General features: G+C 40.1%; 1 protein-coding gene across 1 annotated transcript; it reads right to left on the reverse strand.

Annotated features, from left to right (window-relative positions):
- Positions 1–48,809: 48,809 nt before the first annotated feature.
- On the reverse strand, positions 48,810–229,407 carry Znf704 (zinc finger protein 704). The gene is made up of 9 exons (XM_042680698.1): positions 228,761–229,407; positions 171,653–171,891; positions 76,281–76,384; positions 71,686–71,918; positions 64,795–64,895; positions 59,309–59,576; positions 58,600–58,704; positions 51,460–51,557; positions 48,810–50,820 (listed from the first exon to the last, which is right to left on the reverse strand). Exons 1-9 carry the CDS (start codon positions 229,271–229,273, stop codon positions 50,709–50,711), a joined length of 1,773 nt encoding a protein of 590 aa, XP_042536632.1. The 5' UTR covers positions 229,274–229,407; the 3' UTR covers positions 48,810–50,708.
- Positions 229,408–288,358: the final 58,951 nt, after the last annotated feature.

Consider the following 288,358-nt stretch of genomic DNA (forward strand, 5'->3'; position numbering starts at 1 on the left):
GAGGAGGTGCCCAAGAACAGTGGGAGAGGCAATGGAAGCAAACAGGTATTGGTATTGGTGCAGTGCCTTCCCATTTGCACAAGCCCTTTTGTAGTTACCCTCTCCCCTTATCCTGCCAGGGAGAAATATCTTTCCTATGACGGGGGTTACTACTGTGACAGGCTGAAGGTCCACAGTCTCAAGGGGCAGCCCTGGGTAAGGGATTTCTTGCCTGGGCCTGCTACCAGAGGGAGCTGTGGATCCTGGGAGAACAGGTAGGGGAGAGGGGGAGGGAGGAACAGCCTGCAGTGAAGGTGGGCCTGGCCATCCTGGAAAGCTGGAGGCCTGAACCAGCCAGTCAGGAGGGAAATTTGGGATTGAATGGAAAATTGATTCCGTGGATAACAAATAAGCAGTAACAACAACAAAACAAGGAGACCACAGGAAAAAGAAAAGAAAAAGCTAATAAGGCTTGTTGAAGGACAAACATCCTACCTGAAGGACTTTAAGAAATGGTGAACGTCAGCAAATGAGCATCTTGGATTCTCAACCCCAAATGGGGATGTGTAACAGAGCAGTTAGTAGGCCCTAGAATTAAAGACCATGCCATTATGCCATGACCAATGTTGAGTAGTGATGATCGTTATCATGTAGCCATGGCTGCTTCAGTATGCATAATAAAATAACTAAAACTACATTATCTTCAGGTCATCCCAGGCATAAAGCAAGACTCTGTGTCAAAACTGATCCACATTAAATAAAAAAAATACAGGGCTGGAGGCGTGGTTAAAATGGTAGGTTGTCTACCTAGCAAGCGGAGGTCCTGAGTTGGGTCCCAGAGTCCACCACTAGCACTAACAGGAACAAAAACACCCATTTTCTCTTTCTGGGTCAAATTCTAAGACATCTCTACTCTTTAGGCATTGCAAACAGGTTCTTGAATATGCCAATGTTTATCTTCCCACTTCCACGGAGGTCTCCTGGTTTCTACAGGATTAGGACCACAGCTTGAAAGAGGAAAGTGAGTAATTTTAACCCCTCCTAATAGCAGAAGTTCTCGCTCAACTTACACTGGGTTAAGAGCCTAGCACTTAATGTGTGACCAGCTATTAGAATGCAGTTTTTTGGTGGTATCTAGGCACCATACATGGTATGATTTAGATTGCACTTTCTTGTTCTCTCTCTTTTTTTTTTTTTTTTTTTTCTGGTTGTGGAGCCTGAACTCTGGGCCTGGGCCCTGTCCCTCAGCTCTTCACCTCAAGGCTAGTGCTCTACCACTTGAGCCACAGCGCCACTTCCGGCTTTTTCTGCTTATGTGGTGCTGAGGACTTCAACCCAGGGGCTCATGCATGCAAGGCAAGCACTCTACCACTGAGCCAACTTCCCAGCCCTTTCTTGTTCTCTTAAGGCTGGGCCTGCCTAAGGTCTTTCTTTGGCTGTTGAAATGTGTTTAAAAATGATTTGCTGCCTTCGGTACCTGAGCACAGAAGCCAGGAGACACATCAAGATGGAAACTCCACCACTTAGCCCAAGAAAGCAGAGAGCCACCACACAACTTTGCTATCCTTCCCATGTGGGCTTGCAGGTCATCAATCACCACATAAGCTAGCCTATCCTGACTGATATAGTTGGTTTTTCTGGAGCGTTTTTATTATTGTTGTTATTATCATCATTATTTTATTTTATTTTGTCAGTTGTAGGACTTGAACTCAGGGCCTAGACCTGTCCCTGAGCTCTTTTGCTCAAGGCTAGTACTCTATCACTTTGAGCCACAGTGCCACTTCTAGTTTTTCTAGTGATTAATTGGAGATAAGAGTTTCATAGACTTTCCTGCCCCAGCTAGCTTTGAACTGGCTGTGATCCTCAGATCTCAGCCTCCTGAGTAGATAGAATTATAGGCATGAGCCACCGGCACCCAGCTAACTTGAGAGTTTTTGTTGCATTTTTTGTTGTGTTGTTGAGGGAAGAGGAGGATAAAAGGAATAAGGACAGTGGAAGGAGATGACATTTACCTGTTTGACATCTGGGCCTTAGTGGAGTTGAAACCCCAGTGAAGAACTGAAGGTAGAGGCTGAAGGAGTTATTTTATTTTCCTTATTCATTATGATTATTATTATTGTTGTTGTTATTAATGCTAGAATGGGGGCTTGAATTATTAGTGATGGTACTGGGTCTTTTGCTCTGTGTCCCATTCCCCAAGACTGACACTGTATTACTTGAACCACACTTCAGCTTTTTGCTGGTTAATTGGGCCACTGGATTTGTACGCTATTATTTTCCACATAGATTACTAAGATCTCAGTATGAGCAATGTATGTTTCCAGCAGTCAAAATTAATAAAGTATTCATTTCTTGAGGAATTTAAATGTTATATACTACCCCTACTAATTTTCTTTTGTTTTTCTTTTCTTTTCAAATTAGGAAATTAAACTCAGGCCCTTACCTCTTTTTTTTTTTTTTTTTAATGAGCTTTTGCGAAGTAAGTTTAGGAACTGTTTTGCCAAACTAGTCACCTTTCCTATGAAATGACTTTAGGAAGTCAAAAACATTCTGAAAGTAAATTTTATAATCAGTAATGAGTGTTGCAATAAGAAATAACAAACAAAAACATCTAATGGTAGAGAGGCCATGATAGTCATGTGATTTTTTTTCCTTTTTAATTGTTATTATAAAGGTGACATACAGAGGTGTTATAATTACGTAAGTCAGGTAATGGATACATTTCTTTTTGGACAATACGATCCCTCCCCTTGCGTTCTCCCACTTTTTCCCTCCCATTCCCACCCATAAGTTGTTAGTTCATTTTTAACATAGAATCTAGTGAGTATCACTGCTGTAAGTCATGTGATATTAAATGATGAAAAAGTCTTAAAAAATATTGTAATCAAGCTGGGCACTCATGGCTCACATCTATAATTATAGCTAGTCAGGATATCTGAGACATGAGGATCGTGGTTCAAAGCCAGCCCTGCAGGAAAGTCCATAGAACTTTTATCTCTAATGAACTACCAAAAGCTAGAAGTGGAACTGTGGCTCAAGTGGTAAGGCACTAGCTTTGAGCAAAAAAGCTCAAGGATAGTGCCCAAATCCTGAGTTCAAGCTCCAGGACAGCGTGTCGCGCGCGCGCGCACACACACACACACACACACACACACACACACACTGAAATCAATCTTCAGTTAGATTAGAAGGCTCCCATTTATTACCATCTTACAAATCCACAAATTCATTTGTGCTATGGAGGCTTGTTATTTGCAGAATCCATCCATGTAGGTCTTTGAAGGAGACCTTAGAGAGTTATCTGTTCATTTGCTCTTCCTTGTTAGGCAGCAGCATAGAATTTCCTGGTGACTCCCACAGTTGTAACCCTAGCTTGGAGATTCCATTACTGTGGCATGATAGTTTTGTGTACATGTCCATCCATTTTCCTTGTAGAATTATAGGACAGTGTCCACATGCAAAATAGAATTTATTGGTTTATTTTGCTCACTGTATTTTTTTAATACTTTTTTATTGTGAAAATACTGTACAGAGGGGTTACAATTACATGGGCAAGATAATGAGTACATTTCTTATCAAGCATTGTAACCTCCTCCTTTGTTTCCCCTGCCCATCCCATCCTTCCCCAGTCCCCTCCCACCCAACCCTCCTCCCCCCCACCAAAGTGTAAAGTTCATTTTCAGCATACGACTTGTACGTATCATTGTTTGCTCACTGTATTCTTTGTATGCTCTTTTTATGCTCAAAAGCAAATTGCTGTTGTTGATCATACTTCTCTCAAATACTGCAACTTAAAACTTCTAAAGACCTTTTAAAAATGAATTGTATTTCTTATTCCAAAATGACAAGTTCCAAACTGCGTTATTATTACCAATGTAATGAAATAGCAAAAAATCAAATCTTGTTCAACATAGCTAATTGGTAACAGAAATAGAACTCAAACTCAGGACTTCATGCTCTTTTGGCCACACCTTATTCTTTTCCTCAAGGATTATTTATTATTTTTGGAGACAGGATCTTTGAATCCCAGACTGGCCTTGAACACAAAATATTTCTGCTGTCTCCCTAGTAGCTGACATCACAGGAGAGAACCACCATACTTGGCATACTTGACATTTCCTACAATATTTTAAAGCTTCAACACTATTATTTTGCTTCTACATAAAGGATCAAAGAAGAAGCCTTCCACTTTGATGTGAAATACAATGGAGTGCTGCTAATGCTTGCCTTGCTGCGTTTCCTTGGATAATAGCTCTCTTTCTTACATTGGCAAGACAAGCTGTGTCTGGTGACCCACCCTGCAAACTCAGCTACGGAAAAGAGTGACTAACAAACAGATAGCTGGGATATGACAATTTAGGTTAAAATAGTTAATCAAAACAAAAGTAACTAGTTGCCTGTATATTACTTAATCCAGATGTTTCCTAATACATTTCAAGGAGAACAATAGTTAAACTGTAGTAACTGTTCGCTGGAAGTGGCATTTGGGGCCAAGTATGACAGTTGTCCTGACGTCTACCCACTTTGCCCGGGTGTTCAGGCTAATCCTGTGATGCAGGAAGGTTTTGGTCCCATCCTACTGAGAGAGCTCAGGCAGCATGTGCAGCTCTGACAGTAGGCAAACAACTGGGTAATTTTCACAATCAGACCACTGGCTTTATTTTTCTACCTGCAGAAATCTCATTTCATGGAAAAAAAAAAACCCCAAATCTCACAAATTAAAAAAAATTCACCAAGCCCAGAAATGAGCTGCAAAAGCCAAGACACATCTAACAAGATTTAAGCTTTGCTTGGTGGAGCCTGGCTTCTGTGCAGATTGGTTCATCTTGCCAATTTTTCTAGAAAATTAATTTGCTTTGTAGTAAAGCCTTGGGACTGAGTATATTAAATATTCCAACAAAGCCAAACCTTTAGCCAGGCTAAAGTACAGTGTAGGAGGAAAAAAAATTGTAAATTAAGATAAAGCAATCTGAAAGCTTTTATTTTTTAAGAAAAGCTAGGCATATAATATATGAATTTTTTTTTCTAGTTACAGGTCTTGACCCGTCTGGGATGTTGAAAGTAATAGCAAGATTGATTGAGGAAAGGGAAAACCAACAATGTTAAAAAGCTTGTCTCAGATTAGATGGCAGTATAATGCCTGGTCATGAGTTCTTCCTGCCAAAATGAGATTCATTAAAGAAAACTCTTAACTTAATTAAAACTGCTCACCAATATCCTCCCCTCCAGATGTTAATAGCACTGTGGCCAGTTGACAACATAACTGTTGGGCAATCAGTGGAAACATTTTTATTAAGCAGGATGATGAGAAGAACTGGGGGAAATATGTGATGTACTTTGAACCCAAATTGACAGAAATAGCTGACTTCTGCTGTCAGGATCTCTGTGCTCTCACAATGTGAAGCGGTTGTTTGTGAGGAGGTTGGTTTCTCCTGTACCAGGGAGATTTCCCTGCTTACGGATGAGATAGAAGTTGGTTTAGAGGGAAGCTGGGAGGAGCCTTTGGTAGTGACAGATCCATTGGAGATTGTGCTCCTTTGCGTGCTATTCACAAGAGGAGCCAGTGTTCTGGGATACAGCAACCATTTCTCCCGTTTTGGAAAATGGCAGAAAATAAAACTGTCCATGTCAAATGGAAATAAGCTTCCACTTGTGTTTGAGTATACATGGATCCATGGAGACACAGCACTCGGAGGACACAGCTGGTTATCTGGGCTACTAAGTGATATCTCCAGCATGGGGGTAGGGGCTTGCCCTTAGAAGATGACAGTGTAGGTCATGCACCTTTTTATTTTTTTGTCTTTCTAATATGGAGATGTGTGTGTGTGTGTGTGTGTGTGTGTGTGTGTGTGTGTGTGTGTGTGTGTGTGTGTGTGTGTGTGTGTGTGTGTGTGTACTAGAGCTTGAACTAAGGGCCTTTTTTGCTTAAGGCTTATGCTCTACCACTTAAGCCACCCCTCCACTTCTGGCTTTTTGTGAGTTAATTGGAGATAAGAGTCTCGTGGATTTTTTTTTCTGCACCAGCTGGTTTTGAAAGGCAGTCTTCAGCTCTCAGCCTCCTGAGTTCCTAGGATTCCAGGTGTAAGCCACCAGCGTCCAGCTAGGAAGGGAGCTTTGCAATGTTCTCCTCCATCATCTGCATCTCAGGAAAAAGGAATATTGATGTGAGACGAAAGTTGTGTTCATTTGCTTGGATTTACCAGGTCATATGCTCCTTAAAACAGGACTTGTTCATTTTCACAACTTATGACAGGAACACTATCAACCTTTTAAAAGAACCCATAGGTGAAGGAATTTAGCCCTGACTGGACATTGGCAGCCATTTTCTACAGTGGACAGGATGCAGGCCTCCTTCTTGGAGAATGGTCCTCTCTTAGGATACCACGTGTGGCCCAGGTGTGCCTGGGGAATGGAGAAAGGGGTGCGGGCTGTGTTCTTTACCACTGTGTACTGTGTATTGGCAATAAAGGGGCATTCTGGTATTCCCCCCCCCCCAACCAACCCCCAGTGGTAGGGCTTGAACTCAAGGCCTGGGCACTGTCCCTGAGCTTTTTTGCTCAAGGCTAGCAGTCTATCAGTGGAGCTACAGCTCCACTTCTGGTTTTTCTGGGGGTTAATTAGAGATAAGAGTCTCAAGGACTTTTCTGCCTGGGCTGGCTTTGAACTGCGATCCTTGTATCTCGGCCTCCTGAGCGGCTAGGATGACAGGTATGAGTCACCAACACCAGGCTTACTTCTTACAAGAGGCTGAAGTTCTGATTCAGTGTTTTTGTTTTTTGCTGTATTGGGGTTTGAACTTAAGGCCTTGTGGTTGCTCCATTTACTTGCTGGACTGGCACTCTACTACTATAGCCACACTTTCAGCCAATTCCGCGTTCTTAACTTCCACTGACCATTAGAAAATCTACTAGAGATATTTTCCAAAAATCCAGTCTGTGATGCTTTGGTTCTTAAATATCTCCCAAAGGCTCATATGTTAAAGGTTCGGTCCTCAGCCCTGGAAGCCACTGGAAGGTTGTGGATCCTTTAAATGGTGCGGCTTCCTGGAAGGAAGTTAGGTCCCTTGGTCCAGGTATACACTTGAAGGAGATACTGAGCCCTGGCTCTTTCCTCTTTCTATTTCCCAGCTGGCAGAGAGTTAAGTGGGGGGAACAGTCTTACAACACCATTCCATTTTTACTGTGACATTCTGCTTTACTCAAAACATTGGTTCCATCAAGTGAAACCTCTCAAGCCATGAGCATCTCTTTTTCTACTTTTCTGCTATTTATCTGAGGTATTTATCACCGCAATGGAAAGCTAGCACAGCACATAGACTAAATGAGAACCTGGTGGGGATTCTACTCACAAAAGCTCTAGTGAGCTCTTGGCTCTGTGATGCATTATAATCACTGTCAAAGTTAAAAATATGCAAGCTTGGTGCCAGTGGCTCATGCTTGTAATCCTAGCTACTCAGGAGGCTGAGATCTGAGAACTGAGGTTTTGAAGCCAGTCCTGGAAAGAGAAGTCCCGGTGAGACTCATCTCCAATTAACCACTCAAAAAACAGAAGTGGTGCTGTGGCCCAAGTGATAGAGCACTAGCCTTGAGTACAAAAAGGCTCAGGAACAGTGCTCAGGCTCTAAGTTCAAGCCCTGCAACCAACAAAAGAAAAAAAAGTTAAAATACGTAAATACAGTATATGTAAATAGAGTCAGTGCCCTGTTTTTAGAGGTGGAACTCAGGTTTAAGACTGGTTTTACATTTCTGTCTTCACACACCAATTTGAAGACAGGACTGAGACAATGCTTTACTCATCTGCAATGTAATTCCCATAGAATTGATAAACTTTATAGACCATGATAATGACAATTTGCCTTGTGAAGGTTAAAATGTGTTTGTGACTTTAACTATCACTATTCCACAATACTGTGAGATATGTAAATTTATGTAATCACCTAATCTCAATAAAAAAAAAGAATATAGTTCCTCAAGACACTTTTTTTTTTTCTTCAGTTGTACGGCTTAAACTCCGGGCCTGAATGTGGTCCCTGAGCCTCTTTGTGCTCAAGGCTGGTGCTCTACCACTTGGGCCACAGCACCACTTCCTGTTTTTGAGTAGTTAATTGAAGATAAAAATCTCACAGGGACTTTTCTGCCAGGGCAGGCTTTGAGCCGCAATCCTCAGATTTCAGCCTCTGAGTAGCTAGGATTACAGGTGTGAATCACCAGCTCCCAGCAAGACTTCATTTTTATATACCACAGAACTAAGAAAAACAAGAGAAGGGGTGGGCTGCAGGGGTATGTGTGCAGATGTTAGTGACACAGATCAAGATGCCTGTATCTAGCCACTGCTTTGTTAAGTGCAAAAAATTCGATACAAACCTTAAAATTAAGAAAAGAAAGGGAGGAGGCTGGGAAGGTGGCTTAGTGGTAGAGTGCTAGCCTTGAGCTGAAGAGCTGAGGGACAGGGCTCAGGCCCAGAGTTCAGGCTCCATGACCCACAAAAAAAAAAAAAGAGAGAGAGAAAGGGAAGGAGTTGGGTGGGAATGTTGAAAGGGGCAACATTGATCCAGATGCACTATATTCATGAACTGCTTTGGTGAAGGGCAGCTACTTTGTACAACTAAAGATAATAGTTTTTGTTTTTTTTAAAGAATGTACTTCCTGCACCTTCTCTAGAGCTTCTGAATCAGACTCTCCAAGAGTGGGCTTGGGAACCTTTTCTTTGAAAAGTGCTCCAGGCTGGGTGAGGTTCCAGCCACAAGGGCAGCTGAGGCCAGAAGACTGCGTGAGCCCAAGAATTAAGACACTAGCCCAGGCAGCACAGCAAGACTCAGTCCCCGCAAACCAAACAAACCCAGCTGCCCCAGGTGATTGCTAGATTTAGGAAAACACTACTGTCCCTTGATATTTCTCAAAGTAAGGCCCCCAGACCAGCAGCAGCTGACTAGCTGATAACTTATTAAAAGTCCAACTTCTTGACTCCACCCTGAACTACTGAGTCAGAAATTCTAGGGGTGGCACCCAGCAAATCAGCACTTAGTAAGCTTTACAGCTGAATGGATGCAGGCTCCATGATTTACCTGTGTGGCCTTTAGCCAAACAGTCATGTGGAACTCTTTTTTTTTGTAAATTTTATTTCATTGTAAGATGCTGTACAGAGGGGTTTCAGTTACATGAGTAAGGTAATGAGTACATTTCCTATTGAGCATTGTTACCCCCTCCTTTGTTTTTCTCCTACCGTCCCTTCCCTCCCCCACCTCCCCCACTCCTCCACTGCCCCCCAAGTTGTAAAGTTCATTTCCAACATCGTGTCTTGTGAGTATCATTGTTGCAATGGGTCATCCTATGTCCTTGTTTCAGCATTTTGTTTTTCCCCTTTCCTTCCCCAAATTAGATAAATGTATATACAAGATGCAGGGTACCAAAATCAAATACAGTGACAACAGGGGATATACCATAGGGGGAAGAACATACAAAAGAAACAAAAAAAAAATCTCATAGTACATTAAAAACAACATCAAAGAAAAAACTCTGTGTCCATATCGTGGGGTTCATGTTGCTTATCATCATCTTACATGGTCATACGTACATAGAGCTTTTGAACTTTTCTGCTCATGTGATGATTATCCTAGATGTTTACTTATTATTGCAAATAAGGGAAACCATGGGACCCATATTTCTTTGGGTCTGGCTTACTTCACTTAATATGATTTTTTTCCAAGTCTCTTTCAAAAGTATATTCACAAGTATGGTGGCCCACACTTACAATCTCAGCACTCAGCAGGTTGAGGTAGGAGAAGCCAAAGTTTCAGGCCAGTCAGGGCTACATAGCAAGACTCTGTCTAAAGAGACAGAAAAGAAAAGAAAAGAAAAGGTGGGAGCATGGTAGAGGGTTTGCCAAGCTGCCTGGCACAAGGCCCTAAGTTTAAATTTAAATCATGGTGTTGCACCACACACAGACACACACAGATGCGGAGTTCACATTCCAGCCCCATAGTTAGAATCCACATTTAAAAAGATCCCCAGGTGATTCACATTAAGGTTTGGGAATCCCAGTTTATAACCCAAATAAACACCACTTTACTCTGGAAATAAATGTAAGCTCCATTAATGAGAAGCAAAATCCAAAATCAGTAATATGTCTTCCTCTAAGAATAGACATGGCTTTAATTATAGAGAAACTATGAAGTAAATCACTTGGAACTATGCTACTAAAATAAATTCCAGCATTGTGTTATTAATTAAAGCTAAAGTGAAAGTTTCAAGTAAAATTAAATGTAAAGTTCTTCTAACCACAATCCTGATTCACTTTCTCTTTCCATAGTAATCCCTAATTCAATAAAAAGCCTCTCAAATTATTTTACTCCAGAGCCTTACTTTCAAAACTCCTTTGAAATATAAATTGGCACTAAAAATTTAAAATGTAAACGCATACACATACATATGCATGTATTAGATTAGTCAGGGTACTTCACAGAAATAGAAACAATAGAAGAGTTTAATCCTAGCTACTCAGGAGGCTGAGATGTGAGGATGGCATTTTGAAGACAGCAAGGGGAGGAAGGTCCTTGAGACTTATCTCCATTAACCACTCAAAAACCAGACATAGGACTGTGTCTCAAGTGGTAGAGTGCTATTCTTGAGCAAAAATGCTAAGAGACAGTGTCCACACCCTGAGTTCAAGCTACAGGACCAAAAGTAATAATAATAATAATAATAAACTTTGCCTGTGGTTCATGCCTGTAATCCTAGCTATTCAGGATCTGTAATCCTAGCTACACAAGTCCAAGGATTGGCACACACACACACACACACACACACACACACACACACATACACACCTCCCCAAACCATAATGTTACCCTACCATCCACAACATCACAGAGTGTATTTATATATTTTCTCAGTCTCCCTTTGGGTAACCAATTCCCCATCCTGTTTGTATGAGCCATCTCTCTATCCTCTTAGTCTGTCGGCCTTCCAAGTTGCCTTCCCCTCCCCATCCCAATTGAGCCCCAACATCCCTCTGAAAGCTTCCTTACCATCTCTCCATGGGTGTTCTTTTCCTCCTTTCCAGACTCTGACAGGCCTGGCTGGGAAGTCTGCTTGCATGGAGCGGCCAGTGCTGCTCCCATGAAGCATGATAATCATCTGCTGATGCCCACCTTAGGTTGGAGAGACTGGTAACCTATGCACAATCTGAAGAGAGTGTGAGACTGTCATATGCTTGACTGTGGGCAGTTGTTGGGCTCTGGTTCCAGGTACTTCCTATTGCCCTGCCTTGAGAAACAACTGTGTGCCACACACTTCTTCATGTTTTTCCTTCCTGACCTTCACCTGCTCTATTACACTGGAATCATGTCCCAGGGATGGGTGAAAATGGAATGAGTGTTTTGTGGAATGTAGCAAAAAAGAGCAGGGATAACTTGCCATGCTCTGTTTCATCCTCCATTTGTCCTTTGTGATTCTAGCCTTATTTAGCACTCAGTGGAGAACTACTGAGAAAGAGATTTTTTCCCCATCGAGAATCCTTTTTCCCATCCAGAAATAGTAAATCACTGTATTTATCTATTATTAATGCAACCATGGCATCACTTGTCACACGGGCTTCCAACCCATGGTTCCAAGGATCCTTCCTTCTGGTTCTTTAGCAATTGTAACCTAACTGAGCCAAGAATGTTCTCTGGCTTTCCATGACCCCCCTGGTGAACAGAGGGCCCAGGATAGTAAAGTATTAGAACATATTCTAAAACTTGGCTACAAATGTGTCTCTATACACGCATTGACTGAGAGACTACAAATAATACATGAAGCATGTGGTATTCTGTGACGACTTCGTCAATGTAGTTAGCATTGTTTGAAAGTTTAGAATCCCCAGACAACTTTTTCAGTTCCATCTTCATTTTCCTCAGTAGTCATGCTGGCCTCATGTTGTATTTTCTGATGCATAATGCTCCCCTTCCCTGTTCTCCTTGAACACTACTGAGTAGGCTTGTTTCTAGCATCATTAGCTCTTACCTGACCTGACACTGTCAGCCATGTGAGTGGTACCTTTCCTCCCCAATGATTTATGACCAAGTACAGTATACCTTTAGAGTTAGGAAAACCACCTAGATTTATCTCAAAGAGTGGCCATATCCCTTCCTTTTAGGGCATTACACTATTAATCTTCTCCCCCCACACCAGCCAACCCCAGGGAAAGCGCACCTTTCCTAAACCATAAGGAAAAAAAAGGTCAAGAACACACCACATGTTCCAAATCTGACTACTATATTGACTATTCAAAGAGAAAACTAGAAAGGAGAAAGAAAAGAAAAAAAAGATCCCTTTTTTTCTTTTTTACTACTTAGCTTTTTTCAAACCTGTACGGAGTCTTACACATTATTATATTAATTTCAATTATTATATTAACAGTCACATTATGATAATGAATTATTTTAAATGAAAAAGGGTATGATTTCTAAGAATTGCTCTGTTAGCCTATTAACACACAGAACTCCGTATTTTTCATATTATCTACTTCTTCAAATGGAATTATTGTGTACATACTATTTTTAAACTTAAACTAAAAATTTTAGTTGAGTGTACTTTGGAAAGCCTCTCAGGTTAATAATAAAATTTGACAGAATCTAAACATTGAGGTACAATCATGGAAGGAGGGAGGGATGATTAATGTCAAATATCTTTACTGTTGGCTCAATATAGAATCCAGAAATAAACATCACTGTAGCAGAGAAACCATTTGAATGGGTTTAATGAAGAGCACATAAAACAACCTGTGATTGGCTTCTTGCTCATTTATTTACTATCTTGTTTATTGTCTATCCATTCCGAAACAGTAATTCCCTTTTATATACCTTTTATTAATATAACTCCTGCTGTCACTAGCCACTGTGGCTTCTTGCCCACATTTCCTCTTGGTACTTGGAAATTGAGTGTTACTGTCTGAATTTTGAACATAACACACTAGTAGATAAACACAATAACCTGACTCATAGTAGGTCCTCAGCACATAATTTTGATGAATGAATGAATTAGCAAATTCAAATCATCCTATAACCTAGTGGATTATGGCAAAGCCACAGTTCATCAATTTTTTATGTTTTTCACTACATTTCTCAGAATCCCATGCAGAGCAGTTAGTCGCGTGACGGTTGGTGGGTCAGTTGGTCATGGCGCTTGAACTCAGGGCCTGGGCTCTGTCTCTGAACTTTTCTGCTCATGGCTAGGGCTTTACCACTTTGAGCCACAGTGCCACTTCTGATTTTCTGGTAGTTAATTGGAGATAGCCTTTCCTCGCTAGGCTGGCTTCGAACTGTGATCCTCGATCTCAGCTTCCAGAGTTGCTAGGATTACAAGTGTGAGCCCCCAGAACCTGGCTTGCTGCTGGTTTTTTTTTCTTTCTTTTTTTAAATAAAGGAGTACTTGACTGAAAACAAAAGATATAAAACCGAAAAAATGTTCTGAATATAAGCCAAATTTCTTCATGTGGGTCAAGAGTTTGAAATAAAATATAACACATTATCTATATTTCTATTGTAAATTCTAATTCTACCCAACCCTGACTGAATTTCTGAACAAGAATAACTGTTTTAGTGCTTTAGTGAGCAATAAATGTCTGTGTTCTTGGGGGTGTCATGTTTTTAGGCTGACAGCTCCAATGCTAGCAAGGAAGAGGAAAAGACAGAGAGAGCTACTGGTCTGCTAGGGTCAATCATTTACCTACTTCAGAGGTTGCAAATCTTCTGGATTCATGATATAGTCACTCAGTAATTCATTCATCCACTCTAGGTTAAAAATATTTTTTGTAACGCTTCTGGTTATTAAATAGCTAGGCTCAAATAACTTAATGGTAGAGTTTATACAGTACCTACTAGGTGGTACTTTTTTCCTCAAACAATGTAAAACCAGGGTTGGGGCTGTAGTTCGGTGATAAAGCACTTGCCTAGGATGTGAAAGGCTCTGGGTTCCATCCTCAGCACCACACACAAAAGAAGAAAAAAAAATTAAACCTCATGCAGGGCCCATCTGATATTCCATAGTGACTCCCAGGACACTTGGACATAACATTTGAAAACCAAAGACCTTTGCTTTAGTATTGGTGGGATTTTGAGTTCACCCATCTCTGGTCTTTTATGAGTTCCAATTTTTGGCAGAGCAATGTGACTACCTTACTTACAACAGTATCAACAGTAGTACTGTGAGATTCATGTAAACTCTGAAGCAATATGGTCATTGTTCTGTGTATGTCACAGTTCACTGAGAGAAGTCATCAGGGTAGACGCGGACAGGGAAAGCCACTAGATAAGGGGAAGTAGGCAAACTAGCTGTTCTCTGATCATTTCCAGCCTGTTTTCTTGTCCTTTGGAAACCCATGGACTTGTGGGTCTATGACCTCTGAGAAGAATCCTGCAGCTTCTTTCATTAGCCAGTTTTCATTACTGAGCTGCTAATTGTTGATATTCCTCAGGTCTTGAGCTTTGGTTTTCACTATAGTTTATGAGCAGATAGCTCTCTAAACTTTGATTCTTAAATTCTTAGTAGTGCTTCCTTTAAAAATAGTCTACAGGGGGCTGGGAAGGTGGCTCAGTGGTAGAGCACTTGCCTTGCATGCCTGAGGCCCTGGGTTCGATTCCTCAGCACCACGTAAGCACAAAGAAAAAAGCCGGAAGTGGCGCTGTGGCTCAAGTGGTAGAGCGCTAGCCTTGAGCTGAAGAGCTGAGGGACAGCGCCCAGGCCCAGAGTTCAGGCCCCATGACCGGACCCAAAAACAAACAAATAAAAATAGTCTACAGTGTTGGGTAAGAGAAAGTCACCTTTGAAAGCTCAGTGCAGGACTCTGGAGGAGACGGGAAAGCAGGGAAGTCCAAGGTGCCTCTGTGGTTCTTTCCTTCAGATCCAGAAAAAAATAAAAAAGAAAAGCTGGAGTCTATGAAGGAAGCTCAGTTTGGATTTCTTAAAAAGCCTGGTCCCAGTAGGATACAATAGAAGCAGTTTTCAAGAGAAGAGCCTAGTAGACACGAAGGATTTTGAAAAGTGGCTGAGAGCATTCCAGTGAGAAGCACATTGCTAACAGAAGCTAACCTAGGAAACCAGTGGAGAAGAGGCTGAGGAAGAGAGAGCTTGAATCTCTTCCAGGCACAAGAGATGCCATGGGTGGCAGACACCTTACAACATGGGATAAGTATGGGAATAGACTGAAATGTGGACGGCTGGAGCTGAGCCACTGAGGAGTCTGCTTTTGATGACTTAAAAAAATCTTTAAGTAGTTGTACAGAGGAGTTACCATTCAACAAGTCAGTTTATGAATATAGTATATATCTCTTGATAGATGTCATCCCTTTCATCATACATCCCCATCTCTCCCAACTCTACCCCTCCCCTCAGTTTTCATAATTTTTTAGGATATGCGTGACAGCTCGCTCCTTCCTTCCTTCCTTCCTTCCTTCCTTCCTTCCTTCCTTCCTTCCTTCCTTCCTTCCTTCCTTCCTTCCTACCTTCCTTCCTTCCTTCCTTCCTTTCTTCCTTCCTTCCTTCCTTCCTCTTTTTTGTCAGTCATGGGCCTGAACTCTGAGCCTGGGCGCTGTCCCTCAGCTCTTCAATTTAAGGCTAGCGCTCTACCACTTGAGCCATAGCACCATTTCTGACCTTTTCTGTTTTTATGGTGCTAAGGAATCGAACTCATGGCCTCATGCATGCAAGACAAGTACTCTACCACTGAACCACCTTCCCAGCCCTGCGTGACAGTTTTCACAGTTGCTTTTGGGATTTTTCTCCTGGAGCATGCACGATTTCTGGAAGTGTGGGTTTTGTAGTCCACACTTCTCTTCCATTGCACACCAGGCTTGGGCTTTCTGCCAGATTGCTGGGGAGTGTGCATGCATGGCTATTGCTTGCCACATCTGTGTATGCACACCCAAACCTTGAAGGGGCATTTGCATTTTAGGGCTTACATGAAAAACTTTATTATTACTTTGGTTAGCAGACAGCTTATTGTATCTCAATATTTGTCTTCTCTTTCATCCACGTAATAACATTTGTGACTGGGCTGTTAGAAAAATGAAGACTATAATTGTCGGTGTGCAGTGCAGCTGTGCCACAAGGCCAATAGGAAGCAAACAGAAGCATAATGAGGGTTGGGTGCCAGTGGCTCATGACTGTCATCCTAGCTATGTAGGAGGGTAAGATCTGGGGGTCATGGTTCTTAAACCATGTAGGGCAGGAAAGTCCATGAGACTCCTATTCAAATAACCACAACCCCCCCCCACACATACACACAAACAAAAAGAAAGGCATATTTTTGTAACATTTACAGTCCTTAAAAATGAGTTTTCTCTATCCCTTTCTTCAGTGTATTATCTGAAACGTAGCTATCTGCATCTTTGATTTGAGTATGAAGAAGGCCATATTGTAGGAATGACAAAGTGAAGATCTAGACAGAGGATTTGAGTCCTGGGAACTCCATGGAACAGAGCCACCACCTTATCTCTGGACTCATACTTTCAGAGTTCATTTATGTGAAAGAGAAATACATTTCTGTCTTAATAAGCCAGTGCTATTTTGAGTTTTCTGTCACTCAAAGATGAATCTAATATATCCCATTACATTTCATCTTGATAGATTGGGACCATCACTGTGTGCCTTTTGGGTCCTGATGTCATTATTCAACATCTCTCCTGCCCCATCCAGCTCTCTGTCATCTGGTAATGAGATCAGTGTGCCATCTGTGCCTCCATGCAAGTCATTAATAAATACAGGGCCTGAAAGGGCTGTGGACAGCAGACTCAAGCCTGCTCCGGAGAGCTCTCGTTAGGGTCATTGGGGTCCTGGAGATCTACTCACCTTGCCTTTCAAGGACACAGGAGAGGATGTGAAGGGACCTGACGAGAGTCACCAATAGATCTGTGGGACACAAGCAAGACTCTCCCGGGGGCTTATAAATACACACTGCTGGGACCCATCAGTGTTTCAGATTCAGTAATATGGGTGAGGTAGTGATACCCAGATATGTATGCCTCTGTCAAGACTCAGGTGATGCTGACACTGAGGGTCAAATAGCTAAGCTGGAACGTGGACTATAGAAGGGAAAGGATATTGAAGTGGAGGCTGGCTGTGGAGGCCAAACTAATTAATTAATTCATTAATTTTTTGTTCTTGTCCCGAGGCTTGAATGCCTTGTCCTGGGCATTGTCCTTCAGCTTTTTTGCTCAAGGCTGGCTCTCTACCACTTGAGCCACAGTTCCAATTTTGGCTTTATTTTTTCATTGTTAATTGAAGATAAGAACCTCACAACCTTTCCTGTCCTGGCTATCTCTGAACTGTGATCCTCGGATCTCAGCTTCCTGAGTAGCTCTGATTATAGTCTTGAACCATCTGAGCCAGGCTTGAAGGCCAAATCTTTGAAGAAGCAAGAGAAGATGACAGAGCACTGAGAAGAGGGCTGGACTTTGGTGGGATGTGGCCACTACCTCGGTGGCTACACAAAGAAACCAGCGTTTGATTCTGAAATGCTGCAGTGGCTTTTATTTTCTCAGTAGAGTATATGCAAGAACATTCACTGAATCATTAACTGCTATATGAGGAGAAGATATGAAATAGGGAACAAAAGACGAACTTCAAGCAGCTGAGAGGTGGTTTAAAGAGTATGTGGACTAGTCTTGCTGTGACTACATGACTAAGAGCTTCTAAATATTATCCTATAAGCAAGGCCTTGACACCAGCCACGTCAGCCTTCGAGTGTTTTGCTCCCTTGGCGAATACCTACTGCCAGTTGAAGAATGAATGAGTGTGGAATGGCCAAATCTTAAGCTTAAACTGTTCTCTTAGAACAAAACAGCACTTTGTTTTTAGTTGGGTATATTTTATTACTAATGAATGAAAAAAACAAGGTCTCATCATCAAAACCCAATCACATTGTGCATACCATCTGCCTGTAAAGCAACTTTTTTGATGGGGGAAGTAATGGGGCTTGAATTTAGAGCCTTGAAGAATTGGGGCTTGTACTCAGGGCCATAAGCTTACTAGGCAGGTGCTCTACCACTTGAGCCACTCTACTAGCCTAGCTCCACCTATATTTTTGATATAGCCATACTACCTTTTTCCAGTCTAGCCTCAAACCAAGATCCTCTTATTTCTGCCTTCCAAGTAGCTGGTATTATAGATGTGTACTGTCATACGTGGCTCTTTGATTATGATTGTGTGTATGTGTGTGTGTGTGTGTGTGTGCCTGCACACATGTGCACATGTGCATGTACTAATACTGGGGCTTGAAACCAAGGCCTCATATCTCACTTGGCTTCTGTGCTCAAGGCTGCCACCCTATTACTTGAGCTATACTTCTACTTTCAACCTTTTAGCTGGTTATTTGGAGATAATAGTCTCCCAGATTTGTCTGCTCAATCTAGCTTTGACCTGAGACCCTCAGATTTCAGCCTCCTAAGTACCTAGAATTACAGACATGAGCTGCTGTTGTTCCTGTTATGCCAAGGTCGCAGGACCGCCCCCAACAAGAAGACCACCGAGAGTCAGACTCTACAGCTGTTTTATTTAAAGGGCTGCAGCTCGGGCCTCATCCTACACTCCGACACAGCGGAGCCTAGGAGGAGAGCCCCGAGCTAAGGGTTTGCAGGTCTTATATAGGCACACAATCAACCAGGTGTTTTGATTACCACCACGTGTTGCTCTGCTAGACAGAAACAAGCAACACGTGGTCACTTTCTCAAACTTTAACCTTTTAGTTCCCACTCCCTCCCACCTGCCCCCCCACACCACTTTTTTGTGGACAGGGTGTAACTACATATATCAGGCTGGCCCAGATCTCACTATGTATCCCAGACTGGACTTGAACTTGAGATCCTCCTACCTCTGATTTTTCTTTTTAGCTGCTTGACTATTGGGCTACATGCCCAGCCCTGTGACTGTTTTAAGAGAGCCCATCTTTCCCATAACCATCAGAGAGCATTATCACACTTTAAAAATAAAACATGCGGGGGGGGGGGGGGGAGATGGGATGGAAAGGGGAAACAAAGGAGGCGGCTACAATGCTTGATAAGAAATGTACTCATTATCTTGCCCATGTAATTGTAACCCATCTGAACAGTATTTTCACAATAAAAATAAATAAATAAAAAGTGCATAGCTGGGAGCCAATGGCTCATGCCTGTAATCCTACTCAGGAGGCTGAGATCTGAGGATCACGGTTCGAAGCCAACCCAGGCAAGAAAGTCCATGAGACTCTTATCTCCAAAAAACTACCAGAAAACCAGAAGTGGTGCTGTGGCTCAAGTGGTAGAATGGTAGCCTTGATCAGATGAGCTCCGGGACAGGACCCAGACCCAGAGTTCAAGCCCCATGACCAACAACAACAACAACAAAAATACAAATAAAAAAATAAAAAGTACAACTTCCAAAAATGCAATGCATTTTTCTTTCTAAAGTTGAATGACAAGAAATTCCAGCAGGTACTGCCATGTTGAACATATTTTCAGCTTGTGTCTGATAGGCATCAGCAGACAAACTCGAGTTCTAGCACCTTCTCTCTGGGGACATGAAAAATATGGGAATAAATCTGTGGGAATTTGTAGTGGCTTCATATTCAGCTGGAGATGGGCAGGGCTAGCCTTCAACTACTTCTGGCTCTAAAGGGAAAAAATAAGTTCAGTAGCAATCAGAAGAGAACTTTGCCATTATACCCAGTCCACACAGTGAGGGTGAAGACCAGCTGTCCTGATTTGACCAGGATTAGGGGATGGTGCTCAATCAGCAGTACGCCCTAGCAAAGCCCAGCAAGTTGGTCACACAAGCCTACACACACACCATCCACCAAATTGTAGTGTGTACTGCTAGACTTCTGTATTTGAGACCAGATCTCACTATGTAACTCAGGCTGGCCTGAAACTCTTTCTCTGTTCCTGGCTGGCTCTGTACCACTTACTGAACCACTTAAGACATATCTGCAATCCAGCTTCTTGAATGGTTAATTGAAGAGTCTCGTGGACTTTCCTGCTCAGGCTGGCTTTGAACTGTGATCCTCAGATATCAGCCTTCTCAATAGCTAGGATTATAGGTATGAGCCACCAATGCCCAACAGCCTGGTACTCTTGATTCTCTAACTTTATATTCTCCTACCTCAGAGATGATAGTATTTGCTAACACATCTGGCCTATCACTGTTTTGTATTTGGTTTTAATACTGATGTTTGACCATACAGTCTCACACTTGCTAACAAGTACTTCAAGTACTGGATCACTTGAACCCTGGGTCCTTTTTTGCTTTATCTATCTATCTATCTATCTATTTATTTTTAAATAGGATTTCTCACTTTTGCCCTAGTGACTTCCAACTAAGATCATCCTACCTCTGCCTCTCTAGTAGCTGTGATTACAGGTATGTACCACTCTGCCTGGCCCTTCACTGCGGTTTTGAGTGATGTTAGAAAGCAGAGCTGGCTTCAGGTGTGGGTTGTATAAGGTAGTTAGTCACAGGGCCTGAACTCTGATGGCCCCCAGGTTTGGATTAATGGTCTGCTGTCAACACGTGAAACATGTTGTATACCAGGCCCTGCACTTTATGTAGTTAGTCCACATATGATGTAAGAGAGGAGCTGGAATTTCTGCTTTTCTTTCTGCATTACCACAACAGGTTTTTTGCTCTCTCCATCTGCTTGCTTTCTTCTCTCTCCCTCTCTTTCCTCTTTCTGTTTACAAGCAAGACCTATGCAAGACATTGTTTTATCTGTTAAAAATTTAAAAGGACACATGGTCTATGGCAATGCTTAATGTAAAAAAAAAAAATGTAAAAAAAAAAAAAAAAGTAAAACAGTACGAACACAGCCTTTTCTCCGATATGTCTCTCTGGGCACCAAACAGTGAGCTGCAGAAGGAAAAAAGTACGGGCAAAGTTTAAAAAATGTGGTAGAGAAATCAAGCAATGGAGGTGGGGGGAGGGGTCCTGGATGAAAGGGAAACCCCTCAGTCAGGATGAAAGGGGTGGTAATTGTCAGTGAAGAGAGAGAGTTTCATAATAGAGGTGATGTCAGGCACATTGGGTGCTGGGAGTGGGAAGGGCCCACTGGGGAGCCTCTGGAAGCTCTACTCTGCTTTCTCTCTGCACTATTGCTCTCTTGGAAGTTAAACATCATATTTTTGCAACAGTAGTGTCTTCTTGGGGTGAGGATTTATGCTCTGGCCATTTTAAATGTGGAAATACAGGAAGTCAGGGGCCCAAGAACAGAACTAAGAGTAATGTGCCTTGGAATGCGGGTGCTGAGCTGGGGATAGTTGGCAAGGTCACCTTGGAGAGCTGGCAGAGCGCAGCTATGTCCTCACTCTGACCACACCTCCCAACTGAGACAAATCCCTGGGGATCCAGGATCAAGCGCACAGACCTGTCCCAGGAGGAAAGCACTGTTCCCCTTAAAGACGACAGGCCAACAGCTTTCACCCATGACTTTTGTTGTTTAGTGACCTGAGTGACAGCAGGAAGTGGTCTCAGGTTGGGGGCAGTACTGGAACTTTTCCATAGAACTTTTTCCATGAACTAAGGTTGGGCAGTAGTGGCTCAGGCCTGTAATCCTAGCTACTCAGGAGGCAGAGATCTGAGGGTCTCAGTTCATAAGCCAGCCCGGGCACTGTCCCTGGGCCTGGGCGCTGTCCCTCAGCTCTTCAGCTCAAGGCTAGCACTCTACCACTTGAGCCACAGCACCACTTCCAGCTTTTTTCTTTTTGCTTATGTGGTGCTGAGGAATCGAACCCAGGGCCTCAGGCTTGCAAGGCAAGCGCTCTACCACTGAGCCACCTTCCCAGCCCCATCCGTGAGACTCTTATCTCCAATAAACCACTAGGAAACCGGAAGTGGTGCTGTGGCTCAAGCGGTAGAGCCCTCGCCTGAGCTGAAGAGCGCAGGGATGGTACCCAGGCCCAGAGCTCAGGCCCCACGACCAACCAAAAAAAAAAGTCTACAAGACTCTTGGCTCCAATGAACCACTACCAAAGCCCACAATAGCAAAAATAAGTGAAGGTGTGGCTCAAGTTGGTAGAGTACCAGCCTTGAGTGAAAAAAATCCGAGAGGGAGGCCAAGGCTCTGAGTTCAAGCCTCAGGACCAGCACACAAACCGAAGTCTGCACAGAGGCGGACTCAGAGGCAGAGATTGGGCCTGGCTCCTGAAGGATCCTCACCTCCCTAGCTCTCCTCTCTCATCACTGGTGTGAAGATCTGCACAAAAATATTCTGGCTGCGTTAGGCAGGAAAAGCCAAGTATATGGTAAATACAAAGTGAAGGCTGGCTAAAGAGAATGATGAATAATTTTTAGAGCTCAGAAGACTTGGCAGTGTGTGTGTGCGGGTGTGCACATTCGTGTGCGTGTGTGCCCCACACTGCATTAAACTAAGTGATGAATGGCTTCCCGGTAGTGAGGCACAAAGGCAGAAGGGAATCTGGGAGTGGCAGCCAATAATTCTAGAGGAAGGATATAGAACCAGGCCCCAGGCTGCTTCCGTGTGTAGTAAAAGGTGCCCCTTTTCCAGGCTCTGTATCAACAATATAAAAACGCAGAACAAGGTTGTTAATAACTGATTTCAAAATTATCATGCCTCTCCAGACTGCTCTAGAAGTGACTTTTATGACATAGTACTTACTTCAAAAAACGTTTGTGTGTCTGTGAAGTCCACTCAAAACAGATTTATATTTGCACATTAAGAGAAAGACTTCCTAGCCAAGTAAATATTTAAAATAGTCAAGGAAATGAAGACAGCACCAGAAGTTTATTAAAATTAGAGATAATTGAAATGGTTGCTATAGGACGAATATTAAATTTCTAAAAAATTATTTTGTTTTCTTCTAAAACACATCTTAAGACAATCTAACCTTGGTGTAACAAATACTACTTTTGTTTTAAGTACTGAGGTTGGAATTCAGGGCCTTGCATTTACTAGACATGTGCTCTACTGCTGAACCACACCACCACTCCTGTTTTTTGCTGGCTATTTTTTTTTGGGGGGGGGGGGGGGTCCGGTTGTGGAGCCTGAACTCTGGGCCTGAGCTCTGTCCTTCAGCTCTTCAGCTCAAGGCTAGCGCTCTACCACTTGCGCCACAGCGCCACTTCCGGCTTTTTTCTTTTTTCTTATGTGGTGCTGAGGAATTGAACCCAGGGTCTCAGGCATGCAAGGCAAGCGCTCTACCACTGAGCCACCTTCCCAGCCCCATTTGCTGGCTATTTTTGAGAAAGGACCTCACTTCTTGCCTTATGATATCTGGACCTTGGCAGTCTATTTTGGGTTTCCCATAGTTGCTGCTAGGACAGGAATATGCTACTATGTCCAGCTTCTCTTTGTTAACAAGAAGTCTCATGAAGTTTTCTGCTGGGTCTGCCCTGCAATCCTGACCCAACTGATTTCAACCTCCCACACTGCTGGGATGATGTGGGGGAGGTGGGACGGGAAGACGCCATTGCTCCCATCTCTCTGCTGAGGGGGAGGTCTTGTGAACTTTGCTACCCAGGCTGGCCTCAAATGACAATCCTCCCAATGTCAGTCTCCCAAGTACCTAGGCTTACAGGCCAAGGGTACTGGTACAACTCTTACATTAAAAAAATAATAAAATAAAAAATAATAAAAAATCTATTTTTAGCAGAAGGTTTTACTGAGTAGTCCACCAGAGGGCAGTATTTGACAAAGGTTTGATTAAAAAACACATTGATTATCATTCATAGAAATGGTAAAAGCTTGATTTGCTTCATCAACAGTGATATTAGGAGGAAGCGCTGCCATCCACCTTAGGGGAGGAAGGGGAGCTCGGCAGGCTTGCTTTTCATGGGGCTACAGAGTTCCTACTGCAGCATATTCTAAGTTGGAGAGGGTGTGTTTGTTTTATAGTTTTTAAGATGAAAGAAGCAATCAAAGGAACTCGGAATGATTTAGGTAGTACTTTACAAGCCCTGGATTGATCCCATTGGCTTGCTAAAAAAGAGTTTGGCTGTTTTAATTCAATCTCTAACGCACTATTTGCCCTCCCTGGGAAACCATCCAGAGTTGGCTGCCTTCCATATGCTAGAAAAAGCCCAGAGCTAAGGCCAACTGTGGTTTTGAGTGAGGCGGCAGAATGGCCACAGAAGAGGCTGCAGGCTGCTTTCCAGGGGCCAGAAACATCACAGCCACACCCACGGGGGAGGTTGTGATTGGGGGTGGCTGGGCGCGAGGCTTGGCTCAGAGAAGGTTGTTGATAAATATTTCTCTTCTTTTCCACTTGCTTCCTGCTTTGTGCTCCTGCCCAATTTTTCTTTGTTGTTTGTACAACAAGAAAGTCTAAGAAATGCATGCACTACCAGGCAAAGAGTATACACTGTTGTATTAGTAAAAATGCCACCCTGATCCCACACACTAGGTCCACTTTCTTAGATGCTAATACTGACAACGATTTTTATATATTATTCAGAAAAGTTTCTATTCAGAAACTAGGTGTTAAATAACCGTCCCAGGAATAGTTGGCTGGAATGGCAGGCTGCACAGTCTGCCCCCACAGATAGATAAGAAGGAAGGATCAGTTATTACCATATTAGGGACTTTTTTTTTTTTTTTTTTTTTTTTTTATCATGGGGCTTTGAACTCAGGGCCTGGGCGCTGTCCCTAAGCTCTTTTGCTCAAGGCTAGTGCTATACCACTTTGAGCCACAGGACCACTTTAGTTTTCTGGTCATTAATTGGAAATGAGAATCTCACAGAATTTTCTGCCTGGGCTGGATGATAGGTGTAAGTCAACAGAGTGTGGCTGGGGAATTTTTGTTGTTGTTGTTTGTCGGTCATGGGGCCTGAACTCTGAGCCTCGGCGCTGTCCCTCAGCAATTCAGCTCAAGGCTAGCACTCTACCAATTGAGCCACAGCGCCACTTCTAGCTTTTTCTGCTTATGTGGTCCTGAGGAATGGAACCCAGGGCCTCAGGCATGCAAGGCAAGCACTTTACCATTGACCTACTTTCCCAGCCCTGGCTGGGGAATTTTTAAGAATTTATTATTCTATGCAAAAGGAAGGAAATGTACCTGACGTATGTAATGGTAATGCTGCTGTATATCACCTCTAAAGCAATAATAATTAAAAAAGCAATAATAATTAAAAAAATAAAATTTATTATTATAATTGCTTTTTAAAATTTGTTACTATAAAGGGTTACAATTACATAAGTCAGATAAAGAGTACATTTCTTTTTGGATAATATCACACCTTCTTTCACTCTCTCCCAGTATATTGGAGAATTTTTCTTGCTCACTTAAAAGAGAGAGAGCAAGCCAGGCTCATGCCACTAATCCTAGCTACTAGGAGGCTGAGATCTGAGGATCATGGTTTGAAGCCAGCCTGGGCAGGAAAGTCAGTGAAACTCTTATCTCCAATTAAATTGCAGAAAAAGCCAGAAGTGGAGCTGTGGCTCAAGTGGTAAAGTGATAACTTTGAGCAAAAATGCTCAAGGATAGTTCTCAGGCCCTGAGTTCAAGCTGCAGGATCAGCACACACACACACACACACACACACCACTTGCAGAAAAACTTTGTTTCTTTTTTTTTTTTTTTTTTTAGGGCTTTGTCCCCACCTGGTTGTGGGGCCTGAACTCTGGGCCTGGGCACTGTCCCTCAGCAATTCAGCTCAAGGCGAGTGCTCTATCATTTGACCCACAGCACCACTTCTGGCTTTTTCTGCTTATGTGGTGCTGAGGAATCGAACCCAGGGCCTCAGGCATGCAAGGCAAGCGCTCTCCACTGAGCCACCTTCCCAGCCCTTGTGTTTCTATTTTTATAACTGGCTTTCTCCACCTTGCCCCCAGCCCTTCTTGCTCCTGCAGGGAAAGGCAGTTTGGGTTTGCACCAGTGGGCTCACCTTGTCTGCATGGCTTATGGTGCCCTTGGCACCTCTTTCTGAGGCTTCTGTGGAGAGGGGCAAGAAAGCTGTCCCCAACTCCTGCTCACCTTGAACACAAGGCACTTGCATGAGAGTGGAGAGCTATGTGATACACTGAGTGGGACGCTCTTGAGGGGCCGGGCGGGCACCGTTGGCAATGCACATCTGGAAAAGTGGCATTCCCAGCAAGCTGAGATGAATGCCACCACAGAATGGGGACATAACTACGGGAAAACAGCGGGAAAGGCGGAGCAGGCAACAAACACGTCAGTGAAACCCGAGTCACTCAGCATCTCCATCCAGGAGTCTCAGGGCTGCCTGCTGCCTCACTCTCCTGCAGTGGCCCAAATCAGGGGAGGGGAGAATTGATAGGAAAAGCCTTTTTCCTCCTCTGCCAGAGGCTAGCCTCTAGCCATGAGCAAGTCATTTTAACTTCAATTACATAAATTTAGACATTCACTTTCTCAGTGGCATCAGCCATATTTCAAGTGTGTGGTGGCCACATGTGGCTAGTGGCTACCGTCACAGTCAGAATAGATGTACAATGTCTCAGTCGCTGTGGAAAGTTCTGTGGAACAGCAGGGTACATTCCTTACGTTTTTCTGATTCCCTTCCTAATTCTGGGTCTTTTACACTCCCTGCCCTTTAAGTGTACACACGTGTGCATACACACACACTGCATGTACACATATGCATGTACACAACTGTATGCACACACATGCTGTACACACATTTATATGTATACCTGTGCACACACATTGACCAAATATTATATTCCACACATTTTTTTTTTTGGGGTCCGGTCGTGGGGCCTGAACTCTGGGCCTGGGCGCTGTCCCTCAGATCTTCAGCTCAAGGCTAGTGCTCTACCACTTGAGCCACAGCGCCGCTTCCGGCTTTTTTCTTTTTGCTTATGTGGTGCTGAGGAATCGAACCCAGGGCCTCTGGCATGCAAGGCAAGCGCTCTACCACTGAGCCAACTTCCCAGCCCCTCCATACATTTTTTTGTGTGTGAAGAAAAGTAGGCTTTTCCAGCTGGGCCCAGATAATGAGTCTGTGGCTCAAGTAGTGGAGTGCTAGCCTTAACTGAAAGCTAAACAAGAGCATGAGGCCCCGAGTTCAAGCCTCAGGACTGAAAAAACAGAAAAAAAACCTACAAATTGGGGAGAGAGAGAGAGAGAGAGAGACAGAGACAGAGAGACAGACAGAGAGAGACAGAGAGACAGACAGAGAGCAAACAAGAGAGAAAGAGCAATCACTTGGGGGAGGGAGGGCTTCCTACACTCGCAAGTGGATCGTGCGTAGTCACTTCTCATTTCTCTAGAATTGCAGCAGCCATTTCTGAGTGTGACATGTTGGAAGCACTTTCATTACTTTGTCATGATATGTTGGATAAAGAAGTACAAGAAGTTCTAAGTCAAGTCTTTGTTTATTTGGCTATAAAAAGCAGGGACGAAATGAAAAAGGAATTATGGCTCAGCCTTAGGCACAGCATCAACTTTTAAATAGAAAATATTTGACTTGTACTGAGGAATGGCTGGTTGCACCGCGCGAAGTGATCTGCCAGATGGCCCGTCCAAACAAATGAACTGAAGCAAAACAGACCAGATTGATGGCTGCTTTGCTGTGGAAAACAACTCTCCTGTTATTAAAAGTAAATACTTGCACGTTAAGGTGTGTGTGTGTGTCTTACATAAGCACTTTGTATTGTGAGCTATGCAAGAAAATAGAGTCACGTGGGCATTTGCCAGTGTGAGAGAGTATTCATCTCTTCAGGCAATGACGAAGGTGTGTATTTATAATCTACTTTGTCCAATTGGTCATCTGATTGCAAAAGTTAAAGGATTAAAATATCTGCTTAGAGCCATTTTTTCCTAGTGTTTTCCTTTTAATTGTTTTTAAAAAATGTTATTATAAAGGTGATGTATAGAGGGTTGCATTTACCTAAGTCAGGTAATGAGTGCATTTCATTTTGGACAGTGTCACCCCTTCCTTTGCTCTTTGCCAGTTTTTCCCTCTCGTCCCCAACCACAAGTTGTGTAGTTCATTTTCAACACATTGTCCAGTGAATATCACTGCTGCATTTGTTCACCTTTTTTTTTTTTGTTTTTGTTTTTGTTTTGCCAGTCCTGGGGCTTGAACTCAGGGCCTGTCCCTGAGCTTCATTTGCTCAAGGCTGGCACTCTACCACTTGAGCCACATTCCCAGCCCTTGTTCACCCTTTGTTCCTCCATTTCTGTGTCCTCTTTACCTCTCCAAAGACAGACAAATGAACAAACAAGACAAAAAGAAAACAAAAACAATAACAAAGAAAAAAATCTCATTTTCATTTCCTAGAGTTCTTTTTGATAAATATTATTTTGCATGATCAGAGACACAGAAGGCTTTGCGTCTTTATGTTCCTCCTCTAAGAGTATCATCCTTCAGTCTGTGTGTGTGTTTAGAGTCATGTATAATTGATCTTGTCCTGGGGTAGTTTAGATCTTCCTTCTGCATTAAAAAAATCCTTCCTTCCACTGTCATCATTAAAAAAAAAGAAGAAAGAAAAGAGAAAACTAACTGAGCACTAAGTGGCTCATACCTATAATCCTGGCTTTTCAGGAAGCTGAGGTCCAAGGGATCCCAGTTCAAAGCCAGTTCTGTCAGGAAAGTCCCTGAGACCTTTACTTCCATTAACCAGCAAAAAGATGCAAGTGGAATTGTTGGCTCAAGTGGAAGAGTGACAGCCTGGAGCAAACCAGCTAAGGGATAGTGCTTAGGTTATGAGTTCAATCTTCAAGAAAAATTATTTCTGGTTTTTCTTTCTTTCTTTCTTTCCTTTTTTTTTTTTTTGGTTGGTCGTGGGCTTGAACTCTGGGCTTGGGCACTGTCCCTGCATTCTTCAGCTCAAGGTGAGCACTCTACCACTTGAGCCATAGCACCACTTCCGGTTTCTAGTGGTTTATTGGAGATAAGAGTCTCATGGAGTTTCCTGCCTGGGCTGGCTTTGAACCGTGACCCTCAGATTTCAGCCTCCTGAGTAGCCAGGATTACAGGCGTGAGCCACCAGCATCTGGCTATTCTTTTTTGTTTGTTTGTTTCAAGCTTTTTATTTTATTTTCAATATGACTACAGCAGCCTTTTGGGTTTCTTTCTGTTCATTAATGTAAACAACTTCCTAGTACACTCTGATGTGTGTATAATTCTAGAGTGTTTTTGTCCTCTTTCCCCCACAAGTTTGGAAGTACTTACCCATTTGGTAGAACAGCTAGGGAGAAGTAAACTGACTTACATGGAAAGAAATTTGCTGAGGGTTTGCTGGGATTGAACTCAGTGTCTCAAGCAAGGTAAACACACATCTACCACAACCACATCTAGTCCTATGTTCAAGTGGACATTCTGATGATCCACAGGCTGGGTGCCACAAAATAAGCTAGGAGATTGGGGGAGTGATAGGTAAGAAATGAGGATTCTCATTGAAGAAGGACACACACGTTAGCACCTAAGACTGAGCTCCTGTAATCCTCCTGCACCTCTGGTGCTCATCATGCATTCTCTATTCATGTACTATTTATGAGGGGTGCTGAGTGTCACGAACTTGAGGGTGAACAATAACACCTGCTTTCATGGAATCCATACACAGTAACTCAGAGGCAACTGGTCTACCCAGGCAGGAAGAGGTGCTGGAAGACTGCTCCAAGGAAGTGATGAGGAGTTGGTCAGATGAGGGCTATGAGTGGAGATGAGAGAGGATTAAAGGATGGAGAAAAGGCAGGGGATCCTGGCCAGGTAGACAGAAGAGGAAGGGCACAGCAAGGGCTGAGTGCTGAGCACTGACAGGATGCTGTGAGGACAGGAGAGCCAGCTGATAGAAAGGGTACCACCAGCCTCCATGATGGAGCAGGGCCCCACACCGTGGCTTTGGCAGGATTTGGGGTTTTATGACAAAAGCAGATGGAATTTTCTGGAGTGCATCAAGTTGGAGAGTTGGGTGATGGAATTTGTTGTTGTTGTTGTTAAGGGTTCAGAGGCTTCTTTATGGAGAATGGATGGAAAGGATGTAAAAGTTAATTGTACTGTTTGTTTACATCTATGTGTATGTTTAGTAGCTTTTATTTGAGTCATAACTCCACTTCTGACTTTTTGGTAGTTAACTGGAGGTAAAGAGTCTCATGAACTTTTCTGCCTGGGCTGCCAGAATCCTCAGATCTCAGTCTCCTCAGTAGCTAGGCTTCTAGATGTGAACACCATTCCTGCCTACTTCTAAGGTCTCTAGGAAGTAATATCCACTGGATCTTGTAATGGATTGGTTATGAGGAATGAAGGAGGGAGGGTGGGCTCAAAGTTGTCACTGGGTTGAGCAGACCACTAGATTCTGTAGTCTAATTGTGACATGGGAGGGGAAGGTTCAGAGAGGCAGAAGGAGAGCCCCTCTCACCACATGGATATAAAGCTAAGAGAAGGGAATCTAATAAACTACGGGCTCCCCCAGCTACTGGTGGCCTTTGCTTTAATGGCCCTGGTGCTTTCACTGAACACATTCCTCTCAGGCTATTTAAATGATGACACTCTTGATGAGTCAGGTGATATTTTTATAATTCCCAATACCAGGTACCATACTGAACATTTTACATATATTAACCCATTTAGAACTCACATATAAATTATATTATCTACATTCTATGGAACAGGCTGTTGAAGTACAGACAGGTAAAGTAAGTACCTTCTAGCCACACAGCCAATAGAGCTGGGATTTGAATCCAGCTAATGCAGCTCTATTTCTCTTTCTTTCTATGCTCTGCATACTTTCTATGCCTATGATAATAGTCACTTGTCTCTCAGAATGTAACCAAACAATAAAATTATGTGAAAAGACGAGCACTCAACAATATTAATAAATATCAAATAACCTTTATGGATCATGAATAGCTATGTGAACTAGGTGATCTTTACATTCCATCATGATTGTTATAATTATATTATACATTACATTATATAGATATTATATAATATATACTATTATCCCACATGTAATATATTCATATATATACATACACTATATATATGACTGCATTTACTAACTAGCTAGACAAATGGACCAGGATGTTCATTGTTTCCTTCTCAACCTGTTTATTAGCCTGCTGAGTTTGGATTCAGTACTCCAAGATTCCAGCCTCCTCTTGACTGCATTGCTGGGGGTTGGGAGGAACGGGGGGGGGGGGTGTGGAAGGGAAGTGATGCTGGTCTGTGCTGGCTAGCTCTCAGCATGTGCTAGAAAAGCAGAGTGGGAAAGAAAAGAGACCCCCAGAGATGAATGAAATCCTGGCCTGCAGCCCCATGAGGTCTACTGGAAGGGTGGGAACGTGGCTTTCTTGTTTCCCAAAGTTCCTGGTACTGTCATCTGATCCTGAGTCACACAAAGATACTTTGTGCTTTGCAGTAAATTTGACTACTTGTATGTGTACTTATGTGCTTCCCTTGATTATCCTCTTACTGCCAGCCACAGCCATGTAGGTACACATGCATGCAGCTGGTGCCCAGTACCTCTAGCTATTGCTTCCAGGTGAACAGTGAGCAAAGAGTGTTTTAGCTGAGCTATTTCACAACATCTGTCTCAGGATGTTTCCTGGGTTAATCTGGGTTTTACAGTGCAATCAACTCAAATGAGGACGGTCCCTCCAACCAGAGAGCCCCATGTAGATGATATTAAGAGACAGTGTGGGCCTGCTAGCCTGGTGGTCTGGCTTTCATGTGGGGGTCTAAAGACTAGTTTACAGGTTGGACTGGGAGGTTTGCAATTACTCAGGATGCACCATACTTTGTGGAAATGAATCACAGCAAATTCAGGAGAGATACAGTCACAATCAGGCTGTTATCTGGCTGTCCAATTAGATGCCTGCATGGCGCAGAGTAGGTGATGTTGGTCTTTTGTGGAGGATGTCCCTCACATGTCCCTTGAATTCTGCCTGATCTGTGTACCCCCCCTGTAGCCTCCTGCAGTGTCCCATCCCTAGAGCTCATGACATTGTAGTGCCAGTGGTGCTGCTGGCTTTCCTGTTTGCTAGGAAATATTTGCATAGAATTAAAGAAAATGCAAAGTGAAGTCAAGTATTAGTACACACACAGTGTGAGAATGAAGGGTGGGTGGGACAGAACAGCAGGGCCGGCTTTCATGCTAAGCTTTTTACTACCTTTTCCCCCCTACATGCAAATGCTACTTAGATCTAAACAAACAAAAATTCACTATAACACTCAGGTCCCCTCATAAAAGAGGCCTATTATATCTTAATGTGCTACTGACACAAATCCTAGCAGTCTCATTCATTTACTCTGTGTGCTTTTAATAGCACAGACCTATATTGCAATTTATTTCAATTAGAAACACTCATTTTCCCACTTTTCTATTGAATTCTTGTGTGCAAGGCATTTCGACACAGAAATAGTGTATGTTACCATGCATTTTGTCCCGTATTGGCTATTAGGTCATCAGAACAGTTATTTGGAGTTGGCAATTTTGAGATTACACATCTTCTAAAGAAACTTTAAAAATCTGAAGAGACCAAACAAATGTCTCGGTCAATCATCAAAATGCTTTTTTCTCTCTTTGCTGCTTTGTTTGGGAAATGGTTGGTTAAAAGAGGTGACTGTATCTAAAGCATGAAGATACGGTTTGTCCAATTTGCTCATTCACTGAACAATGAATGTATGGCTATCCTGTCATCATTTTCTGTAAATTAGAGAGGGCCAGTAGGATAGTGGATATCCCCAAGAAACCTAAGTTCCTGCAGGCAGTTCTTGAAGGTAAGATGGTCTTAAGTTTTGTGTTCTTTGAGGACAGTTTCCTGACCTTTACCATGTGTTACAGTTTTCCTTGAAAAAGCAAACTTGCTTTACAAGTTGAAAGGGATTAGTGAGGGATTTGTTCTAGAACTCCTTTGGTTATCTAATTCCTAAGGTTCTTTTCCCATTTCTAAAATGCTATTAACCCATGCATATACATAGAACCTGTTATATATATTCTCTGCATACTTTAAATCTCTATAGATGACTGACAATCTCTAATACAATGTAAATCTCTAATACAATGTATATTGTTGCATACTGTATTGTTCAGAAAATAAAAGAGATGCATCCCATTTTCAGTGCTCTAACTCTGTGATTGATAGAGTCTTGGGGCATAGAACCCACAGACATGCAGGTCTGACTGTGAAGATGTCCACTCTATGAAGAGCAACACTTCCAGCCTCGATTCTCACTATTAGTTTTTGTGCTTGTACTGAGGTTTGAACTCAGGGCCTTGTGCTCTCTCTGGGCTTTATAACATCATGACTGGTGCTCTACCATTTGAGCTACATTTTTACTTCTAGCTTTTTGCTAGTTATTTGAAGATAAGAATCTCTTACATTTGCCTGCCAAAGCTGTCTTTGGACCCCAGTCCCACTACTCAGCCTCCTGAGTACCTAGGATAACATGCACGAGCTACTGCTGCTTGGTGACTCTTATTTTTTCTTCCTGTCCCACCTGCCAGAGCCCTGCAGTCTTTCACAGCTGCTTTCAGGGCAAGAGAGCTTCCTAGAACCCTGAGAGGGGGGAGAATGCACATGTGCAGACTGAGCACTACATCTGCGTGTTGCTGTGCTCACCTATTCTCTTTGGTAAAAAAACTGGGCACTAAGTCAATTGTCTAGGAACCAGTCTCGAGGAATTCTGAGGATAACATCATGATGGTGGAGAGCACAACAAGAAAAACTCCAATTGCTGGCTGTTGTAAATGCAGCCTTTTCTCGCCATGGTGCGCGCTCTCTCTCTCTCTTTGTATTTTGGAAATAGATGAGAATAAACGCCAAAAAAGAAGGAGCTGGGAGGACACAGAAGACGGATGCAGGAATGGGTGGAGGGCAGCTCACGCCTGCTTCAAAAGAGGAGAAAACCAGTGAATAGAAAAACAGTCTTCCCTTCCCTACCTGGATCCATATATGAATAGCCCTGAAAAGCACAGTACAACTGCTGGGCAGGCTTGGTGTGTGTGTGTGTGTGTGTGTGTGTGTGTGTGTGTGTGTGTGTGTGTGTGTGTGTGTGTGTGTGTGTGTGTGTGTGTGTGTGTGTGTGTGTGTGTGTGTGTGTGTGTGTGTGTGTGTGTCTCAATCCACACAGATTGTGGCTCTCCTTGTGCTAGCCACCTACCCTTTTTGAGGAAGTTTCTGGTATAAAGTGGGGCTCATACACTTGCTCCAATTAGATAGTAGTACCAAACCCTATGCATTGTGTACTGTGTTGTTTCCCATTTATTATAACTACGGTGAAGTGTAATTGATAAGTTAGACAGTGTAAGAAAATGATTATCAATAATAACCAAAGTTACACTCATCATTCAGAAATATGAATGTGGGCTTGGTCTCTCTGAAATCTTTGTTTTTGAAAGCAAATTAATTTATTAAAAAAAAGAAAGAAAAAAAAAGGAAGAAAAGAGAATTTACAGAAAACTTTTGAACAGAAGAAAGGTGCCAAAACTCAGCAAGAGAGAAACAAACACGGGGGCATGAGGAACAAAGGGCTGGTAGGAGGATCAAGAACTGGTGTAGAGCTAGTATGGCCTTTGCCTTCGTGTCAGGGTGAAGAGGGGAGAATTGGAAGGGGGAGGCACTAGAATCCAGGAGGCAGAGCCAAACCCGTGTCCTTGGTGGGGGGACGCCCAGCTCTCAGTGACATGCTGCCAGTCTTGGTGGGGGAGGGCTGGGGGTGGGGGAATGACCCACCAAGTCATTATGGAGGTGCGTAAATGCTCTTTTTTTTTTTCAATTTTCAAACTTACAGCTTCCTTTTCCATGCCTTTTAGGCATTCATGATAGAACCCAGGAAAAGGAGGAGGAATGGCCCCCTTGCCCTTTCTTCCTCTATTGGTCTCTCTGAAATCTTATTGGACAGACCTTACACTTCTGGGGATGATGGGCTGACGCAGTCTCTCTAAGTGCGGAGGATGGTATAGGCAGTGTTAGACGCACACTGGCCTTCTGATAATTTGTTAGGACAGTCACGAAGCCATGGTGATGCCAGCTGACCACAGGAACCAAAAACCACAGGGAAGCTGTGGGCAGGGGCCCCTGCTGTGGTTCTTTGTGGCTTCCACATAGGGCTGTAGTGAGAGTGCATCTTACATGCTGCCAGGCACGCAGGAAGACTGCAGCAAGTTCAGTCCTACCTACCTGGTATTCTCTGTTGGGAACAATCAGAGAGTTCCAGGTTCCCCCATGCTGAAGACCAGGAAACCACAGAGGTGCAACAACTGGAAGCTGGGCTGGAGGTGAAGGTGGAAGCAGTATGTGGTCCTATCCAATGATGGACCCTCTGAACAGTAAAACCTGTTCAGCTTGGTTCTCTGTATTAATCGATGTAAGCAATCATGGTCAGAAATCACAGACATATACACATTCAGATGTGCATATGCTATTTAGTAAGACAGGATACTATCAGTTTAGAATAAGCTGAAAGACAATTCTGGTATTTGAAGGCACTCTTCCTGGGTATCAGGGGGTTCTAGATTAGCTGGGTATTTTGGCATCTGTTTATGGGTGTGTGCTTTACCATGTGCTTTTGCCCATAATCCTCTCAATAGCCCAGGACATAGGGACTTCCCTGACCACGAAGCAGGGCAGGAGTCATATTCTTCCCTAGCCAAGGTCCACAGGTGGGAATAGGAGCTGTGGTCCAAGCCAGGCTGATCACATTTCCTCCTTCATTAACATCCCCATAACATGCTTAGGAAGGTTAAGTCCCTTGTCCATTTAGTAAGAGGGGACACAGCTTTGTGCCCAAGTCTGTGTTGACTCTAGAACCTGCAGGTGCTGTGTACATACATGTATATGGCTTTTGCAAGTAAACAGGCCAGAGTTGGCCAGTGGAAGGTCTGCTGGCAGCTCAGTGCCACAAATGGCATAGTCTGCTTGCATGGCTTGACAGGATCGGTGCATGGGGTGAGCAGCTAATGAGTCTGGGCAGCATTCAAGTCGTTGTAGCAGGGCTGAGTACAAGAGGAGAGAACCTTCCTGGTGGCCTTGATGGTGAATGGTTGCTGTATGGAAGACACACCCCCGCTGCCCCATCTTTTTGTGTGTGCTGGTCCTGGGGCTTGCATTCATGGTCTGGGTGCTGTCTCTGAGCTTTTTTGCTCAAGACTATTGCTCTACCACTTGAGCCACAGCTCTGCTCCTGGCTTTTTTGGTAGTTATTTGGAAGGTAAGAATCTCACAGATGTTCCTGCCCTGACTGGCTTCAATCCATGATCCTCAGATCTCAGCCTCTCGACTTGTTGGATTACAGATATGAGCCATCCCCTTGGTTTTAAATTACTTTTACGAGATAAAATCCCAACCATCTAACCCCATAGAGGCTTTCTTAGTACAAATCTGTTATTCTTTGCTTAAAAAAATGACCTCCAAATAGAAGCAGATACACAAAACTTTTATTAAGTGGAAGTTAGACTTACTTCCTGGTAACTAACCAGTTACAAGTGCATTTAAATTTCATGTGTGTGGACACTGTAGAAGTCAGGTGGGTCTTTATTGAAAGTCCCGTGTTCTAACTTGGCTCGTGCCAGTGTAACCCAAGGTAGAACCACACACAAACTCAGTACAGGTCAGCGATGACATCAGACTAGATTGGCAACACCATAGTCATTGTACAGCTAAGCATTACAGAACATGGAATTCCAAAGACCAGACAACTATTACTAAAGTGATTCTTATACTAAGCCTTTCCTCCTACCTGCTTCCAGGAGACCACGCTTAGAAAATCCTCCACACTGCTGGGGGAGGGAGGGGACAGAGCCTCTTAGATACTTTACACTTAAATGGGCCACAGACACAGTAAACATTCCGTGGTCCTCCTGAGGCCATGTCAAGTAGAAGGCCGCTATCCCCTTGGGAAAGAGTAATTTTACTGGTGTGAACATCTTCTTGTAAATCTTCAAGCAGAAAAATTTTCTTCAGTTCCAATTAGCACCAGTTTATTTTAGAATGTATATATGTATTTTTTTTCCTGGTGTTAGATATTTAGGAAAACATTTTGTAAAACTAACACACAAAGTCCCAAACAATGAAAAGCAAAAAAAGACATTTAAAAAATTGTCTTAGAAGAACAGCATGTAGAAAAAAAAAACAACCAACATCATTTTAAACACGTGACAAATCTATATACAGGGTGCCAAAAAACTGGCAAGGAGCATGGCTGAGAAACAGTCACAGAAAAGGGTTATCAACCTGAACCCCCACAGGCTGTATTTACAGTCAGAAAAGTAGTCAGAAATGTAGTATCAGAACACCCGAATTGGCCTAAAAAAATCATGTAAAAAGATACATTGCCTTTCCCCCACTAACTTCTAACTAGGTAGCAAACATACTCAGTATGATCCTTAAGTACTGGATTTAGAAGTGTGTTTTCCAGATTTGATAGTCAAGAAACGTTCTCAACAGACACAGAAGAGAATTGGAGTGGTAGAAAAATGGAGATATTTACTTTGCTAAGGAAGGTTGGAAAGCTCTGGTTAAGGACTGAAGATACGTGATTAGGGGAAAAGGTTTCAGCAAAAGGACTGAAGAAAAGAAATCTGGGTATATTCTCTGTAAAACTTTCAAACTAGAAGTAATCATTTCTGTAATTTTGAAAATAAAAATGATTTGCTTTATTGGACACTATCTTTGTACTTTGAAACTATACAACCCATATGAACTTTTTTTCTCTTGGCTTGAGCATTAAACCCAGCAGGCAAAACCTAGGCCATGTTTATGCCATGCTGTACTCATTAACCTCATGCAGTGTTGCGTGCTTAGTAATCCAGTGTTACCAGAATATCTACCTCTGGACACATTTTGTAACAGCCAATGTTTCCCACTGCTGCTCGAGAAGTCAAACGTAAAACACTTCCCATTTATTCAATTCATGGTTGAATTATTTCAAACTTTAAGTTTCAGAGGACTTTTGTCTTTACAAACATCAGCCAGAAGAACATAGGAGGCATCCCACAAACCCCTAAGGATTTGCTTTCAATTTTATTTTGAAGAATTTGCAGTTACGATAAGTCCTCTGAAAAAAAAAAGTTTTACTTGGATTTGATACAAAATACATGCTACTCTTTCAAAATGCATAGTTTATAATTTTATACATTCATTCACCAACACCACAGCCTTTGTAAGCAAATACCTACCCTAAAATGGTGGCAAGACTGTAGTGTATTTCAAAAGATCTCTAACACTGAATACATTGTCACATAGTTTCAAACTAGTGCCTGTATGTACTGACACTTGTCACTTTAACACCCCTGTCTGCAAGCAGAAAGAATCCTGGGCTTTGTCTTTTTTAGCGCCTGTTTATCGGATACTATAATGCTTTCTACTGATAGCATTTCTGCTAACTACCCCATTTTAAATGTTCAAGAATCTTGTTTTAATATTTAGGTTTGGTGCAGAAAACAATTCAAAAGATGGCTTAATTTTCTAGAAGGGAGAAGTAGAACTTTATTTGTAGAAAATGGGTACCATATGCTGTCATCAGTTGTAACACAGAACATTTAAGAAACGAAGGTTGTAAATGGTTTTGAGCCATATGGGCTTTCCTACAGGCAAGCATTTCATATGGCCTTGGTATACAAAATGCAAAGATGGCTTACTTCTGAAAAGCAGTTTTCTTAAATCTTACCATACACAGGGCAATAGAGACTTTGCAATTACTTTTTCTCTCTCCCCAGCCCCTCATTTCAAAGAAATGACCATAGGCCACTTGGCATTACATTTGATGATAGTCATAAACCCTTTGGGACCTAGCAATTTTTTTCTTATCCTGAGTTTTTCTTCTAAGTATATAGGATTTTAATATATGAAACACTTTGGAAACTATCCTAGGATATACTAGGGCACTGGTTAGCCCAGAGAATATTTGCTTAAATGGTTGACCATAGTCTAACTGTTAATTACAAAAATAGGAACTTTAGGGGTATATTGTAGGAAAATATTGATTAATGGTATTTATATATACTTTCAATATATAGGATCCACATTCCTGAGTTATTTTATACCCAGGATATTTTCAATTATTGAAGTCATGGAATATTATATTTTGGGAGTACTGAGTTGTATCTTAAGAATCTTAGTACAGTTTAGCTTTTAAACTTTCTACTAGTGTTTAAACTTCCAATGAATTTCCACACACAGGATACTGTGAGAGGAGGGTTTGCCATCATCACAGGGGTTGGTCTATCATAGCCACTGATCTCTCTAAGTAGAGTACAAAGTATAGAAAGCAGTTTAGAAAGTAAAACAAAGGATCATGAGTTTGAAGCCAGTTGGCCTCTATAGAATAGTGGGTTTGGTTTTTGTTTTGTTTGTTTGTAATGGAGTGTAAGGAGTCTGGGAGGTGTAGCTCATTGGTGCAGAGCTTACCTAGCATACATGAGGCCAGCACTGGAAAAAGGAAAGGAAAACAAAGAAAAAGCATTGCAAGAAAAAGAAAAGTACTCATGGGCATGTACTCCAGTGGGAGTACATTGGTAAGAGGAAACACCACTGGGCTGGGATATTACAACTGGCCTAATGAAGGGGGAAATCCAGTTTCCTTTCATGAGACTTGGGGAACTATTTCTTCTTCCTAAAGGAAAAATTATTATACTTTTATTTAAAAAAGGGAACTATATAACGAGATGCCGAAATGTTAGATGATACTGTATGTCCTTTTTGTTTAAGAGAAAGGATGTATATGGAAAGTTCTCTCAACCTCTCCATGCCTAATGTTGAAGGTAGATTAAACTACAGGGCCCATCCCATCTTCTTAACTGGAAAACCACATATGCCTTTCCTTCTGGCCTAAGTGACACGACAGGCAGTCTCTCATCTTAGGGAGTTAAGCAGAGACCCATTACTGTGCTCAGTGCTGCTCTTGGCAGCATAGTTGTGAAGTATTTTGAGTAGAGTATGACTTAGAAAATATTGACAGATGCAGATATGCAGAAAGAGGGAAAGCCATTGTTAAAGAAGGGCTTTGCAGGTAAGGGAATTTAGATCTGGTCCATTCAGAGACAGGATACTACTGAGCCTGAGAAGAGGGGTGTTGACAGACAAGATGCGAAGGGTGGCTAGCTCCACACTTGTGTTTTTGTGAGAGGCCTGCTAGTTTCTTTGTGGAAGGCAAGGATAGACTTCAGGGAAGATGTTGGCAGTATGAATGGAGTAGCAGCAGCACGAGAGTAAGTATCAGAAAACAGGACTTAATGGCTGACTGCATACGTGGAGAACAGTAAAGAGCACAGAGGAAAAGAATAATTTCATGGTCTTGGACAATTGGCAGCTCTTCTCTTTTTACAATTCTGAGTAAAGGTCACTTTTTAAAAAAAGAGATGTGAAGTCCTTTGACCTCCAGTTGACCTTTGCAATACTTGATAATTAATATAACAATGATTGCTTATGTTAAGAAACAATGGGGCTGGGAAGGTGGCTCAGTGGTAGAGCACTTGCCTTGCATGCTCGAGGCCCTGGGTTCGATTCCTCAGCACCACATAAGAAAAAAGCCGGAAGTGGCACTGTGGCTCAAGTGGTAGAGTGCTAGCCTTGAGCTGAAGAGCTGAGGGACAGCGCCCAAGCCCAGAGTTCAGGCCCCATGACTGGACCCAAAAAAAAAAAAAAAAAAAAAAGAAACAAGTTATCCAAATGGCCAAGTCTGCTTGTAGAAAGGAATCTTATTCATTCCTGTTAATTATATGAGGACATTAGTTTTTGTATATTTCTATTTATACCTGCTTGAGGTCTAGCTCTGTCCTTAAAAAAATGTAATCCAGGGTTTGTGTCTGCAAAGCTCTGTATCAGCTCCTCACTACTTTCTGGGGGCTGGGGATAGTTCAGCATTAAGCTTCACAGAAGATCCCCATTAGATCCCTGAGAGGTGATTCTTAGGCCCAAGATCTCTACCTTTTCCCTCTTTATCTCAGTTATCTGGGCCTAAAGCATGGGGAGGGGATCCCCTGGGGTAAAGTAAAAGTACTTAACAAGGTGAGCAGAATGGGACCATTTTCTCTTTCTATAAACACCAATTATGCTATACAGAACAATGTCCTTATTAGATGGTAAAGCCAACTGTTTTTATGTTCTGGCATTGTGGGTTGAGGTTAGGGGCTGGAGTGATTAAATCTGCTGCCATCTTACTTTGCTCTCCAGAGCTCCCTCCCTATGTGAATCCCAGCACATCCCAGCAGCTGGTGCTGCTCACTCTATGAACCTTGTGCATGGAAATGACTAGGGTCTATGACTGGCAGGTGGGGCGGGGGGGGGGGGGGTTGGAGGGGTGGAGGGTGGGGGAAGGGTGTTAGGCATAGGGAAAGGATTAGGTATATAGCATAATCCTCTATCAGAGAATTCACATAGATCTGTAGTGATGGGTGTGGCAGTTTCCTCATGATCAAAAAGACAACAATTTTTCAGACAGATGGAAATTTTTCCCCACGGGATGGGGACAACCATGCTGATGGAACCTAAGGCGGGAGTCCCCTCTGACCTTAATTTAAGAAAGCAATCTGTAGATGTGATGCAGGTGTCACATGTTGGCAGCCAAAACCCTAACAATGTGCGGAGAGGGGAGTGAAACAATTTGCTAGCAAACCTGTAGGCGCTTGTCAAAATGGCAGAAAACGGGACTAATAACCAGATCAAGGACTATTTTTTTTTCTCTTGGTCTCCTCAATTTCTCTGGTCTCCAGCATGCTGGTCTTCCCCTTTAGTCAAGGATATAGTTAGGATTCAGAGAAAATAGATGATCACCTTTTTTGTTCTTTTCTTTTCCCTCCCTCCTCCTTCCCCTCAATTTTCTTTAGTCTCAGGTCAAGAGACCTTGTTTCAGGGTTTGCTACTTTCCACTTCAGCTAATTGTCTGGGTTAACAATTTGGGGATCTTGGGAGACGGGGTGGGGGTGGGGGGGGGGAGGATGGGAAGGGATGGGAAGGGGAAACAAACGAGGAGGCTGCAATGCTCAATAAGAAATGTACTCATTATCTTGCCCATGTAATTGTAACTCCTCTGTACAGTATTTTCATAATAAAAAAATAAAAAAAAACAATTTGGGGATCTGGTCTTAATAAGAAAATGTAATCGTTAAGCAGCCTTCCACACTGAATTTTAAGTATTTTTCTTTTTGTAATATCAAGGGGATCATCCCTTTGGAAATTGGTAGTTAATAATTACAATGTGTCCAACATGGAAGAACATTTTTTTAAAAAAGTACTTCTGACTAACCACAATTTGTGCTCTTCCTCTCCCCAAATCTGTAGTTACTTGCTTTTGGGAATAGAATTTTCTACTTCTTCCTTAACATTGGGCTCTTTTTCACATCCTACTGCTGCCCTGGCCTGGTGCTAACCATTACACAATGGACTGCTTCTCTATTGGAACAGGAAAAGACCGAGTTATTTCCTCTTTCTACACTGCATTACTTCACAAACATAATAAACCTATCAGTCATCAAAAAGCCTGTTAATGAAGTAGGACACAGGCCAAAATGGCTTCTGAGGCCTTCTAACTCTTTGACCAAACTTCCTGTGAATGTGTTTACTCTAAGTTCCACATGTTAAGTTTGGTGAATTGATAAAGGGAGGAGGGAGAAGGCCAGAATGAAGCTCATCTACATTTTGGATAGTCATAGTCATTCACAAAAAGAAAAGGAAAAGAAAAAAAAAACACCTCAGGCTTTCCAATGCTGTTTAAATTGTATTCACATTTAAACATGACTTAATATTTCCAGACATTTCCAGCTTGAAGTTCATAGTACTTTTTGAGTTGATTGCTACAAGTTATAAATTTGGGCTTGAGCTAGTTTTATATGTTCTGGTTTCAGTTTAAGTTTATGCAGCTAGAAAATGTTGAATACTTGCAGTAAAATAATGTTTTACCCCCAATGAGTCAAACTTTTACTCAGGAACTGCTTTTAGCAATAAACTCCTATTCACTTAGCTGGCTGGAACTTAGGGACTAGGGGCATGGTAGCTATGAAGTGAGGATTACATTTAAATAACTGGGTTTGTACTTGGCTACACAAATGTGTGAAGTGTGCTCTTCCATGCTTTAAGGCCTGGATAGGAAGTGAGTTGAGACCATAGTGGGCCTTGAGTCTTCCCAGGTTTAGAGTCTTTCTGGAAGACTAAAAGCTGAGCTAGCTCTACTAACCCTTTCATGAGTCCTTTTCCTCCTCTTTACAGGTAACAATAAGGCTGACTCAGGATTAAGACTACCCTGGATTGGCCTTGGAGGTGGGAAGGGGGTAGTAATTCTCATATTCCTGTTAATACTGTATCTGACAGACACACTCGATCATTTGTAGTTACCCGAATACCACCAGTCACAGTATAAAATACCCTAGTCCTGTTCAATAAAGAAAGGGACTCAAGAGAGATTTATCCTCATTTTGATTTTGCCCTCCCACTAAAGTGCTATTGGTTTCTATATGGAAAATCCCCCTTCAAGATGAGTGGCCATTCCCAAAACACCTTGCCCACCAGTTCTGAAGCAAAATAGTGGCAATGTTACACCAGAATAAGACTCATAGTCATCCAGGATAGCTTGGGAAGGAATAGGGTAGGGGAGGTTTGGCAGAGGGCTTTGGCACAGCAGGCAACACATGTCACCTTAAAACTTTAGGGGCTCCTGGCTTTAGTCTCCCAAGGCACAAGGCTGCTCTTTGCCAGCCCCTCATCACAGTGGTCACGGCAGTGAAAAGAGTTAAGAGTCAGAATTACAGTTATTCAGTGCGTTGGGGCATGGTCTGGGTGTGCCAGGAGGCCGCTCTTACTAGAGCTGGGTAACAACTCACAGTTTAGTTTCATCAGGGGCAAGGCTAGTCTAAGGATATGAAATTTCGGTTGCAGGTCTTCCATGGGGATCATTTTTAGGGAGGAATAATCTCTTTTCTCTTTTTCATGGTAATTGCTCCTGCAGTGCCAACTTGTGAGCTGGTGGAGCTGGTGGAAGAACTGAGGCTGGCAGCCATGGGGGTGACGTCTACTTCCCCTAATAGCTGACACTGGTGGCTACAGGCGACATCTGCCCACAGACAGCTTCTCTTTGGTCTGCACAGTGTTAGACAAGAATTTGCAATGATTGTCAACCCTTAAATGTTGGGTGATACTCTATTTCCAAGTCAGAAGATGTGGCAGCCCCTGGCCTGATGTCTGTGTGTTCTGATTGTCTATTGCTATGGGTGGGTCTTCTTGCTAAGGGGGTGGTGCCATCCAATTCCCACCACCGCCACCATAAGTTAGTGTTTATTTTGCTTGATCTGCATTGCCTAATTACTTAATAGAACTTGCCCATTCTTTCTAAGGCATCTACAGCTGTAACCTCTGTTGTATATCATTAGGAGGGTTCTGTTTGAAGGAAGACTCATGTGGTTCAAACCATGCAGCAACAAACTCTTCTTGAAGACTCTGATAAAAAGCATTTGCCGGGCTGGGAAGATGGCTCAGTGGTAGAGCGCTTGCCTTGCATGCCTGAGGCCCTGGGTTCAATTCCTCAGCACCACATAAGCAAAAAGAAAAAAGCTGGAAGTGGCGCTGTGGTTCAAGCGGTAGAACGCTAGCCTTGAGCTGAAGAGCTGAGGGACAGGGCCCAGGCCCAGAGTTCAGGCCCCATAACTGGACCGCCCCCCCACCCCCCCCCAAAAAAAGCATTTGCTAAAAACTTGTAGACTGCCTCACCTCAAACAGTGGTCACCAAACCAGTATACTTCCCCCTGCCCCAGGCTGTGCATTTTTAGTGATCACGACAATAGATTCCAAAGCCTACTAGAAACCAAGGACTGAATGACCTCTGACCACTTCCTAGGAGTTGCCCAGTGAATGTAGGGCTATTCTAGCTCAGAGTTGCTTTCAATATTATCACATACTTGGCTAATTAGGCAAGCTTTTGGATTACTAAAATCTTAGGAAGAAAAGATGCTTTCTTGTGACAACAGTGAGTGGATTTGGGAAAAAACTTTATACCATTATGAAATGATTTTGGCAAAGCTCATAATTCTGTGTGCAGTGAATAAACCTTGGTGGCTCTCTTCCTCATGTCCCATTCATGGGAACACATCACTTTCTGTTCACACCCTTGTGTGCCTGTAGGCTCTTCACAATGAAAAATCGAGCACTTGTTCCAATAACGGATATTCAAGTTATTTAGTTAGTGCGGAGGACAACATCATTTTAAACTTTAGTGATCTCCTAAGTTTTTTTAATCTTTGGATGTATATACTATGATTTTAGGAATTTTAACCAAATGAAATGGGCTAAATGTTGTGCGTGGTTCCGGTAGGGTTGCGTGGAAAACTTGTGACACAGAATTCATGATTTTACACTAAAGAATTTACAAGAATATTTCCCCCATGGCTTGTAAGCGTATCTGTTCATTTTTTTTTAAAGGTTTAACATGTATGTGATGATTCTTCAAGTGACTTTTCCCCATAATGTTTGGAAAACATACTGTCACCAATAAAGGAGTAGTTGCTATTCATTCCATGGATACTCTTGTAAATAACCATTCCATCTGATCTACATTTCTACCCTTGCTACAGAGGGTTAATTGAAAAGAAATGCATCAAAACATTTCCTTAAAAGAGGCATAGCCCTTTGTTTGGTCAGCAGGAACTGTGTATAATATTAACACTTCCTGTCTGTTAAAATACTGTATTTTAAAAAATAAGCTACAATGTATAAAACAAAGGTCATTTCTCACAAAGTGTACGGTGTTCTTTGTGATTATAAAATGCTGCATCTTGTAAAATATTTCCAGTTCTGTTAACTTGAGAAGTCGAGTACTAATGCTTATTATAAAAGTGTCATGGTCTTTTAGAATTGTAGGAGCCTAAGCAGTATATTTCATGGTTCATTTGAAAAATTAAGTTATAATTATTATTGTATGTAAGATTACAGTTTTGCCATAACACATTTCTATTGTGATTCTCAGACCCACACAACAAAAGTTATAAAACAGGAGATTGTCTTCGAAAAAAAGGAACTATTTACAGAATGGGACTGGAGGTAAAATTCCCATTTTCATTCCTGGTCCTATGACAGATACATCTTCCATAGCATGCCTACCACTGGACATAGTATTTTTTTTTCAAAGTCAGTCATAATAAGCAAATCAGTTGGTCTTCAATACATTTTGTACTTTCTCTATGAGGTGCATCACTCAGTGATACAACAGATACCTAAAAGTGCTACTCTCATTTGATTTAATGACCATGGGTTTGGCTAGTTACAATGAAGATGGAAAGAAGCAGTTCTTGTGTGGAGGAATCGTCACAGGTAGGAGTGTCTGTGTGCTGCTGGTATGGTTCCTTTCTCAGAGAAATGAAATTTCCAGTTGACCCCTGTGCCCAGCACATTCTCCAAAAAAGATCCACATTCTCATTCATATTCATAAATCCTGCTGTTTCCACTCATTTGTATGCACATATTCTTCCCTGCATTCACACAGGTCAATGCTACAGCTTGATGTGGTTGATAGAAATCCTACAGGGTTGTGAGAGAAAGCAGCACCTTGTCCATAAAAGTCCATGGCAGTATGCTTCTTAACATGCTATTAAAGCAAAATGCACATCTTTAACGGCTCTCTGTCGCCTACAAATTTCTGCTGATAGCTAACAGTCACCCAAACTGAGTGATTATAAAAAGAAATGGCAAGGCTTCATATTCACAATTACATTCAGAAAAAGCCTTACTGAGTCTATGAATACCCAGCAGGCACTGCGCCTGTGGTTCAAATGTCAGTCTTAGACTGCAGGCCAGCTACAAAGAGCGTTTTTCATGGAGTATTTCCCCCACCTGTCATGAAAATCAGTACTGTCCAGTTTAGGTGAATTTGTCTTGAAATCTGTCATCATGTTCACATGAACAAAAAAACACTGTGACTAGAAAAGACTTGAGACAATAAAACTCTTGTCTTAGGATTCTCCAAATCTGTTTTCACATACCTTTTATGCTTCCCTGAGGAAATGAGTATTATTTACAGTATTTTGCTAGTCTTCTCATGGTATTCTCACTCACATGTACAATGCTTGCCACTTTTCTCTACACCTTCTTAAGTGATTGCCGTGCTTCACTGGCAGTGCAGTCTGAAATAGGGGAATGGATTCCAGCAATGCTGGCTAATGCAGACCCTGGGCTGCTTGCAAGAGTGTGGTGGGGTGTGACAGCAGAGACAGCAGACTTCAACACAAATGATCTTGACACTTAATGGGGGATAGTTCAGCCTCAGAAAATTTTGCAATGCATGTGTGGCTATCTTTGAAAAGTGTCTGGAAATCCCAAGATCTGTATCAGGGTCAGTCTCTAATGAAATTTTTCTCCTGTGGCATGGTTTTATGAGCAGACGAGGAATTGTCTAATGAAGGGCACCTTGTTTAGACAGCAAGCAGCCAACGATACTTTTCAGCTGAGCAAGCACATTCCTGGTTAGAAACCACTCCTTTCCAGGCTTTTGCCAACCCAGGGAGGAAATATCCCAGCAAATGAGCTGGAGAGAAGGGCATGCCTGCTAGAGGCTGCCTGCCAGAGCGATGTAGAGCTGTGCACTGCAGCCCTGAGGCCCTGACCACAGCAGCTCTCTCCTGGCTTCAGGCATCTGCTCCCAGAAGAGACAGCAAGGGAGACAGGATGTTCCAGGATGTCACCTGTCTGGTTGGCCCCAAGAAGATGAGCAGGAGTCAGGGCTCCACAGGCTTCTTGCATCTGTTCCCTGGCTCACTTGGTACCTGGGTGTTTTCTTCATGTTTTCTTACTGTCTCCACAAACTGGTGTCCAGACTCTGGGCAGAACTCAGGTTTGAAGATACTGCCCGATGCACACTCCGCTTTGGCGCTTGCTGTCAGGGAGGGGCAGGAGGGAGGATGAGAAATCCTTTTAAAAGGAAGAAGCAATAAAGGAGGAGAAAAAAAATCACACATTTTCATTGGACCAAAATTCATTGTATTGCCATTTCATTTCCACAGGCCTGTGGCCTCCCTGGGGTGCACAGAGCTCCAGTTTCGCAGGCAGCTTGTTCTGGAACTACTCTTCTCCCTTCCCCTCCTCCCTGCCAAGTGCAGACATTAAAAATAACTGGGTTCCACAGAGATGGTGTCATTTGAAAGTCTGGCTTCATTTGGCACTTCATTTGGTTAAAAAAAATGACGACTTAAAAAATGTGACTTGTACAATCAGAAGCTGTATATTGCAATTCAGAGCTTGCTGGATGACTTGTACGGAGTGCAATTCTTTTTCTTCAAGGTCAGCCAGATGTAGTTGATAGTCTCCCAGTCATTACATTCCCTTCATACAGGGAATGGGCATCTGCTTAGGCAGGGAAATACTGGAGGTTTATCTGCACCTGTGAGCCAGAAGAGAAAGTACACAGAGACTCCGCTGGCTGGCAGAATGGAGCCCCCATTCAGGTGGGAGATGCAGAAGTTAGTGTGCAGAAGACTTTGAAACATAGATATCCCAAGGAAGCTGCATGAAGGGAGCTCTCTGTTTTTCCTTTCCCTGTGCGCTGTCAGAAAATGAAGTAAGGACAAAGACTAACTCATCTGGGCCTCAGCTCAGAATTCCAGTTGGACCATGTCTTTGTGGCTGACAGCCATAAGGCCCTGTGGCAAAGATCTCTCCCTTGTTGTATTCCAAAATTCTTGGACAGGAGATAAGACTTAACCCGTGTCATGCTCATCTTTGTTGGATTGGTACCTTAATCCAAGGATCAAAGAAAATCCCCTGTACCAGGATTGTGCCATAGCATTTAAGTACACGGAGACCTTTTCAAACACACTGACCAGGGCTGACTTCCTCATGGCTACTGGACAAAGGATCTTTTGGACCAGGCCAAAGTACAGTGTCATCTCATAATAGCAGTGCTACAGGCAGTGACAGGACACCAGGAGAAGAAATAACATGTCAGCTAGAGGAAACAAACAAATTGTTTCCTGGCTAACCTTGTAAGTACTCAAACCTACAGCACAGCTGGTATGCCTAATGCTGATCAGGATTCTGATACAATTAGATAAAGCCCTTTTTTTTCCTTTTCTCTTGAAATAAGTGTTCTTTTAAAAAAATAATTAAGGGGAAAGATCAGATCTCTTTCGAGGAATATCTTTTAAAAAGTCATATGTAAGTTCAAAAAATAAAATCACCAAAATATATGAATGCACAAATGATGGATGCTGCACTGTAGCACTTTCTTATATCTCCCTTGCATTAACAAAGGACATTTGTTATGACGAGGTGGCCCTCTTCTAACTCTTAAAAAGAAACCATATGTACAATCTCACGTATATATTAAGCTTTTCTCTGTGCAATTTCACTTAAACTTCCTATGTCTCCCTCCCCGCACAGTGCCACCTTTAGGCTACTCACACTTCGTTGCATAGGTACAGGAGGAACACATCTTCAGCAGGGCGGTTAAGTGTTGGGCAGATGGAGAATGAGTTTAGTTACGGGGCTTAGCAACTTCTCCCCACTTCCATGCCACAACTACCCAAACATACAAACAAGCAAGGACAACAGGTTAGAAATACCAATAATTGGAGCCCAATGCAAGCCCTGATCCTATTCAATGAGAGATTCCTATACCGACATGCGTTTTTTCCTCTTGGTGTTTCATATGTTCCCTTCTGAGGGAATTCCTAACAAATAGCTCCAATATTCTTTATAAGAAAAATAAAGGCTTAGGTCTTCTATTTATCCACATAATGTTCACTTTGCACACGAACCCATCTCCCAGACACGCTAAAGCATAAAACCTATAAAAGTGCACTCAGAATGGAAGTTGGTTTGTTGACCTAGTGGGATTTTCTAAGCAGATGGGGACATGTCAGCTGTGCTCTGTTGCCTAAAGCAAACCTGTCAGGACAGTCTGGAGTTCTCTATCTTTTCTGGCATCAGTCACTGGTGGAATCTGGGGGGAAGGACAGATGACCCACGGACCTGGCTACTATCTTGATGGACGAGCAGTGCAAACAGATTTCGAGCTCCACTTGTAATGATCCCTGAAAGAAGCAGCGAGGCTTACCAGATGGCCAAAGGAGCCACTTCTTGTCTGAGTTGTGGCAGGTAGAGAACTGGATGGGCTGATCTTTGGGAAAGAGCTTCTAACAGATCCCAGGAAGACTTCTAGATGTTTCTCAGTCTTGACAATCAGCTGTCCAGAACTCAGTTGTGAGTGAAGCCTGTCGGTGATTCCTACTGCCAATCGCGTTTCCAGCTTATGCCATCCGGGGCCCTCCAAGCTAACAGCTCTAGCATGGTTCTATTGGGGGCCATGCTTAAAAACAAAACAAACAAAACAGACTTGGCAAAGATACCCAGAGCGCTGCCCTTTCTTGCAGCACATTGTGATGTGAACTGCTCTAATAAGTCAAATGGAAAACAGAGAAAAGACTATTCACAAAGTACTTATTTTTTCTTTGTACAAATGCTACCAACATGTAGCTTATGTATGTGTGTGTTTAAGGTGTAAAAAAAACCTTGGAAATACCATAATTCAGAAAGCTTATCAAAATATGTTTCCTTCCTAGGAAAAACGGACTTGGTTGGTTCAACTGCTACAGAAGTCCACAGTTGTAAGACTGAGACACACAGCAAACAGAGTTGACTTTTCTTTTGGAAGGAAAAAAGAAATCTTTCTAGCTGCTCTTGGCTGGGTTCTCAGCAAGAGTAGGAAAGTTGGTATTTTCTTTCTCTCTCTCTCTCTTTCTTTCTTTTTTTTTTTTTTTTGCTGTAATTCCACGACAGTTCCTGGAAGGGATTTCCCTGGGCCTCCTCCGTTCTGAAGGAGAAACTCTTTACAACACCTGCGGTGGAAGGCGAGCGAAGGAGCAGCTCAGGCACGGCTCCCATAGCTGGCTCAGTCGATGAACCGCTGGCAGGCCTTCTTCCAGCGGCAGGCCGTGCACCACATGTCCCGATTCTCCATCCCATACACCTTCCGGCACTTTTTGCCCTCTCCCCTGGGCTTCCTGTAAGACAGGAGGAGGAAGTCAGAGGATATTCCGTGGAGGGATTGAAAGAATGAGAGAAAAAAGTCAGGAAATATATAGTAGGGGCTTTGTCTAAGTTCAGATGTTTTCCTATACATATATACAATTGTTAGAAGCTCTAGGGTTACAGTAGCAAGTTCTATTTGTCCATCTGTGGACATGTTCATTTGACTATATTCACAAATTAGACTTAATGTGCAAATATAAGAAATACCAGTAGAGAGCAATATTGCTCTGTCAAGTTTTCAAGAATGTATTTCCCAGGGTTTCTTGGTTTCTCTTGTTTTCTGAAATTCTGGTTGGGAACTTCTTGAGTAAATCCTCCTTGATCTGGATTGAAGCCAAACCTTATAACTTGTTACTTTCTGAGGCTAAAGCAACATAGTTCTAAGTAGCCCAAGTATCACCTTTATCTATTTTTCAGGAAAGCTTACTGTGAACTACTAACATTCCCCAAACAAATTTTCATTAACAGATGAAGAATGGGAAAAGCCATGGGGACAAAAAGGAAGGGTGCTTCTTGGCCTGTGGAGAAAAGTTACAGAAAATCGAATCTCTGGCTTCTCTGAGGTAGCAAATTCCCTAGAAGTGAAGTGGGTGAGTTTCAAGCAGTCATACCTCAGGCTGACTATCCCTCTGGGTGGGGAGGACAGGACGGTGTGGGCATGTTGCCTCTGTTCTCCTGTGCCCATTGGATGATGATGTGTTGGTGACACCTGGCAAATACAGGGGAAACCACATTGATGGAGCAGGTCTGTATCTCAAATGTTCATTTAGCCATGCCACACGGGCAGTGATCCTTGACCACTAGATACTGCAGATAAAATACCTTTTTCACAGAGACCACAGGTTAAAACAGATTGTGTGCGTGGAAGCTCAGGGCAGAAATTAAACACGTCTCCAAACAAATGGTCCATCAAAAATTAGTATTTTTAAAAAAATGATGATGACTTTCAAAGTAGAATCTTCATGAATCCTGTCAAGCAGAATACGCTTTACAATATTTTGTTTAGAGGATCAAGAATACCTAGAAGAGCTATGAGATTTAGCCAAGATTACCACAGCTAGGCAATGAGCACATGGCATTGTGCATGTAGGCCCTCTGTTTATGAGATCATTCACAACTGTAGTTTTCATATAATGCATAAAGAAAGAAGCTAAGAGCCTGAAGAAATCACCCCCTCCACATGGGACTCGCTGAGCACTCACTATGTGCTAGGCATGCTTACAATAGCTTTGATTTTCACAACTACCCCATGCAGTAAGTGCTGTCATCGGCTTCATTTTAGAGATAAGGAAACAAGGAATAGGGAAGTTAAATGACTTGTACAAGTTCATAGAACTTTTGATGGAAAAGTGTGGGCTTGCCTGATGCCAGGGTGTGTAACCTTGCTATACTTCTCATCCTGGTAGTGTGCCTCTAACTGCCCCTAGTTCCTCTTGGATCACTCACAAGGTCCCTTTGTGTAATCTGCTCTTATTACACTATTCCCCAAAGCCCTATCCTTTATTTTCTAATAAAAGAATAGTGATGTTTTAAGTAATTAAACAGTCCTTGACCATAGCAGTCAAGGGAGCATTCCTGAGGCACATTCACAGGATTAGTTTTCTCTAGCACAGATACATTCTGTTTCTTTCAATGTAAAGGGATTGCACATCAGTATTAATTTACCAGATATTATTTAAAAAACCTATGTGCAAACAAAAACATTTTAATGATTGTTACAACAAATCTGAGTCATTCTATATAAAGTACAATCTTGTCTTTAAGCTAAAGCTAGGTGAAGACTAGCAAAGGTCACATTTATAATTTATTTTTAAATGAAAGCTTTGGAGCTCTGCATGCGCTTTTGTATGTAATCACGTGGGTCCTCTGAGGGCGGAATGCTCCTCATCCCTTCCCACAGTGCACTTGGCTTGTACAAAATGCAAACAGAACAAAATGCTTTCACTATCAAGGGCCACAGATCATCCCCTTTCACAGCAACCCTGCAAAGTAAGTGATATTACTTATATCTCTGAGATAAAGAAATTTAGAATTTGAGCAGAGAAGTGAATTGCATGGCATCTCAGAGGTAAACATAGTAGTGGTAGAAATTTATTACTACTACTAGAACTTGCTATATACATAAACTTGCTATGTAAGTGAACCAGAGGCTAAGTACCTCTCATATGTTATTTAAATTTTCTGTGTGTGTGGAGGAAGGTTTATATGTACTAAGCATATGCTCTGCCACTAAACTACACCCTCAGCCCCTTCTTATTTATTTGTTTATTTGTCAGCCACGGGGCTTGAACTCAGGGCCCGAGCTCTTTTGCTCTAGGCTAGTGCCCCACTACTTTGAGCACCACTTCTGGTTTTCTGGTGGTTAACTGGAGATAAGAGACTCACGGACTTTCTTGTGCAGCTGGCTTTGAACTATGATTCTCAGATCTCAGTCTCCTAAGTAACTAGGATTACAGGCATGAGCTACCAGTGCCCAGCTCTCTCTACTAATTTAATCTGAAAACCAAACCAAACCAAACCAAACCTTCTGATGTCTGTTTTATGAAAGTACATTGTCAAGTCTGCTCAGTTAATAAATGGTAGAACTAGGGTTGGGATCTGCTTGTCCAACACTAGCTGGCCATTATCCAGAACTCCCTTCTTGATAATGTCAGATTCCTGTTCATCTCACTCTTCCATGCTGCCACACAACTGATAGAAGGCACAGGAAAAAAAGTAAAAATAGACAAATGGAATTATATCAAGTTAAGAAGCTTCTATACAGCAAAAGAAGTAATTAACAGAATTAAGTGATAATGTAGCTAGCTGGGCATGGTGGTGCACAACCGTAATCTCAGAACTTGGGAAGCAGAAACAGGAGGAGCATAATTTTGAGGCCAACTAGGATTCATCACAGGACCCTGTCTCAAAGAACAAAAACTTGACATCCTCAGTACACAAAGAACTAAAAAAGTATAACCAATTCAATTCCTCCTAAATAATCAAAGTTTAAAAAGGAATGAAACAGACATTAGGAAGCTGTGCAAATAGCCAAAAAGTACATGAAAACTGCTTAATCTCAAAAGTCATCAGGGAAGTGCAAACTACAATCACAGTTAGATATCATCTTATTCCAGTTAGCTATAATCAAAAAAGACAAAATATAACAAATGCCAACAAGGATGTGGAGGAAGCATTATATTACTCCCCTCCAAGTAGTCTCTACATTTTAATCTTTGTTTCTTTTTTTATTCTCATTTCTAAATAACTAAAACTATTAGTCTAGGTATCCATAATTTTGCATCCTGATTAGAGTTTATAGAACTCTAAATTATGGTAAAATTATGATGCCTCTCTCTCAGATGTGAGTGTATTTGTGCTAGATGAATTGATGCTAAGTGAAAGAATTTCCTTCCTCTGACCCCTATTTTACAGTAATGATAGCAGAAATAGTAAACATTCTGTAATGTTAGTCTCATGGCAGGCACTGTGCCATATAACACAACTCTACAAGGCAGCATTGGAATGGAGGAGATGGCTTTAGAAGATTTAGGAGATTGGCTACAGGTCAAAGTTCATAGTTGGCAGAGTCTGGATCTACAACTGAGCCTGCTGGCATAGCAATCAATCATTGAAGTGTTGTGCCCTACTACAAATGTGTTGGAGAAATTTCTTTTCTTTGTGACTTTCTATCCCTCAAATGGAATAGAAAAGACCTTGACTGGTTTTAACTTCTTATAAAATGCACCCTTACTCATGGATTTATTAATTCAGTTTGACCAAGTATGACAAAAAATTTCAAAAATATTAACAGATTTCAAAACCTCAAATTTAAAATTCTCACAGGGACATGAAGCAGCATGATTGATAGAGAAAAGCTGTGAGTTGGTCCTGTGTTACTGTCAGTTGTGTTTAACTTACTTTGTGAGCTGCTGTTTTTCTAACCCTTGGTTTTATGAAAATATGCCAAAGTATCCAAGAGCAAATAGTATCCAAAAGGCAAAACAAAAGTTAATGAGCTTAATTTAAGGAAGTGGCTCTGTGGCTCAAGTGGTAGAGTGCTTGCCTTGAGCTCTAGCTCCAGAATTCAAGCTCCACGACTGACAAAACAAACAAACAAACAAACAAAAAATGTTGAAAAGTGGCATGTCTCTAATGGCAGTTGGGTGGCATTATGGCAAACCTGAATCAAACCTGTGGTGCACAGTACTGAACTTTTTGCAGATTTTCTTCAGTGATGATCTTCTTGGAACAATATTCCTGAAGATACTAAGGTTTACTCTACTATTTTGAACCTTTTCCAGGAATTAAACAAAAACAAAACAAAAGACAAACCAACGAACAAATTGGCTAATTAACAGTTAACAATCTAACAACTAAGCACTACTGTTTTCCCCATCCCCTCCAAATTCCTATGTTGAAACTCTAGCAGCCTTTCTCCCTGTGGCTATACTTGGCCTTATGAGGTCAAAAAGTGTGGGACCCTGATCCAATAGGATTAGTGTCCATACAAGAAGGGACACCAGAGGGCTGACACACATGTGTACCACCTCCTTTCTCTCTTGTCTTGCCCTGCGTTCTTTCTTGCTATTGGTTGCACACAGAGGAAAGCCCTGGTGAAAAGACAGCCAGAAATGACCATCTACAAACCAGGAAGAGAGCTGTCACCAGGAAGTAAATTGGCTGACACCTTGATTTTGGCCTTCCAGCCTTTAGAATGGTGAGAAAATAAGTACCTGTTGTTGAACTCATCCAATCTATGTTATTTTGTTATGGCAACTTGAGCTGATTAATGAAAGAGCCCAGAGCTCTTAGTTTTCTATAGTAAACTGACAGAGAAAGGAATGCAGATAATTAGAAGTAAAAGCAAGTCACTGGAGAAAAAGGTAAAAAAAAAAAGCTGTAATTAAGTAGGGGCTTTTTCTCTCCTTCCTCCTCACAGCCTTAGGCTAGAAAAGATGGAACTTACAGTGGTGTTTGTAAATATGTAGATCAGCTTTCTGGGTTACACATCTCTGGGAAGGGACTTACTCAGGGAACTCATTAAAACCCACTGTTCAGGAATCCAGGCACAAGCAAATGAATAAGTAAAATTTTACAAACCTTGAAATTGTTCAGAAGGGGATTTCCCCTATTTTCTACATCCTGTCCAAAACATCTCTTGGTACCATATTTCAAAGACAGAGAAAGAGAACTCTAATTGAGGTTACCATCTTGGCCCATATGTTTTGGCATAGAGAGAGAAAGTTGTTGTTGTCTGAAAATTTTAACGAAATAGAAACTACAGTTTGGACATAAGTGAAACAATCACTAATACTAATTCATTATAATTTAAACCTTTGAGAACTGCTGTCTGAAACTATTATCTCAACTTAGGAGATAAGAGTTCCCAAGTTCTTTGACTCTACCTGTCTCCTTGTGACTCCACCCCTGGGCACTGCAGGGGCAGCTGCTAGACCAGTTCATAAATATGTGGAAAGCTTCAAGAATGCTGGCCCACCAGGAAAGCTGGTCTACCTGTAGGAGCTGGACAGCAAGTCTCTTTTTTTTTTGTTGTTGTTTGTTTGTTTAAGGAACATTCTTAAATGTTTTTATCTTTCTGGAGTAAACAAATCTTTGAAAACATCCTCTCCAGCCCCATCTTAAAAAGGAATAGCAAGCTCAATTGCAAAGAAGTCTCTGCTGCTATAGAAAACACAACTAGGCAGACTCGAATGCTCTGGTGAAAAAATAAACCAGAAGCCGACACAGCAATTCAGTTGGATACCCTGTTGGTCCCGCCACTGTCAAAGCTCTCTGCTAGAGCCTCCCTAGTAACCAACACAAGGAGACAAGGGATTCTGAGAAATCATAGACACTGAGATGACATACCGTGTTTTACATTTTGTTGTTGGGAAACAATAAAAAGCTGTTTAGCTCACCCAGTCTATATTATTTTGTTATGGCAATGAGCTGTAGATGAACTGATGAGACAGGCAGCTAGTAAAAACCCAACAAGAGTGACTTCTCTATACTCCGGAAGCAAAGGGGGGAAATTCATTTTGGCCACTGAGGTTTTGCTATAACTTGACTTTATATCAGATAGACAATATGGCATATGCTTTTCAATGTTAGTCCTACTCAAAGGCAGGGAGCAAAGCATTCAATAACTCTGCTATTGGAGCTGCCATTCTAGGCTAACATGGAAGTGTTGTCTCAGGCCTTTTGATATCTATCAAAGGGAAAAATTCCCCAGAAGGACACTCATTAACCTCTGACACCCATATTACTGGAACAATGTTCTTGCCAGGATCTAGCTAATACCTGTATGTCTAAGCTGTTCTTTACCACTGTCTAATGACAAGGTCATTCTTTCAGTCTGGCCAGCAGCTACTAATAGTAGCTGCTGAAATAGGCAACTGTCAACATCATTCCAGATCCATGGTATTATTTGAAACTTAGATTCTAGGAATGTTTTCTGGAAGCCACCATTACCCAACTTGCTGCCAGCAGGATGCCTTTTATTGTTGGCTATTCCTCTAAGGAATTTAATAAATATTCATTGACAGCATAGCATGATTCATTCAACCACTTTCATTTTTTATCCATGCCCCAGGAGGCTTTTAGACTTGCTGGGAACTCTGGAAGTTGCCAATACTTGACAATAACGGAGCTTTTGTGGGGTCTTTGCAGGAAGGGATAGAGAAGAGAAAATAAGGTTCATGTCTGTTATTCTGAGCCACTTTCTGAATCTTATCAGGAATAATATACCAGTGTGATCACTGACATTGTTTACGTCTATGGGTATTCTCTGATAAACTATAAAAGACCCAATATACTTTTAAATACATGATTAGGACTCAAGTTAATTTCTGGTGATTCATCAGACAGAAGTAATTTAATATGTCAAGGTAATTCTTAAGTACTATTTAAATCTGGTCAGATACTTTGTATTCATTAATTTTCAAATTACCCATCAGTATGGATTCTATAGGCCTTGAAAGAAAAAACAATTCAATTTGTCTATTCTTGGAGCTATAAATGACATACCCACAATATAAATTGAAAGTAACAACTTTTATATTGGTAAACACTTTTTCTGTACAAGTGTGAGTTCAGCTATTAATTCTGTAGTCTTTTGGAAACATAAACATACCATCACTGCAAATAATTTCTAATAAGTTGCTTATCAACACTTGAAACTCTTCTGTTTTCTTTCTTTCTTTTTTTTTGGTTGGTTGTAGGGCTTGAACTCTGGGCTTGGGAGCTGTCCCTGCACTCTTCAACTCATGGCGAGTGCTCTACCGCTTGAGCCACAGTGCCACTTCCAATTTTCTGGTGGTTAATTGGAAATAACAGTCTCACAGACTTTCCTGCCTGGCTAGCTTTGAATTGTGATCCTCAGATCTCAGCCTCCTGAGTAGCTAGGATTATAGGCTTGAGACACTGGTGCCCAGCTTAACTCTTCTGCTTTCTAAAGTACCACTATGAGCATCTTTTTCACAGAGAAGTTCAGCCTTGTTGATGAATTGACCACATCACTTAAGAAATATCATACTTTTGGGCTGGGAATGGTAACAGTTGTTTGGAATCCCAGCTACTCCACAGGCAGGAAGACTGTGGTTCAGGGCTGGCCCAAGCAAAAGAGAGAGGTGTGGCTCAAGTGGTAGAGTGCTTGCCTCCTAGGTGTGATTTTTGGCATGCTGCTTTTTTTCTTTCTTCTACATTTCTGTAACTTATTCTCTATGTTTACATTTGACTTTGCCATATTTCTGGTTTGTCTGTCTACTTACTGGAAGGCCTGTGAAAGTGACTGGAGGAGACTGCCAAGAAATGCTGAAGCTGCTGCCATTAGGGGTGAACTTGGCTGATCCTGGAATGGTCACAGGGGGTGTGGCCTGTTAAACAGAAAACAGAGTTACTATGAGAGAACTTTTGTTTTCCCTTGGATTTAAGCTCTTATTACAAAGTAATTAATGGGAACATTGTCAATTGTATTAATAACTTAGGCCATCTCCTAGGCAGAGTCAAAGGTGGTAAGCAGGTACAGACTTTTTTTCCCTAATATATATTTTCCGGTCCTGGGGCTTGAACTCAGTGCTTTGGGTGCTGTCCCTGAGCCTCTTGGTACTTAAGGCTAGTGCTCTACCACCTATACCACAGCGCCATTTCCAGCTTTCTCTGAGTACTTTATTGGTGATAAGCGTTCCGTGGATTTTCCTGCCCAGGCTGGCTTCAAATGGTGATCTTAAGATCTCAGCCTCCTGAATAGCTAGGATTACAGGTATAAGCCACTGGTGCCCAGTTATGTAGAGTTTTTAAAAACGTCCAAATAAAACCTCTCTAAGATACAGAAGGAAATGTTTATTGACTGTCAAATTTCAAAATTTTATTACACATACATATTCCTATGTTTAGCAGTTAACTTTTGCTCCCAGGCAGATGGATACTACTTTTTGGTTCAGATCAAAGTGACTGTACAATCGGCCCCTTGCAAGTCACCTGGTAAGCATGGTCAGTATGCACGAGGTAGAGGGTGGTAGGAGCTGAGCGGCTCAATGGTGTCATCAGTTTAGTGTCAGATTTGGCACAAGAAGTTTCTGTCCGGCTTGAGTCAGGGATGGGGAAAGTAGGAGGTGAAGCCAGGGACTGGGAGGGAGACACTGGGGCCATGCTGCTCAGTCCATCTGCCATGGAGTCTGTGTTGAGCTTGATCTCAGTGTAGTAGAAATCTTCTTCTCCATCACTATAGTCAGAGTCTCCAACACGCCTAATGCAGAAGAGAGCAAAACAGATGGGCTCAGCCAATCGGTTGTCTTGCCTTGAAATCTTTTTTTTTTTTGCAGATGCTCTTCCCTCTGTCTGGAATGTCCCCTCTCTCTTGTCTGCCTAGCTATCTTTCTCATCCACTCAACTATCCACTTTGAAGGAAGACTTCCTACCCCCTCCTGTTTGAATGTTTTTTCTCAAAGCTCATGAATGTTACCCACCCCGCTCAAATTTAACATGTTCATGGTGTTTGGAAATGGTGTTTTTGAGGAGTAATTAGGACTATATGAGACCACAAGGGTGGGTCCCCTAGGAGCAAGACAGACTTCAGCTAGTAGGCTTTGCTCTATCTCACCATGTCACTTCCTCTGCCATGTCATGATGTAGCAAGAAGAGCCTCATTAGAAACTGAGCAAAGATGTCAGTGCCATGGACTTGGACTTCCAGCCTTTAGCAATGTGGGTCATATAAACTATTCTTTATTAATTACCTGGTCTCAGGTATTTTATTACAGCAATAGAAAAGAAGCTATGACAACCTCTTAGAGTAATACATCTCCCCATCCACTTATTTAATCATCTGACCACAATTTATTGAGAATCTATCGAATTGATTGTTCTCTCTCTTGCTACTATAGTGAACAAAACATAGAATCTTAATGAAACTTAGTCTAATGGAGGAGGCAGATGAAACATCGGCAACAGAATGTACATTTAATATATTAGGCATTGATGAGGCCAAAACAAAAAAATTAAGCAGCATAAGAATGTCTTTAAGCAAAATAAGTGATTGGATAGGAACACTGCATTTTATGTAGAGTAGTTGGAGGAAATCTCTGGAGATTACATGTAAGTAGACGCTTGCCGGAATTGAGTGAGGGAGAGACCACTCTTCTTGTGGGAAGAGCACAGGGAAGAGAAACACAAAGCCTTGGGTAAGAGGATCTGGAGCTTTCCACAGAGAGGAGAAGCCAGTGGCTGCTCATTTAGGAAACGAAGGCAGACAGAAGACCATGACGGGCTTCTGTACCTTTGTACAGTTTTCCTTTTTATTCTAATCCTTTTTAGAAGGATCACTGACTACTGTATGGAAACAGAAGACAGAAAGGCAAACATAGGCACAAAATGGCACTGAGGGGTTCCTTGCCACTAATAATCCTAAGAGCACTGGTTGAAGCTGGACAGATGGCAGTGGGAGGAATGATGAAAAGTCAGAGTGCCTTTGAAGTAGAGACTTCTAGTGTGTGTTGAAGGTGAAGAGTTAAGTCCTTACAGCTAACTCTTAGCCTATGCTCTCTTTAAAGAATATTTATCCCTGGAAGTAATTACTAGCCACATTTCTGCATTTTAATGTATTCATTTATTTACTTTTAATCTTACTATGACGTTGATTCTTCAGGGCTCTATCTTGTTGGTCTTTGCACCACACCATACCCACCAGAATATCTGACATGGAGTAGGGAACCTGTGAAAGGCTGAATGAATGATGCTGGAATTGTAGCACAGTGATTGAGACTACGGATTCTGGAGTTGGATTTCACAGGCTTAGACTATGACAAACATTTTCTAACCGTGGGTATGATTTTGGCAACCTGCACTTAGGCCTCGGTTTCTTTCTTCATTTATCAAATGAGGACCAAGTGGTTAAATAGGCCAGTGTTCAGAATTGTGTGTGACGCCTAATACATGGAAGACAAGGGCTTAGTAAATAAACATGAGGACTGTCAAAGGTCTCAGTGTTTATTCTCCCCAGGAAAAGTATCATCTTAGGTACCCACAAAGCTCTTCTCCTTGTGGAGATGAAAGTGCACTTTCCCAGCCAGGCACTGGTGGCTCATGCCTGTAATTCTAGCTACTTAGGAGGCTGAGATCTGAGGATCGCGGTTCAAACCCAGCGTGGGCAGGAAACTCCGTGAGGCTCTTATCTCCAATAAACCACCAGAAAAACCGGAAGTGGTGCTGTAGCTCAAGTGGTAGAGCACTAGCCTTGAGCTGAAGAGCTGAGGGACAGCACCCAGGCCCAGAGTTCAAGCCCCACGACCGACAAAAAAAAAAAAAAAAAAAAGAAAAAAGAAGAAAGTGCACTTTTCCACAGAAAGTTTTGAATAGAAAAATAATGCATGACCTTAGAAAACACTTATTAGTGGGCTGGGAAGGTGGCTCAGTGGTAGAGCGCTTGCTTTGCATGCCCGAGGCCCTGGGTTCGATTCCCCAGCACCACATAAGCAAAAAGAAAAAAGCTGGAAGTGGCGCTGTGGCTCAAGTGGTAGAGTGCTAGCCTTGAGCTGAAGAGCTGAGGGACAGTGCCCAGGCCCAGAGTTCAGGGCCCCACGACCGGACTCCCCCTCCAAAAAAGAAAAAAAAAACACTTATTAGATGTATTAGTTTCTCCAGAAGTGGTGTGGGTCTGGCACCTGGTTTTCTGGGATAGCTGAAGGAGTCCAGGGGCACCCCTCATCTCAAGGACACATCTGACAGCAGCCATAGATTGCTGACTTGGAACAAACTTGCTTCCTTTCTAATGATCCCTACATAGTACCTAAAATAAACTGCCCTCCCTGGCCCTCTGGCCTTTCTACTTAGCCAAAAGACTGGCTTCTCTGCCCTCCCTCCCTACCCCTGCCATTTCCTTTGAGCTCTGGGACTGAGGTACCTAGGGAAGTATCTTTGGCTTATATCAGGTCTTGCTGGGCTTAACTTTCTGACCAGCATACCATTGAAGACCTCAGAGAGAGGGATAAAGAACGAACCTATGTTTTATTCCTGTTCCTACTTCCTTTCCAGTCTGGGGCAAGCTGAGTTGCTGCTGGCTGCCAAATGCTACTAATAGACACAGAGATCTGGGGGGTATTGTGAACCCTCCAGGACAGTCCTCAGGGTCAAGTCCTGGTATACAAGAATGGAGTGAAAGAGAGAAACAGCATACTTTTCACATGGATGGAAGGCTATGACACCCTTTCTCATACCCACAATCAGTCAACATTTATTAAAAATAGTCCATTAGCCTACAGTTATGTAATCAAGTTCACAGATTAAGGTAAGTACTATGTACTCTCTCCCAGTCCATGACAAAGCTCAGGCCTCAGGCCCTACTCATTAGCCATGACGTCCTGCAAACCCAGGCCCTTTCCTGGGCAGTGGCTGGCAGGGCTATGGACCATAATTCATCAAGGCAATTCTCAGTCCAAATGGGAAGGAAGCTAGGGAAACAACTGAAGTGGCTGCCTTTTGAATGTGACCCACCGTGAGTACACTCTGGGAACTCAGTGGAAAGTCATGTGATGCCACTTGTGGACTATAAATACATATACACATAGCCTGTGCTGCTGAGTGGGGATGAAGAGGATTCCATTTTCTGGGAAGATAGGACTTTAAAACAAATACTGGGCCTGCTAGGTACAGGTTTGTGAAGTTCTTTCTAAACCTGTAGATTTTGCTGAGCTGGTTTTGTTATGAGTTGTCCTAACAGTAAGATTTGAAAAAGGGAGACTGCAGGATTTCCTTCCTTGAAGGTACGGGGGAGAGGCATGAGGGCATTCTGTACTGTGGTATTTCACTATGGTATTCAGGAAATTCAGGCAGATGCTATGGCTGGGGAAGCAAAAGCCCAGCCTGGGCCACACACCCAGTGCTTGGTTACTTGGGTGCCCTGCCCTATAGAAGGCTTTCATATGTTGTCTAGGACAAGCAAAAAAGGTCAAAGCCATGTACATATGACCATATACGATGATGTTGAGTAAAATAAACCCCAAGACAGGGACACAAGTGGTTTTTTCTTTCTTGCTATTGTTTTTTATGTACTTGGAATGCACTATGTGATTCTTTTGTTTCTTTTGTACATTCTTCCCTCACAGTATAACCCCTGTTTTCACTGTATCTGATTCCATTGCCCTACATCTTGTATATACATTTTTATAATTTGGGAAGGGGAAGGGATATAACAAAATGCTTAAATAAGGATACAAGTCGACCCATTGTAACAATGAGATGTATAAGACACTATGTTGAAAACAAACTTTATAATTTCGGGGGAGGGGGGAGAGGGAGGATTTGGGGAGGTTGGGAGGGAAGGGATGATAGGGGAAAAACAAAGGAGGAGCTAACAATGCTCAAATAGGAAATATATTCATACCCTACCCATGTAACCCCTCTGTATAGTATTTTTACAATAAAAAATATATATGGAAGAAAAAAAAAAGAGAAGGCTTTCATGTGGACTCAAACATTAGCTGAGAATTAGGAAGCCAGAACCCTATTCTCTCCATCTTCACCGATGGAGCTGACCTCATGCATTTAGCAAGATAACCTTCAAACGTTTTTCATCCTCTGCCTATATGGCTTTTCGTGGATAATTCATTTCTTAAATTTATCCCTTGCTAGGTAAAGTGACTATTGCGTTTATTTCTCTGAACTCATCTGGTCAAAAGGACTCCTTTACCACTAAACATGTAGAGATGGTTGATCATGAATTTATATTTGTCTGATGCCACTGGGTATGACTCAAGGCCCTATCTTAAGTCCCAGATGCCTGGACAAGGGAGACTCTCAAATACTGCAGAACTGCCACTGCTCCTCTGCTGTAAATTCTACGTGCTGTGGCGGCCCAAAGCTGCATGTAAACTTTCCTTGGAAATGTTGTGACATACAAGGAGGAAAAGTGTCCATTTTTACAAATCAAGTGCTTCTTTGAGCTAGATCATCAGGCACCATCAGAACAGCAACACCAGAACTATAGCAGTTCTTAAATCCGGGGGAGGTCATCTATGCCTCGGAGGCCCAAAGCCATGAATACTTTCTACTGCAAAAACAAATGTATGCTTCATTTTATGGACAATTTCAAGGGACTCAAAGACACTTTGGAGTGCAATCAGAGTTCCCAGCTTCAGAACTCACAGTCAAGTTCTTTTTATTCTGTGAGTATCTCCCACACACGTTTTATCTCTGACTCTCACACATGACCCAGCAGATACTACTAGGGATTTGAGAGGCAACAGAGGCTCTGAGCAGGGACTTGCCTAATGTGAGTTAGTAAGTAAATGTTCTTTGCCTGGGATGTACTAGGCTATAACTGGCAGTGGTTGTCTCTGTGGAGATATGAAGGGCAAACCAGCCCAATGTGCAAACTTCTATGGCATAGCAGTGGTATGTGATGTCAGAGTAGAGAGGGCAGAGCTAAACTGATGGCAGCTGTGCTAAGCTCCTGAGAGAGGGCTGCCTTACCCGAGATGAATGGTCCGGATGTGTTTTTGGATACCTGCGGCAGTGCTCAGCACCTTGCCACAGTTCTTCCAGAGGCATTTAAACATCACCTTCATGGAGTTCTATGAAGAGACAAGATAGTTACAGTAGCATGAAAACCAACCCCTCCACATTTACATTCTGCCATCCCAACATATGTTTTTTTCTCTTTATTAGAGAAGTAACAGCTCCCCACATTCTTGATTTCTTCCCCTCTCCAACCAACTTCTCAGCACCCTGGTAATCCTCTGGATTGCTTATCTCTTTAGGCTTAGGGGTACAATGACTTTCACAGATTGTTTGCCCTTGATACTATACTACATCATTCCCTACTGACTTGTCCTACCCGGTCTATAACTTTATTAAGCCCTTTATTAAGCCTATTAAGTCTATAACTTTATTAAGTCTATAACTTTATTAAGCTCTTCTGAGGATACAAGGGAGTACCCCTTGTATCTACCAGGGATTGGTTGATGCAGAGGAAAAGCAGGTCATAAAAAACATGTGTCATAGGGCTTGGAAGGTGGCTCAGTGGTAGAGTGCTTGCCTCTAGAGTGCATGCCTGAGGCCCTGGATCGATTCCTCAGCACCACAAAAGCAGAAAAAGCCAGAAGTGGTGCTGTGGCTCAAGTGGTAGAGTACTTGCCTTGAGCTGAAGAGCTGAGAGACAGCGCCCAGGCCCAGGGTTCAGGCCCCATGACCGACAAAAACAAACAAACATACAAAAAAGACCAAAACAAAACATGAGTCATGCCAGGCACTGGTGGCTCACATGTGTAATCCTAGATAGGCAGGAGTTTGAGATCTGAGCATTGCTGTTTGGAGCCAGCAGGAAAGTCCATGAGACTGTTAACTCTAGTTAATCACCAAAAAGCCAGAAGCGGAGCTTTGGCTCTACGGGTAGAGCACAAGCCATGAGCAAAATTAAATGAATAAAGCTCAAGGACATTACCCACCCAGGCCTTGAGTTCAAGTTATAGGACTGGGACAAAAAACAAAAACAAACAACAATGACAATGAAACAAAACATGAGTAACATTTGGGGAAGAATAACTCTTTTTTCATGTTTATTTCTTACTTTTAATCTTACAAACCTAGTTCTTAAGAAATACCAACCTAAAATTGCTTGACTAACTTTGAACCATCTCAACTTTAATGAAGTCGAATGGCTTCTATATAGGCCAAGGGTGTTCTTGCATCAAGCCCAAGGCCCCTTAAGTGGTAGCTTAATACTTTTCAAAGTCTACTCGCTTCATCCAGTTGAAACCAATCCTTTGTCTGCAGACAGACAAGTTGCTGTTACACTGAAGGAAAGCAAGCCATGGGAGGAGGAAAATATTAAAAAAAAAAAAGCTAAATAAACAACACCCAGATGGCTGCACAGGTCCAAGCTCGCCCAAGGAAGCCAAACTAAGCAAAGCTGCTGGCAGAGTGGCAGCAGTCAAGTATGAAGGGCCCATCTGTGCTTCAATGCCGGCCTCTCCTCACAACTCTCACAGATGTTCACAAAGCTGGAATGTCCACAAATGCATGGAACAACAGCTGAAAATTCACCCCCAATGGAAAACACACAAAGTCAATGTCAACTGACATCAGATCTCATGGAACAGACCTCTTCCTATAAAGCATCTGAGGAGAGAGGAAAGGCAGAAGGAGGCCAGTGTTGACTGGAATCCAATATGTGCCCAGTCCTGTGCTAAGAACTTCAATCCATTTTCTTCATTTAACATTCACAGCACCCCAATGGGAAGCTGAAACTTTGAGCAGCTACAAACAACCACAATGGGAGATGCACTCTTTAGAATAACCCAAGTCTAGTTCTGAAGGCTCCAACAGTTGCAAAGAGCTTTTTTTGTCTTTTTTGTTTGTTTGTTTGGTCCTGGGCTTGGGCACTGTCCCTGCGCTCTTCAGCTCAAGGCAAGTGTTCTACCACTTGAGCCACAGCGCCACTTCCACAAAGAACTTTCTAGAGCTTATTATTATTTTTTTTAATAAAGAGACAGAGAGAGGGACTTTTGTGTAGCCTGGCCTGGAATAAGTCAAGATTTGATTATGTTGTGTGCCACCACACCTAGTATTCAATTCTATTTTCAAATTGTTTTATGCTTGCAATACATGTAGTAGCTTCTGTTTTCCTGACTCCAGATTACCATGTAGGAACAAGAAACATGGCTTGGTTTCAAAGTATTAATATGGCATGCTTAGGAATAAATTCAATTAAAGCTATATTCCGGAATTTACAAGAAGTCCTATTCCTATACTAGCAGCCTTGGATTAGTGTCATTTGCCTTTTCTGAGGCAACTGAGACTATCAGGTTTATTTTTTAACAGGGTGGCTGAGGGATGTGTACGTGTGTGTGCATATAGCGGGTAGAGTTGGGCATTTACAGTTCACATTTTTTCAGAGTAGACTAGGTTTCTTGAGAGCTGGAGGAGGATCCAATTATTCCGTGCAGGCGAGTTTTTCACATTAAATATACTTGCTCAGCCTGTCTCCTGGGGACCCATTCCCCATGGCAGAGGCGCCAATGGCTGTCAGGATCAAGAGGTCCACTCAGACCTCAACTAATGCTGAAAGACTGAGATGTGAACTGCTTTTTTTTTTTTTTTTTTTGGCTTGAACTCAGGGCCTGGAGGCTGTTCCTGAGCCTCTCTGTACTCAAGGATAGAGCTCTACCCCTTGAGTCACAGCATCGCTTTTGGCTTTTCTGTGTAGTTTAATGGAGATTAGAGTCTCATGGAATTTCCTGCCCTTGTCTGGCTTTGAACCGTGATCCTCAGATCTCAGCCTCCTGATTAGCTAGGATTACAGATGTGAGCCACTGGCGCTTGGCTTGAGCTGCTGTTATTTTAAAGTTAGTTAAGAAGCTGGTGGGGTTTCAGTTATTTCCTTAATTAGGGAAGTAGCTTTATAAGTTTCTATGGGTTTTGCTTTCTTTATTTGTAAAATGAAAGAACCAAATGAAATGAGTACTTTTTGATCTTCAAGGTGTGCAAAGTAGTGAGTTCAAATATTCAAATATATACCAGCACTCACCTATCTTCACTCTTTATTGATGTTGTGGTGATGAGTAAATTACATGTAAAGATCAACAAAGAGATCTTTGTAAATGGAATAGCATAGAAAATATATTTTTCCTCTTCTGGCTTCTTTTCTGGCAGCATAATGCTTTTGAAATTCATTAGTTGTTTTGTATATCAGAAGTTTTACCCCATCTTAGAAAGGAGAAGAATTCCACAGCAGAACATGCTGCAGTTTGCTTCTCCATTTGCCTGTGGATGGACATTTGGGTTGGTTCCAGTTTGGGGTGATAATGAATAAAGCTGCTATGAACATTTGTCCACAAATTTGTGTGTGTGTGTGTGTGTGTGTGTGTGTGTGTGTGTGTGTGTGTGTGTGTGTGCATGTGTTTTCCTACGTCTGAGGTAAATACATATCCAAGAGTGAAATTGCTGGGTCATATGGTAAATGCATATTCTACCTTGTAAGGAATTGTCAAATTCTTTTACAAAGTATTTATGCCATGTTACATTTCTACCAGCAATGAATGAGCATTCCTGCTGCCAGTGTTTGGTCTTTTGTACTGGAAATACACACTGTGTGATTCCATTGAGTCAAAGTTCTACATGAGTCAATATGAATAGAGTGTGAGAAGTCAGAAGAGTGGTAGCTTATCTGAAGTGCGAGGTCACCTGACTGCAGAGGGTGAGAGGAACGCCGCTTTCTCACTGACTGGTATGCTAAAGCTGGGCTCACTGTATTTTGTGAAAACTGGAGCTGAGACTGGTTTAAAATGATTTCTGCAACAACAACAAATAGATTCCTGAGTGAGCTGAAATCCCTAGTGGTTGTGCAGTTTCTCAATCGGTGGATTCTAGAAGTGTGTCTCATCTTTGGGGACCTCTCTTCATTTCCAGATGAGACTGGAGTGATCTTCAAATGTGGAAAAATCAACACTGCACTGGATGATATCTGAAGCCCTTGGAACCCCAGTGCCCAAATCCTATAGCTAGTATGGCTGGCTGTTCAAAGAACCTGTTAACTAAATTGCCCAGATCTCTCTGATCTTTACCCCGGTCTGGTTGGCAGGCTGTCATCATAATGAAACCCAAGCAGATGACCCTAGCTGTGTTGCTTTGCCATGTCCTTTCTGGCCCCACAACAGTGGCTCTACCTCTGGGGCTACACTCCTTGTAGGATGTACTCTCTGTACAAAATTAGTGGGTTAAAAATTAATTTAGCAGAGCCTGGTAACATACTTATTTGTGAGGGTTTTCTGGGTTTGTTTTCTTTTTGAAGCAGTCATTCACAATTTAAAGTGATTTGTTGCTTTCTCATTCTGAAAGACTGAAAATGAGGAGTGCAGTAAATGATTAATCCATTGTTTACTACTGGCACAGCACAGCTCTTGTGGGAGCACCTAATGTTAACACTTTCAACTGTGACTTGAGATCCCCCAATACAAGGTAAAACTGTTCCTTGTTAAGACACCTGTGACTTATATAAAAATGATGAACGAAGGCTGGGATTTAGTAATTGCCTTTGAGGGGCTGCTGATGCTGAGTCAGTTTTCCTTTACCCTAATTTCTGCCAGTATCACTGCAAACTTTACTCTATGCACTGAAGAGGGAGGCCTCAAAGGAGAACAGCGTGTCTGAGGAGCAAGTTGTTCAGAACCACAATAGTATTGGTTTAAACAATGTGGGATCAGAATGGAAAAGGGAGGCGAGTGGTCTTCTTTTCCCTCCTAGGTGTCAGTTAGTTGTCAAATAGGTAAAAAGGCAAGCATAGTATTAGCAGTTACCACGGACTGCTCTTTAGATCCTCTTGTAACACTTCTCATAGCAGCCCCATCAATGTGGTTGCTTCCGTTACCCACATTTTACAGATGAAGAGACTGAGGCTGAGCTACTGGAACTGGCATGCCAATTTCAGAATGCAGACTCAGGTATGTGGCATGGGAAAGATGCACAAAATCCAATACATCTGGTTCTCTAGGGGTCTCCTGGGCTTGATGGTTAGTTCTTGGCCTTCCACAGACTTGTTTTCTGCTCAGATGGCCATATTTAGGGTCATTGCCTCACCTTGTGGGCAGGACTGGAACTGCACCTCCCTGTACCTCCCTTCTTGCATTCTTACCTACCTTCTCTGCAGAGCCTCTAAAGAGGGGCATATGCTCCATTTCAAGGAGTTTAGCAGGCAGCTCAAATTCCTCTCTGCCCTCAATTTATTCCTGAACCTTCCTCACCCTACTTCGTACCTGCCATGTAATATGTGCCTATTTTCCCTTTATGTTACTCTTCCTTGTGGGCAATGTGGATTCTCTGAATTAATTTGCCTCAAGGATTTCCCCTTTTTGATTTCAGTTAAGCTGACCTTGTTTCTGCCTCATTCTAAATTACACACTCCCGGGCAAGTCGTGCAATCTCAATGAGCCTCCTTTGCAAAATGAGAATAAAGACATATCTAAGATTTTGGGATGAGTAAATGAAATAGGTATTTAAAAGCGTTAGGTATACTTATAACTAAACACCCAAAGATGGCTATGATCAGATTATTTCTTCCTCACTATTTAAATAGGAGAAAGAGGTTGCATAGGCAATAATCCTCACACTTTCAACTTCATCTCATAAGGTGGCGCTTGGATTGCCAGAAGAGCGCGTGGTGTGTGTGAGACGAGATGAGACAGGCAGGAGTCACAGGAACACAGAATACTCTCTCAGTTTTTGTCCGTTGAGATGGGGTCTTGCACAGTTTGTGCCTGGACTAGGCTTCTGATCTTTCCCTCTTGAGCAGCTGGGATTAAAGCCATGAGCTATGCTGATTAGTAACATGATTTTAAAAAAACAAAGACAAAAATATTTTCTTGATGTAGAGGTGGTAGTGCTATATTCTGTGAAAGAGAAATGTTTTATAATAAACCGTGAGGATAATAAAATAAACATTTATGAAGAACCAAGAGGGCCTGAGTTGCTGTCGCCTCTTGTCAAAGGAGCCAGGTAAATGCATGTTGTCCTAATCCTTAATCCCATAGAATACAGGACTGTTAGGAGGACTATATAAAGCTGTCAGAAATTAGTTTACTAAATCCATTAATTAGATCCATTTTGTAAAGACATTTTTCCACCCATACCCATGTATACATGTTTATACATGTTTATTCAACTTGTTTTGAAACTTGAAAGACTATTTATTGAAGGGGAGTGTAGACTGCTTTTGTTCACCCAAAGAAATGGGAGAATCAGCACCTACACTGAGCGAAAATCAAGACTGCTCACACATTTTCCTGACATCACATTATCTGACCTTTTCCGCTTGACTCATACATATACTAGATATTGCAAATAAGGGAAACCATGGGACCTATGTTTCTTTGGGCCTACCCTTAGATATGTATTTTAATATTCTTTTCTTTCATGCATGTGTTTCTAACGCATTTATAAGATTATCTCTTTGTTGCTTTGTATGTCCCTCCCCCACAGTATAACCCCTGCTTTCACTATATTTGATGTCAGTATAACTTGTGGAGGAGATGGGGAAAAACCAGTTGTTTAAGGATACAGGTGGACCTGTTGCAACAATGAGGAGTACAAGTTGTCATGTCCAAAACGAGCTTTACAACGTCGGTGGGGAGGTAGGGGGGAAGGGAGGGAAAGGAGAAGGATTGGGATTGGGGGGGAGGAGGGAGGCTGGGAAGGGATGTGAAGGGTAAACCAAAGGAGGAGGCTGCAATGCTTGGTAAGAAATGTACGCATTATCCTGCCCATGTAATTGTAACCCCTCTGTACAGTATGTTCACAAATAAAATAAAATTAAATTAAAAAAAAAAAAGGACTGCTCACACAGACCCTACGTGTGTCAGCCACACCCACCTTCCTTTTCCTGGGAATTGGCTCATCAAAGAGCAGGTTGCTGGCCTCGGCCTCATCGATGCCGTCATCTGGCTGCACCGGGCTGCGGAAGGGTTTGAAGCTGTCGGCAGACAGTGGTGGCGACGGCGTGGATGGGTTGGACTGGTCACTGGGGGCACTCCAGCTCCAGTAGCCGCTGCTGCTGCTGCTGGAAGGCACGCAGCCCCCCTCCTTCCAGGATCCGCTGAGGCCCTCTGCACGTCACACACACAGGTCAGTGTGTGTGTGTGGGGGGCAGAGTACCCACACAGGTCAGTGTGGGGGTCCTGTGAGCCGGGAAGGGGGGATCTTGCCCCGCACCCCTCCCCCCATCACACTTAGCCTTGTGCATCAGCTGTCTGTAAACCATCACCTCTCAAGTCACACGTTAGCTAATAAACAGTAACTTTATAACCAGAAGGCAGGTTTTTCTAAGAGCTCTCTGGTGTGTGCTCTATTGTGTTGTGCCATTTCCTTGGGGTGGCAGTGGAGACTATATGTAAATAAGAAAAACAATAAAAAAGATTTTTTTGATGATGTGGTTTTTAATTAGGACAACCTATTTAAGAAACCTGAAAGGCTATTAAAGGGGGGTGTAGACTGCTATTGTTCACCCAAAGAAATGGGAGAATCAGCACTCACACTGAGTGCAAAGCAAGACTGTGCACACAGGCTTCATGAAGTATGGGTTTACTGACTGCAGTGCTGACAGAGATGGTATGTGTTGTATGCTCTCAGATTATTTGGTCACAGCATACCCCCTCCAATTCTAATTTCAACTTTACTTTCCAAAAGTGTTCCTCATAGGACTATCATTCTTAGAATACATTTATAGCAGGTTAAACACTCTTAAAAGAAACAATAATTTTAATAACTAAAGCCACTTCCTAAGCTGCTTATTATTCCAAATTGTAGTGCCTTGTGTTCTGTAAATGTTGCTACATCTCATAAAGCCAAGTTGTGCCATTTCAGGCATTGTTACATATGTCTGGCAGAGTCATGTTGAGCCATTTTCCAGAGAAGGACAGTCACAGGAAGTTCGTGACTACTAAATCACCCTGCTGGTCTGAGGGCCATTGGCCCTCCATCCTCCAGTGCACATGGGGGCTCTAGACAATAAAATCTTCTATTCTCTCTGGAAAGCTAGGATCAGATAAGCATTTGTTGACAATAAGAACTGAGAAGATTGGCGTTCAATTTAACCTTTCCACTTGTGGAAAACACTATGGGAAATGCTTATTAATGTAGCAACTTTCTTTGAATGGCTTGGGGAAGAAGGTCTTTTAATCACTGAAGATTTATTTTCCCTTTCAAGACATCCAATCTTAATTAGCATTTGTAGAAAGTCTACTTTCTGGATAATTTCTTCTCTATATTTATGTGCATTGTGAATATATTAAAACTAACTATAAGGAGGGTAAAAAAATCCCAAAATGCCTCATTAAAAAATACTCTTAATGTCTGTGTAATTAGTAATGAAGAAAAAAATGACTGGCAGAATAGCATTCACGGAGAAATTTCTTAACTACCCTGACCTAATTATACATTTCCAGTATACTCGTCAGCTATGTTAAGCAAAAAGTTTAAAAGCATAAAGTTTTCAGCTGCAATAGAAGTTGCCCATTTTATAAAGCAAGTTCTGTCAGAATCAAATGGCCATTCTCCCAGGCTCACACATTGCCAGCACCAACAAAGCCATTAGTTTCACCTTCCTTCTGGTCTAACAGGCATTCAGTATACTGGGCCCTTATGAGGAGTATCACAGAAGACCTTAAGTGATAGTACTTGGGGTGAAAACCTCATTTAGCAGGCTCAGGTGGCTTATAAACACATCCCAACACACATTAGTACAAAATAAAATCAAGTCCAAGGTGCTAGACATGCAATCATGTTGCACATGAGGAACTAAATACATTTTGGGAACTGTTACACTGTGTGGTTACATTACTCCTGACAAAGCCCAAAATTAAATTGCTTAATGGTTTATAAATGGTATTTCCTTTAGTAACACTAATCAGAAGGATAAAGGGATACAGAAATGAGGTTTTGAGAAACAAATCAGGACTGATTCATACAATTTCTTAGGGGGCAGTATCTTCCTGTCTCACAGAAGATATTGGACTGTTACTCTCTTTGCCACCCACCTCCTGATGTTATGATTCTTGTAGGTTACAGGAAAGGATCACAACAGTTTCCAAAAATATCACTGATATTCAGTAATTCTGGAGAGCAATATGGATTCCTAAAAAAATCCAATGTTTTCATTACTATAAATTGATTTTGCTATTTTAAATTTGCTTCTTCTTGCAGACTAAATGAGTGGTATCAGACAATTCTAGGGTTATTAGTTGAGTAGTTATTTTTTAATCCACAAATGAACATGAAATTACTATTGTGCTAACAAAAGTTAGCACTGAAGGATCAAAAGGGTTTATTTTAATTCTAACCTTTAAATACAAAAGAACAATAGAATTTTCTCTGTTTTAAAAAAAAGAATCCAGTGGCGAAAATAATGATTAATTTAAGATATACCTTTTTTTTCTCCCTCAAAAAGTTTCACCTTTTTCCTACAATATCTTCTGGAGGTGATTCCAGCTTTGCTTTGACTGTGATCTTTCTTTAGCAGTACTACAAAGCTGAGACTCAGGATGGGTATTTGCCAAGAGGTCCTCAGAGGGTCAGTTACTAAACAATAATGGTCAACCTTAAACCAAGGGCATCTGACCTCCCAGTGCTGTGTGAAGAGATAGAATCACTGCAGTGAAGGAAGTTTGGTAAGCTCCTTTGATTCATGACATTGATAGGAATTCCCAGAATCTTGACCATTCTTTCTACTAAAATGGGCTTGGAGAAGGATTTGATGAGGAGTCATTTCTGCAAATTTGCTTTAATAGCTCATGTTTACAAATAAAATATATGACCCATAGCTCAATCTCACTGACTTAGCTGGTTCTGCAGAAGTACCCATTGTTGGTAAGTCTCATTCAGTGAGCTCAGTACATTACATGTCAGTGAAGTGTAGTCAGCTTCCTCCCACAGGGAGTTCTCTGTGAACACTTTGCCAAAATTGTCACTGATCATCTAGATGCAGAATTCAGTCTTCTGAGCGTTCTGCCCTCCGAAGCACCAGGCATCTCTCCCTGAAACACACCTTTCTTTGTTTCCGTAAAACTACTCTCTTGGTTTTGTCTTTCTTTGGTTACCCCTTAGATTTTTCTCAGCTGCTTTTCCCCTATCAATCCCTTGCATAATGCAAGAAAAGTTTTCCTTTGTAATTTGCTTCTACACACCTCTTATCCATGTACCCAGCCTAAAATGGTGCCTTCTAAGTCTATACTATCAGTACAGATCGCTCTTCCAAACTTTGTTCATATCTCCACCAGAAAGTACCCCTTGAGTGACCCTAGCACTGTTTATGAAGCCAGTTTCACTGGACTGATTGTCTTTTAAAATAACCTTACTTCTTACCCTAACCATTTACCAAGAAATCTGTTTCTCTGCCTTTGTCCCTTGCTGAAGAATCTAACTCTCTGGAAGTCAACCTTGATACACTCTTCCTCCTTCTTCCTCTCCATTAACAAACCCTGTTGATTCTACCTTATTTATCTTTCTTAATTCTGTCCTATTCTTAATTATGACCACCAAAGTCCAGGCCATCTGTATGTATGTGTGTATAGTGTGGTAACTGTAATCCTAATTTTCCAGTGATGGGATCATTTCAATAACTCTCTTACTGTCTCAGAATAAAGCCCAAACTCCTAGGCAAGAATTCATGTAAAGCTCTTGATGCAGACATCTACTTCATCTCCCTCTGTCTGTCCTCTTGGCTTTTATGCAGAATTAAATTGATTAAGAGAGCAGATCTGGATATAGAAAGATATACACTAGAATTATAGTTCTGTCATTTTACCAGCCAATTACTGCATTATCGTGCTTTAGAGTAAAATTGTCATAATAAGAGTTGTTGGGAGAACTCTCCCAACATGAACTAAAGTAAGCATACTTGGCACAAAGTAAGTTCAATAAATGGTAGGCATTAATATTGTTATAATTGATTATCTTTTTTTCCCCCAAAGAGATAGGTACTATCTGGGATTATGGGTACTGTTTTCCAATGATATATTCAAAGCATCTAGATGGTACCTGATAAGTATACATTAAAGTAATGAACAGACTAAATAATTCTATTTGATTAAAAAGTCTGAGATAATGCTTTTATAAATATTTAATCTTCAGTGAATTCTTTGATCCAACTATCTTCTCCATCAACCAGAAATTACATTGGGGAAAACTAGCCAATCTCTATTGATCTGGGGGGGTGGGGAAGGAATGCAAGTACTATAAAGTTGTGTCCTGGGAAGGCAGAAAACAAGTGATGGAACTCAGTAGTGGAAGTTGAATAAATGGTAGACTCATTCACTGCATTGGGATTTCTGGGAAGTGTAGAAGAGGCTGATAGCCCTAACGTCTCAATTTTTCCACATTTCCCCTTACTTTTTCAGTTGACAGAAATGAGAGTCCTCAAAGAGAGGCCTCATTCTTGGGTGTCTTTCCCTACACCCACACCCTAGGCTTACCATTTGGCCGCATAGGAGGGCTTCGAACCAAAGGGCTAGTTGACAAGCTGGTTAGTACCATTGCTGCTGTCACTTTGTCCATGTCTAGTTCTTCTGAAGATTTTCTGTAAAACAGGAAGGGGGCACGGTCAGCTGTGCTCATTCTGTACAGAATGTGGCCATTCAGGTGCCACATGCTGCTACATATTTACTTCTTTAACTTATCCCCATGACAACCCAGATTTATGTTACAGATGAGGAAGCTGAAGTCCAAGAAGTAAAATGATTCAATAAGAGTTACATCTATCAGGAAGAAAAGGATTCCTTCATTCACTGTTCATCTAACAACTGTTTCCTGAGTATGTGAATGGATGAGATGCTGCTCTGGGCACAAGAGGTGCATGGTGGATAGCAGATATGGTCTGTGGTCATCAGGTTTCAGTTTTATTCTAAGTGGAATGGGATGTCACTGAAACACTTTCAGAGCAGGGCTAGTGACACAATATGATTAATATTTGCAAAATAACACATGAGCTGTAATGTGAAGCATGGAGTTTAGGGAAAAGTGAATAGAAATGTCAGATAGAAGATGGTTGCTAGTAGTACAAAGGAGAGAAAGGGGTAGCTTGGATTCAGGGCTGAAGCAATGACAGGTGACCTGGAGGGACTGGCTGGTAAGTGTGGAGAGATAAGAAAGGAAAGATTCAGGATGACTCCAGCTGTCAGATTGAGGATTGGCTGGCTAGAGCCCTTTACTGAGATGAGAGAGACAAATTAGGGGAGTTTAAACGGCAGTGTTACTTTTGTTTTCTCTCTTCCATATACTACTAGTGGAAGAACAGCTCATAGAAGTAGTTATGTTGTAAAGTGCAGAGCCACTGGTAATAGTTCACTGAGATGAAAAGGTTGGCCAAATTAGCCTGAATAAAGTCTGATAAGGTAAAGATCATGATGACTAGAGTCAGCTTGTTTAAACTTATTTCAAGAAAGAAATTAAAATGAAGAGGTAAACAATTATGTGTACATTTACATCAAATAAATTGTGCTAACTCGTGAGAGATGAATATTTTCCAATTAGGGGATATTTGAAGAAGCACAAACAGGATTAATAAGCCATATGCACAAATGAATTGTCACCTTGACAAATGTGGCTTTTGTTCACAGGTGTGCTGTAAAACCTGTAAAAGCAATGAACTCTAGAGTTGGAAACTCCATAGCATTCCTTCACAGCATATTAAGCAAAAGAAATTCTGACACTGGAGAAAAAATGAAATGATTTCCCTGTTTAGGAGGCTGTTCTATTAATTGCATCATATAAAATTATAAAAATTATTAGTTTGGCCTTTTGATGTCCACCATGATATTAAATTATTCATCAAAGTGAAGTCTTTCAATCTAGGTACCAAAAGAAAGATACCTTTGAAATTTTCCTTTATAATTCTTCTCAAAGTTACTTATGCTCTTTGTCAGCAAACTATTCCATCAGAATACAAATTAATTGTTTCAGTGCCTGACAATTAAAAACATTTCTAGAAAGCAAGCTTGAGTGTGTGCAATGAGATCCCTCCAGTAGAAGTTCTCAAGACAGTGTTAAAAAAAATCACTGATCACTTGTTTGGCATATTGGTTAAGATCTTAAAGTAGTCACAGTTTTGAAGTCCCTATACTTAGGACTAAAGGTAATTTTCTGTTTCCTACAGAAATAGGACATCTTGAAACAGCATCCAAGAAAGGGTGAGAAGTACTTTCATGGAATTGCAATTGTTTTGTTCACTCAGTTTTCCCATGTAATCATGGTCACAGATGGAAGGAAAAAATTGAAGGCCTCAAATTAAATTGAGACCCTCATACCTCCTTGGGAGAGGGTTATGCTGGTGTGGGGGCCGCTTAGGCAGGTACTTCCAAGACTGAATTATAGGAGCTGCTGACTTTCCTTTCCACCTGTTGGTTTTCTCTTGTTAACAGTTTGATAGCTAGGATAAAAGATTCATGTATCTGGTACAGAGAAATGACAGGATTATAGGGAGAAGGTCCCTTATTTTCTCCTTTATTTGTAAAAGGGCTTGCTATGCAGTCATCTTCTTTTCCTTTTTCCATATTTTGTTTGTTTTCTTTTTTCCTCCCTCTATAAAGTGAATTTTTTTTAGCAATCTAATAATTAATTCTAAGGCTGGACTATGGGAGTTTTCAAATAGGAAGATAAACAACAAATGCACACTATTTAACATACATTGATTTAAACTGCTAAAATATACCAGTAAATTTCAAAATAATGATTGAGCCTTATAAAGCAGATTTCTAAGGAGAAATGAAAAGAGGAATAACTATGAGTATAACCAGAGTGTGCTTGCTAAGCTTAAGTTTCCCTCCAGCATTGGAGGTCACTAAGAACAGTAACAACAACAACAAAAAAATCATAGGAAAACAGTTACTCTATCTCTCAAGGACTACTTTAAACATGCTATGTTACCAGATGATATGGCCTAGTGCTTGGTTGTGTTTTTGTTTGTATCTTTAATTTCTTTGGGTACAGTAGTATCTAATTACTGATTAGTTGATGCTGTAAATTCCAATCCTTATAATTAAACATGAAGACTTGGTATACAAAGTAGAATCTGTTACACTTTGAGAAAATGTCTGCTGCACAAGCTTTCTGGAGATTTAGAATTATTGGGAAAAAAGATGCTAGGGTTAATATTAAATATTTTCTCCTAATTTGAACTTGAACTGGAATCTGCTACTGAAAATCTAACTGATCATATGTTCACTAACGTCTCAGACTTTTTAAATTAATCTTTTCTCCAGACTCCCTTGACTATTATGGAACTTAATAACTAGAACTATTAAAAAAAGTAATACTTGTCACTATATGCCATTTGTCCCTTAAGTTGATTGGGTTCCACAGATAAGCAGGATTTCATGAAGAGAGAAGCAGGGAAGGGAAGCATATAAGTCCTTGGCTTACTCAGAGACTACACAGCAGGAGGAAGACAGTGGGTTGGGAGATGGAGATGGCGGCAGAGCCTGTGCCAGGTTGTCAGAGAACTGTGTGTGTCAGATCGGATGATCTCTTGTATTCTTGTAAGCGAAGAGAAGCTATTGAAGCTAGGTGTTGATGGCTCACACATAATCTTACCTACTTAGGAGGTCAAGATCTAGAGGTCCACAGTTTGAGTATATCCTGGCTAGAAAAGTTAGCTAGATACCATCTCTAAAAATAGCCAGCAAAAAAGGTGTGGCTCAAGTAGTAGAGAGCTAGCCTAGCCAATGAGGACCTGAGTTCAAATTCCAGTTCCTTTCACAAAAAAGCCACTGACTATACATGAATTTGAGAGAGACAATATCAATCTATATTTTAGAAATATTATGGAAAATGCAGTGTAAAAGGAAGAAATTAAAGGTAGGCTACTTAGTTGAATGAAGTCAACATTTAAACTCAAATTGTGAGACCAAAATGGACATGGTACTCTATTCAGCCCGAGACAGATCTTTCTTGATTTCTGCTCTGGGTCTGTGTAGAAGAGGCAGTAAAGGTAATGGAGAAGAAAACAGCTCAGATGCTTATGTGTGACTTTTAATCCACTCTGCATTACTACCTGTATGATCTTGGGCAAGTTCCTTAAGCTCTGTGAGCTTCTTTAAACCCTGCTTAATCACTTAGGTAAGGAGCAAAGCAAATTAGGCTTTTGAGAAGAGTAAATGAAGCATGTGAACACCAGCATAAGCCTTGCCCACAGTCCAAGTTCTAGCAGCTGTTATGACCTTCACATTCTGAATATACCCATTGCTCATATGCCCACAAGGGGGACTACATTCCATTCCATTACTACCCATTCTTCTTCTGTATATGTGTGTGTGTGTGTGTGTGTGTGTGTGTGTGTGTGTGAGACTTCTCATAAAGGACAAGACTGTTACAAATTTTTCTGTAAAAGGTAGTAATAGGCAAATGGAGCAGCTGCTGAGCCCCAATGAGGGCTTCAAGTCAGCGCTGTGGCAAAGATACAGCTCAGAATATCCGAGTTTTGGCCATACCATCCACAGTCCAGCATGCCCGTATGGATGTGATGCTTAAAAGCTTATGCTTTCCATACTCACTGATGGAGCACATGCCATGTGCTAAAGGCTGCAACAGATTAGAGAATTACCGTCTCCTTAAAAACAAAAACAAAACAAAACAAAACAAAAACCCCGAAAGAGTCCCTGCCTTCCCGAACTCTAGGCTAGAAGAGAATCAGACTTTAATAATATCACTTCTTCAGTACACACACACACACACACACACACACACACACACACACACACACACACACACACACACACACACAGCAGCATACATGAAATGAAGACATACCTAGGTAAACTGGGAGAATGGGGTGAAGGTTGGAAGAAAGCATGGGTACCACCTACCTCTGGGGTGGAACAAGCTTTTGGTAAGTGGAAGAGAGATGGCAAGGCTGCATTAGAAAGGGACAGAGGACAGAGTGGACCAGGTAGTGCCCCTGGGAAGGAAGAGCCCATGGGAACCTCCACGTTCTGTGAGGGTTTTCAGCTTTGTCTTCAAGGGTGGGGTGGGGAGAGGCTGGACAAGGTTCCGTGTACTATCAGATTTGCAGTTCCAAAATGCTCAGCTTGGCCGCCGTGTGGAAAATGAGTTTTTTGAGTTTGACAGTCTATTGTCTGAGGACTGGCTTGCCTGCCGACGGTGGCAGCATGCTGGTGAATGACATCATCTGAGCCATGAAGAGGCAATCAGCAAGTGCGGGCACACTGGTGGACAAGGCTCTGGGGCTCTGGGGCTCATGCATGGGTGGGCGGCTGGTGTGGCTGGGACTCCAGCGAGGCTATGCTTACAAGGTCAGTCATTGTTTGTGCTGTAAGAAGCTTTTTCTTCCTTCAAGCTACTTTCAGTGTGAATGTCCGGTGCTTGTACAGTGTACACAAACATGGTCTGCCCTCACTATCAGTCCTATCAGCTAAGGGGGTGTGTTTTACATCCTAAACAGCTATAAGACATTTATCTGCAATTAAAGTGCTGTGGTAACAAGTGGAAATAAAAAGGAATATACTTTCCTTAAACTAGCACTAATCCAGTTACCTTAGCAACCACTGAAATCTTTTGTGTCTAAACTTTTTTTGGGAGGGGGGTAGTGTTGGGAATCAAACCTAAGACCTTGTCCAGTCAAGATAAGCACTTTACCACTGAGCTACATCTCTAGTCAATTAGTCACTCTGAAAACTTGTGATCATCTTAAAACGAGGATAATCTCTGAAAGCAAAACCTCATTCTAGGGCTGGGAATATGGCTTAGTGGTAGAGTGCTTGCATAGCAGGCATGAAGCCCTGTGTTTGATTCTTCAGGACCACATAAAAAGAAAAAGCTGGAAATGGTGCTATGGCTCAAGCGGTAGAGTGCTAGCCTTGAGCACAGAGAGGCTCAGGGAAAGAGCCCAGGCCCTGAATTCAAGCTCCAGGACTGGCAAAAACAAATAAAAAAAACTCTTCCACTGGAAAGGCCAGAGTACCCATCCACAATCCTGGATTTCTAAGAAAGTTTTTTAACAAGAGTTTAGAAAATTAGATTCAGTAATTATTAAATATAATTAAGCACAGAAATTTCACTCTCTTTCTGAAAGAGTTTAATAACAAAGGTCATAAATGTTAAGTTCTCTGATCTGCTTTTGGTTCCTGTTTCTCTTAAGATTATAGAAAGATTACAGAAGCTGTCTATTGCAATAGTGTTCTGTGGCTTCACCCAAACATGATGGAAAAACTGAGTCCATACACCCCAATACACGAGACAATACTGGATAGGACTTCTGAAGCTGCCTGTGGTGAAGGATCATTTTATTTATTTATTTTTGTCGGTCATGGGGCCTGGGCCTGGGCGCTGTCCCTCAGCTCTTCAGCTCAAGGCTAGCCCTCTACCACTTGAGCCACAGTACCACTTCCAGCTTTTTCTGCTTATATGGTGCTGAGGAATCGAACCCAGGGCCTCATACATGCAAGGCAAGGACTCTTACCACTGAGCCACCTTCCCAGCCCTTGAAAGATCATTTTAAAGAAATTTCTAACCTATCATGGATCAATCCTTTTATGAAATAAAAGAAAGCAATAGTACTTGGAAATCATGGCAAATTTCTAATCCTGTGGGAGATGGCAAAGCCCATAATATAGCTGTAGGTGTGGCAGGTGGAGGAGGAGCACAGCACAAACGGTCAGTTGCGTATTTCATGGCCACTGATGTCATCCAAGCATTTGGCAGGGTTGGGGTGGACAGAAGTACTGTGATGGGGGAGGAGTGGTGGGGCTCATCAAGCCTTTAACAACGGGGGAATGATGAGGATATCAGCAGAGCTGAGGCAGGGGAGAGGTGGAAGGAGCCTCAAAGCAGTGGGGCTTACCCATGAGTGAGTGGCCTGGCCCCCTCTGATGGGTCTCCCCCCTCTCAGCATTGTTCCCCACAAGCACTCCTCATGGTGACTTTCTAATTTGTGGCAGTCCTTAAAGTACGAATTTGCACTTTCTCTTCCCCAGATCTTTACACAAGCTCTGCCCTCTGCTTGGATCCAGCTTCTCTCTCCTCCCCTGATGTGTTGTTACTTGTCCTCCGTACTCAGTCTGGCTGCTGGAAGTCTCCTTCCACCCCCTGCACTATGCTGTGCCAGGGTCCTTGCTCCTTGTATTGACATGTTTGATTCTTTGTGCTCTCTTCTGGCCTCATCCCTACAAACATCAGGGATCAATCTCACATCTTTCTAGTCTGAATCTACAGAGAACCTGTGTTTAGGAGAGGTTCTAAAAGTTGTGGGACAAGTAGTTTAACTAATGTTGGTGAGAGTCACTGAGGGGTGGTAAGAAGAGGCACTGAAACATAACTGAAGAACAGCAGTTGTCTTATTGGACTAGGTGATTCATCAGTTCCTCTTGTGGCAAACAATTCCTGAGATATTTAGTTATTAAATAAATCCTTCTATGAATATTCTTATGCCAGCTCTAACAAATGTTGGCCTACCTAAGCAAAATTGATTTTTCCCAGTGTCTGCAATAATTCTTTTATATTTTAAAAGGCTCATAGACCTACTAGTGAACTCCAGAATACCAGCAAGAACATTATTAAATAATAAGTCTCAAATCCCTTGAAAACAATTCTGTGTGATTATCTGGGCTTCTTGATATGAGTAGGTTGCAAAGCACAGCACAGGGAAGTGTCTGTGATCATCCCTTGGTAGCTTTTCACTTTGTAGGATTGGTGCCTTTGCCTGCAGCCAACACATTCTTCCAGGAGTCACAAGGTCAGTCTTAAACCCATGCAGTTATCTAGGAACACAGAGTCCTCTGTGCACATGTGACTGCTCATGTGGGGCTACCGCTTTGTACCATCTGATGCAAAGGGCAAGAGAGAACATGTCGAATTCTTAAATGTCTTCTATAGTGTAAGCTAGCATCTCTTTGTCTGTGTCTTTCTCTGTATTACTGGATTGTGTCTATGTGGGTTAATGTCCATATCTATGCGTATATCTGTATATCTGTGTATGAGTCTGTGTCCATGTATGCATGTGCATCTATGTGTCTGTGTGGGTTGGTGTCCTGTGCGGATCTGTGCTGAATGTCTGTCTGGATGCTATGTGTACCTGTGTATGAGTTTGTCTGTTTATGTACTTCAGTCTCTAGTAGGCCAGTGTGTGCTCCATACATGGAGGAGGCAGAAAGTGACTGTGACTCAGCTTCATCTCCTGTTAGGAACAGCCTGCCTTTTCCTCCTCAGCTCTCTGGGATGAAAAGTCATTGCTGGTCTCTCTCTATCCACCAAACACATGTGCACTACTCAGAAAAGGCCAATGCAAGGTGACTACTCTATTCTCTCCCCAGGAAGCTCTTGGCCAAGTTGCCCCTGTCTGCGCTGTTGTCCAGGCTGTCAGCCTGCTCATCTCACAGTCCTGTCTCAACAGGCAGGCCTTTCCATTCATGTAGGATCAATGAGGGCTATATTAATGGGGTTGAAATGCCTTGTGTCATGTTAACAGTCTGCCTGGAAAATGTCACAGTTATCTTAAAGAAGAAAGCTGTAATCAAAATTGTATCTCTCACTCTTAGGCTCATGTTCAAGCCAGGTCATTCCTGGTGTACTGTAGGGTTAATTATGTCACTGTGTGGAGACCTGAAATCCACGTAAGCCTCACTAATGTAAAGAGCCACCAACCACATATTACCTGATAACAGAGATTTTATGAATGTAGTTGGAGGAAACAAACCCAAATATTCTGCTTTGCCAATGCAAGACAAATAAGGAAACTTTCACTCCTGAGAATACCACCCGCCCCCCTCCCCACTTCAGAGCTGAGGACCAAACTCAGGGCCTTGTACTTACTTGCCAGGCAAGTGCTCTTCCACTGAACTAAATCCCCAACCCAAGAATTTTTTTTAAAACTCTTATTTCTGGACTATCTTCTATGGGTAATAATAACTATTATGTTGACAACAGGTTGACCTGTGGGCTTGGTGTGACTAGTGGTAGCCATCACCATTTTTCCAAAGAGAGAGAAGTCATATTCTTTCCACTGAGCCCCAACAGGTTTCTGAGGAACAATAATGAGGACTCCTGCTCCCTCCAATATAGCAGCTTAGCAGCATGCCTGCTTAGGTATAGCATGGGGAATGTGTTCTGAAGTTCAAGACTTGCCTTTCAGCAGTGGCCTCAAATTATGTAGTGACCTGTAGAACTGTCAACTCTTGCCAAAGGGGATAATTCATTCACACTGGCTAGGTTGACGGTTTTTAAATTATTATATTCTTAGCTTTTAATTTTGGTTTGTTTTACTTTCAACCTGTCTGCTTTTAATTTTGGTTTGTTTTACTTTCAACCTGTCTAGGGAGTGTGTGCAAACTTCAACTGCTCTTGGATATGGCCCATGGCAGGGCTGATGCTGCCCTGCCCAATGTAATCTATGAAGGGAAAAGCTGGTAAGTGAGGTAGATGGAAGCAATTCCCTGTAGCTGCTTGATTTTCATTTCTGGTTTCAAAAGTGGAAACAATGTACTCTTTTTTTAAAGTCTAAATTCCAAGCATCACTAATATTCACTGCACATCCTCAATGCTACTTCTCATATATTATTTTAAATTGCCATTTTGCACTGGGCATGGGTGGCTCACACCTGTAATCCTAGCTATTCAGGAGGCTGAGATCTGAGGATGGAGCTTTGAAGTCAGCTTGGATAGAAAAGTTCATGAGACTCTTATTTCTAATTAACCACCAAAAAGCTGGAAGTGCCACCTCACCCCAGTCAGAATGGCTATAATCACGAACTCTAATAACAACAGATGATGGAGGGGATATGGCCAGAAGGGAGCCCTACTGCATTGTTGGTGGGAGTGTAAACTTGTTCAACCACTTTGGAAACTAGTATGGAGGTTCCTCAAAAGACTCCACATAGAGCTCCCCTATAACCCAGCAATCCCACTTTTGGGCATTTACCCAAATGATCACAAACAAGACCATACTAAAGCTACCAGCACAGCTATGTTTATTGCAGCATTATTTACCATAGCTAAGATATGGAACCAACCCAGATGCTCCTCAGTAGATGAATGAATCAAGAAAATGTGGTATATATACACAATGGAATTTTATGCCTCCATCAGAAAGAATGGCATTGCCCCATTTGTTAGGAAATGGAAAGACTTGGAAAAAATTATATTAAGTGAAGTAAGCCAGGCCCCCCAAAACACAGGTTCCATGGTTTCCCTTATTTGCAATAACTAGTATATGTCTGAGACAAGCAGAAAAGCTCAGATAAGATGATGTTAAGCAAAATGAACCCCAAGATAGGGAAACAAGTGTTTTTTTCTTCCTTGCTATTGTTTCTAATGTATTTATAAGGTACCATGTGATTTTTTTTGTTGCTTTGTATATCCCTCCCCCATAGTATAACCCCTGTTTTCACTGTATTTGATGTTGGCATAATTTGGGGAGGGGAAGGAAAAAAACAAAATGTTTAAATAGGGATACAGACTGACCCATTGCAACAATGTGATGTACAAGACTTTATGTCGAAAAAAACTTTACAATTTAGGCTGGGTAGGGGGGTGGGGGAGTAGTTGGGGAGGTAGGAGGGACAGGATGGTAGGGGAAAAACAAAGGAAGAGGCAACAATTCTGGATAAGAAATGTACTCATTACCTTGCTCATGTAATTGTAATCCCTCTGTACAGTATTTTCACAATAAAATACTTATTTTTTTTTTAAGCTGGAAGTGGAGCTATAGCTCAAGTGAAAGAGCACCAGTCTGGAGCAAAAAAAATGCTCCTGAGTTCAAGTCCTAGGAGCAGCGCGCGCGTGTGCCGCGCGCTCGTGAGCACACACACACACACACACATACACACACACAGAGAAATCCATTTTATCACACATTTAATTTTTTTTATTCCATTTAAAGTTTTGTTATAGCACAGAATTCAGAAAGGAGAGGATGGTGGTGAAGATGTTGAAGTGATCACACAGATCAAGATGCATTATACATAAATTGCTTTGTTAAATGGTTAAAAAAAAACCCTAATAATGTAACCTAAACCACGAAAAGTGAGCAAAGTGGTAGGTTGGGAGGAGTGGTGAGAATGCTCAAAGAGATAGCATTGATCAAGATGCACTGTATTCATAAACCACTTTGGTGAATGGCAACTCTTTGTATAACTACTTAAAGATAATAAAAATATTTTTTAAAAGCAGCAAAAATAAAATTTTGTTATAATTAAGAGTTTCTTTGGTATATGTAGATGAGTTCATTTTAATGAGAACATAGTACATAAAATTCAAATTGACAAAAATTAGATTAAATTATAGGCCTATTACCCATTTACAGAGGAATATTTGCCTTCAAAAGGATTCTCTGTGGGGTTTCTTTAAATAGTATTCTTATAATATGCTTAACATGCTTTCAATGATTAAATTTCAACTCATTTCATAGACTCTAGTTCCCACACTGCTTTATGCTATTAGGTAGAACACCACATGAAATTACCAAAATTCTCTTATCTTTTAGTCTACAAAAACGGCAACTTCATAAGGTCCAACCTGATATATGTATTAATTCAAATGCTTATCTTTGTTTCACAAGCTAGAAAACATATAGGTTTATCCTCATTTTGAACCAGTTACTATAGATCAATGACCTAGACAGTGGGATTTTTTTTTCCCTCAGGTGACAATTGTGTATAATTTTATTTTGGGACCTGGCTTTTATTGATAATATCCTATTAACTGCCACCATAAAATCTGTTGGCACATAAAACATTACTTCATTCTTTGATGACCAATCGATGTAGACTTTCAATATTGGTACCTCATTCCTAGAAAGTATAATTGTATCATTCTTTAAATTTGTCATAACAGCATCATCTAAACACTATGAAGTCAAACCTATTCATTGAATACTCAAAGGCTGAACAACTGCACATTTAGCTCTGCATACTCTGTGCCCAAGGAACACAACTTCCCTAAACAAAAAGGCAGAAAGATCTGATACAGTCAGAAACACAATACTAGACATACTGTAGATGGTGGCCTCTGGCCAGGCCATATTTAGTTTCCTGTAGTAAGAGGTAGATGAACACAGGTTGGTAATGCCAAATAGGGTTTAGGCTGAAGCCAAGTGAAGGCCACAGACTGGGGAAAGCAAAGCACGACAGCTACTATTTCACATTTCTCCTGACAACAATATACCTGGCTTATAAGCTTAGGATGATGAAATTAATATTTAATGTAAAAAGCATCACTAAGAATGGCTGTGTAGCTGTCAGGTATAAACAATAATTTCCACCTCTGCTGACAATTTTTCACTCATTTAGGTTGCCACACTAACGTAGCAGCACTTTATGGGAACACTTACTGTAATCGCATGTTGGTTAAACTAAGTTGGCATTGCCCATGCTGTGTATCTTTCAATTCTGTGCTGTTAAAAAGTTCTAAGCATTTCAAATGTAAATGGGCCTCTACTAGTCCTTAGTTCAATGGTTACCTTTCTTTCTCTCCCCTTTTTTTCTTGTATCATTAGGAAGGCAGATAAAATTGCCTTTCTACAGAATCTGGATTTTTTTTTTTTGAAATCTGATGGGAAAGTGAGTCACTAAAAATGATAAACATATGAGGAAAAAGGCATTTTGTGTATGTGTGTGTGTGTGTGTGTGTGTGTGTGTAATGTCAGGGATTGAATTGAGGGCCTTGTGAGTGGTAGGCAAGCACTCTACCATTCCAGTGATTTATTTATTTTTGTGTCAGTCCTGGGGCTTGAACTCAAGACTTAGGTGCTGTCCCTCAACTTTTGTGCTCAAGGTTAGCACTATACCACTTGAGTCACAACTCCACTTCTTGGTTGTTAGAGATAAGAGTCTCATGGCTTTTCCTGTCCAGGCTGGCTCTGAACTGTGATTCTTAGATCTCAGCTTCCTGAGAAGCTAAGGTTTAAAGCCAGTCCAGGTAGAAAACTCAGACTCTTACTTCCAATTAACTAGCAAAACTTAGAAGTGGTAGAGTGCCAGCCTTGAGGGAAAAAGCCAAAGCAAGAGTGAGATGCCCTGAGTTCAAGCTTTACTACAAACAAACAACTTAATTTTTCTAACTTCTTTGGGCTATGGTCCTAACTGGTATAGACCCACAATATAGTCTACCTACTTAGGTAAATTATAATAGTTAACATTTACATAGCACTTACTATGTATCAGCTGCTGTTCTAGCCTTGTGTTCATTAAATTGGTTCATCCTCATAAATAAGCTCCCTTATTTTTAAAAATAAGGAAACTGAACTGCAGATTCTCATCCAGGAAGTTTGGTATGCATTTGTCATATACTGAGGACTGAAAGTTTGCACTACTCTAAAATTCATATTTTACAGCCTTGCCCTCCAATGCCATAGTATTTGGAGGTGATGTGTTTGAGAGGTTATTAGGTTTAGATGAGGACAGGTGTAGGAGTCCTCATAATGGATTCTGTACCCGTATTAGAAGAGGAAGAGAATGAGAGCTGCTTCTCCCTACTATGTGAAGACACACTCAAAGTGGGTGACCATCTGCATGCCAGGAAGAGGCCCCCACCAAGAACCAAGCTGCTAGCACTTGACCTTTCCAGGCTAGAACTGTGAGAAACAAATGTCTGTTATTTAAGCCATCCAGCATACAGTAAATTGTTGTAATGGCCCAAACAGACTAAGGCAGTATTTTTACAGTGTACTAGGAAATGGCATTGGCAAGAAGTAGGAAAGTGGACAGGGTTCCAGACATGTGAGGTTAGTAGTTCCCCTTGGATACTGGAAAACACAAGTTGGAGACCAGTGGTACCCCTGTGCAAGCTAGGCCAGCTGGGCACCAGGGATGGGAGAGCTCATCTCACCTGGGTGAACTCATGGTGCTCTGTGGCACTGCAAGGCAGGAGCCCAGAACCTCAAGTTGATGCTATCACAACTCTGACACCTCCCAGTGATGGTTCCTCCTGTATTTCCAACCTTAATTTGGATTGGCTCAAATGTTGTGCATGTTCTAGCTTATAAGTGGCAAATGTATGAGCTTATAGCTGAGCAGCAGTGGAAGAGTGGACACTGTCCACAGTTATGATGGCAGTGATGATTTGACAGTGGCAGGGACAGAAGTGTAACTAAAGGTATATAGCATCAATCTTAGGGATCTGAGAGCCAACAATGATTTTTTTGACACACAGGAAGAATAGAGGCCTGAATGATGGCAGGCAGGTATAAACTGTGTATTAGGAGATACGGAGATACACACACACACACACACACACACACACACACACACACACACACGCACAAATGTATTGTTTCAGTAGGTTGATAGAGTCCCTAAAATTAATGCCTAATCTCCAGCAAGTAAAAGACTGTTTTAAAGAAACTAAAAGAGGGGTACCAGAAGAGCTCACAAATATGACAGACCATCAATATGATTGTTTTGTCAGAAATGTTTCCAGGGGATAGTAGAAACAACCAACTACAGAGATATAGAGTTATTACTTTTTGCTGATGAATTGAAGAGGCCACAGAATGAAATACATGGCTTCTGCAGAAGCAAATATACCTTATTTGTCTATTGTAATTTTTTGTGTGTAGATAAATATTCATGTGGGCAAAGGAGATACAGTGGAGGTAATGGTTCACAGCATTCTATTTTTCCTGTTGAAGCTTAGCAATAGTAACTAGCAGGGGAGACCACAAACAGTGCTCAAATCAATTCGGTTTGTGGCAGGAAGTACACTGCAGGTGAACTTGGCAGTCTTCATCACTTCAATAAGGCTCTATCTTACAGACAATTTTTAAAAAGTGGAATTGGCATGGAACTGATCAAGCCTTATCATGAACACAGAGCCAGTGTAGAGATGGGGAAAATAAAAGATGGGATGAATAGGCGCTTCTCCAGTGAGAGACCTGTCAACAACTGGGTGTCTCTAACACTACCATTTAGAACTGTTTTATAAAGGATCTGGAGGAGGCCACAGGACATTTGGGGGATCTGCTGCTGACCCTGACTTATTAAGTATACGGATAACATGTCAGAAGTACATAAAATGTAAAAAGATACTAATGCATTTTCATGTGAAAAAGCATGAGGTAAACAGGAAAGGAGGAAAACAAGTATCACAGAGTTCTCAGCGTATGTGATGGGAGCGATTAGTTACAAGCTGGAAAGATTTCCTAGTAATTAAATAATAGAGTCCAGATAGAAAAACTAAGTTGGGGTCAGCAAGGCCAACCTGCCACCCGAAGCCCCAGGAACCTCCCATTGTTCCTCACCAGATAAACATTAAGCTTTGTTCTTACCGTACCAGAGAGCCCTTTTCTTGTTTCAGATAATTCAGTGTTTAGAAAGTTCTCTCACAAAGACACTATACTTTTCCTTATGCAGTATAGAATTATGGGTGACAGTAATTCTGATACCTTTCTCACAAAAATGTCATTCAAATCAGAGGGACTAGAATGCTCCTGGTAAGTCCTTTTCAGAAAAGGCTAAAAACACCTTACATGTCTCCAGTGTTTTGCCTAGGATAGCTTTAAATGTCTTATTAGCTGAGTTGCTTTCCATGGGTGAAATATGCTCTGGCTTGCTTCTATCAATGAATAGGAATATTCATTTCATGAATTAAGCATTTCAGGCATGATATAATCAAGTGCTCTATTGAGAAGGACCTTGTTCTGTGGGACTTTAAAAAAAAACAGTGATTGAAATATAATTTATATATCACAAAATCAATGTGTTTAAATCATCCAATTCAGTAGATTTTATTAAATGGCAGTACCTCATCCAGAAGATTTTCATTATTCACAAAAGTAGCTTTCTGCCCATTAGCAATCAATATCCAGCCACTGCTCACCCACAACCTACTTTCTGTCTCTCTGGATTGTCTATGCTGGACATTAACTCATATTAGTGTAATATTTTGTTGCCAGCTTTTATTCATACAGTGTTTTCAGAGTTCATTCATGTTGTGGTATGTACATTACTTCATCTCTCCCATTGCCAAATAGTATTTATGATTCCATTGTATGAATATGCCACCCATTGTTTATCCATTCTTCAGCTGATGTGACATTTGTGTTACTTCTGCTTATTAATATTGTGAATAATACTTTATGAATAAGTTTTTTTGTGTGGGCATGTTTTCAGTTCCTTTGAGTATATAGTTAGGAATCCAATTGCTGGGCCATATGGTAATTCTTTGTTGAATCTTTTGAGGAAATGCACAACTGTTTTCCATGGTAACTGAACTACTTAGCAATTCCATTAATGATGGCTGAAAGTTCCAGTTCTTCCACATCTTCTTCACTTGCTATTGTCAACCTTCTTGGATAGAGCCATCATAGTAGATAGACAATCAGTCTTATTTTCATTGCCCTGATGACTAATAATGCTGAATATCTTTACATTTGTTCATTTTCTACTTGCTAGTTATCTTTGGAGGAACATTTAAGTCATCTGCCCACTTTTTATTGGGTTGTTCTTTTTACTATTGAGTTGTTCTTTTATTATTGAGTTTGAGAATTTTTATGTAGTCTAGATATTAGGCCTTTACAAGACATATAATTTGCAAATATTTTCTTCCATTCTATGGAAATAAAAGCATCCTTTGCAGCATTAAAGTTTCACACTTTGATAAAATCTAACTTATCATTTTTTTTCTTGAGATCACTTGTGTTTTTGGTATTTAAGAAACCACTGCCAAACTCAAGATCATGGAGTATACTCCTACATTATCTCCTGAGAGTTTTATAGTTTTATCTTTTACATTTAGGTCTTTAGCTATTTTGAGATAATTTTTAAATATGGTTCAGTCAAGAGATTAACTTCCTTGCTTTGCATGTAGATATCCAATTGTCTCAGCATCATTTGTTAAGAAACATTCGTGTGTGTGTGTGTGTGTGTGTGTGTGTGTGTGTGTGTAGGCGTGCGCACACCCGCACACGTGTGTGCACACGCCAGTACTGGGACATGAACTCTGGGCCTGGGTACTGTCCCTTAGGTGTTTTGCTCAACATTGGTTCTCTACTATTTGAAACAGCTCCACTTCTGTCTTTTTGGTGGTTAATTGTAAATAAGAGTGTCACAGACTTCACTGTCCTGCCCAGGCTGGCTTCCAACTGTAATTCGATTTCAATCTGCGGAGTAACTACTATTATATGCCTGAGCCACTGACACCTGGTGCTAAAAAGACAAGTTTAAATTGTCTTTGCATCCTTGTTAAAAACCAATTGAATTCCTTCTAGTAATTATATGACATTTGCCTTCCATACTGATGATTCCTACTGAGATTACTATCACCTAAGTTCCCTAAGCATTTCACAACTTTATCTATAATGTTCTTGTGCAGTTGACAATTGCAGCCTAAATAATAGGCTTCATTTTTATAGCTCTTAAGTATCACCTTTTTGGGTCAGTTGGACATTTCACTAAGTTGTAGGCTAACTTGTGGATGTCAATATCCCTTCCAAGTTTTTATAATCATCATTCAGTTGTTCATATCAGCCTTGGACTATTTAATAAACTTTGTATCAGGTGACTGTGCTAGGTACTGGTGAATAAGACATGGCACCTGATCTCATGGGGGTAGGAATAGTGAAGAAAGATAATACAGAAATAAACTAATGAACAAGATGATTTCAAATAGTTGTTTAGGAAAATTACTTTAATCTGTAACTCCTTCCTCCTCTCACCCCTCCCCCTTTTTTATGCAAGTACTTGGGTCAGTCTTGTCCCTTAGCTTTTTTGCTCAAATCTGGTGCTCTACCACTTGAAGTACAGTTCCACTTCTAGCTTTTGGTGGTCAATTGGAGATAACTTCCCTTCCTCAGGCTGGCATTGAACTACAATCCTTGGTTACCTGCTTTCTGAGTAGCCACTGGGACCCTGCCTAATCTGTGATTTCTTTCTTCCCTCCCTCCCTCCGTCCGTCCGTCCCTCCCTCCTTCCCTCCCTCCCTCCCTCCCTCTCTCCTTTCCTTCCTTCCTATCTTCTCTCTCTCTCTCAAGATCCTTGTTTAAGATCCATTCCACACTCTGAGAAGGGCCATTCTACCTGATACTGACATCAAGGAGGACATACTCTTCAGCACCACTCAGAGATGCACTGCAGGTTGGCTGGGCCATAAGCCATACCCAACATTCTTCTTTGGGGTTGAGAAGAATACATGGAAATCCTAAAATGATTGTTTTAATCTGCTATATCAGAGAGGACCCTACCCACACTGAAGACACTTTTTCCTGGATAAATAATACCAGCTGTCCGGGTGTTTTACTAGCAACTGTAGCATCATATGCATGTTCTTCCTCTTTACAAAAACTGCCATCTTGCAGAAAGTTTGTACAGCCAAATGAGAATAATATTGACTTAAGAGAAAATCCTACTGAGGCTAATGGAAATGAAATGTGCCAGAGGAAAATCTTTTTCCTGAACAAGTGTCACCTCTGAGATAAAAGTTCATCAATATGGATGAAAGCAGCCACTTCCTAGAACTAAAAACAGCAGCTGACATGCAACACCCAACAAATATTTGTTGAATGAATAAATACAAATTCTGTACTATTTAACTTTTTTTTGCATTTCTTCCAGGTTCTTTTGTCCAGGAGTACCCTCTCCACTCCAAGAGTTAATTTGAGTACCAAGAATCAAATGTTTGGGGGGGAGGGAGTTGTTATGGTTTATGTTTTTAATTCCTTCTGGATCAGTGAACCACTGGTTGCTACCAAGGCAAGTTTTAGTACTTCTAGGCAAACCCAAATCATTCCATGAAATTATTTGCCACCATAACTCCTCTGGGCATCTCCATTGTGTACTTTAGTCTTTTCCTTCCTAGCTTCTAATATTTATATTAGTGGTTTTCTTTTTTTCAAAAAGGCTCCAAATTTAATTTATCTTACTGACCATTAGTTTACACTTGATTGGGAAATCATTCTATAAATGCAGTTATGGATAACATATGGTTACTATTTTAGGTCATATAAGGAGGTGTGGCAGCAGGAAATGGATGTGACTAGAAGGATTGTGATATTTCAGTACAAAATTTTATTAAACAGAAAATCTCTCTGTTACTACCAATCTTCCTTTTTTGCCATTTTGCCTCCATGAACACAAACAAAAGTCAGATTTAATATTCATCAAGTCAACTGATGCCATGGAAACAATAGTGATTTCTAAGAAGAAAAAGAATTATAGATGCACACCAATCACATTTCTTGGCTGTAAATCTAAAACTCTGAGTCATCAGATCAAATTACTCACGGACTGAGGCCAAATAAGCATATTCTGCATTCAGGTACTGATGTGTATCAGATAGAACAGCGGATGAGGTAATGTTGTAGAAATGCAGGCTATATTTCTAGGATCACTATTAATTTATTAAGCCCACATAGGATATGGATAAATTGTTCTGTGCTTTGTTTACAATCAGACTATCTGAATTAGGTATTTTTACTGTTCCTTGAAGTAAGCATTTTATTGTTGTTGTGTTTTATTGCTTTTTTTTTGTTGAGATAGTGTTGCCTTATGCAGCTTAAGTGGGTCTCAAGCTTACTATGTAATCTATGATGGCCTTGACTCATAATTTTCCTGCTTCAACTAATCAAGTGCTGGAATTACTGACATACACCACCATACCTGACTCAAAGACAGCATTTTACTTTTCTTGTAGAAAGGATATGGGCATCCAACAGGAGAGCTCTCCATTCCTGAGAACAGATTCTAGAGTGCTTTGGGACATATCCCCTGGCCACAACTCATGTGTGGAAGTGGTTTTGCTATCTGTATTAGAATTCTATGCTCTTAGGTTCTTTGTATTCTGCTTTCCTATTTCTGTTTTGCATATGTAGAGCTATGGAGGAGAATGAGACTCAAGGGAGGGAGGAGGGACAGAAATTCTCCAGCTCTACTACCTAGAATCTTACTTATTGAAGACTAATTTTACATCTTTTTAAGCATTCCTGCAAGTCAGACTTCCCTGAAAAACTTTAAAAATAATATACACCCAGCTCCACCTCAGACAAATTAAATCAGAGTCTCTAGGGTAGTTCTGGAGAACAGATACTTCAAAAACTTTCCCATATCCTCCAATAAGCAGTCAAAAAGTTATAGAATATGATTCACAGGTGAATCAATGAGGAACCTCTCATGACAAGCAACTGGGGACTTCTTCAGAGAGGTTCTCTTGACATTATCTAATTTGTTTCATCTTTGTTGGAAACACTAGGGAGTGTTAATCCAAGTCATGTGAGAACTTGGATTGTGGGAGTTTAACTTAAGGCTTTGATGCTTGTAGGTCAAGAGCCTTTCGGATTCTTTCCTACATTCCTGGTTTCCAAAGTGATTCTTTCCTTTGATAGGGTCCAAGGACATGAGACCACCTAAAAAGAAATCAACAACTCATAAAAGGAAAATGAATCCTTTTCATGGAATACCCAAAGACATCCTCTCTTAGCCTCTGAACTCCTGGAACCAAACATACAAGGAAACACCTCCATGCTGAAAATCTGATACTGATTGTGCATAGAAGCTGCTAGATTCATAGAAAGTGTTTTTAACTGCTGTTTTTAACTGTTTTTGCTCTTAGCTTAGTATTTTCAAGTAAAATTAGTTACATTGTTGGCATTAGTCTATACCCTTAGGATTGCATGCTTGTTCCCCAAACCTAAAAACAAAAATTCAAGAGTCTATTCAAACTAGGATTACAATATTCATCAGTCTCAATCTACTGAAGAAGCTTTATTTAAATTAAACTTGGAAGGCATGTTCCGTCAGGAACAATCCATTAAGTGCCGATCAGCAAGATTTGTTAGTTACAGCTATCCCTGTCAGCTTCCTCTGCTGGTTTGGTTTGTCTGCCTCAGGGAAAACTAAGCAAGGCCAATTAAAACACTGCTTAAACTTTATCACACATCCATTTTTGAATTGCAAAGGCACTCCATACTCTTTAAATAACTCCAATATTTAAAATCTTTCTGACACTTTTAGCTAGTGGAAAGCCTCGATGGCAGAAGGTTTTAAGTAGAAAGTCTCCATGTAAAATGTCTGAAGTTTAACTATGGTCCACTCATGACTCTATAGTTGTTACAGTAACAGCAAAGCTATTACTTACCAGCGTGAGAAGTCATTCAGCCCCTCCTAGTGCTGCTCTGCACCACACCATTCAAGGAGACAGAACTGCTTATTCATTTAATGATCTCTTCTGTAATTATTATTGATTCCTACTATGTGCAAGTCTGTACCAGGCACTGAGGACTCAGTGGAAAACTAGAGGTGCACCCTAAACTTTACGCAGGGAGAAACAGTGAAACAGATTGAATCCTGAAAAACTGGCTTAAAGTTTTGTTTTGCTCTTTACTCCATAATTCAGTTTTTTTGCAATAGTGATGCCTGACCTTCCTAGGGAAGGGGAACATATATAAAATCCATGGGCTTTCCCTCTTCTTCTTGGCTAATACATTCCATTCCTGGGCGCCTCCCTCTTGTTAGGATTGTTACTGTTTGGCTAGTTAGTCTATCTACTTCCAGATTTTCTTCCTCTTTTCTGGCTGCCATTTTAAGCTAATCTTCAAACTATCTCCTGTGCAATATTGCTAAAGTTTAGCTCTTACCATATGCCCATCTCTAAACTAGAAATCCTTGATGAGTCCACATTATCTGCAGAATAAAAGTTAACTTCTTGACATAGGATCCAATTCATTGACAGGGTTAATTCCAACCTAGACTTGTCTTTGCTCTCACAAATGTAGAGAGCTTCACTGGTACAGGAATCTTAAGTGGGAAAATGTGAGTTTTCCTAGAATAAAGCCTCCACATGTTCAACAAATTCCAAAATGAACCCAAAATGTTTTCAGCTCTGCTAACATGTACTTCCCAGGGTTTGTTTTGACCTTCCAATGAGTTTCATCTCTAGGACTCTGGCCATGCTGGGAGATTTCTTTTCACCTTATAAAAGTATACGTTAGAATGGTCTTTATAGTGCTTACTCTATCTGGAGTACTCAAACTCCCAGTCTGGTTCACTGAAATTCTTTGAGGTTATCTTAAATGCCATGCTTTCTAGAAACTAGCAACTGATTCCCCCATGGAATAAATTAATCTCAGTATTATGCCTCCCAACAATGAATTTTTATTATGTGACTGGGGAAGCTTTGTCAGTGTGCATGTCTTACTCACGTATCAATGGATATTAGAGTTTCTTCCTGTACAGGTAGAATATTCTTCCCCACCACATTGGTGCTGGGCTTGGCCATGGAACCTACTTCAGACAGTGAAACTGGACAGGCAACAGTATGCCCTTTCTGTGTGTAGGCTTCAAAGGAAAGAGCTGGTTTCCGTGTGTCCCTCTTGTACTTCTGCCATAATTATGAGAACATTATCCTACCTATCAGATCCAAGGCGGATGACTCATGTGAATCAAAACTGATCCTAATCTTCAGTTTGTAGCCCAATCAGGTGAAGTTCAATCTAGACCAACTGATCTCCTCATAGTGTGCCTAAGAATAGTGAATACCCAAAATGATTATTTCAATTCATTGTGTTTGGAGTGGTTTGCTGCTCAATTTATTTTATCAGAGAAGTGATACAATTTTTTATACATGTATACATCTGATTGTCCTCTCCCAACTGTAAACTTCTGCTAGGTGAAGCCACATTCTTCATCTTTGTGTTCAACAACTACTTACTCCATTTTTTGCACAGAGTAAGCACACCATTTATTTGTGCTGGTTTCAACTGCAGAGCAGACAGTTAGTGAGGCAGAAGATCACCAGAGGAAGTCAGTAGCTAGTGACATCTTGATTATACAAAACTCCTTCTGGTGTTCTTTGTGGTGGCACCAAAGTAATCTGAGAAGCTTCCCAAAATGCTTTCAGAAAGAATAAAGGATAAACAACTATCCAACAGTATAGAACTAACCATTACTAGGCCAATAATGGCAGAGCTTTTTTTTCAAAATGTGACATAGGTCAATCAGCACAAAGCTTTAAGAAGCTAGAATTCATGTGCTCAGAGAGTTTCTTGTTCCCACAAATCTTTGGGGACACTTCCCCACCTCCCCTCCTTGCCCTGTTTCTACCAAGGACTGCCACTAATTCATGATATTTAACAGGTATACTGTCACTATGTTTTTAGGGAATGTGTTAGGAGCTGAGGGCTGGGAGAAAGGAGGTCACCATTGCAGCTGGCAGAAGCAGGTTACTGAGCACATGAAAAATGAGTGCACTCTCCACACTTGCAACTGAATTTGCCTTCCAGCCCTGGATTGGTTTCACGTAACTGATTGTGTGACCCCAGGAAATCATTTAACTTATTTGGAATGGAAAGAACTGTGACTGATGGAATGCAGGCCTTGGTCAAATATTCTATACATCTTGTCAATTCATCCTCAGAGTAACAACCAGAAAAAAAAAAAGTCAGGAGCTTTAAAGATGTTAATTTGACCAAGGTCACACAGTTATTAAATGGCAAAGCTAAGATTTATATTCAATTTCAAATCTATACATTTCCGGGACACTTTTGCCTCTTGCTGGTGTTTCCTGCTGTGTTCCTCCATCACCCAGATGTGCCTACATTGCCACAGCCTAAGTTGAGTCAGGAGTTGACAAGCCTCGAGCTATCAAGATTTGTATCTCCGGGCCCCACCTACATTAGAATGTAGCCTTAAGGCAGTTAGGCCCAGTAACCAAGCCACTTCCACTTTCTTAAATCCTTTTCCCTACCAGTTTTAAGTTTCAGTCGAGGTCCTGTGGAGAGACTTTTTTTTTTGTCATTAGAGAAGGTGAGGGGACAATAAAAGAGTGAAGTGAGAATGGGTGGGAGAGGGGTGGATTAGGGAGGAGGTACTGGAGCTTACACTCCAGGCTTCACCTCCTAGACAGAGATGCTCTACCATGCCTCTCTAACCCTTTTATAATTTAGTTGTTCCCTTCCCCATCCCCCATAAGATCTATGGTTTTTGCCTAGAGCCAGCATCCAATGTTAGAAAAGGATGCAAGTAACATATGCACTGTGATTAAGAGGACAAAAAGGGTAATAGCCACACAAGGTGAGTAGACAGAAATTTTAATTAAGAACCCTTTTAGGGCTGGGAAGGTGGCTCAGTGGTAGAGTGCTTGCCTTGCAAGCATGAGGTCCTGGGTTTGATTCCTCAGCACCACAGAAGCAAAAAGAAAAAAGCCGGAAGTGGTGCTGTGGCTCAAGTGGTAGAGTGCTAGCCTTGAGCTGAAGAGCAGGGACAGCGCCCAGGCCCAGAGTTCAGGCCCCACAACCGGACCCAAAAAAAAAAAAAAGAACCCTTTTAGATTTGCTTAAAACTTTGCAGTATAAGTTTCACATGTATACAATGATTTATTATAGTTTTACAATCAAACTGATTAATCAGCTTTTTGGACCCACACCATTCTTGGCATATAATTTCTTTTTTTTGGTCCGGTTGTGGGGCCTGAACTCTGGGCCTGGGCGCTGTCCCTCAGCTCTTCAGCTCAAGGCTAGCACTCTACCACTTGAGCCACAGCACCACTTCTGGCTTTTTTCTTTTTGCTTATGTGGTGCTGAGGAATCGAACCCAGGGCCTCAGGCATGCAAGGCAAGTGCTCTACCACTGAGCCACCTTCCCAGTCCCTTGGCATATAATTTCTAAAATGATTAATATTTAATATCTATATTCAATTGGATGATTCAGTATATTTGCTTGATCAGTTTGATCAAGTGGTCAATATCCAAACACTTTCTTAAAAAGGAAAAACATTGGGATATGAAAAATATAAGGACCTTATGTAGTTTAAACACAAAATATAAGTATAATCAAGGTAAAATTCTTGGGCTTACTTATTAAGAACATAGGAAGAAAAAAAGAAATTTTCTCTCTAGAGCTAGACTGATAGACATCAGTGTATGTAATATTTTTTTTTGGGGGGGTGGTATTGTTTTGTTCCTGGAGACAAGGTCTTGCTATATAGCTTAGGCTGGCCTTGAATTTTCTAGGTAGCCCAGGCCTTGAACTTGCTGTGGAGTAGGAACTCAATCCTCTTGTTTCAACTGCATAAGTGCTGGAATTATGCTTTGTTTGGGCTAAGTGATCTTGAGCAAATACCTTCTCTGTGTCTCATCTGTAAAACGGATGAACAAGTATTTGCTACATGGGCTACTGTGAGGATTACTTGATAAATAAAATTCTGACACATGGTAACCTTTCAGTAAATGTGAGTTATAGTTGCAAAAACCATGAATTGTGCAAAATACTTAGATATGATTTAAAGTAAAGCAAGAACTTTTAGTCATTTACCAAGGAAAAGAAGTACATAATCTTTAACATTTTAATGAGTTTTCATTATATACAGTGTTTAGAGTGTCAACCTGTAAAGCATTACTTTTCAAAGCAATGCACTTTGTTTTTTTTTGTTGTTGTTTTTTTGTCGGTCGTGGGGCTTGAATTCTGGGCTTAGGCGTTGTCCTTGCGTTCTTCAGCTCATGGCCAGCTCTCTACCGCTTGGGCCACAGCACCACTTCCGGTTTTCTAGTGGTTTATTGGAGGTAAGAGTCTCACGGACTTTCCTGCCTGGGCTGGCTTTGAGGCACGATCCTCAGATCTCAGCCTCCTGAGTAGCTAGGATTACAGGTGTGAGCTACCAGCGCCCAGCTGCACTTTGTTTTTAAAGAAAGAATTGTACTGTGGACCTTGTAAGTGTACTTTCTACAATGTTCTCTTCCTATAGCTGATCTGAGAGTATATTTACTATTGGGAAGTATGTCACATTCTTAAATCAGCCTTTCTTATGATAGGAGAGAAGGCAACTATTCATCTATCTCTCTGGGAATTGTCCTACGACATCAACACCTACAGAATGGCAACCAAAGGCTCAATGAGAAAAATCAACATGAATGACAGTAAGCATGGGATAATGATTCTTTTGTAATTCATGTGTTATGGTTTGGATGTGAAGGGTCTCTCCAAAAGGCTCACGTGTTAAAGGCTTGGTCCTTGGCTGATTGCGTTGACAGGTACTTGGGTCATAGGGTGCTAACTTCATGGATGAATGAAATTGATCAGTTTGTGCTGAATGAGTTGTCAGAAGGTAGGGGTCTACTTGCAAGAAGTAAATCACTAGAGACATGCCTTTGAAGGAAACATCTTGTTCATCTTTTGTCCCTGGACTCTTTTCTCCCTTTTCTTCTTTGGCCCTTACTCCCAGGTGCTGTGAGGTGAGCTGTGTTACACACTCTTGTAGGTATCGAGTTTTGCCTCACCACAGGCCCAGAGCAACGGGATCAGCCAACCACAGACTGAAACCTTTGAAGCCATGAACCAAATGAATTCTTACTCTGAAATTGTTTCTCAGGCATTCAAACACACCAATGGAAACCAACACAAAATCATTTCCAATTCTTTGGTTTCAAGAAAACTGAACGAAAATATAATCAAGTTATATCAAGATAGTACTTGATTGATACAGTCCTATGTGATAGGCATACACTTCTCTTAGAAGAGAGTAAGTGATGAATAATTGAGTGAATAATTGAATGATGCTAATACATCATACATTCTAACTACTTGACTATGTATTCAATTTTTTCTTTAGTATTCTGAAAACAATTCAGAAAAAAGGAACAAGTAAAAAACCTATGCCAGTTACAAACGAACTTACTTTTGAATTGCTAAAAAGTAGATGATGATAAGGACTGACTATGATAGATTCCTTTGGATATTTTAAGTCATGATAAATTTTCAAATTAAAGTATCAGTATTACATTTACATCCTTTAGACCTCTAGACAACTATTTAGAAATTTATTGTACAATTTAAGATGTCTATTTAAGAACCAGGCACTGATGGCTCGTGTCTAATAATCTGATACTCAGGAGGCTAAGATCTGAAGATAAAGGTTTGAATTCAGCCTGGACAGGAAAGTGTTTGAGACTCTTATCTCCAGTTAATTGGCAACACACACACACACACACACACACACACACACACACACACACACACACACAAAACAGAAGTAGAGGTACGGTTCATGTAGTAAAGCAACAGCCTTGAGCAAATAGGTTCAGGGACAGCACCCAGGTCCTGAGTTAAAACTCCAGAAAAAGCACGCGCACGTACGCATGTGAGTGTGCACACATGCACACGCACGCACACACACATATTCATATACACACAATGTATGTGAGGATACAATTTTCTCAGGCTCTGGAGAGAGTAGCCTATCCTCTGTGAGGCTTAGAATGGCAAACACTTTGAAGCTGGCTAATAGATGCTTTACTATTTCCACATTTGAGAAGAACTTTCTCATTACTGGCTATTAATGAGGGAAATGTTATTGGTGGTGGTTCACACACTGGCTTTTATTAGCTTTTATACCTTCAATGCTATTCTAAGCTTACTAGGAGAACCTGTATTATCTTTACACATGTGCATAAAAATGGTTCTTCTTGAAAATTCTTAGAAGGAATTCCTTATTTGAAGATTAATTATTTGATGATATTCTTCCCTGCAACTCAAAAGCACTTCTATACTGTATCCAGTTTGTTGTTTAAAAAACATGATAATAATATGTTCACAAACAAGACCACACTAAAGCTACCAGCACGACTATGTTTATTGCAGCATTATTTACTATAGCTAAGATATGGAACCAACCCAGATGCCCCTCAGTAGATGAATGGATCAAAAAAAGTGGTATATATACACAATGGAATTCTATGCCTCCATCAGAAAGAATGACATTGCTCCATTTGTTAGGAAATGGAAAGGCTTGGAAAAAATTATATTAAGTGAAGTAAGCCAGGCCCCCCAAAACACAGGTTCCATGGTTTCCCTTATTTGCAATATCTAGTATATGTCTGAGTCAAGAAGAAAAGGTTAGATAAGTTGATGTTAGGGAAAGGAACCCTAAGATATATATTCAAATGTTTTTTTTCTTTCATGTGATTGTTTCTAACACATTTATAAGATTATTTCTTTGTTGCTTTGTATGTCCCTCCCCCACAATATAACCCCTGCTTTCACTGTTATTTGATGTGGGTATAATTTGTGGAGGGGAAGGGGAAAAACAAATCGTTTAAATAGGGATACAGGTAGACCCATTGCAACAATGAGATGTACAAGTTGTTATGTCGAAAACGAACTTTACAACTTTGGTGGGGGGGGAGGGCGGGGAGGATTGGGTAGGGGGGGGGACGGGGGTGGGGGAAGGATGGGAAGGGATGGGAAGGGGAAACAAAGGGGGAGGCTACAATGCTTGATAAGAAATGTACTCATTATCTTGCCCATGTAATTGGCCCATGTAATTGCCCATGTAACCTCTCTGTACAGTATTTTCACAATAAAAAATAGAAAAAAAAAACCCCAAAACAAAAAAAACTCACACTGGTGAACTTCATCCATCATCATAAGTATAATTTTCAATACTATTCTCAAACTCTTTGTCCTGTCCACCTTCTAAAACTGAATTCCTGTCTACCTTTTGTAAAACTTCAATTGCTTTGTACAGTTGTTTTGTAAAACATGTGCAGAAACCAGAAACCAAGAAGTGTCCTCATTTCTCATCAACACCTAATTGATCCAAAATCCTTGTCCTGCTTTTACTTTGAACCACATCTGCCAGGGACTTCTTCAAACACTGTCTTCAACAATGTCTTCCCTGCCCTGGTTTCTACACCATTTTTTTCTGTACTAGATACCTTTCAAGCAGTTGTTTCAGAGATCTAGTAAAACCATCCCTCCCAGCTCAGATCATTTTCCAATCTTCCTCCACAGTTTACCATTTAAGTACACATTTCTGAGCATGGTTTATAAAGCTCTTCACGATCTGCTTTCTGTCTGCTTTTAGACACCTCCCACCCAAGTGCAAATGCAGAGTCCTTGGACTCCAAGAATAAGCTCTGTGTTCAGTCAGAGACATACATATCACAACTCTGAAATGTTGGTGCTAATGTACTTTGATGAGAGGGTCCAGAAAAGTGCTTGGGAAGAGGGTGGAAGAAGGCCCTGTGAAGGCTCCTGAAAGAAAAGCCAATTCTTGAAGTGTTTCCTTAGGTTAGACTCAATGAAAGCTGAGACTCCCAGTCAAATTTGAATTTCAAATGAACAAGTGAAATTTTTTGTGTAAGTATATTCCATGCACTATTTGAGATATATACTAAAAATCCATAATCCTTATTTATCTGAAATTCAGATTTAAGAAGTTTCCTGCATTTTGATTTACTAAATTTAGCAACCCCATCTTAAATCTATGGAATAGCTTGAGAAAACAAGCAGAGACAAGGAAACAAGGAATGAGAAGTTGTCCAATGTGGCTGCAGCCTCAATTATATGGGAGTGAGGAAAAGAGAAATTTCCAATAGGTACTGTCATGAAGGTAGAGTCCTATCATGAAGTCCTCCTCCCCTGCACAGGGCCTTGCTATGTAATTTACACTGGCCTCAAACTCAATATTCTCCTGCAGCATCCACAGGCTTGTGCCACCATGCTTGACTCTTACGAAGAGGTTTTTGAATGACCTTGATCTGTCACAAGATAGTGTGATGTCATCCTGCAAACTGACATTTAGCAAGGAAGCAGGTGGTGGTACTTTTTATGAGAAACAGAGTATATATGTAAACTTCTATGGCCCTAACTCACGTTTCCCTGGGGGATAGTTACTTGATACTGATTATTTAAGTTGCAAATACATCTGGAACCATGCAGAGCTTGCCCTTAGATGGAAAGAGGTATATTTTCTAAAAGCTAAATTAAACAGTCACAGTTAAGAACAGCTATTAATATGAATATTAAATAATTGCTCTACACAAATTTCCAGTGCAAATAATGATTTTAAATCAAGATAAAACAAGCTAAGAAATATCTAGAGCAAGGCATGAATTGATAGATTGTGATTTTTGTTTATATGCTACATGTTGATTTGAATACAATTTTATTTTTTGTTTTTTGGGTCTGGTCATGGGGCCCGAAATTCAGCTCAAGGCTAGCACTCTACCACTTGAGCCACAGTGCCACTTCCGGCTTTTTTTCCTTTTGGTTATGTGGTGCTGAGGAATCGAACCCAGGGCCTCATGCATGCAAGGCAAGCACGCTACCACTGAGCCACCTTCCCGGCCCCTTGAATACAATTTTAAGTCATCTGTTCAAAAAATGCCCATCTGAATCACAGATAGAAAGTTAATGGCAGTATTTTCACAATTAAAAAAAAAAAACCCACAAAATTTAGGCCGAAGGATTGTTAGCACTCTAATTCTGAAGGGAAGAAAAAAAAAAAGAAAGTTAATGGTTAAAAATCATTTCTTAATTATTCTAATCAGTATAGAACTCCTTTAAATCAGATCATTCACATCAACAATGATAAAAACAAATTAGCAGCTTTGGATAAATACCTTTTGTGTGTGTGTGTGTGTGTGTGTTACCAGTAATTGAACTTGGTGCTTTGTACTTTTCTAGCAAGCACTCTACCACTTGAGCTATACTCTCAAGTCCTTTTGCTTTTTAGTTTCTTTTTTCAGATAGGGTCTCCTGCTTTTATCTAGGCTGATCTTGGAAGACTGCAGTCCTCCTACCTCTATCTCCAAAGTTCTAGGACTATAGCCATATGTCACCATGCTTTGTGTGTTTTTGAGTAAGGATCTGGATAACTTTGCCTAGGCCAGTCTCAAACTGCAATCCTCTGATTTCCACCTCCTAGTACTGTGTACTACTGGACCTGGGCCTCAGAGTTTATTTTTTAATCAATCTGAAATTCAGGTCTGATTAAGCAATAATGTACATTATATATATGTATATTATATATGCATGCTTAGAAATCCTTTACATGAAAGGTTTAAGCATTAAGGGATATTTTCTATTTGTGATTTTTAAAAACATGTTGTTAAGACATTTTTGAGCAACTATAGATATTTGAAGGTGTGGACATTAGATGATAATGAGGAACTATTTTAATTTTAGGTGTCATAACTGTGGTTAAGTTTAAAATAAAATCCCCCTTTTTTTGGAAGTACATACCAAGTATTATGGGTACAATGATATAATGTCTGGAATTTGCTCTTAAAATACTCTGTTTTTAAGAGAGGAGTAAAGTAGATAGCAAAGCTGCCTAAGTGTTAACTATTGAAGTGGGTGATAAGTATAGGGAACTTCAGGATATGATTCTATTGCAGTGTATACTTGAACATTTGCAAAATAAAAGGTAAAACAAAACAGGCCTCTTCCATGAGTAAATGATTTCCTTGGCAGTGCATCATATGCTACTCTTACATCTTCCTTCCAATACACTGTAAGTCTCTCTCCCCTCTCTTCCTCATTCCTCCCACCCCCACCCCCGCACTTTCTGTTTCTGTTATTAAAGCAGTTACACATGTGTATCTTATTAATGGTCATTCATTTATTGACAAGAGTGTATGGACCAAACACTGTGCTTAATGATTACCATGCAATATTCATTTAGTGTTTACAACAACTTTTGATCCAGGCTTGATTATTAGCTCCATTTTACATTTGGAAAACTAGACAGTCCACACAGACAGTCATATAGACAGTCCACAAATCTGTGATGGGGTCCAGACTTGGGTTGTCTGACTACAATCACTACCTATATTTCCAAGTAAGATGGCAAGGATAATGAATATTATGAATAAGATATTATTAAAAGAATGTGGGAAATTGCTCCTATATTTCTCCCTTGCCACAGTCATGTGGCTCAGGGCCAGACCTGTGATCAGCTGAGACCCAGCATCGATTCCATTATAGATCAAGCTGTAATTTTAAGTTGAAGGGGAGAGACACTGCTCTCAGACAAAGGAAGAGAAGCAAAGAAAAAGTGTCTTCTGGTTGACAGCAGCAGTTCTATAACTGTTTTTTTTTTTTTAATTCCTCTGATCTGATGCCTAGTTATATTTTGCAGGAGTTCACTTCTGATTTTAAATAATTCATCGTGCAGTGCCTCTTGTTTGGCTCAGGAAGGCAGGGGGTGGATGGCGGGTAGAGAGGAGAGGTGAGCCTGGAGGACGCACATCAGAAGAGTGAGGAACTGGCACAGCTGCAGCCCCGTGAGACCCCGCCCCGATGAGCTCATCCCTTGGCAGTGCAAATTAGGATGACATAATGCTTCTGGAGAGCTCCTTCCAGCCCACTGCAGCAGGAACGCTCTTGCTCTTCCTGAGTACAGGAAAAATTAGCATCGGTATTTCTAGCTGTTCTGAGGAAATGGCATTTTATTCAGGAGTGTCATGGGATACATAACATACTGCCAGCCTTACTATCAGTTCCCATACAAAATAGAAAACAGTTTTATTGGTAAGTAAAGTTGTTTACGACAGCGCTTAGCAAACTGTGAAGGTAACCAGCATTGTTCGAAACCAGAGTCTCTGTATTTCTGTAAGGATTTCAGCCCCAGAGTATAAAAGAATAAGTATAGCAACAAGAGCAAATAGTAGTGATAATCATCATTTATTTAGCCTCTAATTTATGCTAGAACTGTGCTAAATGTTTTTCACATATTATTTTAGTCTATTACAAAGTAGGCACTACCATCTCCATACATGTGTACACTCTCTAGAGAAGGAAACTGAGGCCCAGTGAGGTGGGTCATTTGCCCAAGGTCAGACCGCAATTATTGACAAACAAATCTGATACTGGTTCACAGCCCACCACACTGCTGACCATAGTGCAAAATATAAATGCAGCAAGCAAGTTCCAGCAACTGCAAGTAGCCATTAAATGTTGGTTCTTTTCCCTTGGTATAAGCAGAAACCACCTTTGTGAAAATATTTAAAGAAGCCCGAGGAACAAATGGCATGGACCTGCAGCTTCCATAATTCCCTCCCTCACTCCTTAAAGAACAACTGTTTAGCCAATTGAGCTACAGTTTTGGAGAAAAGGAAACTGAGTGGAAAGGATGGAAGAAAATTGAGACTAGATACTGGTGGGTCATACCTGTACAGTAGGTACTCAAGAGGCTGAGATCTAGATATCCCAGTGTGAAGTTAACCCCAACAGAAAGGTCCACAAGTCTTCTCCAGTAAAAAGCTGGGCTGGAGATCAAGTGGATAATTGCCAGCTAAGCAAGCAAGCTAAGCAAGAGTAAGGCCCTGAGTTCAAACTCTGGTCCTGGATTTAGGTTAGGGTACAAACTACTGATGTTGAATGGCTCCAGACAAATGGGTGATGCATATTTCTTACAGTGTGTTGAGGCTCAAATGACATATTGAACAATTTTGAACCCAGTGCGTGTAAGGAAGGAGAAGATCAGAAAACATAGGGTATAGTTGAGGACAGAGACCTAGAATTCCTTCTACCACATCTGAAGCCTACTATTCCCTTGAGTCTCATAAAGCAGTCCTTATTCATTGCCCAAAGTGGGAACCAATCACTTTTCTGTGAATTTATTTCAAGATTTTCCACCAGATCCTGTTTTGCTCCCAGCCTGCTCTCTTGAGCAGTTTGGTTCCAATACTGATTCCAGTCTGGGGAAGTGCTGTCTGGCTGGCAAGTGACTAAGCACTTCCCCGCAGCTGTCATGCTGAAGGTCAGAAATGTAGTAATGGCTTTGGGGGATTCAACTGAAGACTGAAGCTATCCTCCATGTGTGAGATTTCATTAAAGCTAGGCTGATTATGTATAATAAAATCTCTCCCAGGGAGAAGAGAGTTTGATTCCTATTGGAAACCTTCAGAGCCAGGATCAAATCATTAATCAGTCTTATCACAGAGAATCATATTTATATATGCCTCTTATGTGTGCATGTTATCTCTCCATAAGCACTACATGTCTAGCAGGGCAAGGTGGCTAATGTCCGTTATCCTAGCTACTTGGATAGCTGAGATTGGGAAGGTTTTTCTTTGAAGTCAGCCTGGGCAAAAAGTGCATAGACCTATTACAACAGAAAAAAACTGAAAAAATAGTACATGCCTGTTATCCCAATTACATAGAAAGTATAAATAGGAGGATCACAGTCCAGATTGGCCCTAAAAAAGGTAAGATCCTATCTCAAAAATAACCAGAGCAAAAAAGAGCTGGGGCATGGTTCAACTAAGAGCATGTGCCTACCAAGCACAAAGTTCTAATTTCAAACTCTAGTATCACACACAGACAAGTCACATGCCCAGTTTTTTTTTTCCCCTGTGGTGAAGATCAAATCCTGGGCCTTGTATATCCTAGGCAAGTGCTCTAACTTTGAGCTAAATCCTTAGCCCTTGGTTTTTGGAGGCCTCAAACCCTCTACGTAAACTAAGGTGAGGCAGAACTTGTAGATCTTTTTGCCTTTAGCCTCCCAAGTACTAGGATTACAAACATGAGACACCACGCCCAGTTTTTTCCAGTTGGTTCAGATTGATACCTTTCAGTTCACTTACATATTTGCTGATCTTTTTAAATATCTCACAGAATATATAGTAAACATTTTTGAAAACTCTGATAAATTTATTATATGTATCCATTATCATGTCTCCTCATGATCTCATCATTAGGTATGTACTGAATGTAAAAAAGTAATTTACTTCTCTGATCACATTCTTTTCCTTAAGCGGTACTGAGATTTGACAGATTTTTTAAACCAGCAATCTGAGATAATCTTGATGCAGTTCCAAGGATTAAAAATGATTTGAAATTAAGCTTCAGTTGTGGAGACAGCCAATCTATTTATGGTTAAATTCCTACTCTTAGTGGTAGCCATTCAGTGTCTCAGTCTGATGTGTGGGAGTATTTACTATCTGCACCCTTAACTTTGGTGCATTATGGGCTGCAAGTTTTATTCTCTGTTCTACAGAGCTGTCAAAATCCTTGCCAAATTTCCCAACTTCTCAGTTACCTCTTTGAGATTCACCACATGTCTGAGTGAAAAAAGGGCCCCACATGGCAAACTCACCCCTCAATTTCTTCTTCATTTTCTGTACTTTCCCCACAACTTATTAGACATCTGATGTCCCCAAGAAGCAGATTCTTTTCAGGATATATTTCACTCACTTTTGTTTTTTTAGTTGGAGGAAAGGTGGGTTGATAACATCACCTCTCCAAGCCAGTCCCCATACTAAGGCGATGTTGTACACAAAGCGAAAAAGAATTGTCAGCCCATTTATTCGTGACAAGTCAGCTGGTCATGGTAGAATTTTGAAAAACCCCAGTTGACAGAAAGAAGTAGTTTCTAGAAGAATATGTAACAAAATCTTTCAAGAGCACATCACTAGACAAAGTCCTCACATTTAGTCTTCAGAAATGAGCACAGATTGTAGTCTATGGAAAAGCAGTAGCCATATTGTGAGGACACTTAAGCTCCATGGAGAGCACTACAGATTCCCCCCAGTGTTTTCAGGACTGTTTGACACCACTATTAAATCAGGACTCCTATCTGAAAGACAATAACTGATGAAAAAGGAAGAAATATATCAAACATATTAGGATACCTTATCATTGAAGTGATCCAACTATCAGTAACAAGAACTAGATGTGTAGTATAATGCTAAATAAGATGAACTAAAACTTAAAACTTCCTGGTATTTTTTCATTTTTATTTTTTTGGTGCCAATCTTGGGCTTGAACTCAGGGTCTTGGAATTATCCTTAAACATTTTTTTTTCCTCAAGACTAGAGCTCTTCCAACTTGAGCCACACTTCCACTTCTGGCTTTCTGGTGGTTAACTGGAGATAAGAATCTCACAGTTTCTTGTGAAGGCTGGCTTCAACTGCAACTCTGAGATCTCAGCCTCTTGAGTTTCTAAGATTTATAGGAGTGAGCCACCAGCATCCAGCTCCAAGTGCTTTTAATTAAATATAGAGGAAACAAAGTGCTACATGTGACAATGTAATTTATTTTTTCTTCTGGAACTAAAGGCCAAGACTTTGTCCCTTAGCTTTTTTTTTTTGCTCAAGGCTGAAGCTCTACCACTTGAACCAAATATCTACTTCCAGCCGTTTTTTTTTTTTTTGGTGGGGAGGGGGAATGTAGTGAATTGGTGATGAGTCTTACAGACTTTACTGCTCAGGTGCCTTCAAACCATTATCCTGAGATGTTCTGTAAATACCAAGGAACCACCATATGTCAAGATTTGTTTGAAAAAGAATTAAAATATAGCGTTAGTATTTTTAAAAATATTGCTGTCATGATGAAATAATATTTTGGACATGGATCAAAGTCACTTACTTATTTTTTACCTTTTAAAATGTGTCTATTAGAATACTGAAATTACATATGTATTGCACAATATATTATTGGGAACAGCACTGTTGAAGAATATTCTAGTACAATTGAGAGAATTACTTTATTAACTAATGTCCCGGGGTCTGAAAGAGTTAATGCATCTCCCCAAGGTTCTATTGAGAGAAACTCAATCACACAGGAACACAAAATGAAATATGTCACAAACTGCTAATCACATCATTAAATACCCTTTCCCTTGTTGTACAGTGTAATCATTTATGAGAGCAAAGAGCTCCAGGGACTTTTGGAAAATCTCAAATATCCATTCAAGAAATCTTCTTGTCATTCCTGCTAAATCTGTCATGATCTAATCTGGCTGCAATTTAGTGCATGACATTTTTATCACAATTCACAAATGCACTCAACTGGTACAAATACAGTTATTTATGCACAGAGTCAGGGAAAGGGTGGTCTCTGCTCAATATAATGTGCTTAACTAATGGACCATCTCCTTTACTGTTGGAGAGTTTAGAGTAGTGAGAAGACACATATATAACCTAACTCATATTAAATACTCAAGTAGCTAGTTACATGGTTTACTTAGACTAGGAGATAAAGCAGATGTTTGGTTTTTCTTTGTTTGTCCCCCCATCCCCTTCCTGGGGCATGAACTCTGGGCCTGAGAGCTATCTCTGAGCTTTTGTTCTCAAGGCTAGCACCCTACCACTTGAGCTACAACTCCATTTCTGGCTTTTTTGGTAGTTTTAGTGGAGATAAGAGTCTCATAGACTTTCCCCATCTAGGCTGGCTTTGAACCGTGATCCTCACATCTCAGCCTCCTGAGTAGCTAGGCTTGCAGGCATGAGCTACCAGTGCCCTGCTTGCTTTCTTATTTTTTTTTAACTAACCCTAAAGCTCAGCAACTTCTAAAAATTTTACTTATTCTATGGTACACTGTTATGGGAAGTGAAAATTATACAAAACAAACAAAAAGAATATTTGCATGCACTGATAAACTCCTTTTTAAAAGTCTGAGGTAGAAATGTGACATGGTGGTAGAGTGCTTGCCTAGCATGCATGAAGCCCTGGGTTCAATTCCTCAGTACTACACAAACAGAAAAAGGCAGAAGTGGTGCTGTGGCTCAAGTGCTAGAGTGCTACTAGCCTTGAGAAAAAAGAAACTCAGGGACAGTGCCCATATTCTGAATCAAGCCCAGGACTGGCAAAAAAAAAAAAGACTATGGTTAGTCATTTAATAAAAATATTTATAGCTTAAATGACCACCTTTTTAAATATGTAAATTTATAATAAAAATGTTTTGTCTTGGAGGATACTCATCTCTTATACCTCATCCAGTAGCATTTTATTTGTTTTTCTAAATTTTGCTATATGCATAGCAATCTTAATATATTTAAAATAAAAACCTTGAAATTTAAAAATTCATATTCAAGAACTAAATGCTTTTTACTTCATTTTGAGCTCTGTGGAATTTTAAAGCAGTGTTATGTTTTTGATGTCAGGCATTATTTCTGCTATGTTGTTGTTATAATATTATGTTTTAATTATTGTATTTTTGTACAGATGATTAAGATAAAGGAGAAATTTTACTTCAAGGAATTCCTATGCAGAGGGGCAATTTCCTTAGTTTTAGTTGGCAGTTCTGGGTTAAATATGTAGCTAACGTCCAACATCAGAAAGAAATTCCCTAAAGGGAAATCTGACCATGTGCAGAAATGACACCTTCCTGGAGAAGTAACACAAGCACCTCACCAGACTGGCCTTCCATTGCAAACAACATTTTATTTATTTTTTTGTCTGTCATGGAGCTTGAACTCAGTGAACTTTTTTGCTCAAGGTTAGTGATCTACCATGTTGAGCCACAGTTCCACTTCTGGTTTTTGAGTGGTTAACTGGAGATAAAGAGTTTTACAGGGGATTCTCCTGCCCAAGCTGGCTTCAAATCATGATCCTCAGATCTCAGCCTGTAACTAGGATTACAGGTATGAGCCACTGGCGCCAGTACAAACAACCTTTTTTTTTTTTAACTGTGAAAATACTGTACAGAGGAGTTACAATTACATGGGCAAGATAATGAGTACATTTCTTATCAAGCATTGTTGCCTCCTCCTTTGTTTCCCCTTCCCATCCCTTCCCATCAACACCCCCACCCTGCCAAAGTTGTAAAGTTCATTTTTTGACATAACATCTTGTATATCTCATTGTTGCAATGGGTCCACCTGTATCCCTATTTAAACAATTTGTTTTTTTTTCCCCTTCCCCTTCACAAATTATACCAACATCAAATACAGTGAAAATAGGGATTATACCGTGGGGGAAGGACATACAAAGCAACAAAGAAATATCTTATAAATATGTTAGAAACAATAGCAAGAAACAAAAGAACATTTGAGTCCTTATCTTGGGGTTCATTTCATCTAACATCAACTTATCTGACCGTTTCTGCTTGTCTCAGACATATACTAGTTATTGCAAATAAGGTAAACCATGGGACCTATGTTTCTTTGGGCCTGGCTTACTTCACTAAAATATACCTGGAATTAAAAAAATTAAATCCCCCAAAGAAACAACTGCCCAATAAATAAGTGGGCTAAAGACTTAAAGAGAAACTTCTCTGAAGAGGAAAGAAGGATGGCCAATAGACACATGAAGAAATGCTCAACCTCCCTAGCCATAAAAGAAATGCAAATCGAAATAACACTGAGATACCACCTCACTCCAGTTAGAATGGCTATAATCAAGAACTCTAATAACAGCAAACATTTTAAGCGAGGAATATACCTTAAGCTTGCAAAAAATAGAATACTTTTTATATAATTCATAGTCAATTTTACTAGAAAGCATGCACATTATATCCTACATTTGTATGTTCATTAAAACGACTTTGCAATTCCTCTTTTGTGCTTTTTGGAAGTGTGTTCATATTTTACAGCACTATAAGTGCACACAAACATGACCACGTTCACACATCAGATTACAGCTACAAATGCCTTATACTTCAAAAGAAGTCAAACACCAGCTCAGAGCCAAGGAGATTCTAAACATAGTGTCAAAACATGAACAAGCAGGCCCTTTGAAAGATAAGGCAAACATCAAAATCGTCTGAAGTACTCTTAGCCAATTAAGTATTTTTCTGTCAAGGGGAAGCAGATTTAATTTCCTAGTGCAACTCAGTCCCCCAACTCAGACTCTCTCTGCACTAAACTGAGGATTGGAAAACAGTACAATAATTGTAGGACACAGTATGACAGCTTCTTTTAAAATTAAAGTATACATCCTCTACTTTTAGGTAGTTATTTACTCAAGAGCAATGTAACCTTATGTAGGCATGTTCCTAGGAAGACCATGAAGATGCAATGCGATCATGATCATGAATTCGAAAGCAGCTTATAAGGAATTGTGAATATGGGAGGCGCTCAATAAAAGATAGGGGTGCGGGGCACAGGTGGCTCACACCTGTAATCCTAACTAATCAGGAGGCTGAGATCTGAGGATCACAGTTCAAAGCCAGCCAGGGCAGGAAAATCCATGAGACTCTTATCTCCAAAAAACTGGAAGTGGCGCTATGGCTCAAGTGGTAGAGTGCTTGCTTGAGGTGAAGAACCGAGGGACAGCATCCAGGCTGAGTTCAAGCCCCATGACCAAAACCAAACCAAAACAAAACAAAAAGATAGGTTCAAAGTTTTGGACATGACAGAAAGTACAGGCTTCAATGACAAATCTGGTAGCTTATGTAGTAGTTATCGAGCTTACCTCTGTTAGTCATTCATCTGAGCCTAGCACTCTCCCAGATGTTGAAGAATCTGTACTGATGTGATGGTCCAAAACTCACATGGGTTTACACTCTAGTGCTTTAGCCAACTGCTTAAGTTTCTGGAACCTCTGCATTTTATTTAATTTAGTTCAGCACCTTTGACATACTGGGTTTTGTGTTAAAGTGTTTGTGCTTCCATGTATTTTCAACTCCAGTGAAAGCATCAGATACATAAGGATATCCAGGCATTGGCAAAGGGATAAGGACCCATAAGTTGTATAGTTGACACTGAACCCAGCCCTGGATGGCAAGGGAATTGTTTGGTTGTAAGAGTGACTTTGGGAAGGCCTTTTGGATGAAGGGTATGTAAAATGAAAGCTGCAGGGTAAACCAGGCAGAAGGTATCATAAACCATATTTTTAGTAAGATACAATAAGAATATAGTTGCGAAAGCACTCATCAGTCCATTAAGTACTTTATGATATAAAACAGCACTGTTTCCATTTGGGGGCTGATGGAAAAATCATTGTGTAATCCTGGATCCAGTTTAGACTGTCTTTGACAATATGTTGTCTTCTTAAAACATATGCTTAATATGGGTTTTCCACATCTGTTTCTTCGATGGCAGTGCTTCTAGCTTTCTGCTTGAAGAAACTGGGTAATTGAATAAATTGTTTTTAATCATATGGGGCCAATTCTGACTTCCAGTCAAAATTCTGGGATTTGCTAAATTCACAGTTTGTGGTGTAGCTCTGTGGTAGGCCACAGTAGCCTCAAAGCACGAAAAACGCCTTGCAAGGCAACCAAGACTCTTGCTATTTTGGAACACACTAAATACTTAATTTATTTCAATTTAATTGAAAAGTCCTGTGTATAAGACTGGAAAATAGTGTATATCATAAATAGCCAGAAGTATAAAGTGGTACAGGGAACACTTGATTTTCACTTGCTGTTTTGTTCTATATGCCATAGCAAAACTTTTGGAAAAATAAGGTGGAAAGTAGAACTATGGACAAAGTCTTAGACAGTTATCATTTGCAAATTCTTTGGCATTTTGGATAAAGGATGTCCTTACAGAAATACGAGCTGTACTCAGCACCTCCCCCTTTCATGACGCACATTTTTGGCTGAATGAAGGCCTTCATGGTTTTATCAATTATGATCAAAGTCACTCTACCACATGAACTTTGGAACATTTAGGGGTAGAGTTTTGAGAAAACTAAAGCACTTCATAAAAGCTTAAAGCACTTCATATCCTTATTGAGAGGTGCTGGTGTTAAATAGAGGGAAACTCATTAATGGCAAGGGACTTATTGTTCACTTTGGAAATATCTGCATTATAGTCATACATAAGAGATGTTTCTTGGACTTTCAGATAAGAGAGGTTGTGGCACAGACACATCTTCCAAAAACAACGGCAAGTACATACCCAGAACAAAATTGTTGCTAATTAAAAGTGGGCTTCTCTGCAAAGTCAGTCTAATGGAGTCCTCTCCTTAGCCTGGGTGTGCTCAGCAGCCCTATCAGGTGAATAAGGGAGGTGTGTATGGGGAAGTAAGAACTGCTTGAGAAGATAAGATGATCAACAATAGCAAGTAGCTTCCCAGGTTCCCAAAGATCTGTGTTTTTCAGCCATGGTACAATGCCTCATGCTTGCAGCTAACCAGCCTTTTTGACCCTAGAGTTCTAACTCTGTAAAGATCTTACAACGTTTCATGGGTCCAAACCAATGCTTAGCAATATTTTTAACCACTGTAAAATTCACATCTTAAGTTAGTAGAAATGGTAGGGGAATGAGCAAAGACTGCAGGGGAATAGCAAGAGAGAAAGCAACTTGTTCTCAGATAGGAAAAGAAGAGTAGCTCAAAGTTCTACAAAGAGGGCAGTTGGTAACAGGAATATGGCTTCTAGTCAGGGAAAACACCAAATTTTGGAAGAATGTTTGGAATAGAATGAAAGGAAGAAGGGAAGAAAGAAGGAAGTTGGCTAGTTCAAAGATGTGATCTCCAGCTACTAGGAATTCTCTGGAAGACAGTCAGGGAGAAGTGGGATTCACTTAACACATCCTTATTCAGTACCCAGCTATTCCAATCAATTTCCCCAGGGCTTCAGATTCAACAGAAGACTAACAGAAACTGAAGGTCTAAAGCAGTTTGATATGTAGGATGATAGAGGTGTGGGTTCAGCCCCTTTACCCATAACAGAGTATCCTCAACTTCCTCCTAAAACCACAGTCAGCCTTTAGAACCCGAGTTGTACTTGCATGAATTTAACTAATAATTCAAATATACTTGAAAACAAGCAACTGCATATGTACTGAGCAAGTCACAGACTTTACCCTTTGTTAACATTCCCTGAACAATACAGTGTACTAACTATTTACATAGCATTTACTATGTACTAGGTATGGTAAGTTACTATATAATAATACTATAAACATTATTATTCAATATTATTATATAATAATATATAATTTAGAGATAAAGCATGTTTGTATGTTCTTAGGTTTTGTGCAAATATTATGCCAGAGAGAAAACTTTTACAACTTTACTACCCTGTGGTAGTAGACAAATCCTCTGAAGTCAAAACTATACCTTATATTCTTTAAATGCATAAAAAGAAACCTAATAGCATTTCAAAAATGTGCAGTTAACATTCATTCAGTATGCCTTTTTTTTTTATTACTCTGAGAAAAGGGCCCTAAAAAGAGTAGCACAGGAACCTGTGAATCATTCCCCTGTTGCCAGCAATGAAGCAGGGATTGGAACCCCTCTTTTCAAGAGGTGTTTTCTTAGGCTGAACTCCACCGGCCTGCATAGTTCCAAGTGTGCTGATCTCCCTTCATTTGTACTGCAAAAATGTCTTTAGAGTGTTTCTTCTAACAGAATCCTTAACTTTGGCTTGAACTTAGCCATGTGTCTTGGAAGCTTCTACTCAACTGTCCTTTAGGCCAATCAAGAACTCCTCCTGGGTGGGCAGGTGGACTCAGGCCAAGAGTTTGGAGAATCCTTTCTACCCAGCCAAGGTACATCTCATATTCCTTCTCAGCACATTCTCCTAGGCAGCTGAAGCACCAATCTGGATTGGCATGGAAAATGATGCTGTAGGACTGCCCGGAAGAATCCAGTCTCCTCCTGGAAGATACGGCTGCCAACTGCTGGTACAAAACTAGAGGTTGGGCTGCTACTTCTCATACCACAGACCCAGAAGAGTGGTATCTCGTCAGATTTCAGGGCAGTAGTGTCCAACAGAAATTCAAGACAAGCTGTATTGCACTGTATTTGGAATTCTCTAGTGGGATCATTAAAAAAGTGAATGGCAAAAGCTAAGTGAATTTTGATATTTTAATATTAAAATCAACTGAGTTTTGCAGAGTTAACATCTGTAAAATATCATCCCAAGGTGAAATTAATACAACATTTAATAAACTATTTTAGTTCCTTTTCCATATACCTTTAAAAAAGCTAGTGTGTACCCCAAATTTACAGCAGTTCCAATTCTAACCAGCCATGTCCTAAGTGCCCAACAGCCACACGTAGGACTGTAGCCAGCAGCTCAAGGGAGTTAAGGTGTAATCTCTCAGGTCACCTTGGATGATTGTTCCAAATCAACATTTTTTTTGGCATAAGATTTAGGGAAAAAATGTAAAAATGTTTACAAAGTATTAACTAATAAATCCTGCCTACTTCATTTTAACAAACTAATGATACCAAAAAAGTTTTGTTTTTTTTTTTTTGGTCGGTTGTGGGGCCTGAACTCTGGGCTTGGGCGCTGTCCCTGCACTCTTCAGCTCAACGTGAGTGCTCTATCGCTTGAGCCACAGTGCCACTTCCCTTTTGCTTTTTTTTTTTTTTAAAGTACTATAATGGCAATATCTGACTACAGGAAAGAAATGGTAAGGTTGGGGAAGTGTTAAGATTTTTCAGCCTGCAATTAGATTAATGATCACACTAGAGTGGGTGATAAGACCCTTGATGCTGAGGTATTCTCACATGACCATAAAAGCCCTTCTTGGGCCAGCCTACTATTCCCTCCTTTGTCTTTGTTTATGAGGACAAAAGAAGAGCCCTCTAGAGATGCATGGATGGAGCATTTTGGTTTCCATCCTATGAACCTGCAGTTTCTGCCAGTCTGCTTGGATGGGACAACCATCCATCCATTGAGCAATGTTTAATTGTCATTGTTGATTACTATGTGTCAGACAAGCACTATTTCAGGGGTTGCAATCCATCCTCCACATATTTTGATTGTTTCCAAGACATATTTATAAGATATTGTAATGTGTAAAATGACACGCAAGTAGGAACATTAAGGAATTCCTGGAAGCTCCTTTGAATTTTCCCAGCCAGTGGACTCTAAAAAATATATGCAAAGATTTCTGAAATTGTTTGATGAGATAAAGTGTGTGTGTGTGTGTGTGTGTGTGTGTGTGTGTGTTTTCTTTCTGAGACGTACTAGGGTTTGAACTCAGGGCCTGGCACTCTCACTTTGCTTTCAGGCTCAAGGCTGAAGCTCTACCACTTGAGGCACAGTTCTACTTTCTGAAGAGTACTCTTTCACTGTCACAAATGACTATTTATGGAGCTGGTCACATTGTGATGACTGCTATGTCTCAATGCTATTGTTCCAGCTTACCAAGTGTGAGGCCCCAAGTTCACTCTCCTGTCCCCTGTCCCGCAATACCACTACCAAATCTTAAGACAACTGTTTCAGTCTCCTTTGGGTAGGCGGCATGCTAGGGTTTTGCTAACAGAGAGGATCTCCTATATGAGACCTTCTCATTGCTTGCTACTGAGTTAATGGTCTCTTGTTAAGAAGCAATGCATTTTGGAAGCAACTCCATGCAGAGTTTAATTGTCCCATGTCAATACATTCAGTACAGATGATTTCATTATATAACAAGTACTGGTTACTTTGCAATATTTCCTGAGGCATAATAAGCTTTTACCAGCTTTTTTTAAAACCAGAAAACCCTATCAATATTAATTTGAAAAGCTGTCACTTTGTATCCACTGCCAAAGAAAAACAGATGAAAAGCAGAGAGAGAGAGAGAGAGAGAGAAAGAGAGAGAGAGAAGAAATACACAGAGAAAAAACAGAAAGGAAGTAAACCTCTGTCAAGAAACTGGACCAAAGTCATGATCAAACCAGCTCTCTCTAATCCCTTTGGGGCAATCTGATTTGTAAGCTGAGGTTTCAAAGTATATTTCATTTAATTGCTGAAGGCAAGAGAACAGTAGGAGTTTTTGAACTAAGCTCTTTATGGTGCTGGCTTGCTCTGCTTTTGGAGAAAACTGAAAGAAACAAATCTTTGAAAGTTAGCATTTCCAAGCTGATCTCATAATCCCACTAGCTCTTTCCAATTACATCAAGAATAAACTGGTAAAAAAAAAAAAAAGAACAAAAAGCTGTCTACATGATCAGGTGAAAAAAAAAGAGTATTCAGGTTTCAAAGCTGGCTAGTAGACCAGGGCCAGAGAAATCCATCTGTATTTCCAAGCAAACACAAGGAAGAGCAATGAGGTATACATATATGTATATCTGTGTGTGTGTGTTTGTGTGAGTGTGTTTAAACAAGGCATGCACAATGCCTCTCGAAAGCTGGCCATTGTTGTGTATTTGATTATACTCCTACATCCTAAAGACTGAAAACAACCAGCTAGGTAGTGACTGTTTGATCTGCATATCTTGGCTGGTGAAGTGCTAGCAAAGCAAACCTGCCCAGGCTCATGTTTCTAAGTGCCTTCAGTGGAGTCTGCAGCTCTGGGTTGAGCAGAGCCAAACTCCTCTTCCCACTGGAGGATGGTGAGGAGTACACAGGCACACACCAGTTGCATTCATAAGGAAACAATCTTCCTACCCACCCAGTACTATATTTAGAGCCATCTCTTGGCAATGTAAACTTATATTTCTGGGCCTTTTGCCACTTAGGCAAAAAAAAAAAAATAAATAAAGACAAGGAAAACTGGTTTTGTTCCAGTGTGAAGTCCAAACAACAAAAGTTAAATGCGGCCTTCCTAACTGAAGTCTTTCTGTGCCAAACAGCACTCCTTCTTCAAAAGCAGTGAATGCTGGGTATGACTCTCAAGAATGCCTTTTCTCTCCCAGTTCGAATGAGTAAAACATGTCCCATTCACAAGGAGACATTTTGTAAATCAGGCAATGGAGATTTCTATGAAAGAGACAGGATATTTTGAAACTTTTACAATAATATCATCCATACTAGAATTGCGAACTTCCCCAAACATGTGGTAACTCTGCAGTAAAGTGAAATTCCAGAACTAGCTATAGAACTGATAGGAAAAGAAGACAGTGCAAAATAGCTCAGTTCCCTGAACCCTTAAATGTGAACTCTGTGTAGAAACATTCCATCCCTAGCATTGGGCTGATTTGCTAAAAGAACATCTGGCATTAACAATATCAGGGATGTTTGTCATCAGGAGAATTTGCAGGGGCAGAGGCACTGATACATATATCCTGAGCAAGTAGCTAAAGCAATCCTTATGCTGGCTCCCAAATGTGAACACCACACTGTATTAGAAATAAGCAAAACAAATAATGTTCCACCTGATCCCATACAAGCTCAAAAAGCCTTTTCCAATTTCTTTCTTCCAGTGGGTTTTTAAGAAATGATTCTTCTAGTTTAATGTCCTGTTGTGACACTGATTAGAAATAAAGTAAAAGAATGAGAGGGAAAGAGGGAGTAGCTTACACTAAACAAAAGGAAAGTAATATACATATCACCCGATTTGGAAGAAAGAGTTGTATTGTCAAAGTTCACAGAATTCACAAACCTTATAGACCATGATAATAACAACTTGCCTCTTGAAGGTTAACATGCCGTTTGTGTCTTTAACCAAGTATCACTATCCCACAATACTGAATTTTGTGAAATTTATGTAATCATTTAATCTCAATAAAAATTATTTAATTAAAAAAAGAAATATAGTAAAATACTAGCAAGACAGCGAACATCTTATACATGCGGAGTGAAGCAAGATGGCTGTTCATTTAATGTTTTGTTAGGTACTTCCTTTACACTAATCAGTTACCGCTACATAATTTAACAAAGATTGCAAAGAGAAAGAACAAAAGTGTCTGCAGCCATGCAGCTACTTTCCTACATGAAAACTATAACAAACAAGATTACCATGAATGTTGCATGTGAAAAAAAATCCTTCACAAAATTTCTTTAAAATACTGAATGGTATTTCTTCAAAATACAACATATTTCACCTATCCATGAAGTAACTTATTTTACATAAAACACACAGCTTTGAAAGTGGTAGAATAGTTCTATGTAATATCTATTCCAGTTTAGGATTTTACAAACGATCAATGAAAGAAGAGGCTGAGCTGTGGCCAAACAGAAACAATTCTTGTTCCAGTCTTGAAAACTTTTCACCAGCTCTCTTCCTTCTTGACTGCTTGGGTTGGCTAAATGTCCCTCCACACAGTACGTGTTAAAGGCTTGGGCCACAGTTGCCACTGTTAGGAGGTGACTTTGGAGCTTGAACTGCCTATCCTTGCCTCCCTGTAGCTGGGGTCACAGATGCACACCACAAGGCCCACTTTAGTTGAGACAGAATCTTGTTAACTTTTTGCTAGGCTAGCTTTGAACTGTAATCCTCCTCATCTCTATGTCCCAAGTAGCTGGGATTATGGGTGTGAGCCCCATTTCTGGCTACAATTAGGTATTTGAAAGTTACATGAACATATAATCCTTATATCAAACTGGTGAGAAGGAATTATTGTTTCTATTTTATATACTAGGCAATCCAGAGTTCAAGCTTAAGTGTTCCGCCTGTCCCAGATTTATGAATATCATTGAAGATATTTGAGAATAAAGAGGATCACGTATTGCTCCATAATGTGCAACTAACAGGGGAACGTGTAGTCTTACAACAATTTTCCTAGGCCTCTTGTCATGACCATCTCCAGACTTGCATCCATCTAGGTACCTGGGCAACTAAACAGCAAAAACAGTGGACTAAGGAGCGTGATAGGATGAGTATTATGAAATCTCCTGAGGTGTCCAAGGAGACAAATGAGAGGTCAGCTGTCCTTCCATATAAGTTAAGTGAACTGGCCTTTGTAACTAATTTAGTAGCTATTCTCCTGGTCCAGACTTTGGCTTGCTAAGGTGCTGTATTACAGCTGAGCCCTTTAAGCAACTGGTATGGATATCACGTTGCTTCAAATACATCTTCATTGCCCTTTGAAGTATTTCCAGCTCCACATAAAGGCCTTCCTTGAGTTCACTGTAGAGCATTTGCTCAGCTGCTTTTCCAATGATCAGTTATCACAGAACATGCAAACAGGGATGAGCCCTGTTAAAAACTGGCTCTCAACCTGTAAGATTACTAAACATTATTTGGGTCTTTATTCTACCTTCTTTTAACAGATGAAATGTGGGCAACACACTTTCCACCAAAAGGTTTTGTCAAGTGTCACACACAGAATTCTGGGTCATTACATATCTTCTACTTTGAAATGGTCATTTTCCTGCTAATATTACAGTCCTTATTTGCAAAAATGGCAATGCCTGTTATGGACCTGTAACTCAAAATTCAGCTTCCAATACTGGAAAAGAAAGCAAAACCTAATGACTTCATTTTAAGAAATGACTGTAATTGCTAATAACAAAATATCTAATAATTCTTGGGCTATTATGATGTGAAAGGTATCATAATATGCTGAGTCTTTTAAGTATGCTATCTCATTTAAACTTTAGAACCCATATAAGGGTGGGTATCAGAGTATTTTATCCATTCTAGAGCTCAGTATTTTTCATTTTTAGTATGCATAAAACAAACTGTTCTATAATCAACAGGTTATAATGTAATTTATAATTTGGCAACTGAATTTCTTTATGAATCACAGACAATAGTGCTTCATCTTAAAGTCTATGCTCCCTTAGATATAATAAAAAATGTTTCCCTTACTTTATGGAAGAAGAAATGAGTTTGATAGATTTATATAACTTGCCTAAAGTCACTTAGCAAAAATATGTGATCTGGGGCTGGGAAGGTAGCTCAGTGGTAGAGCGCTAGCCTTGAGCTGAAGAGCTGAGGGACAGCGCCCAGGCCCAGAGTTCAGGCCCCACGACCGGAACCCCCCCCCCAAAAAAAATGTGATCTATTTTTTTCTTCAGTACTGTGGCTTGAACTATGAGCCTTTCCCTAACACTTGTAGTCTTGCCTTTTGTTGGTAATTTCAGAGATGAATATTATGTTTTTTTTACTGTAAAAATAGTATACAGCAGAGTTACAGTTTTATGAATAAGGTAATGAGTACATTTCCTATTGAGCATTGTTACCTCCTCCTTTGTTTTTCCCCTACCATCCCTTCCCCCCCCCCCAAGTTGTAAAGTTGGTTTTGCAAGTTATAAAGTTCGTTTTCAACATAGTGTCTTGTACATGTCATTGTTACAATAGGTCAACCTGTATCTGTGTTTCAGCATTTTGTTATTTCCCTTCCCCTCCTCAAATTAGAGAAATGTATATACAAGATGCAGGGCACGGACATCAAATACAGTGAAAACAGGGGTTATACCGTGGGGGAGAAATGTACAAGAGAAACAAAAAAAAAAAAAATCACATAGTACACTTTAGATACATTAAAAACAATAGCAAGAAAGGAAAAACAAGTTGTGTCCCTATCTTGGGGTTCCTTTCATTTAACATCATCTTATATGGTCATATGTACATAGCTTTTGACCTTTTCTGCTTGTCCTAAAGTTATGCTAGTTATTGCAAATAAGAGAAACCTAGTGTAGTAACTGACTTATAATATATGAAAGGTGCTAACAGAATGAATGTTTTGTAAATTTCTTGTTTATATGTAGTATGAAGCAGATAATATGCAAATTTAGAGCATGAACTTTGAAATTAAAACAAAAAATTAAAAACCAGAGGCCTGGATGCCCTGACTTAAGACATAGCTTGAGCTAATCTGGAAGTTGAGATCTGGAGATTGAGGTTCAAAGCCAGACTGGGGAAGAAGTCTTCAAGATTTCATCTCCATAAGCTAGGCCTAGAGAAACCTAGTCTTGTGTGATGTTGCTAGGTTTGTGGTAATTGGTTGCTCTGTAAGAGATAATATACCTGGTGCTATGGTTTGGATGTATGGGTCCCTGCCAAATTCACATGCTGGTACTTAGATTTAATGTGATATCACTAAGAGGTAGGACCTTAAGTGATTAGCAAGCCATAGTTCTATGAACAGGAATAGTAACTTCTTTTCTTCAGATAACCATAGTTTTTAAATTAAGTAGTTGTACTTAATTTAGTACCATAAGAATATAGTGCATCTTGATCAATGTCACCCATTTTCATTGTTCTCTCTATTTTCTCCCTTCTGTCCCTATCCTCAAGTTATATAGTTCAATTTTTACATTATACACTGAACCAGGATTACTGCCTTTGTAAAAGAACCTGAGAAGGTGTGATATGGTGATACGTACTTGTGATCCCAGCACTAGGGAGATAGTGGCAGGAGTATCATGACTTTAAGCTGGCCCAGGCTACATAGTGAATCTGAGGCCAGCCAGGACCATAATGATCTTTTGTGTCAAAACCCCACAGTCTTCTCAAAAACAAAATATAAAAACAAGAAATAATGCAGCAGGACAGAACATGTTTGAGGGCCTTTTGAAGTTCTGCTCTTCTACCATGTAAGGGTACAGCTAGGAGGTACCATCTTGGGAGGAGAGAGCACTGAACACCAGTACCCTAATGTTGGACTTGCTCAGTCTCAGATACTTTGTTGTAGCATCACAGTACATTAAGATAGCCAAAAGTTAACACTGTGTGTGTGTGTGTGTGTGTGTGTGTGTGTGTGTGTGTGTGTTGTGTGATGGACTTTTGTGACACTAAACATTCTAACTGTGAATTTAATGTCTTGGTTAGAATATGAAAGTGACAGTTACCATTTACTGAGTATCCACTAATGGTCTGGTAGATTCTAATATATATTAGTGAAATTTTGCCTCGTTTACCAGGTTACCATTCATTTGTTCATTCAATTTATGGAAGTGTCACTTACAACTTTTACAGGAGGCTTAGTGGATGTACTATTTTTCTCACCAGGTACTACTCCTGTTCCTTTGGTAACTGTATCCAATTCATCTATTACAATGCTCTAATATGCCCCTAATATCAGCCCTATAGTTTTTATATGACACACACCTCTGCTCACAATGATTGATCCAAAGTTGGCAATTAGCACTCTTTTCCAGGATTTTTTTTAATGTGGGGCAGGAGACAGCAATGACAACACTCTAAAGCAGCGTGAGCCAAGCATGACCTCTCCCTGTCCATATGGCCTATTCTTTGAAGGGAGACAATGCCATGGATCCTGAGAAAAAAAAGCAGACATGGACAGGGAGAGACTGGCTCTTTGTCATCACTGCTGCTCCGTCTCACCTTTGTTCCTGAATTGGGTACATTTCACTTTCTCAGTCATGAAAGCCTTACTCTATACTATCTTTTGGATACACACAAGCAATTTAGCATTAGTTACTTCCAAGTAAAAGATACTTAGTTCAGAGAACAATTTCTTGATCTATGTTACTGATATTTTTGAATATTTGGGTCACTTTTATTTGTTTAAAAATGATTTAAAACGACTGCTCTATTCCTAAATTATACTACATCCAATGGATTGCTATGCCCCAAGAAGACTGAAGTGAGAGGGATATTTAGTTTATCAAGTCTGGCTCTTCTTTGCGAATGAGGAAAACTGCACCAGGTCAATGTGCTTTCCAAGGTAAAAATCAATGCCAGGATTTCCTGAAGTTCTACACTCATACAGTGAGTGTTGTCTACTACACACCATTACTTTCATAGACTTAATTCAAACAACTGGACTTTGTTTGAAAGTTCTCTCATAAACCTGGCATTTTTTAAAAACCCATGACTGATTTGGTTAATTTAAAAAATAACTCAATGATTAAGAATTATTTATTTGACTTCACCTATAAAAGTATTGTGTTGATTCCTGATTATGATCACATTGAAATACTTGATCAACAATGTTGAAGTTATTCAATAAAAGCAACTAGGGGTTTATTCAGCTATACTCTGATAGTTTGGTTTAGTTTAACTTCTACACTAGGTAATATTTGGCTCCATACATAAGAGCAATTAAAATTAAACTATATAACCAACAACACAGCCTCATTTTCCTTTCTACTCACATGTTAAAGTAAAAATATATACTAAAGAAATAGAAATAAGAAGAGTTCAAAGAAAACAATCACCACTCATGTTTCATGTCTGAAATTGGTATAAGCAGTGACCTTGAATTAGCAGTTCTTGATCTAGTTCTTTTGGAGTTTATGCCCCAAAGAAACAGTCTTTATCTGTTAAACCAATTCCTCAGGTATTTTCTTATAACCATGGTCACAAAAATTCTCTTACTACCTCTAACTCCATTTTTCTGCTGTTTTCAAAATTATCCTCTCCTTAAAACATTCCTAAGTCAGAGTCATCAAATAATTTTCTTAGGGGTTCCTCTATTTATTGTATAGGTTTTAAAAATACTTAGTCTACTAAGCATTTTGAGCTTTAGAAGTAATTAATCTGGCTTCCTTGAGTTTTCTTGGATAGTTCGGCTTATTTGAAATCTCTATAGCAACTTAAGCACACAGACACCTTTGGAGTAAATAAGCCATGAAAAAGCAGGCAGAGACTACGGCCCAAGGGCATGTGTGTTGCAACACAAGCTTGAAGTGTAGATTATGTGCCAGCTGCAGAATAGAGTGGGGAAAAACACTTTCCATGAGACGGATTCCAGAAAAATTCAACAGAAAACAAGCACAGGTAGATGCAATAACACTCACAAGGCAGAAGTGGTTGTTTACTACAGCCCACAGTACAAAACCACATGGAAACTTCTTTCAGACTTCTTAAAGCACTAGTTGGTATGACTTTTTAAGCACATCTCACATAATTAAATCACCCTCCATAAGAAAAAAGGCTAATTCAGGAAAGTTAGCTTGCTTCCATTCTGAATTGGATACCAGTAAATTACTTACTCTATCTATCCCATAGCTCCTCATAAACACAAAAGAGTTATACTAAACAACAATGAAGCATAATTCTTTTTCATTCCCCAGGCAGAAGTGGTGGGTTGGATCTCTTGTACCAATAGAGCACGTTTAATGGGAAGGGACTGGATAGTTACTCCAGGTCCAGTTTTTCATAGTAATTTTTAAGTGGATATATAGGCTGGCATCAGAAAATAATGATACTTATAGCATCATCCGCTAAACCAATGGTGGGTTGGTGTCATGTAACAGTACTCAGGAAAGTCAGTTGTCAACATCTTATACCAACTTGGATGTTAAGCTAGTCGACTGAAATGAGATGTTTGAAATTATTTATACCAGACAGTACAGCAAGTAATACAAATGAGAACTTCCATTTAAACACACATCATGTAAACATGATTTCTTCCAACACTGTATTTATTGAGTTCTAATAGATGTTAGGTAGACCTTGTGTCTACAAATATGCAAAGATCTTAAGAGTTAGTGTGATAAAACAGTTTAGTTCACTGAAATGTACAAACTAGAAAAACAAAATAAAATGTTTATTCCCAGCTAAAAGCATCAACTTTCCCAGCTCCTCACACCATAATGGTAGCTTCTTCCAAAATTCTAAAAACAAAACAAAAAAAGAAACCCTCTATGAATACAATGCAGTGGAACTTAGAAAACCACACTAGTTCTTTGTGGAGACATCAGTTGGAATGTGTGTTTTGGTGATTCTGCAGAGGCCCACTCACTCAGCTATTTTAAATTAAACCTTTTATTTTGAGATAATTGGAGATTCACACTCAGTTGCAAGAAAGAACAGAGAGATGCCACCTATCCTTTACCCAGTTTCTCTCAATGGTGACATTTCCTGAAATGGCACACTATCCCAGCTACGATAATGATATCAACGCAGCCAAAAAGAGCATCCAATCACAAGGGCTCCTTGTGTCACCTCCCCCTACCCCACTACCCATCCACTTATTTGCCTTCCATTTTCACTCCTCCTTTACCCCTGGCAATCAATTTCTTGATCTCCAAGTCTACAGTTTTTTAGTCTCAAAAATCACTAAATAGAACCATACACATTTGAGGACTGGCATTTTTCTACCTCAGCATAATTCACTGATACTTCCTTTCTGTTGCTGAGTAATATTTCATGGTACACACACACACCACTATTTGTTTAACAACTCATCCACTGAAAAGTATTTGACTTGTGTCCAGTTTGGGGCTCTTAATAATAAAAAGGGCTACAAATAGTCATTAGCAGCTTTTTGTGTGAACCTAATTCCTCAGTTCTTTGGGATAAATGTCCAAGAGTGCAATTCCTGGATAGTTCTTGAAGAAACAAGTTTCTAGAATGGCTCTAACATTATATTTCTACCAGTCACAAATAAAGGATCCCATTTGTCTGCATGATTGACAGGACTTGGCACTGTCATTATTTTGTATTTTAGCCATTCAAACAGATGGACAATGATATCTTATGTTTTAATTTGTATTTCTCTGATGGCCAATGGTATTCAGTCTGTATTTTGTGCTTATGTGCCTTCTGTGTGTATAGTATAAGTAAACCGTTCATTTTAAATTAACTGTTAAATTCTAAGCAGCCTATACATTCTAGATGTTTTTTTTCCAAACTTTCAAATTTTGGAGCATTTTAGATTTTTGAGTCAGAGATACTCAACCTATAAAATCTTTGCAAATATTTTCAACACTGGAAAACTCTGAAATCTGAACTATTGCTAACTCTAGGATAAGAAATATAGAACTTGGTTGGATTCATGATTTGCAAATGTTTTCTGTTCCTCTGCACCTGTCTTTAGATACTCTGACCTGGAAAAACTAAAAACTTTTACAGATTTTTTAAAATTTTGATAGCATACAAATTAATATTTTTGTGCACTGTTTCTTCTCTGTCAGTTCTAAGATTTCCTTGCCTACCTCCAAATACCAAAGATTTTCTCTTATATGTTTCTTTTAGTTTCAGAGTTGTATATTTTATATTTAAGTGCAAGATATACTTTGACTTAATTTTTGTAGGAGTAAGATTTGGACCAGGGTGATTTTTATTTTTGGCCTATGAACGTTGAATTGCTCCACCACCATTTTCTATAGAAGATTTTTTTTTTCATTTAATTTTGTACACCTTTGTAGAATTCCAGTTAGGCTTACTGGTGTGTCTATTTTAGAGTGTTGGACCCCTGCCCCACAATTCTCACGGTGGGGTTCAAGAGTTCCTTATCCTGTGTCACTGACCTCTGTCTCTATCCCTCTCTGCATACACAGCACACAATCTGCAGCATGGTAGATAATGTGTTTTGAATTCCATTCCTGTTGCTTTATTCTTTTCCAAACTGCTGTATTTTACTTTATCTTTTATAGAAAGTTTAGATTAGTTATGTATAAATCTACAAAAGTATTAGTAGCAATTTATCAGAATGAAACTTGTATGTCATTTTGGCAGAGTTGACCATTATTACCCTATTGAATCTTCCAATCCACAAACATGGTATACTCTCTACTTAGATCTTTCTTTGATGTCTTTTGTCAGCTTTGTCTTTTGCATGAACATGTTTTCTTAGACGTACATACACACACACAGTTTTTTTCCTTTGAGAAACTGTAAATGATGCTGTACTTAAAATACTTCCTTTTTTTTCCTGGCGGTACTAAATTTTGAACTCATGGCCTCATGCTTGCCAGAAAGGTGTTCTTAAGCCATGCACCTGAATATTATTATTATTATTATTGCTTTAGTTACTTTTCAAATACAATCTAATGTTTTAGCTCGGGGCTAGCATTGGATCAAGCCCCCCGTACATAATTCTCCCTCAGAGACAAGATCATAGGAGTGTACTACCACACCTAGATTATTTGTTGAAGGGCGAGGTCCTTTTTGTCAGCCAGCCTCAAATCATGGTCCTTCCAATATCCATCTTTTGAGTACAAGGATTAAAGACACAAACACTGTACCTGATTGATACTGACTGCTCTTTTTAATTTCAATGTTCATTACCAGTATATAAGAAAGTAGTTGCTTTTTGTATATTTATCTTGTATTTTGTGACCTTGCTTAAGTCATTCATTAGCTCTAAGGAGCTTTTTAAAAAATTTTAATTTTATTTTATTATAAAGATAATGTACAGAGTAAGGTACATTTCTCATTGAACATTGTTACCCATTCTATTGTTGTTCTCCCATTATCCCTTCCCTCTCCCCACTCCTCCCCGCCCCCACGAAGTTGTAAAGTTCATTTCCGATATAGTGTCCTGTGAGTATCATTGTTGCAATGAGTCATCTTTTGTACTTCTTTCAGCATTTTGTTATTTCCCTTCAGATAAATGCTTATACAGGATGGAGGGTACCAGAATCAAACACAGAGATTGCCAGGGATAAACTAATGGAAAAAGAAAAATGAAATAAGAAGAACTAGATACAGTACATTGGTAACATCAAAGTTGACAACTTTAAAAAAGACCTGTTGTTTCCATGTCTTGGAGTACATTTCAATTAGTATCATTTTGCATGGTCATATGTAAATAGCTCTTGAGCTATTATGATTCTCTGTCAGGACTAACCTAGGCATATACTAACTATTACAAATGAGGGAAACCATAGAGTCTATGTTTCTTTTGATCTGGCTTACTTCACTTAATATGCTTTTTATAAGTCTTTCCATTTCTTTATGAAAGGGGAGATTTCATTCTGTCTGATAGAAGCATAAAAATTCCATTATGTAAATATACCACATTTGCTTGATCTGGGTTGGTTTCATATCTTAGCTATAGTACCTACTGCTGCAATGAACATAGTTGTGCTGGTAGCTTTAGTGTGGCCTAGTTTGAGATCATTTGGATAAATGCCCAGGAGTGGGACTGCTGGATCATAGGGAAGTTCTAAGTTTAGTCTTTTGAGGAACCTCCATACTGCCTTCCAGAGTGGTTGAACCAGCTTACATTCCCACCAACTGTGTAGTAGGGTTCCCTTTTGGCCACATTCCTGCCAGCATCTGTTCTTATTTGTTTTCTTGATAATGGCCATTCTAACTGGGGTGAGGTGGAATCTCAATTCAATGTGGTTTTGATTTGCATTTCTTTTATGGCCAGCAATGCTGAGCATTTTTTCATGTGTCTATTGATCATTCTTATTTCCTCTCCAAAGAAGTCTTTTTTTTTTTTTGGGGGGGGGGGGTTAGTCATGGGACTTGAACTCAGGGACTGGGCACTGTCCCTCAGCTCTTCAGCTCAAGGTGAGAGCTCTACCACTAGAGCCACAGTGCCACTTCCGGTTTTCTGAGTGGTTTATTGGGAGACAGGAGTCTCATGGACCTTCCTGCCTGGGCTGGCTTTGAACTGTGATCCCCAGATCTCAGCCTCCTCAGTAGCTAGGATTACAGGTGTGAGCCACCATGCCCGGCCTTCTTTTTAATTCTTTAGCCCACTTATTAATGGGGTGGCTGTTTCTTTGGGGATTTGTTATTAGTGGGAGGGGGGCTGGAGCTCTAGGTATATTTTTGATATGAGACTCTCAAGGGGCTTTTTTGTAGATACTTTTGTATATTGTGCATAATTATGTCTACTACATGTAGACTGTGTTTTTTTCTTCCTTTTCCAATTTGTGAGGTTTTTTTTGTTGTTGTTGTTGTTTGGTTTGGCTTTTTGTTTTTTTGCTCGTACTAGGGTCTGCAGTTAAGGCCTCATATAGCTTGGCTTCCTTGCTCACAGCTGACACTCTAGCTTGAGCCACACCTCCATCCCAAGCTTATTTTCTTGACTTTGCACTGGCTAGGACTTCCAGAAGTACACTGAAGACATCTTTGCCTTGTGGCCAGTCTTACTAGAGAGCATTTATATTTCCATCACAAGTATAATGTGGGCTGCTCTTTATGAGGTTTCAGAAGTTACCTCTTCTCTTGTTGTTCTCAAAGTGTCATCCTGAATGGGCATTGAATATTTTCTTTTCTTTTTTTTGGCAATGATTGTTATGATCATGTAATTTTTTCCTCTTCTGCCTGATAATATGGTTGATTTTCAAATACTAAATCACTCTTGTCTCTGGAATAAAGCACATTTGGCTATGGTGTGCTATCACAACAGTACCAAGAACTGCATTTGATAAAAGGTGCTGAGTCCTCACTTGGGCCTCCATGGTAACTAAAAGCAGAATAAAAGCCATTCAGTCGTGGGGCTTGAACTCTGGGCTTGGGCGCTGTCTCTGGGCTTGTGCGCTGTCCCTGCACTCTTCAGCTCAAGGAGAGCAAGCACTTTACCACTTGAGCCACAGCAGCACTTCAAGTTTTCTTTTTCTTTCTTTTTTAAATGTTGGAAATGATCTTTACAACTTTGGGTGGGGGAGGGAAGGGATAGTGGTAAAAAAGGAGGGGGTAACAATGTTTGACAGAAATGTACTCATTACCTTATTCATGTAACTGTAACCCTTCTATACAGCATCTTTATAATAAAATAAAATTTTAAAAAATAAAATAAAGATGTTTTAAGATACAGTGTTAAGAAATGAACAAAAAGAAACATACGGCCAGATATACTATAAGCAAAGGTAATAAATAATAAAAGCCAGTGGCTCACGTCTGTAATTCTAGCTACTCAGGAGGCTAAGATCTGGGTATCACGGTTCAAAGCCAGCCCAGGTAGGAAAGTCCGTAAGACTCTTATCTCCAATAAATCACTAAAAAATCAGAAGTGGCACTGTGGCTCAAGCAGTAGAGCATTTGCCTTGAGCTGAAGAGTGCAAGGACAGCACCCAAGCCCAGAGTTCAAGCCCCATAACCAACAAAAATAAATAAAAATAATGAAAGCTTACCACTTCCTTAAAAAATAAAAAACCCATCATAAAGAAATAACAATAGAGATAATAACCATGGTGAAGAAAGGTTGCATCTTGATTTTATTTTTATTTTTGAGAAGGTATCATAGGGTGGCTTGGAATTCACCTCCTGGAACTCCCAGGTTTCTAGTGGTTTATTGGAGATAAGAGTCTCATGAACTTTCCTGCCTGGGCTAGCTTCGAACCATGATCTTCTGATCTCATCCTCTTGAGTAGCTAGGATTACAGGTGTGAGCCACTGGCACCCAGCAAGACTGCCATTCTTGTCTTGCCTTCATGTTGTACCTATCTTCTTTGTCTTAAAACTTTGAGTCCAACTCTTGCTTACCTCTACATATGGACATGTTAAGCACTCAGACTGTCTAATATATCTCTTCCCCCTCCAAGACTAAAGACACAAAGGTAAGACTGAGGCACCATACTTCAGCTTTTACAATGTCCTCTTCCAGAACCCTCTGAGGGAATCTTACTGTTCAGTCATTGTCTCAAACATGATGTTACCATGGATTTTAGAAATAGAGCGTACAGACAAATCAACCCATTATGACACCACTGCCAAGCAGGAACACTCATCTCAGGAAACCAAATGTTCTCTCGTGCAAAAGGGACTTCTTCCAGATGCTGAGGGACCAGAACAGAGATGATGAACAACCAGAGCATACTTTGGCCAAGGCTTCTTCATGTGCATCCCTCTCACCCTGCTCCAATTCTTCCCTCTAAATATAAAGCTCATGTCAGTATCTCAAAGTCAGGCTGAAATGTTGAATCTCATCTTACCAATGTAGCTATGCTGATTAAGATCCCTTCCTGTTCTTTCACCATTTTGTTTCCATCTGCTTTCTTTGGAGTGAGTGACCAGACTTGCTTTAAACATAGTGCAACTTTTTGCTTCGGTTATTTCTCAGATAGGGTTAGCTACAATCTTTCTATCTATGCCACCTGAGTAGCAAGTATTAGAGGTATGTGCCACTATATACAGCTTTATTATTATCATCATTATTACCATTATTTTGCAATGCTGAGGACTGAACCTAGGATCTTGTACTTTCTAGGCAAGTACTCTGCTATGTGAACCACAATCCTGGTTCTCTTACTGGATTTATTTTTATTGATTTGGTACTTTTCCTCTTATCTAATATATGCTTTAAATACAGTAAGTTTCTCAGCTGTATCCTAGAAATTGTGATATATTTTTCATTTAGCATAATGAAAATATATTTCATTATTCTTGAGCATCTTCTTTGATTCATAGGTTATGGAAAGGGGTGTTGTTTAATTTCCGAGGCTTAGAAATATTTTCCAATTTTTTTGTCCCTCCTTTCCTTCTCTCTAACCTTTATCTTCTCTGTCTCTGTGCATCCCTATTCTCTTTATTTCATACTAGAGACTGAACTCAGGGCTTCACACAGGCTAGGTGAGTGGTCTACATTTGTTCCATGCTCCCAGACTGTTTTGTTTGTCTTTGAACTCATAATATTCCTTCTTCTACCTTTCAAGGAACTGAGATTGTAAGTGTACATTACGACCCCCAGATCTTCTTTCTTTTATAGTTTATTTCTAGTTTAATTTCATTATGGTCAAAAACATAGTCTACATGGTTTCAAGTCTTTTAAATCTTTTGGAGCTTGTTTCATGACCCAGAATATGGTTGATTTCATTGGTTTTATTTATTTTTTGGTCAGTCGTGGGGCTTGAACTCTGGGCCTGGGTGCTGTCCCTGCACTCTTCAGCTCAAGGCAAGCACTCTACTGCTTGAGCTACAGCGTCACTTCCGGTTTTCTAGAGGTTTATTGGAGATAACTCACGGACTTTCCTTGCCTGGGCTGACTTTGAACTGTGATCCTCAGATCTCAGCCTCCTGAGTAGCTAGGATTACAGGTGTGAGATACCAGCGTCTGGCGGTTTTATTTTTTTCTATCTTCTTTCTTCTGTCTCCCTGTGAGCTAAGCAATTTTGAGACTCATTTTTAATTACCCACAGTGTTTTGGGTGCTCCTGTGTATAGATTTTTTTTGGATAATACTATTATACATACATACATACATACATATTTAGAGTCTACTGGTGGCATTACTTTGCCAGTTCAAATGAAATATAGAAATCATACTTCCTTTTATGTCCCTTCACTCCTCTTTTGTTCTGTGTACCAGACTTGGGGCTTGAACTCAGGGCCTATGCATTGTCCCCAGGGTTTTTTTGTGGGTTTTTTCTGGATCAAGGTTAGCACTTTACCACTTGAGCCACAGCTCCACTTCTGGGTTTTTGGTGGTTAATTGGAGATAAGAATCTCATGAACTTTCCTTCCTGGGCTAACTTCAATCCATGATCCTCAGATTTCAGACTGAGTAGCTAGGATTATAGGCATGAGCCACTGGCTTGGCTCCCATCCCTTTAAAATAATATAAAGTATTCCGGTTCTTGTGTACTGGTATTATTAGATGATCTATTTTTGCTTCAATCACCAAACACAATAGCAAAATTTGGAAGCAAATTTAAGAAGAAAAAGAAAGACTTATATTTACTTTTACATATCATGTTCTTTCTTGTTTTCTGACAGTCCAAAGTATTTTCTTTTATCATTTAGAGAAGGAGGAAAAATGAATGAAGCTGTATATATCAGTGCATATATCACAAAACTAAGTAAGGTAGGTGGTGAGTCAAATGTGGGTGAGGATGTTGTGGGGGATGACACTGATCAATATGCACTGTTTTGTTACATGGCACCTTCTTTGTACAACTACTTAAAGATAATAAAAAATCTTCTAGACAATAGATTAGGGTAGATCTGCTGGAGACAAATGTCTCAGTTTACCTTCATCTGAGAACATCTTCCTTGCAATTCATTACTGAAGGATATCTTCTCCGGGTATGGATGCTGGATTGACAGTTCTTTTCTTTTAGTACATGAAAAATATTTTGTGACTTTTCTGCCTCCATAGTTTCTCAGCAGAGACTGTTTCTTTACTGAGCCTTTGTGTTTGTTCTTTTGTTATAAGTATGTTCATAATTGTTCATTGAAGCACTTTTATCACCTTAAAAATCTGTCAGATAATTCCAACATCTCTGTCATTTTAGTGTTGGCTTGTACTCATTACTTCATTTCATTCAGACTAAGATCTTCTTGGTTTTTTGTCTTATGAGTGACTTCAAACTGCAACCTGTGTGTTTCTGTATTAAGCTATGGAATTATGAGTGTCATTTTTTGTTTTATTATTTAGTGTTAGTTGTACAAAAGAATGACATCACTGTATTTCTGTATGTGTATGTAATGCACATTAATGATATTCAAACCCTTCTGTTTCCAACCCCTCCCGTTACCCTCTCTTCTCCATGCCTATCCTCCTAGTGTTTTCCTTCATCTCCTCAAATAGTATTACTAATTTCATGCCTTCTAAAATTAAATTCATATTCTATATCTGAGAAAAAACATGAAATATTTGCCTGAGTTTGGCTTGGTTTAGTTAATGTAAGGATCGCCACCCATTTTCTTTTAAAAGGCACAATTTTGTTCTTTTTATTGGTAAATATTTCATTGTGCATATATACCCCACTTTCTTGATCCATTGATGGTCATCTAGCCTGGCTTTCTTTCACATGCCTTTGGTAAAAGATGCAGAGGGAAGTTTTTCTTCTTCTGCCTTGCCGTTTCACAGTGGGGATAAAAGTCCAGTTTCCTCCTTGGGCCTATTGACAGTTTTAGTATGGAACTCCTTAAAACTATTTGTGGGATCAGGGCCCTTTACTGATTCTATGGAAATAAAGAGGTCATTACTGCCCAGCAGGGATGAAAATCTAGCTCCTTCCTTGGTCTCCTGTGCAGCAACCCCAGTAGGAGGTCTAGGGTCCTCTTTGCAGCTTCACGAGGGTATGTGCACAGGTTTCTCACCTGGCCATTGTTGGCATGGTTGTGGATGGAATCACATATTTTCTGTGGTGTTTGCCTAGAGTTGAGTGCATAATTGTCTAAAAGCAGTTCATCTGCTAGGATGAACCTGTCGGCTAAAAGAGAGCAGGTTTTCTTGGAGAATTTCTGGTCTGTACTATGGATATTCCTAGTAGACTAGCTACTGCTCCCAATCTAAGATACATGAAACAAAATGGAAACCCAGGAATTCACCACTGTGTTATGTTCAGGTCCTAAGACTTCTGGACAGGTCATTTTCTCTCCATCTTTCAGTTTTATGTATCATGTCCAGATATTTTAGTTTTACTTTTAAGGGAAACAGGGAGAATCCATGTCTATCCAATCTTCCCACTCAGTTATTTTAATAATTGTCTTGTCATCTTAGAGATGCACTAACATATGTGTGTGTGTGTGTGTTCACACATGCCTGTAGTGGGTCTAGATGCTGTCTAATAGACAGCATCTAGGGTTTAGATACTGTCCCTTAATTTTTTCACTCAGGCTAGTGATCTATCTACCACTTGAGCCACAGTTCCACTTCTGGCTTTTTGCTGGTTAATTGGAGATTCGAATCTCACAGTCTTTCCTGTCTGGACTGACTTCAAAACTTGATCCTCAGATCTCCTTAGATCTGAGGCACCTTGTTTAGAGATTTTTTTTAAATCACTAAATGCCAATAAATGAGTTGATATTTTTATGTAATTATGGAACATAAAATACCTTCCTTTTCCAAAGTAAGATATCAGATCAACTGCAAAGAATACCTTCCTTTTCAAAAGTAAGATATTAGATCAACTGCAAAGAATTTACTGAGAATGCATACAAGTTACATAAACAGATGTAAAGAAGATGGTGGGTTTTGTGGCTTTGTTTCTGTCTCTACTTACATGACGAATAATTACTTTAGAACTAGCATATTTCCACTTTCAGTATGACACAAGTATGGCATCCCATTGGTCTGCTTTTGCTCTATTTATAGTAGCTGTACCTGAGAAGTGCCTAGACCAGTGGGGGAGGTCAAGAAAACTATGAAGGCATTTTCAGGCAGCTACTGATCTCCTGGAGTCCTCTACAGACTAGGAGGGCCAAATCTAAGGTAAATAAATATTATTGAAGAGTAACTATTACTGATATTAGCATTTGTGGAAAATATTTCCTTTGGTGCACTTCTTTGATTTATTATTCAAAGGATGATAAAAATGATGGAGTGGGACAAACAAAAAAGTTACACTGTAGACACAACAGCAACCTATTTTGAATACTTATCTTCCTAGACATTTCTAGAGTGAAATGGCAAGAGATGACAATTTGTTCTGATACATACATGCTGCATTACATAGGAGACTGCATGGAATTGTTTTTCCTCCTTTGGTGGAAAAGCATAGATAAGCATAGATAAAAGCAAAGAATAAAGATTGGAAAAATGAATGAATAAATGGCAAATAATAGCCTATCAAGGGGACAAAAATTTTGTATCATTTGTAATATACACAGAGATTTTCAACCTTTGTATATGTGTGTATATGTATGTATTGGTCCTGGGGCTGTAACTCAGGGTCTTGGAGCTATCCCTGAGCCTTCTATATTCAAGGTTAACATTGGACTTTGGCTTTTTGGTTGTTAATTAGAGATAAGAGTCTCATGGACGTTTTTGTCCAGGCTGGCTTCAAAATACAATCCAGAGTTGCTGGTAACTGTCTGTAACTATCATTTTTAACAGCTGCATAACAGTCATTATACTGTAATTCTTTAAACAGCCCATTACTAATAAATATTTCATCCACTTGCAATGTTTCTTTTATACACAACACAAGTGACAAGTCTTTTTGTGGATACTATTCACTTTACTACTGCAGGATTACTTTTTTAAGCAAAAGTCCCCAAGGTAGAATTACTGAATCAGTGTTTTTTACAGCTCATGGGCAGAACGGTTAAGTTCTTTCTCAGCACGATTGTGTAGCTTTGGAATGCCACTAACATGTAAGAACAGGAGCCTGCCTACCCCTCCTCAGCAAGTTATGTTATTAAAAGGAAAAAAGGAGATTTTAGAATTGAAATATTCACTGTAGAACTTATAATGATTTAATTATCAGTCCTTTATTTCTTTGGTGAATTGTTGTTGACCTTTGCCTTCACTGTGTAGGATGTGGAGATTTTTACAAAATCAACTTCACTGAATTCCTTATAATAACAAGATCCCAAACAAAAACTATATTCCAAATAAACCAAATATTTTGTTTATACAAGGCTATAATTTTATATGATTAAATTGATTATTTTCTGTGATTTATTCAATTTATTCTAGGATTATGAATGCATTCACCTCAATCCTGCATTTCCTTTGCTTTTTCTGCTAATTATTATTATTTTTGGGGGGGGAGGTCCGGTTGTGGGGCCTGAACTCTGGGCCTGGGCGCTGTCCCTCAGCTCTTCAGCTCAAGGCTGGCGCTCTACCACTTGAGCCACAGCGCCACTTCCGGCTTTTTTCTTTTTGCTTATGTGGTGCTGAGGAATCGAACCCAGGGCCTCAGGCAAGCACTCTACCACTGAGCCACCTTCCCAGCCCTAATTATTATTTTTTAACCTTCCTATTCAATATAATTAAGGCCAGTATTTGACAGAAAGGATTAAGTTGGTCTTCTGTTGAAAATTTCTAAGGATGTCACTCATGAATAAGGCTGCTTTTTCCTATGGATTTATCATAGGTTATATCAGGTCCTTGGCTGTCTAATTCAGCCCACTGATCTCTACTTGGCTTCTTGTCAATACTGTTTTAATTCCTGCCCCAGTAGAGACCACATTGTGCTATCAATATCTCTTGGATCTGGCAAGGCTGCTGGCCCTGGTTACTGTTTTTAGCATTTTCCTTAATATCTCTCCCCCCAGTTGTTTTTAGTCTCCAAATCTTATTTTTTGAAAATAATATGCTGCAAGAATAATATAATGAGGTTGTTGTTAAACTTTGTGGAAAAGATGTAGGATGTCTGGTTCTGTAATTGCATGTTTCCATGTGGTGTATATGTGTGTATGTGTGTGTAAACTAGGTTACAAGTGTTTGATAGTTCTGTAATTTCTAGATGTAAGATAACTTTCTTTTTCTTTTTTTGTCAGTCCTGGGGCATGAACTCTGGGCCTGGGCACTGCCCCTCAGCTCTTCAGCTTAAGGCTAGCGCTCTACTGCTTGAGCCACAATGCCACTTCTGGGCTTTTCTGCTTATGTGGTGCTGAAGAATCAAACCTAGGGCCTCATGCATGCAAGACAAGCACTGAGTCACCTTCCCAGCCCCAAATAACTTTATCTTTATGACAAAGGGCCCTTTACACTTTTGTGTTATCTCTCACAATATCTTATAAATGTTGATGCAAAAAAATAAGCACTCAAAAAAGAATATACTTAACACCTTTATCTTTCACCTTATATGGCAATTATCAATACTGTCACAGTTAATTTTTTATACATATGCATAAAATATTATCTATACTTTAATTCCCACCCCTCCAACCATCTGAAAATAGTCCACAAACATCATGATGTATTTTGGTCAATAATTAAGAACATGGCACCTTCCTATATAACTACTGTAGCAATATTACATTTGATATGTGTATTGCATTATCCAACACAGAGCCAGCATTCAAATGTTCACAATTAACATTATAGCTCTAAAAATATTTGGACAGAATCCTCTCTCTCTCTCTCTCTCTCTCTCTCTCTCTGTGTTAAGGTTTAGTAAGGACTTATTTTAGTATAAAAAGGTTAAAATAGGGATATATAGCATTTCCCTCATAGGAAATGGGAGTTAAAGTCTCATCCTTTCCCATATCTTTACTCACTGTTACTAGTCTGCTTCTGTGCTTGTTTAGGTGGCAGTTTTAAGAGTTTGCTTAAAATACACATTCTTGTTCCCCCTCCCTCAGAAACTCTGATTCATGTGGTCTGGGGTGGGGCTCAGGAATCCAGTTTCAGAGACATTCCAGGTGAGCCTCACACAGGTGTTGGCTGGTAGACCATTGGATCTCCATTGCAACTATTCAACTTTGCTATTGTAGCTCAAAGGCACTTTACAATACATAAACAAATGATCATGGCTTTGTTTCAACACAGCCTTATTTATGCATTCTGAAATTTGAATTTCACATAATTTTCACATGTCATGAAATATTATTCTTCTCTTGATTTCTTTCCTACAACCACTTAACGATGTAGAGAAACAGGTGGTAAGCCAGATTTGGTCCACGGGCCACAGTTTGCCAACCCTAGCTTTAATATGCTTCAGTGTGCAAATTGCTGCCTTAAATGTTCAAGTTGAGATTTATCAAGCCAGTGGCATGTCATGAAGCAGTAAGAGAGAAAGGAGTAGAGGAACAGTTAATGCTCCAACATAATCCCCAGAATACTACAGTCTCTCCTAAAACAGCAGCCCAAGAGGTGCCACCATGTATAAAAGGGGTGACACATTTCAGAATAGGCCCTTCAAACATATTGTATACTTAAAAATAAACCAAGAAGGTGGAACATGGTGGTGCACATTTGTTAACTCAATTATTCAGGAAGCTTGGGTAGAAAAATCATGGTCAGAGACCAGTCCCTAGAAAACAAGCTTTCCTCCATATACTAAATACTACAGCAAAAGAGGACTAGGCTACAGTAGCTGCCTCGCAAACATGAGCACAGAGTTTAAATCTCAGTACAAGTAAACAAAGACCAAAAACAAAAAAAAAACCTGCAAGAACAAAAAAATCACTCTTAATACCTAAAACAAACAAAAAAAACCAAGGTTTTTCTTTTGTGCTGGAGTAATGATGGGCAATCCAGTTTATAGATACTTGCCTACATGAGTAAGTCTTATTTCTACTAAGTTACTTCCATCCTTTTTCCTCTAACTTAAAATTTTCTGGGGGATGTAAAGAGTAAATGACTGACATAAATAGTCTTAAATTCATTCTCATCAGTCCTTAGAAAGTTTAGTTCACTAAATATAAGTAGAAATAAATGATTTCATATATTTCATAATGTTGGAACATGAACTGTGACTCAAAATATTAGGAAGCTTGTTGCTTGGAAAATGGATAATTACCTTCTCCATCTCTGGGCAATCTACTGTCTCCTCTCTGTACCTTTACTTTTGAGCTAGCTTTGTTGGTATATTTCTATTTGAACACCTCATCTATGTGGTTTATAGATGCTAGCAACTATGCATAACAGAAATCCACGGCAGAGCTAAAATTCACTAAGATCTCAACAAGCTGGAACTCTGGGCTCAAAATAATGAGATGAAATTTAACTAGGCCAAATGTAATTGTCTGCATTTACATTTAAAGAGATTCAATTATAAAAGCAAAAGTTGGAAGAGAGACTTGGGCTTTGCCAGCAGCTATATGATGCAGTGTTCATAGGATAAAGTTTTCAAGGATGATTTAAATGGGTTGCAAGATCATTTTGGATGCATTAATGGCATCTTTGTCAGATAAATACAGGTCCATTGTACTCCAAGACAGTGAGATGATATACAGAGTTCTTTAACAGGAATGCTAAAGTAAAATAGAGGAAACAATATTTAATAATGAGAGTATAACCAGAGAAAGTTGAGAACAGGTATCACATTATAGGAATAGGGTAAAAAAAAGCCTTGAAAAATAGGTTTAATTAAAAAAATATTTCAGAGACCTAGAGTTGCCAAAAGTGCTCTGAGAAAGTACTTAGACATTCTATATTTTTTATTGATAAACTAGAAAACTCACATAATTGCACAATGGGCATCTGTCATAAATAGATGACTGCATATTTAGACTCATGGAAATCAGACTTGAAGGTAACCAATATGAATATATTGTGTGCATGTATTGCCAAGGAACAAGAATGTTAAGTGAGGTCATTGCAATCACCTGCCTTGTCTATCAGGCCCTGCTCAGCAGAGCAGGACTACCTGAGAAAAATGAGAACATTCCACCATCACTGTATGAAGATGTCACCCAAAATTAAGCATGACATAAGTCTCCTTTTGTTCTCACTCTATACAACCTGGTTAACCTTTAGATAATGTGACTTCCACTCACTGCCTACTAGAGGAAAGAATGTAATAGATTTCTTACTGGCATTTTTGAAATTAATAAGCCTTAATTTTGCAGCAGCTTTAGGTTCATAGTAAAACTGACAAATACAGAGTTCCTATTTGCCCCTCAAGTCATACTACAACAATGGTTACCACTATCAATGTCCAGCTTAAGAGTGGTTTGTTATTGGAATCAATGAACCTGAAGTGAGAACAAGAAGTTTCCAGTTTACACTGAGGTTCAACTTTTGGGGTTCACTCCATGTGTTCTGACATGTGTATAATGACATGCATCCAACACTACTACTCTTTTCCTCATTTCCCTACAGTATAGTTTATTAGGTCACCATGAGCTGCTTATAATGCAAGAGTTTACCACCTCTGGTCAGAGTATTTATATAAATTGTTTCAAATTCTTTTTCTCAGAGGATTTACCCATTTTCTACTCTTTAAATTATTTACCAAGTCTTTTACTTATCTGTATGAACTCATAGATATTTATTTTATTTTATTTATTTTGGGTTAAATCTAGTATTATTCTATTGCTAAAGTCGCCTCACTTTAGCTACTGGGAGCTCTTTCTGTAGGAATTCTGCTCTCTGACATACTACCATAAGAGAATTTGTGTTTTTACTTTATTTTTGAACTTCCTTCATTTCTAGCATTCTAAGATCCCCCAGAGTCATCTTATATATTTCCTATCTCAAACCTAGGAGTAATCATTTTCCCAAATCTTGTTTCTTTTTACTAGAGAATGGTGTTTTAAAAAACCAAGATCTGTCAGATTTTTTTCTTTTTCTATTAGAATATTGCTGTTTCTAGGCCATCTTAACTCACAAAGCAAGAAAACAAATCCATATACTAGGTATACTATGTATTCTATGTATACTATGCACATCTGTAAACACTGCATTTGCATTTAAATTCCTTCTCATGTTGCAGCCTGCTCTCTGGCCAACCCCTAGGAGCTACAGCTTCTGTGACCACCTGTGAACAACTGCCTTTATCTGGCAAATGTGTTATACTGCCATACAGTCTCTGCTTTTCTTCAAACTTCTATAGGGATGTTTAGTCTGAAGAAAACATTATAAAGGAATATAACACGTGTATTTAAATATTCAAGTAATGGAATCAGCTGCTTAAGTTACATGGAAGACGATTTTTTTCTTTTTTTTTTTTTTGGGGGGGGGGGGGCGGTCATGGAGCCTGAACTCTGGGCCTGGACGCTGTCCTTCAGCTCTTCAGCTCAAGGCTAGCACTCTACCACTTGAGCCACAGCGCCACTTCCGGCTTTTTTCTTTTGTGCTTATGTGGTGCTGAGGAATCGAACCAGGGCCTCATGCATGCAAGGCAAGCGCTCTACCACTGAGCCACCTTCCCAGTCCAAATCCTATTTCTTTTTTTTTTTTTTTGGGGGGGGGGTACGGTTGTGGAGCCTGAACTCTGGGCCTAGGTGCTGTCCCTCAGCTCTTCAGCTCAAGGCTAGAACTCTACCACTTGAGCTACAGCGCCACTTCCGGCTTTTTTCTTTTTGCTTATGTGGTGCTGAGGAATCAAACCCAGGGCCTCATGCATGCAAGGCAAGCGCTCTACCACTGAGCCACCTTCCCAGCCCAGAAGATGATCTTAATATGAGATAAAATACATAAAGATCAGAAATTTATTGCACAAAGGAATGGGTTGGGTCTTCAAAAGTCACCAACTCAGTATAATAAATAGATTTTCTCAGAGATAGTGTCATCACTATCTTGTCCTGGATGTTATAATGGAAATTCAAACTGAATTCTGAAGATAAGACACCTAAAGCAAAATATATTAGCCTGTGATAAGAGCTGCTTTTTAAAGAATTTCCAGAATGTATTCTCGAGAAATGAACATATAGAAAGAACACATTTTCAAGAAGTTGCTGATCATGATAAAATTTACTATGGAAGAGACTTGTTTTTGTTGAATATGTGTGACTGTAATAGAGGTGGATAGGATATACTTTAATTGCTGAGATTATGGCAAATATTTGAACCACTACAATAACCTCACGCAGAGAAAAGATTTCTAGCACTATTTTACATTTTGGTACTCTGCATGCAGCTCATCTAGTGAGAGGCTTCTGGGACAGCATCCAAGGAAACCAGCAATTCTGAACACCTTTTTCAGAAATGCTGCCAGGTTCTTTCTCTTTTTATCTTTCATTTCATCTAATACTTCTGCATATACGAGAACCTGTGTACATATGTACATTTATACTTGTGCACAAACACATACACACACACTCACTTACTCACTAGGTATCCTCACTCAGAAAACCATAACACAAAACCCCATAAAGTATGAGGAGACGAAAAGTTTCCTAGACTCTTAGCCTAGCCATCCTATACATGGTAACTGATTTTTTCAACATGTACCCTAGACTCTTGCACGCTACACACAATGAAATCATCAGGAACTTAGACAGTACTTTAACTGAGTCATTGAGAGTGTCTGCTTTCCTTAATTTTTCTAGATTTCTAGAAATCTCTATTGCCTGTGTTTGCCCCAGTCTATTTTCTGTTGGCAGTGATCCCAGCTCAGTTTGACTCACCTTCCCTCTAGGTATGGCATTTGTGATATAAAATAAATTAGGTGATCAGTTTATAACAACTGATAAGCACCACCAGTATAAGAAGGAAAAAAAAAGTATAAAGGGATGTATTTCTTTCTTTTTTTTTTTTTTGTCGGTCATGGGGCTTGAACTCTGAGCTGGGCACTATCCCTCAGCTCTTCAACTCAAGGCTAGTGCTCTACCACTTGAGCCACAGTGACACTTCTAGCTTTTTCTGTTTATATGGTGCTGAGGAATCGAACTCAGGGCCTCATGCATGTGAGGCAAGCACTCTACCACTGAGCCACCTTCCCAGCCCAGGGATGTATTTCCTAAAAATAACCAAAAATCTATGTTGTATAAAACATTAATTATAGCAAGTTTTCCATTAAAAAAGTCCACTCTGATGACAGAACAGTTTCCTTGCCATATTGCAGCCATCATGGTTTAGCAGGCTCCTATTTTCCCATATTAGCAGGATTGCAAGTATATTTGCAAATTTCAAATCAAAACACCAGGCAACATGAATTTATGACACATTTTATTTTTATTAATAAAATTCCATGTATGATAATAAGAATTTTGTGCAATATGCAGTGACATAAAAAAACAAGTATTGCAATAATTAAAGTAGTTAAACATCATCATAAACACAAAAAAGGAGAACCAATAAAGTAAAACTTCAGTCATATAAACCACACTCACTTATAACATAAAAAACTAGCAAATACTGGCATTGGGTTAATCTTTTAAGATGATAAAAAAATTCATGAATTTTAACATCATAAAAAATATTTGGTTTATTGGCTATAGTAATGTTTCCATCTAAACTGTTATATTGTTTAGGCTGTAAAAATGGCCAAGAGACAATTCTGTCCAATGAGATGTCACTGGAAGGCATAGAATGAGGATCCTAGGAAAGTTATTTAGAAAGGTAAACTCAACTCTTCACTTTTGGCTCTTTGACATTCAACTTATCTCAGCTTGGAAAAGTGTCAAAGCTACAGAAATGAACCTGGAGGGGAGTTCAAGTGGTATAGCACCAGCCATGATGATAAAGGAATAGTAAAAGCATGAGGTCTGTCCTGAATTAAAGCCCCAGAACTGACAAAACAAAAAAACAAAGAGTTTAGAGACCAGAATGACAGTCACCCATAAAGGTAGATGGAGAATGAATCCACACTTAGCCTGGGCCTCTTTTGCTATCTTGGCCTACTATATAAATTATGACATGGTTTTATTACTATGCCTTGTTAGTTGAAAAGAAAAATAATTAACTTTTTAAAAATTAATCAGTACATGTGCCAGTCTTTATTTTATAACAAGCGACCAAAACAAACTCTGATAAAAACAGTGTCAAGCACCCTTAAGAATTTGAAAACACAATGCGCTCATCTTATTTGCAGATTTATTATATGTAGTTTTGGTCAAGTATGATTTTTTACAACTGAACAAAAATTCAAAATTTCAATTTACACATCAACTCAATTGATGCAGAGAAGCTCTCAGTCAGTTCCCTACTATGGCTGTACTTATTAGGAGAACATACTTCTCTTTCTGACAGCTTATTTTGCTTATACTACTGCCATTTTTAACTTTTGCGAACCACCATAACTGATTTCCATAGTGGAGAGTGCACTAATTCCTACCAATGGTGTATAAAAATCCATCTTCCTCATCCCCGGCCCCTTACAAGATCCTCACCAGCATCCGCCATCTTAAGTTTACTTGATGGAAACCAAAAAACAGCCATTTTGATGAGTGAGATGGAATCTCAATGTAATCTCCCCACCCCCTCAGTCCTGGGGCTTGCACTCAGGGCCTGGGCACTGTCCTGAGCTTTCATTTGCTCAAGGCTAGTACTCTACCATTTGAGCTATAGCTACACTTCCAAGCCTTGGTGATTAATGGGAGGTAAGAGTCTCATGGACTTTACTGCCTGGGCTGGCTTTGAAATGTAATCCTGAGATCTCAATCTATAGAGAAGCTAGGATTACAGGTGTGAACCACCAGCACTTGGCTCAATGTAGGTTTTTTGATCCATATTTTCCTAATGGCTCAAGATCTTTTTGATGTAATTGATGGCTATTTGTATTTCTTCTTTTGAGAAGTGTCTTACAGTTCATTTGTCCATTTATTGGATTATTATTTTTTTGGGTGTTAAAACTCCATATCTATGTGTGTCTGGTCTATATAGCAATTCTCTGACAGATGAATAGCCAGCAAAGGTTCTTCAATTCTGTAAACTCTCTTTGCTTTGTTAATTGTTTCCTTTGTAGTGCAGTTTTTTAGTTTGATACAATCCCATTTGCCAATTTTGATCATGTTTGCTGATCTACTGGAATCTTCACCAGAAAGTTCTTGCTTATGTCTCTACATCTTGGAGTATTTCACTTTGTGTTCCTTGTAGTTTCAGAGTTTCTTAAATTCAGGTCTTTGACCTATTTTGAATTGAATTTGTACAGGGAAATAGCTAGGTCTTCTACATATAGCTACCCAGTTTTCCCAGGATCATTTATTGAAGAGGTAGTATTTTTTTGTCAGTCATGGGGCTGAACTCTGAGCTTGGGCACTGTCCCTCAACTCTGCAGCTCAAGGCTAGTGCTCTACCACTTGAGCCACAGCACCACTTCCGGCTTTTTCTGCTTATGTGGTGCTGAGGAATCGAACCCACGACCTCATGCATGCAAGGCAAGCACTCTATCACTGAGCTACCTTCCTAGCTCTTGGGTCCTATATTTTACTATCTTGTATTTTTATTGTTTTTATGTCAATACCATGCTGTGAAAACCAACATTGATATGATTGTTTTTAAGTGAAGAAGTGATTAAAATCTATCAATAATATTCTGAGAATCCACCCAGCATAACATCAACATGCACTTCTGAAAAAGTCACAACATAATTATTAAACTCTGGATGTAGAAAAACTATTATTATATGTAATTTTAATTGTCATCTTTAAATTCTGTATATCAGTAAAACCATACTCTGTCATAAATAGACTACTGTAAAAGAATAAATTAAATTGGTTGTAAATATAGCAAACACCAAGAACCCTACAGAGATTAACATGTTAGCTTCAAGAATAAACAATAAAATGAAGTGTCTTCAAATCTTCTCCTATTGTTTCAGGCCCTTTCCAGTCTTAGTTGAATGGGGATAAGGATCATTAGATTCAACACAAGTTGTCCAGAACAAATAGGGGAAGGGTATATTTATATTTATATATTAAAATCAAGTGGCAGTTCTTGAATAGATATTTAGTAACAAGTATGCCCTTCAGAATCTAATCAGGGAATGAAGGGAAATGAGACAGAGACAACATGGAAGCTAGTCATGTATCACCGCAGTTCTTTCACCCGTGGTTGCTAGAAGCTATTACTCTTTCTTTTAGGTCCTTACTTTTACCACCTGGAGGGTATTCATAAAACAACAAAGATGCTTGTGTGATATCCAAGACTTTAGGGTTCAATTGTTTTGGAACCAGGTGCAGCTAAAGTATTATTTTAAGAATACCTTGTGTGATTCTAATATGCAATTAAAAGATGAGACCCTTCAGCCATCTACCTGCCTCCCTTTGACCTAGGGTGGGAGAGTGCAGTCATAATAGTCTCTCTCCTCCTCTTTCTATATACACACATACACACACACATGCAGGTGTATAAAAATGGAACTAGGAAAATTGAGGGGATGAGTGGGGTTGAGAGAGATGGGAGAGTAATGGACACAGTAATAATGCCATCAAGATGCACTGTACTCACAAACACGTTGAATGGAAACCCCTGTGTACCAGTATTTAAAAATCATTTTTAAAAAAGGTTTCCAACAATAATAATAAAGACAAGACTAGGCTAGAGTCTTACAGGTCATATTCATCCTCTCCTTTCCCTAACCCCCCTCCCACAAGTGCCTTACCCTTACCAAAAGAACTTGTTTTATTTCCCTGTCATTCATTCATTTTTATATGTATATTAATTATAACAAAGACTTACACCTTAGGATTTTGCATGTCCATATATCTTTTAATAAGAACTACTATGTTTCTCTCTCTCAGACTTTTTTTTCAACCACAGTAGAAAATGCAGAACTATGGGCAAAGATTTGAGTAGGTAACAAGGACACTATTGTATGCAGAAACTTCATGGTCCAAACAGGAAGTTAGATACAGGAAGGCAATTTATAAGGTGGACAGATGGCAGAAGTCCCAGGGTAAAAGGAAACACAGGTGGAGTGGAGCCACAGTAGGCAGAGTGGGTAATGAGAAGGTTGAGGTGGAAGTTAAAACTATGATTGGAAGATGTGCTAGAACACACACACACACACACACACACACACGGCATAAAATAAGAAAACATTAAAAGGACTACATTAAAAGGAAGAGTTAATAAAAATCTAGAGTGAGAAACCTGTGACAAGGAAAAAGAAAAGGTACACAAGCAGGGCCATACCAAGGGGTTGAGTGGGTAAATAAATAACAGTACTCACACATGAAAAATTATGCTTGAGGTTAATAATAAGAAAATTCACATTAATTGGACAAAACTTAATCAATAGAAGATCTAAGAAAGTAATGAAAGTATAAATAAATTATGTGTGTATATATAATAGTGAAAGAAATGTCTTATTTAAAGCCATTTTAATATTGTTTTGGTGAGTTCTAGCTTCTTGTATGGCTGATATGTTTCTTAAAACTGTAAGTAGGAGGGAGGGGTTGGGGAGGTGAGAAGGGAAGGGATGGTAGGGGAAAAACAAAGGAGGAGGTAACAATGCTCAATAGGAAATGTACTCATTACCTTACTTATGCAACTGTAACTCCTCTGCACAGTATCTTTACAATAAAAAATATATATTTAATTTTTAAAAAGACTATAAGCAATCTTAGGGCAGAGACTTCAGCTTCATCATTTACTGGCATGATGAAGAAATACATCCATATGACAATCATTTGCAGTTTGGCCTTAGTTGACAATCAGGCAAAAAGAACTATTAGATCAAGTTGATCATCAGAGAAACTGCTGTTCATCTTATAGCTCAACATTTCAAAAAATGCAAAGACTTAGAAAAAATTATATTAAGCAAAATAAGCCAGACCCAAAGAAACACAGGCTGCATGATCTCCCTAATTTGCAATAACTAGAATGTGTCTAGGATATTCTTAGGATCACAATAGCTTAATAGCTACGTGTATATGAACACATAAAAAATGATGCTTATTGAAATGAATTCCAAGAAACAGAAACAAGAGGCTTTTTCAGTTATTTTTTCTCTCTCTTCTTTTTTCCTTTTATTCCCTGTTGTCACTGTTTTTGATTTCTGTACCCTTTGTCTTGCACATAAGTTTATCTGATTTGAGGAAGGAAAGAGGAATCACAAAAATGGTGGAACAAAGATTGAACTCACAGTGCAACAGTGATACCAGAAACTGTTGGAAATGAACTTTATAACTTTGTAGGGCAGGAACAGGAGTTGGGCAGGGGATGGGAAGTAGGAGAAAATAAGGGAGGGGATAACACTGTTCAAAAAGAAATGTACTTATTACCTTACTTTTGTAACTGTAATCCTTTGTACATCACCTTTGCAATAAAACTAAATTAAAATTTAAAAATTCCAGGAAATAACTAATGAAAGACAACTACTAGATGTTCTTAAGATAACTTATCAAGACTCCTGAACAGCAAGATATCACTTTGAGAGAAGCTAAAAAAAAAAAAGTGATTTTAATTTCCCAACATATCTAACTTATTCCCACGAAAAAAGCTGTACAACCTGAAACTGAAGCATCTACATGAAGGAGATCAGACAGTAAAATGGACAAGGTCTATGCAAACAAAAGCAGTTATTTATGGATTTTGCTAGTTCGAAATACACCAAGCTGTGCTTGGGGTCCAACCACCAAGTAGATATGCAATTAATCATTCAGAGTAAGTGACCAATGGTTGTAGAAAGACAAAACTCCAACTAAACTCCAGGCACAGTGTTAGAAACAAAGCCTAGAATTGATTTGTCTAGTATCCCTGGTTCCATGAGTAGAATTCCGAGGAATTTTCTCGAGGTTTTATGAATGGAAAGTAAAAATTCATTGCACACACATGTGGTACATGAAACACTGCACAAGGCTGCAAATGCATAGGGCAAACACTGAACTCTGTGTGTGTGTGTACATGAGCACACGTGTGCATGTGAGAGTTCCATCCAAGATGAGGGACAGATCTTTCTCTTAGATTCCCTCCACATATACAGAGCTTATATGAGGAGCTGCAAAGACTTGAAAGGTCAGGTAAGATGCCCTAGCACCTAAAAATGAAGAGACAACAGACATGAATGGCCCTTGAATTTCTGAATGGAGCCTTCCTTTTTTTTCTATTTTGCACTATTTTAATGGCATGGAATAAAAATGGTACTTTAACTTGTATTTTTGAGATATAAAATATGAAATATAAAACAAGGGGTTATAAATCAGATGGAGGCCAATTAAAATACTTTAGCTGTCATTCAGAAACATTCCCCACAATGTACTAAAATGTGTGGGTGGTAGCTTCTATTTTAATAACCAAGGTCTGCAGGAAGATTTTGTTTCTTAAAATTACTAGCCAAATATATCCAGGACTGACTAGAACATTGAAAATACACTTTTACATTATGTTAAGCTCAGTAATGAAATAAAAGGCCACAAAAATCTGTGTTTGAGCAGTGTTCTGGTTCATAGAAAGGCTCGAGTGAGGTATAATTTAGGACTATTTGTACAACCAAAATGCCTCTTATAAGCAGATCTTGGTGGTAGTGTTCATATGATCACACATTGAAAGCTACTGATATTTTGGCTGCTGTAAAATTTGTACTCTTATTTGGAGAGCTAGAATAACTGACTCTGATCTAGTGTTATGGTTTACATATGAGATGTTCCAATAGGATCATTCAGTGCTTGGTCCTAACTAACTTTCCTAGAGGGTCTAGAAACTTTAGGAGGTGGGACCTGGCTGGAGGAAGTAGTCAATGGAGATGTATCCAGGGTGCTCTGCCATATCCTTGAGTCCTCTACTGCCATTCTCTCGGCTTCCTGTCCTCCATGAGATGACAAATATCAGCACATGCTCCTGTCACCAAGATCTTCTACCCAAACAACCATAGACTAAACCCTCAGCAAACATGAACTGAAATAAAGCTTCTCCTGCTTAAGTTGTTCTCTCAAGTATTTTGGCCACAGTGATGAGAAATCTAACACAACTAGAAAGCAAAGAAAACCTATAATACTATTGACATTCCAAATTATATGGTCCTATCCAAAATACATTAAAACACTGCAAGGAGTAATTATAATATTAATCATGCTTAAGTATTAAAACACAAATTCTTTTAGAGTTGAACTGAATTTAATCTTTTGTAGACCTAGACTCTAAAAGTTAATGCTTAATGATGAACCAAATCTTTCTTGTTTATCCACGTGGAAGGGGTTTTATGAGCTCAACAACTACAATACAAAAAAAAAGAGGATAAAAATTGAGTTTTTGTTTAATTAAGGCTAACTAATAAGTAAGTATAGTTAAATAATCTATTTCTTTTTACTTTTTAGGGATAATCTTTTCCTTATTTTCTAGATTTTGTATCTAGACTTATTATCATTGTGATGATAACTAATAGTCTCACTTATAAAACACTACTGTAAAGTAACCAAATTTCTAAATTGTAAATATTAAATACCTCTCATTCAAGTTGGTTGACTGAGTATAGGACAGTTTAAACTTAATCAATAACTAGTAGATACCTGTGATGGAAGTTTCAAGTTCGAGGACCCACTATGTAACTTTACAAAAGTTAATATCACTTTCTATCAAGTAGTTATCCCTGCTTATCTCTAGCACTACAGCCTTATATGCTACAGCCCTGGGGAATATGCAGAGCAAACTGGAGCAAAGAAAGTCCTGTTCTGTATGACACCTCATTAAAGTTCCCAAATCACAACATGGAACACAACTCTGTTTCAGGATTTTGGAGACACATCTGTAAGCATCAACTCCCTTGTGGTTTCTGGAGTTAATCTAACATTTCACTTTAAGTAACAAGAAATGTCATTTAGAAGCAATTTCATTCACTCCCTTAAAGAAGTGAAAGTTCTTGAAGAGTCAAGAACTAAACACAAAAACTAGATATTGTCCACCAAAAGTAATATTATTATTTCTCCTTTCTTCTCATTAATTTTAAAGAGTCTATTTGTTTTAAACATTGTTAAGACACATGCATTTAAAAAAAAACAAAGATAAACTATTTAGTGTACCATCCATCAGTTTCAGTCATTTCCCAAAGAATTATCAATCCATTTCCAAATGATTGATCTTAATTATGATTATAGTAACAGTGCTTTTGCTTATCCTAGCATGATCAGACAAACATGAAAGTATGCCTGTTTTTTCTTTTCAATTTTGATTTTTTCCCCCTGCCAGACTTAGGGCTTGAACTCAGGGTTTGGGTGCTGTCCCTGGGCTACAACTTGAGCCATAGTTCCACTTCTGGCTTTTTGGCAGTTAATTGGAGAGAAGAGTTTCATAGACTTTCCTACCCAGGCTGTTTTTAAACCCCATATATCAGCCTTCTGAGAAGCTAGGATTATAGGCATGAGCCACGAACACCAGACTTTAATTCTGATTTTTAACTGTTCTCCCTCATTCAAGGACTTTCACTAGATCCTGGATAGATTTTGACTGGGGATGATAAAGAATAAGGTTGAACCCAATGTAGACAGCAATGCACCATACTGGTTGCCTTGATCTTCCTGTAAACTGTCACCTGAGATTGATTCCCACCTTTGATCCTTTGCCATCACCAGTGTCATCTTCAAACAGCACTGCTGTGTTCTAACTGCAAAAACAAGTGACCTTCTCAGTAGAAATATACCACATCCCAGCTTGGTGAGGCAGGTGGTCTCTTTCCTAGGCTAGAACAGAAAATGGCATGTTTTCCTCTTGAGCAAGAAGACTATTAGCACATCAGCACAGAAAACCATGTGTGATGAATGTTAAGTGCTACCTGATAAATGAAAATGTGGTACATTTTGATAAATCAGCTTACAGAGTATTCATACCCAACCTCTTGGCTTTTTCATACAATTGTTTTCCCATTTTTAAGATGAAGAAGATAGTTCTCAAAAATGCCCACAATGCTCTTTTCTCTTTAAGATCCAAGCTTCACTTTGATCTATGGAACAACTACCATACTCATCTTGGCCACATCACGCACAGAAGAGATACTTAACATGGTCTCTCCGTTATCATCAGAACTAAGTATCTAATATCTAACCCAAGGTAGAAGAAGATGGAAAGGTTTGTGTGTCTTTGTTATGTGGATGATGATATATAAGACAATGAAATGACTTAAGAGTCTGGGAAATAGGAAGTAATAAACATATCTGAGCATCAAACCATTAGCTGTAGGCTGAGAAAAGCTCAGTATTTTTCACTTCTTTTCTTGGAAGTTTTTTTTAAAACCAGCTCACATTTAGTTGTGACATTTTAAAATTGTACAAGTTTTTGACATCTGCCCTCCCACACCATATTTAGTCTCCTAAAATGACAGGAAAACATCACCAATCACAGGCTTAGTGGGTTTAATAAGTTTACCGCTTTAGCTCCTATTTGCAGCACCCATATTCCTTTGAAATACCAGTCTAACCTGGCAGTGGCCAACAGTCAATTTCCATCCACCTGAGAAGATTGGATTTTTAATCCCTCAACAAACAAGGCTGGCTCCTTTGAATCCAACTGGATCTAAATAAAGTTTCACAAAGTGGAGATAAAATCCCATAAGTAAGAGTGACAAGAGCTGTCTTACAATCTTGACATATGATTGCAAATGCAGGGAAATCTGTAGTTTTTTATTTGGTGTTTGTGTGGTACTGGAGATTGACTTCAAGGCCTGGTCTCTGTCCCTTAGATTTTTCTCTAAGGCTGGCACTCTACCCTTGAGCTAATGCCCACCTCTGGCTTTTTGCTGGCTAACTGGAGGTAACAATCTCATGGCTGGCTTTGAACTGCTATCCTCAGTTTTCAGCTTACTGAGTTGCTAGGATTACAGGTCTGAGTCACAGACACCTGGTTCTGCCTGGTTCTGGTTGGGGCAGGTAAAGAATAAAGCTGATACCAGACAAATCCTTCATGGCAAATGCTTCTGCTACTGGGTCATTTTTAGATGTGACATCAGCCTAATACTATGCATGCAGAAATAGCTTCTCATTTTTGCAATTTTCCCACATTTCAAGAGTGAGCAGAACCTCCAGGGCTTTGCCACATATGCTGGAGTCAACTCGAAAACGAGTGCTTTCACTTTTGAGATCAAAAGAAGAGAACATTATTAGCCTTAGTCAGCTGGGCATGGTTCTGCCAGGAATTCAAGTAACATAATTCCAACATAATAATGTCTCTTACTCCCAAGGACAGCAGCACTCAATTAAGTGACAATATAGAAAATTTTGAGCCCTGGAATACATGCACATCTATGGAAACCTGTTCCTTGCTTTGTGTTTGCTTGGTTTCATGCTTGTCCAGAGGATGACCAAAGGCTGCATTCTTGCGGGTCCAATGGCTACTGTTTGTCACTCCTAAGTGAAGTTTGTCATGATGTGATCAATGAAGTAAACCTATTTGTAATGTCTAAGAACTCAGTTCATCAGATTCTTAAACAACATTTTTTCCAGTGAAGTTATGGGCTTCAAATAATAAAGGGAAAAAAGTTGACTGGATTCTACAGAGGAGAAGAAAGACTTTGGGGCAGTATATCACAACTGTTATTGCTTCTAAGCAGGCATTCAACAAATATTTGAAAACTAACAACAAAACCAATGTTTAGAGCAGAAAATGTGTTCAATGCATGTCCTAGCTCTGTTCTGTGCCTTCTCTTTGCTTTGTAGCTTATGAATGAATCATCACTGCTCTGTATCTGTTGCTTTCATAGAATAGTTAAGATATACAAAATTTACACAAGAAAAGGCACATTATTGTCCAATCCATTGACAATAGGAAATTACTTTTATTTTAATATCTATAACTGTAGTTTAAAAGGATAGCAATCATTTAACTTAGTAATATAATAATCAAACTAACACTTTATGAACATGGGCTGAAATTTTTACAATTATAAAACAGGCTTTAGCTTCTTTTGTAACCTTAGCAGATTAGTAAGAGGCTGACTATTTTTGAAAGAGTTTGTGAATTTCCAAACTTTGTTTGCTTTTTTCTAGTCAGCCTTAGACCAAAAGCACAGGGAGAAAGGAACGACTACAACTACCTGTAGAGCAGATAGACACAGCCATAGTATCCATGTGGCAATGGCACATGAGGTGCCTGGACCCGTAGACACAGGGAATAAGGTCAGGGACTTCCTTAAGATCAATAAGCAGGAACCCCAAATTCTGCCACCCTACATACCAGTTTTATTTTCTAAGCCACTTTAAATCCTCTGTAGAAACATTGTTCATGAGAGCTCTTATTCTTAGAAATCACACTGTTGTGCAACTGGAAGTAAAAGATTTTTCTTCTAAGTTGTGAATTTTACTTTGTTTCAACTGCATACAGAGAAGAGCACAGTTGTTAATTGAATGTGAAGGTAGAGGATGAGGCTTCACATGTTGGTGCTAAGTCATAAAATGTATCTCTTTCAGATGTATAGCTCTGTTTCCCTTCAATTCCAAATCTAAATGTTCAGATCTTCACATTATTTGTAAATACATGGAAAAATAACTGCCTTGTGTGTTGAAAAATGAATCAAAAGGGAGACATGTTAGGTCTGAAAAGTAAACGTGTGGGGGAACACAATTCTTGAATATAGCTTTCAATAGCTGGCAATGCTTTCTATTACAGTTAAGAGGCACAACCCAGGCTAAACACTGTGCTCCACACACCTTCCCCTCCCATAGATGTGGCACAGTTGTCTGGCACTCCTGGCAGTGAGTTTGCTATCCTCATTAGCAAGACCTGCTTCTGTGAAGCCACATGGCATGTGCAAAGAACTGAGGTGATATTTTGAAAACCACATAGTTGATATATTTATCAATGTGGTTAGAAACAATATATCCTCCAAAAACAGCTCACAATTACCAGTAGTTAAGTTCAGGGTGTGTGTGTGTGTGTGTGTGTGTTTAGTTGATATATTTATCGATGTGGTAAGAAACAATATATCCTCCAAAAACAGCTCACAATTACCAGTAGTTAAGTTCAGGTGTGTGTGTGTGTGTGTGTGTGTGTGTGTGTGTGTGTGTGTGTGTGTGTGTGTGTGTGTGTGTGTGTGTGTGTGTGTGTGTGTGTGTGTGTGTGTGTGTGTGTGTGTGTGTGTGTGTGTGTGTGTGTGTGTGTGTGTGTGTGTGTGTGTGTGTGTGTGTGTGTTTTCAGTAAAGACTGCTCTCACATCCAGATAACATTAAAGATTTTTTTATTTATCCTATCATAAACAGTTACAAGGAAGAAAAAAAAAGGTTTCTACTGTGATTTGATGAAACCTCACATTCTGTGGATAAGACTTCACAATAGAAAACTAGATGTAGGGACTGGGAATGTGGACCAGTGGTAAAGTGCTTGCCTAGCATGCATGAAGCCCTGGGTTCAATTCCTCAGTACCACATAAACAGAAAAGGCCAGAAGTGGTGCTGTGGCTCAAGTGGTAGAGTGTTAGCCTTGAGCCAAAGAAGCTCAGGCCCTGAGTTCAAGCCCTAGGACTGGCCAAAAAAAAAAAAAAAAAAAGGGAAAACTAGCTGTAGAAAACAACAAATGATCTTACTTAGCCATTATTCTTACAAAAGGGAAGCAAAGTTAACTAAATCTGTTATGATATGCATTGTATTTGGGAGGTTATTTAGAAAAGCTGAATTCATGAGTTTCGTTAAGCAAGTGTTGGCCAACACTTCTTTACATTAGAGAATGTATGCCAACTCCAGTTACAATAAATACTGAGTGGGGAAAGTACTTAGAAAGTAATCTGTAAAAATAAAGCTTGCCTCAAGAAAAGAAAGCTAATATATGAAAATCAAGTAGATTGATGGCTATTTACTTGAAAACTAAGTATATTAAAAGAGCAAATACTTCCAGTACTTCAAGTGCTAGCTATTTTACTACTAATAATTGCACTTCTAGTACAATTATTTACATTATAATTAGACTAAGATGCTGTACTTTTTCTGTTCATTTGATTTTTTTTTTTTTTTGCCAGCACTGGGATTTGAACTCAGTGTCTCATGCTTGCTCATTTGCTCAGCTGGCACTCTTATCACTTAAGCTATATCTCTACTTTTTTCTGGTTAACTGGAGATGTAGTGTCACAGACTTTTCTACCTGGATAGCTTTGAATTGTGATCCTATAGGTCTCAGTTTAATGAGTAGATATAATTTCAGCATGAGCTATTGTGCCCTGCTTGTCCATTTGATTTCTGCTTAAATTTAGTCTCTAAGCCTGTGGTGAGGAACAAAATCAAGTTGTTTTATTGCTAAAGGCATCTTGAATTCCATATAACAATAACCAAATCCTTGTTTCCCACCACCCACATCTACTTTCTTTTGTATTGCTCCAGAATTACTTATGCTTTAACTAGCATCACCAGTCACTTTCTCCAACCAGAGGCCCAGACAAGATTTCTAGAATCATCCTGAGTACCCTGTATCATCACCTACTTTCTTCTTGTTAAGTTCTCTGGCAACCGGGCCTCATCTTCTCTTGAACACAAACCCTGCTATGGTTCTTTTGTTCTGGTTAAGATTTCACACTTGTCTCTAAGATTTCTACTTTGACTTTTTAACCATTCCTTTTGCTGTCAATGTTCTTCTTCCCTAGCTCCTCACTTCCACAGGCTATCAGAAGACTTTTCTAAAATGCCAATTAAATAGTATCACCCAAATAGTTCTCCATACCTAAAGATAAAAATCTAATTCTGTAAGACTTCTAAGTTAAGGCTAACTTTCCAGTCATACTCTTTTAATATTTCCTCATTGAGAACTCTGTATATAGGAAAGAAACAAGCAAGTTAATGATTAAAAGAAGAATCGGTCACAATAGAAACCAGTAGCAAAACAAGCCCTTTGTTAAGTACAAAGTCTTTTAAAACTAAGTATCATATTTGCTGCATTTCCTAGTTTAAAAGCAGTATGCACTGATTTGCTATTTTATTACTAATACAGATGAAGAAAACAGCATGAGGAAATGTGTGATAATTCAACCTAAAACTATATCTAAACTTCTATAATGTGTGCTCCTTTGGATAATGTCTGAGAATATGGTAAGAGTTCTCTCAAACTCTAGAAATGCATCTGCTTTTATGTTTTCAAAGGATCAGAACTGTATCAATACCCATTTAAACTATGATCTACATGGAATTTAAACAGCTATATAATAATTATAATTGTACAAAACATCAGCTGCATGCAACGCCCTTCAGGGGCATTCAGGAGTCATGCTGTGGCTTTCAACTATGTCTAGTTTGTGCCAACTACAACTAAACAGTCCCTAACCCACAGATACTGCTGTGCCTCCATCCTTCCTGGGGGTGTTCTTTCCTCCCTCACAAAGTATAACAAACACTGACAGAGGGGTTCTATTCTTCTCCTAGAATTTGGATAAGGCATTTTCTTCATGTGTGCTTAATTAGAAAACAGAAAAGGATAAATGGGAAATTGGGCTGAAAGGCAGTTTAGCTAAGCTTTACACGAAGGCTGCCTTGTCTACTACTGACGTCACTAGCCAGTGTGGTTTCCAATGTGCCTGGCTGACACTGATAAGCGCTGTAAAAATAAATATGTCACAGATTTTGAAGATTTAGCATGCAAAAAATAAAATAAAATAGCTCATTAATCATTTTTTATACTAGCTACATAATGATACACCAGGTTAACTTTTAGTTTTTCATTTCTTTCCCATCTTTAAGGTAACTATTTGAAATTACAAGATTATGTAGCGCACATTAAATTTCTAGACAGTGCTACTCAAATATATTCTTTTTAAATAAATAAATGTTTTAATATGTTAATTATTATTTGCCCTTTCTTATAATGAAAGTGGAGATCTGGCAGAGGTAAGTAAGGAGTGGGAGAATCAAATTATTTCTATTAGCTGACTGTTCAAGTTTGGAACAGGTATAGGGAGAAAAAGATATGTTGCATCTATGATAAGTGTAAATCATCTCTGTTTGTTTTTGTTTTTGTTTTGCTAGTTGTGGGGCCTGAACTCTGGGCTGCGGCACTGTCCTTGAGCTCTTCAGCTCAAAGCCTCTACAGTCCAATAACCATGTAAATGCCACATTATATTCTACCTCTAACAGACAGATGCATGGGCTATTATTCTTCTAATATCTCTATGTTTGACTTTTTAAAAAAAATCTGCTTTTGATTTTTGTGGGGTTATTTTTTTTTTGAGGTGGGGGGGGGGTCCGGTCATGGGGCCTGAACTCTGGGCCTGGGCGCTGTCCCTCAGCTCTTCAGCTCAAAGCTAGCCCTCTACCACTTGAGCCACAGCGTCACTTCCGGCTTTTTCTGTTGAGGTGGTGCTGAGGAATTGAACCCAGGGCCTCATGCATGCAAGGCAAGCACTCTACCACTGGGCCACCTTCCCAGACCCCAGTATAAATCATCTCTGTAGAGGCCATCTCTGGCCAGGGTACCACAAAAGCAGAAAATGGCTCTGTCCAGCACTGTGGACTACTCCCATGTATCCAACCCGTATAACAAACCAATGGTCCACCACACAATAGGGCTCCTGCTCCACCGACATGTGGTTTGTTAAATCTTCACCAGTTTATTTTCAAAAATCATACCCACAGGGAAGAATTTACTAATTACCACATTTGGTATGGAAATGATGCCTGAGAGTGAGTAAACCTCACACTTCGAGTATTTCACTTCATAATTCACAGCTAATCCAGAGAACCTATCTTTCATTAATAGCAAAATGATCCAAATTATTTTTAAAATTCACATAAATGGCTAAAATTCTACACCAAATAGTTACATTCTAATGTCCTCATGTGGAAGTGTAATCAATGTACTAATATGTACTCATAATAAAGGACTACTGTACACAAATATTGGAAATTTGTTATCATGTATAAAAGCATAATGTCCATGTATATATGTATGCATGACAGCTTTTTACGCTTATGTGTTGTCTCACAAAACACAAACTTTTCTAAGTTCTAAATAAAAAATATAGATGACATGAAGCCAGGTCCTACTGGTAGGTTAGCCTGGAAACTGAGTTCTCAGAAGGCTAATGTCTGAGTATTACAGCTCAAAGCCAGCATGGGCAGAAAATTCCTTGACACTCTTATTTCTAATTTAAACAGCCAAAAGCCAGTGTAGCTCAAGTGGTCGAACTCCAGTCTTGAACAAAAAAGCTAAGGGAGAATACAATGCTCTAAGTTTAAGTTATAGTATAGGCTAAATAACTAACTAAATAAATGAAACATCAATGTTATCGCTGGTAGTTAAGAAAAGAGAAGTACTACCTAACTGACCTCTTTATAGTTAGACTGGAATGGCAATGTATGTGAATTTCAATTTCAAAAATCATTGACAGGCACTTGCAAAAAAAGAAATAGCTTTCATTCATTCATTTTGGCCTTGTACTGGGGCTTCAACTCTGGAACTCTCAGCTCTTGCTTTAGCCTTTTCTGTCCCACTTGGGTGCAAACTGCAATCCTCAGATCTCAGCCTCCTGAGCAGCTGTGATTACAGATGTAAGCCATCAGTGCCTGGCTCTCTAATCTTGATTTACTTGTTGACTTCAGTATCTAAATACCCTGCCAAATGAAATGGCACCATGTGCTGTATTAGGTCATTATCTAAATTATATTGTTTCCCGCCATCTTCTCCATTGCATCATTTGCATCATTCTGGTTGCGAGATAGTAAAGGGCAGACTGTAGCAAGAAAGCAATTACTTGCTGATGTAAACTACTGGAATGATGAGAAGAAATAGAACTGGATAAAGGTTGCCTGAAAAAAATTAATTGTTATAGCTACTTTAATGAAGATGGCTTCATTTTCAAGGAGAATCCACAAATTACATAGTATCAGCATTTTTCTAGCATGGTTGGTAATATTCTCCTTCTAAAATACATATATTTTGTCAGTTGTGGGGCTTGAACTCAGGGCCAGGCAGTCCCTGAGCCTCTTTGTGTTCAAGGCTAGCTCTCTACCAATTGAGTCACATCGCCACTTCCATTATTTAAGTGGTTAATTGGAGATAAGAGTCTTTCAGGGACTTTTCTGCCTGGTTGGCTTCCAACTGAGATTCTCAGATCCCAGCCTCCTTAGTACCTAGGATTAAAGGCATTGAGCCACTGGCACTTGCTCTAATATGTTTTTAAAAAGAAAAATGTGCTATTTTTAACAAAAAGTTTTAAAATATCAAAGTGGTTTTTTTCAGTAGTTTCATATTGGCTTTAGAGTTTGAGACCTGACAAGTTTCTAATGCATTTAAAACATTACATATTTTCTCCAGAAACCAGTTGGCTTGAGATCCAGAAATAAAAGGGGATAGTTTCCTCTTACCAGTTAATTCCAAATTTGACACAGGAGACCTTCCTACAAATGGTATGTGCTACATAAAAGAGAATGGAGATAAGTGAGACTCCAGCATTAAACGTGGTAGCCCAGCTGCTTCACAGTTCTCCATTGTACACACAGAATGAGGCTCATGGCTTGTCACTTTCTAACTCTGAACTCAAAGGTTGAGTTTCTGAAGTCCTTTTAAACTATGCAATTTCCAGAATGGTATCTAACAAGAAGACGACTCCATTTTATCCAGCAAGTGATAAATATGACATCACTATATTTTAGAACGCTTCAAAACAAACAGTACCATATGGTTTGCTCTCTTTAATGGCAAACTAACAATCTAGTATTCTAATAAACTGTTGTTAAGTCTAGGAATATTTTGGCCAATTTTTTTCCTTGTTATAACTGGTTTGCTAATAGATTTCTTTAGCATTAGGGTTATAATTAGAAGATAGTTATTACTTTGCATGAGCAAATTGTAATTGCTGTTTGGGTGAAGTCCAGAAAATTTAAGCATCAACACCTCTAAAAAAGCAATGGCTGGTAAAAACAGAATATCATGCCATGCACCAGCGATCTGAGCTATCTCATCTTATCTGCCTAAATGTAGTTTTAATGGCTAGAGAGCAAGTGATATTAAATATTACAAATGTCAATGTTTTAAAGCATTACAGTCCATAGTGAGAAAAAATTAATGTTCTCTCATAAACACTAATAGGTATGATAAAAAAAAAATTCATATGGAAGCCGGGCGCTGGTGGCTCACGCCTGTAATCCTAGCTACTGAGGAGGCTGAGATCTAAGGATCGCAGTTCAAAGCCAGCCTGGGCAGGAAAGTCCATGAGACTCTTATCTCCAATAAACCACTAGAAAATCGGAAGTGGTGCTGTGGCTCAAGCTGTAGAGTGCTCACCTTGAACTGAAGAGTACAGGGACAGCACCCAACCCCAGAGTTCAAGCTCCACACCTGACAAAAAAAAAAAAAAATTCATATGGTATCAGAAACTTACATAGGTCTTTCCTTTATTCACTATGTGAGTCACCTAACATTTCTGAGTTAAGAAATGGAATTCATGATACCTACACATAATAGACATCTTTCAATTTTATTTGGTACCTACCTATTGGCTAAATTTGCTTCCTTCCTGAATCTACAGGATGTCTGACACATAGACACAGACACAGATACAGACACAGACACACACACACACACACATCTCATTTTCAAAGCCAAGAAATACATCTGTAGGTGCTCCATTTTCTATTTCCTGATCTGGTTCTCCAGCCTCCTAGTAACTACTCTGGGAACTACTTGACAATCTTTTGTTGTTGTTGTTTTGTGCCAATCCTGGGGCTTGAACTCAGCGCTTGGGCACTATCCCTGAGCTTTATTTGCTCAAGGCTAGTGCTCTACCACTTAAGCCATAGCTTCCCTTTTGGCTTTTTGATGGCCTATTAGAAAAGAGTCTCATAGACTTTCTTGCTGGTCTGGCATTGAATCTTAATTCTCAGATCTCAGCCTACTGAGTAGCTAGGAATACAGTTGTGAGCCACCAGTACCTGACTTGATAGTCTTTTTTTTTTTAAGCAAAAATGAAACAGCAACAACTACCAAAACAACTACTAAATTTATCCTTCGTTAAAATAGTTGGTCATTGTCTACTGCTCACAGTGAAGAAACCTCACTTCTATTGCAAGTCTGTCTACTACTTCTCTTCATCCTGATTGTTCTTATTTCAGTCCATACTCTGATACCTTTCTTGCACTAGTGCATTGGCATCCTCACTGGTCTTCCACATCCATTCTTATTTCCCTCCTCCCCGCTCTAAGTGGAAGAGCCAATGTAGCCTTTACAAAATACAAATAATCTTACATCATTTTCCTCTGCAAACCCCTCTTGCTCACTTAAAATATAAATTTAAAATGTAATATAATATCATTTAACATGATCTGTCCCGATTACTTTATGACCTCAAGTGTCCATCAACTAATGAGTAGATAAATGAAATGTGCTATATCCATGGAATGGAGTATTATTTGACAATAAAAAAATGAAGTATTGAGTGACACGTGGATGAATCTTTAAAAATTGTATCTCTAAATCCCTGTCTTTGAACTTTTTCTCTCACAGTTGATGCTCTAACACTTGAATCATACCTCCAATCTTTGTACCTGTATGTGTTTATGTATGTGTGTGTGTGTGTGTGTGTGTGTGTGTGTGTGTCTATCTGTCTGTCTGTCTGTCTCTCTGTCTGTCTGTCCTATGGTTTGAACTCAGGGCTGGGTGCTGTCCCTAAGGTTTTTTGCACAGGACTTTACCACTTGAGCCACAGCTCTATCTTGGGCTTTTTGGGGGTAAATTGGACTTAAGAGTCTTATAGACTTTCCTACCCAACCTGGCTTTGAACCTCTATCTTCAGATCTCCTGAGTAGCTAAAATTACAATTGTGAGCCACTGGCACCTGGCTAGTCCTTGTATGTTTTTGAGGTTTTTTGTTGTTGTTGTTTTTTTGCCAGTCCCAGGGCTTAAACTTAGGGCCTCGGCACTGTCCCCAAGCTTCTTTTGCTCAAGGTTAGCACTCTACAGCTTGAGTCACAGCATCACTTCCAGCCTTTTCTGTTTACGTGATACTAAGGAATCGAACCCAGGGTTTCATGCATATTAGGCAAGCATTCTACCACTAAGCCATATTCCCAGCCTCCTAGTCTTTGTACTCTTAAAGGCTATTTTCCCCAACTTTCCATAAGGAGAAAAAGCTTATTTTCTTAAAACACTGAAGACTACACATTTATAATTAGTTAACTCCTTATTCTCAATGCACAATCCCTTTTGGAAGGGACGAAGTTTTATCTTTTGTAACCAGGTACTCCCAAATTATTAAATGACGAACTCTTTGAGAGAGATCTGCCTTAAGAGATGGTTATTCCCACAGTTAGGACTGGGGGTAACTTTTAGTACTTGCTATCATTAATTCATATTACTGCTCCCAAATATTCTTACAATTTAAGAGGAATTTTTTTTCTGCCAATGAGAGCTCTTGAGCTCCAAAGAGAAACACGGCCTATACAAGTATACTTTTGCACTCTCTCTTTCTGCTTCAATTTGTCCATTAATGAACACATGATTTAGAAAAGATCCTGAGTAATGCATTCAATCTCAACCCTCTCTCCTTCCACTCTCCAGAAGGTAAACATTGTCTGCCTGAAATCAATCAGGTGGTACCAATCAAGTCCAATGTTGGGTGGACTTTTCTCCATTATGATTGTCTCTACAAATCCAACACAACTCAGAAAGGAGAAATAGCTTTTCTTCTTTCCTCTCATGATTCAAAAAATAATGACCATGGATCCTTGAACCATGAATCATTCATTAATTGTTATTTCTCATAGGATTCTTGGGACACTCTTGAAAAAACAATTCCAGGTGGACTGCACTGATAGCACAGAGCTGCCAAAGGGTGGAAAAATTGGCCACTGCCTGGTATACAACACACTGATACATTAAAGAAAAAAACAAAGAAAACAGTAATGGGAAGGAGAGGAGTCATGGTGAGATTGAGCATCACAGACATCCGACAACAGGACAGTAACTAACCAAAACTACCCACTGAACTCTGAAAGCACCTTCTGCATTTATGCCTAGACCACAATATAAGGCTGCTCCCAGCAACTACTAACCAGGGTGGCAATGCAGGTCTCCTGACATCCTGTTCCATCGATACTGCTCCCTCTCATTCCCTCTGTCTGCTCAGACTTGTGTGACCTCTTCTCTCCACTCCACCCACTTCTTTCTCTCCCAACATTGTAATGCTTACTTGCGTACTCCTACCTTGGCACTGTTTTCTCACCTAATACATCTGAAATATAAACTTGTGCTTTCTGAAACTAACAACTTTTAAACAGCTCCTCAGAAAATGGGCAAACAAATAGGATGCTTGTGAAATAAACCCCAGATAGTGTTCTTGCTTCTCTACTCCCTTCTTCCCTTTCTTGAAAAAGATACTAATAAAGTAAAATTAAGCTTTTAAATAGTTGTATCAAATTAGCAACTCTCAATGTTAAAAATTTTCCTTACAAATTCATCCTGTTCTAATAAGAGAGCAGAAAATTAGAAAATATTACAGATCAGAGACAGGCACATAAGTGCATTAGTGGAACCACATATGTGCTGGTCTCTGATTCAACTAGAAGCTCCCTCTCTCATTCATATTTTTTGCCAAGTATTAATATCTGGTGACTGGAGGCAGGAAATGAAATCAATGATGTTTACTATAGTGAGGTATAGAGCTTAAAGTACGAAAGTGAGTCTAAGACCTTCTTAACTATATGGGAAAATAAAATATGTTGTTTTCATTGTGCAAGCTGTAAAAAATAAACTTCCGTTTCATTTTACAAACCATATAAAGCCCAACAAAACTTTCAGATACAGTGGAAGTAGGAAAAAGATAAAATGAGAAACACCAGAGCAAACTGATTTTGAAGAGGGGGAGGCCTCTATATTAGTGATACTCTTTTTGGCTTAATCCAGGTAGCCTGCCTCTAAGAATTGGCCACAATATAACATCTAGATTCAAGAGAACAAGTTACAGTTATCAGACAGATAAACATATACATGCAGATTGTATGTTGGATATACATACGATAGATATATATAGTAAGTATTATATATCTTTTAAAACATAAATGTATAGATTTCCTTAAAACAATAAATTCAATACGCACTAATTCAACCTTCATATTTAATAAACCCAACAATTGTAATTATATTTCTCCTTAATAAAGAAAAAACCCTTCACATATTTCCTACCATATCGTATAAGAGTTTAAGACAAAATACTCATCAACTTAGATGGGACTAGAAAGTTGGCATTTGCTAAATAACTCCATGATTAGAAGCAGAAGGAGGAAGACTCTAGGGGTTATAGTAGGAGCATTACATAATTTCTGATTCCTTCATCACCACTTAATAAAATACTTTGCCAACTGCTGACAAATGTAAGATTTTACCATAGCAATGAAAGCAAGTGTATAAATGGAGACCTCAAACAACGAAGTTTTAAGCAGCATTTCCCATAATAGATTAATATGTCTAAATTATACCTTGTCATTGAGGAAATTTTTTCCTGTGTATTAGTGAATTTAAAACCTAATTACTATTCCCTCACTGTTTATGAACCTCACACTAATACTGGCTTCATTCCTGCACTCTTATGTACAGTCAGTAAATGTAAGGAAGTGGGGGAAATTTCCACAAATCTGCTCAGAAAAGGCAGAAGACATTTCTCTTTCTTCCTTTTTCATTGTGATCTCCGGAAACTACTTAGGTAATGTGGTATTAAAGAACAAAGATATACCTAAAACAATTTATGGCAATTCAAAAGGATTAATTCCAGGTCTTTCAACATGACAGTATAATGAAAATTTTACCTAGAGTAGGTTCTACACTGAACTGAAGTTAGCATTAAAGTAACACCTAGAAGTTTAACTTTTGCCCTATAAGCTTAGGAAAAAAATAAAGACATTGCTCTCCACATTTCAGATCATTAACACTCCTTTTGTTCTATAAGTCAACCAAATGACAGGTATGATAAAACATTTCACACTGAAGCCACAGTCAAAGGAACTAATCCTAAATAATTTAACATTATTATGAAAAAAACCCAAAAAAGCAAACAGTTTCAAGTAGTTAAACAGAAGTAATAAAGACATGTAAACTATCAATTAAAGGTTAACAAAACAAACAGGTCTAGAATTTTAGAAAGTTTAACCAATTTAGTAGCAAGATAGAATAATATATAATTTCCAAAAGAAGACACTCTCAATTTAATGTAGAAAGAAATATAAATTCTAATAAAAGTGACCAGGTAGAAAGGATTATTTATTCCTTTTCTAAATAATTGTGGGGGATTTATTTTTTGTTAGACATCAGGCATCATTTGAACTAATGTAGAACTTTCCAAACAAGTGCTTTAAAATTTTTATTCTAAACAATTAATGGCAAACAAATGTATTAAAAGTAAGCAACTTTTCACGCTACAGTAATCCCATTTTTCCCTTCATCTGACAGATAGTGAAGCTCCTAGAACATAAATTAACATTGTTCTGGTACTAAGCATATCCCATAAACAGGTAGGATTCATATCCCTGCTGCTGTGGAGATTGCTTTCTAAGTGAGACAAATGAAAACAAGCAAGAAAGTGAATAAAAGTTGGTATGTGCTATTCCACCCTGCCATTGTCAACCTGCTATAATACTCTCCTTTGCTTCTGTGCTACAGGATATAGTTTAAATAAAACTGTAATATGATGAAGGTCTTTTGATATTTCAGATAAACTCTCCTGGCCAACTTTCAAGGTAAATCTGTCTGAAAAAGATTACAGTAACAGCAGCCAGAGATCACCCAATATTTTTACACATTTTAGTCTGCAAGCTACCTATATCCTGTGACACATATTCTCCTTCTTTTAAATTCTTTTAAAAATGTAAACTAACTTGGCAGGGAGAGGGTGTTGGGGGAAAGGAAAGTAGGAGAAAAATGAGGGAAGGGTTTAACAAGTTTGCAAGAAATGTACTTAATACCTTACATATGTAAATGTAACCCTCTGTCCATCACCTTGACAGTAAAAAGAAAATGTACAACTATTATCATCTGATATGCCACAAAAAAAGAGGCCAGGGACTAAATTTATCTACAGTCACAATTTTGTCAACTCCTCACTAAAAACACCTCGGTAAACTTGCCTTTCAGCACTATCAACTCTATATTTTATGCTTTGCTTCTTTTTAAGAAATTGATTCTTTTTATTATTTTTCTGCCAAAATCTCATTCAACCTTTTCTTTTCCTAGAGCTACTGTAGTTTCAAATATGGCAGTCTCAAGTCAGTTGTGAAGAACAGGGCCACCTGCTCTGTTTCACAAAAATATTAGGAAAAAATGCTTGGCAGAAAAGCCTGTTAAGTTATACTCTGCTGAAGACAGACCTGGCAGAGATTTGCATGCTCTCCACCACCTTCCCAGGGCAGAAGAACACAAGGTCTAACATTCCCTTACCTTGCTGGAGGAACATCAATATTGGAAGAAACAACTTTTCGTTTTTGCTCAAGGAGACAAATGGATCGAGTGTTTTCTTTCTCATGGTCGATGACTCGGTTGGCTTTTTTGGTGTCTGCTGTTTTCACATCTTCTTCCATGGCCAAAGGGAACAAGTGATGAGACATTTTTTTACTAGAGTCACGTTTTAAGTCCTCTGATTGGAAGGTGAAGGTCATTTCCCGCTTAATACTCCCCACCTGTAAAATGAAACACAAAAACTGTTACATAAACATCGTAGCTTTGCCTGACCATCATGGGAAAGCACTACAGGCACTTTCCTTCATGTCTATTGACAGGAGATTACTGTTTATATGGAGGAAAATGAAAACCGTTTAGCAAAACTCAAATAACTAGCATTACTACGTAACGTATAATTGATTCAACTGTCCTGACTTAAACAAAAGACATCACAGACACAGAAAATGCCTTCTTTGAAGATCTGAAAGTGGAAGAACCTAACACTTCTATATTTCAGGCTCATTATCATGTACAAAAAAGAAAAAAAAAAAGGAAAGTTAAAATTTGTCTTTGACTAGTAATACTGATCTTAGCCATTTTTGTTAATTTAGGAAGTAATGTTTTTATCCCTTATCTATTATAGTTAGATCTTAATAAAAACCTCTCCTAACATATGATGATGAAGTCAGATGTCCTTTTCTTATAATTATTAAACTAAATGCAATGATTAAGACATAAGACTTATATAAAATTAAAGTTCAGTGAATTGATTCCTGTTATGTCTGAATTTGGAAACAGAGAGACAGAGAGAGAGAGAGAGAGAGAGAGAGAGAGAGAGAGAAAGAGAGAGAGAGAGAGAGAGAGAAAGAGAGAGAAAGAGAGAGAAAGAGAGAGAAAGAGAGAGAGAGGCTAAATTGAAGAATGGTTTATTTTTGTAAGGTAAATAGTATTGCCACCAATAAAATTTGGAGAAAACTAGTTCAAGTCCTGGGTATAAAGAACAAGTTAAGACTGCTGTAATCTGGAACTTCAGCAATTAATGTAGCATATTTCAAAATATGGTCACCTACAAGACATTTCATACACCATTAGACAATCCACCACTTCTTGTGGAATTAGTTTGTGGAATACATTTGTAGAATAATTCTTTATCCACTTACTTAAATAGAAGATATATTTGTTTCTTCTTAATTTTAGCGAAAGACTTTTATCAGATTTAACACAATCCAAAAACCATAATCCTAAAGCATTTTCAGAACAAAGTGAGAGAATTTGTGTTTGATGATAGCAGAATCTGATGTTAATAACTAGAAATTCTTAGACCAAAGGAAAGCTCAGATATTTGTGATGAAATCACAGGACCTTCCTACAGATGACAATTTCCAGAACCCAGGGATAACTTATTCTTGCTAGCATATGACTTTGATATGAACTCACAGAGCTCTACACAGGGATCCATCGTCTCTGCAGCCTTTCCAGGAAAGAAAATCAACTTCTATGATTTTCCTGGCATACCTACACCCAACTCCAGAGGAAAATGTCAGATAGTTTTGGTCCAAATATATCTCATTAAAAAGTCACCATAGTTCAGAAAGAAAAATACTGCCCCATTTGTTAAATGAAAAGACTTAGAAATAATTATATTAAATAAAGTAAGCTAGGTCCAAAGAAACATAGGTCCCATGGTTTCCCTTATTTGAATAACTAGCATATGTCTCAGACAAGCAGAAAAGGTCAAAAACCAAGTACATATGACAATAGAAGATGAGACTAAGTGAAATGAACCCCAAGATAGGGACACAAGAGGTTTTATCTTTCTTGCTGTTGTTTTTAATGTACTTATAATGTACTATGTGATTTTTTTTGTTTCTCTTGCATGTTCTTCCCCCATGATATAACCCCTGTTTCACTGTATTTGATTCCAGTGCCCTGCGTCTTGTATATACATTTTTCTAATTTGGGGAAGGGAAGGGAAATAACAAAATGCTCAAATAAGGATACAGGTTGACCCATTGTAACAATGAGATGTACAAGACACTCTGTTGAAAATTAACTTTACAACTTTGGAGAGGGGTGAGGGAGGAGTTAGGGAGGTGGGGAGGGAAGGGACAGTAGGGGAAAAACAAAGGAGGGGGTAACAATGCTCAATAGGAAATGTACTCATTACCTTACTGTACAGTATCTTTACAATAAATATATATTAACAAAAAGTCACCATATTTCTTAGGACATTTTAATGAATAATCCCAGCTATTTAGGAGGAAGATTGGAGAATCATAATTGGATTATCTCAAAAAACAAGCAGGAGCTGTGCACCAGTGCCTCATGTCTATAATCCTAGCTACTCAGGAGGCTGAGATCTGAGGATCATGGTTCAAAACCAGCCTGGGCAGGAAAAGTCTATGAAACTAATCTTCAATAAGCCACCAGAAAACCAGAAGTGACACTGTGCTTCAAATGGTAGAGCGCTAGCCTTGAGCTGAAGAGCTGAAGGACAGTGCCCAGGCTCAGAGTTCAAGCCCTATGACTGACAAAACAAAAACAAGCAAACAAAAAAAAAAACCAAGTAGGTTGGTTGTTCTTTGTGATCCCAGCTACTTGGGAGGCAGAGAAGTTGGAGGTTCACAGTTTGAGGCTGAGAACAAAATTTTATAAGATAAACAAATGAAAAATAAAAGGATTAGGGACATAGCTCAAGTGGCAGAGCACCTGCCTTGCTAGTACATGTGGTTCTGAGTTAAATCCCATAAATTAAGAAAATAAATACTTAGTAAAATAAGTGCCCCCCAGTTAGTATCTGTTTTTAAATATTAACCATTTCAATTACATCAATATATAATAGAAAGAAATAATATTTCACACTTCCAAAAAGGTAATGAATGTTCTATAAAAATGTAGTCTGGAAAATCTACAAATATTTTCAATATCCATTACTAATCAATATTCTACACTTTCCTTTTTATTTAAACATAGGGATAAAAGAGAATTGCTTTTCACTTCTTTACCAGCCTGTTTCCAGCCCAGATTGCAACAGACATACTTCATATAATATACTTGTATACAATACATAAAGGGAGAAAACAAGTGTCTTTTTTTTTTCCTTTCTTCTTTTTTGTGATGATCCTGGGGCTTGAACTCAGGATCAATGTGCTGTCCCTGAGCTTTTGTGCTCAAGGCTGGCACTCTACCACTTGAGCCACAGCTCCACTTCTGGTTGTTTTAGGGAATAAATGGATAAAAAAAGTCTCAGCCCAGGCTGGATAAGAAACCACGATCCTCAGATCTCAGCCTCCTGAGTAGCTAGGATTATAGTTGTAAGCCACCAGTGCCCAGATACCTCAGCTTTTTTGCTTAAGGCTAGCATCCTACAACTTGAGGCTCAGCTCCCCTTCTAGCTTTTTTGGTGGTTAATTGGAAATAAGAGTTTCCTGGACTTTCCCGCCTGGGCTGGCTTCAAATTGTGATTCTCAGATCTCAGCCTCTTAAGTAGCTAGGATTACAAGCTCTTACCACTGGTGCCCAGCTATGTCATGTTTTGGTTGAATGTTCTGGTACTGGGCTTGAACTCATACTTTGTTTCGCTTTTTTGCTCAAGGCTAGTGCTCTATCACTTGAGCCAGGCCTCCACTTCTGACTTTTGGACATTAATTTGGTGTAAGAGTCTTTGAGATTTGTCTGTACAGAAGCTTGACCTTAGGTCCTCCTGAGTAACCCCTGATACCTGGTGTGTCTTGGTTTTGATGATTATCTAGCTTCTTCCTATGTGTCAAATATTACATTGATTAACTACATAAATAACCAACAGTATTAAGTTGAAACAATAATTGACATCCATGCCTTTCTTAGGGGCCACATAGACTGATTAAATGCATCCCATTCAACTTTTAAAAGAAGACAACACTAGAATAAGTCCATCTTTCATCCTTCCTAATTATAGGTAAGAGAAAAATCTGAAGCTAATAAATGCAAATAGAATTTCCTACAGAAAAGTGACACTATAATCATATTCTATGTTCTTGGCCAAAACTTTAAAACAAATATATACATACATACTATTCAACAGCATAAGCTATAAATCTAAAATACTTTCTAAACAAAAACTACTATTAATAGTAACCTGAAAAATATTAGCAATGGGATAGATTTCAAGGATAACTAGACTCTTCTTTTCAAACCAGAATTAAAGTGCCTAGAAATGACTAAAGAAGACAATAAATAATTGCAGAAATGATTAAGATGTTAAAATAATAAGTAGTAGGGGATTGGGGGACAAGTCTAACACTCAGCTTTTGCAAATGTACACTGACTGAATCTCTATGAGATCAGCTCTGAATGGGAAAACTGGGCTGAAGAGGAGGACTAGAAATATCCCCAACTGCCTTAAAGACTAGAAATATCCCCAACAGCCTTAAAGACTAGAAATATCCCCAATAGCCTTAAAGATTTTTCTAAAGGCAGCTGCCTACAGCTGTTGGCTACTCAGGAGGCTGAAATCTGAGGATCACATTTCAAAGTCAGTCCAAGCAGGAAAGCCCATGAAACTCTTATCTTCAATCAACTACCCAAAAGCCAGAGTGGAGCTGTGGCTTAAGTGCTAGAGTAGTATCCTTAGGCAAAAGAACTCAGGGTCAGCACCCAGGCTCTGAGTTCAAGCCCTAGCATAAAATAAAAGAGACTCTTCTAGGGAAAGTCAAAGTCAGGAATTTCTGGAAGGTTCTCTTGGCTTCTGGTACTATGTGAAAATCTGGAAGGCAAAGGAAGGTACTACAAGCTAATAATTGGCAACATTAATAGTCAGAGGTAATGATTTGATTCCCACAATAGACTAGTAAACTCTTGGCAATGAAATCTTCCCCCCTCAAAAGATTCACTGTCCTGAAAATATGTCTTTAACTGAGAAACTGGGAACAAAGGTTTCATTCTTCAGAAAAAAACAAGCAAAAAACCCTGTGAGGTAATGAATGAAGGAAAATAGCAAACTCATAGATCAGTAGTTCCCAGGGGAAAATAGAGGCCAGGAAACAATCTTCAGTCTAGATTTTAAACTGTGTTTCTTGTACAGGAAGACATAATTTAATTTTAATTCTAAAATTAAACCTGTAGTATGTGATGTTCATTGTTGCATTTCAAAACAGACAATGACAAATTGGAACAATGAAAGGTAATCTGGAAAATGAGGAAGTACAAATATTTTGTCTATAAAATAGATTGGCTATGACTGGCATCAGTGCTTTTTAATACATGCAGGGCTCTCTTAACAAAGAGGAAATCCTTGAACCAGGATCAGTAATGCCCACTTCTGCTTTTTATCTCTCTTCTGACCTTCTATTTTACTCTTCCCCTTTTCTTCTTTTACCATATTATGAATAAAACAATTTCCATCTATAAGAAACACTACTTTAAGCTGAGTGCTGGTGGTGCCATGACTGTAATGCTAGCTACTTGGGAAACTGACATCAGGAGGCTTGCGGTTCAAAGCTAGAATGGGCAGAAAAGTTTACAAGACCCCTTTCTCAATTATCTGTTGCTTGCTGTAGCATATACTTACCACCCTAGCTTCATGAAAGGTTGAGATTAGGAAGTCCAGGAATCTCCATTCTCAAAGGAAGAAGTTGGCCATGGTTGGCATGTGCTTGCTGTCTCTGCTACAGGGAAGCAAAAAAAAAAAAAAGAAAGAAAGAAAAAGAAGAACTACAGCCCAGCTGTGCACCTGCACAGGAAGCACCTGACTCAAAAGTGATCAGTGCCAGGTAGGTGCCGGTGGCTCATGCCTGTAATCCTAACTACTCAGGAGGCTCCGATCTGAGGATCTTGGTTCAAAGCCAGCCTGGGCAGGAATGTCCGTGAGATTCTTATCTCCAATAAACCACTAGAAAACAGAAAGTGGCGCTGTGGCTCAAGTGGTAGAGAGCTGGCCTTGAGCTGAAGAGCTGAGGGATAGCGCCCAAGCCCAGAGTTCAAGCCCCATGACTGACAAAAAAAAAAAAAGTGATAAGCACACATACACAGGACTAAAAATATGGTTTAGTGATAGATCACCTGCCCAATATGCACCAGACCTCAAGTTCAAACCCCAGGACTGGGGAAAAAAAAGAGAAAAGAAAAAGCAGAAAAGAAATACTATACTACTTTAATTGTATTTTCATAAAATCATATACCATTAAGAAGAATCTGAGAGACCTCTCATTTGCATTGAAACATTTTTGCCTTTCAATATTTTTGTAGAGCATAAATGTCCTTTATCTTCTAAATATTAGTTATTACAAAGTAAGTGCCTGTTAAAATTCTTTTTTAAAAAGTGAATGTCTGGGAAACATTAATGTTTATTCTTCTTCAACTCTCCTCCCAGGTGGGATCTCCTAGAGAGAACAGCTTCTAATAATTTATCACAAAACTCCAAATTACTAACCATGCACAAAATACCTATGTGCGCCAGGTGCCGTGGCTCAGCCCTATAATCTTAGCTGAGATCTGAGGACTGTGGTTCGAAGCTAGTTTGAGCAGGGAAGTCCAAGAGAAACTTATCTCTAATTAACCAGGAAAAAGCCAGAAGTAGAGCTATGCCTCAAGTTGTAGAGCACCAGCCTTGAGAGAAAGAGCGAAAAGAGAGTATCTAGGTCCTGAGTTCAAGCCCCAGTACTCTAAAAATTAAATGTATAAATAAAATGTCTGGAGGTGTGGTTCAAGTGGTACAGTATCTGTTTAGCAAGCATAAGGCATTGAGCTTAAACATTATTATGGAGGGAAACACTGTTTTAACAATCATACGTTTAAGGAAAATAAAGAATATACAGACATATTTATCACAGAAATACTTATAGTATTAAAAATAGAAATTATGTAAATATCTCAATAAATTTTGTGCTTAAAAAAAAAGATGTGGCCCACATGAATACCAGCAACTTAGAAGAAAAAGATTGGGAGGATCATGGTAGGAGAGCAGCCTAAACAAAAACATAGTGAGACACATTTCAATCAAGATGTTGGGCATGTAAGCCTGTCATCCTAGATATATGGGAGATATAGGCAGAATTACTACATTCTGAGGTTAGCCCTAGGCTGAAAAATAAGATAAAAGATAAAAGGGGTTGAGGTGTGGCTCAAGTGGTAGAGTACTGACAAACAAGCACAAGGCCCTGAGTTCAAAATTAAAAAGTCTCTGTACAGTTTATATAAAAGAAATTTAATATATTGATTGTTAAAAATTAAAAACAAGTATAAAATGAGCTCTAAGAAGAGGGATGTATATATAAAGAAAAGGGTGATGGAAAGATAGAAATAATTCTCAAAGGACATTCTAAAATTCTAACGATTACTTTCTTCAGGGACAGTATTAAGCAAACATTACTTTCTGTCCTTGTAATTTTCTCAATATCCATGTATACTTTAGTATTTTTAAAACCTATCACAGTATCCTACATTAAAAAAGATAGACTTTTATGTGATTATTTCTCAATAATTAGCATTTATGTAACTAATATTTTTCTGCTATTACCTTCTGGTTATTAGAATATGTGCACTTATTAAACAAAAAGCTAATTTCTTAAAATAAGATATCCACTGGAACACTACGACTTCCAGCCTTCCTTAATTATATTATTCTGCAGTAACTACCATCAAATTCCCTCTTCCTACCAACACTGACGCCCTCCACAGAGCATTGCACAGTCACACATTACACAGTACAATTTCTTTCAAGGGAACAAAGCTTCAATGTTTAATTATATGAGAATACTACCAATTACCAATTACAAACGGACAAATAAAACTCAGAATCTTTATTCCCATGAACAGCTTTTGTTTTTCTAGAAGATAATCAGTGTATATATATATATATATATACATATATATATATACACACACGTGATATACACTTGAGGAAATTGCAATATTTTAACAAGAAGTTCATGGTTTCTATTTAAATTCTGAATTTTTAGATGGTAATGTCCTTTGTAAATTGAAGGCAACTTTCTAAAATGAAGACTAGGGCTCAGCCTCAGTATACAATCATGTGACTTCCACAGAGAGACTGTAACAGCACATCAGATGTTACCCACTTACTTGATCCATCCTGTCTGCGTGTACACTTAACTGCATCTCAGGCTACCTTAATCCTAACACCTATCCTGTGAATGAGATGTAAAAAGCACGTGTCAACCCTAAATTGGATGTTAGTCTCAGTTACTCATCTCAACCCAATCAGATTTGAGGAACTGGCTCTAAAGATTAACTAGATTTTCAGGAAAGCCAATCCATTTGCTTTCTGGAACTTTCTGAATATTAAGAATGGACTATAGATATTCTGAAAAAGGACATGACATTCAGGTTGCAGCAAAAACTATGGTTAGAGAGTAGGCAATAAAGAACAAGTGGGTAATCCCTTTGTCCAAACAACTCTTTAAGAACTTGCCATTTGGGCTGGGAGTGTGGCTTAGTGGTAGAGTGCTTGTCTAGCATGCATGAAACCCTGGGTTCAATTCCTCAGTACTATATAACAGAAAAAGCTGGAAATGGTACTGTGGCTGAAAGAGGCAAAGTGCTAGCCTTGAGCAAAAAGAAGCTCAGATACAGTGCCCAACCCCTGAGTTCAAGCCCCTGGACTGGCAAAGCAAAACAAAACAAAACAAAACTTGCTATTCACCAGGAAATCAGAGGTCACACCGACACAACTTTATTTTTTTATTTATTTTTTTGAGGGGTCCAGTCATGGGGCCTGAACTCTGGGCCTGGGTGCTGTCCCTCAGCTCTTCAGCTCAAGGCTAGCATTCTACTACCTGAGCCACAGCGCCACTTTTTCTTTTTGCTTACGGGGTGCTGAGGAATCGAACCCAGGGCCTCATGCATGCAAGGCAAGTGCTCTACCACTAAGTCACCTTCCCAGTGCCCCTGCACAACTTTATAAGAGAATTTTTTCCTACATGTTGCCCACAGGTGTCTGAATATGTGCAATTACTAAATGAGGATTTATTTAAGGAACTTGCATATCTCACAAGTTTAGTGACCAATGGCAATAACATATCAACCACCATGTAGAATATGGAATCAGGGACATAGATTTAAAACCATGATATAAAAGGAGAAACAATGCTTAACATTAGTAATAGGAGCAGCTGATTCTATTCATTTGAAATGTTACTGCTAAGATCCATGTTCAAAGAAAGATTGGAATCTTGAGTGAAATGATTTTTTTAAAAAGCACATCCAAAAATAGTCAACTGAACTTTGCTTCTACTTCAAATTAAGGTCTTCAAATTTCGTGCAAGGTACACAGAACAATAAGTTGGATGGCAAATCTATCTAGTCTTAATGAATAGCTATAGTAGAAGCACTTTAAAAACAATTGCTTCCAATTACTACCCCCTTAATTATATTATTCCCTTAGCCCTCTGAAATCACTAGTGTTTGCTGACTGCTTTTTCCCAAGTGTATTGTTTTTCTATACCAAGACAGAGTCAAACTATGAAAACGAGATTGGTTTAGTGATGATGTTGATGAGTGAAAAATAAAACTTAGTGTGGCAGGATTGAATCTCTGCATTAGGTTTCAGTATCACACATTCAAACCACACAAGTACACTCTCTCAGTAATTAGTGTTGTAAATGTTGGGTTTACTACTGCAAGTTTTAACTTTAATATCTTGACAATTTAATATTCAACAAAGCGTGACTTGGCTCAGTTAATGGCAGATTAGTCAGCAGCACATTTAGGATGGAAAGTTATTGCAAAACTCTCTAGTGGAAGACAACTTGGCTCAGGTTTCAAGCCTTCTATTAACATTATGTAAGTGAAAACACACAGCTTGGGCATTTTTTTTAAAAAATCCTTTCAGAGAATCCTTTAACAGAAATATCTATTTCTGTAAAATGCAACATTTAATTCAATCTCAGCTAGGTTCCTTTGTATATTTCTTTTCCAACCCAAAGTAAGGACCCAGGATATATCAATGTGGGTCAACCTCATTGGATTTTTCTTCAGGATACAGAATTTTGTGCTCATTACATTAATAGATACTCTGTTTTCTACAATTCAAATTTTAAACTCAACTAATCACATCCAATCTATTTGAATCCTGTGAACTAGAATCCAGTCAAGAATTTAATCTAGAATTCAGTCACTACTCACCACCTCCACAGTTACCACTTTGGTCAAGCCATCATTGTGTATAGCTTAGATTATTAGGACAGTAGCCTCCTCCCTGGATCCCTGCTTCCACCTCCCTTGTTTCCTAGTTCCTTCTCATTAATAATAGCCAGCCTAATCTTTTCCTTAAAAACTAGACTCAAGCTCCCCCACCCCACTCAGAATACTCCAATAGCTCCTCATTCTCCCAGGATGAAAGACAAGGACTGAACAATACTGTCTATCTAACGCCTGTCTCTGCTACTCTCTCCTTCCATTTCCTCCTCTATTGTGCTATGTCTGTCAAACAACCATGTTTTTCAAGGCTTAGTCATGGGGTGTGCTATCAAAGAGGTAGCGGGACTGAAGACAAGGTAGAGCCTAGTAAGAGGTCTTCCTGTCACTGGGAAGTCTCTTCCTCTTTCTTGCTCATTCCTGACCACGTGGCCTCCTCTGACACACACTCCTACCTTTATGTTCCGCCTTACCACAGGACAAAACAGGGCCATCCAACCACAGATTGAAATCTTTAAAGCTGTAGATCAAAAGAAACATCTCGTCTTTTTAAGTTATTTCACGGAGTGTGATCCCAGTATGTGCAAAGCTGAGGCAAGAAGATCACGTGTCTAAGGCCAGCTTGGGATGAACAGTGAGAACCTATCTTAAAGAAAAAAAAATGGATGGCTCAAGTATTTTGTTACAGCAATGGAAATGTAATACAATCCCTATCATTATTGTCCCTGAACATACTAGGTATACCCCTGCTACAGGGCCTTTTCCTTGGCTAGCTACCTCATTTTTCTGGAAATGTTCTTTCTTCAAATGTCCATGTTGCTTGCCTCCTTACCCTTTCTGTCTTTGCTCGAACTTCTCGTTCCTTTCCCACTGCTCCTCCCCATGTTCCATCCCACATGGCTGTTCTTTCATTTATTTTCTTTATTATAAACTGTACAACTATTTTACACTTATTATCTGACTGTTCTATCAGAAATCAGCTCTCTGAGGATAATAGGCACTGTTTGCTTTGACTACTGTTACATCCTCTGGACTTCGAAACAGGGTGGGCACCCTTGTGAAATGATGTGAAGTTTCACATGAGATTACCTTAGTTAAATGGTAACCCTAGTTAAAATCTAAGGATGGATGTGAAGTTCTTGGAGCTGCAAAGTGTGAGATCATAGAAATTTCACACTGTGAGGCCTTGGCCTCAAACAATATCCTTGGTTATCAATGGTGCAGCAGTGAACTGTGCTATAATTTTCAGAAGAAATAGAAAATGGTCATGATTTTGATCTTTTCCTCACTAAGGTTTCCAAATTTATCTGTAAGAAGGCAACCCTTATTTTATAATAAATTGCAAAGAGATAATAGGGTTTGTTTTATTTCTAAATTATAGGATTTTTCAATCCTTTTTTTTTACATATGTCACCAGGTTGACCTATGACAAATCTAAAGAGAGATAATATGGTAGAATTTCAGATACAAGTCATGGTATTACATAAATTTCCAAATGCTAAGGCGTGAAGATTCCATCCTCCAGGGTAAATATTTTGGGACAGACCATGGGTTAGCCTGGTCTCAGGTATATCTCACAACACTTCCACACACCTCTCTGTGGCCTTCATGAATTCTATACACTTAAGAATAGTGATAATGATAATAAATGCAGCTTTATTTCTTCTATTTTTTTATTATAGTGACTATTTTATGCAGATGAGGATTCAGGTCCTACTCAAAGTTTTTAGTTTTTATAAATTTCTTTCAGAAGAATCAAGAAGGAGTGTTTTACTGAGGAACAGCTGATTTGCACAAGAACTGTCTATTCCAGCTACAGTAGTTTCACTAACTGCTAGTGCCACAGCCAGAAGGGCCATGCTGGTGACCATGAACTTAAAAGAGCCTTTTCTATGACCCTTTCAGAGCCATCTCCTCTCCTACTGCGAATCTCTGAGGTCCTCTGTAGCACTAGCCCTAATTCTACACATAGATGCATAAAATGAGGGAGAGGAGATTGGTCGGTACTGAGGCAGTATATAACAGCTTATTTTCTTCATAGGTTAAAATGTGACTTGTAGCTGACCTAGGATTCAGACCACACCAAAATGTACTTTCTGTGATTAAAATGCACATTATAAAACAGTGGTTAGAAGAGAACTTTTGGGTACAGTAGAGAATAATTCTAATAAATACAAACAGAAGGCAAAATCAACTACTGAAAAAAAAATTACATAATTTATTTGGGTTCACCCTGAGTCAACCAAATCCTTTTTATGAAGACCTGGATGTCATATAGTGACAGGCAGCACACGCCAGAAGGCCAGAACTTCCACACTAGAAAGAAGCAGCAAAGGGGAGGGAGGAGGGAAGAATAAGGAGTGGAGGAGGGTTATAGGCATTAGGGTCCTGGGTCAAACTCACAGTGGGAAGACCTGCTTACTCCCACACAGACTTCCATTTCTGGCTACAGAGGCCATTTCTAGCTTTGAATGCTGTTTTCCCTCCACACAGTCATAATCCCCACCCTAGACCACACTTTACTGTTATGTGGTGTTTTGGGTTATTGTTGTTTTTCTATTTGTTTTGTTTTGTTTAACCTTGAACCTTTTTCAACATCTTCCAACCAACAGTGCTGGACTAATACTAACGTGGTGCTTTTTAACTCCTTTGCTGATAAGAAGTCAAAATTATAATTTTTCACGTTCATCTGTGGTTGTCACAGTCTCCCAGAACATCTTAAAATTTTCAGAGCACATTAGAAGCAGAATTTGGGTAAAAAAAGAGTATTGGTTGCTGAGAGTTATCCCTTCAATATATACTTTATTTAAAATACAATTTGCCATTCCTTTGGGCACTAAATAGCAAATGAAATTAGCAACTAAAGTTGAAAACTAATGAATTTACTCTTAATCCATAGCTAGTTTATTACTTGACTAGCTGAACAAATGACTAAATAAGGTCTACTAATAAATATAGCTAGACTGTGTTCAAGCAATTAAGCAATACATATTAGAATGTCCATTCATCTGCTTATCATAAATGATTTGCTATAATAAAACTCTTAGTAGTATATGAGTGTAAATGAGAATAACAGGAAGGAAATAACTCCTACTTTAATACTGAAACTTCATAAGAAGTCCAGAACTGGAATAAACAATGGTAAATGAATATGAGCAGATCTCACCGCAACAAGGCATACTCCAGGGCTGGGGATGTAGCTCAGGGGTAGAGTACATGCTTAGCATGAATGAGGCCCTAGATTCAATCACAACATTACCAAAGAAAAAAGGAGGAGAAAAGGTTATGCTCTGGGGTATCTTGCTCTCCTACCCCAAACTTCAAGTGGTAAGCCAGCCTTAATAACTACAACAGAGGATGCTACATGTGCATGTATAAATGAATAAGTACACAAATGTGGTGGTTCTGCTCCTATTAGTTCTCTGAGAAATACAATATAAAACTTGGTTTAGGGGCTGGGAAGATGGCTCAGTGGTAGAGCGCTTGCCTTGCATGCATAAGGCCCTAGGTTCGATTCTTCATCACCACATAAGCAAAAAGAAAAAAGCTGGAAGTGGCATTGTGGCTCAAGTGGTAGAGCGCTAGCCTTGAGCTGAAGAGCTGAGGGACAGCGCCCAGGCCCAGAGTTCAGACCCCTCGACCGGACCCAAAAAACAAACAAACAAACAAATGAAACAAAACAAAAAAAAAACTTGATTTAAAGAACTTATGTATTTTCTCTTCCTCTTCTCCAGTCTCTTAGAAATTACTTGGAAGCAAAGAATAAGTTTTGCCCAGTGTATTTCAGGCATCTGATCTATTTATACTCGGCACACACTGTGTTTCATAAATTTTGACTATTTAATACAATTAAGTAAAGGCAATTAGTACAGCAAGAGTGGAAGATGTATAAAATCAGGTTAAGGTGATTTCTATTTCACACTCACAATTCTTTGAAATATTCAGAAGGAAAAAAAAGACAATAGTAGTAGATAGTAGTTAGTAGTAATAGTAGTAGCAGTAGTAAAATAGATATTAACTCCTTACTTGGTGTAAAACACTGAATTAAAACTGCCTTCATGTATATTTTTGAACAACAATTCAAGAAAAGTCCTAAGAGGAACATTTTTACTACCCAAATTTCAAAAGATTAGGAGACAAAAGCATAAAGAAGGTATGCAAATGAGTTGAGGTATCTCACAGACCAGTCTCATCATCAGATCTCCCTTCCAATGAAATGTTTTCCATTGGCAATCAACCATGCTCCCCCATCCTTAATCTTAAAAACCTTCTTTGATCCTTGGTTCTCATCAACTTATCTTAAAAACCTTCTTTTGACCCTTGATTCTCATCAACTACTGTCCCTCTGCTCTATTCACTGTCACAGTCAAAATATGCATCCAATGGTCTCCTTAAGCTGTCTTTATTTCACTACTTCTATTTACCCTTCAACTTACTATAACTGATTTCTATTTCCATCAAAACTATAACGGAAACATGATTTTGCTAGTTGTAAGTGAATTATATACTACTAAATTTAATTACCACTGAGTATAAATATACACTTTTAGTGCAACAGTACTGAACACAATTAAATTCCATGAAGCATCATCTTTTCTTGGCTCTAGTATAGCAAGCAGTAAGCAGTCACAATTCTTATTTGTAGACAACAGCATTAACAAGACAGTTTAGCATAAGAATTTCTAGTAGTTCTTAAATGCTAAAATGGGGCTGAAATGTTCAATAGGACAACTGCATGCAGCTAGAAGAAAAGTCCAGTCATATCACAAGTCTGAATTAGTACAGAGTACCACAGCATTCCCTCCTACCACTCAATTCTCATGGCAACAGGAGGACTAAAAGCTGGCACTTGTACCACAGATGCCACCTCAGCACCAGGAACCCTTGCCATATGTTTGTCAGATCTCTTCTGCATGTGACTGAGCCCCACAACTCTGTTTCACTGTGTCTCTTGTAACACACCCAGGTGGATGATTGTCTTCGCAGAATTTAAGTCATACACCGAATTGTATCTGTAAGGTATTCTGGGAAGTTCTGACTACAGCAGCCGGGGAAAATAATAGGGAGATGATTGAGGTATTGAAAGAGTCAAGCCATAGTCCCAGACATATCACCATATGTTTCTGCATTTTTTCCCCTTGATGCCTTCTCTTCTGCTTCTCACAATACATCTTTTTTCTTTTCTTTCTCTTTCTTTCTCTCTCTGTCTCTGTCTCTCTCTTTTTGGTTTGTGTGCCACTCTTAAACCCAGGCCCTGAGCTTTTCTGCTCAAGGCTAGCACTGTACTACTTAAGCCACAGCTCCACTTCCAGCTTTTTTGACAGTTTAGTGGACGTAAGAATCTCACAGATTTTCTTTGCTTGAGCTGGCTTCGAACCATGATCTTAAGATCTCAGCCTCCTGAGATTACAGGAGTGAGCCACCAGTGCCTGGTTCCAATATGTTTTCAATCTTCTGTCTATTTTCATTGCCATCATCATTTTCCACTTAGACTAGTGCAAGAACCTCTGGCTAACCTATCCACTTCTAATCTTAACTCCCAAGAAACCACATGTTATTCAGAGAACCAAATAAAACTGATTTAGTAACTTTAATATACCATATAAAAATATTGCTGAAAGCTATAGTTATATACTAAACTTTTAATCGTACTACTTAAGGAAACAAGATAGCCTTCAGTATGAATTGAAGATGCTAGAAAGATTCTGAGAAGCTCTAGATATTCCAACAAGTAGGAAAGATACCAGAAATGCTACTAATAGGGTTGTCACACTTAAATCAATGACCCAGCAGCCCTGGTTAAAATATAAATATCTCCATCAAGCCAGATGTGATGGTACACATCTGTAACACCAGGACTTAGAAAGCTAAAGCAGGAGGATCTGAAGTTTATGGCCAGCCAAGCTACATAGCAAGTTCAAGGATATCCTAGCTATCTAGTGAGATGCTATCTTAACAGAAAAAAAGGAAAAATATCTCAGGAAAAGGAGTTATATTTTCTATAAGATCATATAAAGCTGGAAACTAACTCAAGAGTTGTCACTTGCTAGGTGACAAGTTGCTCTAGAATTTATTTTTAACATCTCTGTACTTGAGGTCTGGTCCTCACCTATTAAAAACTGAGATGACAGGTGAATGAACAGGAGCAAATGGAAGTAACTAGTAAAGTAACTGACTTCATTCACAGTGGATCAGCAATGAATTGTAACTCTTTCTGTCTGGTACTACCTAAGAATTTGTTTTTTACAATGATTAATATCCTGTATGATGTCTAATGAAGTATGATGGCAATCTGACACAGGCTCAATCTGACACAATTTTATCAAGGAGAATGGGGCTCTGTTCATTGAGAACAGTTCAGGTCACGAGGAACAGCAAAGGTAGGTAAGGCCTCTGAAAGCCTTAACTGTGAAGTGGCTCCCAAGAGAAGCAGTATAGTGATAAAACTCAAGAGAATGAAATCCATCCATCTCACTAAGCAAAATTTGGCCTCCAGTGAAGCCAATGAAGTACCATCAGTCTCTGCCTGTATTATCCCACTTCATGAACTCTTATCTTCACCCTGGAATCTACACACCCTAATGGGCGGTGGGCAGAAGGAGGAAGAGATGTGCTTTTCAAAGGCACACCACTTTCTGCCTTACTCTGGGTCTCAGAGCCTGAGCAATGACAGAGTCAGAAGATAAACCCACCAGAAAGAAAACACATCCAGAAGTGTGCCAAAAGACAACTCTACTTTGGTTGTTACTAATGTGTACCTACCTACATCTGTTGACCTCCACAAATAATGAAGTTACTTCTTACCAATATTTCCCATATTTTGGCCTACGACTGGTCTCAATATATAGTTTGTACTTTTTTTTAAATAGCAACTTTGTTTATATTAATTGAATATCCCTCCAAAATACATGTCAAAACTTAATTGCCACTGGGAAGGTAGTGGAAGATGGGATCTTTAAAAGGTGATTAGGCCATAAGGGCTCCTCCCCTAAAAATGGATTGGTGCCATTATCTCAGGAACAAAAAGTTTATCTTATCTGGGGAGTGGCTTTGTTACAAAAATACATTTGTACACCAACTCTTTCCTCCATACACAGATTTCTATACCATATTATGGTATATCTCATAGATGTGTACTTTCCAGCTTGTAGTACTACAAGAAATAAATTTTTTTTTCTTTTTTATTTTTTTTTTAATTGTGAGAGTACAGAACAGAGGAGTTACAATTATGTGGGCAAGATAACGAGTACATTTCTTATCAAGCATTGTTGCCTCCTCTGTTTCCCCTTCCCATCCCTTCCCATACTCCCCCCCTCTCCTCACTAGATCCTTCCCCCACCCCCCATCAAAGCTGTAAAGTTTGTTTTTCAACATAACAACTTGTACATCTCATTGTTGCAATGGGTCCACCTATATCCCTAGGTAAATGATTTGTTTTTTCCCTTCCCCTTCACAAATTATACAACATCAAATACAGTGAAAGCATAGGTTATACTGTGGGGGAGGGACATACAAAGCAACAAAGAGATCATCTTATAAATATGTTAGAAACAACTGCATGAAAGGAAAAAAAAAACTAAAAAAACATTTGAATACTTATCTTGGGGTTCATTTCCCTAATATCAACTTATCTGACCTTTTCTGCTTGACTCAGACATATACTAGTTATTGCAAATAAGGGAAACCATGGGACCTATGTTTCTTTGGGCCTGGCTTACTACTTCACTTAATACAATTTTTTCCAAGTCTTTCCATTTCCTAACAAATGGGGCTATGTCATTCTTTCTGATGGAGGCATAGAATTCCATTGTGTATATATACCACATTTTCTTGATCCATTCATCTACTGAGGGGCATCTGGGTTGGTTCCATATCTTAGCTATGGTAAATAATGCTGCAATAAACATAGTCGTGCTGGTAGCTTTAGTGTGGTCTGTTTGTGATCATTTGGGTAAATGCCCAAAAGTGGGATTGCTGGGTCACAGGGGAACTCTATGTGGAGTCTTTTGAGGAACCTCCATATTGCTTTCCAAAGTGGTTGAACAAGTTTACACTCTCACCAACAATGCAGTAAGGTTCCCTTCTGTCCACATCCTCTCCAGCATCTGTTGTTATTAGAGATCTTCATTATAGCCATTCTAACTGGGGTGAGGTAGTATCTCAATGTTGTTTTGATTTGCATTTCTTTTATGGCTATAGAGGTTGAGCATTTCTTCATGTGTCTATTGGCCATTCTTATTTCCTCTTCAGAGAAGTTTCTCTTTAAGTCTTTAGCCCACTTATTTATTGGACAGTTGTTTCTTTGAAGATTTTTTGGGAGGATTTAATTTTTTTAAGTTCCCGGTATATTTTAGATATGAGACCCTTGTCTGTTGTATGGCTAGTGAAGATCTTCTCCCAATCCGTGGGCTTTCTATTGATCTTGCAAGCTATGTCCTTTGCCATGCAGAAGCTCTGCAATTTCAGGCAATCCCATTTGTCCAACCTTTCTTTGATTTCTTGTGTTTCTGGGTCTCTATTAAGAAAATTTTGGCCTGTGCCAAGGAGACCTAGGGTTTCTCTTATTCCATCTTGTAATGTTTTCAGAGTGTCTGCTTTGACTCTGAGGTCTTTGATCCACTTGGAGTTGATTCTGGTGCAGGGTAGAAAACTAAAGCTAGATCCTTATATATCACCCTGCACCAGAATAAATTTCTTTTCATTATAAATTACCCCAACTGTGGTACTCTATTACAGCAGCATAAAATGAATTAGGAGTATATCCCAGGGTGATATCATTTAATTTTGCTCTCCAAAGATAGAATTTATTGGAGGTGAAATTTTATAGTTTTACAGACTTTGTATACTAGTATTCTCCTTACAAACACAACCATGTGGCTCTGATAGCCCTATTTTACAAAACAAGGCTTGGTGAGTAGCCAAGTAGTGCTTATCACAAAACCCTACGCAGGCAAATGACAAATATGTGTTTAAGCACGTCAAAGGTCACACGTTCAGCTTTTAACAAGTTGAAGTCTTTGTTCATGTGTTAGCTATCTGAACAATATTCTCCAAAAAGAAGTAAAATATGCATAAGTCACACTTTACTCTCTAGCTTCAAAAGGCAAATAAGTTGTTTACAGCCAAAAACATGTACATTCTTCCTGGAAACCAGAAGACAAGTGATAGACACTATATAAACACCTTCTGTGTCTCTGTATAGCACACAATTTTTCAGTATATGTTAATGTACTAATTCCCAGCGAAAACACCTCTTAATTTGCTTATTTAAAGATAATTTTCAAGAAACTCTTTATAAAAGAAGTTGTATAAAAGATTTCAAAGAAGGTAAAAATTCTAAAGCTTGAATATTTATTTCAACCCACACATATACTAGTCTCCTTTTTCCCAGAGATAATCAGGAATAACGATATTTTAGTAGACTTCTGAAAAGTGTTTGCTTGAAAAACAGTTATTCAATAAATATTTTTACTAGCTGTTTCACAAGAGATAATAGTGTAAATTTTTGTGGGGGGAATGGTACTGGAGTTTGCACTCAAGGTTTTTTCTTGCTCTACCACTTGTGAACCATACCTCCAGCCAGTATATATGTGTAAGCACACACAGAGCTTACAGTGCAAGGAGAAAGAAGATCACAATTAGGAGAATGGTGTAAACACATCACATCACAACTGCAATACAAAGTCTGCTAAGAGAAATTTGTTGAAAAGTCAAGAACATTTATATGTTCTTTGCTATTAAAGAGGAATTGCAGACAGGTCTGGAAAGGCAACTCTGCAGAAGTTATCTTCCTCAGCTCAGGCTGCTATTGCAGAATACCATACACAGGATGGATTATAAACAACAAACATGTACTTCTCACCGCTCTCAAGGCTGGGAAATCTAAGAACAAGGCAATGGCAAATTTGGTGTCTGACAGAAGTCTGCTTTTCTGGTTCATCTGGATGGCCATCTTCACATTTGTCTTCACATAGTAGAAGTAGCTAGAGAGCTCTCTTGGGTTTATTTTACAAGATAGCTTATAAAACAGACCTCAGAGCTTTCATAATGGTGTTCCTGAGGGCTCCCAGCTCCTGTCCAAATCATCTTTCAAAGGCCTCACCTGCTGATAGCATCATAGAGATTAGGGCTCAACACAAGAATTCAGAAGCAACACAAACACTCATTTGGAGCACTTCCCAACTAGACAGAGCCAGGGCAGATTTATCAACCCACTGTTGAGTTTTGAGGATCCAGCTGGTGTTTAAAAGATTCAAGGCAGGAAGCAAAAGCTGCTTTTCTTGTTTCATCTTGCAACTTAAAATTTTTTAAATATGCCTCTAAACTAAATACACTAAAAAATTTCATGTAGAGATAATAAAAAGGTCTGGGTGTTAGAAATGTTTCTAAGTGTACAAAATTAGAATATTTTTTTGTGTGTTTTTTTTTTGTGGGGGGAGGTCCGGTCGTGGGGTCTGAACTCTGGGCCTGGCACTGTCCCTTAGCTCTTCAGCTCAAGGCTAGCACTCTACCACTTGAGCCACAGCACCACTTCTGGCTTTTTTCTTTTTGCTTATGTGGTGATGAGGAATCAAACCCAGGGCCTCATGCATGCAAAGCAAGCGCTATACCACTGAGCCACCTTCCCAGCCCCTAGAATCTTTGTTTTTTAATTTTCATTTTTGTGCTAGTAATGGGGCTTAAACTCAGAGCCTTATGTTCCTGCTTGGCTTGGTCCTCTAAAGGCTGGCACTCTGCCACTCGAGCCACACCTCCAGTTCCCAAAACTATCATCTTTCTTGATTCTTTTATTTCAACGAAGTCCGAGCATTTGAAGTGCTTTCTATGAAGAGTTGTAAACAGAAGCTATAGAGGATCTATTCTATTCTGTTCTGTTCTAGCTGCCTGTTATCTATTTCTGCTCCCACCATTTTTAGACTTTTATACATAACCACTCAAAACTAATTAATGTACATAAAATGTGCATTAATAGATATGTAGACTAGAGTACCCAGACCATACTCTTCTTCGTTTTTGCACTGCTTCTGACACTGTACTGGTCAGTGAAAACCCTGATTGGTGGGGCACTATTCCATGCCCAATGTAATGCAGATCATTTCCTGTGCTCACACTTCGATTTCCTCACACAGGAAGCTGACCTTGCCACATTTAGGAAGTTCCAGCATTTGATTAAAAGTAGTGCTGATCTAACTTTCTCTATTCACCTTTCTCCCACTATTTGCCTGGTTTACATCAGATCAAAAAGTGGTAGCATGGCCCCCCAGTACAAGGCATTCCTCTTTAAGGAGGAAAACACTCCACATGTCTAGATACAAATGACTTCCATAAATACTGCTGAGAATTTGGAATGTCTTGCATCACTGATGAATCAACTGTATTAGAGACTGGATTTTACTGTAAGGAGCTACCCTTAGGATCATAAATTTAAACTTGCTAATAAAGAAATTAAAGAGCACAGCCCAATATCACAAAGCAGAGGAAAAACAAAAACCAAACAAATGAAAACAAAGCCAGAGGAAAAACCACAAAATCATGACATTTGGAGCAATTCTGTTCAGGTATGTAGATGACACATACTTTCATTAAAGTGTCCATATTAAAATTCTTTAATATGCATAAGACTAGGCCGGTATTCTCCTAATTTACCATGCTCATTATGCTCAGGGATCCAGGTTTCATTCTGACTATTCTTAAAGAAAATGTCAACGTAAAATGGTTAAGCCCATAACCTCTGCTATACATGCAACACTACTTGACACTTTCAATTTCTAACAAACTTAAAATAATGTATGTTATTTTCTATCCTGCTGTTATTGTATTGTTCAAGGATAGAACACATAGCTACCTTGAATTCTTTTTTACAGATTGTAGGTTTTGCTCATGCTAGGTAAATGTCTACTACTGAAATACACCCCCCAGCCTACTACCTTGGATTCTTACAAGGAAATGCTGCTCAGGAATCGTGCATGACTAAACTTGAGTCTCCTGGTTTGGCAAAGATCTGCATTTCTACCAACATAATCCAGGGCCATACTGATAGCAGTGTTTTACTCAATGCACTGAGTAATGACTTACATACTCTTCTCTGATGTTTTCTCAGCAGCTGCTCCAGTGAATCTTGTATGTAGTTTCCAGTAGCAATTATTCATTTCCTAATATCCTAATTGATATTTTATCTCAGAGGATAAGAGCTAAGAGACATTGCAGACTTACTATTCAGCTTTTAAAATATTTACACACATGCACAGACATACACACATGCACAGACACACACATGCAATTACAAGTTTTAATTGCTCTATTTGAAGATAGTGCTACCAGGTCACTTCAAAATGAATGGTGGTTTACTGGTAGACAAAATATATTATGTGAAGTCAAGCATTATTCATCTACGGCAAGCTAGATAAAATCTAAATCAAGCATTGAATTTTAGCCTTGTCAAGACTTGCAAAGGAGATGTTTTCTAGGCAGACTGTTGAAGTAGTACTGTTTTGAGTTAATGTTTTTGTTTAGCATGAACCAACCATCTCCAGAACAATCATATATATTCAATTCAACTTTAGTAGAGAAGGAACAATTGGCCAATAATCTTTCAGAACTTCAGATCCCTATGGATTCCCAAAGACATCCAACTCAGTATGGCTACAGAGTACAAGAATAGCATGCAAAAAAAAGGAAGCAAAGGAATGGAAGAAAAAGAGGAGGACATAGTGCTATGCAAATAAATCCCATGAGAACTGAAATTTAAAACACAATACCCTCTACCATTACTCCAAAACTTAGCTATAAATCTAACAAAAACATGTACAGGACTTGTATCTTGACAATTATATAACAAAGACCTAGAAAGAAATCAAAGATGTTTATTGAAATAACTCCAAGAGATGGAAACAAGAGGCTTTTTTTATTTTGTTTTTTCCTTAGTTGCTGTTTTTGTTTTCTGTACCTTTTTTCTTGTATGTAAGCTTATCTGTTTGGGGGAAGGCAGAGCAAAGAAATGGATGAACAAATGTAGCAGTTATACCCACTACACACTGTTGATAACGAACTATACAACTTGCAGGGACAGGGTTGGGAGGGAAAAACTGGGAGTAAAGGAGAGAAAAGATGACACTGTCCAAAAAGAAATGTACTCATTATCTGACTTATGTAACTGTAACCCCTCTGTTCATCACCTTTACAATAACAATAAAATAAAATAAAAACAGATGAAGATAGAAGGTAAAAAGGAATCAAAGAAGACCTAAATAAATAGATAGATACACTGCAGTAATGGATCTGAAAACAACATAGTAAAGAAGTTAATTCTCCCCAAACGGATGCTGAGATTTAATGCAATTTCCATCAAAAGCCCAGCAAGCTTACTTCAGTCACTGATATGCTTATTCCAAAGTATATATGGAAAAGCACTAGATCTAAAATAAATGGAACAATTTTCATAAAAAATATAAAGATGACTCACTCTAATCTACATTAAGTTTGTTATATAGCTCTCCTTCTAAAGACAGTATAAAGTGGACACTCAGTTCAATATACAAGAACCCATAATCTAGAAACAGATCCACAAAAATATATCCAACTGTTATCTGTACAAGGTGGAAAGACAATTCAATGGACGATAGTTCTTTAATAAATGGTCTTAAAGCATTGGCCATCTACAGACAAAACATCTAAACTCATACCTTCTACAAAAATGACTTGAAATTATACTCACTGCAGATATAAAGAACATATAGCTACTAAGGAAATGACTACAGCCATTCCTTATAAAACTAAACATGTACTTACATGGATTGCATCTTGGGACATTTATTCAGGACAAATGGAAACTGATGCTAACATAACATAGAAATGTCTACCACATATTTATAACAACTAAAACAGGAAACAATTCAACAATCCTTCAGTGGATGAGTACAGTAACTCTGGTGTAACCAGCACCAGTACATCATATCTATAATCCTAGCTAGTCAGGAGGCTGAGTGCTCATCAAAGCCACACTAAGCAGACAAAACCACAAGAGTCTTATCTTCAATTAACCAGCAAAACCCAGAAGTAAAATTGTGGTTCGAGTGGTAGAGTGCTTGCTGACCATGAGGAAAGTGCAAGGCCCAGAGTGTTCAAGCCCTGATACCAGCACACAAAAAAGGAAGAAGGAAATGAACAAACTAACTGTAGTATATCTACATCATCGAAAACTACTCCGTTTTGTAAAAAAAGAAAAAAGAAAAAGAAAGGAAAGGAAATTAACTGTTGGTGCTTGAAACAACTTGGAAGGTTCTGTAAGGAATTATGCTGTATGGAAAAAGAGGAAAAAAACACTACATTAAGAAGTTATACTTGGAACTGGAGATCATCAAGTAAAATAAACCAAACTCGGACAGATAAATGTTGCATATTTTCTCTCATATGCAGAATCTAGGTTTATTTTTTTTTAAGAGACATGAATAGAAGATGGGCTATTAAAAAAGAACCAGGGAACAGTGGGAAGAGAGGGTAAGGTTAAGAATGAGGCATGGAGTTAAGTATGATCAAAATACATTATATACATATATGAAAATATCACAAAAATATTCTAAAACCTGAATTTTATATAATTAATATATCTTAATAAAATTATTTTTAAGCTGGGTGTAGTACTTTATACCTGTAATCCCAGCTAGTTTGGAGGTGGAGGTGGGAGGGTTGAGAGTTCGAGAATTCAAGGCCAACTCACTCAAAGTTAGGGTGACACTATCTCAAAACCAAAATGCAAACAAAAGGGCCAGGGAGGTGGTTCAAGTGCAAGGTCCCAGAGGCATCCTTAGTACTGCAATGGTTTGGGTTTGTTTTGTTTTGTTTTGCTTGTAGTTCTATCTTTATTAATTACACAGCTTTTGCATTTATAGTAACTTAGGTTGAGCTGTAAGAAGTAAATGGGAAGAAAAAGTTCTCTAATTAAACACATAAGTCAGTTTTCTTCCATTGTTAAATCTTCAAAAAAGGGGAGGCAGTTGTATTTATTTCACATATAACCCCAAAGAGAGAAGTTGCAACTTTTTTTAATCTGCAAGTTTTTTTTAATTGTACACATAGCTGGGCATGGTGGCACATGCCTAAAATCCCAAGACTGGGCAAGGCCAAGATGGGACAATCTCAAGCTTGAGGTCAGCCTGTGCTGTACAGTAAGACGGTGGCTCTAAACAAATAACTAAAGAGTTACACGCTATGTTATTCCACTTACATTATCACAATGACAAAACTACAGAAACAGAGAACACATTAGGGACAGCTAGATTTTGAGACCTGGGGTTGAGAGAGATGCAGCTGTGGATATTAAAAGGCAATTTGAAGGATCTAGTGATGTAACTGTTCTGTATCTACATGGGGGTGGTGATCATCTAATTCTATACATGTGATCATCTTACACACACACACACAGTTTCAAATTAAACTTGTGAAATCTGAGTAAGTCAGACTATCATCAGTATGAATTCCAGGCTGGGATATTGTATGACAGTTATGTAAAATATTCCTATTGGAGGAAACTAAATGAAGACTATCCAGAAATTCCTGAATTAGTTCTTAAAATTGCAGGTAAATTAATTATATTTTGAAGTGATTTTTAAAGGCTAAGAGATCTAGTATAATTTCCTTTATTTTACAAGTGAATAAATATACAATAGTAAAGAAATCTGCTTGATTATATTATTAAGAATGAGATCAAAATAAGACTCAAGCCTCTGAATTTTCCACCATGCCATAATCCTTAAACAAATAGTATCATAAACAGTCACTATTGTTTCATTCCTATTGAGAGGTTAATAAAACAAAGATACTTTCAAGCAGCTAAAAGTTTAGATAAGGATACATGACTGATAATGAGGGAGTAAGTACTACATTTATACATTATATGGCCTATATTAAATTTAATATATATAAATTTATAGATATAAATTTTGTTGGTTATGTTAGTATTTTGTAATATCTGAATAAATCAAATAACTCCTTTTTCATGGAATAACCCATAAGAAAGTGTCTCTGAACCAGCTGTTCAGACTTATCCCCAAATACAGTCTCTGTGTTGTAGGCAGAAGGCTGATCACCAAGATCCAAGCTTGGATCTTGAATGACCCTGGAAGGCTCATGTTAAAGGTTTAGATCCCACCTTCATGCTTATGGGAGATAGTAAAATATGTTTGGGAGGTAGTGTCTAGCAGAAAGTCTTCAGAGTCATGAGGGTTGTGCCCATGAAGAAGATAGGGAGGTCCCAAACCCTTCCTCTTCCACTTTTTTTTTCTTTTTTTGGTCAGTGGTGGGACTTGAACTCTGGGCCTGGGCTGTCCCTTAGCTCTTCAGCTCAAGGCTAGCGCTCTACCACTTGAGCCACAGCGCCACTTCTGGTTTTCTCAGTGGTTTATTGGAGATAAGAGTCTCACCAACTTTCCTGCCCAGGCTGGCTTTGAACTGTGATCCTCAGATCTCAGCCTCCTAAGTAGCTAGGATTACAGGCATGAGCTACCAGCGCCTGGCTTCTCTTCCAGTTTAAAAAAAAAAAAAAAATCTGGCCATGAGGTGAATAGTTTTGCTCTTCCATATGCTCCTTTCTTGATATAGTGCATCACCACAGGCCCAAAAGCAATAAGGCCAACCAACCATAGAGTAAAGCCAAAGCTGTAAGCCAAAATAAATCTTCTCCCTTTCTAAGCCAATAACTCAGGTATTTATTACAGTGATGCAAAGATGACACATCTAGTGGTTCCCAGACATCAACATGCTACTTCCCCCATCTTCTCTGTGCCCACCAACACAAAACACCCCAAGAAATGAAGGTCCTTTTCTCCACAGAAATAAATGACACAAAACCAATCTAGCCCATCTGAGGTGGAAAGCTTTTCCTTCACTCTAGTGTGAAACTTACTATCATTATAATCTGTGGCCCAAAGAGAAAGACTGACAAAATATTGAGTCTAAGCTTGATAATATAATCTTGGCAACAAATACTGTAAAGACCTAGAAAGCCACATTCTATCATGGGCTGACACAATCTTCACCACAGTGCTCCAGTGATAAAACACCATTTGGAATGGAGCAAGAATGGTAAATTTTCAGGCTCTGCTCATCTGGCTCTGAAGGTGGTAGATTTCTGAGGTCTGAGGAGGAAGATTAAAACTTTTATGATTAGGCTTTTGTTTTAACATTTGAAAGTAGCTATTTACATTAATGTAGCTTGACTATTCAGTTTTTATCAGAATTTTCTGTTGTTCCCATTATAAAAACCTGCTTTTATTGCATTTTGTGTGTAATATTGGATTCCATTGTTTGTTTTGCTATGCCTTTTATCAGTTTTTCCTGAAACATTTTACTGACTTCCTTGGCAATGATACCTTTTTTTTTTTGAGGATTTCACAAAAATTTATTGTAACATTACTGGTGTGCATCTTTATATTTGCTTTTCATGTATGTACCGAAGTTCACCAGAAACTTTCTGTGTTATTTTTCTCCAATATAGAAATATAACTGGTTACTTTTTTTTACAATAAGTAGACTATCCTTATCTTTCCATAGTTTCTTACTTCTTTATATGTACTCTACTTTAAAATCATTTATAATATATCCATGAGATAAAAGTACTTAATCCCTATCCCTAAATAAAACTTTCCTGTGACACCAAAATGTGTCTTACATGGTAGATGATATTGCATAGCATGTTACTATTAAGACAGCAAGGTTATGTGGATCTAGCATCAATGCTGGATTCTACTTCAACCATCACCATCATGCCCTTTCGTGGCCCTTGGTCTCTACATGCTTTTGTTGTTTTGCTTTTTGCCTAGACTGCCATTCACCTTATTTTCTATTACTGCTTTTCAGATTTAATGTAGGTCTAACGCTATTTGCTCCACAGTTTTATATAGTTTTCCTTTTTTTCCTTTTCCTTTCTGTGTTCATGGACACTTTTGAGCTAATTAGTTACTACACAATTCAAAAAGCTGGACCAGAAATGTCTGCATCCAAGTTTGCTTCTCATAAGTGATCAGAATGCCTCAGGTGGGGACAATGTCTGACAAAGAACAGGTTACAGGTGAGCAGGCATGATTCCTGATGAACTCCATCCATTAGCCTGCAGAACTAAGCCATATTGTTTTGAGAAAACAAAGGCAAGTCTATTACTGTGGTCTGAGCAAAAGGCATAAATCAACAACAAAGTTTAAAACATCTTCCCCCCCCCCCCCCGCCCCCAACTCACACAGGTGTGAATCTCTCTCATTTCAAGAGCAAAGCCTAAAGTTGGGCACTTTAGGCTCATGTCAGTAATCCTAGCTACTCAGTAGTCTAAAATCTAAAAAAGCTGGAAGTGGACCTGTGGTTCAAGAGGTAGAACACTAACCTTGAACCCAAAAGTGAAGGGACAGCACCCAGGCTCTGAGTTCAGTCCCCCAGTATAAAAAAATAAGAGCAAAGCCTCATTTATGATCTTATATATCAGTAGCCACATAAGCAATAGGGCTTAGTTTTCTGGTGGATGAATCAAGAAGGCATGTCTACTGAGGGAGTGGGAGTAAGAAAAAGAATACAATACTCACAGCCAGGAGGAATCCCTTAAAAATGCAATCTAGGTTAAATGCCCAGTGTTCTTTTGATACTATGCCTAGGATATCACCTCTTGGACTTTTAAGATCTATACCTTAAGGAAAGGCAGGAAGGCACAAGTGGGCCTTACTGAGAAGAAGTCTAAGCTCATTATTGGGAATGAACAGAATTATTTGGGAGTGTGTATCCATAATGGCAAACTTACAGTAAAAATAAAAATGCAGTAATCTTATCTACATGAACACATATGTGCCACGTCATCTATAAATAAAGGAGGCTTCTCCAGCATAACCCTGATCCCCAAACTCATCAAAGAAAGAGAACTACAGGCCCATCTCTTTGATGAACATTGATACAAAACTTCTCTTTAACGTTCTGGCCAACCGACTTCAACAACTAATCAAAAAAAACAAAAACAAAAACAAAAAACCATACACCATACACTATGATCAATTATGATTCATTCCAGGGATGCAAAGCTGGTTCAACACATACAAGTCAATTAATGGAATTCACAAATCAACAGAAGCAACAAAAAGAACCAAACAACTCAACAGATGCAGAAAAAGCATTTGACAAGATCAACACCCATTTATGATAAAAGCTCTGGAGAAGCTAGAATTCCATGAAACATTTCTCAATATAATAAAGACTATATATGGAAAACCTACAGCCAGCATTAATGGCAAAATGTTAAAAAAAACACTTCCTCTAAAATCAGGAACAAGACAAGAATGTCTGGTCTCTCCACTCCTCTTCAGCGTAGTATTGGAATTCCTAGCTAGAGCAATAAGGCAAGAGACAAACATAAAGGGGATCAAAATAGGGAAAGAAGTAAAACTCTCCCTCTTTGCAGATGACATGGTCATCTATTTAAATAACCCCTCTCCCAAGTTACCTCAGCTGATCTGAAACTTTGGCAAAGAGGGAGGGTATAAAATTAATCCACAAAAATCAATAGCTTTTCGGTTTGCCAACAATGAGAAACTGAAATCAGGAAAGCAACTACTTTTGCAACAGCCTCAAAAAAAACCACCTAGGGATTGACTTAACCAAAGATGTGAAGGATCTCTATGATAAAAACTTGAAAAACTTGAAAAAGGAAATTAAATCAGTTTAAGGAAGTGGAAAAACCTCCCATGCTCCCAGATTGGGAAGATTAATACCATGAAAATGGCAAGAGCCCAAAGCTATCTACAAATTCAATGTAATACCCATCAAAACCCAACAACAGTCTTTAATAATATAGAGGGATCAATCCAAAAATTTAAATGGACTAATAGAAGACCCCAAATAGCAAAAACAATCCTTAGCAGGAAAAACAGTGCTGGAGGAATATCAATACCAAACTTAAACTCTATTATAAAGCCACAGTAATAAAAAACAGCTTGGTACTGGCGAAGAACTGGCACCTGAGGACTGATGGAATAGAATCAAAGACCCAGAAATGAATCCACAGACCTATAGCCAGTTATCTTTGATTAGAGAACAAAAAACACAGAATGGAAGAAAGACAGCCCTCTTCAACAAATGGTGCTGGCAGAATTGGCTATACACATGCAGAAAACTGAAGTTAGATCCTTATATATCACCCTGCATCAGAATTAATTCCAAAATGATCAAAGACATTGATGTAAGACCAGATACCCTGGGCTGGGAAGGTGGCTCAGTGGTAGAGTGCTTGCCTTGCATGCTTGGGGCCCTAGGTTTGATTCCTCAGCACCACATAAGCAGAAAAAGCCGGAATTGGCACTGTGGTTCACGTGGTAGAGCACTAACCTTGAGCTGAATAGCTAAGGGACAGCACCTAGGCCTCATGACTGACAAAAAAAAAAAAAAAAAGACCTGAAAATATTACAGGAAGGGATAGGAGGAACACTAACACAGGCCAAAACTTCCTAAGTAAAGATCAGAAATACAACAAACCAAAGAATGGCTGGATAAATGGGATTGCATCCAAATGGAGAGTTTCTGCATGGCAAAGGAACAGCAAGATAAATAGAAAGCCCACAGACTGGGAAAAGATCTTTACTAACTATGCACCAGACAAGGGCCTCATATCTAAAATATACTTAGAGCTCAAAATATTAAACCCTCCAAAAACAAATCCTCAACAAAACAACCACCCAATCAATAAATGGACTAAAGGCTTAAAGAGAGATCTTTTCAAAGAAGAAATAAGAATGGCCAATAGACACATGAAGAATGTTCAACAACTCTGGCAGTAAAAGAAATGCAAATCAAAACTACATTGAGATTCCACCTCACCCTGTTTAGATTAGTCATTATCAAGAAAACTAGTAATAACAGATGCTGGTGGGGATGTGGCCAAAAGGGAATGCTACTACACTGTTGGTGAGAATGTAAACTTGTTCAACCATTGTGGAAAGCAGTATGGATGATCCTCAAAACACTAAACATACAGCTTCCCTATGACCCAATCCCACTCCTGGGCATTTACCCAAATGACCACAAACCATTCACTAACATCAACTCAAAATGGATTAAAGAACTCAACATCAAACCTGAAACTCTGAAACTACTGCAGGACAGAGTAGGAGAGACACTAGAACTTATAGGCGCAGGCAGGAACTTCCTGAACAGAGTCCCAGTGGCACAACAGATTGGAGAGAGATTTGACAAATGGTAATACCTGAAAATTAAAAGTTTCTGCACAGCTAAAGACATAGCTACCAAACTAGAAAGACAGCCAACCAACTGGGAAAAGATATTTACCAGCAATATATCAGACAGTGGCCTAATATCCATTATATACAGGGAGCTCAAGAAACTAACCCCTCCCAAATCTAACAAACCAATCTCTAAATGGGGCAAGGGAGCTAAAGAGAGATTTCTCAGAAGAAGAGATAAAAATGGCAAAGAAACACATGTGGAAATGTTAATCATCCCTGGCTATAAAAGAAATGCAGATAAAAACAAACCTGAGATACCACCTTACCCCAGTCAGAATGGCCTATACTCTAAATTCAGATGACGACACATGCTGGTAGGGATGTGAAGAAAGAAGACCCCTACTGCACTGCTGGTGGGAATATAAACTAAAACAATGACTCTGGAAAGCAGTCTGGAGGTTCCTCAGAAAACTAAACATAGACCTTCCCTATGACCAGCCATACTACTCCTCAACATCTATCCCGAGCAGCAAGAACTAGGATACAACAAGGACACATGCACCTCTATGTTCATTGCTGCATAGTTCACAAGAGCCAAATATGGAAACAACCCAGATGCCCCACCATAGATGAATGGATCCAAAAATTGTGCTACCTATATACAATGGAATATTACACAACCATTAGAAAGGACAAAATAATGGCATTTGCAGGGACATGGATGGAATTCGAACAAATCATGTTGAGCGAGATAAGCCAAGACAAACTGCACATTTTCCCTGATATGCAGATGTTAGATTCAAAACACAACGAGACATAACAAAGTAGACAGGACCGAAGAAACAAAGGACCTCTTCCTAATTTATCATATAGTTTCTAGATGATTATATGTTCTTGACCCCATATATACACATGCACATCTGAGGGAAACTAGGAGGGGGCACAGAACTAGAGAAAAACAGGTGAAAAAAATACAACAGAGAGACCCACCAGCTGTAATGGACATTGATGAAAGTGAACTGATTCAGGGTGGTGATAGGAGGGAGGGAATGAGAGGGAAAAAGGGAACAGCTGATACTAAGCAAAAGGAAAGAAATGTGCAAATCACCCGATTCAGAAGAAACAATTTTATTGTTAAAGTCTATAGAGTTCATAAGCTTTGTAGATCAAGATAATGACAATTAGCATTGTGAAGGTTAAAATGTGTTGATGACTTTAGCTAAGTATCACTATGCTACAATACTGTGAAATTTATGTAATTACTTAATTTTAAAGAAAGAATGACATTGTCCCATTTGAAAGGAAATGCAAAGACTTGGAAAAAAATATATTAAGTGAAGTAAGCCAGACCCAAAGAAACATAGGCTGCAGAGTATCCCTCTTTTGTAATAACTAGAATATGTCTATAAATCTACAAGTCAGTCCAATTGATGGGAAAAGACAACTACACTTGGACATGATTAAATAGCACTAAACATCACACACTGAGAACAAAGCAGGATATTCTTAGGAAAGGATCACAATGGTTCAATAGCTATGTGCATTTGACCATATAAAATGATGCTTATCTGAATGAACTCAAAGAAATGGAACAAGAGGGTCTTTTATTACAGTTTTCAGTTATTTCTTTTTTCTTTCTTTTTTTTCTTTGGTTAATTCCTTGTTGCTACTGTTTTTGATTTCTGTACCCTTTGTCTGATATACAAGTTATCTGATTTGGGGAAGGGAATGGAAATAAAAGTGTGGGACAAAGGAAGAACTAATTTAACAGTGATATTCACTAGACTATATTGGAAATGAACCTTACAACTTGGGCAGTGAGGAGTCAAGAGAGGAAGAAGTGGGAGAAAAAAAGGGAGGGGCTAATACTGTTCACAAACAAACGTATTCATCACCTAACTTATGTAGTTGTAACCCCTCTGTATGTCACCTTTACGGTAAAATTTAAATTTAAAAGAAAGGAGGCTCGGGGCTGGGAAGGTGGCTCAGTGGTAGAGCGCTTGCCTTTCATGCATGAGACCCTGGGTTCCATTCCTCAGCACCACATAAGCAAAAAGAAAAAAGCCAGAAATGGCGCTGTGGCTCAAGTGGTAGAGCGCTAGCCTTGAACTGAAGAGCTGAGGGACAGCGCCCAGGCCCAGGGTTCAGGCCCCATGACCAGACCAAAAAAAAAAAAAGGCAGCTTCTATGCCTTTTGACCGATAGGCTTTAATAATTCTGTTGCAAAGTTCTCTAAAATGTATTAGAGGTTTCTTTGCCTCTCTCCCGAGCATAATAAACTCCTCTTCATGGTGCAATATTCCAGAAGTGTTACTAAATTCTAACCTTGTGACATGCCCTCAGAAGTCCCATGCCACCACATTAAATGTGCCCAGAATTTGGTAATTTCTTATTTTGTATTCATAGTTGTACAATTTAGATATATGTATTTCAATTCCTCCATCAACATGTTTTATATTTGCTACTCTTAGAACACAGAACACTACTTACTAGAGGGCTGTTACCCTGTTTCCTCCACTCCCTTGCCAGCTTACTAGTTCCCAACTTTAAATTTGTAGTGGGCCAAGAAAACATAAACACATATACTGGGACTAAGTTCTCAGTATGAGTGAACAGAAACATAGATTTATGTTTCATACAGATTGAGAACTGGAAACTTAGAAATAATTATTTCTATCTTTCAGCCAAAGATAGAAACTTTGCCTTCTATACTCTGCCTTCAAAGAGTTTTTAGCATGATGTTTTGATTACTGTAGCACAGAGGAGATGCTTTCTGATTTGAATTAAGCAAGTAGATAAGTTGTATTTTGACATCTGTTTTGGCTGTTCAAGAACTGTTTGCTTGTTTTCTTTGTTTAAAGGTAGCTCACTTAGAATAGCATTTGCCAAATAAGTGATCTCCCTGTAAATAGCACTATTCTTGTGGTTTGGAAGGATATATACAGCAAGAATAAGTGGAAATCCAGATGATTATTAGTATCGTCTTTTTCCTTACCAGGACTTTAAAATGTTCTACAAGTATTGCTTCTATAATAAGAAAAAGTTACATAAACCCCAAGATTATTTTAGTAGTTCTGTGGAAAACAGGCTTAAATGAAGGAATAGTGGCAAAAAGGAAGCCATGAGAAAACTGCTAGAGATAACTGGGGAAGACAAAAAATGGAAAAAATAAGTAGAACTGGGCATAAAATAAACAAAAGACAAGTGAGAATGAGGCACAAATCATCAGTGTTTTGATAATAATATGCTCAGTTAAGCATTTATCCAGCACCCTTTTCTGTACAAGTTTCTACTGGGTACTGGTGTCAAAATGATGATGGAGAAAATGAAAATCAATGGGTATTTTCTGAATGAAGGACAGAGGGTGTTAATAGCCTGGGAGTCATTGGGAAAGATATATCATCAATTCGACATGCATGAAGAAAAGACTCAGGAAGAAGGTGTTACCATGGAAGATACCAGCATGAAATATGAAAATCTAGGAATACATGGCAGACGACATACAGAATGGGGAAAAACTTAGAGGGAATTTAAAAAAATTAAGTCTCGGGGCTGGGAAGGTAGCTCAGTGGTAGAGTGCTTGTCTTGCATGCATGAGGCCCTGGGTTCAATTCCTCAGCACCACATAAGCAAAAAGAGAAAGGCCGGAAGTGGTGCTGTGGCTCAAGTGGTAGAGCGCTAGCCTTGAGCTGAAGAGCTGAGGGACAGTGCCCAAGCCCAGAGTTCAGGCCCCATGACCAGACCCAGAAAACAAAAAAAAAAAAACCTAAAAAAAAAAAAAAAAAATTAAGTCTTCTGTACCAGTGGCTCACACCTGAAATTCTAGCTACTCAAGAAAAAAGAGATCTGAGCTGGGAAGTTGGCTCAGTGGTAGAACGCTTGCCTTGCATGCCTGAGGCCCTGGGTTCAATTCCTCACATATGCAAAAAGTAAAAGCTGGAAGTGGCACTGTGGCTCAAGTGGTAGAGCATTAGCCTTGAGCTGAAGAGCTGAGGGACAGCGCCCAGGCCCAGAGTTCAGGGCCCATGACTGGACCCAAAAAAAAAATTTTTTTTTTCATTTAAAAAAAAGGCTGGGAAGGTGGCTCAGTGGTAGAGCACTTGCCTTGCATGCATGAGGCCCTGGGTTCGATTCCTCAGCACCACATAAGCAAAAAGAAAAAAGCTGGAAGTGGCGCTGTGGCTCAAGTGGGTAGAGCACTAGCCTTGAGCTGAAGAGCTGAGGGACAGCGCCCAGGCCCAGAGTTCAGGCCCCACGACAGGACCCAAAAAAAAAAAAAAAAAAAAGAAACAAGAGATCTGAGGATCCAGGTTTAAAGCCATCCTTGGCAGGAAAGTCCATGAGATTATCTCCAATTAACCAGCAAAAGGTCAAGAGTAGAGTGCTTGCTAGCCTTCAGCAAAAAAATTCAAGAACAATTTCTAGGCTCTGAGGTCAAGCCCCATTACCAGCATGCACAAGCACAGGCATGCATGTATCACACACACACACACACACACACACACACACACACACACACACACACACACACACACACACACACACACACACACACACACACACCAAAACAAACAAAAAACTATTAAGCCATCTTAAATCAGTAATTTTAACTTTTATGGTAATGGTTGCCTGATAATTAACTTGAAGTGACTGATCCCTGTACAACTTATAAAAAGTATAAAGGAGGGTTTAAAGCATTGTAAAATTACAAGTCATAATCAATGTTTTGCTATACTAAATTCAAGGGTTAAAAAGAACAAAGCTTTAATTTCCCATTATATGTTTATATTTAAAAAGTAAAGTTCCTCTGTTTAGTAACATACTCCATCCTAAATTTTTACTGTACTTTTTCACCTTACTGCTTTCCTGTCAACAATTCTAAATTCTTTAAAAATACACTAGAAGTACTTAGCAGGTATTAGAAGGACTGTCTGAGCAAGACACTCAATGCACTGTTCTGCCAGGAAATAGAACTAAACAACTGCCTAACTTTGACACTGATACCCCTGCTTGAAAAACTTACTTTCAAATAGGATAGTAGGATATCAACATTAAAATAGAGTTTCTTTAAATAGCTACAATTCTATTTCTCTTCATAGTATACTGAAAGCAGGACATATTATTGCCTGAGCTAAGCCACTATCTATGCTTAACTTTAAAATTCCAGTCCCTTTGCTCAGAACAAAAAAAAGGAAGACAGGAAGTCAGCAAATGTGAACTGAGACTGGCTAAGCAAGTTAGTAATTATTAACCAATGCCAGGTTCCACTTTAGCAATAACAAAACTACAGTGTGTCCTATACTCTCACTCTCCTTGTTGTCGTCACTTCACGGTATAACTGCTTATTTCACTGTTTCTTCCACAAAACTGAACATGCCAGAAAGACCGTAAGAATATATTTTTTCCCACCTAGCAAAGTGTTTAGTGCAAAGAAAAACCTAAATGACAGTTTTGATATCCCCATATAAAAGTGATAGCAGATGTAGTCAGTTTAATCTAATACGTATTCATGTATTAATCAATTTAATCAAATACTATTTAATGTTTTCTTAATAGTATCATTTAGCAGTTTTTGGCCTGCATAATATCTAATGCATCATTTTTTAGTAATTACTTCTACCTGGGTCTTGTTTAAAAAAAACTTTACATGCCTCAAAACCTCCTCTGCTTCTTATAGCTTTGTAAGTTATGTTTTCATATACTTCTATAATCTATTTTGAAAAATTGTATATGGTACAAAAAAGGGGTAGGTGAGGTTCTTTATTTTTGCCCATTCATGTGGATGGTTTTTCACACAAACATATGAATTGGGAAGAAGCCCATCTATTCACTCAAGAACTCTTACAGTAATACAAGAATCCGATGCTAACATGGCTACAAGATCATCTAATAGGCTGGGCACGGTGGTCCACACTTGCTATCCCAGAACTCAAGTGTCTTAGACAGTAGCTTGTGAGTTCAAGACAAGCCTGGCCTATATCCCAAGACCCTGTTTCTTTCTGTAACAGACAGACAGAAAGACAGATAGAGACAGACAGATGACAGATATTGTAGATATAGATAAAGATAGATAATAGGATGTCATTTGGATAAATTTAAGACTTCAGTTACTTCTAAAAGTCAAAGCTTTCTCTAGAATCAAGGCAGAATAAAGGAGGAAAACAAAGATCTATCTATTTCATTGCTTAACATAAGACTGAACCCCTGAGAGGATCATGACTCATCATTGAAGTATACTTATCAAATGTTTGTTTTTCTGTACTGGGTTCTTCTTTTCCTTCATAGCCCTTCATGCTAACAAATTCCTCCTTTAGCATCTCCCATCTTTTCTTTCTGAAAAAAACATGAATGAATAAAGACTTGCTGGTACTAAAAAAACGAAGTAAATCTCTAGTGAAGTGGCCTTGCAAGGCGCATATGGAATGGTGATGGTGATGGGTCCCAGATTGCTATTGGGGGCATTAAAAAAGAGTTACAATGTTAAAGTTATAGAAATGGCTGCACAACTATGGGAATGTAAAAGACAGCACTGAACTTTAGACGGTAAAGATAAAGTTATATGATATGGAAATTATATGACAATAATGCTGTTGAGAGACAGATACAGATGACATCTGAAGTGTCCCAGAACCAGAGCTGGTCATCATTCCTTCTCTACTGACATCTTCCCAGGCCTTGTAAAACAATCCCATCATTTTTAAACACACTCTGTGAACCTATGGCTAGCTCTGTCCTCCCCAGCTCTGCCCTCTCCACTTAGCTCGAGCCTGCTCACATGTCCTTCTGCAGGTAGAATCACACCTCAAACTTAATGTTAAGACAGGATTCTCCTTTCCAACCTGATTTTTTTCTCCCTGCCCATACTTCCAGCTCAGTAAAATAGCATACCCCACCATCATCTGCAAAGTCTACCAACTTTCCTCTGGAATATGAGCAAGACTGCTCTGTTCTGTGTTCTATGAGCTCACAAAGAGCCCAGTAAACATTTGTGCAATGAAATAGCCATCCACTGAACAGCTAACCTGTGTTAGAAAAAATTTTTTAACATATCATCAATTTGCCACTGGTCTTAACCAAGATGTTTGAGGCTCCCAGTTTTAATACATAAAGACAGACATTGTTTGCAAAACACTATCATTTCAATTAGAGTTTTCCCAAAATAATATCCATGTTAGATTGAAAGAAAAATTCCATTAGTCTGGCACCAGTGGCTCACATCTGTAATACTAACTACTCAAAAGGCTGAGATCTGAGGATCACAGTTCAAGGCCAGCCTGGGCAGGAAAATCCATGAGACATCTCCAATTAACCACTAGAAAACTGGAAGTGGCACTATGGCTCAAAGTGGTGGAGCACTAGCCTTGAACAAAAAAGCTCAGGAAGGAAGGGAGGGAGGGATGGAGGGAGAGACTGGTTGGGGGGGGGGGGGGGGCTGGGGAGAAGGAAGGAAGGAAGGAAGGAAGGAAGGAAGGAAGGAAGGAAGGAAGGAAGGAAGGAAGGAAGGAAGGAAAGAAGGAAGGAAGGAAGGAAGGAAGGAGAGAGGGGAGGAAGTAAAGGAAGGGAAGATGCAAGGAGGAAGGGCAAAGGTAAGAGAAGGGGGAGGGAAGGAAGGAAGGAAGGAAAGAAGGAAAGAAGGAAAGAAGGAAGAAGGAAGGAAGGAAGGAAGGAAGAAAGAAGGAAGGGAGGGAGGGAGGGGAAAATTTCAAGTGGAAAAAAATAAATCCCTGAGTGGAGAGAAAAACCTATTTAAATGGAGATCTCTTTTAAAATAAGAATAAAGAACTAAAAGGATTACTGTCACCCAAAGGATAACTAAAACATTTTTTTCAGAACCTCTTTAACATCCAACAGCCCTCAAGCCACTGAGAAATTCAAAGGGAAAACCCTGCTCTCTCCATAGGCCCAGTCATCTCAGAAAATTTCAACTCATTCCCCCCTCCTGGTAATCACTGTTTTCCACCACACTTTGGTGTGCAGGCTCAAGTACTCATGTTCTCTTTTATGGGAATTTTTTACTACAACTAATATATGATGAATCAAGACTTTTTTTTCTCAAATTGACACAATCCACATAAGTGGACTGTAAGTTATAAAATCTTATTGTAATAAGTTCTAAAATCCTTACTGTAATATTTCCATTATTTTTCTAATCTGTTTTGAGTTGGGAATATACAAAGCTACTACTTAAAAATATTGTTAAAAAAATTAACTTGAGCTTTTAAAAGAATACCATGAAAGTTAAATTGGGATCCTAATTCAAATTTACTGAAATTAGTGGAGTCTAGTTTTCAGTGAGTGCTTGTAGCTAATTTGCAAAGCATGTAGAAGCTACATGAAAACATCTGTGATGACCTATGAAAACTGTGGTTCACATCATTTCAATGTATAATTGACTCCAAAGTAAAGTCTTTTCTCTCCTTAAATTTCCATTGTTGTTTAGGTACCAATTCCAATTATTTTTTTAAATCTATTGGTTCCCCTCTAATGCATTGTTGGTGGGAGTGTAAACTTGTTCAACCACTCTGGAAGGCAGTATGGAGGTTCCTCAAAAGACTACACATAGACAGCCCCCATGACCCAGCAATCCCACTTTTGGGCATTTACCCAAATGATCACAAACAAGGCCATACTAAAGCTACCAGCACAATTATGTTTATTGTAGCATAAGATAGCTAAGATATATTGGGCTGGGAAGGTGGCTCAGTGGTAGAGCGCTTGCCTTGCATACCTGAGGTCCTGGGTTTGATTCCTCAGCACCACATAAGCAAAAAAAAGAAAAAAGTCAGAAGTGGCACTGTGGCTCAAGTGGTAGAGCACTAGCCTTGAGCTAGCTGAAGAGCTGAGGGATAGCACCCAGGCCCAGAGTTCAGGCCCCACGACCAGACCCAAAAAAAAAAAAAAAAAAATGATAGCTAAGAGATGCCCTTCAGTAGATGAATGGATCAAGAAAATGAAAACGTGAGGTGTGTGTGTGTGTGTGTGTGTGTGTGTGTATTCAATGGAATTATGGGATGGTAGGAGAAAAACAAAGGAGGGGGTAACAATGCTCAATACCTTACTCATGTAACTGTAACCCCCTCTCTACAATATCTTTACAATTATATATATCTATATCTATCTATCTATCTATATATATATATATATATAAAGAAAAGAGGGCTAGGATGTAGCTCAGTGGCAAAGTGCTTGCCTAGCAAGTGCAACATCCTGGGTTCAATCCCCAGTACCAAAAAAGAAAAAAAGACAAAAAAAAATACAGTTTTAAAAAAACCCAAACAAACAAAAAAGATGTGGAACAATAAAAAAAATCTGTTGGTTCCCAACTGTTTCCTGAAATGTCTAACAAATATCTATGTCATTTAATATAAAGTTACCATACATATTTATTTCCATAGAAATTACTATTTTTCTCTGAGTCTTATTTTCTACATCTATAAAGTAAGGATAACAGTATCTACCTCCCAAGATTATCACAAGGGTCAAATAAAGTTAGCTATGAGGACCTTCCTTTAAATTATAATACAGCAAATGTTGGGGATATGAAAAAAAATGTTGAATAACGTACAATTTAAAAAATCTTTGCACACTACACTCAATCCATAAGTATTTAACCCCTTTCTGTAACAATGCTGTTGACAGAAATGACATCAAACCTAGTATCCTAGTAAATGTCATTCTTCTCATTTAAACTCTCCTAGAATCTTCAATAATTTTTGAAGATGTGAAAAACCGATTAATAAATTCTTATGCATGGGATTTAAACACCTTGTGATTTCTAGCTCCCTTGGCACTTTTTAATTCTGTTATGATCACACTTCTCACACCTTCATATCTCACCCATGAGACCCATCCTGGAGCCCAATTTGTCAAAAAAGACAGTGCTCTCTACTATTCTCAACTTCACACATGAGAATGGTGTTCACAGCTATAGAAAGTGAAAAGTTACTACATAAAATATTCTTCTGAGAAACTTGAACTTGAATCAGCTTCCAGCTTTATGAGAAAAAGTATTTCAAAACTTGTATGACCCACTAACAACACTTTTAGCCCTTCTCTGTGGCATAAACTTGGCTTCACAAGGTCTGACCATGTTGCCTTTCTGTCTCCTGTATTTGAGTGAACTACCGAAGCTAAGACTCCAGGTATGCTTCACCACACACAGTGACAATTTCTTTAATAGTACAATTCTTGTTAATGATTTCAAGCTATGAGACAATCCTTTCCTTAATTACTAAGAATAGGAATTAAAATCTAGTGATTCCTAAATGGAAGCTACTCTCGAAAAAAAAAAAAAAAAAAACCCTCTACAGTCCAATAACCATGTAAATTCCACATTATATTCTACCTCTAACAGACAGATGCATCAGCCATTATTCTTCTAATATCTCTATGTTTGACTTTTTAAAAAAAATCTGCTTTTGATTTTTGTGGGGTTATTTTTTGAGACAGGGTCTTGCTAGGTAGCACAAACTGGTCTTAAATTTACAATCCTCCTGCCTCGACCTCCAAGTGCTGGGATTATAGCCATGTGTTACCACATCCTGACTGTATCTCTATTTTTAACTGGATTTCCCCAAAGTTGATTAGCCATAGAATCCCTTTCTCTTCCCTAATAACTAGAAGATACAAAAATATAGTTATACTTTGGGCTACATTCCTCCTCTACTCAAAGATTCAAAATGATTCCTTTGTCAAACAAAAGTCCAAGCAAAGGGCAAATCCATACCCCTGAGATTCTCAGCCCCATGCAAGTTAGAAGTGAAAGATGACATCATTTTTTGTTTCCACAGCATCTTTCAGCAACAACTAACTCTCTTTTCCTACTGTTTCGGACAATATCCAGGTTTTCCCGGATGTAAGATCTACACATCCAAACAGACTGAGGAGCACTGAAAAAAGAATGGCTCTGTCCTCAATGCACAAGAAGGTAAATGACTCACAGCTTTCAGCTCAGACTGAAAGGGAAGATTAAAGTTGATATTACAATGAACACCAGAGTTCAGATGCACAGCGTCACTTCAGAAGCAGCTGTGTGAAATACCTTAGAAGCATGAAATTGAGAATAGGATTTGGGATCCTTAAGCAAAATTTTAAAAATTAATAATCCTTTGCAAAACCATAAAAGAAATAAAGTTCCATCCACATCTCATTTGGGAAGGTCACTGGGCCATATTTAGTAGCAATCACCAATAATGGAATAATTTATCCAACATTTCAAATGACAACATGGAGACATTAACTTACTTCATAAGGCCACAAAACTAGCAGGCGGAGATGTCAGAATTTGAATCCAGAGTCCATACCATATTATTTCTTAATCTATAGAAAGGGAGCAGCAGTGAGTGTGGTTAAGTGGAAGGATCCCCTAGCTTCTACTCAAGCCTGCTCTCTAGCATCTTACTAAATACAAAGGCCATGAAAGAGGTCATAGTAATGAACTAGAATTCCTCGCCAAAGAGGGGATTTTTGATGTTGTTTGTTTTTGAGGAGGGGAACAGGTGCAGAGAATTGAACTCAGAGCCTTAGGCAAGCATTCTGGCACCACTTGAGCCATGTTCCTAGTCCTTTATCTGTTTTTAGTTTGTTTCCTGTGATTTTGCCAAGGCAGACCTTGTACCCCAATCATCTTATCTCTGCTTTCAAATACTTAGATTACAGATGTTTGCCATCATGCTTCACTCACTTTTTAACCAGAGCTGGAAATGTGGCTCAAAGAGAAAAAAAGAAAGTCTAATGGAAGTCATACATTGACCTAAACATGAGACTGCACTTGGCTACTAAAAGATCCCTTTGACTCTGGCAAACACTTCATACACTCATAGTGATGACACTGTTCATACAGACAAGAAGCTCTAATGTTGCAACTGAAGTCCTTCTCCCTCCAAGTCTCTTCCCAGGTAAGAAAATCCATTAACATAATTGAGAAGGACTTTCTAACAAATCAAGTCCTTATCCTCAATCAGGCATGCACATGGCTGAGGCTCTCTCTGGTTCCTTCTCATGAAGTAAGGGGTAAAGCAGGTTCAGAATGGAGCTTGACTTCAGGAGGTATTTTGTTTGTTTATTTTGTTGTCCATGTTTGGGCTATGGGACACATCATGCAAACATAATGAAAGTGTTATGAAAGAGAAGACACTATCATGGCTTATTATTACTTATGTCTTCTGGGCAAACTGCTTCCTTGGCAATGGAGTGATGAATGGTATGAAGCTCTTTTCCAAATTGTTGCCATTCTCTACATTACCCATGAGTCTTCAAAACCTCATGGGGGGGAGAACCGCTCAAGATGGCGACGGGGCAGTAGGGAAACGCCACAGCTCTCTCCAACCAAAAAGAGAGTTCGAGTTCCAACCTTTAATCTCCCCAAGAGACCGACAACAACAAAAAGACGAACACTCAGAGAAAAACCAGAGGTGGAAAATAACACAAAAAGAAAGAGAGGAAAAGAAGAATTTCAGAACAGAGAAGAGCGAAGACCCCTCCCCCAGCCTTTACTGGCCGCGCGGCAGTGCGCCAAGCCGCCGGCCAGCCGGCCCGGCGGGGGCTGCCGGAGCCCCAGAGACACAGGGGGCTGCTTGCAGATCACCAGGTACCGGATTGGGATTGCAGAACAGCGGATCGCCAGGAACAGAGAAACCTACCAGCCGGGAGTCTCCAGGAGGATCCCACCCCACCCATCACTCTCCACCGGAGCGGAGAGGCTCCATCCCGCCAAAGCCGCCCGGCACCAGCAGCGCCACAAAGGGACCTGTCCGCCGACCACCCGTCCAATCGCGATCGCAACGACCCGGCGGGGGGCCGCCCAACCCAGCCCGCAACCACCCCAACTGAACTCGGACTGCAACAACAACTGACGGACTGCAACAACAACTGACGACCTACAGGGTGAGTACCCATCAGGGGACAGGGAATCCATCAAGGGAGACCAGAGCTGGAGGGAATCCCCAGACCCTGACCTAGACTCCCTACCCCAACACCCGGACCACAGGACCCACTAAAACTGGGAACTGTTCGAGAGCCCCACCAGCCGGTGGAGCACACTCTGCTGGCCAGGCCAGAGCAAGAGCGCCCCGGGAAGGGAGCTTAAATGCTCAAGCCAGGAACAGTGCCCCTGGGTCAAGACTACCAACAGTAGAAGAAATTTGAACTGTGTCCTCCAGGCTGCATAACCAAGGTGGTATACACATTAGCACAGGCCTAACGAGCGCGCTCCAGGCTGGGGCCGGAACCAGGCCAGGGGACCGGCGCCTGAACAAAGCAAAAAGGGTCAGAAGTGGGGCTGTGGCTCAAATGGTAGGGTGCCAGCCCTGAGCTGAAGAGCTGAGGGACAGCACCCAAACCTAGAGTTCAAGCCCACAACCAGCCCAAAACAAACAAACAAAAACACATCAGGAGCCCATAGCAGACTCCAGTATTTGGGAGAGTGCATCCAGAGCATCTGATCTTCCCAAGAGCACCCGCAGGAGCAAACACAAGCAGTCTAGGCTGCTCAACCCTTCCAAAGGCGGGAATTGCTACAGCAGAGAGCTGAGAATCCTAAGTGAATAGCAGCTGGAAATAGGCTCCCAACAGAATCCAGATCAGACACAGACTCTCTCTACCAATAGAGAATCAGCAACCAAGCAAAGACAGACACACCAAAACAAGATTGAAGAGCAGTCTCCTGAACCCCCATGCGAAAATCACAGAGAAAAATCACAAGGTTTACCACTACCCAGGACAGCAAGCTCACCTCAAAAGCCAGCAGCCACGCAGGGGAGAGCCCCAGTGGGAGCAAAGCAGGAATGGAAGACAAAAACTACATCCAAGGGTTGCTGGAGGCAATGACTCAAGAAATAAAGCGAGAAATGGATCAGAAATTGAAAGAGCACAAGGATGAACTATCAAAAGATATACAGGATATCAAACAAAAATTGGATGCAAAAATAGAAGCTGCACAAACCTCAGTAAGAAGTGAGATAAACGCCAAATTAGAGGTAATGCATACTGATATCACCTCATTGAGAGGTGAGATCAGTACTCTGAGAACCAACATTGAATCCATAAAGGGATCCATTTCCACCATGCAAACCACAATAGAAGCCACGGTCAACAGAGTGAATGAAATGGAAGGTAGAGTGTCAGATACAGAAGACAGAATACACCAACTGGACCAAAAAGTGACAGATATGGAAAAATCACTCAAATTAAACCAAAGGGAAATTCAAGAGCAAGCAGATAATGCTAAAAAATTTAACCTTCGCATAATCGGAGTGGACGAAGGTGAGGAATTCCAGAGCAAGGGAATGCAACACCTATTTAACAAGATAGTCAATGAAAATTTTCCCCACCTCAAAAACGACCATCTTAACTACATCACAAAAGCTTATCGAACACCCAACAAGCAAGATCCCAGGAGAAACACTTCTAGGCACATAATAGTAACAATGATGGATCTGAATAATAAGGAAACAATCCTGCATGCAGCAAAAATGAAGAAGGAGCTATACTACAACGGGAAAAAAATTAGAATCACTGCAGATCTCTCCACACAAACAATGAATGCAAGAAAAGCCTGGGAAAGCACCATACGAGCCCTGAGAGCCAATAACTGCCAACCCAGACTGATATACCCGGCAAAGCTAGCATTCACATTCGATGGAGAACTGAAAACTTTTAATAGCAAAGAAAAACTAAATGAATACATAAACATTAAGCCAGCATTACAAAGAATTCTAAGAGGGGGGACACAACCTGAAGAAAGCAACCAGGAACTGGGACCTGCCCCAAACAGGCATTACTCAAAGTCTAACTGAGCAAGCACAGGAGGAAAGGAAAGAAGAAAAACTTAGGAAAACGGAATGGCAGGGACAACAATGCATCTCTCTATACTTTCTCTTAATATAAATGGGCTGAATTCGCCAATTAAAAGAAAACGAACTGAGGACTGGATCAGAAAACAAGACCCATCCATCTGTTGCCTTCAGGAGACCCACCTCTCAGCCAAACATACAAACAAACTCAGAGTGAAGGGGTGGAAAAGGATCTACCAATCAAATTCCCCCAATAAGAAAGCAGGTGTAGCTATCCTGATATCTGACAAAATAAACTTTTCATTAAAATCAGTACAGAAAGACAAGGACGGACATTACATATTAATAAAGGGAACAATCCAAGAGGAGGATATAACCATCATCAACTTATATGCCCCAAATATCGGTGCACCCAGATATGTTAAACAAATGCTCTCAAACTTACAGAATAAAATAGATCCCAATACGATAATACTAGGAGACTTTAACACGCCACTCTCACCAAAGGACAGGTCTACCAACCAGAGGATTGGCAAAGAAGCTACCGAATTAAGTGAGGCCATACTTCAAGCGGAATTAACTGACATCTACCGAGTATTTCACCCTAAAACAACACAGTACACATTCTTCTCAGCAGCTCATGGAACTTTCTCCAAAATAGACCATATCATAGTTCATTCAAGGAACTTAAGCAAATACAAAGGGATCGACATAATCCCCTGTATCCTATCTGACCACAGTGGAATCAAGCTAGCTCTCAATAACAAAGCATACCGCAGAAATTTCTCTAATACATGGAAATTGAACAGCACACTCCTTAACAAGGCCTGGGTAACAGAAGAGATCAGAGAAGAAATAAAGCATTTCCTAGAACTCAATGAAAATGAAAACACCTCACAAAGAAACTTGTGGGACACAGCAAAAGCAGTCCTGAGGGGCAAATTTATTGCCCTCAGTGCCCACATCAAGAGAATGGAGACAGACCAAGTAAATAATCTCATGTTGCAACTAAAACAGCTAGAAAAACAAGAAAAAATGGGACCTAAAGCTACTAGACGAAGCCAGATAACCAAATTGAGAGCAGAGATTAACCAATTAGAAAATCAGAAAACCATAACCAAAATAAACCAAACAAAAAGCTGGTTCTTTGAAAAAATAAACAAAATTGATGGCCCGTTGGCAAGATTAATTAAAAAAAGAAGAGAGGAAACCCATATTAATAGGATTAGGGATGCCACGGGAAACATCACAACACGTACCCAAGATATCCAAACAATTCTAACAGACTACTTTCAAAAGCTATACTCACTAAAGGAAGAAAATCTGGCGGAAATGGATGCATTTTTAGAGAAATACAAGTTACCCAAACTGAGCAAAGAAGAAGTTAACCAATTAAATAAGCCAATATCCTATAATGAGATACAGGAAGCTATCAAAAGTCTTCCAACAAAAAAAAGCCCAGGACCAGATGGATTCACAGCAGAATTCTATAAGACCTTTAAAGAAGAACTAATACCCATACTCCTCAAGCTCTTCAGAGAAACAGAGAAGGAGGGAGCTATCCCAAACTCATTCTACGAAGCCAATATCACACTCATCCCCAAACCAGGCAAAGACCCAACCAAAAAGGAGAATTACAGGCCAATCTCCTTGATGAACACAGATGCAAAGATCCTTAACAAGATTCTAGCTAACAGAATCCAGAAACACATAAAAAAAATAATACACTATGATCAGGTAGGCTTCATCCCAGAGACACAGGGATGGTTTAACATACGTAAGTCAATAAATGTAATCCAGCATATCAACAGAGCCAAGGTCAAGAATCACATGATTATCGCCACAGATGCAGAAAAGGCCTTTGATAAAATTCAACATTCATTCATGCTAAAAGCTCTGGAGAAAATAGGAATAGAAGGAACATTTCTAAAAACAATAAAAGCCATTTATGACAGACCAATAGCCAATATTATACTTAATGGGGAAAAGCTACAACCAATCCTCCTAAAAACAGGGACAAGGCAAGGATGTCCACTGTCTCCACTCCTCTTCAACATAGTCCTAGAACCCTTAGCCAGGGCAATAAGGCAAGAAAAAGACATTAAAGGGATCCGCATAGGGAAAGAAGAAGTGAAACTATCCCTTTTTGCAGACGACATGATACTATACCTCCACGATCCCAAAAACTCCATCCCCAAACTTTTAGAAATCATAAGTCACTTCGGCAAAATAGCAGGATACAAAATAAACCCACAAAAATCAGTTGCCTTCCTATACACTGATAACGCACAGGAAGAGAGGGAAATAAAGGGAGCAACCCCATTCACAATAACCTCCCAAAAAATAAAATATTTAGGAATTAACCTAACCAAAGATGTAAAAGAACTATTTAATGAGAACTATAAAAAGTTAAAGAAAGAAATTGCAGAAGACACTAGGAAATGGAAAGACCTCCCATGCTCCTGGATAGGCCGACTTAATATAGTAAAGATGGTGATACTTCCAAAATTAATATACAAATTCAATGCAATTCCTATTAAAATCCCAATGACGTACATCACTGAAATACAGAAAACAGTCCAAAAATTTATATGGAACAACAAAAGACCTAGAATAGCCAAAACAATTCTAGGGGATAAAGACAATATGGGAGGGCTATCCATGCCGAACTTCAAACTCTACTACAGAGCTATAATCACAAAGACAGCATGGTACTGGCACAAAAACAGACCCGAAGACCAATGGAACAGAATAGAAGATCCAGATATAAATCCACAGGCCTACAGCCAGCTGATATTCGACAAAGGAGCCAAAGACATACAATGGAAGAAACACAGCCTCTTCAACCGCTGGTGCTGGGAAAACTGGGCAGCCACATGCAGAAAACTAAAAGTGGACCCCAGCCTATCACCATGCACCAACATCAACTCAAAATGGATTAAAGACCTTAACGTTAAACCTGAATCTCTGAAACTACTGCAGGACAGAGTAGGAGAGACACTTGAACTAATAGGCACAGGAAGGAACTTCCTGAACAGAGTCCCAGGGTCACAACAAGTTGGAGAGAGACTCGACAAATGGGACTACCTTAAAATAAAAAGCTTCTGCACAGCTAAATCTATCGCAACTAAGCTAGAAAGACAACCAACTAATTGGGAAAAAATATTTACCAGCAATATATCAGACAAGGGGTTAACATCCTGTATATACAGGGAACTCAAGAAACTAATCCCTCCCAAACCTAACAAACCAATTACTAAATGGGCAAGGGAACTAAAGAGGGACTTCTCAAATGAAGAAATAAAAATGGCAAAGAAACACATGAGGAAATGTTCATCATCCCTGGTGGTGAAGGAAATGCAAATAAAGACAACCCTGAGATACCACCTTACCCCAGTCAGAATGTCCCACATCCACAAATCAGCCAACGACAAATGCTGGAGGGGATGTGGAGAAAGAGGAACCCTATTACACTGCTGGTGGGAATGTACACTTATACAACCACTTTGGAAAGCAGTCTGGAGGGTCCTTAGAAAGCTAAAGATTGACCTCCCTTACGACCCAGTCATACCACTTCTAGGCATCTACCCTGAACAACAGGAACCAATATACAAGGACACGTGCACCTCCATGTTTATTGCAGCACTGTTCGCAATAGCTAGGATATGGAAACAACCTAGGTGCCCCACCACAGATGAATGGATCCAAAAATTGTGGTATCTATACACAATGGAATATTATGCAGCCATTAGAAATGACAAAATAATGGCATTTGCAGGGAAATGGATGGAGCTAGAAGGAATCATGTTGAGCGAGGTAAGCCAAGAACGAAGAGACAAACGGTACATGGTCTCCCTCATAAGTGGATGCTAAATCCAAAAGGTTAGTGATACGACAAAACTAACAGGACTTAAGAAACAAAGAACTCCCGCTCATCTGGTTGAACCACTACTAAATATCCTCATGCTGCTGATCACAAATATGGTATATAACATGTGAACACTGTTATATATTACAGACTGTGGTAGACAATTTGCTCCAGGGAAGTTAGAATGAACTTGTGACTTTGAAATTATGTAATCATTTAATCACAATCAAAAAAAAAAAAAAAAAAAAAAAAAGAACCTCGGGGAAGGGAGGGAGGGAGGGGATGGTAGGGGGAAAACAATGGAGGGGGTAACAAGGTTCAAGAGGAAGTGTACTCATAACCTCACTCATGTAACTGTGACCCTCTGTATAGTAGCTTTACAATAAAAAAAATAAAATAATATAAAAAAAAAAAAAAAAAAAAAACCTCATGGGGAGGATAACAGTGTCATGCAGGAATCAGAGAAGGTCCCACCTGTCATACTCCAGCCATAGGTATGGTAGCCTCTACCTGACATACTTTATAGAGAACAAGCATTCCAAAAATACAAGTAAATAAGCAGTGAGAGGTACAGTACTTTAGAAAATTACTGTTTTTTCTATCCCAAACTCTAAACAAGTGAACTGCAGATCATTGCTGGCACAAAGAACTAAGTCAGAAAGGGTAACACCCTGCAGTTGACAGAACTGGGTCCAGATAACACTCCTGGCCCCAGATAACAAGCTAGCAGTCCTTGCTGGACAAGGCAGCTCTCCTTGCATAGTGGCAGTGCCCTGGACAGTCAAGTGAGGGTATTAGATTACTAGACAATCTCTGCCTTCCAACTCTGCCAGTCCCCAAGTCAGTGAATGACAACTTTGTCTGGTATCTTAAGCATACGCCTTTTGCACGAGCCAACACAGACCATTTGCAAGACACATACTTGTTAGCAAATTGGAATGCAGTGTTTGCCATGCAATGCCTGCCAACAGTTCTTTTAAGTCATCTGATATTCAAGAGATAATCTAATAGATGTGTTAACCATTCCCCAAGACCTGGCATATAAGAAACATTTCATGTGATTAATATTTATTGAGTGCTCAAAGTTGGAACTCTGACATACATAAGCTCATTTAAAAGCCTTTCTTTTCCAGTTTTTCAATACATGGAGTAGTCTTGATTAAAAAAACAAAAAAACACCTCTTTGGCAGTCTTTTGTGTTCTGGTTTTTCCTTAATTATTATATCAGCAAATTATCAATCTTTCCAGATTCTTGAGTTCTATTTCCATGAATGTTCTCTTCCATGAAATGGAAGAGGAGTCCTGGGCCTTGTTATCTTAGCCCCCTACTAGTCTGCCATCACTGAATAGCAACATATTCTTTCTCTGCTTGACACTGTCTTCGTAATTTCTTCTTTTTTTAAGTTAAACTCCAGTTGAAGATACTGTTTACTGTGCTACTTAGTATTCCTTATGCAAGCACCCAGAAGTACTCATGGAGGAAGGTTTGCGACTGTGTGTGCAGGGTGAGTATATGACACAGGAATCTTACCAAGGCAGATAGTTACATAAGCTTCTTTTGGTTAGAAATCGAAAACCATGTAATACCATGTTTTGCTTATTTCACTCAACTCCAAAATGAATGTCCACTCTATAGTAATCAAGCAATACTAGAGGGATTTCAAATACTGTCCAGAAATCTATTTCATCTCTCTAGTACATTTGCTTTCCTCTCTCCCTACACAGCCGTTCACACCACTAATTCTTATTCAAATCTCTCTTACCCCAGCACTCATTCCTTCTGATAGGGGAAACAGAAGCCACCAGCCAAGTCATCTGACCATCATTTTCTAGGACAGAAAATACCTACTTTCCAGTTCAAAGAGAGAAAGGTCCAAAGGTCGACACTCTACTTGGGTTCTAGAACCCTCCTTTATGGCTTTCCAAGGACTCTCATCCTGTTGTCACCCTTTACTCTACATCTCTATCCCTCTAAACGTAACAGGTAATACCTAATGATCCTCACCTTTAGGAATACAGACCCTATACAATCCCCTCCCCTGGAGTGTAAGTGGAAACTGTGACCATTCTAATCAACAGAATCAAAAACTACAAAGTCTACTCTTATAATTACACCAAATTATGGGAAACTAATTTTTTTTAAGCTGTTGTGGGGCTTGAACTCAGGGTCTAGGCATTGTCCCTGAGCTATTTTGCTCAAGGATAGCACTCCATCACTTTGAGCTACAGCCCAAAGGGACTTTTCTACCCAGGCTGGCTTGGAATGGCAATCCTCAGATCTCAGTCTCCTGAGTAGCTGTGGATTACAGGTGTGAGCCACCAGTACCAGTAGAAAACTGTACCTTACTAACAAAGAGACACTATGATTCTCCTTGCTGGCTTGATGCTAAGGAAATCCATATGACAAAGAATTACATGAACTGAGGGGCAGGTGAGGGAGAGGGGTTCCAGGAGCTAGCAGTAGCCTTCAGGTAACAACCAGCAAAAAGCTGAGGGTTGCCAGGCACGGGCGGCTCATGCCTATATCCTAGCTACTCAGGAGGCTGAGATCTGAGGACAGCACTTCAAAGCCAGCCTGGGCAGGAAAGTTCTTCAGACTTTTATCTGCAATAAGCCACCAGCAAACCAGAAGTGAGGTGGTGGCTCAAGGGGTAGAGGGCTAGGCTTGAACTGAAGAACTGAGGGACAGCACCCAAAGTTCAAGCCCCACAACCAACAACAACAACAACAACAAAAGCTGAGAGTCTCAATCCTACAGATATAAGAGAAAGAATTCTGCCCACAATCTGAATAAGCATGGGGGTGAGTTCTTCCTTGGTCAAGTCTGCAGATGAGAATACAACCCTCCTAAGTTAACAACCTCTTGATTGTTAAGCCTGTGAGACTTGGCAGTAGACCTGGTAAAGCTAAGACCAGACTTCTAGAAACTGTGAGAACTGTAAAAGGCAAAGAGTTTATGGTAATTTGTTAACAGAAAACTCTACTAGAGTCTACTGAATCCTGTCTTTAAAAAAAAAAAATAGACCACAGATCATCTAGCCACTCCTCCATTCTCTATAGTCCAACAAAAGAGTTTTCATATGTGCCTCTACATCCTTACCTCCCACTGGCTGCTCAGCCTCTCTCTAGCCACATCACTGACTTCTTTTGTCAAAGATAACACTGTTTCATATTATTTCATCCATATGAGTCAGTCATTTAACTTCCTTCTTATTTCCAATAACATTCTCACAGTTCATTGCTTTCTACATGCTGGAACCATTTCTTCTCTTGACTTAGTGAACTTTACATATTCTACCCATCTAAATACTGCTTAACTGGTTTCAGTGGCTTCTCCTCCTATACCCAAACTGAATCTGCATTGGGCCTAAGAGACCAGCCAAAGCTCACTGGGCTCTCTTTAGACTGATACTTTATACTTTATACTGTCAGCTTTAAATGACAAAAGTCAGGCTGGTGACTCCCAAATTCCTCTCTCTAGTACTGAATATCCTATCAGTTCCTCATGGTACTGCCACTGGCCTATTTGTAACCTGTACTTGTAAGTCTAATTAGTATCTGCATACTTAATCTATATAAAAGTGAGCACTTGATTTTGCTCCCCCAGCTTCCTCAATTTCAACAAATGGCACTGATCTCCACACTGTGAAGCTCATCCTGGATTCCTCCCTGCCCTTCACCCCCATCAACAAGTTCTAACAGAGGATCCTGAGTCCGTCATTTCCCCTAATTCTGCTTTTGTCAGCCTCTAAACTCCACATAGCCCTCACTTGTCCCGCAGCAGCCAGAGCCACCTCACTGGTTTTCCAATTCCCAATGCTGATCTCTAGATTCCATACAACAGGACCTCTGATACTATCTGATACGTTTTTACTGATTAAAACTTCCTGAAGGAAGACTTCAGGGCTCACCTTATCTATGTGGCTGGCCCTGAGTGACCTCTGTGACATACCTTCTAACTTCCCTCCCAAAGTTCCAGCCACAGTGATCCTCTCCTTCCCACTTCAAGCCTACACAGTGCTTCAGATCAAATGTCCCCTCCTAGGAGGGGTGTTCCTCTTAGACTGATCTCTTTTCCTCTTTGATAGGTACCCTGTTCTGCCAGGTAATCCCTGTCCTTTTTTCCATCTCCTCATTATCCTTTGTTTCCCTTTCCTGACCCCTGACCAACACATCCCTGTCTGCTGAGACTAAAAATGTCTGATTTGCCTGAGCACAGTGAACTTCTGTGAAAAACAAGATGTCAGATCCAATAGTCAGGGCAGTTCAAACTGACTCGGCTATCATCTTGACCACCACTTGCCCTCTAGTCTCATCACCATTTCCTTGTGTGTGTGTGTGTGTGTGTATACGTGTGTTTACGTGTGTGCGCGTGCACGCGCACGACTACTACTCAGGTTTGAACTCAGGGCCCAGGCACTGTTCTTTACCTTTTTCACTGGAAACTAGCACTCTACTACTTGAGCCATACCTCCATTTCTGGCTTTTTGGTGGCTAACTGGAGATAAGAATGGACTTTTCTTCCCTAGCTGGCTTGAAACTGCTATCCTCAGACTTCAGCCTCCTTAGGATTATAGGTATGTGTCAGCAGTGCTCAGAATCATTTCCTTGTATCTCCATAGTAAATTGCTTACCCACCAGCACCATGACAGTTTACAATTTCCACGATAACCCTGACAACTTGCCAAACATGGTCAAAAGAGGTAGAAACAGAATTCTTGGAGTTACAGTGGTGTTTTATTGGAAAAGTCATAAATATTCCACTCATTGATTAATTCACCTGAGCATCCCCATACTAGGAAATCACATAACCTCTGGAATGGAAGCCTGATTCCAGCTACCTGTTCCTCTTTGGACATTAACTATCTCTTTGTGTCAACCTCTGATGTACACATCGGTTCTGCTGTAGTGGGTTCAAGACGCAAGATCTGGCTCAGTGAAAACTGGGCAACAGTAATAGCATATACACAACCACAAGGGCCATACTTGCTTAATTATTCACTCACTCAAATATCTGAGTCTTGTTATGACATCTTTTATTATATGTGAGCATAGGAAAGTTTTCTATGTGTTCTGGAACAACATCTGGCAAATTGCTCAATAAATTCTTGTTGAATGAATGAAAATCTTAAGTATTTGTAAGATGTTGACATTCTTATCTACATAATAATAAATTATTTGTGACAGCCCTAAAACTTTATTCAGACACTGTGTCAAGATGTCTTTAAAGTAGTTAAAAAAATTGGGGCTTGGTGGTAGAGTGCCTGCCTAGCATGCATGAAGCCCTGGGTTCGATTCCTCAGTACAACATAAACAGAAAAAGCTGAAAGTGGCGCTGTGGCTCAAGTGGTAAGACTGCTAACCTTGAACAAAAGGCAAGGTTAGGCAAGGAGGAGGAGGAAAAAAAAAAAAAGAAATTATACTTGAATGTGTTACACATATAAGATCTTGAAAACTTGTAAGCATAGCAATATGTTATAAAAGTTGTGAGCTATGCAATATGTTATAAATTTGAAAGAACTTAAAATTGGTTTGAAGATGTGAAAAATCCTTTTTGATGTTGTAAAGTAGCACACCCTAATTATTCTGTTTTATAGGGATGATTACTTTTCCTACAGTTTGGTTTACTTTGACCAGAACATAAATTATTAATTTTTAATTACAGTTTGTAAAACTACTATTCAAACCACAAGACATACATTCAGTATGTCTGGACAAAAATGCTAAGGAGTCACACTACTCTTTGCAATTCTGTGTCACTGACAAAATGTGACTTCATTCAAATCCAGCGATATCCTGTAGCCATACAATGTAGGCTATTCAGTCAGACCACCCTAATGAGTGTGGTCACAGTCCTTATTCCAACAAGCATCTGTCAAAAACAATCATCCTAAATGACAACGTTCTGAAAATTTCTCACTCCCAGAGCTAGTAGTACTTCCTGGGTGGTCTGGGAAAGATATTTGTGCCTACATCTGGAGTACTAACCAAATTCTTTGAAAATGCAATCTAAACCTTCCAGGGACTGTGGGAGCGGGCTCCAAAAATCTATTCAGTTTACTTGTTCATGTATTTTCTTCCTCTTCCTCACTTCCCAAGACCACCTGAAAACTCCAAGAAATGGTTGTTCAGCTGATTTTAAGAACCACTGGGGGGGGAGGGGAGGAATCACTCACTTCAACGCTTACCACTTGCTGCCCTCAAAACTTCTTAGCAACATCCGCGGTGCATGAACCTCAACGTGGCTTGCCTTGTCCAATCGCATGCCTGAAAACCCAGCCAGTCAGTTGTGTAATAATAAACCCCTTATCTCCTGAAGATACACCAACGGAAAGATCGCTCCGAGCTTTCGCGCGCGGGGGACTTCGCTAGAATTCTCAGCTGAAACTCACATCCATTTTAAATGCCAAACCTCGCCCCATCACTTTGCCCGATTTCCTTTTTTTTTTTTTCCTTATTTGCAATGTTGAGAATGCTAAGCGTGGTACCGTTTAACCACGGGAGGTCGAGGGGGCAGTACCAAAGCCATGCGCAAAAGGCACGCGGAGACCCAGGGCTTGGTTTTCTGCGGCACTGGTTCCCTCCCAAGCGCCCGCAGTGGAAAGTCATCAACAATTGTTCTGGGCTTGAAGGAAGGGGTGGCCGGATGGACCAGAAAAGCTGCTTGCTAGTTTCAAAAAGCTTGAACAGCAATCAAATCGGAAGGGGACTCTCCTCCCACCCCGGAGAAGAATAAAACCTCACTCCCCCGACCTCGCCTGTCCCCACCGCGGAGCAATCGGTCGCCTACCCACGTCCCAGCTCCAAGTTCCCCATCCCACTGGTGAGAAGCGTCCTTTCCGGGTACCATACGAGACAGCAAACCCGACCCGGCCTTTGACCAAAGAAAGGCCGCCTCCAAGAGTGCCAGCAATCAACAGTTCCCCGGCTCTGCCCCGCGCGGCCGCCCGCCGGCCGGCGCCGCCAGACACACCCCTCCCTCCCGGCCGGCCGGGTTCCCGCGGGCCGCCGCTGCCCGGCCTCAGCCGGGCCCCGAGCCCAGCCCGGCCCCCGAGCCGCTCCCCGGGCCGCCGGGGCCCACGCGCGCTTTACCGCGCCCTGCACGCACCTTCAAGGCGCCCCGGGCCGGGCCCTTGGGGACCACACGACCGGGTCCGAGCGGCACAAAACGCAACTCGCCATCGTCGTCGTCGTCGTCGCCGTCCACCACCTCGACGACCACCTCCTCGTCCTCGTCTTCCTCTTCGTCATCCTCCTCCTCGGCGCCCCCTCGGGGCTTCTCCTCCACCCGCCCGAGCCCCCTGCGCCGCCTGCTCCCGCCTTCCTCGTCCTCGTCTTCCTCCCCCAGAAGCAACAGCACGGGCGACGAGGCGGCGGCCGCGGCGGCTCCGGCGGCTCCGGCGGCTCCAGCAGCCCGAGGGGGGCCGGTCCCTGCGCTGCGCGGCGGCGGCAGCGGCGGCCTCCAGCTCTCCGGGGCCGGGGCAGGGCCCAGGGCAGGCGGCGGGAGCCCGTGCACAGCGGCTTCCTTGGCGGGCGTGGAGCCGGGCCCGGCCGGCTGCAGCGCGGCGCCCCCGCGGCGGCTGCCCAGGCTGGAGCGCTTGGCTAGACGCCGCGCCTGCATGCCGGAGCGCGGGGCTGCGGGCCGCGGCGCCCAGCCGGAGAGTTTGGCACCTCCGCTGCCTCCTCCTCTTCCTCCGGTGGCCGCTCTGGCCACAGGCGTCCGGGGCACGGGGCCGCGAGGGGCTGCAGGAGCCGCCTCCCCGGGCTTGCAGCTTGCCACTGGCTGCAGAGGCGCGGGCGCCGCCTTCGCTGGACCGGCCCGCGGGGACGCCGGCGGCCGGCGGCTACGGCGGGGCGGCGCGGCGGCCGCGGGCGGGGGTGGGTGTGAGCGAGCGGCGCGCTGCCGCCTCCGCCGCCTCCACCGCCGCCGCCGCCACCGCCGCTCCGGAGCCGCGGGCTGCGCAGTGCTCCATGCGGCCGGCGGCCGGGCCGGCGCGCGCCTCTCCCGGGCCGCTGCGCCCGCGCGCTCCGGGCCTACCGCTGCGGTCCCTGGGCGCGAGCTGTTTGTGTGGAGTCTTTTCCACCACCGCTCCCCTCTTCTAGAGCCAGTCCTCGCCGTCCTCGGGCACCCCCCCCCCCAATTCAGTCAAAACCCGGACTGGATTTATCTCCTCTACCCACAGTCTCCAAAAATCTTGCGGCTTCCAAGCTGTTGGCTCCAAGGCATAGGGGCAAATGCTTAACCTACAGCCCACGATTTCCTCTGGAGGGAAGAGGGGAGACTTTGCTGGGAGAGATTGACTGGAAGTGGTTTGGGATTACCTCTGTGCTTAGGGACTATACTGGAGCTTGTCTGGGCTGGGGAGTTGGGCGGTGTCAGTTGGAGGTTTGGGTCCATTCCCTCCAGAAATCACAGTCATTAAATTGTTTGAGAAATCTGTGTCATGACATTGTCTACCAACTTTTTTATTTCTTTGGACACAGCATACCAGGCCTTGCCTGTTGAATTCTCAGCACTGGGCTAAATGGGTCTTTGAGCTTTTACCTTCAGCATCTTATAGTAAGGGCTGATGCCCAGAGCACCCTTTGCACTCATTCTTCAACCCAGCCTGTCCTGTTTACTACCATGGCCCAGGCCTTTGGAGAAGCAAATAAAATTGGGGTTCAAGACTGAATTTGTTATGAAAAAAATTAATATGAGCCAAGCCCTACACCTGGAAATTAGCACATATCCAGTTTTCCCTATAATAAAGTACTTTTGTCACTTTCGGAGGATTTTTAGGTGTGACAAAGCAAACCTAGATTGCTATATATACACTGTTGTTAGGGTGAGGCTATATTGTAACTGGTGTTCTTTGCCTTCAAATCATGCCCTAGAATTTACTCTTTAGTTTCTCCATCAATATTCTGGCCACCACCTCCATGAGGCTAGTGTGAAAGCTGCCCTCATGCTTGGATAATTATTGACGAAGATTGTTGTTATTGTTGTTGTTGTTGGGATACTGGGGCTTGAACCCAGTGCCTAAGTGCTGCCCCTGAACTTTTTTGCTCTACTTCTGGCTTTTTTAGGTAATTAAAGATGAGATTCTGGCTTTGAACCAAAATCCTCAGCCTCCTGAGTAGCTAAGATTATAGATGTGAGCCACTGGCACCAGGCTATTGGTGGAGATTTAACATCAGACACCCTTCAGACATTTGAACATGGTTCATTAAATGCTCACTTTGAGTGTCTTCTAGCTGTTGAAGAGGGGACTATGACAAAGACTCTAAAATGAACTTTTGTTCTCCCTGACTCAAATTATCTTTCTGATATACCTATTTCAGGTAATGACATTCACAGTATAACCATCCAGTCTCAAAATAGAGGCATTATTTTAACTCTCTTCTCTACCTTATCCCTAGAGGCAGTGGCCCACATGTCCAAACCTTGTTTCTGATAGTTTCTTTTGCATTCACCCCTTCCTTTCCATTCCCAAAGCTCTTCCAGCACTTCCTGAGCTTCTAGAGTGAAAGTTTCTAACAAAAACCCTTTTACAACTACACATCTGCTTTTGTCCTAATGAAGATACTACCACAGGATTCATGTTGTCTAAACCCCATCAAATCATGATCCTTTCTGATTGAGCTTTTCATGTGTGAATATTCTGTTCAGGAGTCCTATAAAAGGCCTAATATACTAAATTTATCAGTAACTTATACCTAAACAACTTTGTCTGGGATACTCTTGAAAAATACCAAGGTAACTCTCTTTTAATAACCCAGAAATATTGAGGCCATGGTCAGGCCAAGATAATGCTTTTTGTATCTGAAGTTGTTATAGATGAAAGAAAGTAAATGTTTTCCAGAGAATTGAAAGTAAATGCAGAGTTAAATGAATCAGTGATTGGTATTTGTGGCTTAATGGAGGATGGCACATTCTTGTACTTTCTTCCAAAACTGCCATCTACATTTTGAAATCAGTTTGTTCTTTCAAGCTACTTCAGCAAAGCCCACACACATCCCTTCCCTAACCACATATAATAGATTGCCCTGTGACTGAAGAAAAAAAAAATTGGTCTTGGAAGTCAGACTATTAAATGTCACGAAAGAGGCTTTGAGGGGTGAGAAGGATTTGGATGGGCAGGGCAAGCAGTAACAAGTAGGCAAGGCACAGGCCACTGAAGACCACCTAAGGAAATCAAAGAACATTTAGTAGGAAATAAAGTCCAATGAGCAAATTCGTCTGAAGTCAAGAAACTATTTCCTGGTCAGGCTCATAATCCACTTCATTCATGATAGCAGCTGAGAAGTCAAAGTGGTTCAGAACTCAAGAAATATCTCCTGGTGCCAAGTTCATTGGGAAGGGTCACTGTAGCTTCTTTTCCCCACAATTCTTAAGTAGAATGCTATCTTTCTTCCCAAATTAGCATCAGCCTCCAAAGATGAGCAGGTGAGCCTCTGTGTTTCCCAGGGCAGTCGGTTTCAACTACACATCTAAAGTATTCCATCATTCATTCCACAGGTATTTGTTGATTCCTGCCAAGCATCAGGCCTTGCACTTGGCCCTGGTGTGCAACAGTAATCTTGACAGTCTTTGTTGGGAGGAGGGAAATACACAACAGCCAAAGAATAAAAGTGAAAATTGGATTTCATAGATGCAATAAGCAGAGAAAACTAAAGCAGAAGAGGTGTACATAGAGTTAGAGGATTATTACAGAGATGTGCACTTGTTTATATCAAAACAAACAGGGTTGAGGGTAGCTTAAACCTCAGTGCTGCCAAATGAATGAATGAATGGTGAGAAGTAAAATCTGAGTGAAAACTTATAGCAATGAACTCTGCCTTCTTTTCCTTTCTGCTGTCTGGCCTGTTTTGACGGCAAAGTTTGAAAAAGTACTGAAGAGAAAGGGCAAAGAAAGGTGAGCTTTGGAGTAAATGTACTCCATAACTGTAGAGAACCAGCTGCCTTGTATCTGTTTTCTTCTGATCCTTAGTGATTTTATTTATTTATTTATTTATTTTTGTCAGTTGTGGGGCCTGGACTCTGCACCTGGGCACTGTCCCCCAGCTCTTAAGCTCAAGGCTAGCACTTTACCACTAGAGCCACAGTGCCACTTCTTGCTTTTTCTGCTTATGTGGTGCTGAGGAATCGAACCCAGGGCCTCATGCATGCAATGCAAGCACTCTACCACTGAGCCACCGTCCCAGCCCTCTTAGTGATTTTTAAACCTTTAAGTATTGAACCCCAAAGAAATGCAAAAGCATTTTTTAACATGCATCTGAAAAATTCTTAAAGAAAATCAGGCTCAATTTGATATAATGTCCAATTTTTTAAGATATAAAAAATAATCATCATCACCCTAAATCATAAGGTATAATCATTATCAAGGCAGAAACACAGCAAAAGTTTCACTTACCAGTGATAGATCTTTTGTATCCTAATAAACTTTATGTTTTGTGCAGATATGAGGCTTGAACTCAGGGCCTTTTTTGCTCAAGGCTGGTGCTCTACCACTGGAGCCATAGCTCTACTCCCAACTTTTTGCTGGTTAATTGGAGAGAGAAAGAGGGGGAAAGCACCGTTATTTTATTCAACAGAACTAAAAAATCCCCAAAGGACCATTATGACTGCCCTGGCTGGCTTTAAACAGCGACCTTCAGATCTCAGCTGGCAGTATAGGCATGAGCCACTGATGGCCAGCCCTAATGAACTTTAAATATTAGGTTTTTGATAGTTGGGGTTCTGCTAGCTCCTTTTTAAAACTATTTTTTTTAACTTGATGTAAAAACTTGCCCTTTTACAAAGGTTTTAAAAGTCAGATCAGGCTCATTTTTTCACACTTCTGGAAACTTAAAAATTATTTCAGATGATGACTGTCACCCACCATATGAAAAATAGATGAAGGTTAAGAGAATAGCTCATCCATTACGACCTTAAACTTGAAAGTCTGGCTGAGCCAAGCACAAATTTCCACCCTGACACATATTTCTTCTGTGAGCAATTAAATCCCACCTAACAACACAATATAGTTTTAATATAATTCTTTAGAATGTCGCCCAAATCCAGTCTTGGCTTATTGTGTTTGTGTATGTGTAGGTGTGTGTGTGTGTGTGTGTGTGTCTGTGTGTTGTTGTTTCCTTACCAGTTTAGTTCTCTCACCTTGGCATTTCAGATACAATAGCCAGAACGCCAGGCTGGAATCCAGAGACTTGAGTTTAATTCCACCTGTGACATCCCCAACTGGGGGTTCACCAGAGACTGAGATGTGCTCTCTAGGTCTTTTAACTCTTGAGTTCCAAAAATATATCAACCGGAATTATTTTTTTTCCTGATTAAGCCAATTAAACATTATTTAAAGTCCAAAAGTGGAATATGTGTGCCAGTGAAGGTATGCTTGCACATGTGTTTGTGGGTATCTCCTCTAAGCCAATTCCAGGAGCTCTCTGTGTCTTAGGATGGCCATCTCTGTTCCTAGACATATTACCTTTAATTTCTTGGCCCTCCCTGCTTCACTGAGAATATAGAAATTATGAAATTATGCTTTTAATGGCTGCTCTCTTATTTTGCAAATTACTTCTTCAGCTGTTAAGATGTTTAATGGCTGCAGACCAAGGAGTTGCTACATTGTATTACTTATATTAACCACCTTTGTTGAACTCAAGATGTACCCTTATTTTCTACTGATGACATTTTCATATTTCTGTAAGTTTTTATCTCTGTTTTCCTTTTCATGTTGATTTTTCCATGTAAGTAAGACCTTTCTGGTACCAGTAAATGAAATCCTACTCATATCAAACAAAAAAGAAAAAAAAAAAAGAAAACGTAGTTTTGTAAGTTCAGGGAACTCATCCAGATGGAGCTGAGCCTGGGGAAACAAAGGTATGGAAGAATTAAGTCCTTTTCACCACTTGACTTTGTTTGTGTTTAAAAATGTACTTTGTAGGGCTACTTAGTAGTATTTCAGAGGTATAGTTGGGGCCCATAAGGCTACATTCTAACCATTTGCCTTGAATTGGCTTGAGGGCAGAGGCAAAGAAGTTTCCCACTTTCTCTTTTATTTTTTAGTCTTTGTAAAAAGAATGTATTTAAATATTACACAGTTAATTTTTTTAAAAAAAAAAGAGTAAGAACTCTTCCTAGCATAAATTTTACTAGAGAATATTCTGTCAAGCTGTGCTGTAATCCCACCATGCCTTCTTATTTAAGTATTGTACTGAAAACCTTTGTATAGAAACCATTACGTGGCTTTTGGATTATTGTCTTAGAATCAGTGCCAGACATGGAATAAGTAATTTAAAGGTGTGCTTCTTTTCTTGGTGTATTTTCCAAGATGACTCTCAGTTTACACCCAGATAACTGTGGGAAGTGGCCAGCATCTTGCACACCCTCTTACTTAGATCGTGTCTCACTCTTTCCATCTTTCTCGCCTTATGCTACTTTGATTAAGTGTTCCAGCAAATCCTATTTTGCCTTTAAAATATTCTTATTACCATAATTAATTGTACAAGGGGATTTCATTGTGAGTCTTAAAACATGCATATAATGTACTTTAATCAAACTCCCCCATTCATATTACTCTTCTATTGTTATTTACTTGTCTTTTCTTTTTTGGTACTGGGGAATCGAACCCAGGACATTGCACTTGCTAGGCAAGCGCTTTGCCACTGAGCTACATCCCAGCCCAATATTGCTCTTCTATTTGGTTTTGACTTACTTCTTTGATCACTGAAGAAGATTTCCCCATAGGTTTGACTTTTATTTTACCTTTTGCAAATTCTTCTTATTTTTGGCCCATCACCCTAAATATTTTTCTTACCCACACTGTGAGCATTTGACAGTAAAAACCCTATTGTCATATATTCAATATAAACTTCGTTAGCTTTGCTTGTCTTTAAATTTCTTCATGGTCTCTTCCTGAAATCTTTAGCTTTATCTATGGGTCTTTCTTTAATGATTATATTTACAAATTCTTACCCCTGTTCTCTCCCCATGTTCACGCTTTCATTATTTATTTGTTTGTTTGTTTTATGCTAGTACTAGGTACTCGAACTCAGGCTTGGTGCTGTCTCTTAGCTTTTTCTGTTCAAGGTTAGCACTCTACCACTTGAGCCACACCTCCACTTCCACTATGTATGTGTGTGTGTGTTTAATTAGAAATAAGAATTCTCACAGACCCTCTTGCCTATTCTAGCTTTGAATGGAAATCCTCAGAGCTCAGCCTCCTCAGCAGTTAGGAACACAACACACACACACACACACACACACACACACACACACACACACACACAAACACACCTATACATATATAATCTTTCCTAACTCTTTGTTCCTCTTTGTTGTAGTTTTCTCTCATTTCAAAGATGTGAAATCTAGCTTTCTCTTTGAACCCTTTGAAGGCACACTAATCATAGTTTACTTTTTACTTTGTTCATTCTTCTTCAGCCTCTGTTTCCCCAAAGTTGCTGATTTCTGTTCATTTTGATGCCTTTATTCTTCTCATAGTTAATAGTAGATAAATAGGGATACAGGTGGACCCATTGCAACAATGAGACGTACAAGTCATTATGTCGAAAACAAACTTTACAACTTTGGTGGGGGGGGAAGATGAGATGGGAAGGGGAAACAAAGGAGGAGGCTACAATGCTTGATAGGAAATGTACTCATTATCTTGCCCATGTAATTGTAACCCCTCTGTACAGTATTTTCACAATAAAAAAAAAGAAACAAAAAAAAATGACCCATAGAGCTGGACATCAGTGGCTCATATCTATAATCCTAGCTACTCAGGAGGCTAGAATCTGAGGATCATGATTCAAAGCCAGACAGGGCAAGAAAGTCCATGAGACTTTTGTCATAGAGGTATTGCTTGAGTGGTAGAGTACTAGCCTTGAACAACAACAAACCTCAGAGTTCCCAGGCCCTTAGTTCAAGCCCCATAATTCTCTCTCTCTCTCTCTCTCTCTCTCTCTCTCTCTCTCTCTCACACACACACACACACACACACACACACACACACACACACACACTTGACCCAGAGAACTGAGGGTAAAAACCTAGTGTTGACTCCAAGTTCCCATGGAGTGATATTGGTGCCATGTGTTGGGAATCAACCCACCCAGTCTCATAATCCCTTCAGGATCCTGAGAAAAATTCTTAAAAGTTGGTTTTCAGATTTTATTCTCATTTATTTAGTTATTGATATATGCTTTCCAGTCTGTATTTTACTTCATAACTCTTCAAGAATCCTGTTGTCCTAATAAAAGTTTTTTCTATGCTTATATAATAAGCTTATATCATAATAATTCTCACAACACCTCAAATAAGCAATGCTATTAATTGGTGTATTGAATTATATTAATGTCTTGAGTATGTCTAACATTAAGACAATAGCTCATCTTCTAACACATCATTCAGTGATATAAAAAATAAACAAACCATATCTGAGCTGTCCAGTAGTTATTGCAGTTATAGAACACTTGAAATGTGGCCATCACAAATGAGAAACGGATATTTTAATTGCATTTAATTTTAATTCAGTGTATGAAAATTGTCACATGTGACTAGTGGCTACTGTCCTGGATCGTGCAGGGCAGCACCTTCCAAAGGACTTTCCACATCCTGTTTTACATGAATCTGGCTGGACTAATTAAAGCAAAAGAAATAGCAACTGTAATACTTTGCTACAAATCCAAATTCAAACTACTGTAACTATGTTTTCTCTAATCTATCTAATTTTAAAAGCTGACTGTTCTTTGATTGCCTAGTTTATATTTGACAATTCTCCTTTATTACCTTCATCAGGTTTCAAATTAGGAAGCTATTTTCAGGTTCAAGGGTGGTTAAAATGTCAAACGTTCCTAATCTACCCCTTTTGCCACCAGCACTATTTTGGTCTACACCATTTTAGTTCCTTTGTTTGTTATTTTACTCTCAAGCTACTCCAGGGGAAGAAGTGCCTGACTTACCCCAGCCACCCATTATGAGGGTCTTAAAAGCCAAAACCCAAACAAACCCAAACAAAACAAACCATAATGAGATATCAGCACATGCTGATATAAATACCACTGGAATTTCTCAACAGCTAGTTGTAAATTTCTTTCTGTTGCTATGCCTGTAAATATAGAGGGGAAAATAAGAGCAAGATAGACTTTCGTAGAATGTAAACATTCTTCAGTGTTGTCCATACATACTAGCGGATAGAACTTTCCTGGAATCTATGTAGATGAGATGACTTTTTCTGCTCACAACATGCTTGGGGGCTGAAGGGCCAGTGGATGGGTGTGGTAGCCTTCCTAATCTTTTTCTTTTTCCCCACTAGATGCAAAGCTGTGAGTTATTCTTTCATCTCTGTAAAAACTCTGGTGTAGTTGCTTGTACTTCTTCTTCTGCCTGTAAACTCCATTCTTTCTATGCTACCAATGGTTCCATTTACTTGAATAGTCATAGCGTTACAACCATGATGTCATACTTTTTCTTGCCTGATGTCATGCTAAGCTGACTTCTAAGACTACCTGGAATTCCAAACAAAGCATCAGGTAATCACATTTCCCTTGCTTGCTCTTTCCAAAACTTAAGAGGAAAGAGAAGAATAATGAGGATGAACAAGAAACAAAGGAGAATGAGGAAAGAGCAAGGAGGCTGAGTAACTAAGTAAAAAACTCTAGAAAGAATCCTGTGTCTCTGCTAAGTTACTGTTATGTCTAATGAGCCACACTTACATAAAAAAGTTTTCTTCCAAAGTCCTAAGTGAGCTCACGCTTGTAATACTAGCTACTCAGGAGGCTGAGATCTGAAGATCATGGTTCAAAGCTAGCCAGGGCAGGAAAGTCTGTGAGACTCTTAACTCCAATTAATCACCAGAAAACTGGAAGTGGCATTGTGGTTCAAGTGGTAGAGTGCTTGCCTTGAGCTGAAGAGCTGATGGACAGTGCCCAGGCCCAGAATTCAAGCCTCATGATAAAACAAAACAAACAAACAAACAAGTGAATGTTTCCCCTCGTTCAATTCTTAGTTAGAAGAAACAGATGGTTGGGGCTGGGAAGGTGGCTCAGTGGTAGAGCCTTTGCCTTGCATGCATGAGGCCCTGGGTTTGATTCCTCAGCACCACATAAGCAAAAAAGAAAAAAAGCCGGAAGTGGCGCTGTGGATCAAGTGGTAGAACGCTAGCCTTGAGCTGAAGAGCTCAGGGACAGTGCCCAGGCCCAGAGTTCAGGCCCCACGACCGGACCCCCCCCCCCCTCCAAAAAAAAGAAACAGATAGTTATCATATAAACAATGATTTTTTCCCCCTAATTCTTCTGGATTGGTTTTCCTTGCAGAGTTCCAGCCACCCTATCACAATTATTTCAATCATTTCTCTCATGAAGGTGGTTTCTATTCTATTAGTGACATATTTTCCTGCCCGCTTTCTTCCATTTTCAGCTCATATTCTGTTTGTTGTTCTCAATGACCTTGTATCCCTGTTATGTAACTCAAAGGTAATCATTCCATACCTAGGATAGTTACATGTAATAGAATCTAAAATCCAATGTCATCCTAAATATTTGAGCTGTTATCCTTCAGAATAGCATTTAGCTTGTGTTTCTGGGCGTTGGATATATTTTGAGCTATGATACCTATGTAACTTGTAAGGTCCAATATAAAACAAATGTGAAAAACTCCTTGTTCAAAATTATCATGCATTTCAGGGTTAAGAGGAGATGAGAATATAGAATTCTGGTTTAAGGTCAGGCAGGCAAATAAGTTAGTGATATCCTACTCAACAAATAAGCCTGGTATAATGGAATATGTCCTAATTCTAGCTACACAGGAGGCATAGATAGTCCAAAGCAATCCTGGGCCAAAATAGGAGAACCTAACCTAAATAAAGTAACTACAGCAAAAAAGGACCAGAATCATGGTTAGTGGTAGTGTAACTGCTTAGAAAGCACAAAGCTCTTAGTTCAAACTTCAGTACTTGTCTCCAAATAAAAGAAGGGTGTAGCTCAGTGGTAAAATGTTTGTCTAACCTGCACAAGGTGCTGGAATTGAACCCTGTGCACGTGCATACACACGCGCACACATACACACACACAGAGACAGAAACAGATCAACAGAAATATGGAGTAGGTTCGCTGATATAAGCACCATGCTAGTGTTATTTTGTCATCAGATCCATTTTCCACTGTCCCTGCTTTGTCACAAGTTGTCAACTTCCAGAGTTTCTTTTCCTAGGAGTTCTCAGTGACTGTTGGCGTGGCTTGGCCAAAGACAAGAAATCCCCTTGGTTCTACCTTGCTATCTCTACTTTTTGTATAGGTCACAAGAGCCATTGGCCATGGTAAGCTCACATCTTCCTTTTGTCCTTCCAGTCTAGAATAGTTGCAATCTCCTGTTTGCTAATTTTTAGGTTGTCCCAACATCTGTTTATGTACTTGGAAATTCTATCACCTTTGTGAATTTAATTCTTTAAGTTTTTGAACTTTTTGTTTTCCTACTTGGATCTTACTCACCTTGTTATGTTATTGGAAATATTAATGTATGTGATGTTTGTCCAGGTAATCACAAATGCCTTTGAGATTGTTTGCCACCAGATTTGGCAATGAGGTGTTGATGTTAACAAGAGGGAGAAAACCAGGTTTCTGTCATTTTGTGAAATGAGAACTGAGGAAGTGCTGAGAGCATGTTTCAGATTTTTGTTTTCATTTTCCAAAAATGTGATATTAAAGAAGAAGTAAAAGAAGCAGGACAAAAGGATTTTTGAAGACGGAAAGAAATTAGTGTCATTAATATAAAAATTAGAAAACCAAGGAAGAAAAAGACCCACTGAGTGAAGTAAGCACAATCCAGAATCCAAATAGGAGCCTTTGTGTAGGTAGATGGGCATTCACTTGTCTCTCTAGGGAATGGTCTTCAAGAATGGATGTCCAGGGGAAGGGAAGGGATAAAGGGAGAACAACAAAGGAGAGGGTAACAATGCTCAACAAGAAATGTACTCATTATCTTACTCATGATACTGTAACCCCTCTGTATAGCATCTTTACAGTAAAATTAAATTAAAATAAATAATGGATGTAGAGAGGATGGGAATGTGGCTTAGCGGTAGAGTGCTTACCTAGCATGAAGCCTCAGGTGCCATTCCTCAGTACCACACCAACACAAAAACCAGGAAGTGGCACTGTGGCTGAAGTGATAGAGGGCTAGCCTTACACAAAAGAAGCTCAAGGACAGTGCCCAGGCCCTGAGTTCAAGTCCCAGGACTGGCAAAAAAAAAAGAATGCATGTACTCATATGGTTGTGAATGGAGTGCTGCACAGGAATGCAATCTTTCCTTTTCTCTGTTATGTAATAGACAGTGCACTGGTGAGTTGAAGAGGAATGGTGGAAATTGGCACAGGTTACTGAGTAGAGTAGGAGAAGTAGCAGAAGGAATCCTGGCCAAGTCCTGGCAAGATGAAAAACCATCTGGCATTAGCTGCCACAAGTGGGGTTTCCTCTACAGATTGGTGTCTTGATCTCCGGTTTCTTTCAGGAGTAAAAAAGGCAAATCATTGAATATACAGCTGTTATTCTCAAAGTACAGTTCAGGGGTATGTGCGGCAGTAGTACCTGGACACCAGCTAGAAATGTGAAATCTCCAAATTGACAGGTTGAATCAAAACTCCTTCATATAGCCATTTAAAGATAATACTTTAAAAAAAAGAAATGTGAAATCTCAGGCTACCCCTCAGACCCATTGAAGCAAAAACCCATGATGCGGGGCTCAGCAATGTTTTGAGAAGTCTCCAAATGATTATGATGAACACCAATAGTGAGAATGACTTTTGTCACCACTTGTGATGGACAGTCCAGCAGAATCAACATCACTTACAGTTTCGAGATATGAAGGACTTCAGCCTTTTACCAGGACCCCCACCAAAATCTGGAGTCCAACAACGGTCCCAGATGGTTCCTTTGCATATTAGGTTAAGAAGCATTGAACATAATTACTTCTTCCGCTTCGTTTATTTCAGTCAGTGGATTTTTGAGGACCGGAGAGAATAACTATTTTTCCCTTTTGTATTTCAGAGGTTTGAATCCAGGGCCTTGCATTTCTAGGCAGAGAATCTGCCATGGTTACCACATTTCTAGCACTTTTCTTTTAGTTTGTGTTTCAGAAAACATATCTTGCTAATTTAGCCTGAGCTAGCCTCAAACTACCATCTTCCTATCCCCATGTAAGTAGCTGGAATTACAGGTATGTCTCACAAGGGGATAATTTGTGTATGTGTGTGTGTGTGTGCCTGTGCCCACACATGTGTACAGGTCCTGGGGCTTGAACTCAGGCATGAGTGTTCTTCCTGAGGTTTTTGCTCAGAGCTACTGCTCTACCACTCAAGCAATAGCTCCATTTCAGGCTTTTTGGTGGCTAATTGAAAAAAAAAATCTCGTGGACTTTCCAGCCTGGGTTATCTTTGAACCATGTTCCTCAGATTGTGGTAGGATTCTTAGATCTTCTGTAACTAAAATTAAGGCCTGAGTCACCAGTGCCCAGCAAGAGGATACTATATATACATATATATATATATATATATATATTATTGTAAAGATATTGTACAGAGGGGTTACAGTTACATGAGTAAGGTAATGAGTACATTTCCTATTGAGCATTGCTACCCCCTCCTTTGTTTTTCCCCTACCATCCCTTCCCTTCCCACCTCCACAACTCCTCCCTCCCCCCCCAAGTTGTAAAGTTCATTTTCAACATAGTGTATTTTTCATTGTTACAATGGGTCAACCTGTAGACTTATTTCAGCTTTTTGTTACTTCCCTTCCCCTCCCCAAATTAGAAAATTTTATATACAAGATGCAGGGCACCAGAAAAAAATACAGTGACAACAGGGGTTATACCTGTGGTGGAAAAAACGTTCAAAAGAAACAAAAAAAAAATCACATAGTACATTATAAGTACATTAAAAACAACAGCAACAAAGATAAACCCTCTTGTGTCCCTAACTTGGGGTTCATTTCACTTAGGATCATCTTATATGGTCATATGTACATAGCTTTTGACCTTTACTGCTTGTCCTAGACATATATTAGTTATTGCAAATAAGAGAAACCATGGGACCTACATTTCTTTAGGCCTGGCTTACTTAATATAATTTTTTCCAAGTCTTTCCATTTCCTAACAAATGGGGCGGTGTCATTCTTTCTGGTGGAGACATAGAATTCCATTGTGTGTGTGTGTGTGTGTGTGTGTGTGTGTGTGTGTGTGTGTGTGTGTTTATCACATTTTCTTGATCCATTCATCTACTGAGGGGCATCTGGGTTGGTTCCATATCTTAACTATGGTGAATAATGCTGTGATAAACATAGTTGTGCTGGTACTCTTAGTATGAACTTGGTTGTGATCATTTGGGTAAATGTCCAAAAGTGGGATTGCTGGGTCATAGGGGAACTCTGTGTGAAGTCTTTTGAGGAACCTCCATACTGCTTTCCAAAGTGGTTGAACAAGTTTACATTCCCACCAACAATGCAGTAAGGTTCCCTTCTGTCCACATCTCCTCCAGCATCTGTTGTTATTAGAGTTCTTGATTATAGCCATTCTAACTGGGGTGAGGTGGAATCTCAATCTTGTTTTGATTTGCATTTCTTTTATGACCAGAGAAGTTGAGCATTTCTTCATGTGTCTATTGGCCATTCTTATTTCCTCTTCAGAGAAGCCTCTCTTTTAGTCTTTAGCCCACTTATTAATCAGGTGGCTGTTTCTTTGAGGATTTGTTGTTGGGGATTTAATTTTTTTAAGTTCCAGGTATATTTTAGATATGAGATCCTTGTTGGTTGTATGGCTAGTGAAGATCTTCTCCCAATCCGCGGGCTTTCTATTGATCTTGATAGTTGTGTCCTTTGCCATGCAGAAGCTCTGCAGTTTCATGCAATTCCATTTGTCTGACCTTTCTTTGATTTGTTGTGTTTCTAGGTCTTTATTAAGAAAATTTCAACCTGTGCCAAAGATCCCTAAAATTTCTCCTATTCCTTCCTGTAATGTTTTCAGGGTGTCTACTTTAACTTCAAGGTCTTTGATCCATTTGGAGTTGATTCTGATGCAGGGTAATATATAAGGGTCTAGCTTTAATTTTCTACTGGTGTTTAACCAATTTTGCCAGCACCATGTACTGAAGAGGCTGTCTTCCTTCAATTCTATTTTCTTTAGTTCCCTTATCGAAGATTAGGTGGCTATAGGTTGTGGGTTCATTTATGGGTCTTCAGTTCTATTCCATTGGTCCTCAGGTCTGTTCTTGTGCCAGTACCAAGCTGTTTTGATTAGTATAGCTTTGTAGTAGAGTTTGAAGTTTGGTATTGATATTCCTCCAGCACTGTTCTTTCTGCTAAGGGTTGCTTTTGCTATTTGGGGTCTTTTATTATTCCATATGAATTTTTGGATTGCTTCTTCTATTTCATTGAAGAATGAGGTTGGGATACTGATAGATACCACATTGAATTTGAAGATAGCCACACTCTTTTTGTTATTGGCATACAGAAAAGCCATTGATTTTTGAGGGTTAATTTTTTGCCCTGCTACTTTACCAAAGTTTTGGATTAGCTCCAGTAACTTGGGAATGGAGTCTATGGGGTTCTTTAAATACAAGATCATGTCATCTGCAAAGAGGGAGAGATCCCTATTTGGATCCCCTTTATGTTTGCATCTTGTCTTATTGCTCTAGCTAGGCATTCTAATACTAAATTGAAGAGAAGTGGAGAGAGTGGACATCCTTGTCTTGTTCCTGAATTTAGATGAAATGACTTTATCTTTTCACCATTAAGTATAATGCTGAAGATTTGTCATACACAGCCTTTATTATATTGAAGAATGTTCCATGGATTCCTAGTTTTTCCAGAGCTTTTATCATAAAGGGGTATTGGATCTTGTCACATGTTTTTTCTGCATCTATTGAGATAATCATGTGGTTCTTATCCTTGCTCTTGTTGATGTGATGAATTATATTAATTGATTTGTGTATGTTGAACCAGTTTTGCATCCCTGAAATGAATCCTGTTTGATCATGGTTTATGATTTTTTTTGATGAGTTGTTCAAGTCAATTGGCCAAAATTTTGTTGAGAAATTTTGCATCAATGTTCATCAAAGAAATGGGTCTATAGTTCTCTTCTTTGATGAGTCCCTACCTGGTTTTGGGATGAGGGTTATGATGACTTCATAGAAAGGTAGTGAACTTTCACTTTTAATTTCATTGAGGAGTATTGGTGTGAGTTCTACATTGAAGGCTTTGTAGAATTTAGCTGTAAATCCATCTGGTCCTGGAAGTGGATACTTTTTAATAAAATATTTTTAGACTCTATTCAGATGGCCAAAGATATATCACATTTAAAAGCTGAGAATTATGCCTAACATCTTTTGACTGACACCATGTAGGTGACTTTCTGCTATCTCTATCCATAGAGTGTACTTGGGAACAAAACTTTAAAGTACAACACAAAAGAACACAAAATTCAGCATGAAAGGCAAGGTTTTACCCTTTTAAAAAAGTGTCTGCTCTGTGTCCTCCCAGTGTTTGATGAACCTGAAAAGCCCAGATTGTTTCCCAGGATATCCTCATCCAACAGGAGACACAGATGCATGAACACATTATACAGTTCTTCTAACATGATCAAGATCATGGTCTGCAAGGGAATTTGGGAATCATGAAGGAGAGAGCCAGACTAGTATTACGGTTTTGATATAAAGTGTCTTCCATGTTGAAAGCATGGTCTCCAATGCAATAAAATAGGGCTTTGGAATGTCCTTAGATTGTAAGTATGGTGATTTAATGGATTAATTGAATGATACGTTCATAATTGAATGAACTACTGGAATCAGTGAGAACTGTGGAAAGCAGGGTCTGACTACAGGTAATTGGTTCATGAGGAGTGTGACTCTGACCGGTATATTTTGGCCCTGATCTGGTCTCCTTTCACTGTTCTTGTTTCCTGGCTGCCATGAGGTACATAACTCTGTTCTATCATGTCCTCTCTGCCATGATGTGCTGCCATATCACAGGTTTATTGCAATAAAGTAAGCTGACCACAGGCTGAAACCATTTTAACTATGAGCCAAAGTAATTATTTTCTCCTTTAAGTTATTTTTCTCAGGTATTTGTCACAACAACAGGACCCTGACTAACATAACCAGGAAGGCTCAATGGAAAAGGTCTTGCTGGAACCACTAGAGTAGAGATCTAGCAGACAATGAGCTACCAGGAAAGATATTCTGGGAAGAAGTGGCCTTGGAAACAAAGGAAAATGGGCTGGGAACACATTGAAATAACTGTTTGTCTTGATATTTACAGTCTAAAAGACTAGTCTTATTGCAGAGGAAGTTCTTGTGTGAAGCTGAGGTTCCACTGGTGTCAAGGTAGGACTCAGCAATGACAGAAGCTTTGAAATCAGTGTCCATCACAGGGAATTATAAGTCTTGAGACAGGATAATCAAGCTTGTGTTAAGTGATTTGTAGAGAAAGTCTCCTGTTGTTATATTCTGTCTTCTCAGTCCGGAAACTACAGTTTCAGTGGCAGACAGAAATGTGAATACGCAGTGTTAAAACACCAACAAACCTCATTCCTCTATTGAATCCAACATATCCAAAGGCATCCTAAACATTCACCCAGGCCAGCAATACTGGCCCTCCCCACTCCTGCAAACAACTTCAACAGGTTTCATTATCCTAGTCATACCTGTATAGAAAGTACTTCTATCATTTTTATCCTCCTTCACCTTCTCCCTTCATTTCCCCCTTCCCCCTAATACCTACCCCTGCAACAAACCTGTTTTATATTCCTGTCATTCTTTCTTCAGCGTATATTGATTGTACAAAGGGGTTTCAACATATTTCACAAATGACTATACTGTACTTTAGTAAGATTAACTCTCTATTGCTCTCTCTTTCTATAATCTCTTATCACTCTATATTATTCAACTGCTTTAGTTTCCTTATTCTACCTTCATGCATAAGTACAATGCATTTTGATATAATTCACATATTATCCAACATCCTTTTACCCTCTCTCCACTTGTTCAGTATCCCATAACAGATTTCCAGTTACAATCATATAAAAACTAGATATATAGTTTATATATATGGTATAGATATATGCTTATGCACGTGTGTGTGCACACTCATGTGTGTGTGTTGTGTGCATGCATGTGTGTGTGTGTGTGTGTGTGTGTGTGTGTGTGTGTGTGTGTGTCAGTCATAGGGCTTTAACTTGGGGCCTGGGTTCTGTCCTTGAGCTTCATTTTGCTCAAGCCTGGCCCTCTACCACTTAAGCAACAGCTCCACTATAGAGCACATGGTCAGCAAAGATGGCCCTGAGAGGGGGTTGAGTGGGCAGAGCCTAAGTTACTGTAGAACACATGGGCAGCCAAGATGGTGCTGGGAGAGAGTAGAGTGGGCAGAGCCCAATTGATCTTCCGATCAGTGCCTAACCAGCCCGTGAAGGCTCAGGTGAATGACAGGGTGTGACCTTGACAGTGATTGGTTCCTCTTCCTCCCTTGCCATGCCAACCACCCTTTTTGGCTTTAAAAAGGGCTGCTCTCTATTAATAAACGAGTTTTCTACCTGCTGGATTTGGCTCCCCGCTGTGTCTGATCGTCTCCCGGGCTGAGGGAGGCTGGGGAAGTGAGCACCGCACTTACCTTTCCTCGGACCCCACCCCGTCCGTCTTTTGTGGGACAGACGAAGACCCAACACTCCACTGCTAGCTTTTTTGTCTGTCTCACAGATTTTTCCTGCCAGGTCTAACTTCAAACTGCAATCCCCAGATCTCAGCCTCTGAGTAGTTAGGATTGCAGGCATGAGCCACCAGTGCCCAGCTGTGTTTATCTTTTAGGACTAGATTTCACGTATGAGAGAACACATGTGATCTTTGTATGTACTTCTCAACCTGGTTTACTTCACTTGATGATCTCCAGATCCATTCATTTCTTCTTCTTTATGAGTGAGTAATGCTTCATTATTTACACATAGCACATTGTCTTGATCCATTCATCAGTGACAGGATGTCTACCATTGGCTACTATGAGCAGTGCTATGATAAAGATTCGTATCCAAGAATTTCTATGGCATCCTGACTTACACTCCTTTGGATATATGCTCAAGAGTGGAGGTACCCCACTTCAAGAATACCTGAGTCAAACATCCCCTCCAGCAATGCCACTTTTCACATCTTCCTTTTTCCAACCCCTTGGTCCTTTTTGTTAATCACAAGAGCATCACATAAAGCCAGAAGTGTTGTGCTTCAGATCTGCTCTTCACTCGGAGGAAAATCTTGTGATGTGAAGCAGCTAAGCACCAAAGTCTCACTTCTCCCATAGTGCCAAGATTATGTACTGTAGTTACCAGCCTCTGAGAAAAGTCTTTGGGGGAAATGTTTGAAACATTATGCATTTTAATTATGTCAAAGTTTGTAAAAGAAATGCTTTTCACTCTCATATTCTGCCAGGCTTTCAGCCAATGCTTTCTACTCGTTGTTGAATGCGTCAGAGGCATCAGCACTAAAGGGCTGTGGTTCAGCACAGACAATCTAGCAGTGTTCTGCCTAGCAATTGCAAGCCTAGGTATTGAGTGCTATTGAACCTCTGCCCCTGGCTATTCAGAGGGAGCAAGAATAAGATCCAGTTCTTCAGATGCAAAAAAAAAAATCTTATTTATTAAGTGGGTCCATGGTTGGATGAAAGGGAGATATTTTTTAGTTATTTTTCATTTCTAAAGTGCGTGTGTGTTAGATTTCCACTCAGAGAAATCAGCATGCTTTTGGATTTCCATGTTTATTCTTTCTAAGTACAATTTGTCTTATGTACATTTAAATTTGAGTGATAATTCTGTGCTATGTTTTCCATCATCTTGTGTCCTAAAATTCTATTGCTCATTCCTCAAAATACAATCATTAGATCTCTCTCTGAGAATGCAATTACCTTGGAGGTTATTGTCTATTTGAACTTATTTGTGATGGAATAAGCAAGATTTGAGCAAGATTTTGAACTCAGGCAATAGAAGCTTTATGGGAAATTGGTGAGGAGTATAAGTCAGAGAAAAGTGACAGGGTGCAAAGGACATCAGAGAACAGTCATGTACCTTGACTGTGGTGATGACCACTTGAATCTAGATGTGATAGGATTGCACAGCATTAAATACACACACACACACACACACACACACACACACACACACACACACACACTATGTAAAACTGATGGAATCCAAGTCAGGTAGGTTGTATGAATGTTGGCATCCTGCTTATGATATTGGATTATACTTATGCAGAATGTTACTATTGAGGCAAGAGGATACACAAGCTCTCTCTGTGTTCTTACAAATGCATGTAAGTCTATAGTGATCTCCAATTAAAAATATAAAAAAGAAGTGCTGTGAGAGGGTGGCATTATTGCTGGCAGAATGCAGAGTCCTGGATTTTAGGAGCCCAAAGAAGAAGATAGGACCACTATCCTAAAAGGAAAAGATCTGTCATCATCTGGGGGAACAGCAGAGAAGATAAGGCAGCTTCTTAGGAAGAACTAATTCTCCTCCCATCCTTAAATTATACCATGAGATTAACACAGTCTTTCACCAAGTTTTTGGTCACAATCATATGCCCAAATCAATCATAATAATAGATAACCTTTATTTGGTCTGCCGGGGGAGCAGCCCCTACCCCCTTCCTCTCACCTGCCTGAAACCATCTGGCTGTCAAGCACCCAACTGTGAGTCAGCAAAGGATTCCGTGCTCTGAGGTCACTTCCTCATCCACTGAAGTCACTTCTTCATCTGCTGAGGTCACTTGTGAACCACCACATCACGCCTCCTTCGAATTGGGAGAGGTTCCCCAAGCTCTGAGATCACTTCCACATCCACTGTGGTCACACCTCCCCCACCTTACCTACACAATCACACACACCCACAGTCCCTTCCCTCTTTTCCTTCCCTTCTCTCTTCAAAGGTCTCCATCTCCTGGGGGCCAGCAGTTTGCTCTCTCCCAATAAACACTTTTCTGTCTGAACCATGTGGTGGTTTCCTTTGGGCAAACCTTACAACGTTTATTAAATGCAACCAGGTGCCAGTTTCTTTACATACATTTCTGAGTAGTCCTCTGAGCAGGTGCTATTGTTAAGCCTATTTTCCAGATAAAGAAACTGTAGCACAGAGAGATTAAAAACATGATGGGTAGCTTGCAAAGCCTGTATTTGCCTGATATGATCAGCTGCATAAGTACCATTAACACTGAGTGCTCACTACGTGCAAGGCTGTCTTCATGACATGTTTTCTTCATGATGTTTAGGACACAAGAATGTGGCCTATCACCATATCATTATTCCTGGAAAGGTCTCTATCACATTTTAACAATAAACAATCATATTTGTTTATTATTGTGTGGTTACTATGTATCAGGCTTTTTTTACATAAATTATTGTATTAAATATTTGCAGTAAGTGTGGATGTATCAACTCCATTTTTTTTTTTATTTTTATTTTTGGTCAGTCAGGGGCTTGAACTCAAGAACTGGGTGCTGTCCGTGAGCTTTTCTGGTCAAGGTTGGAACTCTTCCATTCTGAACCACAGCACCACTTCTGGTTTTCTGGTGTTTAATTAGAGATAAGAGTCTCATAGATTTTGCTGCCTTGACTGGCTTCGAACTGTAGATCCTCATATCTCAGCCTCCTGAGTAGCTAGGATTACAGGTGTGAGCCACTAGAGCCTGGTTCAACTCGAAGTTACTGATGAGAAAACCAGATATTCAGAGTATAAATTGACTGTCTTGTTTGCATGTTGCACAAACAACAGGTACAGAACTAGCTCAGGCACGCATGTGGGTCTGCCATTCAAACTCAGAGCTCTAGTGCCTCCAACTTAGAAAGGACAACCCAGGAACTACTTAATCTTCGCCCCCTCCCCCACAAGGCTCCAAGCTTGCTGCTTTAGTTTGCTAGGTATGCATCTTCATATTCATTGCATATTCATTTTGCAAAGTCCATGCTGGGAAATTTCTGTGCTTTGGGTATCTCTTGGTTTTTAAGGTATGGAGAAGTTCTTTTACCTGCTTACTTAGATATGCAATAGCAGCGTTTGCACTTCAATGGTTTTTGTTTGTTTGTGCAAGTACTGGGCCTTGAACTCAAAGCCTGGGCAATGTCCCTGAAATTTTCAATGATGCTAGCACTCTACCATGTGAGCCACACTCCATTTCTGGATTATTTTGGCTGGTAAACTGGAAGTAATAGTCTCATAGACTTTCCTTTTCAGGCTGGCTTTGATCCAAGATCCTCAGGCTCAGCCTCTTGAGTAGGTAGGATTACAGACAGGAGCCACTGGTGCCAAGCCCCAGTAGGCTGGATTCACTGTAGTAAACTCTTTTTAATGGTGTTGGTAATAATATTTGACTTTGAAGTACTGCAGAAAGCAACCAACATCTCTAACATATAAGTCATCTGCTTCTTTTTCTAATGTTAGAGTTCCTGAAGGGAAGGGAAGACCTAAGTGATCACCTTTGCGTCCAATGGAGAGAAGTGAACATGTTTTCTGCTACTTCATCATGTGTGTGAGCACATAAGTGCACACCTTGAGCTTGAACTCAGGGCTTCTTGATCTTACTTGTCTTTTACTCCCTAGTACTCTACCATTTAAGCCATACATCCAAATCCAGGGTTTTTGTTTGTTTGTTTTTTGTTGTTGTTTTTTCCTTGCTGGTTAATTGGAGATAAGAGTCTCGTAGACTTTTCTGCCCAGGGGAAGACTGGCTTTGAACTGAAAACCTCCAGTTTATGTCTCCTGAGTAGCTAAGATTGCAGGCAGGAGCCACCAGGGCACCCAGCTCTCAGCTACTTCACTTTATAATCACAAGGGCGGTAATACCAAAAAAAGTAACAATAATCACGATCAACTTGCCAGGGGAATTTCTTGTAGGCTGATGGTGAGAGCCATGCAACTTTGCAAGCGCCTGGTCAGGGAGCTTGTTTGCTTTTTTCCAGCAGGCATTCAAGGCCACTTTGCGGTGCTCCAGGTCCGGGTTTTGCGGCCGCCCCTTCCCTCAGGCAGCGGGCTGCCTGTAAACAAGCGAGGCTGCAGAACGCAGCCCGGTGATTGGCGGAGCCGGGCCTGGCCTCCGCGCCGCTCCGGAGCTGTCAGTTACTGTACGGAGCGGGCAGGATTTTGGCGCCACAGCTGGGAGTGAGGCTTTTGTTCCATAACAAAAACAAGCGCTTGAATGGCAAGACTGCCAGCGCCCAGCCCGGCCCAGGCAGGCATAAAGAAGCCTGTGTCTGTGACCTGTCATTAGCCACAGCTCCAAATGATCACACGGAGACAATGTGGCAAATGGTATTTGTCCCAGAAGCCACCCTATTGCAGTCGCAGAGGTGACTAGCATGCCCCAAGATCCAGGCGTGGGCCCTGGGCCCGGGTGGAAGGACTGCGCTGTTGGTGACCATCTCAGGCATTTTCAGTACTTTCTGTCTCCTCTGTCAGGGAAGTTCTGTTTTCCCTCTGTGACTGATAAAACAAACTCAGTGATGGAGTCATTTATTCCAGGAGGAAAAGCTAGGCATTAGGAGTTTTAACCAATCCACTGGTCTTTGTGGCCTTTTAGATACATATCTATATAGCTATATATCTATATCTATCTATCTATCTATGTGTGTGTATATATATACACACATGTGTGTGTGTGTGTGTGTATGTGTGGAGAGAGATGCCACTGTTATTTGGTTGATTTTTTTTTAGCATGTTTGATACTAAGGATAATCAGATCTAGAATGCTACTTACTTTGAGAAAAATAGTATAAGGAAGCTAGAGTTCAAAAGCCAGAAAGAAGTGGGGTGTGGTGGTAACTGTCTGCTGTCCCAGCACTTGGGAGGCTGAGTCAGGGCGATGGTGAATTCCAAGCCAGCCTGGGCAACAGAGCCAGATCCTGTCTCAACCAAACAAAAACAAAGCAAACAAACAAACAAAGCCAGGTAGAGCAAAGGGTGAGCATTCTCATTTCACCAAGGATTTTTAAAGTTTCAAAGGATTCAGTAGACTGGGAAGTCACCATCTCCAAATGGAAAATCTCAGCCAGTGAACTGATTCCTAAAGTGCTACAATTTCAATTTTCATTCCTTCCAATTTAGCCTTGTTTGTTAGAACAGCTATTGACACTTGAGCATGAATTACTTTAATTTTGTGTGGAGTCTAGGCTTTCAGTAAGGGAAGAGACAAGTCACAGGCCAGTTCCTGGAAAGAGGCAGAGGAACATTATGGGTGGTTATGAAGGTAGGAAAGGAGTCTGGGTGCCTCAAAAACAGATGCTGATGCCTCACAGTTCTGGGTAAGCTAGCTCCTAAAGGAGGTGTTTTCATCTTTCCCCACAACAGGACAGTCTGCAATGATGGAAATGTTCTCAGTAGTCTTCTGCACAACCTTTTTAATGCCTTAGTTATTTTTCAGATAGGATCTAGAGCTTTTTTGCTCTAGGCCAACCTTGAACTATACCTCCCAAGAAGCTAGGATTACAAGTGTCTGGCTTCTACGCTTTCCATAGAAATAATGTTATAAAATTATTATTATATCACAATGTTAAAAAAAAAAAAAGCATGTAGAACTGGGTGTCAGTAGCTCACACCTGTAATCTTAGTTACTCAGGCTGAGATCTGAGGATTGGGTTTGAAGTCAGCCTCAACAAGAAGCTCTGTGAGGGCTGGGAAGGTGACTCAGTGGTAGAGTGCTTGCCTTGCATGCCTGAGGCCCTGGGTTCGATTCCTCAGCACCACATAAGCAAAAAGAAAAAAGCCGGAAGTGGTGCTGTGGCTCAAGCGATAGAGCGCTAGCCTTGAGCTGAAGAGCTGAGGGACAGCACTCAGGCCCAGAGTTCAGGCCCCACAACCGGACCCATAAAAAAAAAAAAGAAGGTCTGTGAGATTCTTATCTCCAATTAACTAGCAAAAAGCAGAAAGTGGACCTGGGGCTCAAGAGGTAAGTGCTAACTGTAAGGTCTGCCCCTGGATGGCTAGCAGACTCCACCCTCCTCACAGCAAAGTCTCCACCCATTACCTGCGTTACCTAGGCAACTGGGACACCTGGAAGAGGTCACATCTGCATCCACTGAGGTCACATCTGAATTTGATGTGGCCACACCTTTCCCCGCCCATACCCTAGATAAGGCCTAGCCCAGGCCCAGACGCTCTCTTTTCTCTCTCTGTTCGTTTCTAGCTCTTGCTCTTCTTTTCTAGCTCTTGCTCTTGTCTTCTAGCTCTCTTGCTCTTGCTCTTCTAGCTCTCTTGCTCTTGCTCTTCTAGCTCTCTTGCTCTTGCTCTTCTAGCTCTCTTGCTCTTGCTCTTCTTTTCTAGCTCTCTCTGCTCTCTCTCTGCTCTAGCTCTTTCCTCTCTCTTTCCCAGCCGCGTGGAGTGCCAACCTTGCCTGGTCCCACCAGGTCTACTGAATAAACCTACCCCTTACCTGAATACCACGTGAGTGTTACTGTTCTTACCCCTCTCTCTGCTCTTTTCTAGCTCTTTCCTCTCTTTCCCAGCTCTCTCTCCTTCCCAGGCCTTTCCCAGCCACGTGGAGTGCCAACCTTGCCTGGTCCCAGCAGGTCTACTGAATAAACCTACCCCTTACCTGAATACCACGTGCGTGCTGGTGCTGTTCTTACTCGGCCACCTCTTTTTAAAAACCTAACACTAACCTTGAGCCCAAAAGCTCAGGGATAGTGCCAGGCTCTGAGTTCAAGACCCAAGACCAGCACCAAAAAAAGAAGATTAAACACAGAAAGGAGTAAAACCATGAAAATAGTGAATTAAGGAACTCCTCTACAACAGCCAAGAAAAGACTAGCCCCAACTATTAGAATGAATTTTCTAGAAATCTGGAGATTAGTGTTTAGTTGAGGAAAACTGAATCTATGTAACAAAAGCAGAGCTGTGTGGCATTTCAGATTAAACCCTTTCCTGGTTCTAAGTAGCCTTGAAAATAACAACATGAGAGATTTTTGTTTTGTTTTGTTTTGTTTTGTTTCATGGGGCTTGAACTCTGGGCATGGGTCTGTCCCTGTCCTCTTCAGCTCAAGGCAAGAGCTCTACCACTTGAGCCACAGTGCCACTTCTGGTTTTCTGATGGTTAATTGGACAAAAGAGTCTCAAAGACTTTCCTGCCTGAGCTGGCTTTGAACTGAGATCCTCAGATCTCAGCCTCCTGAGTAAGCCACTGCCGCCTGATTACTTGAGGGTTTTCATGTGGTAGCTCATGTCTGTAATTCCAGCTACTCAGAATGCTGACAACAAAAGGATTGTAATTCAATGTCAACCCAAAGAAAAATGTTAGTGACACTCCCAATAACAATTGTATATGACAGTGTGCACTGGTCACTCCTATGGTGGGAAGTATAAAGAGGGGGATTGTGGTCTCGGCCTATCTGGACAAAAACAAGACGCTAGTTCAAAAATAATGCCAACAAAAGGTTCATAGCTATGGTTCAAGTGGTAGAGTGCCTGTCTAGAAAGTGTGAGTCCCTGAATTCAAATCCCAGCACTAAAAAGAGAAAATGTGGAGGGGGAGAATAGAGAAAAAAGGAATGGCTTGTATTCCTGTGACAGGAAGAACAGGCTACTTGTAATTATTTTCTTTAAAACAAAACAAAACAAACGTGGTGGCTTTGTGGAAGTCCAGCTCAAAGGCTAATCTTTATTTCCTTTGGCTCAGAATTAGCCCCATTTAAAGGCTGCTGGAGGGAGGGAGCCTTTTGTTAAATCATTTCTGGCAAATTTTTAGTTGCTACAGCCTTGAGGTAACAGTCAGCCCAAACCCAAAAGTTTGGAAGGAAAGGCTGGAAAATGAGGTGTTCAGGAAAGCTTTGAAATTCAGACATCTTCCTGAGAATCTGGAAAGGCATGCATGTATAGGAATAACCTGATAAGGGCTAAGCTCTGGCCTCTGGCTGACCTTGAGGTTCTGGCTGAGAAGGAAGTAAACAGGTAGTAAACTGCCTGGCTGAGAGTTGAAGGCAGGCCCTAACACAAATGCAGGTTCTTGGGAAAAACCTGATCATAATTTTGGTTCTAGGCACTTAAGGAAATCTCCATCCTATTATTTGTCTGAACAGAAGGTTCAGTAGCCAGAAATGATGAATATAGAAAAATACACAAACAATTCATAAAATTCATTAAATAGCTAAAATGAGCAGTAGCAATAGCAAACCCTTGGAAAAGGAGAGAATTTGATTTCCAGACTTGCCATACTTGAATGTTCAAAATGATAAGTTTTCATTAAAAAAAAAAATAAGGCATACAAAGAAACAAGTTATGGCCTATCACTGCGGGTGCCAGAAGGATTAGTAGAAACCATTTCAAGAACCAGGCATTGAACTTACTAGAAAGATATTAAATAAGCTATTTGAAATATGTACAGAAAGTGAAATGAAACCATATTTTAAAAAGTAAAAGCAGAAGCCAGGCACCAGTGGCTTACAGCTCTAATCCTATCTACTCAGGAGGCTGAGATCTGATGATCACTTTTTGGAGCCAGCTCAGGGGCAAAAAAAGGCCCAGAGACTCTTATCTCCAATTAACCACCAGAAAACTAGAAGTGAAGCTGTGGCTGTAAGTAATAGAGGGCTAGCCTTGAGCAATAAAGGTCCTGGATAGTGCGGAGGCCTGAGTTCAAGTCCTATGACTGACTGGAAGGATTAGGAGGAGGAAGAGGAGGAGGAGGAGGAGGAGGAGGAGGAGGAAGAAGAAGAAGAAGAAGGAGAAGGAGAAGGAGAAATGCAGAAAGGGCCAATAAGGCGTGAGATTAATTACAGTATATTGTTACCATGTGTGTAAATGAAACAATGAAATCCCACTTTGTGTAACTAATGTAAGCTAATATTTCTTTTTTTAAAGAAAAACCAGGATGACCCTTTAGATCCCTGCAAAAATGGCACATTGAATGGCAAGGAGGCAGCAGGCTCAGGCCAAACCCACTGGTGGCTGAGGTGGGGTGCCCATGGTCATTGTGCAGGGGACCACATGCTCTCCCCATGTAAGTTCACAGAGATGCATGGAGGAATGCTGAAAATGGTTCTGAACAGTGAGAATTAGCTATTTCTCACGGTAGGCCTTGGGAGCTGTTGTCTACTCTTGGCTTAAAGTTGGGACCAAATTGAAAAAGAAAGATGAGTTTGGTACTTTGGAAAGTGTGAAAGCTGCCACCAAACTCACTTCTCTATCAGGAGAAGCAACAGAAACTAATGAAGCCTGTGCAGAAAATCCAGGACTTGTCAACAAACCTATGAAAAAGGTTGGCTGATAGAGAAAAGATGACAACACGTAATCATCCTTAACCAGACCAACTAATGAGGGATGGGATGGATGTATGAAGAATATATAAAACCTACTCAGTAAAAATGACAGCCCTGAGTAAACTAGTGTGAAGCAGAGCTGTCTAACACTAGCCGTGGGTAGCAACTTGCATCTACACTGATGGAAAACAAACTACTTTCAACATTGTTACTAGATAAAAATACTTCTCAATTTCCTAATGTCTGCAGACAAACATAATATGCATCTTTTTATAACACCTATTTAGAGGAGGCTCTAAGCTCTAGTATCCAGATTATTGGTGGTAAAATCTTGCTGTAAAAATTATGTAAGTGTAATGTTGCTACTATAAGTCTTATAACTTGCTTAACATTTGTCTCTCAATTTAGGCCAAAATCTTTAATGATTTTTCTATTGAAAATAACTGCCTGTTGAGTGTTTGCTAGCTGTACTGTGTCACATAAAGAATGGAACTGGCGTGGACTTACATTGTACTACATTTGCTAGTGTTATTTATGTAGTTAAACAACAGCTTTGCAGCAAAATAAGAAACAAATGAAAATTTCAACTTCTTCATAGAAGATTTATAGATATCAGAATGGTGATCCTCCTAGTAGAGAATATTAACAAAAAGATAGAAATTCTGGAGCTGAAAAGTATGAAACTGAAATTTAAAAAAATCCACCAAAGGAGTAAAATCCACCAAGTAATATGTTTAAGCATGTAGTAGAATCTGTAATTTAAAGATATAGGTCAATCAATATTATCTAGTCTAAGAAGGACATAAGCAAAGAGTGAAGCAAAAAATTAATAGTCTTAGAGATCTGTGTGTTACTTTTATATACACAGTGTTAACTTCAGAAGAAAGAGTGATGGTAGGGGAAGGGGAATAATTATTTTCAAAAGAAAAGGAGAAAATTAAATTTTGATATAAATCCAAGAAGCCCAACAACCTTAAGCTGTACAAAGTCAAGGAGGTGAAAAAGAATTTTGAAAGCATTAAATGAAATATCACTCCTATCCTCAATAAACTCAACGAGCTCAATAGAAACCACAGAGGACTGAAAACAGGGGGGGGATGTGCTCAACATATTTGAGGAAAAAATGTTGATCAACAATTCTATATCTGGCAAAAGTGTCCATTAAAAATGAAGAAAAATTAAGAGTCCCAGCTAAAGCAAAACTGAGTGTGCTGCTAGCAAACCTGGACTCCTAGAAAAGAAGTCCTAAAATAATTCCTTCGGGCTGGAACAAAAATGAATGGACAATAGATGGCAATTAAAAGCCTTAATGGAGAAACAAGTATCTCTGATAAATGTAACTGTATGGGTGAATATTGAAGACAGTGTGAATATACTTGGTTTTTGTTGTTGATTTCTTTCTGTTTTTGATTTAAAGATGACTGCATGTATCTTTTTAAAAAGTATGAATATTAATGGGTGTAGGTTAATATTTGGGGAGACAAGGGAAATCTTTGATCATAACGAGATACTTTGTTATTGTAGTGTTTTCTTTGAATGGATGAAATTAAATGGTAATGTAATCACTTTCATTAATGCAGTGAAAGTTCCCCCCAAGCCTACAAATCTCAGATTGTGAAGTAGAAGAAGATAGGGACCCATTTTGGTAAACAGTGAATTCACCAGAACCAGATTGAAAGGAAGCTGCCGACTACTTTGTTCTCTCTTTTGCTCTAGGACAGGAACACTCTGGGGAGGGGGAGAGAACATCTTGGGACTTCACAGATAGGTAGGAGGCTGTGCTTTTGGGGGGCTCATGCATGGTTTAGGAGAGAGTACTAGAAACTAGTGGACTAGAGATCTCAGAACATGAAAATTGTACTCTCTGTGAAGGAAGGAAAAGGGAAACTCTTCTCTTTTGATTGATGTAAAGGAGATGATGAGCTCCCTGAATAAGCATATGCCTGTTTTAATGTAATTTGAAATTATCTATGCAATTAAAAATTTATGTTTGTGTTTTATAGTTTCCTCACTATCCTTCCTACTCCCCTTCCTTTTATTCTTTCCTCTCTCCCTCCCCAATGTCCTTTTTCTTTCTCTCTCCCTTTCTTCCTCTTTCACTTCTCTGTCTTACTGTCTCTCTTTCCTGCTGTCTTTGTCGCTCAGTCTCTCTCTCTCTCTCTCTCTCTCTCTCATAGGCTTACTTCCATGTCATTCCCCTTCTTTCTTCCTTGTGTCCCAAATCTCCCTGTGCAGTGTGTTATGAGTACCACAGCACCGCTTCTGGAGGACTTGGCCTTGCCTGAAAGTGTGAATGTCAACATGCCTGGAGCAGAAGACACTCATTAACTTGGAAGAATGAACCTCCAGAAAGAACTAAAATCATGAGACAAGTCAAGGCAGGTATTTGGTGAATTAATGGAAGTCTCAACTAGAGCATAGTCGGTGACTTTGCTATTTTGTTCAAAGCTTTGCTCCTCTTCTTCCACAAACCACTGAGTGTGGACTGTGTTTGGCAGTAGGTGAAGCATCTGACAGCGTTGCTGGAAGGTACAAAAGACATTGTGGAGCAGATAAAAGCAATTGTGCATCTCACCAGTAATTGTCAAGTTACCAAGTTACCACTGGGTTATAAACAAGGAGTTAGGGCTGGATTGACAGTAGGTGAGGCTGCTCTGGGGAAGAAACGCGGCATGGCAAGCCCCTGTAGCCAGATGAAATGCGCAGTTGGATTCATTGGTGACTACTATGGCTTTCCTCGATTCCTCAGCACCACATAAGCAAAAAGAAAAAAGCCGGAAGTGGCGCTGTGGCTCAAGTGGTAGAGCGCTAGCCTTGAGCTGAAGAGCTGAGGGACAGCGCCCAGGCCCAGAGTTCAGGCCCCATGACTGGACCCCCCCCAAAAAAAAAAAGGAGATCCCTTCCCCCTCCCCAATCACTCTGGCTGTTCTATCAAGAAGAAGTTGGTAAAGAGGATTTTTCAGTAGGACACAGTAATCGATGAAGCCCGAACTGTGGAAGCAGAGCTAAATCTCAGGAAACCTGCCACCTCCCCCTTACCCTGTCCCCTCCCTCTACCCTTTCCCTTTCCCTCTCTCTCTTCCATCTCTTCTTTCTTTCTCTCTAGATCTGTCTCTCTGTCTGTCTGTCTTCATCTTTCTCTCTGTTCCTCTCTCTGCCTCTCTCCTTCCTTCCCTTGTGCTCTCTCTTTCTCGCTTGTTCACATTCAGATCAACCTATTGCTCTATTTGCTATTGGGCAAATGTATTAGCTTGTATGCCTCCTATGAAGCAGGCAGTAACAAATACTGCAGAACTAAAACAGTCCCAGATATCCAGTTGCTACACAGAAGGCAAGCAAGTACACCAAGATTCCTCCATAGGCTTGAGCACCTTACTATTTCTTGTCTTCAAATGAATATTTAACTCAATTCATTGACTCTATTACAAGCACCTTGCAAGGGAGTACAAAGATAAATACTTGAACTCCCAAGGAGTTGAAAGTCCAGAAAGGGAGATAGACACAACAAATATTAACAGTCTAGTATAACAAATCAACAATGTAAGTATGTAAAATAGTCACATGCAGAAAAAGAGGGAACTACCATCCCCCACTCCTTACATACATACACACACACACACACACACACACACACACACACACACACACACACACACACACACACACAGACAGAACAGTTCCAGAAACCTTTGTGGAACAGTTAACACTCTGGGTTTTCAAGGCCATTCTAGGCCCAAAGATGCATACATGGTAATGAAATGAGATGGTATGTTGAGGACAATATTGTTGGAGGATGAGGTGATGGCGATGGAAGTGAACAGGGGAGCAGGCATGAGAAAGGTGAAGTGTAAGATAGTTAGCATTTGAGTCCCCTGGTCAGCCGTTACACAGACAATAGAGAACTATAAAAGGCATTTGGTTCACGCTCTGATAGGAACACGAAGAACTGATGAAATGAAGGTCAGAGTAGACATAGAGAGACCAGACAAAGGGTTGCCACAAGAATCAAAAAAGAAGCCGGGCACCTGTGGCTCACGCTAGTAATCCTAGCTACTCAGGAGGCTGAGATCTGAGGATCATAGTTCAAAGCCAGCCCGGGCAAGGAAAGTCCGTGAGACTCTTATCTCTAATAAACCACTAGAAAATCGAAAGAGGCGCTGTGGCTCAATTGGTAGAGCGCTCGCCTTAAGCTGAAGAGCTCAGGGATAGCGCCCAACTCCAGAGTTCAAGCCCCATGACCAACCAAAAAAAAAAAAAAAAAGGAATAAAAAAAGAAGCCAGGTACCAATGCCTTACACTTGTAATCCTAGTTACTCAGGAGGCTGAGATCTGAGGATTGCCGTTCAAAGCCAGCATGGGCAGGAAAGTCTGTGAGACTCTTGGCTCCAATAAACCACCAGAAAATTGGAAGTGGCACTGTGGCTTAAGTGGTAGAGTGCTAGCCTTGAGCTAAAGAGCTGAGGGACAGTGCCCAGGCCCAGAGTTCAAGCTCCACGACTGAAAAAAAAAGGCAATGAGGGTCTAAGGCTAGTTCATTTTTCCCAGTGTATCTTTCCTAACATTGTTGGATTTAGAGGGCTGAGAGTGAAGAAATGGAGTCTTGAGTAGAGAGGTCCTGTCAAGAAAGGTGTCTTTATGGTTACGTAGAGAGAACCATGAGGAGCTGCAAGGATGCACTATACTTGGGGGGGGGGGGGGTGGGAAGTGAAGTCTGATACTTATTTGGACATTGAGAAGAAGGAGCCTGTTAAAAGGAAAGCTGGTGAATGAGAGGCAAGTAGAAGCAAGGAAAGCTGGAGACATTGATCTTCATCAAAATGAAGAGCCCATCTCCAACCGAAATTGTAAAATGGCAAGGGATCGAAAAGGGTGAGAAGAGGTGTAAAGGTAAAACTTAGGAATTCCAGGCCTCACTTACTCAGATATGAAGAAGGCCATTTCCAGAGCAAGAATCATAAAGGAACGAGCAAGCAATGAGAGGACTGGTTTTTATACCTGCATGGACACTGATGGAATGAAGCTTTGAAAACCATAGTCATACACTAGCAGAAATACCTTCTACCAGCCAGATCAGATACAGCTTGTACTAAATCACCCAATTTTTAGACCCTCAAGGCTCTTCCTGATCAGGAACTAAGTGGTTAAGTTAGATAATTTAATATAAAGTCAATGCAGAAAGTATGGTATAACTGGATCCATCCTGAAGGCAGATGCCTGTACTCATAGCTGCTTGGGAGGTAGAATTAGGAGGGTCATTTTTCAAGGCCAGTAAGGCAAAGGTAGCTGGAGATCCTATTGGAAAAAGCAAGAGGATTGAAGCATAACTCAAATAGTAGAGTGCTTGCCTAGTAAGTCTGAGACCCAGAGCTTTAAAAAAAAAAAAAAGGTAATATAATTTAGTCTGTGGACTGTGCCAGTAAGGACTGAATATACAGGCATTCTAGTATTGAGAAGGTGCTATTGAACTTTTCAAAGGCTTCACTAAAGATCTGACAAAGGCTTCTTTATGTCTGTTATCCTAACTATTCAAGAGACTGAGCTCTGAGGATCGCAGTTTGAAGCCAGCCCAGGAAGGAAAGTCCATGAGACTCTTATCTCCAATTAATCACAGAAAAAGCCAGAAGTAGCACTCAGGCCTTGGGTTCAAGCCCCAGGATACATACACTCTCTCTCTCTCTCTCTCTTACATTCTAGACAATGGGAAACAGATAAAATTTATTGAAGTTTCAGCAAGAAAGAATGTTCCAAAGAAAGTTGTTGTGCTTAGAGGGAGGGCAGAGGAGCAGCTGTCCTGGTGATCCTTAGGAGTCCATTTACCTCAGGTGGTTTACAAACAACCTAGGAAGCTTACATGATTTGTTCAATTCTCTTTTAGCTTTATGCCTCATTATGACTTAAAATAAAGTAAGTAATAGCAAAGAAAAGAATGCATAGCAGCTCTCCATAAAATGTAAGCAGCTCTTAGTACTTAATTTCTTCCTTGGCTTTACTTTTTATTGTACTCTTCCTTAATGGCTATATAAGAAAGTGTATATAAAATTATCTGGACATTCAAGTCAAATAAGTCATATATAGTTCCTATCTAAATCACAGGTCTGATCAAGGAATAAAAATATGAGATTTCTAACCTCCCCCCCATCTTCTATCTAGCCTTGTTGGTTATCTCTGGCTTGATTAACAGGAATGATACTCATTTGTAAATGCATTTGGCAAACTTACCCTGCTATTGTTTCCATTATTTTGCAAATTACAGACATTGAGATGAAGGCTCTGTAATTTCCTAGCTTTCCCTTTATTCCCGCTTGGAAAACTGGTATTGCCCTGGCATACTTCCACTTCTCGCTGCTATTACATTTGAATACAGCAAATTCTTTATTATGATTAACAAAGACTCCTGCTCCATTTCTCTTTGAATATCAGTCTGCTCATGGAGATGAGTTGATTTGGGGCCTGCTGTCTCCTTGAATCTGTTTCACTGCTCTCAAAGATGTTCCAGACAACAGACACCCAAGTTATTCCTAAATAACATGGTTTTTGTATGTTGTCTGTTTTGAATTTATTATATGTTTAGTAATTTTACCTTTGTCTGGAACATTTTTTTTCCTCTCTTTGTGCATTTGTCTGATTTTAAATGTCTCCTTCACTCATAACATAAAAGCCTGAAGTATACAAATGGTTGGGTTTGGTGATTTGGGGGCTCAGAAAAATGATAACCCAAAGTGAAGGCCTTGGCAGAAAAGTTTCTCTCGGAATCTCTTGTCTGTCCTTCCCTACACTACAAGATAAGTTTCAGAAAACGAATTCCTCTTCCCTAAGTCAGGTCTCACTGAAACCAGAAATCCCTTCCCCCAAAATCAGACACAAAACCTAAAAATATTACTTGAACATTCCCCACTTTCCTGTGTAATGGCTGCACATAAATTCCCTTGCCTATGTATATTATTTGATTGTAGATTATAAGAACCCCGTTCCACTAAGGATCCCTATCCCATACCTGGAAAAAAGGGAATACTGCCCAAAGAGGCCAGGAAGAATCTGAACAGACCTAGCTGGGTTCCCCCCTTCACCCCCCAAGAACTCTGTTTTCCTTAACTCACACTCTTTGTACATGCTTCATCAAACAGAAGCATAGCAATGCATAGTTTATGGTGAGTCTCTGGGTCTCACACAAAGCATAATAAAGCCTTTAGTTTGAAGGCTTTGTCACATAATGCTATGAGCAAATATCTTTATTATGCTTTCCTTTGTGAAGCTGTCTTTTGTTACAGGGGTGTCATCTAGAGATGAGCATGACCATTGACTCCCCTAGATAATCTTGCAATTTTCAAGCCTCTGCTTTTATCTTCTTTTCTTCATACACATATCTGTCAAGAGTTTTACAAATATTTTATAAGCAGTCTTGATCCCAGGTACAGTACATTGGGACATGGCAGATACGTAGATTGTTTTCCTTGAGCAATATCCATTCATCCATCATTGTGCAGGCAGCAATTTTCCCCAATCAGGATCTCCTTTTAAGTGTCTTTCCAATTATAATACACACTGAGCAGTCTCACACTTTAAAGCAGATTAATGAAATAGTCTCCTAAGACCAGTCATATCTAGAAGAAATCACAGTTGGTGTGGAGCTCCACACCAACACAGGTGCATGGTTGTGAACTGGGAGCCCATCTTCTATGACCAAATATTCATACAGAAAGTACTTTTCTCATCTCTTCTATGACCAAATATTCATACAGAAAGTACTTTTCTCATCTCTCCTTTCTTCTCTCTCCTCTCTCTCTCTCTCTCTTTGGCCCACTCCTGTATGATGTCAGCATTCTCAGTTACCCCTTTGTTATTTTAACTCCAGTTGGGGAAAATACTGTGCTGAATTGGGTGTAGCTCAGTTCCTTTCTTCAGTGGGGTGAGTAGCATTATGTAAAACGAGGACAACAATAGCAACAACAATATTTGACATTAATTGGAGATTTAGGATGTGCTAGGCTCTGTTCTGTGGGCTTGACATGCCTTTTCTCCGTTAATCTCCATGATCTGAAACTAAGTTTTATCACAAATGTAGACTCTGAGAACTTTGAGAGGTTGAGATTCATGCCTAACACCCCACAGCGAGCTACTGAGCAGAAGGGTAGGACTGGAATTTTATATGTCCAGTTATAGAGCAGGGACTCCATTGTGCATTTAATTAATGGTGAACATTGTATGATGATTATCATTCAGATCTTTATTTTTGTATGGTGCTTATTATCAGATCCTTTTCCTGCATACATTGAACACTATTGTATGCTCAGCATTTTTTTCATCTCATTTAATTGATCTGTCATCTCATTTACTTTTCACAAAAAACCACGGAATCAGAGTTTCCATTGTGCAATCAATGTAATGGGGTATCATATGCATTCTAAAACCTGTCAATATTCCTCAGCTAGGAAGAAGGAGATGCCATGAATGGTTCAGTCTCTCCTTTTTGTCCTTCTATGGTTTTTTTTTCTTTTAAAGAATACACTCAGGGGCTAGGAATGTGGCTCTGTGGTAGAATGCTTTCCTAGTATGCAGGAAGCCCAGGGTTTGATTCCTCACTACCATATAAATAAAAAAAGCTGGAAGTAGTGCTGTGGCTCAAGTGGCAAAAGAAGCTCGGGGACAGTGCCTAGGCTCTGAGGTCAAGCCCATTACTGGCAAAAATAAAAAAAAGAAAAGAAAAGCAAAAGCAAAGAATACACTTGAGCAAATGGTGCTATGGCTCCAATTGGGAGAGAGCTAGCCTGGAGCAAAAGAGCTCAGGGACAGTGTCCAGGTGGAATTCAAACCCCATGACTGACAAAAACAAAAAACAAAACAAAAAACCCCCAAACCCGTAGCTTTTCTAAGTGCTGGTGGCTCATGTGTCTGTAAATTTAGCTACTTGGGAGGCTGAGATCTGAGGATCGGGGTCCAAAGCCAGCTGGAGCAGGAAAGTTTTTGAGACTCTTAACTCCAATTAACCATCAGAATAACAGAAGTGGCACTGTGGCTCAAAGTGGTAGAGCACTAGCTTTGGGCAGAAATAGCTTGGGAACAGTGCCCAAGCCCTGAGTTCAAGCCCCACAACTGACCAAAAGAATACAATAAACCTTTGCCACAGACTGAAGAGCTCTCGTCACATTGATGACAATAATTGATAAGTCAACCTCTGATGTTTCTCCTCATTGTTGGGAGTTTGGGACTTGAAGGAGATTACCTGGGCTCACTTCTTCTTTGACTGGAATCTGTCCCTGCTTTGTGGACTTTCTCTCCCCAAGGGAAGGGATTGGATAGGGGTCCATGGCATCCCTGTCTTAAATTCAGCAGTGTTTCTAGTGTTCCAGTATCTTGATGGCTAGAGCTATTCTTTTAGCATTTTCTAAAACATGTTTTAAAAATTGTTTTCAATTTTCCATGTATAGCTGGATGACCATAGGAGTCAGTTATGAACACACAGGTATTAGGCCAACAGGATTCAAATCCAGTAGTCTGAAGCCCTTCTGTTTTCAGACTCATCCTCCTTCCATCAGCTAAGACAGAGTTTTGTGTCCTGGTCCAAGTTATTGAGCCCAGATCTTGTTCCTTCAGAATGAATTCTCTCAGGAGACAATTCTGGCAGGTCAGCCTCCCTTTCTACACTCAAAATCTCACTTCAGACTCAAGTGGGTGACTCTACTGGGTGTTCCTCACTTTTTGTATTCACTATCCAATTTCCCTACCTAATAACCCCTATTTCCTTTTGGAAAATTGCCATTCCCCCAAAACTGTAGTCTTGGTAGAGGGCATGCTGCAGGACCAGAAAGCAAGCATGTTCGGCCAATCAATGCTCTTCTCTGGGACTTTGACGATTGGGTGAACAGCACAAGATGCCAGGGGTGGGGAATTATGACAATGGAGCCCACTGATAGGCAGATCATACTGCAGGTCTTGAGGTCCTGCCTTCATTTACCTTTACTGTGCACCAATTCTCTGAGCTGTAGTTCTAGCTCTAGCACCAGCAAGGTGCATTTCTGTTCGATGCTCTTAAGAATCCCGACTGAACTACCACTTGAATTTACAATGTAAATGTGGCAAGGAACATCTTCTGGCTTCTCTTGTGTTCTTTTTATTTCCCTCTCTTGTAGCACCTCTTTTATTTCTGAGCCTTCCAAGGGCCTTTATGCTTCCCTCATTATTGGTCTCCCATGGTGGTAATTTTTCTGAGCTAGTCATCTCTAGAACTCAGAGATCTGGATTTCTTTCTTCATCTTTGCTACAACCCCTATGAGCAATATTCAATGTTCTTCAAAAGGAGTGCAGCCCAGATATTCTTTCTGCATGACTAGATGCCATAAAACCATATATGATAAGTCACAAAATACTCTTGTAACAAAGTTTAAAAAAATTCTTTATTGTTCTAATAAAGGTGACATACATAGGGATTACGGTTACATAAGCCAGGTAATGAGTACATTTCTTTTTGGACAGTGTCACCCCTTCCTTCACTCGTTCCCAGTTTTTCCCTCCCATCCCCACCTACAAGTTGTATAGTTCATTTTCAACATAGTGACTCATGAATACCACTGCTGCCTTTGCTCACCCTTTGTCCCTCCATTTTTGCAGAAACAAAGTTTTAAAGGACCAATTTGTGTGTTAGGTAAAAGAATAACTTCTTAGCCCACATTAAGTTTAAAAACAAGCCTTATAGCTTGTTTTAGCTTGTTAGTATAGTATGTTTGTAGATGAGGATGGCTTCGGATGAGCCACAGAAAATATATTTATTTGAATGTGTGAAAGGAGAGCTATTATCTTCTGACTCTGCCACCATCTTATTGGTTGGCTTTAATCAAATTATGAGGACTTTGGGTTTTCTTTTTACTTTTTTTTTCTGCTTTGGGAAAATAAAGGTATTTCTTTAGATTTTCTTTAAAAAGAAAAGAAATGAAAATTGCCATTTAAACTGAGGAACTTGGGAAACAAGAAAATAAGTCATTTCCCAAAGTCATACAGCCTGTAAGAGGCAGTGCTGGACTATGGATTTATACTCATTTTGCTCAAAGTTCTTGCTGCTCCGAGGTACCTTGCAAGAGGAAATGTTCAAGAATGTAGGCAGATCATCTGAGGAAGCAGAGAAGGACAAGAACCTACTTATCTCTATTCAGTGCAACCCAGGCCCGTCTAAAAGCAGGAAATAGAAGGCATAAGTGTTCCCATAATATTTGCAGTTCATAAGTTAGAAATTAGCAATCAGCCCCTTTTCACGTAGGACACAATAATGGTCGCTGGCACAATCCCCGCTATTTGGTTATGCAAAGAAAACAGGAAACAAGCCTATTTTCACTGTGGCTTCAGTCTGAGGAGAGGAGGGCTGGCATCTGCCAGCTGAGCGCTAGAGCTTCTTGTCAATATTGTATTTACTATCCAGGTCACATGAGCAGAGAGAGGAGGATGGATGAGTCACAGTTAACTGACTGCTAAATTAGGAAAATGTAATCCATTTGTTTCCTTCAAATTAGATTCCCCCAAAGCATTTTACAGCCTTTTTCCTCAGCAACCATAGCCACAACCTAAACAGCAAACACATTTTCAAATTGTGCTAAGCTGGCTCTCTGTGATAAGTAAATAAACTATCAGTTTGTGGATTTTCTTCCTTACTAGAATTTTGAGGCTACTCATTGTCACTTACAAATGCCAAAGCCTTTCTGCCTTGGCATTACCCATGTCCACTCCTCACAGTATACTTTCCAGGACCACCAAAACATACCAAAAAAAGTGACTTGTGCCTGTAATCTTAGCTACTCAGCAGGGCTGAGTATAAAGCCAGCCTAGGCAGGAAAGTCCATGAGATTCTTATCTCTAATTAACCACCAAAAAACTAGAAGTAGAGCTGTGTCTTAAGTGGTAGAACACTAGCCTTGAGCAAAAATGCTCCGAGACAGTGGCTAGGTCCTGAGTTCAAGCTCCAGCACCAGCGGCAGCACCAGCACACACCCCCACATTAAGATGGTAAGTTTTATCTCAATTAAAGATGGAAATTCATGGTAAAAAAACCTCAGGGGTTTTTTTTTTTTTGTTCTGTTTCTATGGATAGGGTCTCAATAAATGGCACAGGCTGGCCTTGAACTCACAATCATTCTAGCCTCAGCTTTTTGAGCCCTGAGATCACAGTCCAGTGCCACTTTGTCTAACTCTCGTAATGTTTTAAGTGTTAAGTTACATAGTAAGTACCAAATAATTATCAGTGGTGGTGATGACAGGGATAAAGGCTGGGAGAAGACATAAACAGGGTCCAAAAAGTCAGGATTGATAAAGCAGAGTAGAGTTGTGCATCTGTGGCTCACCTCTGTAATCCTAGCTATTTGACAGGCCAAGATTTAAAGGGATGTGGTTGGAAGCCATTTTGGGCATAAAAGTCCATCAAACACCTTCTCAACTGAGAGCTGAGTATAATGGCATGCATCTTTTTGGTTTTCATCAGCTATGTCAAGAAGCCTTGAGGTTCAAGAGTATACCAAGGCAGAAAATAAGATCCTATCTTACAAACAACCAATACAGAACACGGTTGAAGACCTGGCTCAGAAGAATGTATGCCTTATAAGTGTGAGGCCATGAGTTCAAACCCTAGCATTGCTATAAAAAAAAAAAAGTGCACTAGGGAAGAAATAAGAGGAAGCTTGGGAGGCCAGGACATGAGGGATAAGTACAGGGACTGTGTAGGAAAACATGAAAGAGGTAGCATGAATGGGAAATGTGCATATCTTAAGTTAGAGGCAACCTGTATACATAAGCCAGTCAGTGTATCTCTATTTCCAAGTGCTGTAAGTCAAGCTGTATATGGGTCCCCAGTGTCCTCTATTCCAAGCCCTTACCTCTCGTACAGATTTTTTTCCATAACCAGATCTCTAACTGCTATATGAGAGCACCTTGTCAGCTGGGGTCCTGGTAAGTTTCTGAGACAAAATTAGGAGAATCAAAGAAAGAAGGCTAGAGAAATGGCAGGAATGAAGTAAGGTGGGGAAAATTGCTTTGAGTGACAATAATGTTTTACAGAAGAAAGAAAATAAGAGAGGAATGTGGGGTGAGGAGGGGCAGAGAAAAGCTAAGTATGCCACACTGGTAAGTGGTGTTTAGATTTTGCATATTAGAGGATGTGGAATATTTTAAGAGACCTGAGTTGGGGAGATGGAAGAGGATTTAAGGGCCTTTGATTAGAAGCTCTGTAGGAGATGAAAGCAAAAATGTGAATCCTCTTTAATTGCTATTTGACTGCTAGCCTAGTTCTTAGATAGAGAATTGAGACCAGAGGTGATGAGCTTATATTCATGTTACACAAATAGTGGTAGAAATTGGAATGCCTCGTCTGCCATAAATAGTCACTTTACTCTGAGAAAGCAACTGAAATGATGCAAAGATCATTGATTTAAAATACATGTGGCTGAGAAGCCATAGCTTGAAGAAACGCAACTCACCTGGGAGACATTGATTCTGAAGGACTTAAGGACTTAGAGTGGAATGCTGAAAGGGTTTGTTTTAGGAGCAGTACCATGTTTTTTTTTTTTTTTTTTTTTTTTTTTCTGGCTTGTATCAGATAGAGCTGTATCTCAAGAAATTGAGAAATTGTGTGTGTGTGTGTGTGTGTGTGTGTGTGTGTGTGTGTGTGTGTGTGTGTGTGTGTTTCTTTTCAGGAAAATTCTCTCTTTTTCACAAAGATCATTAGTTGAAACTTAGCCACAGATACAGAAGTAGGGAATATCTTGGCAGGTTAAAATCAAAGAGAACGCAGAAAAGATCTTGATCCCATTGTTTTGAAGGAACTTAACTCCACTTGCATCTATTTAACAGTCACTTCTCTTGGCTTTCACAACCAAACTTCAGGGAAATTTAAGTTCTCATTATAAAAGAGGTCAGCATTTCATGTAATCCATTCTCTATGACTGAAGTACACAGGGCTTTGGTTACTTAAGTATACAATTTTTGTTGGTACCTTTCTGTGGTATTGGGGATGGGATCCAAAGCCTTGTGAAGATAAAGTAAGTACTCTATTACTAAGCTACATTTCCAGCCCTATATTTTTTCTTATTTTCAAAAATGGACTTTTTTCAAATCTAAGAAAGTCTTTTTCATTTTCTTTTTGATCATTCAAAATGTTATGAGATCATTCTGATTTTTTTGGGGGGGTGGGTTGTTGGTCTTGAACTCTGGGCATGAGTGCTGTCCCTGAGCTCTTCAGCTCAAGGCTAGCACTCTACCACTTGAGCCACAGTGCTACTTCTGGTTTTTTGGTGGTTAATTGGAGATAAGAGTGTCACAGATGTTCCTGTCCAGGCTGGCTTTGAACCGAGTTCTTCAGATCTTAGCTTCCTGAGTAGCCAGGATTACAGGAGTGAGCCACTGGCAATCAGCATCTGATTTTTTGAAAATTACTTCTGTAATGCTTATGACTAGCTGGTGTCTCCTTTGTGTGTGTGTGTGTGTGTGCCAGTCCAGAGGCTTGAACTCAGGTCCTGAAAGCTGTCCCTGAGCTTTTGTGTTCAAGGCTAGAGTTCTATCACTTGAGCCACAGATTCACTTCCAGGTTTTTTGGTGGTCATTGGACCTAATGTTAAGGGAAACCAAAAGAAAAGAATAAGAAAGAGACTCATGGGCTTTCCTGCTCTGGCTGGCTTCAATCCTGAGATCTCAGCCTCCTTAGTTCCTGGGGTTACAGGCATGAGTCACCAGCATGGGCTGTGTCTCCTTTTTGGCATGACCAAAGGGATCACACTTAGAGCCCCCCTTGTAAGACAGAAGGCAGTGAGACTGAGCCTCAAGCAGTCCCCTACTGTGGAACTGCCCAAAGACTCTGATGTAATACAAAGCTTGTTGACATTATCAAGTGTAACCCTAAACTCTTGTTATATGAGGGAATATTTCTTGAATCTAAGTTTTAAAATCAGTTTAAAACTTTAAATCTCTCAAATTCCCACTAACCTCTTCCTGAATGAACAACCACATATAAGCTACACACACACACACACACACACACACAGTGCTTTGAATTCCTTTATGTTTAAAAAGTTAGAAGTCAGAGAAAATAATTTAAAATGAAAACTTTATCCCCAACACGAGCACATGTGTGAGAGAGAAATGAGGAGAGCTTGTAGCTCACAAGACCATGTTTCTCTGCTTTCTGCTTACTTCTGCTGAGCTGACAAATTACAAAATGCATATTTCCTTAGAGCTTTTCAGGCATTCTTTCAGCAATATTTTGAAAGAGGAAAGAATCCAGTTTGCTCTTCCTACACATACCTCTTGGACTTTCGTTCCCTGAACATAATCCTCTTTGGAAAGTCTCCAAGGGACAGAAAAGTTGGCAGGTTCCTCCTCATTGATTCCTCGCTGGCTCTCTGGGAAAGGAAAGGAGTTTCACTCTGGACTTTGCTGAGTTTTTGTTTGGCACCTCAGCCGATTACTCAAAGTTCAAGGAACTTGACAGACAGAGGCTCTTTGGCAAGAGGCTGGAATGTGCTGATTCAGTACGCCATCCTCACGCCTGGATTTTCTGTCTCCTTCCAGGAAGGCAATTTATGACTAAACCCACCATGTTGTGCTCTGTGTGGGAAGACATTGGCTCACCAAGAAGGGTATTTTCCCTGGATTAGTGTAAGTCCTGGATTTTTCTGATTGTCTATTCTGGATATTTCTGATTGTCCTCTTGAATTAGTGACTCTGTGTGTGTGTGTGTGTGTGTGTGTGTGTGTGTGTGTTTGTATGTGTGTGTGTTTTACTCAAATAAAGAAAAAGGCAGAAGGCACAGACAGATGTCCAACATTGGACTATGACAGACTAGACTAGTAAAACATAGCCAATTTAATTTCTGAATTTGTAATTATTATTGCTGTATTTTTATTGTTATTTTATGTCCCTACCTGCCAAAAGAGTAATTATGTGAGCAAATGTACATATATATACTAAGCAAATGATCAACCAACTTCAATCACTATCCTGGTAAGAAGAAAGTTAAAATTTCAAAATTATTATTTTTCTTTTTCTTATTGTCAAAATTATTTTTAATTGTATCTATGAAAAAGATTCCTAACTTTCAAAGATTCCTAATTTTCTTTTCTTTAGTAAAAGGAGCAACATACCATTGTTTGGTGTAGGGGGGAAAAAAAGCAAAAAGCAAACTGAAGTCACATAGAGTCAATCTCTACATCTAGATGTAAGATTATATGGCTTCATGAAGCAAGAATTGGCCTTGAGTTAGGTAGACCAGAGTTCAAATTATGGACCTGTGTGTTTCAGAGCATGTTAACCTCGATAAGCATTGGTTTTCTCACCACTAAATGAGATACTTCTTCATAGGAGTGTCAAGGATTATGATAAAATTCTGGTCAAAAAAGTAACCGCTGGGTTACAGCGCCCATATTTTGTTCTCTAAGGTATGCATGCTCTCTCACAATCAACTTTGTTTATTTATTTATTTATTTTTTTGCCAGTCATGGGGCCTGAACTCTGGGCCTGGGCGCTGTCTCTCAGCTCTTCAGCTCAAGGCGAGCCCTCTACCACTGGAGCCACAGCGCCACTTCTGGCCTTTTCTGTTTATGTGGTGCTGAGGAATCGAACCCAGGGCCTCATGCTTGCAAGGCATGCACTCTACCACTGAGCCACCTTCCCAGCCCCCTCACAATCAACTTTGTGCCACTTCCAGTTTCAAGAAAATGAGCTCATTCAATTTTTCTCAAACTGTGTATTTCCATGACACAAGCTAATAGTTTCAGTTTTCTGCTTTATTGTTTTTATTACTTAAACTTGTTCAGGGTACATGGTAAACTGAGCCATATTCTACTGAGAGTAAACCTGACTTCACTGTTCCATCATTTTTGGCAGTGAATAATGTTGAGGCAAGTCTGAACCAATTTGATTTTCCTGCTAGTAGGTTATTTATTTTGCTTGGTAGATTTTTCTTAATAACTTTCAGCTCAAGGCTAGCGCTCTACCACTTTGACCCACAGCATCACTTTTGGTTTTCTGGTGGTTAATTGGAGGTAAGAGTTTCATGGACTTTCCTGCCTGGGCTGGCTTTGAACTGTGATCCTCAGATCTCAGCCTACTGAGTAGCTAGGATTACAGGTGTGAGCCACCATGCTGCAAGACGTATCACTTATAATTATGTTTATCTATCATATACTATCTTCTATATAATTATCTATAAAATCTTCACATTCATGGCATATATTCAGTTGTTATTTTGTTAGCTTTATATTTATACTAGTGAGAAATGAGTGAGTAATGTTTGTTTTACCTGTTTTATAATTTGTCTTTTAAACCAGTTGATCCTTTAAAACATTTTTCTTTTTTGTCAAAATTTTTATTAATTTTTTTAATTTGAGAAAACTTCAGATGTACATACAGTAAGCATACTGACATGCTATGAATCCTCTCTCAATTTCTCTCCATGTTAATATTTTATAGACTAGCATAACATAAAAACTAGTATATTGACACGGATATAAGCAATCTTAGCCTGACGCCTAAAAATATGCAGTGGTCCCCTCAGTCTCTGAGTCAGGTGAGACAGAACCCAGTACCCCACAGTACCCTCACTTCCCTGTCATCCTAAGGGAGAAACAAGGAGTTGTGTGGCTTCCAGTGATTTCCCTGTGCTGGCTCCCAGTGGGGGCAACTGTGAGCAAAACCACCATGAAATTTCCTATGTTTAGAATATGGCTTCTTCTCTGTGGGGAATTTGCTTGCCATAAAGCTACTTTCCTCCTGGTACAGTTGCTGTGTTGGTGTGTGTGAGGGCATGGGGGGAGAGTAGATGGGTAGATGGAGGGGGCGGCATCAAGCATCAGTGAGGGCCAAGGCTTCCAGGCTGTGGTGACATCACAGCCCTGTCTGCATGGTGAAGGCTCATAGCTACACACCTGCTTGTGCCCATTGAGCAGACTGGCCGCCCTTAGCTGTCTCACAGTGTTGCATCTGGGCTCAAGTCAGCTGGAGAATCCAAAGTTGCTCATTCACTGGCTGCCTATTGGTTGAAAAGTTCAGCTAGAGCTCTGAGCTGGAGCAATTACTACAAGTGGCCCTGGTCACTGCCAAGCAGCTGGATTCTGAGAACCAGGAGTGAGCACTAGAAGACAGAAGCATAGCTGTCATTCATCCTAAACAATGTGTCCAGAACTAGCCTGCCTGCCTTCCTTCCTTCCTTCCTTCCTGCCTGCCTGCCTGCCTGCCTGCCTTTCCTTCTTTCTTTCTGTTTCTCCTTCCTTCCTTCCTTCTTTCCCTCCCTCCCTCTCTCCCTCCCTCCCCCCTTCCTTCCTTCCTTCCTTCCTTCCTTCCTTCCTTCCTTCCTTCCTTCCTTCCTTCCTTCCTTCCTTCCTTCCTTCCTCCCTTCCTTCTTTTTGCTCTTTTGTTCTTGCCACCCATGGAGCTTGAACTCAGGGCCTGGGTTCTTAATCTGAGCTTCTCTTTGCTCAAGGCTAGTTAGTGCTCTACCGCTTGAGCCATACCACTTTCCTTGTTTTTTTTTTTCTGATAATTTATTGGAGATAAAAGACTCATGGACTTTCCTGCCTAGGCTAGCTTTGAGCCATGATCCTCAGATCTCAGCCTCCTAAGTAGCTAGGATTACAGATGTGAGCCACCAGATAGCTGTCCTTTGGTCACCACTATCAAAGGGAAGTGCCATAGCGGGTTATACTTAGGTGTGGGTGAATCAAGGCCAAACTTTAGCTAACATTGCATGGACCTTTTTCCAACTCTGCTTTACCACTGAGTTATGCCTTCAGTTCTTGGGCTTTTAAAGACACAAAAATCTTCCTTTTCAGTGAAATATTATTCAGAAGCACAATAGACAAAATAATAAGACAAAAAAGATAAACTTCTTTTTAAAGAGTTGGCTAACTCTAGGCCAGGCCCAACATGGTTGTTAAACTCTAGTGTCACATCATTCCTGTTTCACAAAATTAGGGAGACAGTAAAGCCATACTAATAGCATTACCTGCAAGCGTGCAAGCAAACATTATGGATTTTCTTCATGCTCTAGCATCTGTAAAGGCCCACTTTAAAATATTTTTAATATTATAAAGGTGAAGTTCAGAGGGGTTACAGTTACATAAGTCAGGTAGAGTGGACATTTTTTGGGGGGCAATATCTCCTGTTCCCTCAGTCTCTCCCAGTTTTTCCTCTCCATCTCCCGTCACAAATTATATAGTACCATCGCTGTATTTGTTCACCCTTTGTCCCTCCATTTCTGTGCCCCAACTTGCCCTCCCAAAGACAGATAAGCGAACAAACAGGACCAAAAGAAACGAAAACAAACACAGTGAAAGAGAATTTTTTAAAAACCCTCTCGTTTCTATTTCCTGGAGTTCATTTTGATAAACTTTGTTTTGAATGATGAGATGCACATAGGCGTTGTGCCTTTGTGTTCCTTTCCCAAGAGAGGAACACAAATTCAACTCCATGGTAGTGGCACTTGCCATGCCCAGCCTTCGCAGCAATCCTGGCATCTCTCCATTTTGGAATGGGCCTCACCATGGGCTCTGCAGGGCTCCCTTCCTTTGCTATTTCAGAACCAGAGGGAGTCGTATCTGCCCTGGTGTCCTATACTCCCCCACTGTGAATTGAGAGCAACCATTTTTATGTGGATCTGTCTCTATCGCTAAGGATGCAGAGGACTGCTGTTTTGCACACTTTCCTCCTTTTATTTATTTTTAAAAAGCAGTTGATTTTGTTTGTTTGTTTGTTTAGTTTTTATCACAACCCTTTCCCTAAGACTTTGGAACAAGGCCCATGGTGGCCAAGAAGCAAAGAACCTTCCCCTGCTCAGACACAGGAGGGGTTATTTTCTCTCAGGATTCAACTGTTCTCCTCACTCAAATCTGTACTACCTGGACTTACCCCACCATCTCTCTTCAGGAATTTCCTTTCTAATCTTCCCTTTCTATTAAGTATAGCCTTTGCTGGCCTGTAAGCCTAGCTACTCAGGAAGCTGAGATCTTAGGATCTAGGTTAGAAGCCAGCCTAGGCAGAAGTATCTGTGAGACTGTTATCCTAACTACCTAAAAAGCTGGAAGTGGAGCTGTAGCTAAAGTTGTAGAGTGCTAGCCTTAAGCAAAAATCCTCCCAAAGCCCTGAGTTCAAGCCCTAGGACTGCTACAAAAAAAATGTGAGAGTGGCCTTCATTTTCCAAACAGCTAAAGGGGCTTTGTTTTCTAGACAGATCTCGAAAGCTGACCCATGTCAAATGCCCCTATGAGTGCCCCCCCCCCCACTTTCATGCATAGCCATCAGAACAGAATCATTGTCTCAAAGTAATTGCAGAGGCATGAGCCAGAGTCAACAGTGAACATGAGAATCAAGGGAAATTGGCAGACTTTGAACCTCTGCAAGGCTGAAAAAAAGAAGGGGTCAAACTGACCTCATTTATAGCTCACTGGCCACCCCGCCTAACGTCAGATGCCACATGGAGCAGAGGCCGCTCTTCTGCCTCACTTCCTGTCTTTATCTGTGTTGGGAAATGTGCCAGTAATTCCAGTTTGGGAGAGTCTTTGTCAAGTGTAAATTTAAGACACTTCCATAACCCCGCAAGTGTAGCTTTGCTGTTCTATTTTCCACCTACTTGAGGAAGAACTCAGTACAGTGTGCATGGAACCCCTCTTTTCTCTCTAATTGCTTCAGTTTCTTGTCCAAAACTACATTCAGAGTTTGTGTTCATTCAGGGAGTCATCAGGAAGGACTCCCCAGTTGTGGTGTCAGAAATTAGCTAATACCCCAAGGAGGTGAGAAAATATGGCAAGCATTCCCAACCTGAAGAATAGCATGTGCAATGGTGGTACAGCCTCCTAGTCTAGCGAACTACCCCAGAGGAGAAGGAGTATGAGCACAGGGAAGGCTGGAGTGCTCAGCCAAGTTTTGTCATTGAAGGCCTTGATGTGGTGCTGTAATAGTTTTATATTGCTGCTCTGACAGCTTAGAACACTAAATGTTCTATAATTCTGGAGGTTAAATGTTCAAAACAGGTCGTACTTGGGTTAAAAATCAAAGTGTCCACAGGGCTGTGTTCCTTTCTTGCGACTCTGAGGGAGAATCTATTTCTCCACCTTTTCTGGTTCTAGAAGCTGTTTGCATTCTTTGTCTTGTAGCTCTACCCTCTATCTTCAAAGGCAGCAGTGTAAAGTCTTCAGATTTCTCCGTGACTTCCTTCCTGTTCTCTCTGACTCTATTGGGCCTGCCTAGATAACCCAGGGTCAACTTTCTATCTTGGACCAGTGAAATTAGCAGCTTTAATTACTTTCCATGATGTCTTTCACTTTATTTCTGTTACAAGACATGATAAAATCTCCCCCCAAGCAACTTTAATTTTATCTGCAAGCTTACTTCTTTGTAGATATGCAAAGTTTTATATGCATTGGTTTTGGAGATTAGTATGTAAACTTCTTCTGGGAGCAATTACTCTACTCACCACAAATTGGAGCTCATGATGGCTGTCTAGTGGAGCAGTATGGCCAGCTCTGTAGTCAGATCAGTCACTATTTGTGTTATATGAAATTGGGCTGGGGTAGGGAGCCCGAGATGCCTTGTAGAAGCTGTAAGAGCCAGATTAAAAGACCATTGAGCTGAGTGCCTGTGGCTCATCCTTGTAATTCTAGCTACTCAAAAGGCTGAGATCTGGCTTTCTTCAAAACCAATCCAGGCAAACAAATCGTTAAGATGCTTATTTTCCATTAACCAGCGAAAAGCTGAAACTGGAAGAGTGGCTCAAGTGGTAGAGCATGCTTGCTGTGAACAAAAAAGCTGTGCGTATGAGGCCCTGATTTTAAGCCCAGTATCCTGTCTCTGTGTCTCTGTCTCTCTCTGGTCTCTCTATACCCGCCCCCCCTCCAACTGCAGTAATTAGTTTGAGACATGTCTCATTCTGTAGAGAAAAGGACACTGTTTTAAACCTTGTTTGAGTCACCAATAACTGGAATAAAGATTAAGTCTTCAAGTAGAGTTTTCTTATTTTTCACAAGAAGAAACATTTCCTTGGTTTATAAAATGAGGCTGGGCTGTTGGAATAGATCACTTCTGAAGCTTTATCTGTACGAACTTCTCTGATTCTATGAAAAGGAGATGGAAGTTGTTTCCATCGTACTTAGCTTGTGGCTTGGAGATAAATCAACACATGACTGAAAAGACCTTTGCAAATCTAATAACAGAGCTAAAGCTAAACGCCATCGATTACTAAACTACAAAGGCTGAGAGGAGAATGTGTGAATGTTAAACACGAACAACTCTTTGAATCCCATGAGCTGGAGACTATGAAATTTCTCAGGATGTGTTTGCAAAAGAAATAGACCAGGTTTTGGCTTCAATTCTTTATAATCTTGCAGATGACAGGAATGATCCACGAGTGGATTTCTTCCCTGTCCAGCAGGATTCCACTTAGCAATCAACAGAAGAGGATGGTGCTGTGGGAAACTCTGGGGGCTCCTGATTGGCTGAGAGGTGGAAGTCTGGACCTAGAGGAGAGATGTGCAAAGTCTTGGAACTAGGAAATACAGATAAAACAAAAGTGCAGAAGTGCACACTGTCCCTATGTATGCAGGGAATCTGACCTCAGCTTCTTCGTCCATCTGTGTTACTAGTTAAAGGGTCAAAGCCCTGAAGCAAACATGTCATAGTTATGTATTCACTTCCATAGCTGGAGGAAGAATCTGGGGGCCTCAGGCTTCCTTCCACTCAGCCTATTATTCACAAAAATCCCCCTGCCAGGGTGACCAGCTTCTAGTAAGGGGATACGCAGAAGGAGTAGGGATGGGGTTAAGATGGTTGGTTGGTGACTGGATGGCTAAACAAACAAGTAATGACAAGTGTCCTCCTGTTTAAATTTTGGTAGAAGTAGAGTTTGAACTCATGTAAGTACTCTATTATTTGTGCCATGGCTGCGGTTCCTGTCTCAGACCTTGATACTCCTATCTCTATTTCTGGAGTAGATGGGACTACAGGTATGCATCATGATACTAGGCCCCCTTGCTTGGCTTCCTTCTGCTATGTTTTTAGTGTAAGGGATACAGGTCACCTCAGTCTAGACTGGTGGCCAAAGCAGCACAAAACAAGGCAAACTCCACATTCTCCTTTTCCTAACTTGTTATAATTTTGTGGAAATCATCAAGGCTGAGGAGTTAGGACCAAAATCTAGCAGCAACTCTTACAGGTAGACTTGATATAAATAACTAAAAGCCCAAGGGTGGGGAGGTGGAGAGAGAGGAGGAGGAGGAGAAGAAGGATATTTGAAATTAAAAACATCTGCCTTCAGTTCCTATTGGGTGTCTAAATTTACAGGAAATTCGAATGATGAGAACTCATAAGGTTATGGTATGTTAAGAGTAATGTCAGTAAGTTGCTTATGAGATATGTTTATACATTTTCCATATTTCCAATTATCCACATTGATGGATAATAGTTGTTCAGAGATCGGGGTGTTGGAAGCTGTGGTATTTGCTATGTCTTGCTTTTGTAGTTCTGGGGATAGAATGCACAAGACCCTGACCCGCTTCTAGGCCAGTGCTCTGTCATTGACTTATGCCTCCAGCCCACTAGCCTCATGCTTGGCCATGATGCCTTCATATCTAGTCCTGATCCTTTCCTGGCTCTATTTTGTGTGACAAGGTGGGCTGAGGAAGGAGGCCGTATTTCCAGATTCCTTTGTCTACTGACTTCTGGTGAGGTTCAGCCAATGAGAAGCAATGGCTGGAGAGAGAAGGACAGGATGAAGGCAGGGGCCAGAGTGGTTCTTTTTGTGGATTGCTCCTTTGGGCATCTTATTGTTAGGTTTTTAAAAAGAGGTGGCCGAGTAAGAACTGCAGCAGCATGCACGTGGTATTCAGGTAAGGGGTAGGTTTATTCAGTAGACCTGCTGGGACCAGGCAAGGTTGGCACTCCACGTGGCTGGGAAAGAGAGAGGAAAGAGCTAGAGCAGAGAGAGCAGAGAGAGCTAGAAAAGAAGAGCAAGAGCAAGAGAGCTAGAAGAGCAAGAGCAAGAGCTAGAAAAGAAGAGCAAGAGCAAGAGCTAGAAACGAACAGAGAGAGAAAGAGAGAGAGTCTGGGCCTGGGCTAGGCCTTATCTAGGGTATGGGCGGAGAAAGGTGTGGCCACATCAAATTCAGATGTGACCTCAGTGGATGCAGATGTGACCTCTTCCAGGTGTCCCAGTTGCCTAGGTAACGCAGGTACTGGGTGGAGACTTTGCTGCGAGGAGGGTGGAGTCTGCTCACCATCCAGGAGCGGACCTTACACTTATAATGCTCCTGCTGTGTCTCTTCTGCAGTGCTCAAGCTCTTTCTTATCCTTTGCCCCACAGATTGCCCAGGGGCTCTGATCATTGTTCCCCTTTTCTCCTAATCCTGAGCCAGAAGTGCCTTTCCTGTCATTGAAAATATTTGTAGTACTTTACCACCCTGCATTTGACTTCTCAGCAAATTCTGTCCCTCCAGTTACCTGTACTCAATCCCATGGAAAGAAAAATGCATATTTCCTGAAATTAGATCATTCCAAATCAAGCATTACTAATTTGTAAGAATTAGTCCCCAAACGATACTGGGTTCAAACTTCCAAGTGTCAACTACCCTTCAAAACAACAGTCATCCATGGGGAAGGATTGAAGGCGTGGTCAAGATACATTATACTCATCATCTGACTTGTGGAATTGAAACATCTCATAAAATTAAACAACAGCAGCAACAACAACACAGGCTCTCTTTTGTCACTCCTGGGCTTCACTATGGACTGCTAAGCCTTCGGTCTCAAGTCTCCAGAATGTCTGGAACACACTGCATCCCTCTGTGGGTTCAGTGACTGTCTTTGGGAAGCGATTCAGGAATCTCAGCTTCTTCAGAGATCGACTTGCTTCAAATCTCAGCCAATGGCTTCGGGGGGAATGGTGCTGTTGATCACCTCATTTTCCATTTTCTAGTACTGTACTGGAGGACATAAGAAGAAACAAGTGGAATTACTTCTCATAAAATTTCCATTAGACTATTTTAACTCCACCTGTAATTCCAACATAGAAATTATTGAAGTACTTTTTAATTTGTCAGTGCTAAATCTTTGATCCAACATGTATTTTTTACACTTGTAGAATATGATAATTCAGATTTGCCACATTTTAAGTTCTCAACGCTTGTAGGTGAATAGAGAGACTATCAGGATGTAAAATGCTTGGCCTGAAATAGGAGTTTCGTAAGTGTTGTGGTTATTGTTTATCCATAAATGTTGTTTCCTTTCTATTTCTTTTCTTTTCTTTTTTTTTTTTTTTTGGGTCCGGTCATGGGGCCTGAACTCTGGGCCTGGGCGCTGTCCCTCAGCTCTTCAGCTCAAGGCTACCATTTAAGCCACAGCGCCACTTGCTCTACCATTTAAGCCACAGCGCCACTTCCGGCTTTTTTCTTTTTGCTTATGTGGTGCTGAGGAATCGAACCCAGGGCCTCAAACATGCAAGGCAAGCGCTCTACCACTGAGCCACCTTCCCAGCCCTCCTTTCTATTTCTTTTCCCAATTATTTGAAATATTTTCTGACCTCTCTCTTCATTGCTTCTCTATGTCCATCTCCTCCCATTGTTGGAAGGTCTTCTTTCCTTCCCTCCCTCTTCCATTTCTCCTTCTGTCCCTCCCTCCCTCTCTCCCTCCCTTCCTTCCTTCCTTCCTTTTTCCTTCCTTCCTCCCTTCCTTCCTTCCTTCTTTCCTTCCTTCCTTCCTTCCTCCCTCCCTCCCTCCCTCCCTTTCTCTCCCTATCTTTCTTTCTTTCTTTCTCTCTCTCTCTCTCTCTTTCTTTCTTTCTTTTCTTTCTTTCTGTACTGGGGCTTGAACTCAGGAATAGGTGCTGTCCCTTAGTTTTTTACCCGAGGCTGGTGACACTTATGTTGCAGTTCTACTCCTGGCCTTTATTTTATTTTATTATTGTGGTGGTTAATCAGGGATAAGAATCTCATGAACTTTCCTGCCCAGGTTGGCTTCAAACCTTCTCAGATTTCAGCTGTTTAGTAGCTAAGATTAATAGGTGTGAGCCATGGGTGCCTAGCTTGTAATGTGGTTTTGATACTAGAAATTCAGTCCCTTACACTTAATGCCAATTCACAAACAATAGCAAGGATTTGAAGAATATGAAGGAAAGATTTATTAATTTTTTTCCAGGCAAAATAAAGACTGTATATACTGGTATCTCAAAAAGAAAAAGTATAGGCCTAATATGTGTTTGCAGGGTGGATTTTATAGAAAAGCTTAAGAGTACAGGCTTCCAGGTGTATGTGCCAAGGCCTCGGTCTGCTGTTCAGGGTGTGAATCTCAGTTGTGTTCCCCACTATGCTGAATACCCTTCAACTTCCCTGTGAGTCAGATACGGCCAGGACATTGGTGACCTTGTTTGGAGCTATGAAAGCACTCTGGAGTTCTTCAGAGGAGAAATGTGGGGAGGGAGATAGGACAAAGGAGAAACAAAAGAGAAAGAAAAAATATCTATAAATGTCATGCAACTGAAAGCATGCTGGTGAGCAAAGTATTCATTACTGAGCAGAAACCACAGTGGTGAGCACATTTAAGTGTACGTTCCTCTTAGTTCCTTATAGAATTTTGCTAGATTCAAAACTGCGGTGGACAGACTTGCTTTATGCAGCACCATTCCTCATGTCCCCAGATATTTATTGCTGGGTGTGCACTTGGGAGGCTGAGGCAGGAGGACCATGAATTGGAGACCAGTCTGTGCTACATAGTGAGATGTTGTTGATTCATTTCACAAATCTTCCCTGAATGTGTCTCAGGTGATCATTGTCTCTGTAGAGCAGGTTTTTCTGAGAAAAGCCCACGCCTCCGCTTGGCTTTTGGGAGCGATCTGGGAGGTTTCCCTAATGAATCTTGGAAAGATCCATCTTACTCAAGACACTAATGCCTCCCTTCTCATCATCACCAGCGTTGTTTAATCTAAAATGCACACACCATAAATCAGATAAGCAGTTCCCAACTGAAGAGGGACCATCTTATTGTATTCTGGCAGCTTGTTTTCCAAATATTTCTAAATACGTTGAGTACTCACAAGTGGGGAAACTTTAATCCTTCCAAATCCTGGCTGATAGCTTCAAAAGTATGAACAACACTCACCATTAGGTTTCTGCATTAAAACCCCGGGAGAAGGGGCTCATTTTCTCACCTCTCTATTGCTAAATTCGAATTTAGCCACTTTCTACAGCTAAATTAGAGCCTTGTACTTCAGCCAAAAACACAGTGTGGAATAGACAACTAAAGATGTTTTTTTCAAGGGAAACAAAGAAATTTAATTAGAGCCAGGCAGGGAAGTGTTTCCAGTGTGACATCTGGCTTTGTCCCCTCTCGCTGGCCCTGCAGGCACCAAGGGGGAGGGTACAGGGTGGCAGGTGGGTTTAGGGAAACTAAGCCAAAGCAGTAGACTAACAGAGAGCCCTACCCCCACCCCCAGCATGAGATCCAAGGCTGTCACCACTGTTAAGAGTAGGTGTGCAGGCTGGATCTCCCATAGGGAAGGAGTCAATGTGTGTGTGTGTGTGTGTATGTGTGTGTGCTCAAGAAGGAGTCAATGTGTGTGTGTGTGTGTGTGTGTGTGCAAGAGGGAGTCAATGTGTGTGTGTGCAAGTGCATGTACACATACATGTGCATATGTAGGTAGTGCACATGCAAATACACATGTGGTGTAGAATATGGCAGAAGAGAGGAAAAAGACACCAAACAAGTTGTGATGATAATCGATGGACATCTTTTACCCAGTGTAAAGGGACAGATTATCTAAAGGAAGGAACAAAGAAAATGGAATGTGTTAGAGCACTTTTCTATGGATTATTTCCTGTAATACTCGGAGCTGAGTGTCGTGTACCAGTATACTGAGGCAGGTAGATTGAGTGAGCCGATGAAGGGTATATGCTGAGTAAAAGACATTGTAGGGATGTTGGATGTCTTTGACCTTCAAGCCTATAGATGTTCTTTGTCCATACTGCCCCTTTGGCGGCTCCTTCTTGTAGTTCCTCATAAGACACGTGCTCTCTGATGACTCTGTAAGTAGAACTCTGGAGATAGATCACTTTGCCTCTGTACCCTTCTTTGTAAAATGAGCTGAATCAATGAAGGGAGCTCAATGATTCTTGCTAGCTAATTCAGTTTGTGAAGTCTGAAGGGTGTCCTGGGTGGGGAAAAACCACCACAGACTACAATGTGCAAGGACAACTAAAAATCGTACCTCATCAGAAAAGCCAGACAGGGTGGCATTTAGTTTCTCAAAAGCGACTTGCCACCACATACTAACCCCTACTCATTCCAACTTCAGGCTTACTGTTTTTAGTGCTGGCATGTAAGACACACAACTGTCTGTTGATGAATTAATGAAGGACTGAATGGAACTTGGTGCTCAGTTGTCAGGGAGTTGGGGAGGAGGAGAAGGTGAAGGAGGTACACAGCAATGCAGCTGTAGATAACAGAATTTAGAAAGGTGTATGGGAACCTTGTAGTCCATGAACCCTACCCTTCCCCTCCCATCCCCTCCCTCCCCTCCCCTTTCCTTTGCTTCCCTCCTCTCCCCTCCTCTCCCTCCCCTCCCCTTTCTTTCCCCTCTGTTTTGTTTGTTCTTTGTCTTTCTCTCTCTCTCTTTCTTCTTCTTCTTCTTCTTTTACAGTGGGTTGGTTAAATGACTTACTTTGATGTAGTGAATTTGTAAGATTTGTAGAAGAGAAGAAGTGAAACTTCTTAATTTTGTCAAGGGAGAAAGACCCAGAGCAAATGATCTTTCATACCTGAGGAGCCTGATCAGTTTCAGAAGATGTAATAGAAGACATTGAGCCCAGCGTGGAGCAGAGAATGGTACTGCTGTGCATATTCAGGTCAGGTGAGAGGAAGGACATAGTTTTGGTGAGCAAGAATGTTCAGTAGGGCTCCATAGTTCCACTGAAATATTTAATATTCAGCCTCAACATTTCTCTTCTATGACATCTGTTACCTTCATCAGTGCTTTGTGAAAGTGATCATCAGGGAAATTTAAAAGGTGGGATCTCAATTATTGTAGAACAGAAAACAGATGAACTCTGGTGGCTAAGAAGGAATTGTACAGGATGGTTTAGTCAGTCTCTGGGGAAGATCTCTGGCATTCTTCAGAAACCTAGGGAAAATCTGGGGCAACCTATAACCCCACTTTGCATGGGAGCTAGTATTGTAACTTTGACTGAAATCAGTGATGTCTGGATTAGAGTCTTGAGGGGGCATGGTGTTGCCGAGGCAAGGACTTCTATTGGCTAGCGCCCAGGAGGCAGGCATTTGGTTTAGGAAGCACAGTCAAAGCAGGGCCTGGGAGTACACATGGCTGCTTTATTCCAGGACACAGTGGGAAGCCATTGGAGCCAAGGGATATGAATATTTAACATTTTCCCAAGGAAACAGTCAATCTGTTAGTTTTATCCATAACAAGATGTAGATGATCAATGAGGACAATCCAAGGTCACTGATCCAGCTTGTGATGAAAAGAATGAAATGGGAGAAGCACAGAGAATTTGTCATGTAGAAAAATGATACCAAAAGTAATTGTAATTGATAGCAAAGATTTCGGAATTAAAACTTCTTTGTTTTCCAAAGCTTCTCAGTAATTAATGAATAAGAGGAAAGAGAAATGAGTGATTTGTTTTTTTGTTTTTTTTTTTAAACAGCAAAATTGTTTTTAACCTCACTTGTTAAAATGGGGCAGTTCACTATTGCTTACTGGGGCAGATCAGCATTGCTTAATTCACTGTACATTCCTTCTTCTTTTGACTTTTTGAACAATTTGCCAGCTCTCAATCTTGTTGAGCTTCTGTCCAGTTGCTAAGCTCGTCTTCATTCAAATAACCACAGAGCCTTTTGTCCAGTACTAGTATGTTAATGTCACATATCACTCATCCACTGGAACTGGGGCTGATGATGGGTGGCAATTACTGGTTTTGAGAAAGTACATCTATGAAGCCCCACATGGAAGGATCCTCTGATTTAGTTTAGGTCTAGTTAATTGTGTTTCAATGCAAACACTGTAGTTTTTCAATTTATGAAATTGGGGAGTTTTTTTTAGCTGTTTTCCCACCACCATACCTTTAGAGTATATCATACTTTTGACCAAGAAGCCCAAAGCAATAATAAAATTACTTAGCATCAATAATGAGTAACTCTGTAATATTAGGTTAGTAGTCATTGAAATGGAGAGGTACATATTTTAGGTCTGTACTGAAACTATATCTCTCCTCTCTCAATCCTTCTCCTTCTGCATCTGTAGTTTTTTTTTTAATATCATCACGATCTATCCAGAAATCTAGCTTATCTTTCCATCCCAGCCGTTAATCCTTTATATTGTATCCATTGTCAGATCCCTTCTGTTCCACCACCACCTTTGTCTAGAGTTAGCATCCATCTCCTAGAAACTTCAAGGGCTTCAGCTGGAAGCCCTCCATGCCGTGCCTCTTTTCAAATGTCTCTATCAGCACATGATTGTGGTTGTCAGCATGTAGTATAGAGTCTGGAAGACGCTGTCCATCGCTGTTCATCTACTTGTTCATTTAGCACCCATCATCCCTCAATATATGTTTAGTGGACATGGTAGTGACCAAGGTGTTCATTGCCATTCTTAGTTTCTTATACTGATGCATATTCCTTCACTGTTTTATCTGGATTTTTAAAATTTTTAGTTGTTATTATACAGGTGATTTACAGAGCGGTACAGTTACATCAGTCAGGTAGAAAGTACATTTCATTTTGAACAGTCACCGCTTCCCTCGCTCTCTCCCAGGTTTTCCCTCCTGTCCCACCCACAAGTTGTATAATTCATTTTCCACATAGTGTCTAATGGGTATCGTTGCTGCATTTGTTCACCTTTTGTCCCTCTGTTTCCGTGCTCCCCATTGCCCTCCCAAAGACAGATCAATGAACAAACAAGACCAAAAGAAAAGAAAACAACATGGTAGACTTCTGAGCAGCCTGACCAAAGAGGTGGTCTTGCTTCCAGAATAGTTTCTGTTTTTACTTAAAATTATGTTATTCTTAGATGCTTGATGTATTACTGGAAATGTGATTATGAGTCATGCAAATAATCCATTTGAATCTCCAAAAAAAGAAAACAAAAACAATAACAAAGTAAAAAAATACACCTTGTTTGCATTTCCTGGAGTTCATTTCGATAAATATTTTATATGATTGGAGGCACAGAGGCAGTGTGCTTGTGTGTTCCTCCCCGAAGAGAATAGCCTCCTTTGGTTGCTTTGAATTTATAACAGGGTCTCACTGTGCAGCCAAGGCTGGCCTTCAGTTCTCTGCCTCAGCCTCCTGAGTGCTGGAATTACAGAAGTTCACCGTCATGTCCATTTTTATAAAACTTTATAAGGGCTTAGGTATATGTAACAGGCAAGGCCTGGTAGTGCATGCTATAATCCAAACGTTCAAAAAGCTGAGGCAGGACAACCACAAATTTTAGGCTAGCCTGGTTCCA

This window comes from Dipodomys spectabilis, unplaced genomic scaffold (assembly GCF_019054845.1).
Source record: "Dipodomys spectabilis isolate Male_0828 unplaced genomic scaffold, ASM1905484v1 ptg000063l, whole genome shotgun sequence".
NCBI classification, from domain to species: Eukaryota; Metazoa; Chordata; class Mammalia; order Rodentia; family Heteromyidae; genus Dipodomys; species Dipodomys spectabilis.

Coding starts and splice junctions, on each gene's coding strand:
- Znf704 (XM_042680698.1), bottom strand. CDS start 229,273: ATGCAGGCGCGGCGTCTAGCCAAGCGCTCCAGCCTGGGCAGCCGCCGC. Junction 76,385..171,652: donor ATTGATGTTCCTCCAGCAAG/GTAAGGGAATGT, acceptor CCTGTTTTACAG/AAAATCTTCAGAAGAACTAG. Junction 58,705..59,308: donor ATACTGACCATGCTTACCAG/GTGACTTGCAAG, acceptor TCTGTTTAACAG/GCCACACCCCCTGTGACCAT.